This window comes from Nothobranchius furzeri, chromosome 19 (genome assembly GCF_043380555.1).
Source record: "Nothobranchius furzeri strain GRZ-AD chromosome 19, NfurGRZ-RIMD1, whole genome shotgun sequence".
NCBI lineage: Eukaryota > Metazoa > Chordata > Actinopteri > Cyprinodontiformes > Nothobranchiidae > Nothobranchius > Nothobranchius furzeri.
Genome location: NC_091759.1, coordinates 20612675 through 20899144, shown reverse-complemented (window position 1 = coordinate 20899144; position 286470 = coordinate 20612675). Strand labels below are relative to the sequence as shown.

Sequence of the window (286470 nt, the reverse complement as noted above, 5' to 3'; positions counted from 1 at the left end):
CTAAAACTCCAGCAGCTCTTTGGTGGGGTAACTTAAGCCGCGTACCTGCACTTGTCCCAGCAGCTCCTCCTGCCTGTGGAGGCTGGCCTGCACCTTTTGGTTGTAGCTGCCGTACAGCTGGTCGAGCTGCGACACGGACAGCTGCTCCTCGTTGATGGCGCCGTCTTGGGCCAGCGCCTTCAGGAAGGCGGTGGACATGTCGAACGTCACGGCCTTGATCTCTCCCTCCAGGACCTCCCTCTCCCTCTTCATCTCATCCAGCTGGGCGAGCAGCGAGCGCAGCACGTTCACCACCTGGAGGAAGAAACGCATCATCATCATCATCTGCAGCCCCACCCCCCCTCTTCCTGCTCTTTCCTCATTCTGCTTGCTTAGTCGTTTATGTTCCCCAGCGACGCTCGGTGCAAAGTCAGCAAACAATATGAAAAATGGGGCTCCTCTTAGGGAGGAGGCGCCATAAAGCACAACGTCCTCTGGGTCTCTGCTTGGCACACAAAACAAACCAGAACAATAAAAACCCAAAGCGGCGCGGAGCCGTCAGACAAACCTCGCTGCCCTGTAGTGTCTTGGTCGGGTTGGCGGAGGGGATGGCGGCGGTGAGCTCGTTCTCGGGTTTACACAGCAGGGCGATCATGTCGCATTGTGTGTTGTAGCGGTCCCTCACCACCTGGTCGGCCTGCACCGCCTTGTCCAGGATGTTACGGAAGTTGGAGCCCTCTGAGAGGAAGAAGAGAGTGAACACATTTCTGTAAACGTGGGGGGAAAGGCGATGACCTCGAGACGCACCGGCACGAAGGGGCTTGTAGAGATCTCCAGATGGGGTTCTGTTCCAGCGCTGGCTGAACTTGGTTCTCAGCTCGTTGTCTGTTGTTTCCTCATCATCCAGCATCTTCAGAGACTGATGGACCAAAATGAACAAAGTCAAAGGCCTTTTGTACCCGAGTGGCCCGATTTGAGTCATTTTGAATCAAATCCTGAAGCTAAGGAACAATTTCACTCAGCTTAGCTAACGTTTTCTGTCAGGTATCGCTCAGCACTGTTGTAGCAGCCATCTTGAGTCGGATCGACTCCAGAGGTTAATCAGTGACACGTGTAAGGGTTCCCTACACTGGCTACCTGTTAAATTCAGAATAGATTTTAAGATCCTTCTTCTCACATATAAAGCTCTTAATAATCAAGCTCCATCATACATCAGTGATCTGATTGTTCCATACGTTCCTAACCGAGCACTTCGCTCTCAGACTGCAGGTTTACTGGTGGTTCCCAGAATATCTAAAATTAGGATGGGAGGCAGATCTTTTAGTTATCAGGCTCCTCTCCTGTGGAACCAGCTCCCAGCTTTAGTCCGTGAGGCAGACACTTTGTCTACTTTTAAGACGAGGCTTAAAACATTTTTATTTGATAGGGCCTATGGTTAAAACCTGATGTTAGCCTAAATCTGGACAAGTGGGGGAGTACAGGGAGGTGGAGTGTACAGTCGGTAAAGACGGCTCGCCCTTGCCCTGCCTCCAACATGCCTCCATCTAAATAGGATAGATTACCCAGAGTTATCTCTGTAGTTATGCTGCTATAGGCTTAGACTGCTGGAGGACACACCGACCACTTTTCACACTCGACTACTTTCTTCTACAATCTGCTCTTTAACTGTATTATTTTCTGCTATTTCAGCTGTTAACTTTATTTTCTCTCTAAGTGTTTTTCTCCCCAGAAGAAGCTACAACGATGTTCTGCTGAGCTGTGGTGGCCTCATGGAGGGGGCCATCGACTAGCACACTGCTGCTAACCACTAAAACATTCTCCCTCTCCTGATAATAACTTTTTGCTTTCCTTGACGTTGGATGTGCTACTACTAGTTTACCCGCTTAATTATAGATTCACTAGGATAAATACAATAAAGTTTATCTCTCGCCAAATAGAATATTTACTAAGAAATCACAGTGTAACCATAGACACGTTACTTGGTGTGCGTGTGTGTGTGTGTGTGCGTGTGTACATCCCCAGTGAGTCGTGGAGGATGGCTGCTTATACGGAGCCAGGATCCTCTGGAGGTTTCTTCCTGTTAAAAGGGAGTTTTCCTCTCCACTGTCGCTAAATGCTTGCTTAGTATGAGGATCGCTGTAAAGATGCAATTTGCTGGGTTCCTTATATAGGAAACATTTTTTCTGATTGGCTTAATGAACTGACCTGGATTGGAATGTTTATTATGTGAAGTGCCTTGAGACGACTCTTGTCGTGATTTGGCGCTATATAAATAAAATTGAATTATCACAAAGCATCAATAAGATCCATTCAGAAGTTGAAGAAAAACACAAAAACATCCTAAAACGACCTCATTTCTCGATGTTAAAGGGTTGTGGTAAAAATGAAAAGCTAACAACTTTCTGTTTCTGGCCTCTAAAACCACTTTTTACTTTTACATTTGGCTCGCTGTGCAAAATTACTTTTTATTGGGGGGTTTGAATGTTTTCAACCGATTAGTTTTTTTAACTCGAGAAAAACTTGGAGACAAACGATGATTTTTGCTTCATGTTTTTCCTTCCGTCTGTTTCATTGTTTGTCAGCAAGCTGTTTTAAAGACGCGGGCCGGCTGGAGACGGTGAACCGGCAGTTCTTGGCCCGTGGATCAGTGGATTCGATTTCCGAGATGATCCTGGTCTGGGATTTACGCCATTAGTGAAGATTTGGAGTTTTTAGGCATTAATGCGCTCCTCTAGTCGCCTTGGCAGGAAAACGCCAGTCAGCCACTAAACATTACTCCCACGTGCTGCTCTGCAGAGGAACGAAGCAGCCATATGGCGGCCGTCCTGCCTCTTGTTCTTTACTTTTCCCGACTTCCACCACTCACCTCGTCCAGGATCTCTCTGTTACGAGTTAAAAGCTCAGGAAGGTCTTTGATCAACTTCTCGATGCTCTGCAGACCTCCCTGTCCCACGATCGATTTGGACTTCTCAGCGATGGATTGTGGGATGCTGTCTCCTGACAGGTCCTCCAAAGCAGCAGGAAGGTTGAGAGACGCCAGCACCCTAACAAGGTTAGATTTGAGTTCGGCAGGTCAGTTTTATCTGATAAATCTTTGATGTGATCACTGATGGCGCTGAGGAGGAGCTGGTACGGATCAACACACCCGTTGCAGAGATTGGTGGCCTCCCTCATGGCTCCCACTAGTCTGTTCACCGTCTCTGCTTTCCTCTGGCTGTAGATGCTCATGGACTGCTGCACGGCCATGGGAACCATCTTCTCAAACAAATCTATAGAAACAGATGAAAAACGACTATTTAGACAGAATATTTATTAAGCGTCCGATCGACCGTTCGGCAAAGCCTTTTCAGCCTCTAAATCTAAATTAAACGTTCAGTGAAAAACTGAAAAAATCTAAAACTAAAACAAATTCAATATGAGGATGTTAATGTCTACAAATGTATTAATATACTTCATTTGATATTATTTATAATTCTTTGTAGCCTTTTTTTTTTTTACCTTAAACTATAAGCTGCAGATTAAATATTTCCAAGTGTGTTACCTGGAGCCAGACCCTAAAGAAATCAGCTGGTGTGTTTAGGTTTCCGTGCTTCAGGAGAGCCGTGTCCCACTCCCTACAGGAAGCTGACCCACCTCTTGCAGGGAAGTCTTTGTGGAAATGGCTAAACGTACGGTTGTTCTGCTAAGAACATTAACTGGTTAAGGAAAAAAAAAATTCATTTTATTTTTCTAATTAATTAGATCTAGTTTAAATTTTTATTTTGAAAAATTCTAATTTTATGCATTTAATTGATTTTTATAAAAACATACTTATTTTTTTAAAAATCAAAATTTTTTTTATAAAAAATTTCTTTAATTTTTTTTATATATTTAATTTTCATTAAAACTGACAAAAACCCTTAATTATTGAATATATACATATTAATTGTAAACATTTCTCATTTGATTTTTTAAAAATTACTTAAAAATATTTTTTTATTTATAAAATTTGCGTATTTTACTAAGTTCTCATTTTATTAATTTAAATTAGTTTTAAAAAAAATCTTAATTTTACATTTAATTTTTATGCCGCCTTTTTGATGAGGTGGTTTATTTTTCTTCTCTTAAATCCTCGGGACTTCATGTGGAGTGGTGCGATCCCGAGAGCTCTAGCAGGGGATCAGCCTACCTGTGAACTTCTGGCTGAGTGGAGGTGTGATGGCGGTAGCCTTCACCAGTGCCGCCTTGCCGATCTGCTCCAGGTCTTTGACCTCGGGGACTCGGTCGTGGTAGATAAAGTCGTTGTCCTTCTTGGCTGCGTTGAGAGCTCGGTTAATCTTCTCAGCCAGGTCCTTCACGCTCACATACTCGTCGTAACGAGACCTAACGGTCTTCAGCAGATCTGCTGCGTGCTGCAGAGTTCAACGTCGGAGTTTAAGAGTCACACGAGGAAAAGTGTGATTTCTCACTAATAAAAACACAACCTGCAGACGAGCGATCTCCTCTCCAAAATGCTTCTTCTGTTTGGCGAGGATGCTCTGGTGCAGCTCGGCGCTGGCTTGCATGATGCCTTGTTTAGCCGCCAGCACCGGCAGCACTTCCTGAAAATAAAAATACTGACCAGGGAGAGGCAAACGACAGGAAAAAAAACCACACAGGCATGCAAACACGCATACACAACAACAACAACAACACACGTGTGACGACCAGGTGACAAACCAAATGCACACCAGCAAAAGCCAACCACAAACGGGCACGAGCAGCGAGGAGCGTGCAAACACAACACAAGCGCAAACGCACAGACGAGCAGCGCCGCCGCCACGAGGGATACAGGAAGTGGAGAAGACGACAACGGGAGAGAAAAAGAGAAGAAGCCATGAGTGTTTAACCTTACAGCAAAAGCTGCTACACCTCAGAGAAGCACCCCACATCTGTGTTCAGTGTGTGTGTGTGTTTGTGTGTGTGTGTATTAGAAATGACAGAAGCTGCTGAACATCCCCACATTCTAAATCTGCCAGAATGAATATAAACAACAAAAACTCATTCTTAAGGGTTGGTGTTTAGGTGAGCAGGGTCAAACATAAGGAGCTAATCTGTTCATGTGTAACAGAATTCATCACATCACCAGTTAGAAGGTCAGAGGACTATTTTATCATCATGAAGTGGTGAAGATAGGACACGCAACACCGTTTGCACGTCAGTCAAACACAGTCTTAATTTCATTTGTTGCATTTATTTATCTTAATGTTTTAATTTATGTCGGATCATCTCAAATCAGATGCAACGAAGGTCCGGTTCGCACGGCGGCTTTTTTTTTTTTTTTAAATTGTCAGACGATTTTCCAAACAGGAGACCACACACACACTCGTAGGAATAAAACATCTCGGGTATGCCCGTTTAGTCCTGAAGTGTGTGTGTGTGTCTGGCCACATGGCCAAAGCAACACACAAACCCATTTCCCACATGAACATTCCCGGTAAGACGGGAAATATCTCGAGAACGTGAGTTTGGAGTAAACAAACATGGCGGAGGAGGAGCATGCTCTGTTTACTCGTTTTCTGACACGTCACATTCGACAGGCAGAACGCTGGTTTGTTTTCAGAATCGGAGGCCCTGTCCACACGTAGCCGGGGATCTGCCAAAACGTAGATATTTTTCTACGTTTTGGCCTGTCATCCACACGAAAACGGATCTTTTTAAAAACTCCGGCCAAAGTGAAGATCTGCGTTTTCTCCGTTTTGGGTGTCTGCGTGTGGACGGACAAAACCGGAGTTTTAAGGTCCGCAACGTCCCTTTCCGCGACAAAAAAATGCTGACATCACGCGTGCGACCTGTGTTTACACTAGCCGACAGCATGGATGCCCTCAGAGCTGCGCTCGCTTTATCAATTGTCCAAGCACTTTTTGCTTGTTTGTTTTTGCAAGCGGAATTACTGCTCCTTGCGGAAGACCACAGACGAAGGACGAGGTTCAGAACGGGGGAAGTACTGCCGCCTACAGGTCTGGCATGTCCTTAACAACGTATTTATCCGGGTACGTGTGGACAGAGTTTTTTTTTTAAACGAGGTGGTGTGGATGCAAGTTTTTGGAGGGGCGGATATTCGTTTTTTAAAAAACCCGGCTACGTGTGGACTAGGCTGGAGAAAGATGATGTTAAACATTCCAAAGGATTAAAATGAAGGCAACTACACTTCTTTAGTTTGTTGAAGACATTCTGCTTCTCGTCCAATGAGACCTCAGTGGGTCCTTGATGCAGTTAGATCCTATTGAGTTACAATGGTTAAGATACAGGAGGGTGTGACCTAGACTGAAACGGTTCTGGAGTGATGTCCCACCCTCCTGCATCTAATCCAAGCAACCATTCTAACACAACAGAACCCAACAACATCAACGACTCCTCGGGGGGTAGGGAGGAGGGGTATTCATAAGTAGTTTCAGCTAATTTGTCAACAGACAGACAACTACAGTTGATAAGCTCGACACTATTGACAAAGCGAAACGTCCACAAGAAACCAAAGAAGTCCAGCTGCCTTCATTTGAATGCTTTGGATTACGAGAACCGTCACCAGCATGTGTTGAATAACCCCGATTTATGATCAGAGCCGTCCCGAACTCCTTTCGGACACACCAGTGCGCTCATTTCACACAACAGATGGCAAGATTATCTGATGACATCATCTTTAGAGCCATAACGGTAATCAGTGGCGTCTTTACGACATTCGGAAGAGGAGGATCGGATCGGCTTGATTATTTTTCCACGTGAACCGGGCCTTAGTTTCAGAGGAAGTAGTCTCACGCTTGTTGCATTTTCCGAGACCTTAAGCCTCGCCACGTCTCTCCGACCCAAAACGTGCAAGGAATTCCTGAAAATTCTCTCCCTGAAGACAGTCGCAGCTCAGAGAGAGGTGCTGGTTTTAAAAATCGCAATTCCCAGTTTTAAAGTCCAGAGCTGCCCGATGTTGGACGGAGAGAAATCAGGAAGAGAACCAGCTCAGCCGGGGTTTAGTTCCAACCAATCAGAGCGAAGACAGGATGGAGAAAAGACCAGTGAGGACAGAGAGGTTGCGAGTCCCACACCCTGTCTCTCAGGCTGGGTGGGTGCGGTTCGCTTACTTTAGGAAGCGTGTCTTTGTACTGGCACTGCTTGAAGGCTTCGCCGTAGAAATCTGCCGCCTGATTGGCCAGTTTTGCAATCACGGCGTCTTTCATCTTATCTGTAGAGAGAACAAAGACGCTTTTAAAGACAAGAAAAACTCTGGAGATGAGCTGCGATCTCTAAAAGCGACGGGCGACAAACTGATGAGCAGTTTTCTGACGATCTGCTGAGAATCTGTTAATAACCGTGACTCCTCGCTCGTGTTTTAACACCACGGTGTGAAGACGTTGGCCTCACATCCTGCAGTGTGTGAAAACTCATTTACAGCAAAAACTTTACTCAGCAGATTAAAAAAAGGACGTTTTTATGATGTAATGTACTAAACTGCTTTATGTTACAGGAAACTTTGTGCAGACAGATCTGGGACAGGGGCTGCTGCTCGGATCTCGACGGCTCGTCGAGGACGGAGATTAATCTTAAAAATACTTGAAAAAAGAAAAGCGTGTCAAATGTAGGAGACTAAAATGTCTGGAGTTCTGGGCCTTCAGTACCTGATGTGGCTTTGAGGAAGAAGACCTCCTGAGCCTGAGCCAGCATGATGCTGCTCAGGGTGCTGACGGTCTCGGGGCAGATGTCCATGGTGGGCTCTCTGTTCAGGGCCGACAGGACCGTGTCCTTAATGTGACTGAAGGCGCTGCTGGCCAACTGGAAGAGGAGAAACAGGGATGAGACGTGAGATTCTGGAAGTATTTGTGGTTTAAACCTTCCATTCACTCGGTTTTTCCATTAATCTGCTTTGGTCTCTAGTATAAATGAATGAATGAATGAATGAATTCATGTCTTGAGTTTTCTGCGGGGAAAAAGCTCTGGTGCTCCCGTTTCAGGAAATCGGAGTCAGTCAGAAAAGTTGGACAGCGACAGGATCACGAGTCTTACTCATTAATATTCATGATGTGCAAACGTCTAACCTGTGATTGGCTAACAGCAATGCTACTCTTCTGCTGCCTTCGTTAACTTTTATTTCTAAAAAAAAAAAAAAAAAAAGAACACAACGTTGATGTTTTATTCTCCAACGACAGCAAGCCCAAACCAGTTTCGCCATGATGTAGAGTGGCTAATGCTAATGGCTAGCTTCAACTAGCCTTTCACCGTCACAAGCCAAAGCGGGCGGGGCTGAATGTTTATTTTTCCTCTGCAGCTAATCTAGGCAATGGGCGTGGTCTAAGCAGGCTTCAGGAAGCCAAATTTAAACATTTTAAGACCTTTATTAAGGTCACTTTATGAGATCTATAATTTTAAACCTTTATTGGAAATGAAAGCACCCAAAATAACACAAATAAGAAGATGATTGCCCCGGAGAAGACACAAATGCAAGTATTTTCCCCAAACACAAACAACGCAGTACCTTTAAACATGCACACCCCCATGGCTAATTCATCCTCTAGCTAAAGCAGCTAATGTGCATAGCTGAAAATAGACCCCACCCCCACACCCACACCTGAATGAATGAACGAATGTTGGTTGGTTGCGCTTATATGTCTCAAGCACAAAATTGCAGAAACACCAAATAAAGATTCCTGAAATTCTTTAGAGACTTCCTAACATCAGTCTTGATGATTGGGCCTGTGACATTTTTAGGACCGTTGGACTTTGGATTTAAGGATTATTTGAAATTTTTAAATGATTTTTAAGGCCATAATTATAGAAAATATGTTTGAGCCCCAGAGATCCAGGAGCTGCCCCAGAGCGCAGGGACCCCAGGGAGACTGTAACCAGAAAAGCCCCAGCCCCCTCTCGAGAGGCGCAGAGGATTGCCCCCCTGAAGGGGGGGGGGGGCGCACAACCAGCAGCCAGCAGAGTCTCGGGAGATATCAGCGGCAAGCCCACAGGCCCGCCTGCAGCCTCCCACCCCCCAATCCGGCCGAGCCCGGAACCCAACGACCCGGGACCCAGGGGCGACCACCCCGCCGGTAACCCAGCAGAGCCCAGGGACCCAGACCCCACCAGACGCCAAAAATCTTAAACCCCCTGACCTGGGAGCCGGGAACACTCAGGCAGACCAAGGCAGCGCACTCCACACCAGATGTGGAAGAGGGGGGAGGCGAAGACGTGTAGCAGCACAAGAAGTCCCAGGAGAGGGGAAGAGTCCAAGACCTCACCTGACATATACAGTCATACACAGACACAGTCACACACTCCCTCCCTCATGCTCACACATGCACAACCTGAGACTTACAAAAATGGACGCTAGACACTCACTGACGCTCCCCATACACACCCTATGCACTCTGGTCCCGGTACTGCTGCACAGAGGGTACAACCATCCCCGGTTCCCAGAGTTCGACCCTTCCTGCTGGGGTGCTGATGAGCAGGCTCCCCCACCCAACGCCGAGCAAAGCAACCCCAGACTGAAGGTTTTAAGGAGCCGCAGACACTCGGAGACCAGACTTGTATCTTTTTCATGGTTCCTCTGTGAACGAGACACTTACATGTAAACAAATATGGTGCAAAACTGTTGCTCTTTGTAAGGTTATGTTAAAAAGCTGCGCAAATCTTCCTAAATATGTAAAACACTAGGGCTACTCGATTATGGCAAAAATAATAATCACGATTATTGTGACTGAAATTGAGATCTCGACTATTTGCAGGTCCATCAGTTAATGTAATAATTGTCCCAACCACAGCTGCACCCCCACCCTAACCCGGCCTCACAGCAATCGGGGCAAGCTGCACGTGTGTTTAGCGTGCCACACGCGCACATTTAGCCGTTTTTAGTAGCTCAGGAGCCCGCAGGTACGGTGTGTGTCACTCACTCTGGTTACTCCAACAAGGAGCCGGCTCTGAGAGCAGTTTTTTAGCAACCAACACATCACTACATCATTCCCATTCCTGATGTCCTGAAGAACGGTCCAGAGCGCAGGCGGAGGGTTTAGCTAACCTGAAGGGAAATGTCGACGACAGTTATCCAGAAAGTAGCTAAGGGTTACCAGAGATGTTTCTCAGGTGTTCGCTAGGTACTTTTAAGTCAAAAAGTCAAGAAGGGGGTCTGAAAAGCTGCTAGAAATAGCGTCAAAGTCGCCAAGTTGGCAATACTGTGGGAGGAGCGCTTCATTTGCAACTCAGGGCAGCACAAGTGGGAGGAGCAAATAATCGGCTTGTTTTGTTTTTATAATCGTTCAAAACTCAGATCGTAATCGGGATGAAAATTCGATTAACTGAGCGGCCCTAAACTTTGATGCACGTTAAAGCTCTGTAAAATAATGCTTTTAGCACATGCATAAATAATGATGGTTTCTCGTCCCTAATCCAGAACTTTCTCTTCTAAAGGACCATTTAGTGGACTTAATAACTTCAGCACAGGCCGCAAACTCATCAAAATTACTCCATTAGGTACAAATCTTGAGAAGATGAAAATAGTTATTTTTCTGCGTGGAGATGACGATTTTTTTAAAAGGGAAAGCCTAAATAAACACAAATATGTGTGTAGCTGTCAGTTGTTTGTTTATTTCAAACACTTTGAAGAATTTCCAGCCGGGGGCACTGTTGTCTGATCAGTAGCTGACTGACCCTGTGTGAAACCAGAAGTTGCTCAGTAGTCCATATGAAACACAGCTGTGTTGGCAAAGAAAACTTTCTGCAAGGAAACACGCCCTGGCTGAGCTAGGAGATGGAAGTTTGCCTCAAACGAACCATCAGAATGGAGGTACATGTTTAAGAAATGTTTGGACATTAATATTGAGTTTATTTTGACCGTGCACTGATGTGTGATGGTTGGTTATGAGCCCAATCCGGAGATTCTGTATTGTGTCACACAGCATTCCAATAGGATCTGATATACCGTATGCAGCCCCTGGGAAAGCGGAGCAAGGTACATGATTTACTGCTCCTGTGTTTAAAGGGACTTTACGGAGTTTTGGATTTTCCTGCTCGCGATTGCCCCCCTCAGGCCAAAAGCGTAACGGCAGCTACAATAGTAGGCTCGTGCACGAGGCGCATGCTGTACGTGCACACTCCTTAACGAAAATAACAGCTGAGACGTGTGTGTGTGTGTGTGTGTGCGTGCGTGCGTGTGTGTGTGTGGCCCGGAGGACAGAGGACAGGAGAACACACAGCTAATTAATTAAATAATTTGGTTCTGTACCTTTCTCTTCAGCACAGCCGACAAAGGTTTATGATGGGTCAGTCCTCCTGCACGCTCAGATCATTCCCTTCCCTTGCTTGAAAAATTGTTCCAAAATGAAAGTTGAACCCACATCTTTTTTATCTGTGAATTCAATGCCGTTCGGCGAGTCTCAAATAAAAATTTGGGCATCTTACTGTAAAAAATGTACCATTAATGTAAAAAAGAAACTCTAAATAAACTAAGTTCACATCCAGAATCAAACCCAGGTCTTCTGCATGGGAGTCAGACATCTTACAAGGTGAGCTACACTCTAGTAACATTCACAGTGTCTGTAACATTTATATCCTTGATGACAGCTGAAACAACGTCAAACCAAAGAACGGTTCGGAGTGAAAATGGCTATTTTGTTGCGAATTTGCAGGAAATATCTAGAAGAAAGTTCTACAGAAAGTAGCTAAGGGTCCTCAGAAATGTAGCTAGCTTTGTCACTAGGCGTTAGGAACAGCGACAAAGTGGCACTACCTCTCTCTCTGCTGCTAAAGCTACGGATAGCAAATGCTACGGGCGATGCCTGAGCGTGAACGCGCATGAAGCAGCCTGCTCGACCCGAGCATCTCTCTTTTTCTGTGATTTTACAGAAAAACAGGCAATCACAGTAAAAATGCCAGGGCTCATTCTACAGGACCAGGGCATTGCAGGAGAACGTATGAAGAAGATATTTATTATTTCTATACATGTTTTGGCTGTCAAACTTCCTTACAGTCCCTTTAAGATGTGTGTTTTTTTTTTTGTTTTGTTTTTGGGTTGCTGTAACCCTTGCTCATTTAACCATTTGCACAGTTTTCACGGTCTGATGGTTGACCTCATCAACAGAAGTAATTTCAGATGAACAGAAATAAAATCTCTGCACCAGTCGAGGCTTTCTCATCGCTTTTCCCTTCCTTCAATCCTGGGACTGCTACAATGCGTCTTACGGCACACACCTGATAGAATCTAGCAGCAGCCTTGAGACACTCGTCGTTGTCCACGTTCTGTTCGGCAGCGATCTGACTGGCCAGGGCGGCGCAGTTAAACAACACGCACGTCTTCTCGTAGCCCAAACTGGCCAAAGCTGGAAGTGGAAAAACCCACAAAAACAGACAGTCTGTCAAACGCCAACTACAAAAACTGATTAGTGCGAGCACTTCAGTGTTACGTCTAATTTTAAGTCCAGTTCACAACCATTTAAGTCCAACTTGTTGGAAGCAAAGATAAATAAATTAAACTTTTGCACAGTTCTGTCTGGACTTACAGAGCTTGACGGAGCCTCCAAACAGAGAGCCTTTATCAAAAGCATCCTTCCATGTGAAAGTCAAGCAGAGCTGCAGGAAACAGAAACAAGCTTTGTGTTCACAGCTCTTCTCTAATCAAAAGTTAAATCCAGTCACAAGCGGCGGATCGAATCCGTTACCTGGTTTTCTGAGAAGGGAAACTTCGGCTCGATTGCACACAGCTGATCGTAGTATCTGTGGACAAAAGGACGAGGAACAAAGGATGAACTCTGGATCATGTTTGGTTGCCAAGTAAGTAAAGTCAGCTATGCGCTGATGGATGAGAACTGGGTTTATCGAAGACCTACAGGTATCTGACAACGAGTCAACAAAAAAATAAATAAACTAAGGAGGGAAGGTTCGCTGCAGCACTCACACAAACGCTGAGTCAGCGGCTGCTCATCAGTCACAAGCCTGTGATGTGATGTCAGTCTATTTTTAGACGTGAACCGGGAAAAACATAACAGGGACTCCCCTGTTTGCTGATCCATCTTAAAGAGTTGAAAAGTAAACAATAACAATCCTACATAACAACATGAAGTATGTGCTTCCATTAAACACACAAGGACACAAGCGCACGTTGACGGAGGAAAGCTGAGCCGAGGCGTGTCTCCAGGTCCAACTAAAGGGAGAGGAATGAAATACCCATCCCATGTAAACAGTGGTAACCATGGCGACACACAAGAAGCAACTGAAGAGCTCGTTGCTCTTGACTACACGGCACGGGGTGAGGAGATAACAGAGAGATGATGATTAGTCCATCACAAGCATGTTGACCTCAAAACTCAGGTCAGCTCAGGATCCACTGCAGAGTTAAAATTATTATAAAGTGACCTTGTTAGAAAGTTCGGCTCATTCTTCTCGAAAAAGGACGCAACTGAACCTAAATATGATCACTAGCTTCACTCTCACGTGTTAAATATTTACTTCCTGCACCAGGACTAAGAGGCGTGTTTAAAACCCCCAGTGGTTAGACAGATACACTGAAACTTAAGGGAAAAAAATCAAAACAAAGGGGAAAAAATGGATGAGCAGCTCAGTGAAACATGAATACTTTATTTGTCAAAAACTTCCTTTATGCAAAGCGGTGCGGTGATGTTCATAACATCGACTGACAGGAACACTGCCGGAAAGATCTTCGGTGCGCCTGACTAAAACCTTTGCAGAGGACAGAAATACAAATCAATACAGCAGTCTCTTTTAATTCTTAATGCTAAAATGTTGTATTAATGATCACCTCTGTGATGACACGGCTGTGTTTGCTGTAAATGTCTGCTCACTGCTAGAGACCAAAGAGTTTAACCTGCTTAGATGCGGGCATGTAATATACAGAAACCAAGCACTGTCTCACTGCTTTCAAAGCATTTAGACTAACATGAGTCAGCTCTAATTCAAAATCTAAACTGCTTACACTAGTTAAATCTAAAGTGGACAGTCTTGAAGTAAATACAAATTATTTAAAACACAATTTAAGGCATGTGAAACCCTTTTTCTACATTTGTGAACGTTTTAAAAATGCCTTTTTTACTGCATTTTGGGTGGACTGATGGACGAGTGGAGCTGCTCGAATATTTTCAGACTAAAATATATATAAAACGTTTGGAAATGGTCAATATTAGTGCTACTTGTGATGGGCCGACAGAAAAGATCCAGTTTATTTATAAAAGCAGACAACAGATGACTAACAAGTCGAATTTAACCTGCTAACATGGTTCATTTAACTGGATGAGTTAGTCAGCGAACGTCCATTAATGAAGCATTTTAGCGTTAGCTTCCATGCTAGCAGCTAAGCTAACCTTCTCAGGGTGCGGCGACTTACTAAGCTAGCTCACTTACACCGATAACAAAGTTTCACGAGCTCTTTAAAATGTGTTTTCTCGGGTTCGTGTCCTCCAAAAGATGAGTTTTTACCGCAGTAGGATCTCCAGGGAGCTTTCGTGTTTGTCCAACGGCCTTCCCAGCGCGTTCTTGCGGAGCTTGTTCAACTCCTCCACAGCACGGAGATACTCCGCCTGCTCCTCGCCCGATGGGTACGAGGCTGTGACAAACTTCGACAGAGGCTTCACCAGATCTACTTCGGAGGACTTTTTCAACGGGACTGAAATAAACGACGCCATTTCGGCCCGTCGAGTGACTCTGAATGGGAGGAAAGAAAAAAAAAAAAACAGCACAAAAATCGACGAACACAAACAGCGACCGACCCACTTCCTGGATTCTGACAGGCAACGTCGATGACGTCATGGATAACGGAGGAACGAGCTGCGCAGAATCAGTAAAACTCCTCAAATGAATTTTAATATAACTTATTATTCAGATGTATTTAATATTTGAAAATTAAGACAAATTTTAATCATGAATTCCAGTTTTTTCTCTGAACCAAAAATAAAGGAGGCAACAGATAACAGAATTTCTCAATCAATACGCATTTTTAAACAATTGTATGCTGTTTGCGAATATTACTGGTCTAAAATCAATCAGGACATAACAAAAACCCTTTTTGAGGCACACAAATTTGGAAAGAAAGTAAATATAAGAGACAAATTTTAAAGCTACTGGAAGTTTTATTAGTGAATACACAATCCTCTAAATTAAAACTAAATGCTAGTTCTTTTCAATCTCTAATCTCCACCATAAAAAGATTTTTAAAGTGTGACCAATGTATTTATCAGTTTCTGATTCAGTGTTTAATATTTTATTTTTTAGCCTTGTGCATAATTAATGATACTTGTGTTTCAACAATTTCAATAAAATAATCATTGACTGCAGTCATACAAGTAAGGAAACTAACTTTTGCAAAGAAGCAGCTGCCGGAAAACTACAAAACTAAAAAGCCTTTGCAACAACAAAGAGCCAGAACACAAGAGGAAGTTCTGAAATCATTTATTCCCAGCACGTGGTCGTGAACATCTCCAGCATATGATACTGTGCACACGAGAAGCATCTTTAACTGCGGTCACCTCTCCGGCTCGCGCTCACAGACTGGACTCGACCTGCTCCGCTAATCGTAAGCGTTGAGGAACGGTTTTTACTGTAAACACGTCACACAGCTACAGTCCTGGCTCTGGTGCGCGGTGAGACAGAAACAGCTGCTTTATTGTCGTTTTTGTTTGTCATCAGATCGGATATGAAGGATGGGGCTGTAGGAGCTACGGACTACACATCAAGCTAGGAATTTGTGAATTCCTTCCAGTGCAGGCTTGGTCTTCATTGTATGAAGGGGAGGAGGAAGGTAGAAGGGGAATACACTCACTTACAAATTTATATCTCCCAGATTTCCACATGCTCTTCACTAAACAGCAAGCTAAACACAACTTTTTCCATACTAACTAAAAAATAAAAGGTCAGTGTGATGAGAGTGGTGCACACGTTCTAAACCCGCTCCTTTAGCGCTGCTGGGCTGCTGCTACGGCCCGTCGGTAACCAGTTTGGTCCGCTTTATAGTACGTTTGCTGATCAGCGTGGTAATAAAGAGATTATTTATCATCTCATTCAACACGTATGGCCAAAAATCCCCAAAAGCATAGGTTTATACTGGTGTTTTGCAGATGAGGCAAAAAGGAAAAGGATGAAATGCTCTAAATGTCAGCAAATAAGCCAGTATGGCACCAGAACAGTAAACACACAGAGAGCAACAAAAACAGCGTTTAAGAAATAAAAACAGCTGAGCTGAGAGACATCATGTTCACCGAGATATGGCTACGTCACATAGAGCGTGTTTCTATGGGACACGAGTTCATAAAATCACAAATGGTGCCAAAATCCACAAAACGAGGGCATTTTTCGCTCTTTTACCCCGGATAATTTACCAAGCTCAGCTGACCGGTTAATTAAGACGTCCTCGTCTAGAAGTAAGCAGAGTGAGAAGGGTTTCTCTGTTCTAGGAGTTAAAAAAAAAAACGTTGAAGATGTTTCAGCTCTCATCTAAAAGGCTCCTTGAGTTCTGATCCTAGGTTGGGAATTCTGGACTTAAGACGCCTTAGACAGGGGAGGAATGTTTAATATAAATAACAAAAAAGTTAAATCATGAAATCTTTAAAAAAAACTTCAAATCTGCCTCGATTCTTCTCCCCAGCTGAGTTCAAACTCCACCATCAGAAATGGGAAGCCTGTTGGGATGAGCGGTGAAACGTCTTCCGGCCGTGTCCTGGATGAGTAAGAGTCGACGCCGGCGTGTTTCTCTGCTGCCATTCGGCACTCGCTTTAATCAAATACTGGCCAAGTGCTGGTTGAGTGCGTCGTGTACGGAGGGGGAACGAGCAACGAGGAAACTCTTCTTTCCTTTAGTCTCTAGTGGAATAGAGCGCCCTCCATCCCTCCGCCTCGGAGCCTCCGCCCTCCCGTCTCCACACAGAAACCACATAAAAAAAATCGAAGTGAAACAGCTACTCCCCGATCCCGTATCCTCCCAAATCTCTTCTCTCAACTAATCTCCTTCTTCAATAATGTTTTCAATATGAAACAGTGGAAGCCCCCATGTCAGATTCTAACATTTACATGGCTTTAACGCAGCTTTCCATCAAGCTATCATCATCATTATTATCATTATAATTACTAATAGCAGGGATCGGGAGGATACGGAGCTACAGAGTAGAGGCAGGCGGAGCTTCTGCTCCAGAACAGAGGGGCGGAGCATCAGCGATGCCGTCGGTCCTCCGCGCTACTTCAAGATCAGATGAAGTCCTTCACCCAACTCATCTGGAGGGACAGCAGAAAAGAGCGTTAGATCCTCGTCAAACAGAAACAAGATGGCTCTTAGGGAAGGATGTGGCCGACCTTTGACGGTGCTGATCAAAAAACAGCTCTCGTCGGACAAGTTGTAAACCATCTGGAGGAGAAAAATACAGAACTTCAAACTTCAGAGCAGCTTTATAATCTCAACTTTCTGGTTGTTCGGAAGCAATGAGATGGCAGGAGTTGTGTTTGTGAGCGAGCGAGACTTTGAATAACATGCAAATAAAAGAGAGAGAGAGAGCAGAGCTATTCGGCAGAGGCCTGAAAACAAAACACCGACTCCGAGGCTGGCTCTTCAATTGAAATCCACTCAAAAATAAATATTTTATTCAGGGATTTTTTTCGTCCTAAGAATTAGGATAAATTCTAACATTTGCATCCCGTCGCTCTGAACACACTTGAGATTTTCTGTCTAAACATTTTATTTTATTCACATCTTTGAATAATATTTGATGAACACATTACTTTTTATTTTGTTTATTTTAATTTTTTAGGGCAGATTCACATTTTAGAAATGAAAATAAAGTAATGTCATCGTTTTAAACACAAAAATATAATAATTTTTTAGAACACACACACACACACACACACACACACAGGAAGCTTCAGTGGCGTGGATGTTGCTGCTACAAACAGAATCCATTCCAGTCTGTGGGGGTGATCCAAACCGGCCGTGGGAATTTTCAGACGCGTCCCAGAAGCGGCACGTGCCGAAGACTGAATCAGGTTCTACTTTTGCTGCAAGCCGCTTCTGGGACATGTCAATTTCCAACAGTTAACATTGAAAATGGAGGAAAGGCGATGTCGCCTCCCGTGTGTCGAGCGCCTAATTATTACGGAAAATTGCGTTTACAGCTGCAGCAAAAGGTCTGAGCCATGTGTCTGTGTCCTACACGCGTTTTTAAATAACACAGGTCTGATCTAAAATACTAACCTACATCTATAAATCCATCTGGAACCGCACCGCGACTTCTGGACTCCGAGTCCTGTTAGCATGACTGCAGCAACACTGCTAACCGTGTTAGCGCCGATAAGGAAAAAACAAGTTATTTGGGAAAGCTACGACACACACACAGATATAATCTAAAAGACGATCCCCATATCAACAGATCCTCCATGGACCGGTAGAACCTCCGTGCCATCCTGGATTAGAGCAAACGAGACAAACTAAGGAGTTACTCCAGCATCAGGAAGATTTATTCTGGTGAGCTATTAGTTATATATTCTCCGGAGGTATATCAATAAATTCATGGATCGGTAGAACTGGCAGCACACATTTCTGTAGATTACTGATCTATATTGGGACACATGATGGAGTTAAGACCAGCTGAGAACTCGTCAGCTTAGAGCTCCCGGTGGAGCACAGAAATGAAATATTTAACAAAAGTAAACAAACTGTACCGATTTTGGTTCTGAAGATGAACAGAATCCACCTCGATGTTAAAATAGGGTCGCAGTTCTTCGGAGTCAAACGGTCTAAAACATGTCTGCACCTCCAATTCTGATATCCAGTTGCAGGGCACGGAGTTCGGCTGAACGTCTCCGGTAATCCAACATCCGTTCTTGTCGCCGTATCCCAGAGTAAGACCTAATCTGACCGACTAGCAGAGGCTTCAGAAGCTACATCGGACTGATGACAGGTTGTTCTCTGCTATAACGCCAACGCAGAAACACCGGAGACAGGCATTGTTTACTATTGCGGTTTCAGCAGAGCGTCTTGTGAAACGTCACCAGCTGCCCAGGGCTTTCCGTTTTTCCCGCGCCGGCCAAAAACATCAGATTTTCTTTAAATTCCAGCCGTAAAAATCCCAAAACCTTTATCATCTGAGGTTTTAATACTCCGTTACACGTGCCGTTCAAAGGCCTCTGGCTGATATCTTTAAGTTTAAGCACATTGAATTCGAGTACGACATGCGCTCTACAAACAAAGCTGCCTTGACTCACTGAAAAACAAAACTAATTGCTGCTAAATCGGCTCTGTAAAAAATGCCAATTTTAAAAACGGACATTTTCATACAAATTTCAGAACTATCAAGGATAAAGGTGCCTCTAATATGAGCTAAAACATGGGGAGTTATTCTCCAATTACTGTTTTTTACTATAACCCTCCCACTGTCCTCAAGGGCGACGCCGCCAGGAAAACTGACCACTGAGCAGGGTTGATGGTTTATCCCTTGAGGTCCACGTGGCAGGGGTGAGGTGTGGGAGGGTTAAAAATGTGCGTGTGTGTGTGTGCGTGTGGACACCTGGTCACTCAGCAGGATGTGTATGCCTGTAGGACCCTGTCTGTACACCTGGTTGATCGTTCCCAGAGGAATCCCACACACTGACGCCATCTTGCGGATGAGTTCTGCAGCTGTGAGCTCCTCTAAGTAAAGAGCGTGGTACACTGAAAATAAACAGGGGGGGGGGGTGGGAATCAAATTGAAGCAGATTATAATTAAAGGATGTCAGCAGCAGCAGCAACAACATCCAGGACCTCACCGTGTAAACTAGCGGAGCTCCTGTGTTCTCCGTTTTCAATAGTGCAGTGTCTCTCCAGCAGGGGGCTCTCCTGAGGAGACTCCTGACAGACGTACACGGTCAACCTGGGACACGCAGACCTGCACGCGCGCACACACACACACACGTTGTGTTTTAGTTCACACACAGAAAGATGAGAGATGATTACAAACAGCTGCTTCGCGGATGGAGATGATTTAATAGAAGGCATCTCTCACCTGGATTTGAGTGCATTGAAAAGTCTGATCCCGTCTGCTGGCCCACAGATCTGGACCAGGTCGTCTCGTGTCAACTTTAACAAATCAGAACCTACAAACAAGCAGTTGGATGTAAATAAACAAGCTGCACAAGAACACCTGAGCAGAATCGGGGGCAGACGTGAAGCTAACAGGTGAGCAGCGTGCACCTGAGAAATGAGAGAAGAGTCGAGCGTAGGAGCTGAAGCGATTTTTCTGCAGCCACTTCTGCGTTTCCTGTATGGAGGCGGTGGGGCTCAGCTGCTGCAGAGAAACACAAAGATGTCAAGACGTCTTTCTCAAATCGTCATCTTGAACGAGATCTTCAAAATTATATAAATGCATTTTTGGCGCGAGACACGAAGAAGAAAAGTTTTTCTAGGTCTGTCTCCCTTCAACCGACAGGTTTCATTTTAGCGCCTACGTTTTACTGAAACGTGCACCTGACCCAACTAAAAGTAAAACTACTAAAGCAAAAAAATACGGGGATCGTAGCATTAATGCCATTTTATTTTCCTGCATCACACAACTATAAAATCCATTAAAACTATTTCAAACAGTGATTGCAGCTCAAAGCGCTCTACGGGATTAAAAGTGACACCATGTGAGTTTTGGGATAATTTTCTTCCTCCTAAACCAGGGGTGCCCAATGCTGGTCCTGGAGAGCCGGTGTCGGTGAAAGATTGGCCCGGGGTCCTTCGACTGCTGATGACGTCTAAGTAGTTGATTGGCTGAACATGAACCTTACGGAAATTACATAATGACGTTACGTTGGTCCAGGCAAATTTTTCTGTTGGAAATTTTCTTTGAAAATACACTTTTAGCATAGAGCTGCATGTATATTAGGGCTGAACGATTAACTGCATGTGCAATTAAATTGCGATGTGACAAAAGGAGATTTTCCAATCGCAAAGGCTGCAATTTGGCAGCGAGTGGTTAGCGCAATGCTAACATACATGGAAAAACCCATAGGAATGCTAATGCTAATATCACCGATTACATTCTTACAAATTATGAATTAGAAACGTGCCAAATGATTACATTTGGAGTCTAATACAAAGTAAAACTACCATCAATCAAATAAGTACAGACAGGTATTTTAGTAAAGCCAGAAAACTTTTAACTCCAGAGTTTTGGCTAGCAGCTATGAGCGTAACTGAACTACGCATGGACAAGACGTCAAAAACTCTAAACACAAAATACTTCAATAAACGGGACACACTTCTTTCCTGCAAATACAATTTCACAGGTGTTGCTAGTACCTATGATCCTTCAAGGGATGTGCTCAAAGAGGAGTTCAACATTATGAATACAATGTAGTGTTTTATTTTACAAATACCATTATAAACACAAACTTACGTCGTAAGAAACATTATTTTAATGTAAGAAACATTATTTTAATAACGAAGCTGCTAAATTCTTTCCAACAGTATAAAGATATGTAGTGTATTTTGTCCGAGTGGGCTTGCCGTACTTAGACGTCATCGGCAGTCGAAAGACCCCGAGCCGATCTTGCACCCGAGCAGATCCTGTACCGACACCGGTATCCTACAGGTTTCAGTTTTAACCCTGCATCAACACACCTGACTTTAATCAGCAGGTGATTAACAGGTTTCTGCAGAGCCTGATGATCTGCTGCACATGCTGATCCAGCCACCGAATCAAGTGTGTTGGAGCAGAGAAACCACAACACCTGCTGGATACCGGCCCTCCAGGACAAGGACTGGGCACCCCTGTCCTACACACAGAAAAACTACAAATGCCCTAAAAACCCTGAATAACTCATTAAATCTTGAACCAGCAAGCAAAATTCAGCCTGATGATTAAAATCTAAATAAACGGTTCTTTTGACAATAAGTGCGTCGTACTAACCTCTGGGTTGCCATGGCCACCAGGATCCGTCTGGTGATTGGGAGAGGAGTCGTCACTGGAAAAACAAACAATTAAAAGTTGAGAAATATATAAAATATTCTCCAATGTAAGCTAAAGGGAGTACCTGTCCAGTATGGAGGAGGTTGTGTAGGTGGACAGCGGGGTGGAGGCAAAGGAAAGGGTAGCTGCCTGGTTGCTGCTGGTGTAGGCGGCGTCTGGCCACGGCGAGCACTGAGGTAAAAACATACAAATATTTATAAATACTCTAATTAGAACCACAAAAATGACTCCAACTACTAACAAACGAGTTAATAGCGTCTCCACCGCCACTAATGACAGAAATTCACAACCGAAGGGGGCTAACAAAGATGGCTGTTTAGGGAAGAGGAGGATGCTTACACTGCCTCGCTTGGCCAAGGAGTCGCCACAGTCGGCGGGAAGAGTCCGCTTGCTGGACTTTTTCAGCTCATGGTCGCCCGAATCCTCTATGATGGGTTCAAGCCTCGTCTGCGTACAGACAAAGCAGGGGTTAGCATAGCCACAGCTAGCACACCAAACCAGGTGTGGTTACCAGCAGAGGGCGCTAGACAGCTCCACTCATCCTAGCTTCCACTTTCGTCTACTGGTGGTTTTAAAACGTTAACCTCAAACAAACAAACGAGAGAGCTTTGCATCAGCGACCACATTTTTTAATTATTTCATGTTCCTGAAGGATTTTAGTTATTTCCTGCTCCACCGCACCAGATTCAATGATTAAATCACCTGTTCAGGAGGGCTCCTGTTAATCACCTGTTGATTAAACTCAGGTGTTAGAGACACAAACGCATACTCACACTAAAGGCTCATTTACGAGCTCAATTCAACCAAGCATGTATGTTTGGGTCCAGATGCGGTTGAACAGGTGTGTTAAAGCAGAGAAATTACTCAACTCTGCCTCAACACACCTGGTTTTACTCATATGCACAAAGAGGACAGCATAATATATAATTATACTCAATAATAGTGACACCAGGAGTAACCTCAGCTGCAGCAAGTCCAGATTAAAATATGCTAAAGCATAAATCCAATTAGAACTCCATTTTAAAAGATTAAACCCCACATCTATTAGTAGTTGAGCCACTAAAAAGAAGACTGGAATCTGTTCCCTTAGAGCTCTGCGGATAATCCGCGCTCCCTCATCGACCAGATCCTCAATGAACGGGAATGCCATGGTTATTCTGGAAGGAGCCTTCGATTGTCTTCTTGTTATTTTAAACTTCAGAGCAACAGGAAATCAGCTGCATGTGAGCTGTAATAATCACACGTCAGAGTGTGAGCTTAGCTCGCTTCGTGCAACAGCCCTCAGGGGAACACACCCTTACAGGGAAAGGAAAATACACCAATAAACGCATTCAACTAATTTCAAATGTAAACTAACCGTAATTTACCAACAGCATTAATACGGCTGCCACACAAGCTGAAGTAAAGATGAACAGGACAATAACCAAATTCTCTCTCTCTCTCTCTCTCTCTCTCTCTCTCTCTCTCTCTCTCTCTCTCTCTCTCTCTCTCTCTCTCTCTCTCTCTCTCTCTCTCTCTCTCTCTCTCTCTCTCTCTCTCTCTCTCTCTCTCTCTCTCTCTCTCTCTCTCTCTCTCTCTCTCTCTCTCTCTCTCTCTCTCTCTCTCTCTCTCTCTCTCTCTCTCTCTCTCTCTCTCTCTCTCTCTCTCTCTCTCTCTCTCTCTCTCTCTCTCTCTCTCTCTCTCTCTCTCTCTCTCTCTCTCTCTCTCTCTCTCTCTCTCTCTCTCTCTCTCTCTCTCTCTCTCTCTCTCTCTCTCTCTCTCTCTCTCTCTCTCTCTCATCCCAAGGTAGTCACACCCACTGCTACCTGCACCGTGCTGCCCCCTAGTGTGCAAAACTAACAACAAAATAAAGCACGCAATAATCTCTGAGGAACTTCTGACGCACGTAGACGTCTATGGAAGAAACCCAAGAGATGCTAAAGATGTCCTGATCAAACGCATCGTTAATTTAGAGTCTAGACCGCTTTTCCTCCTAAAAATGGATCCATGCGACCATCAGGATCTCTGGAAGCTCTGACCAAAAATAATATAAATTTGCTTCTGAAATATTCTGTCATAAACGTGGTGCCATTGAGATTGAAAACGTGTCGTCATTTCTGGCTTCAAACCGCAAAGGATTGTAGGTATGAGGGACAAGCCCCCCCCCCCAAAAAAAACCACTCTGAGCGCGCTCATTCCATTCTATTTGTTTTCCGGACAGTTGTCCCCAAACATGCTCAGAGCTTGTTGTGTTGTTGATTGCCATACGAGGTCGCATGACCACCAGGGAAGGCTAATAGCCAAAGGTGCACATTTTTTTCGGATTCCTGCGTGGAAGAGAGGTTGTTCCAGCGGTGTCTGAAGCTACAAAGAGGAAACGGATGGCGTGGATTGCTGCCATCAGAAGACCTAACTTAACATTGGAGGACACCCCAGGTCACATGTTACATTAGCTTTGCGGGCTGCTATTTGTGTCGTATGCAGGCAAACCGGCCTACAGCATGCTGGAACGCGATCCGGACTGGGCTCCGTCCCTCCACATGGGTCATACCGAGGTGAAAGCGACGACCACCGCCAGATTTGACCGGTTTAGACGGAGAGCCAGATCAAAACAACAGCCTGTTGTTCCACGTCCGTCGGAGCCAGTGATGGATGATCCATCGTACCTTTCTCTAGATTACGCGTCGAGCCTGTCTTTGTACGGACCGGGAGCAGTCTCCTTCGTTTCATACATCCTTGTGAATTAAGAGAGGTTAAATTCCTTTGCTAGCTTACACGTCAGAAGGACTGTTTAGAGATGTAAACACCGAGCCGAACAGAGAAAAACTGTCTTCTGGGTTTTTAAATCTCCCTCCGTCCTCAAATCCAACAATGCACCGCGCGTAAGTCACGTGGTCTGTCAATCTCAGTTTGATCAGAAATCCTAAAGAAAGTCCTTTTCAGAAATTAATTTGTATTTTACAAACAACCAAATCTCAAAATTAACTTCTTTTGATGCAGATGTTGCACACATGTATAATAAACGTTTACTGATGCGATCTGAAAGCAATTCCAGGATTTCATGGGGTTTTTTTCCTGTGCCAACATTCCCTTTGTTGTTTAGATTATTAATCTGGGCCAGCTCACCTGACCGAACGAGAAAAACTTAACTTATAAAACAAATGAAGCTTTGAGGAACTAAATTACATCAGCAGCAACGCCTATTCTGGCATCTTTGTAAGGCAACTTCTACAGATAGATAAATAAATAAATAAACTGATTTTGGATGATAAAATATTCAGAAATAAACCTTTAATATTCTACAGCTACAAACAAATGGTTGCCCAGGTGATTTGTGAATTTTAGCCAAAACAAGGGAGGTCCTGGTGTTTAAATCTGCTTAAAAAAGGACTTCTGTTGGTTTAATAGATTTTTGACCTTTTTTGGGTTTTGAAACATTTTATTAGTAATTAAAACATCACAGAAGGAAGGTTTAGTTTAGCCTGTGGAGAAAACAGAGCGTCTCTAGACCACATCAAAAGCGCTTGTCAAACATGAAGGAAGCAAATTAAAGGGTCATGTGACGACGTGGCTTCGTGGAAGGTGTGTACGTCTAAAAGGTGATGTGATTTTCAGCGCTCACACCGGAGCATCTCAGCTTCCTGCTCTGACATGTAACTTCGATGGACGTTTCTGTAAAAGCTGAACTCAGACCCTGCTGTGATATTTTTACCCAGAATGCACGTCTGCACCAGGACAGGCCTGAGCAAACACATACTGACCTCTGAGAGGATAGTGGTATCATAAGAAGGCTGGTACTTTTCCTTCTCTTGAGGGGTGCGCTTCTCCATCTTTTCCCTGTCTGTTTTCTGTTTACGGTCCGCCCCCTTTGGCTAAACAGGAAGTAAACAAGTATAAACCACAAACCGAGACATGGGTGTAGTCATGGCGGATCAGCAAGTCAATCATTCTCTCTGTGAGGGCGTGAGTGTGTACTTTGAAGACTTTGATTTGGCAGGAGGCAGAGTGGAGGTGTTCCGTGTAGTCCCCGCCGTCCCCCAGGGCAAACGTGTCGATCTGGATCCTGAAGGGGACGCCCTTCTCCCCTCCGTGCTTCCTGGGAGTGAATTCTGTGCTGATGCAGTGCACCTGAGACGAGAGAACAAGTCGTCAAAGCGGGTTTGGTGTGGGGAGAAAAAAAGCAGCAATCACGGCAGGCTGGCGCGTTTATACCTGCACAAAAACAGAAGTTCTTTTGTTCATGTCCCACAGAAACTCTGCAGCGTTGAGCTGGGAGGGGTGAGTCTTCGGCTCCACGATGCCCACCGACATCGGGATATCTGTAGTAGACACGCATTGGTGTCAGGCTGCAGGACGTGCACGAGCAAGCACGCACACACACACACAGCACAGCAGAGGCAAACATTTCTTACCAATGTCAAGGAGACGGTCGCCAGGACGATTCCACTTCCAGCCCTCTAGCTGCTGGTGTTCTGTGTACTGCAGCCGACGGTCGTGAAAAACTACACGCACCGTGCTCTAAGGACACACACACACACACACACACACACACACACACACACACACACACACACACACACACACACACACACACACACACACACACACACACACACACACACACACACACACACACACACACACACACACGTCAGATCATTAAAGTCAATGGCAACAGATTTCTAGTTTTAAAGGTCCTATATCTTGCAAAATCCACTTTTTGGAGCTTTTGACCAAATTATATTGTTATTTCCTCATGACCCCCCTCCCCCCACCCAGCTGCAAGTTGTGTGCTGTCTGTCAAGCACCTGCACAAGCCTGGGGTCTGGGCTACTTCACAAAAGCCTACCCCTCCCCTGGACAGTAAACACTAATGCATCGTCTCTCAGAGAAGCTAGCAGGGAGTTCACTCTGCACTTTAAACCTAAAGATGGATTTCTGTCTGACGGAAGAACACGATCCCTGTCCAGTCTCCCTGAAACGGGCAGAAATGGTTGGATTTATTCTTTCGGAGTTCTCAAAAACCGAGCCAGAACGTGATTGTGACTTCACAGGCTGCTTGTTAAACCACCAACAGTACCGAAGTGGGTTTTCAGACAAATTACCTCTTCAAACTGACACCATTCCAAAGTCAGAACCACCAAATAGACCAGGGCAGTGCGTTCAACAATGCTAACCGTTAGCTCAGTGGTTATAATGTTTGGTGGGTGAGCGTCAGGCATGGACCGAGACATTAACTGAGGAATCTGCTACTATCACAGCCACCTTTTCTAAGTTTGAGTGGTGTGTGCGTGCGTGCGTGCTAGCGGCTCGACCCACTGATTGAGATTTCTCGGGGGAGGATCTGCAGTCTCTGGGTCTGCAGCTGTGTACTATTATGGACAATCATTCAGTGTATCTTGGCTTGGACAGTCCTCTACCGTGCACCATCTTGCCACAGGAGTCCCCCAGGGCTCTGTACTAGGACCTCTTCTCTTTGTCATATACACCACGTCACTGGGTGAGATCATTCAATCACATGGCTTCTCCTACCACTGCTATGCAGACGACACCCAGCTCTATATGTCATTTCCACCGGACGACCACATTGTCTCTGCACGAATATCAAACTGTCTCTCTGACATGTCAAAATGGATGAAATCCCACCATCTCCAACTCAGGCTCTCTAAAACTGAACTACTTGTCATCCCAGCAAAACCATCCATACAGCACAATACAGTGGGGCAAAAAAGTATTTAGTCAGCCACCGATTGTGCAAGTTCTTCCACTTAAAATGATGACAGAGGTCAGTCATTTTCATCATAGGTACACTTCAACTGTGAGAGACAGAATGTGAAAAAAATCCATGAATTCACAATTCACATGGCAGCATTTTTAAAGAATTTATTTGTAAATCAGGGTGGAAAATAAGTATTTGGTCAATAACAAAAATTCAACTCAGTACGTTGTAACATAACCTTTGTTGGCAATAACAGAGGTCAAACGATTACTATAGGTCTTTACCAGGTTTACACACACAGTAGCTGGTATTTTGGCCCATTCCTCCATGCAGATCTTCTCGAGAGCAGTGGTGTTTTGGGGCTGTCGCCGAGCAACACGGACTTTCAACTCCCTCCACAGATTTTCTATGGGGTTGAGGTCTGGAGACTGGCTAGGCCACTCCAGGACTTTCAAATGCTTCATACGGAGCCACTCCTTTGTTGCCCGGGTGGTGTGTTTGGGAATCATTGTCATGTTGGAAGACCCATCCACGTTTCATCTTCAAACCTTTCACTGATGGAAGGAGGTTTTGGCTCAGAATCTCACGATACATGGCCCCATTCATTCTGTCCTTAACACGGATCAGTCGTCCTTTCCCCTTAGCAGAAAAACAGCCCCAAAGCATGATGTTCCCACCCCCATGCTTCACAGTAGGTATGGTGTTCTCGGGATGCAACTCAGTATTCTTCTTCCTCCAAACACGACGAGTTGAGTTTATACCAAAAAGTTCTACTTTGGTTCCATCTGACCACATGACATTCTCCCAATCCTCTGCTGAATCATCCATGTGCTCTCTGGCAAACTTCAGACGGGCCTGGACATGCACTGGCTTCAGCAGCGGAACACGTCTAGCACTGCAGGATTTGATTCCCTGCCGTTGTAGTGTGTTACTGATGGTGACCTTTGTTACTGTGGTCCCAGCTCTCCGCAGGTCATTCACCAGGTCCCCCCCATGTGGTTCTGGGATTCTTGCTCACCGTTCTCATGATCATTTTGACCCCACGGGATGAGATCTTGCGTGGAGCCCCAGATCGAGGGAGAGTATCAGTGGTCTTGTATGTCTTCCATTTTCTGATAATTGCTCCCACAGTTGATTTTTTCACACCAAGCTGCTTGCCTATTGTAGATTCACTCTTCCCAGTCTGGTGCAGGTCTACAATTCTTTTCCTGGTGTCCTTCGAAAGCTCTTTGGTCTTGGCCATAGTGGAGTTTGGAGTCTGGCTGTTTGAGGCTGTGGACAGGTGTCTTTTATACAGATAATGAGTTCAAACAGGTGCCATTAATACAGGTAACGAGTGGAGGACAGAAAAGCTTCTTAAAGAAGACGTTACAGGTCTGTGAGAGCCAGAGATTTTCCTTGTTTGAAGTGACCAAATACTTATTTTCCACCCTGATTTACAAATAAACTCTTTAAAAATCCTGCCATGTGAATTCATGGATTTTTTTTTCACATTCTGTCTCTCACAGTTGAAGTGTACCTATGATGTAAATTACTGACCTCTGTCATCATTTTAAGTGGGAGAACTTGCACAATCGGTGGCTGACTAAATACTTTTTTGCTCCACCGTATCTCAATCCAAAATGACTTCCTATCTCTGGCTCCTTCAAAGGCAGTTCGAAATCTGGGTGTTGCGATTGATGAACACCTGACCTTTAAAGATCATGTTGCCTCTGTTGCTCGTTCATGCCGCTATGCGCTGTATAACATACAAAAGTTCAGACCGTACCTAACACAACATGCCACCCAGCTCCTGGTGCAATCTACTGTCATCTCCCACCTCGATTACTGCAATGCCCTTCTAACTGGTCTTCCAGCCTGTACTGTGAGACCTCTTCAAATGGTCCAGAACGCAGCGGCGCGTCTGGTCTTCAATCAGCCAAAAAGAGCACACGTCACCCCTCTGTTCATTGAGCTCCACTGGCTACCGCTAGCAGCACGCATCAAATTCAAATTGCTAACACTAGCATACAAAGTCCGAGATGGTACGGCTCCCATCTACCTGAATCCTCTTGCAAAGGCTTACGTCTCGGCCCGGCCGCTCCGGTCATCACAGGATCGTCGGCTAGCAGTGCCTACACCACGCTCAGGACAATCCAAACTCTTCTCATGCATCGTTCCACAAATGTGGAATGACCTACCAAGCACTACCAGAACAGGGGCTGCATTTTCGATTTTCAAGAAACTCCTGAAGACCCTGCTCTTCAGAGAGCATCTTCTAAACAAGCACCCTCCCTGCACCCGTCCCCCCCTCAACCATCCACTCCTTGTTCCGTCCTCTCCATGATTGATGTCAAGTTGCTGTTGTTATTGTTGTTGTTAGCCTCAAGGGCAACATGCCGATTATCACTTGTAAGTCGCTTTGGACAAAAGCGTCTGCTAAATACATAAACATTATGGAATTCATACGTAGGAGGCGGGGTTTTATCAAATCCAACGCTTCATTTCCAGGTTGAAGGAATGGCTCAAGAAAACAAAATATACTAAATAAAAATACGTCTCAATAGTGTTTCATCATATAGTAGTGTGCCCACTGTTGCACTGGAAGGTGTAAAACATCGTAATACAGGACCTTTAAGGATTCGCTCACCTTCACCATCTTGTTCGTCAGCTCTGGTAACTCCCCTGATTTTCTGTTGTCCAACATTCGGATCTCATAAGACTGGCCTGAACGAGACAGAGGGGAGACGGAAAGAGGGATGAGGAACAGACGTGTGACGGACTCGGTGGTGTTGTTATAGAAACATTTTATGTAATCGTCAGATGTTCCCTTGAGCCACCAGAAGACAGACAGAAAATGGCTGTTTTTGTTGAAAACAACAGACTCTAATCCTGGTCGTCTCCCCCACCTATCCTGCATGTCTTCGCTGTTTATCTGCTCCAAAACACCTGATTCAGAGGTTGAATTGCCTGTTAAGCCGGGCGTACACTGTGCGACTTTTTCACTTCTTTGAGCCGATTTTCCACTCGTGCGAGAATCCACGACATCGGGGCGAGTTTTGCGCCGAGCGGTCGTGTAGTGTACAGGGGGTTACGAGAGGCGATTAACACCACGTGACCAGCTACCGATCAGCAGTCGTGAGCTCGCACGGACTTCTGGCATGTTTAATATTTTGCTCGTCCCTCGTGAGGGTATCGCACTGTTGAAGCGGCGCTGCGAGCAGCTGAGACCCAAAAAGCATCAGAACCGCTCACGGCGCATGTGCAATCCTGCATCAACACCGCTCGCCCGCTATTCCCCTAATAACACACGCTGTTCGTTTTAATTTCTACACGTTTTTTTACTCACAATGACAAAGATTGTCAAGAAAGCGTGTTTGTCGTGTTCATGTCAAATTAAACTGATCACTAAACACAGATTTACTTTCTTTATTTCGTTTTCCTCATCCAACCCCCATAAATCCCTGTGTGTCCTCCTGCAGCACTCCCGAAGGACAACAGGCAAAACGAGACAAAAAAGTCTGACGTGTAAAAACTGCTATTTTTAGCATATTTTTAGGGCCGACGTGTTGCTACCAGACGTACAGTGTGAGCACACGACTCGTGAGATCTGCCCTGCGAGGAAGTCGTACAGTTTGAGCTGAAGCTGAACGCTGCGAGTGAAAAAGTTGCACAGTGTATACTTTAGGTGGGTCATGAGGCTGTTAATCGCCTGCTGATTAGAATATGGTGAACTGGAGCAGAGAAACATCTAAAATACGCAGGGCGGTGGAGCTCAAGGACTAGGGTTGCACACTGTTTACAACAGAGGGCCGACATATTTTTGTGAATTTTGTCGCTTAATCTTCTACATTTTCAGTCTCGGGAACCCGCGCGGCGTTTGCCTACCTTGGTTTAGGTATGTGAGCGTCTCGTCATGCAGCTTGACAGCTGGTGAAGTGGCGGCGCAGAGAACATACTGGAATGGGGGGTTTTTGGTCTTGGTTTCAGGGGGAAGGCTGGAGTCCTCCTGCTTAAAGATGGGTAGAGCCAGCACATCGCTGCAACACAGAGAGGACGGAGGTACAAACAGTCAGCGGGATCTAGAGATGAGCATCAACATTTCAATCTTTTCATTGATGAAGCCGTTTTACGTTTATGCCGAGCCGTTGACAAGTACGCTCACGGCTAATGCTGCAGGTGTGTCATGGAAGCAAAAGTCAAGTGGAGAGAGTACCCAACTCCAAGTGCATTTGGGGATGAGTGAGTAAAGAGGAATAAATGACACAAATGCAGACCGGAGCACCTCACTGTCTAAAGTTTTCTCAGCAACTAATCTTTTCCTGATTCGACAGACCTTTATTGTGGCCCTGCAGTACCATCCCCAACCCTGTCTCGGCATCCAGAAATCTGAGGAGTACATTTCACTGAACGGCATCAAGACATTTTGTCCCGAACAGCTGCTGAGTTCTAACCCTCCCTCAACCTTACCCCAGGCCTCACAGACAGCCAGCCCCGCTCTCTGTGTCACTGATTCACTCACATGCATGCCGTGAATTCAGCACCGGCGAACTTGCTTGAACCCACAACGTGCCTATGTCACGCTCAGATAAACACACACTTAGGGGTTGCTGATAACACACACGGTTGTCCCTCCTCCTCGGAATATCATTACCTCCAACCGACTTATTTATTACAGCGCACACCTTTTAAATGAACAGGTGCATTGCAACAGACAGGAAGTGTTCATGCATCCTCCACAGACGGATCAAAAAGTGCTGAATATGCATGAGAAGCTACATCTCAGGATCTTGCTCTTTTGATGGACTTTGTGCATTTCTCACACGAAGATATTTCAGCAGTTACAACTGGCAATACAAAAGCTCGTGTTGTCATCACCATGGAGCAAGAAAAAGTTATTTCCTGTAGATCTCTGCACGTGTTTGTGCCGAAGTGGGTAAAACAAAAAGACTCCAGAAATTGTCTTTACACCTGCAGCCTGATCTACGAGCTGAAAAAAGATTTTTCTTTGGGTCCATGAATGCATCATAGGAACAATAAAAATATATATTTTCTGCATGGAAATTTTAGTTTCTCCTAAGTCGAAGTCAAGATAATTTTAGCTGTGCAAGAACTGGTGCATCACTAGTTAGATATACCACCAGCAGGTCAACAGTAAATAATCACATCAAAGAACCAATTATTAGCTTTAGTGGTATGAATATGTTCAAATATTAGGTCTGTTGTGTCTTCTTTACTGATTTGGATTCAAGTGAGCTGAAAACTGAAAATTTCTCAAATGTATAAAACTTGATAAATCAGAACTAAAAGAACCACTCTACACGACACTTGAGCTCGTACTTTTTAGACACTTCCTTGTTGAAACTACGATTATAAATGCACTCATACTGCCACCATTATAATCTGATTTTTAACAAGGTTTGTCCTCAAAGTCCAAATGTTTTAGTCCCAGATTGTGACACCTTGCAGCGGCTGCCCCTTAACACACAAATAAGCAATTAGGAGCAAAAAAAGCAATATAATAAAGTTAGGGAGGTATTCAACAGCTTGATTCTGTATTTATTTGTTTGTTTTTTCCCTAATTGACCCAATCCTGAGCCATGATGCTGCAGCGGTTGACTCTAACCTCATGCTGTAAGCTCCAGCACCGAGCTCCTGTCCGATACCGGACAGGCTCGCATCGAAGTCGTGCACCAGCCCCGACTCGATGGCGGCATCGTCCATCTTCAGGACCCAGGCCATCGGCCCCAGGTCCTTGTCCTCGGCTTCTACCCTGAGGGCCGCCAGCTTGCTTCAGGTACGAGGAAGAAGGGCTCTGCAGCTTCTCCGCAACACTGCAGCAGGGGGAAAGTTAGGCTCCGAACAGGCTGCTTCCCCCGGAGACTGAATTCACCACCATGTTTCTACATAAAAGCCTTTCCCCTCCACTCTAGCGGCCAACTGTCCGAGAGAAACAATAAGTTAGGGCTGCCTCAGCTAGCGAACAGTCGATGCGGGCTGGTTGTCAGCATGCTAACGCTTGCTAGCAGCTAGCTTTGCGAGGGTGTTTTATATAAAGCTAACGCTAATTTGGCGGTCCCGTTGTTATCTTCGGGCAGGGTCGCCCAAACAGTCTGGTTAGCCGTTCGTTTGGTCAAACGCAACAAGCTAAGAAAAGATGCGAGGAGTTTAAAAATCGCATCCCACGCAGTGTCCGCACAGCTAACTAGCATCAACTTCAGTTGCTTTGAATCAGCTGCCCGGTGACCTAACTCTCCTCCGGCGCTCCCTGTGCCGTTCCAGTCCGGTCCTTTCCAATCATCGCGGTTCTTCAATCACCGCTGAGGCTTCCCGTCTTTTGTTCGGAGTCCATTAAACATCCAGAATGTAACGTTTGACAAAAAAACAGGCATCAACATGGCTTCCTTTACATACAGTCCGTGTAGCTTCGCTGGGTCACTACCACCACTGCCAGCCTCAGAAATGATGCCAGCCTAAAATGAGCCAATCAGAAGCCGCTATTTGTGCCCGTGCAGACGGGCTAGCCAATGAGAAGCTGCAGATCTTCCGTCATTGTGCCCAACTGTAGCTGCGCTCTGCCGCCCAGAAACTATTTATTTACTACGTAATTACTGTCAACAAACAGCCTCTAAACGTCACATGCAAACATGTTAAACACCAGAAAGGATCTCGAGTCAAAGTAAATCCACGAGCCAATATGTCGGGTGAAAGTTTATTGGTATTTTCCAACCATAAAGTTAGAGTGTCCTACCGAGTCAAGCTGCTGTCTCCGTGTCTCTGCTCGGGGACTCGGAAGTTCTCGGTGTAGGACTGCCAGAACAGCATTGGCGTGTCCGAACAGCGGTCAGCCTCTGTTGGAGACGACAACGACTCACTCCGAGGTCCAAACGGGACCGAAAACCTTTGATTCATGACATTGTTGAGCCGAAGGGGGAAATCCTTGCACCGACCTGCCGTGTTTACCTCCCCTCTGGTAAATAATTACCCCCTAGTCCAGGGATGTGGCGCAAGTCTGGGGGTGGCTTTCGAGCTGGATTACAGGGGCTATTTTAACCCGGGGGGTTGGTGGGGGTGTGGGGACCCGAGACAGTGACAGAATTAGACGGACTTCTTATGAAATCAGACATCAATGCAAGACAAATACATAAAAACGGACCACTTACACCTAAAAATCCCATCCAAGTATGTTTTTATTCACACTACGTGATTAATTTTTAACCAAACTCACAGAACTGCATTTGTAATAAGATTGTTTACATGTGCGCATTTTTTAAAAAAGTCAGAAATTGACGTTTCACACAAAAATTCTCCAATTATTATATATAATCTTAACCTGAATCATCCAGCAGATGATTAATAGTCACAAGATTCAAACCCAACCCTATAATTGCTTTTTGGAGGACATTTAAAGAGCAAGTCACCCCAAATCAACTTTTTTTTCTGATAAACTATAAATGCATCATGCTGCAGACACATGTAGTCAATAGTTTTGCAATTTAGTGCATTTTAGTTAAAATTTTAGTTTTGCCTAAAACTCAGTGTTGTGCCGTTGTCAAGTAAAAACTCTGCACTGCAGTTGAATTTAAATCTGCCATCGCTATTGGCTAAGAGGTACCCTAGAACGTTAGCTGTTGCCTCGCCTCTGTCAGTGCACCCCAGGGCAGCTGTGGCTACATCGTAGCTCATCACCATCAGTGTGTGAATGGATGAATGTTACACTGTAGTGTAAAGCGCTTTGGAGTCCTTACTCTGAGAGACGCTATACAAGTGTGGGTCATTCATTACCATATGATGTCACAATGTCGTTGTGAGCCTGTGTGTGTGTGTATGTTAGCGGCTCCGCCCTCTCGGTCTGCTAGGCAACAGCATTTGTTGCATTTTTCAAACAGGAAGTGGGAGTGGAGTAAAGCCTGGTTTATGCTTCTCCGTCAGCTCTGCAAGGGACAGACACGCACGGATTGTCGTCGTCGACGTCGTCTTCCTCCGCTTATCCGGGTCGCGGGGGCAGCATCCCAACTAGAGAGCTCCAGGCCGTCCTCTCCCCGGCCATGTCCACCAGCTCCTCCGGCAGGACCCCAAGGCGTTCCCGGACCAGATTGGAGATGTAACCTCTCCAACGTGTCCTGGGTCGACCTGGGGGCCTCCTGCCGGCAGGACATGCCCGAAAAACCTCCCCGGGGAGGCGTCCAGGAGGCATCCTGACCAGATGCCCAAACCACCTCAACTGGCTCCTTTCGATCCGGAGGAGCAGCGGTTCTACTCCGAGTCCCTCCCGAATGTCCGAGCTCCTCACCCTATCTCTAAGGCTGCGCCCGGCCACCCTACGGAGGAAACTCATTTCGGCCGCTTGTATCCACGATCTCGTTCTTTCGGTCATTACTCAAAGCTCATGACCATAGGTGAGGATTGGGACGTAGATCGACCGGTAAATCGAGAGCCTGGCTTTCTGGCTCAGCTCCCTCTTCCCCACGACAGATCGGCTCAGAGTCCGCATCACTGCAGACGCCGAACCAATCCGCCTGTCGATCTCCCGATCCCTCCTACCCTCACTCGTGAACAAGACCCCGAGATACTTAAACTCCTCCACTTGAGGTAGGACCTCTCCCCCGACCCGGAGGTGGCAAGCCACCCTTTTCCGGTCGAGAACCATGGTCTCAGATTTGGAGGTGCTGATCCTCATCCCAGCCGCTTCGCATTCGGCCGCGAACCTACCCAGCAAGAGCTGAAGGTCAGAGCTGGATGAAGCTAGGAGGACCACATCATCCGCAAAAAGCAGAGACGAGATTCTCCTGCCACCAAACTCGACACACTCCACACCACGGCTGCATCTAGAAATTCTGTCCATAAAGGTAATGAACAGAACCGGTGACAAAGGGCAGCCCTGGCGGAGTCCAACCCTCACTGGGAACAGGTCCGACTTACTACCGGCTATGCGGACAAAACTCACGCTCCTCTGGTAAAGGGACTGAATGGCCCTTAACAGAAAGCCACCCACCCCATACTCCTGGAGCGTCCCCCACAGGGTGCCCCTGGGGACACGGTCATAAGCCTTCTCCAAATCCACAAAGCACATGTGGATTGGTTGGGCAAACTCCCATGCCCCCTCCATCACCCTTGCAAGGGTATAGAGCTGGTCCACGCACGGATTGACGGAAGCGTTTTGCTCTTTTACTTCTCCGTCTCTTGGAGAGCGTTGCAAAGCAATTCCCCGACAGGACAACAGAGGGCGTAGCGCTGTTCTGTGGTATCCTGTCGTGTATCGGTCCAAGATCGTGTGTGTATATTGTGTTTTTTGTGTATATAAGAGACTTTTAACATGGACATATTTGTCTCTCATTCTCCCACCACTTCATGCGCTTCCCACCTCTAAACCCACGTTTCCTGTCATTTCCGTCCACAAATAAAACGCTTGCTGCGCATTTTTTCACTCCTCCAGCCACGGGAGGATGAAACGTTCATATTTTTAGAGTTTTTTCGTGAGGCATTCTTCAAGCTTCTCCGTGTCTGTCGCTAGTTATCCTCGGCTCTTTGCAATGGCGGCGCTGTAAACAACAGCGGCGTCCTGACCAATCACAAGCTTGCGTAATCCGTCTCGTTCGACGGACGTTTAAAAAAGTGGGCTCGACTCCGTACGTACTTGCGTGCCTGCCGGAGCCCTACGCAAGGACGGATAATGGCGTTGCGTGTGCTCCGCACTGACGCAGACGGAGAAGCATAAATCAGGCTTAAGAATCTGGTAGGGGGTGACTTGCTCTTTTGGGCCATTCCCATCTGTACCGGGTCGGCCCGGGCCGGGTAGCGTAGGTTGTTTACTGGGTGGCCTGGTATTTTTCCGGGCCAACCAAGGCTCATTCTCAGCCCTCTTCTCGAGGGGGTCTGCTTCAGGCCGACCAGGGCCAACACACCCACTGCTGACAGCAAATTCACACCTTCCATTAGAGCAAGCCTCCTATTGGTGGGTAGAATCAGCCCACATGGGCTTAAGACAAGGATGTGTGGAATCAACCGGGCCAGGCTGGGGCCGACTGGGGTTACCCGGCCCGGGCCGACCCGGTACAGATGGGAACGGCCCATTTGACGACTTTAGTCGTCAATGGCAGTGAATGAGTTAAAGAGCAAGTCACCCCCTACCAGATTCTTAATCCACTCCCACGTCCTGTTTGAAAAAATGCTACAAATGCTGTTGCCTAGCAGACCGAGAAGGCGGAGCCGCTAACTAACACACACACACAGGCTCACAATGACATTGTGACATCATAATGTACCAGCTAATTTCATAGTGTACCTCTTGGCCAATAGGGGTGGCAGATTTAGATTCAAATGCAGTGCAGAGTTTTTACCTGACAACGGCACAACAATGACAGTTTTAGGCAGAATATTTAAATTTTAACTAAAAAGCACTGAAGTGCCAAATTATTGACGACACATGTCTGCAGCACTCATTCATATAGTTAATCAGCAAAAAGTTGATTTGGGGTGACTTGCTCTTTAACTGATTTTGCAGTTTGGAGAGGCTGCCTGGGATCTGGTCTCCATTTCAGCTGCTCCTAAATGCATAAATGAAAGTCAGCACAAGCATCTCAGACAGCTATATTACATAATGTATGTTCTCTTTTACAATATAGGTTCCTCAAATGCACACTGTCTACATTTTTCCTTCTGCTACTGCTGTTATTTTGCAGGAACACTAAGTTTAAGAGAAAAAAAACTGAATCAGGACTTTGCAGACTTTTGTCAGCTTGGTGCTGCAAATCTTAACCGATTCCTAATATTTTAGAAAAAGAGAATTTTTGAATATCAGTTCTGTCATCTTTGAATCAAAAAGAAAATTATTTAAAAGTCCAGGTTTTCAGGCAACAGATGCATAGACTAATCATCTTTAACCAGATATGATCAATTTTCTTAAATGATAGTTCTGTGGTTGATAAACATGTTTATGTAGTTCTTTGCTCTAAATCCCTCTCACATGAAGCAATTTCAACAGTTTTATTCTCGACAGTTTCAGTACCTTCCAGTATGAGCCGTTTTAGGGCTCTGTCTCTTTAACTCATTCACTGCCAGCCGTTTCCTGATCACTAACGGCCTTTGCTGCCAGCATTTCTCACCGTTTTTACGGTTTTTTAAGAGTCACATAACGTTGCGCGCTAGCATGATGTCGATGCCAAAACAACCTAAACAAAGAGGAGACTCACCTCTTACATCAGGAAGAAGCCGCGTGTTTCGAGCGTTATCCGTACTTTCATAATCCGTTGTCGAATTGTGATCGGCAGACGCTTTTCCGGTTCGCGCCTCACTTTTTTTACAGGAACGGCCCAAAACGATCTCCAAACACATGGATGTGTTGCTTCCTGATCATGTGATCTGTGACGTATGCGGATGAAGATCGGCTTCAGAGCTGAGATGTTTGTTCTCTCAGCGCGGGGGCTCGTTCCGATGCTCAAACAGTAAAAAAATGCAAATGACGACTTTAGTCGTCAATGGCAGTGAATAAGTTAAGAAAACAAGCTGCTTCTAGCCACGCCCACCTGTCCCTTGATTGGCTGCTATAAGCTAAAACGCTCCAATATCTGGAAGGAGCTCCAGCACCGGCTCTCTTGCACATAGAATATAGTTCTCATCTGCTTTCCCCATCACAAATCAGGAGTTTTGATATGGATCATTTTAGGCACATAATTCCTAAAACCCAAAACCGACAGAAAATGGATGGACAGGTTTTTTCATGTTTGAACTGTTTATAGAGGCAGTAGAGATCCACAGGGCAGCAAAAAGGACGCAAAAGGTGAGTTTTTTCTTAATAGGTCCCTGTTTTAAAAAAAATATTCAGAAATCTCACCACATCTCATGATCTGTACAAGTTCTTTATTTCATTGTAAGCACAGCTTTATAAATGCACGGAGAAAACTAGAATGTTACAAGGAGGAGGGAAAAATAGACAATGAACCGGACGAGAGGAAAAGAGAGGACATGGCCTTTTGTTTTCCAGCGCTGTAAATAATACATTTCTGCAAACATCTCAGCAGAGGAAGCAAAGAAAAACGTGTGTGAGAGCGAGGGAGTAAGACTACGACAGGGAGAGAAAAAAAAAGAAGATGGGCAAAGGTGCGCCCCCCCCGGGACACTCCTAAAGGACACTGTTACGGGATGCTTCCATTTTAATATCATATATAGGTACAAATCCACTGTGTGATCATCAGCCATGTTCTGTTTTACTTCATGTAGTAAAGCAGCACACGCCCATCGCGCCGCAGGAGGCTGATGGAACATGAGCGTAGAGAAATGGTGGATTTAACTGAAAGGGGTGGACGTAGTTCACATTAATTTAAAACCCCAGCCACACTAGTTTAACTCTCAACAGGACCCTAAATAAAACATTTTTTCACATGTTGTCTCATGCATAGCCAAGCACAAACGCCAGATTTTGTTTGTATCGTTGCGACCCGCGTCCGCGCTGTGCAGAATCGGTTGGTCGTACCTTTTAGGCTCGTCAGCACCTTCCTGAAAACCAGAATGCGTCTTGATGCGTGAGCGGACGAGAGAGGGAGCTCGTAGCGACTCCGGTAAAACCTCGCTGCACAAAAATAAACCCAAACTGTGACACGACGTAAACTTACATTCTTGTCCACCTGGCCCTGTTCAGGAGGGGAAACGGGAAGCGGCACAGTTCGTTGGTTGCAATGTTTGATGGATTCCGAACCTTGGAAAACTGAGAACCATGCAAAAGCATCGATGCTCTTAGACGGGACGGACATGTCTTCAACTTCAACCCTGGAGGGATCGATGACAAATCCAGGTGGAACATAAAAGTGGATGTTTGCAGCTGTTTTGTTTAATTAATCCAGGTTAAGTTCAGTCTGAGACTACGGAGTGGATGCTCCATGATGTTGGAGAGAACTACAACGTTCCTCTCCTCTGCACCAGAACTCCCATCTTGCAGCGAAGCGGGAAACACGAGCAGTGTGTGCGTACGCACCGTGTCTGTTGCGGATGTAAGCGGTTTTCTCCCGTAAGTCTGGATCTACGTTTCGGGTGTGGTCTCGTGAGCCGATGTTTTTGCATTCGCCGGGCACAGTTGCGGTTCTGTGGTGGTTCTGTTGGGGCGTGCGTGACCTCTAAAGACCCTCCGACGAGGGCTCGCCACCGCTGGAGCCCGACTGGGCGCGCTTGATGTACAGGTTCAACAGCTTCAGCTGCAAACGGAAAAGAAAAGCATCAGATAGTTTCCAGTTACTGCATTTCACTTAAGCGGACGTGCATCAAGGCGCTTTAGGGGCAGAGCTGAAGCACAGCAGAGGGGGACAGGATGAAAAAAGCAACATGAGTAACAGGAAAGTGGAACACACCGTTCCGCTGAAGCCAAAATAAAACTCATCAGAACCAGTGGCCATCTCCTGATTCAAATCTGGACCCAACCACAGCAGATACACCGACATTTTCATCGTTACAACCTCACGTCTCTGAAATCTCTTCAGACAGCGACTTCACCGTCTCACATTTATACAAATACATTAAAATATGAGTTTTCTAAAATCTCCGCTTTGCAAAACAGCAAAAAAATAAATAAATCTTAAATGAAGAACGAAACATTCGTTTAGCTGAAGACCGGTGATGCACAAGGTCTAAAACCCGCGTTAGGGGCTCGACACACGGGAGGCGACAAACGACCGCGATCAGCGAAATTTGTCGCTGTCGCTTTTACAGGGTATATACAGCAATCCTTAAGTAAAATTTACTACTTTTTAATACTTTTTTTTACTACCTTCAGAATTTTTTTAAAACCATCACAACACTAAATTGCAAGTGTTAATCAGCGACCTATTTACACGTATTTTAACATATATAACATACAAAAAGAATAGACTTAGAGACTCACTGATGTTGACAACATATTGCACATATTTATTTTACTTAGAAGATAAGCCAGGCACTTCTGTTCTGCGGTTCAGACAGTTGACCACGGGGCCTGAAATGATGCAGAACGACCGCTGAATATGACGTCATCATTATGTGACCGGATATGCTAAAGTAGGGCTGCTCAATTATGGCAAAAACAATAATCACGATTATTGTGACTGAAATTGAGATCTCGATTATTTAAGACGATTTTTCAATGTATGTAGATTTTTTTATTTATTTTTATTCAGTCATAAAACTGCTCAGGGCACAATCAGGGCAAAAATAAACAAGAAACAAGATGATCACTAAAAGAACTCCTGATTCCCAGTATAAAAAGACCAATATACTTACAGCTCATAGTCTATGACCCAAGGCCTATAGACCTTGGTTTAACTCATTTAAGTCTAACCAGTACAGACCCAAATACCAATATCTTGCAAATACTGACAGCAAGAATTATACAGTGGCATTTATAACAAATAAATGCAAATAAATTAATGTTCACTAAATGTTGCATAGCATTTATTTAGTCATGTCAAGGTGCTGTAGGAGAGTGCACTAGCACCGTGTCCTCAGAGAGATTAGTTATTATTTATCAGCGTGAGGAACTTATTTCTACCTTATTTATAAACTATTTATTTACAGGTCCATCAGTTAATGTAATAATTGTCCCAACCCGGTCTCACAGCAATCGGGGCAAGCTGTATGTGTGTTTAGCATGCCGCACGCGCACATTTAGCCATTTTTAGCGGCCCAGGAGCCCGCAGGTGCAGTGTGTGTCACTCACTCTGGTTACTCCATCAGGGAGCCGACTCTGAGAGCTGTTTCTTTAGCGACTGACACATCACTACATCATTCCCTTTCCTAATGTCCTGAAGAACGGTCCGGAACGCAGGCGGAGTGTTTAGCTAACCTGCAGCAGGAAATGTCGACGACAGTTATCCAGAAAGTAGCTAAGGGTTACCAGAGATGTTTCTGAGGTGTTCGCTAGGTACTTTTAAGATTTAAAAAGTCAAGAAGGGGGTCTGAAAAGCTGCTAGACATAGCATCAAAGTCGCTAAGTTGGCAACGGAGCGCTTCATTTGTAACTCAGGGCAGCTCAAGTGGGAGGAGCAAATAATCGGCTTGTTTTATTTTTATAATCGTTCAAAACATTTCATTCAGAATATATTTCTATGTCGATGTTCAGAATATGACACCTGATAGTCTGAAAAAAATAATACCTAACTTGGAAAAAATAATACCTCTGAGACCAAATTTAACACTTTTAATGGCCTTAAATTTGACTATTTTTATTTATCACTTTTTAATACTTTTTAAAACCCCGCGGACACCCTGTTTTATGACCTGACACACGGGAGGCGATCTGCGGCAAAACCGTCTACGCGTTCTGTTCCATGGCGAAATCGAATCTTCCGTTGTTTTGATTGGCTGTGTCAGGTTGGAGGGAATTAAGGTTATTTAAGCGGTTCAGAGTTAATAAAGCGGTAGATATGATGTTTCACAAGGTGCTGCTAGAGTTATGTGAAATCTTACTTCTGATTTTACTATAAAACATAATAATAAACTTCTCCTCCATGTTTGCTCGGAGGTGTGCGGAGCATCCTGTCCGCTCATTGGTCAGTGAATGAAACCTCCGGTGATTGATCCTCGCCCGAGCGACAGCGATGAAAAGTTGAAAATGTTTCAACTTTCTGGGATTGCGTCGCTGTGTCGCCTGTGCACGACACGTGCACGAGTGCAAACTTTCACACGCACGTTTTTCGCGTTTCGCTTGGTAGGAGAGAGACCCGCGATTATCGCTTTGTCGCGCATGTCTCATTGAAAATGAATGGAGGAGAGGCGATGTCGCCTCCCGTGTGTCGAGCCCATTAAGATGTAAACCTCCTGCGTTTACAGACAGATCTCAGATCAGCTCACCTTGCTACTGGAGAGTTGGCTGAGGTGCGGTTTGAGGTCCTCTCCTATCACGGCGTAGAGCGCCACCAGGCAGAACACGCAGGCTTTCCTCACGCTGCTCTCCGAGTTATCGTAACCCTGCGGAACCACAAACACACCATCACCACAGAGGCCTTCAGCTGGTCGAGCAGATGTTTGTAGATCTGTTGTTTTTAGGAGGCTGTATTTGGAGCGGGCACGCGGTCCGTGTCACCTGAATGAGTCCCGGTACGATTTCAGGCAGCATGCTGATCAGACCCTCGCGGGGAATCCTCTCCACCACCTTCGTCTGCATCTTGATAGCAGCCAAGTTGATTGGGTAATCAGCTGACTGAATAATGGGACACAACACTTTGATACACTGCTCTGGACTGATGGACAACGCCAGCATGGCCGCCGTCTCCTCCGCTGCACGTACCACCTTCAGACACACACGCACACACAGTGAAAATTAAGCTCGCCTCTTCCGTGCGAGTCTGGGGTGAAGCTCCTTCATGTGTTGGTGGAGTTACCTCTTTGTGAGGATCTTTGTGAGCCTCCAGGGCCTTCATGATGGTGAGCTCTGCATAGTTCTTGAACCTCCAAGGCTGCTTACCAAGAATCTCCCTCAGCACCCGCAGAGCCAGTGTTCGGATCACATGCTGCGAGAGCGAAAAGGATTAGGCACCAAAGGATTTTAGCGCCGAAAAATCAGCTGATACCACCTCACGGCGAGCATGTGTACCTCTCTGTCGCCCATGGTCTCCAGCAGAAGCAGCAGGATGGTCTTGAAGTGTTCGTCCCACACCTGCAGGGTGTTTTCACGGATCAGCTTCAGCAGCTCGTACAACGCCGCCTTCCTTTCCTCCACGCGCTCGTTGTGGTTGGACAACTCTTTGAGCAGCTCGGCCACCAGCTCCGACTGGTCCAGGCCGCTGTCGTCGGCGAGCAGCTCGGAGTCGTCCAGGCTGGCGTCTTTGCGGCCGTGTTTGAAGGGGGAGTCGGAGAAGTGCTCGCGGGCTAACCGGGGGCTGGAGGAGAGCAGGGGGGTGTTGAGGAGGGAGGTCTTGTTGTCTAGAGCCATGCGGCCACCGTCCATCACATCTCTCTCTGTCCCGCTGCCACCCTGAGAAAACAAGTCTTTGCTTAAAAACACTCAGATGCTTCATAGACGCTCCTGATGCGTTGACTCCAAAAGGCTCTTTACAAGTGCGGGTCATTTATCATATAACACAAGAACTAGATCATGCAATATCACATTTTTGGAGCTTTTGACCTTGTAATATTGTTATTTCTTCATAAAAACACCCCAAAAGTGTTTGTTGGCTTCACTTTTGAACCCTGCTAACCCCGGGTTTCCACGGGAGCCGTCAGCAGCACGTCTTGCTCGCGTAAGCTGCTGCTTGGCCCTTCCCACGAGACGCGAAGCAGCAGGGGAGCAGCTGTCACCGACCGAGCACGAAGTCACACGAGTGACTTCGTCAGTAAACACAACAACAAGCAGGAGAAAACTACAACATGGTTTGTGTTTTATGTTCTGTCCATTTTATAATCGCCAATACGGACCTGAAAAACAAACGAGACCGCTAGCTAGGTGATAACTTCTCATGGGGCCGCACAGTTAGTAACCTTTTTTAAAAGTAAAGCAACCAGAAGGCAGTACGTTCTTTATTCTGGAACTCTCGGGAGCTTCTCTCCATTTCCGCGTCCGATTTCCTGTCTTTCCTTCCCCAAAAATGTCGAACTTGACCCGTTTCAGAGGCGTCGCGCGTAGGAAATAGAACCGGCGCGTAAAGGCCGCGACATGCTGCTCCTGAGACGCGGCCGACTCGCGCTGCTGACGGCTCCCGTGGAAAGCAGGGGTCACTCAGCTGTTGATTCAACCAGCTACTGCAAACAGCTGGGCGGGTCATGTTTGTGTCATCCTGTCCTGCTCCTCCCCATCCAGGAAGTGCCTAACCTGCATGCTCCTCCTCTGGACTGTAAACATTAACGTCCACTCTTTCCAAGTAGCGAGCAGGGAATTTACTCTTCCTTGTGGTGAGGAAATAATTCTTTATTATCTGCCTGAACATTTGACAATGCCTAGAACCCAAAAATGGATTTTTGTCTGCGAGAGGGACAGGATTCATGTTCAGCTTTTCCTAAAGAAGGGTTTAAATCACCAGAAATGGTTAGATTTCATCTCTGGAGGCTATCAAAGACCAACCAGAATGTGGCTGAGATTTCACAGACTGCTTGTACAGAGTGGGTTTTTAGATAAATTGCTTCGTCAAATCGGCGCCATTACAACATCTGGTGAAGAGGCCAGAATGGCGAGTAAAACCAAAAATGCTAACCGCTAGCTGGATGGTGACTGCTGCTTCCCTCTTCGTGGTCAATTGACGGTTTGATGGAGATCTAGGGTTATACGTCATAAATTGGGTGGAATTCACACGCGTGGAGGGGGGTGATGGGAGCCGCGGTCAGGTGAGGCAAGTTTGTTCCATTTAACCATTTTCTTTGACCAAGGAAGGACAGTGTCCTCATAGCTAGGCGCTTTTACATAGAGAAACACCCCACGTCTCTCGGCTGGCCAGGGAACACCTTGGGATTCCCCCGGAGGAGCTGGCCCAAGTAGCTAGGGAGAGGGAAGTCTGGGCCTCTCTGCTCGGGCTGCTGCCCCACGACCCGACCCCGGATGAGCTGAGGAAAACAGATGGATGGAGGCGGGATTTCATGGAATCCAAACGTCTTTTTTCCAGTTGAAAAACGTGCCAACGGTGATATTTTAATCATTAATTCTAGTGGTGTGAATCTTCACTTGTCTCCCGATTCGATTACGATTATTGGGTCAACGATTCAATTCGATTCGACATCCCGATGCATCACGATTATTTCATATTGATTTGTTTTCATCGATAAATAGAAGATGTCAGATAATTGCTTTTTATTTTTTTTTAATCAAAAATGTAATTGACACAACCTGCCAGCCCTCAAAAGCCCTCCATCCACAACAGGTTAGGACAAAACATTTTTAACATTTAAGAAGATTTAACAAAGTAAAACATCTGTTTCCTCGTTCAACACCACGCCTCAGGCTGAGAAAAACACGCTTTGCAAAAACTCACAAAATCTAAAAAAATACTGAAAACCTACAGGACACATAATGTAATAATAAAATCCATAATGGGTGTTTAATGTCTCTGAGCAGCTCTAGAGTCAGATATTTATGCCACAGTTGAAGGGTGTCAGAAATAACACCAAATGAAATGTTTGACTTAGTTTATTTTATTTGAACCCAGTGGTTCATTTCTGAAATGTTGGAGAATGAATCAAGTTCTGTTTGATGCAGAAAACAATAAAACATAAAACAAATTCTACACTTCCAATAATATTTAAGATGTGTGTTTTATTCTTCCTGATAATAACACCAGCAGAAGGCTGTGGGCTGGATTAGGATTAAATTACCCAGCTGATGGATCTCCTTCACTAACCAGCTAACTACAAACCTTTCCACTAACCTGTCCCGTGGGACCCTCACCATGTGACCCTCATGTCCATGCTGTCTCTGGAGGAGCAGATAGGACACAAGACCTCCTGTAACCTAAAATGAACCAAAGCTTCCTCCCAGTTTCTCTTTAAGATGAATTTAACATCAGTTCATCATCATGAAACAAAAGAATAAAGTGGAACAAGAACTTCTATCTTCTATTTCTCTCTCCTTTTAACTTCTCCGTGTCCCTAAATAAAAGAGACAGACGATCACGCTGCAGCCGCCGTCATTGACCCCGCCCCCTCCCCAAGACCGGACCTCCCTACATTACAACAAGCAGTCTGACTGAGCGCTTCCAGGAGGAACAATAATGAACTGATGAAAATGATAACGCGTGTTTGGAGGAGCGTCCACCGATCCTCTCTCTTGTGTGAGCAGACAGTTTCTCTCTCTCTCAGTCGCTGATCGAGCGAGGGGTAGCGCGCCGCACGACAACCCGCTCAGTTTACATAATTCACGGCCCAAATCCAAAAGAACTGGTCGGGCTGATTTGGTTCCGGTTTGGTCTCAGGTTATAACTCAAGCGCTCAGCCCTGCAGTACCACATTAAGGCGGAACCACTTGGTAAATGTGGGAGGACGCTCACTCTGACAGATTTGGATGGTGCGCTGGTGCCGCCGTTAAAAAAACAAAACTACATCCCACTATAATCGATTATGGCGTACTCTTCTACGATGCAGATCGTTTATGTCCGCATCCCGATGCATCGATTATTATTTTCCTCAGCTCTAATTTATTCCTACTCTGAAAGGAGCAAAAAAAAAAGCCTGATACAGATCCTTTAAACTGCATCTTCACCACCACATCATCTTCAAACCGAAGCTCGAGCTAGAAACCACTTCTGGTCATCTCGGTCCATGTATGATACAGAGGTCCATTTGAGCCTCAAGTTCAGAACTTTGAGCAATTAAGCCAATAAAAAAAAAAAAAACAGGAGGAGGACTAAGAGGAACCGGACCCTAGTTTCCTTTTTCAGTCCCACCGGCACATTTAGGATGGAGTTACTTTTGTCAACAACATGTTCTCTAGATGTGCTAAAAACAACCCGGTGACTTAGTGAAGGTCGACACACGACCCCTCCCACTCCTTCTCTTGGATGATGAGCGAAACGAGGTGACTGAGTGTAAGGTGGCTCGGTGAGACTGTGCGTTTACACTCCAAGCGCTAAAAGCTACTATCTGTGAGCCGTTTGACGAGTCAGGGGTGCTGATGACACGTGGGCTGGTTGGATTTCAGCTGCAGCTCATGGGGGAAATGTCAGGAGGTCACAACTCAGTCCTAGAGAACACCATGGCCTTAGGGGGGGGTGCAATAAGACCAGGCGTCACGTCTGGAGTCATAAATTTACATGGAGCGAGCACTCAAACCAGACAAGCTTTCTACTCAACATGATAAATATGGCTTTAAAGGCGTCTCAGTTCTCACGATGAAAGTGGAGCGGCGGGGGCGATCGCGTCAGAGTCGTACAGTATCAGTGTGTGTGTCATCTGGGAAAACACAGTAATCCATGTGTGTTGCACAACAAACCCCTGCCTCCAGGGTGGGAAAAGAACAGAAATAGCCTTCCATGACTGCCTTTAGGTCTGTTTATGACCTAAAGTGCCAGATTTCCGCACAACACTGGAGTTGACGCTTTTATCGGCACGTTGCAATAGAAAAGAAGCAAACGCCCCAAACCGTGTTGCAGCTGCTAAAATGTGCAGCCTGTAAACACCACTCTTCTCACCTCCTCTCCTTCTCGCCGCTGAACCGGTTCATTCATGTCCTCTTGGCTGCGGACGCTGAAGTTCTGGATGGCCTCTGTGACACCTTTCAGAGAGCTGTAGATGTCCTCCGAGTTCATGTTTTCTGTGTCATAGTCAAATGCACTAAAGAGACAGGGAAGAAGAGTTTTCACGCAATTTAAGCAAATAATCGTATTTATCTCACAGGTTTTATCACCAGGGGGACATGAGGTGTTTATTACCTTGGTGAAGGAGTGTTCTGGGAAGTGTTCGTAGGCGAGGTGACTGGACTGGACCAGCTGGCTGGAGATCGAGGGGTGTGGCGCGTCAGCGGGCTGCCCATTTGAGCCTAAAGAGGAGATTAAAATAACGGAGTCTTTAATGCTGACACAGATCCACGCATCTGAAGCTTAGCGTCCAGGTGTGTGTTCACCTGTGCAGCATTTCCGGTGTTCTTCAGGTGATTCTGAAGCAACTTGGTGGCTCCGTCCTGGAAGGTTTTGGGGAGCGCTGCCAGCAGCATGGTGAACTCGGGAGTGTTGAGCTGGAACAAGGAGATCAGCACCGACTGGGCCGCCTGTTGGCCCCAAAATGCAAACAAACCCTCCTTTAGAGGCGGACGTGATGATGAAGCGGGAAATGGCAAGCATGAAAAGTGAAACCGTCACAATGAGACTAAAGGGGCGGGACCTTTCTGACATCGGAGCTCTTGGGTTCAGTTGTCCAGGTGATGATGCGGGAGACGGCTAGTCGGGTTTCACTGGAGTTCACAAAGTCCGGCGCTTCCATCTGTAGTGTCAACGTCTCAATGTACCTTAGGATAGCCACTTTCACCTGCACCGCACGCACACACACACACACACGTGCACACACACACACGTTATTAAGCAACTGTGTTCATAACTCATCCGAAAAAATACACAAAGGTTTAATCCCGCGTTAAAATGGCCACCACTGTTCACAGAGAGCACCTCCTGCAGATCTGAAAGTGAACAAATCGGATGAATCGGCGAGAGGAGTGAGCGTTTATGTTCATGCTTTTGCAAAAGTAAGAAGTGATGAAAAATGACAAAAGCAAAGAAAGAAATGTCGACGCAGGCTCCAAAATGTCCTGACTGATCCCCCCCCTCTACCTCCGCGCCTCTACACCTGCACCTCAAGGGCCAGAACCTCCTCCAAATCACTCAGCAGCACAGTGCGCGCCATTAGAATTGCTCCCCGCCGGAGCACACTGACCTGGGAGGACTGGCTCCAGGCTGCGGCCTGCTCGTCTAGAGAGCAGGCGTGGCGCCGCGCTCTGGGGCGGAACAATTTTACCCCGGACCCTCCCCTGCCTCGCCCTCGAACGCAACACGAGCTCCGCACAGGCTTCAGAGAGAGAGAGGAGAAGCACCGCGTCAATCAACAGAGAGACAGAAGGAAGAGGGCAGGGTGGATGGAGGGTGGAGGGGAGGCATGAGAGGAGCAGGAGGAAGGGAGGTGCGGAGAAGGCTTCAGGCCACCATTTTTATTTGTACAGCTGCTTTAGTGGTAAAGTTTGCAGCAGATGGGTAATCGGCTCAAGTTGTTCTGTTGACCTTTAGGCAAAGAGGAAGATCTGTTATTAAAGGTGTGATTTACTCGTTTATCCAGTACGTTTGCAGTGTTCTAGTGTACATCAGTGCCTTATGAGTCATTAAAAACAGCTACGATGCTGCTGTTCTGAGGTGAAGAGGTAAGCTGGTGCAACTGCAGGATTACCCATTATTATTAATGATGCACACACACCTCACTTCTGATTGGCTAACAGAACCTGTTCAGCCATGTTGCAAAGTCACCATCACCAACACACTCTCCGCTCTCTCTCCTCGCTGCCTGTGGGCAGGCGTGAGCAAAGACGGGCGAGGCCATGAATGCAAACTCAGTGTGACATCACAATGTGAGGATCTTCTGATCCTAGCATTTCACCTTCCATTTTCTATCAGAGGCTAACGCAGGTAATAGATGTAGGAGACTGTTCATGTCTCAGAGTGACTCATTAGAATCAGAAATAATCATAAAAATGGGGTTTCGGCGTCCTGCACCGTGACAATAATGGATTAGTAAGAGGGAGTGAAAAAAATGGTTAAATATTACTTAAGGGGAGCTGCAGGGTGATAGAAGGATGGAAGAATGCAGCAGAAGAAGAACGCCAGTGAAGGAGAAACAACGAATCCCGATCAGTTTGGTGTCCAATCACAGCCCAGGATTCAGGGTTTTGGGGCACACAGCCAGGTGGGCTGGGCGAGTCCACGCAGTAACCATGGATACGGCAGCCTTGATCTACAGCTTCATGTGCATGCTTGGACTCAAACGGACTTCCTACTGACCTTGAGGTTGGGCGTCTGTGTCTGGTCCACCGTGAACCTCATGAGAATAGTGAACTGGAGGTCGTTTGGAAACGATTCTCTGCAAGTAACAAAAACAAGAGTCAATTATACATTAATAATAAACTGGACCAGCATGGCTAATTTACACATATATAACCCGCTGGAAGCTTCCTTAGACTTTCCTTTAGCTGCTAGTCTCCATCTACATGTGAGCTGAGCCCCACCTTGTGACATCCAGAGCTCTCTGAACTTTGGCCTGCACCGAGCCCAGCAGGTCAGCTCCCATCTTCTTCAGCAGCTGCGTGAGCAGGACAAACAACCAGTCCTGCAGGTCCTCCTTATGGACCACGATGAAGTCCACCAGAGTCTCCAAGAACATGCTGAACACCTAAATACACAAACACACAGATTTAGTTAAGGTCACACACAGCAACCCAGCCATCCAAACACAAAACACTTCATGCACACACACACACACACACACACACAACAAATGCATGCATGCGGGTACTTCTGCTGCATGTTAGGGTGGATACAGATGCTGCGTTGGGATTAGAGCTGCACGATATCAGAAAAAAATTCACTTTGCAATTTTTTTCTAATCAGACTGATGTTTTGCCAACATCTGGCGAAACTATAAATACATCACAATACATACGGTACGATGTGCAAGACACATCAGGTGTTAAACGAGAATCAATGCTGCCATCTAGCTGTCAGAGTATGAATTGCGCCACAAACAAGAAATAGTGTAAATGCATGTTGTCAATAAAAATTGATTCACTGCTTTTAAATATCGGTTCAGTTTCTCAACAATAATTATCACAATATTTCAGTGTGTCGATAATTTCGTAAATCCCAGCGTGCATCTTCAAAAATGACAAGAATTTTAATACAAGACTTGAAAATCTAATTGATCTGGTTGAAAACGCACCCGTTTACCGTTTTACATCCCGCAGACTGGGGCTGGGCGACATGGCCTCAAATCTATATTGCGATATAATCTGAAGCATGTGCGATTACAATATATACCGCGATATATTTTTTCCTTTGTTTATATATGTCAAAATGACATGCTTTAAAAAAATCCTCATATGGAAAATACATTGCAGCAGAATAAAGACGTCCAAAAAGTGTAGAATGCTCCGCCTCCTCCCGCTACGTGCTTGCAGTCACTGCCATTCTGTTGTTCCAACGTCGGCGCGGGTGCACATCCTAGTGCAGGGGTGTCCAATCCTGGTCCTGGAGGGCCGGTATCCTGCATGTTTTAGTTTGAACTCTGTTTCAACACACCTGATTTCAATCAGCAGCTAATTAACAGGCTTCTGCAGAGCCTGATGAGCTGCTGCACAGGTGTTTCAACCACTGAATCAAGCCTGTTGGAGCAGAAAAACCACAAAACCTGCTGGATACCGGCCCTCCAGGACCAGGATTGGACACCCCAGTCCTAGTGACGTGTGTTATCGCGGTAGAGCCAAAAACTTACCATTGGCCAATTTTATATCGTTTCTACCTTATATCGTTTCTATTGCCCACCCCTACTGCAGACGGCCAATTATGATTTTCTGGGTCAAATCTGTGTTTTCTGCAGTATGGTATGATCATAACTATAGACATGCTAAACACTTTTGTCAAACCACTCAGGAATGCTAATGTCCAACCTCATTGATAGCTTTGGTTGAGATGGTTCTGTTCTGACTTTTTACATCCGCAAGTGTCCATTAATGTCCTTCACTGAAATAGTCCACAAACACAATTCACTGCTGGAAAAATTCTAAATGTCCTCCTCTTTTTTTTTTTTTACAAAGTCTTCATCATAACCTCTGTTAGCGTCCTTATATTAACTTCAACATCTTCCCTGACCCAGCAGATGAAGGGTAACCCCGCTTTTTGGCCCAAGCCTTAAATATTGGCCAATAGGCCAAAAAGGTTTGATTGACAGGTCAAATGAACGAGATTTGCAAAATGACCTAATTTCACTTGAGGGGAGTGGGTTTTATGATGAACCCTACCCCCCCCCCCCTCGGAGACTGCTTCTGCATATTTCCAAAAGAACTATTGTGGTAGGTGGATTGCTGCGCGCCGGGTACCCTTAATGCACGCAGACGTATGTTGCGGTGTCGTAACATCGTTGTGGAGGTTCCTCCAGCCATTTCTCAGTGTTAGTATTATTTAAATATTTTTTCCCACACGCTGGTTTATTTCATTTTGTTGTAATATTGTAAGATGTTTACTAATGGGTGCACACATTTAGTAATTTATCTTATACACAGTTTATGTGATCATTAACTATTTTCATTTGTATTCTGAGATCGGATGAACTGGCGGAGAGAGGGGACACGCCCAGTTTAACTCCAGGCAGGAAGTGGAACATCCCATCTGGCTCCTGGAAGCAGGGGACTTGATAATGAAGAAACCAGAAACCAGACGTTCTGAAGCTCTAATTGAGTTTACCAGATTTTGTTAGGATGTATTAGTTAAACTTTTTGTGGTAGTTATACTTTGTTGACTTAGTTCCTAGGTTTATTTACTGTTTGTCTTCGTGTTTCCCCGGTCTCTCCCCTCCTCGTTGTCTGTAGGCTAGCCTGTGTGTATAAATTCCCCTGTGTGTCTCAGTTTTGGTGAGTCTTGCTTGTTACTTTTAGTTAAGGTTATTTTTGTGGCCATTTTTTCCTTTGGGCCCGCTTTTGTTTTGATTTTGGTTAATTATTTATGAAATATATGGAGAAGATATTCTTTTTATACCATTGTCCTGGAGTTTTACTGCTCGGTCCCTGACAATCGTGCAGCTCTAATAGGAGATGTCAGAACAGCATTAGTCCCCTTTGTGAGGTTAGTGGTAATCATCTTCAGTCCCAAACACCATTTCCACTTAAAACACCCAAAATTACACCAAACATGTCAAAATTAGAACGAGGCGTTTAACTCGATGAGCATTAGGACCCAGAGGTAAACATCTCTATGTGCCAGCAGCTGATTGGAGCAGAGCAGTGAGGCACTGTTTACATGAGACAGGTTAGTGGGGGGATTATGCAGTTGCCTTGGTAACTGATTCCCAATCAGATTAATGAAGCAGATTTTCATCCAAAAACAAACACAAGAGGATTGGCTAAACTTACTCTCTACAGAGAGTCCCACAGTAGGGTGGCGTGGGGGCGGGGGAGGAGAGAAACACATCCGTTAGCATCCTAACAGAGTCAGAGTAAACCCATCTGGACTTCCACAACAGGTGCATCACATCACAAACATCTGACAGGTTGTTTTGTGTACATTAGCAACAAATAAGTGAAATCAATGACATGGAAAATAAAAGAGGAGGTAGGAGCAGAGGGGTGAGGTCAGGGGACAGATCCATGGTGAGATGCGGTACCTTGAAGGAGGCTGAGCTTATACCGGATTCTGCGGTGCCGTACACCCTGCCGGAGTCTCGCTGAAATTCATCAAACCGTCAAACATCAAACGAATGGAAAAGAGGAAAATCCACACACTGTACGCCACGTGTGAGGCTACGGGGCACTCGTGGTGCCAGTGGAAGTGTTAGAAAAGGGCGAGCCACAGCTGGTTAGTGAGAGAAAAGAGCTGGCAGCCCAGTTACGTGTAAGTGTGTGTGTGTGTGTTTCAGAGCATCTGAGTGTGTGTGGGGTGAGTGTCGTTGGGAGGGAAAGAGAGGGAAGTGGATGCAGAGAGCTGAACGGTGACAGAGCAATCCCACAGGGCGGCGGAGAACGTGAGATCTCACGCAAACTCAGGCGTGGCATGCTGTTAGACAGCCGGGGCTTTACACACTCAGCATGCCGTGTTTCTGTAAACGTGTGTAAATCCACATGTGTCAACATATTCTGGCCAGTTTATCCCCCATTTTACTCTGACGTCGTTAATTATTGTGCTTAACGAGGTTGTGTGTGTGTGTGTGTGTGTGTGTGTGTGTGTGTGTGTGTGTGTAAGATAAAAGGTCGTACACATCTGTGTTTTTGCAGAATCCGGTACAGTGAAGGATGATGGGATAAACAAAGTTAAAATAAAGAAAATAAGAAGTAGGGGAATGATGAATTTGGTGTTATGGTATTGTGTGTGTGAGTGTGTGTGTGGTGTGTGAATATTGGGCTACATGCATTCATACCTTACTGTGAGGGTCTGCAAACATCCTGGTGAAGATCTCACACAGCCTCTTTAACTCTACTCGACTGACAGGAAGAAGAACAAAGGGATATTTTAGGTTTAAGAATCTGCTGTGCGTTCTCTCTAGAAAACACACGTGTGTGTTCTGACCTGAGTGTGCGCTGGCTCTTCAGCAGAGCTTGTAGGCCTAATAAACCCTCCTTCCTCTCTGACCAGTTGGCACTGGCGCAGCGGTTGAGCACCTTAAAACCACCATAAACACAAGAAAACTCAACAGGCATAAAGACTTCTAAGGTACAGGAGTTTAAAAGGTGCATGAGGTAATAATGACACCCTGTGGTCCAATGTTGGTACCAGTTACGGATCAGTGCCAGAAGCAATCCAAGATGAGTCACACATGGTAAGATGCTCAGTAGACAAAATACATTGTCATATCTGGTGTTAGCATTTTGGGCTGTTTTTCGGTAGGGAGCACTTACTACCCTTATTACGGTAATATTCCTCTGACATTAGGGGAAGTGTGGTTGTTTGCCGGTGTCGGTACAAGATCTGCTCGGATGCAAGATCGGCTCGGGGTCCTTCGACTGCCGATGACGTCAAAGTAGTTGATAGGCTGAACATGAACCTTACGGAATTACGTACTCACGTTACGTTGTTATCACGTTACGTTGGTCCAGGCAAATCTTTCTGTTGGAAAGATGGACAACTTTTACAAAGAAACCCATCATTACCTCTTTGAAAATACACTTTTAGCATAGAGCTGCATGTATATTAGGGCTGAACGATTAACTGCATGTGCAATTAAATTGCGATGTGACAAAAGGAGATTTTCTAATCGCAAAGGCTGCAATTTGGCAGCGAGTGGTTAGCGCAATGCTAATATACATAGAAAAACCCATAGGAATGCTAATGCTAATATCACAGATTACATTCTTACAAATTATGAATTAGAAACGTGCCAAATGATTACATTTGGAGTCTAATAGAAAGTAAAAATACCATCAATCAAATAAGTACAGACATGTATTTTAGTAAAGCCAGAAAACTTTTAACTCCAGAGTTTTGGCTAGCAGCTATGAGCGTAACTGAACTACGCATGGACAAGACGTCAAAAACTCTAAACACAAAATACTTCAATAAACGGGACACACTTCTTTCCTGCAAATACAATTTCACAGGTGTTGCTAGTACCTATGATCCTTCAAGGGATGTGCTCAAAGAGGAGTTCAACATTATGTACACAATATAGTGTTTTATTTTACAAATACCATTATAAACACAAACTTACGTCTTAAGAAACATTATTTTAATAACAAAACTGCTAAATTCTTTCCAACAGTATAAAGATGTGTAGTGTATTTTGTCCGAGTGGGCTTGCCGTACTTTGACGTCATCGGCAGTCGAAGGACCCAGAGCCGATCTTGCACTCGAGCAGATCCTGTACCGACACCGTCTTGCTGTTATAGTCCTTAAAGACTCATTAATGGAAGTAAAACGCCATGATTGGCTCATCATTCACTTGTTGGTAATAAAAAAAATAGGCTTGAGATTTTTAATAGCCAACCATTTGCTTCTAATTTACTGTTAGCATTGTTAGCTCAACATTAGCCTCTAGCCTTCTTTACCCAATACGAGAGTAAAACAAAAATAGTTTCATTTTGAGCCTGTGGGATCTTCTACTACGGTTTGCCAGCCGGTGACAAATTACAAATGCTAGCACAGTGTTTGTGTTGCGGGCTCACATATGATTGGCTCTCAAACCAGGAAGTATGGAGGCGGGACAGACCGTAAACGGTAACGACATCCCTCTTTGGCCTTTTTAAAAGGAGAAAAACTGACACCCCATTGGCTGAGAATGAAAACTGCTTCAGTATGGCCGTCCTTCCAACATGAATGAGACATTAAAGGTTTTGGTGATTATTTCGCTGTACTTATTGCACCTTTAAACTTAGTTATTTGCATTATGATAACACTCCCGCAGAAACGCCACTAATTTCCCCTTCGATGGATCATTTTTCATTTCACTCCAACACCTTTAGCATATTTAGGCTTTTCTGCTGCTTCACATGGAGACTCGTCTCCTGTTGCCAACCTCGGCCACGTCCTCCGTCTGCCTCATGTAGGTGGGGATGGCTCCTCCGTTCCTGGAGCTGTAGGACCTCTCTGAACAGGCGCTGGACGCATCGCTGTTAGCATCGTCGTCTGAATACATGCTGTAGTTCTCATACCGCCGCCGCGCTGGCTTCTTCTGTGGTTCAGAAAGGGAACGTGGTAAAAGGCACAGGCAACACCCAAATACAGATCCCCGCTAGGCACCAAAACCCACACACGGGTGAGAGCCAGGAGAAGAAGCTGACCTTAGATCTCATGTCTCCCAACAGCTGATAGCATTAAACAAGAGGTAGAACCAGGGGTTAGTTTTCATGCAGACCTAAACTAAGACTGTGTACGATTACTGGAAATGTGTTGAGTTTCTAACTGTTGGGGTGTTTTCTGTTTGTGTGAAAGCTCAGTTTTCCATACCAGAGCGTCTGCCAGAGCTTCTTCTACGTCTGAGCCGGTGTTGAGGACCCTCATGGCGCTGACCGAAGAGGAGAGACGACTGGACTGACTGATGCCGAAGCCTGACCCTGGAGACGGAGGGAAACATGGCAAAAAAAAGTCAAAACCGGAAAACTCAACATTACCACATTTCCCCAGGAAGCAATCCTGTAAGTTAATATGATGACTTGTTAGGTGACAATATGGTCGCCACTGGGGGGGGAGGAGACGGGATGACATAAGAAAAAACAAAAACACCAGACGACGTTCCAGCTAAATGAAGGATGAACAGATCAAACTGGAAGAAGTTATTAACTGGCAACAAAAACAGGCGGAAGCATGCAATTCCCCTGGAGGGTTCGACATCCTGGAGCACAAAAAAAAAAAGAAAAGAGCATAAACTGAGGCTGATGGACGAGAAAACAAGCTGGTAATAGAAAGAGGGTGACTGGCACTGAAAAGAACAAAATGAGCCAAAGAAAAACCAATCGGTCCGAGGAGGTGGGTGAGGTATGAAGAGGTAGGTGTACTCAGCCTTCACCTGCAGCACCAAATGCATCAGGTGTGTGGAGAGCTCCAGTGGAGCGGGAGTAGCTCCGTGTCGCTGTAATCAAGATTAAAACACACACACACACGCAGAGTTTAACACACACTCACACGACAACACAGGAACTTCAGGTGAAAATGGAGAGAAAAGCAGGAAAACACTTCCAAACAGGTGAGCTGCTAAGTTTTCCTGTGATTAAACTGAATCTAAAGCATTTTTGTCCGACTCTGCTGGCGGGAATCTGCCCACTGGAGCTACTCACCCAGAGGTGTGAAGGAGCGAACGGGGCTGGTGTCCCGGCTGCTCTCCCGGCTGGCCTCCCTGCTGCAGCCCTGACTCATACTGGGCCGAGGGATACGGCTGCCTCGAGCTAACGCCACCCGGCCGTACGCGGCAATCGCAGGTGGTGGGGGCGGGAAAGGAGAACAGGGAAAAGAAGACAAGTTGCAGAAAAGAAAGGAATTGAGAGGATTTACGGAACAGAGACGGAGGAGTGAAGACAAGTTGACAAACTGAGTCTCCTGGTCGTGAAGGAGCATCTCAACATAAACGGGGAGAGTTGCCCTGAAAGCTTACATCCTGGTATTTTACTCTCCGTTTTAGATGAGATGCGCCTTTACCGAGCCGAAAATCAGCTGGACAAAACAACTAAAGACGTTTTTATCCTCACCCACACACACACAGACACACACACAGACAGACAGAGTTGATTCATCAGAGATGATGGCGGGTGAGGGGAGTGTGGGGGCAGGGATGCAATCATCTTTATGCTTCATTGCTTAGTTCAGCCGCAGCCATCCAGAGTGGCGACGTGTTCGCCGATCCTGTGAGAAGGCTCGTTTCTCGGCCGCTAACGACAGGTTAGTACGCTCAGAGGCTGCGTGTGTCCACAAAGCGTGGAGGAAGAAAAAAAAAATCAGCTGATCTCGGGCACCCGTCACCATAACAACACGGCCATGAAATCAGGCGATTCAGAAAGATGAGGGACCTACGAAGCCGAGGCAGCAGGCATGGCGGAGGGGATGGGATTTCTGGTTTTGTATTGATGGATAGAAAAGGAGGAGGGAAGACGGATGGAGGTGGTTCGATCTGTGTAGGACCCTTACCTCCTCTGCTTGCGCCATTGTAGTTGGAACTAAGGCTAGAAGGAGCTAGAGGAAGCACCAGAATAAGGAGAGGGAGATCAACAATCTGAGCCCGGTTTATCCCAGCTGAATCACCGGACGGGTCAGGAACGACCTCCGTTTGGAGACGCCAAAACGCAACAAAACTCTGGAGGAGAACGCTTTAGAAACCCACCGACAGACAGGCGAGTGGGCGAGGAGTCTCTGGAGCAGCCCTGGCTGCGGGGAATGCGGCTGCGTCTGCGTCCGTCCCCGGCGGTCCCACCCAGAACCCTGTGGGTCCCGGAGCTCATGGTGCTCAGCGCCGTCGTCGTCAGCACTCGTCCCGGAGAGCCGCTCCGACTGCCGGCTTCAGAGAGGAGAAAACAAAGAAGACGGGAGTCAGAACCGGGAAAGCTGTAGAACCGGACCCACCTCTTTACTTTAACCCCCCCCCCCCCCCCAACACTCAGGGTTATTCTGGTTTTCTGACTGGTAACAAACACGAATGTGTGCTGATTGGCCAATTTTCTTGTTTTTTCAGTGCTAAATCTTCCTAAATTCACTTTTTAAACAAATTCTAACAAAACGAAAACAACCCAAAACCCCGTCGGCTCTAGTTTATCTAGTGACGTACGTTTCTACAACTCCAGACACAAACGGACGACACGTACTAGATCTACAGAGCTAGACGAGACATGTGAGAATAGATGAAATGAGCTCTGGTGCTCAATCAAAACGGGTCTTATCGGGACGGACGACGTGCACACGGACGAGTCTCGTTCTCTCACAGCGACTCACAAACACTCACCTGAACCCACACAAACACACAACACAGGTGACTCGTCTAAGTGCTAGCGCTACGAGTCTTCAGTCGAAGGTAGATCCTAAAGACGGGACCATCTGCACAGTGTGTGGCCTGTAGATGTCTTCATTTATAACCCATCTGATGTAAGAACTTTCAAGGTGCAAAAATGAATTTTATTCAAAAAAAAAAATAATTAAACAACTTTCTGATTCTCGAGGCTTATTTTGTATTTAGCATCCTTCACAAAGTTAAACAAACCCAGGCACACAACATGCGTGCAGAATTAAGTAAAAAGCTTCTAACTACATATCCCAGCATGCCTTTGCCACACTGAGAGCTTTAAGGGTGTTTCTATGTGCACGCAAAAAGAAAAGAAAAGCTGGGAAATAAATAAATAAATAAAAGGCGTCATGTTAAGAGCTGAGATCTACAAAAGATCATGATTTAATGTTGACTTCTATTACATTATTATGTTTGTTTTATCTCTGTATGTATATCTTTATCTTCGCATGTTTATATTGTAAATACTTATGGGTTATCTTCTGTTAACTAATGTCACGCGGTTTAATTCAACCAATGAGGTCGCTGTCAGCGACGCATAAAAGATGACGTGACAGAATAAGCCGCGTGTTCCCTGATTGAGAAGCTACGCGGTGATGTGGCTGTATCATTTCCTCCGCCAGCACGACTGATGACTCTGCTAACACGTCACGACTATGAAGTGAAGGAACATGCAGCGCTGTGATCTTACCACCAACAGTGTTAGCAGACTGAGATCCTGAGGCATTAAGCCCGTTGGTGGAGAGGAGGGTGGGGAAGCAGAAGTAATGGGGAAGGAACAGCAGATTAAACCAGATGCATTGTGGGTAAACGCAAAAGGCATCATGGGAATTGGAGGACAGCATTTGATGGGGGTGCACCCTGGCGTAGCTAAAACACGCGTGAATAGATTTACTGGTGAAAGAGACAAATAAGCTGGGGGGAAGCGGTGCATGTTGGGTACGGCAAACCTGTTCACAATGAGGAAAATAATGTGTTTAAAGGAAAACGGTGAAAAACTGTCCCCACACACACACACACGCACACACACACTCGGACCCACACACACACACACACTCGGATCCACACACACACACACACACACACACACACACACACGCACACACACACTCGGACCCACACACACACACATACACACACTCGACCCACACACACACACATACACACACTCGACCCACACACACACACACACTCGGATCCACACACACACACACACACACACACACACACACACACACACACACACATACACACACAGACACACACTCAGATCCACACACACACACATACACACACTCAGATCCACACACACACACATACACACACTCAGATACACACACACACACACACACTTGGATACACACACACACTCGGATCCACACACACACACATACACACACTCGGATACACACACACACACACACTCGGATACACACACACACACACACACACTCGGATACACACACACACACACACACACACACTCGGACCCACACACACACACACACAGACACACACACACACTAGGACCCCCCCCCCCCCCCCACACACACACACACACTAGGACCCACACACACACACACACACATATCATCTTCTGGGTTTCCTGAACTTCTGATCAAAGAGCTTGTGTGTGTGTTTGTTTATGTGTGTATAAGTGTTTAAAGATGTGTTGGTGTGTGAATGTGTGTGTGTGTATGTGTACCTGTAGGTGTGTGTGTGTATTTTGAGATGTGTGTATGTGCACATTGATGTGCGTTTATGTGAAGGTTTGTGTATCTGTGTGGGCGTGCGAGCACATGCGTGCGTGCGTGCGTGCATGTGTGTGTGTGTGTGTGTGTGTGTGTGTGATTTGCTTTAGGTTTGTTGTTTTGTAAAATCAGCCAGAGCCAAGCTGGAGCAGAAGAAATTACATGGTCACTGCACCACCCTCAGTGATGAAACACAGCATGCAAACACACACACACACACACACACACACACACACACACACACACACACACACACACACACACACACACACACACACACACACACACACACACACACACACACACACACACACACACACACACACCACCTTGACCAAAATGAAAGCAGCATGTGGGCCACCCATCCCACTGTGGTACACAGGATGACAAACAGACAGAATACCTGGTGTGCAATCGGATTCGTCGGAACCTGAAGGCACAAAAACATCCACACGGAGCGTATCGTTACCACGGCGGCAACAAGGTGAGAGACTCCAGAGAAACCCCTCACACACACACACACACACACACACACCACTTCAGCTGGAATAGGCAGAACGTCTCCCCTCTCAGAGTTTTTATACTTACGTTGAGACTGGGACACCATCTTGGTGCGGCTGCGTCCTCGTGAGTCCACCTGGCTGGAGATGCTGCTGGCTGTCGTCAAAGGCTGCTTGGCGCGAACGCGGCCTGCACGTGGGCGAAAGGATGCCGTAAGAACGCAAACAAGGAATTTAACTTCCTGTTGTGGTGCATCGAATCACAAACGTCCTGCAACTCAAACCAAAAAGCACTACAGGAGCTTCTACAGCTGAATATTCACACTCAGCCAGGTGCAAACACATCATTACAGCAGGGATGTTACAGTTAGTCAACAAAAACCACTAAATTTTAAAATGCCACCTGCTGCGTCAAAGAATCTGACTTATTTTGATTATTTGACGTTTCCTTTCCCACCTCGACAGCATTAGACTCAACTTAAGATGCAACCTGCCTCGTAAAACGTGATTTTAAATCTTCAGGTGGTGTTTTTCCAACTAGAACATCCCTAAAACAGATGAAACAACAAGCACCTGACAACAACCTTACCGTTGTCTGACCTGGATCCTACAGACAGATAAAGAAGGAGCGGGCTGTAAACGTGATGCTTCAGGTACAACACAGCAGTTTAACACAACACCACCCGGAGGTAAAGGGTTAAAGCTGGTAGTAATGGATGGCAACTGCAGGGGGCGCTGTGACCACACACCGTCACAATGAGCGAGTTTAGTTCACAAGTGAGGATGGGGAGAGGAAACAGGAAGCGGAGTGAGATGGTCTTACCATCCGTTTTATCAGAGGCATCATCTTAAGTAGCAGAGAGAGAACAAAACGGAGGAAACAACAGATTCAAAGTAGAAAAAAGAAAAAAGGAAAATAAAAGAGGATGGGTTGTAAACAAAAAGGGGAGGAGTGCGAGAAAAAAGCAGAAAGAGAAACAAGAGAAGAAAGGAGCACAAAGTGCATTAGTCACATACCGACTGTTTAAGAGAGAAACATGCAGATGAAGAGAGACAGGGCGGTAAAAACAGGCATGAGCAGGCAGCAGGAGGGGAAGAGGGAGGAGAGGTCATCTTCGACGCCGTCAGAGATCTGGGAAGACTTTCTGCTTTGTCTGATAAAAGGGCCTTGGGGGAGGGGGGCTTACCCAGAGAGGAGTAGGAGCCGGGGGGCAGACGGCCCGCTCCCCCAGCCTGTCCGACGTGCCGGCGTTTAGCTAGGGCCGCTGCGTTTACGTCTACGTCGCTGCGGGAACGCTGCAGGGAGACTGGCGTCATCCCAGCCTTTGAACCGGCAGTGACTGATGGGAGGAGGAGGAGGAGGAGCGTGTTGGGAGAAGGATGGGAGGTGATGGGATACATATAAAATAAATCACAAACACGTGCAGGTAACAAACTACAACACCCACATCGAACCAGACGTGTGCGCAGTAACACGTAAAACACAAGATGTCAATGAGAATGCTGGGTAATGACTTCATAGATGATGACATTTCTCAGTGTGTGTGTGTGTGTGTAAGACTCACCTCGCCCTGGATTTGCTGACCATTTGGAAGACAGAGGACGGCTGATAAAAGAGAAAACTGGGGTCAGTACATGTAAACAATCAAATGCGCCATCTCTAAACTGGCGTTGTCATGGAAACAACCCTGAAACTCCACCAAGTAACTTAAAGTTTATGCCAGAGAACCCTTACAAAAGAGGGAGATGCAAAAACAATGTCTCATCTCAAGGTTTCCATCTGAAACTGCTTTAGCCTGAAGACTGACGAGTTCTGGTGAGTTAGGAAGTTTAAACAAAGTCATGAAGCAGAAGTGTGGAGCGTTCGTTACTTCAGGCTCTCCTGAGACGAAGATGAGGAGCGATCGCTCTGGGGAAGAGAGGCCACGCTCCCGGAGCTCTTCAGGCAGGACTGCAGCGTCCGCTGGTAGGACGACTCCAAGGAGTTGTAAAGAGCGTCGGCGTCTGCTGGGAAGTGGTTCCTCAGACCCCAGTAGGCTCTTAGAGAGTGAGAAAATAACAAATATTCACATTTTCAGAAAAGTGTGTGTGTGTGTGTGTGGTGTGTGTGTGTGTCGTACTTGCGGGCCTCCACTCTAGCCTCTGAGTCAGCATCTCTGATTCCCTTTTTAATACTTTCAACCAAAACTGCCGTGTGCCTGAAACAGATGGAGTTAAAACACATTGTTTAACGTGTGTGGTGCGTGTGTGTGTGTGTGTGTGTGTGTGTGTGTGTATTAACCTTTAAAAGACTCCACACTAAAGAGCTTCTACTGATAATATAGATGATCCTGACTGGAAACCATTTATCATTAGAAGTTTAGCATCTGATTAACTGGGTTTTGGTCATGTATGACACAGGTGTTAAGCAACAAAATGTTTGTGATCAATCTACTGATCTTTTCCATATTCGTCTCCAACAAAATCTCCCAAAATGGTTCCGATTTGTTGTGTTTATGAGATTCATGTTAATATGTCCTCACCTTTCTAACGAGTGGGTTTGCCATTCTTGTAGCAGGAGGTCCAAGAAATCATAACAGCGTCTGGAAATCACAGCGATCTTATAATTCAGTCATTCTTGATCCATTAATGACCTGTTCATATACACGCAAAGCTATTTTCATGGCAGTACCATTGGTTTTACTCACCTTCTTACTGCTACAGACTTGGATGTGCAATTACTGGTGATGAGGGGAATCAGTCTGGGGACGTGGGTGTGCTGCAGAGGGACAGGTAGCAGTGACTTTATGTGAATATGGAAATTTAAAGGGGTCCTAGAACAACTTTTGTTGGATTACATTTGGAAAGTGGTCTGATGTTTTTATATGGAACGTATGAAACTTTGTTGGCCCAGGAGCCCTGATCAGTCACCAAACACAACACCATAATATAGACCTACATTTAAAAGACAATTCAACTCCGCCCACTCAGCCAGGACATGAATATCGAATGAGTTGCTTGCTGATTGGCTGGCTTATTCCTCTAACTATGATGCTCCATGACGCGTTAAACTTGGTGTACAGATGTGTGAGTATCCAGATAACTCAGTAGGAAAGCTTTGGATAGATCTATCTATCTATCTATCTATCTATCTATCTATCTATCTATCTATCTATCTATCTATCTATCTATTCAAAATATGGATATTCCTAGAACATCCGTGAGCACTACCCGAGCACTGTAACATTCTCCTTTGTTGTTTTCCTTTTTCTAACAAGGACATTAGCAGCAGCACGGGCTAGCAGTAACTCAGGCTAGCACTAGCAGTATGTCAGGCTAGTATTAGCAGTAGCTTGAGCTAGCATTAGCAGTAGCTTGGGCTTGGGTTAACAGTAGCTTGGGCTAGCATTTGCAGTAGCTCAGGCTAACATTGTGCTGCAGTTAGCATCACTGCCACCAACGTTTACACGTTGCCAACTTTAAAGTGGGTTAGAACATGCTATTTTAGGCCCTGTCCACACGTAGCCGGGGATCTGCCAAAACGTAGATATTTTTCTACGTTTTGGCCTGTCATCCACACGAAAACGGAGTTTTTTCCACACGAAAACGGATCTTTTTAAAAACTCCGGCCAAAGTGAAGATCTGCCTTTTCTCCGTTTTGGGTGTCTGCGTGTGGACAGACAAAACCGGAGTTTTAAGGTCCGCAACGTCACTTTCCGCGACAAAAAAATGCTGACATCACGCGTGCGACCTGTGTTTACACTAGCCGACATCATGGATGCCCTCAGAGCTGCGCTCGCTTTATCAATTGTCCAAGCGCTTTTTGCTTGTTTGTTTTTGCAAGCGGAATTACTGCTCCTTTGCGGAAGACCACAGACGAAGGACGAGGTTAAGAACGGGGGAAGTACTGCCGCCTACAGGTCTGGCATGTCCTTAACAACGTATTTATCCGGGTACGTGTGGACAGAGTTGTTTTTTTAAATTGAGGTGGTGCGGATGCAAGTTTTTGGAGGGGCGGATATTCGTTTTTAAAAAAAAAAAACTTGGCTACATGTGGACTAGGCCTTAATGTGGTATGTATCATCTCACGACATGCAAACTCTGCTATTCTCAGAAAAAAACCGTTTCTCCGAGGCCTTTACAAAATTATATGATTAGTGAGGCCCAAAGAAAATTTGGATCATTATTGGGTCATTTGTATGACTTTCACACCAAATGCTAGCTTTTACCATTCACTTACAATGTTTATGCTAAGCTAAAGCTAACGAACCGCTGCCACCGCAGGACAGTGTTTAAGCTGGTTATAAAATGCTTTTTCTCACTTATCTAACTCTGGGGAATACGGCAGCGTACTAAAACTCACTTAGGGGTGGAATAACCCTTTACGTTTCACGATGGACTCACTCGTATAATAATGCGGATAGCTGAGACACCAGAGGTCGCCATAACTTTGGCACAGTTTGGGATGAGGTTGAACAGAACAGGCACAATTGCTTCTGCTCCGTGGTCAAATTTATTTGCCAGAACCGACGAGAGGTGGCTGAGAGACAGAAAACAGGTGTCAAAAGGCACAAAAACAGAAACTATAAGTCGATTTAATCCAAGTATCTGTGATCAGACCACTCACGCCACAGTGATGCAGGCTTCTCGGACCACTTGTGAGCGCAGGTCCTTAGCAGACAGTTTAAAAGCTCCGTCAAGAAGCCGTAGATGCTGGTAAAAACAGTCGTAGCCGGCTGCGCCCGCCACCAGCAGGGAGCGGATTTTCTTCAGCTGTAGAAACAAAAACACAAAAAGCATTCCTAAAGGGAACTGCAGTGGGAAGGCAACTGAAGCAGAAACAAAAGAGAATCCACGGACAGCGTTGCATCTCTGGTCCCAGTCGTGTTTGTCGTCAGAGCAAATCTCACGAATCTTATTAAGGTTGTCTTCAAGGTCTCGTGTTGAGTAAATCTGCAAAAGCCAGAAAACAGGAGAGATGAGAGGGAGCAGTGTCACCAACGGGGGACGAGCTTAGAAAGGTGCTGCACCTGCACAGTAGGGACATCCGTAAAAGCTTTAATAAAGTCCTCCTCGTCCACAGCTCCAGCACTTTCCTTGGAAACTAAAAAGAAAAGAGTCCATTAATCCATCAACTCTCTCAGCCAACTTTAATCCATCAGGACTTCATAGCAGAGATTAGGGTTGTCACGGTAACCAGTGTAGCGGTAATAATGTTGACAATAATAATAACGTCTTGTTTTTAGAAAATTATCTCGGTGGATTACCGTGGCTGCGGTGTAGGCGCGGTGACCCTTACCAGCCACCGTATCATCTGCTGAAGTTGCCGGCGGCACATGCGCACTTTGTTGTTTACAACAAAACTTTATTGAGGCTAAAGCTGAAATAATGGCCAAAGGAGGAGACGGCAGCGCTCAGGACATTTATTATCCCTCAAAGAAGACAAAGTGGGAAGTACGGGCATGTTTTGGATATTTGGAGAATGCCGAGGGACAGTTGATAGAAGACGGCTATCCTGTTTGCAGCACGTGCAGAAAAAGTGTCTGTGAAAGGCAGCAACGCTTCAAATCTCATGACACATCTGCGTGACCATCACCCACAACTCTACAGTCAACGCAAAGCAAGCTAACGTTAGCGTTTTAGCTAAAATGCGTGATCAGAGGATTTGGGTTGAGGGAGAACGCAACGAGTCGCTATATAAAGCAGCCGCAGCGCCGCTACCTGCATATAAACCGTGTCGCGGACACCCCCATGTTGAAATGACGCTATGCATTACGGGGCTCCCAGGGGCAGATAAGAGTTGGTCTCTCTCCGAGAATAATTATGAATTTAACAACGATTACTGCCTGATGACATTTTCCCACATCTGCAAAGCTCACTGGAAGGACACAAACCGAGGACAATATTTTCCTGATATAGGGATTATTACTCAAGTAAGGGTACAAAAGTATCTGATTAGAAGGCTACTTGAGTACTGAGTATCATCTGATCTAATATTTTTAAAATGATGACATCAAACAGACATAAAATAAGAAGTTATGGGCAAATATTGTATTTTAAAGACTAAAGGGGAAAAATGTAAACAAATAAACAACATAATTACAAAATAACACATGTTAGGCTAAATTTAGACACAAACCGAAGACAATATTTTCCTGATATACAGGGTTTATGTAGTTGTCTGAAAATGTAACACTTTTTAAAAAATACCGCAATAATACCGAAAACCGTGATAATTTTGGTCACAATAACCGTGAGGTTACATTTTCACACCGTGACAACCCTAGCTGAGATATCAAAACAAATAGAACTTAAAAAAGGCTGACATGAAAAAAAAATATTTAAATAAAGGCAAAGAACATCTAAACTGAATTTTAAAGCTTGCTTAGAAACACCAAGTCATAGGTGGCGGATAACGTTGCTAGTGGGGTTTCTGATGAGCGTCAGTCACATGTCTCTGGGTCTGGTGGGTCACACTTTCTACTACTCCTCACTCAGGAAGCAGAGGTGAGAGCGATCGAAGAGGAAGAGAATAATAAAATCATGAAAGCATCTGCACACGTGAGGAGAGGAGGCTGGGATAAAAGGAGATTGAGGCTTTCTCACAGTTCTTCTGATCTGTGTGAGAGCTGCGCGTGTGTGTGGGGGTGTGTGCTGTCATTTAAATGCAGACAATAGAACAATCATGGATGCATGTTTTATAAAAGCACAAGAAAATCAACCCACAAATGGAAAAAACCAACAAGATTGAGTTGATCAAAACGAAAAGCTTTCCTGTTTGAAATGCTTTCGTCAGGTCCTTCCAAAAGAACGACCAAATCTTCAGCATCGACACTTCCTGTTTCTGTAACCAGAGCTGCTGATGCTCTGCTACATCTCTGACTCAGCGTTTGAACCCTGCCAATAAAAATCCGTGGCAAAGTCCAGACGAGTCGTTTTCTTTGACATCTGGATGAAGATACCACAGTGGGTTAAGAGCCAGACTTGGGCCTTGTCCACACGTAGCTGGTTTTTTTTTTTAAAAACAAATATCCGCCCCTCCAAAAACTTGCATCCACACCACCTCGTTTAAAAAAAAAACTCTGTCCACACGTACCCGGATAAATACGTTGTTAAGGACATGCCAGACCTGTAGGTGGCAGTACTTCCCCCGTTCTTAACCTCGTCCTTCCTCTGTGGTCTTCCGCAAGGAGCAGTAAAAAGATCACCTGCAGACCAACCCACATCCACACAGGTGTTTGCGAGGCGAGGCGTCCTTCCAGTACTATGGACCTCGCCTCTGGAACGAGCTGCCAGGGGACCTCAGGGCCGCAGAGAACGTTCATGTTTTTAGAAACAGGCTCAAGACCCATCTTTTTAGCTTAGCTTTTAACTGATTACCATCACTTTTTAAAGAAATAAGTTAGGTTATTTATTTATTTTATGTATTCTTTTTTAAAACAGTTTTTATGTATATATATATATAGATTTATTGATTTTATACATTTTTTTAAACCATAGATTTATGATCAACATTATTTTAATATCTATATAACTTTTTATATTACAATTCTCATTTTAGCTCTCATCATTTCATATTTTAACCTTAATTTAACCTTTTTCCAGTGTTTCCTCTGTGGGAGCCCTCTGCCCCGGGGGCGGTGGTCGGCTGTGGCGGCCTGGGTGCTTTCCAGGTGTGCCTGGGTGGAGGTGGGGGTCTCTGCCCTCCCTGCCCTGGGCGCCCTGTGTCGGTGCCTCGGCCGCTGCTGTGGATCTGCTGCTGTCGGGGCGGATGGCTCCCCTGATGGCGTTTCCTTATCTTAGCTGGTCTGGCTCATCTGAACTCATTCGTCTATTGTGTTTTTTTCCATTGGGGGGTGGGGTGGGGTGCGTGTGTGCGCGCCGGAGGGTGAGTGTTGTGAAAGGGTTTTTATTCTCGGACTGTTTTAAAATTCTGGGAATGGGAGGGAATGTGGGTACGCAGGGCCTTTTTAATTTGTTAAGCACCTTGAGTTACATGCATTGTAGGATTAAGTGCTGTATAAATAAAGTTTGACTTGATTTGTTTGCCTTTATTCCGACACTGCTGTCAGAGATCCTTTAGCAGGAATCTCCAAACTAAATCCGAAGCTACAAGTTATGTAAACCAACTTCTGCACAACCAAAATGGAAAACACCACTTTGGAGCTTTTTAAAACCATAAGACCCAAACTGAATCTGGGTGTTAGGTGTGAGTAAAGATGAATGAGATACCTAGCTTGCTGCCGGTGGCGCTGGGCCGGCGTGCGGCAGACGTCTCTGCAGGCTTCTTGGGAACTTTGGGAACCTTGAACCCCGAGGAGGAGCGTCCGTCCACGCTGTCGTTGTCTTCAAAACTACGATCTGAGGAGTCGGGACAGGAGACAGCATCACCATCTGCACAGGAGTAGCTTTGATCTTTATGTTTAATCAGTTTAAAATGTAATAATTAAAGAGTTAAACATGTGTTTTTGAGGTTGTAGAGTAAAAGAACTAACACTCTAAAGCCTGCTCAGTATGTCCAACCACGCAACTGGTGACAGCCAGAACCCTCTGGAGCTAAATTCTTTTAGTGCACGTTAGCAGAAAAGGTTCCGGGCTGAAAAGCTGAAACTCGAGACGCTTTCGGAACAACGATGGTGCACAAGAGGCGAGGACACACACAAAGACGACTAGAGATCAAACTGTTGGCAGGCATGGGAATGCACCTGCGCTCTGATCGCTCCAACAACCAGCCATGGAGAAATGCGCTAAAGCCACCTCCCTGCACACTGACACATACATCAGCTCAGCTCACACACACACGCACACACACACACACACACGCACACACACACCAAAAACTCAGATACATGTGTGAGCGCAAGCATACGCCAGATTATCTAGTCCTTTGGGAGGCTCTACTGTGTCTTGGTGAGTAAATGTTAAGGTAAACACAGAAGATCTACTAGGAAATTAAACACACACACACACACACACACACACACACCTGCACTCACAGTCACAGATCCGCTGGCAGATAAGTCGCCTCATGCTTCTGGAAGGGCGTGGTATTTAGGGTCCCCACTCTTCTCCAATCCGCACCCCGAAACAGATCCACACATCTCATACACACTTCATAGTGCAGCCAGGGCCGTGGACACAATTCACACGCACGTCACCATCGAAAAGAGAACCCCCCCTCCACCCATATTGGTGCCGGCATTTTCCTTTCTCTCCTCTGACTTCTATCCCTCCCTCTTCCACTTCCCAGCCTCTCTCCTCCTCCTCTCAGCAGCCTTGCGGCCAATCAGAGGGGAGGTGACATCATGGTGTTGCAGCCAGTGCGGAGGCAGGCCTTTCACAGCGTGATGGTTGAGAATGAACACACACACACACACAAGGAATATTAAAAGAGCTTCTCTGTCACCACCAGACCAAGCTAACGTGCACTCATTATCGCTGACATCACCCCCCCCCCCCTTCCACCTTGTAGCCATCCTACCTAATTTTTATATCAATTTCATCTGTTTACATAAACAAATATATGCCTGAAGTTTCCTTGAGTAAACAAAAGGAACAAAAGGTGAAGAAGCAGTAAATGAGGTGGGATGACTTTGGGAGTCCGGCCACGCCCCGCTGAGGCTTTGACCCTCCTTTGTTTTGTCTCAGCTGGGATTCGATTCATCGTTTTGTTGCTGAAATTCACCATTTTATATTGGTGGCTTAAATCCTCTAGTAGGAGGATTCAAATGTGAAGATTTTTGGCCTAAAACTTTATCTGTTATCACATATTTACCTGCTTTTAGCCTTTTTAAAAAGGTTTCATTAAATCAGTGGTTCTCAATTATTTTCTAAAGCAAAATTAGACCAAAAAAACAACAACAACCTTAAATCAATCCTAGAATTATAATTCAGCACACTGCAAGCCCCATGGGTCCATTATCGATACTCCATTACCATGTACCGATTAGCATCCCAGCTAACGTGATTAGCACCTCTAGCTTGAGTCTAGTCAGATCTCATGGGAGGACGCGTCTGGGTGAGGGGCAGAGCAACAGCAGCAGGGAGGGAGGAAGAGAGAGAATCCCTCGTAGGGAAGTTAGCATGCATGCTGTTGCCATGGTGACGTGTGGAGGCAAGCATCTAAGAAACAAGTGGCAGAAAAATGAGTGGAGGTGTTTAGTAAACCAAGTGGCATTAGCTAGCATCTTTAAGCTAGTTTACCTATTAAACCCGTTTGTGTTTTTGTTTACCAACATGGTCGGGTCTTACATCAGTAGGAAAACAAACATCAAGTAGGTCCGAACGAACATGCACACACACACACACACACACACACCAGCTCCACAGAGTACCAGGCGGCGTTGCCATGGAAACTCCAAGGCAAGATTCTCTCATCTCTCCACTTCAGGAGGACAGCAAATGAAACATTTTGATCTGATGTTTCAAAAACGTTTAAATCAGACGTCTGCCGAATCCCCGTTACTCCAGATTAAGTGAGAATCTGAAGGAAGTGGAGAAAACTTCATATTCTGACCACGATGCAGACAAACGGACATGAAGGTGGAGATTAATCACCATCGACACAAATTTCCTCTGGTTTTGACACGATGGCAGCACCGAGTCACCGCTCACATTTTTATAAGTTTAAACTTGACGTCTTTCTTACTTCGTGTTTCTGTGCGATGCTTTGCAGAACTCCCATTGCTTTCATGTTCACCAAGAATCTGTTCATGTTAGTTTGCAAACATAATTACGTGTAATCGCCGTTTTCTGCTGCAGAACACCAGCACGTGCACAACAAAGCGCCTTCCGGGGAATTAAACTCACAACGCGGACAGCTCACGTTTCTGCAGGGTCACAAAATCCAGCCCGACACCATGTGACACTGTGCAGACTCCCGAGCAAAAGATGACACAGAAAACGGTCTGACTACTCAGTGATCATGTGACAAGGACAACCAGACGAGGGGGGAAGAACATGATGAGTAACTCTGCAGAGGCTGGGATTAAAACTTGAATTGAACCAAAACCAAAAGGTTAACGATGTAGTTTTTAAAAATGTTTGTAATCTTGTAAAATAAAATCCACTTTTATTAAGTGATTTCTCCAAATTAAAGCATCTTTTCCACTTAGAAAAAAAAACATCCTAGAGGAGACAAATCGTTTAATGATGTCTGATTGGAATGTTTACTTTGTGAAATGACTTGAGACGATTGTTGTCGCCATATAAATTAACCGAACTGAATTGACGATTCTGGAAAGACAACACCGGACAAACTACTCCATCTCCAGCCGATCTTATGAATAAGAAAAGTTCTGGTTCTGGTCGTGGAGGAGGAGGGATGCTCCACAACATTTAAAGAGGAAAGCTTTCCTACAGCGACAGGTCTAGCCTGGAAACAGGGTCATGGCCTCCTTTGCAGAGCAGACTGTGCGCTGAAGCTGAATGAGCATGTCAACGAGACCGTGTCTTATTCTGTAACACACAACTCTAACGGTGTGTGTGTGTGTGTGTGTGTGTGTGTGTGTGTGTGTGTGTGTGTGTGTGTGTGTGTGTGTGTGTGTGTGTGTGTGAGCGTGCATGATAACAAGCCCTTATTCACCTGAGCTGAACTCAACATTTCTCACATTTACACGAGTTTCTTACCGTTGAAGTAAAAAGACATTCTTTAATCCAGATCCCAGCTAGCAGCATCGGGGTGAGAGTACATGGAAGTTTAATCTGATTTCAGTCTAAAACCGCAGACTGACGAGCTTTAGTCTGGTGCCAACATCCTCAGATTAAACAGACTTACCATTCCCAACTTCCATAGTCAAGCGTAATGAGTGAAAGCTCCAAGTTTGCTTCGGTCCTTCTGGCCACTAACTTCCATTTGTTTTCCCCTCCACCTCCTCCTCTCTTGTTTATTCAGTCTCTCCGTTTCTGTCGTGGTGAATCGGGGGGAGGCGGTGATAGGCACAGCGCTCTGACTCTACTCCTGTCAGTTTCCTCTCTCCTCCTTCCCTTCCCTTCCCTTCACTAAGCGAGGAGGAGTTGGCCTAAAACGCTCGTGTGTGTTTTGGCATACGGAGAGAGTTTGAGTCCAGAACTCAAGAGGTTAGCGAGAGTTAGGTACGCCGCGTTCTCACGCTTTAAATAATCAGTTGTTTTGGTGAGTTTTTACACTCAAAAACACAGATCATCTTTATCGTGTCACCCCATCTGCATCAAGTAGATTCAACTCAATTCAAGTTTATTTATAAAGCGCCAAATCACGACAAGAGTCGTCTCGAGGAACTTCACATAATAAACATTCCAATGCAGGTCAGTTCATTAAGCCAATCAGAAAAACGTTTCCTATATAAGGAACCCAGCAGGTGGCATCGAGTCACTGACTAGTGTCAGAGTCTTTACAGCAACCCTTATTGACCCTTTGCACGTGACGTCGCGCCACTCATGTGACCGCCCCCTTCGCCATGATGGACGGCAAAAAGACCGTTTACACCCGTTGAAACTCCAGTGAAGCTAGTGAAAACAAGCCAGTTTGTAGCCTTTTAAGGCTTTTATTTAGCTGATTTGACAGTAAAACGGGTTTTAGCTTGCTGCGTGGTCGGCTGCACTAACAGACGAGGACGTAAACTCAACTCGTTTTGTTGTTTTAATAACTTTGACGGAGACTGAGGACGGAAATGAACTGCAGCGATCAATCAAGCGGACTAGCAGGCCTCGGATTAGCAGCGAACGTGTTTTTACCGGGTAAGATTAACGTTCATTTATTTCACGAGGAAGACGGGGACAGGGATAAATGTGATGCGTTTACACTAGTCATTGATAATCCTGATGGACGGGTATTTCACCACGGAGGCTGCGCTCCGTCCCTCTGTAGAGCAAAGCGAGACAATTATCAACAATATTAAAGCTCCGATGTGTAATTACGCGTGTTAAAATTACGTTATTTATTTATACGAGCGTCTGCGTTCACAGATCTCATTCCGGTGTGAGAGCAGCAGCTGAACCCGGTACCACCACCAGCAACAGAAGCTGGTAGGGATCTGGACTTTTTAAAAATCAGCTTTGGTGTGAAGTGAAACGCTGTTTATAACAATGTTATAAATCCAGCGGGGTGAATTTAGGCAAAGTCAGCAACATGTTTACATCGGTGAACAGCTGCAGAGAGAACGTAAGCTAACGTTGGTAAGCTAGTTAACATAACGCTAGCTGCGCTACTTCTTCTGATAACTGAACTGGGCATGAACTAGTGGAAGGAACGCTGGAGGAGTTTCGTTTTTGTTTTGATCGCAAAAACAATTTCAGGCTCTACTTTTCCCTTTGTTTACTACTCATGCCGCTCACTGTTTACATGCTTTTGCCGTCCACCATGGTGGACCCACGTGATTAGGTGACGTCGGTGCAAAGGGTCGATACTAAGCAAGCATTTAGCAACAGTGGAGAGGAAAACTCCCTTTTAACAGGAAGAAACCTCCAGAGGATCCTGGCTCAGTATAAGCAGCCATCCTCCACGACTCACTGGGGATCCAGAAGACAGAGCAGGGATCGAGAACGGGTATCGTTGCATCCCTAGTTGTCGCTGTATCCAATCAGAGCTGAGAAGTCCAAAAATCAGGAAGTAAGACTGCAAATCCTGCCGTCATCAGCTCCCCTCAACTCTGGCTAACTTCTACTTCCTGAAGCAGGAGCACCAGAGCTTTTTTACCCTCAGAGATCGACTCACAAGGCAATTATTTATGCTACACACAACAGCACATGTTGGAGGAATTAGTGAACTTAGTCTTTAATGCATTCTACGTATCAGGTCCCCCCAAATCACAGGAGAACTGGAAGATCACACGTGATTTTGTCAATTTACAAAACAACAAGCACGGAGGAAGAAAGACCCATTAATACAAAGGGTCTGATTTATTTTCTGGTTTCTTTCTTTACCTCCATTTTAAACATTCTGGAAGCAAAGCGTGTAAAAAAATAAATAAAAAAAATAAATAAAAGAGGCCGAAGCTTAAATTTAGCAAAGTGACACAATGCTACACCACGCCTGAGACGCTCTGCAACGCTGCGACCGGAAACAAACCCATCGACTAGAACGGAAAATATCTGCTGCGTATCGTGCTTCACAAAAGTCTCACTCCTGATGGAAAACCGGAGTTAGGCTCGACTGGAAGCTTTAAACATTCATCCAATGGGAAATGCAGGTGATTCGGGAATAATGTTACTACAAAATAAACTCCCAGGCCTTTTAACCTGACTGCAACAACCATTCTACGATCAAGCGTAACAAACAACTACAAGGGCATATTAACAGGAAGTCTTTTGGCGCAGAAAGTTTCTCTCGAGTGTTTTCCTTAAATTGTCCTGATAAGTTTGAAATGTCCCGAAACCAAAAGCCCATCTAACGTTTGTCTTTTAAACGAGTGTCTCGCTTTAGCCGCATTCATGTTTCCACATTAGCTTAGCTTCGGGTCAGTGTGTGTTCTACAGTTTTATGTCATTTATAAACAAACACCAAAGCTCTCCCAGTATGGGGAAAAAATCTGTTTCCAATAAGTGTGGAAATATACTTCCATTAGGGGTAGACCGATATATCGGGTCGATATTTAAAATCGGCATCAGCCGATATTTGGCCTTGGTAAAGTCGAATTAGAGTCAGGCACATTCTCGGGCAGCTCGGTGCTGCTGCAGAATTTAATTTAAAGAGCAAGTCACCCTCAAATCAACTTCGTTTGTTGATAAACTATATAAATGAGTGTCTAATTGCTCTGTAGACACGTTCAGTCAATAATTTGGCACTTTAGTTAATCTTAGTTAAAGTTTAAATAATCTGCCTAAAACTGTCAGCAATGCACCGTCGTCAGGCAAAAGCTCAGCACTGCATTTGAATTTAAATCTGCCATCGCTATTGGCTAAGAGGTACATTATGATGTTAGATGGCACATTATGATGTCACAATGTCTTGAGTGTGTGTATTTGTTAGTGGCTCCGCCCTCTCAGTCTGCTAGGCAACAGCATTTGTTGCATTTTTCAAACAGGAAGTGGAAGTTGAGTAAGAATATGGCAGGGGGTGACTTGCTCTTTAAATGTATTTTATGTTCACTAGTTACATCTGCATAATAAATTATCTAAATTTACTTTATTTAACTGTCTGATTTTAATACTGAGCAGTGCACACAGCTAAGATTTAACATTTAGTTAATTTCAGAGTTCAAAAACTGATTCAGCTTCAGAGATTTTGAGCATCAACTGATGTTATTAGAGACATTTTAGTAGAAAATAAGGTGGAAAACGTCTAGAAATTGGCCAAAAAAGTCAGCCCAGAAAAATCGGCAGCACATATTGGCTTCGGTATCCAATATCGGTTGATCTCTAATCTACTTCCTCTACTTCCGATGTATTTTTAAGGAATTAAATCTTAAATACAAATAGAATACAGCAAAAACTCAAAGGAATTAAGCAAAAAAAGGCAATTAGAGCAGAAGTTTACAAAGATAAACATAAATGTAAAGGTCAGAAGATTCTGCAATCTTAGTATGAGCAGCTCTGAGCTCAGGATCTGTCAGAAATCGCGCACGCGCGCACACACACACACACACACACACACACACACACACACACACACACACACACCATTAATCCTGTTAGCTCCTCTCACGAGAGGTCGTAGCAACAGACACAACCACCAGAGCATATGTTCATTTAGATACACAGAAGACTCCCTCCACCCATCTCACACACACACACACACACACACACACACACACACACACACACACACACACACACACACACACACACACACACACACACACACACACACACACACACACACACAACGCGGTGGCACTGACCGTGACTCGGGCTGAGAGCCATGTTGCCTGAGTTCAAGGCTTCATCAAAGCGAGCGAATATCGTCTGTAACCTGTGGGTTAGAGAAAATCAAAGATGCGTTGATGAAACAGAAAATCAGGAATCATCAAAACAAGACTGAAATAAAGAGTCACACGGTGAGCTTTGTTACAGATAAACATAAAGCTGCTGTGAATCCCGGGTGAGAACGTCATCAGCGGCAGCATGTGGACCGCCGGGCTCTCGGGGGTGGGTGTGTCTATTATGACAGTCACACTTTAGGAGGAGAAAACGAGAGCCCTTCAAACGTCAGACGGAGACACGATCGCAGGCTAGATCTGGTACAAACATCCACACATCCATCTAAACCCCGTGGAGGCGAGGACGCGTGTCCAGGAACATCCGCTGATGTGTCCTCTCCTCTCCACAAGGTTAGCCATGAATGTGAGCAGACCCCAAACAGCACCCAGCCCTCTACCTGTCCTCCTTTCTGCCTTCCAGGATCCAAAAGCACCACACCGCTCCCGATGAGCGACGATTAGCGTTGTGACTGGCTCCTCAGCTGCGCGTTTAAGTTCCTTTCATCCACATTTTGGTTTTCTGCTTGGTAAAGCTTGCATTTAGTCCTCAGCTCTGCACGTCCCGGAGGGCTGATTAATAGGTTGCTGCGCAGCATTGCATTAACCCCCCATGCTAGTGACACACACTGGTCCTCAGCTCTTTGTATCCAACATGGTGCAGCGCCTTAGAGGGAGAGGGGAGGGAGGAAGGGAGGGAGGGAAGTAGAGAGGGAGCCAAACGCCAAGAGACCTAAGCATGACCACAGACATGCGCTGAGGCACTGCCTACTGTCAGGTTCATACTGGAAGCGTGGAAATGTATTACAAAACCCAGAGATGGATCCCAGCCAGGGTCTTTGTGTGACAACTGATGTAAAAGGTGGAGAAGAGACTCCGTTACCCTTTACATAACCTCCTCTTCAGAGCCAGACACACAAACATGTCTAACAGAGGGGGGAGGGGCCGTGCAGCCAGCAGCAGCCAGAAGAAGCAGCTCCTCCCCCCTCTACACCTTCCCCTCTCACCCCACTTATAAACTCCTCCTCCGTATTCCCTCGCTAAAGGACCTTATTCTGGGACATTGGATGGGAAAAGGGTGATCTGCATCAGAGACGACGAAACCACGATTCGAGTTCAGTGACTCTAAAAATCCCGGTCAAGTCAAACACTGGGTTAGGTCTGACCTGGAGCAGGTCGAAGGCACGACCGCTCTGGTTTTGGCGCCACCGATGAAGCCGAGACAGCAGCTTAAGCGATCCCAAGCAAAGCGTGTAAAAGTCACTTTAAACACCGACTCTGGCATGCCGGGGGTGCCGTTTAAAAACACAAACAAGTGGCACGGGGCCAATTCTGCATTTAGTCTCTGCACATCAACAAAAGTTAAGCACGGGCCCAAATTCCTTTGTCACAATCCTCAAACTTCCACCTTTAACCCCAAGCCTCTCAGCCAACATTCCCGTATTATTAAACCATCGTTTTGTTCCATAATCTGAACAGAAATGATGTGTGATCTGGTTAGTAAGAGTCTGGCAGCAATCCTGAAACTTTACACCAACATAAATATTCAGACTTAAAGAATGAGAGGAGAGTTATGTTTGGCTGCAACTTCCTCTAAAAAAATCCAAAGGGAGCTGCGATTGCAGACCTGGATCTGTGTGGTTTCTTTATTTATCCAGAGTCAAACATGCCAGCGTGCATGAATCCCACAAACGCAGACAGAGCATTCACAACGGAGACAGACAGGCTTAATATGCTGAACACATGACACATGGACACAGCCAGCATTCACAGACGCACAACTCATGCTGAGCAGTCAGCACACAACGCTGACTGCAGCTCGGTGCCCTGCATGGGAGGAAGAGGGCAGAAAGGAAGAAACTGCTCTCTGAGCCACGATCTACCTTATGAAACTTTGTTGGGGCTTAAAATGGCCCGGGAGCCCTGATAAAGGGCCAAACGCAAGCCCATAATAAAGCCCTACATTAGAAAGACTGGTTAGCCCCGCCCACTCGAGTAAGACATGAATATTAAACAAACTGTGGGCTAACTGGTTTACCCCGAGAGCTCGATGACTGTGGTTGAAGCTAGTAACTCAGTAAGTGTGCCTCGACATTCGTCTTTGTTGTTCACTTCTCATTTGACAAGGACATTAGCAGCAGCTCAATCTAGCGTTGGCAGTAGCTAGAGCCAGCGTTAGCATTAGCTCAGGCTAGCCTCAGCAGTAGCTTGCGCTAACATTAACAGTAACTTGGGCTAGAATCAGCAGTCGAGTAAGCGTTAGAAGTAGCTTGGGCTAGTGTAAGAAGTAGCCTAGACTAGCATCTTTTCACCTGCACCTAGGGATGGGTACCTTTGACATCTGAATCGATCCGGTACTAATCCCGGTACCTACGAATCGATACCGGTACTTAACTGTACTAATTTTCGATTATTTTGAGTGTTTAATATTTTTAATTCTCTTTTATAATTAAGTATATTTTTTTCTCAATATATAACCATATTTGATAAATTTCACGATAAATAACATTCAACTGTTTGTATTTTAACATCGTCCTTGTAGTTTTATGAGCTGATAATTAAACTGAAGCAAACATCTTTACTGTGAACAAAATTTACTGTGTGTCTTCATTCCTTTTGCCGTCCTTTTTCAATTGATTTTTCCTACTGGGAAGTTAGAATTTCCGAGGAGAAAGCGAACGCACCATTAGCTGATAACAACGGTAGCAATGGAAGCTAACATATCAAGCTAACGTTATCTTAAACAGTTTATTTAACTGCTGGAGCAGATTAAAACGATGATGCCTCACACTTAAATCGTCGTCACTGGTTTCATCTTCACCCAATCACCCGTCACATTTAGTAAAGTGAAGCCAAACTTTAGAGCGCGTTCATGTTCTTCTAGTCGGAATTTCGGAGTTCCGAGGAGAAAGCGAACGCACCATTAGTGAAACGGAAGCTAACAAATCAAGCTAACGTTATCTTAAACATTTTATTTACCTACCGGAGCTGCTCTGTTTACTACTCGCTCACAGCGACCGACGACATAACGCTCTTGCGCATGCGCAGCTGTCTAGGCAAGTTCTCGTTGTGAAGGACGGGTACCGAAACGAGGCACCGTTTCAAATGAAGTGAATCGGTGCTCGGTCGGTACTGTGGAATTCGGTCGGTAAGTACCGAATTCGGTACCCATCCCTAACTGCATTATTAAATACTTAGCCCAGACTAGCATTAGCAGTAGCCCAGAGTAGCATTAGCAGTAGCTCAGACTAGCATTTTTCTGCAGTTAGCAATGCAGTGACCAACATTTATATATTGCCAACGTAGAAGTGGGTCGGGACATGCTAATTCAAACTGGCGTGTTTAAGCTAGTGACCTGTCAAACCAGCTCTTCTCAGAACAAACCGCTTCTCCACAATCATTACAACATAATTCATTCATGCAGGAAAGCAGGTCGGAGGCTCAGACTTTTTGGTACTTTTGACACGCCGAGCTGCCTTTACTCAACACCAACAGGGTAGATGTGGTCTTAAACTCTGGGACACTTTGAAACAACTTTGTTAAAGGAAGCCCCCCCCCCCCCCCCCCCCCCCCCCAAAAAAGGACAAATCCTCTCTGAACACAGATATTTTCTCTTTTCATCCTTGCCTTTGTACCCGCGCCGCCCCCTCCCACCCTCTTCTCTCAACCGAACAGCATTGTGCTCCGACTGAAAGTGTTTCTGTGTTTGTGAGGAGCAGAGCGGTGCATGGTGTGGCCTGGGACAGAATGAGTGCCAAGGCCACACGACACACAACTGAAAACACACACAACTTGCACACACAACTACACAAAGTGCATAACTCTACCGTGCAGCTGGAAGTCCTCTTTTTCCCAGGTCTGCTCGGACTCGCTCCCCAACGTGACGATAAACATCCACCAGCGCTGTGATGGAGGCCTCGCGTACCTACAGCCAGCAGACACGGACCGGTTTAATAACCCAGCACCGTCACACTCACACCACGTAAACACGACAGGATCTTTTAGTCAGTGAACAGATTTGTAAACATCAACAATCATTATTATTTAATAATGCCGTGCAGATTCAGACTCTCCCCTGATTGGCTAGCTGAATGCTGCAACAGGATTCTCGGTAACTGAAGAAGCCGAGCTTGCCGATTGGTCCGGACGGTATTTGAGGAGCGAAGGATTGGGTAGAAGACGGAAGCAGAACTCTGCCTTTTGGTGCAACCAGCCTCTCTAGTTCACACTTTCAGAGCTGCTGTGTGGGTTAATGCCCGTGTGGGTGCTCATCGGCAATGAAGCACAGTAGGGGGGGGGGGGGGGGGGGGCTAATAACAGTAATAACAGCAGAGCTAACAGGAGATGACTGCTAACACTCTGGTTGCTGAGAGCACAGGCTCAGTTAGAAAAAAATACAACAAAATAAATCAAACTTTAGGAGAATTTGGCAGGAATGTTATAATAAATCTGAACAGACGATGTGTGTCCTACCTGTGGATTCTGGTCTTCAGTCAGAGTGCAAAGATGTGGAACTAATTTACTGAGACTGAGAGGCTGAGATCCATACCTGAGATAAAGACAAGAAGAGCAAAGGTGAAGATTACGAGTAGAAACACTGGACTTGGGTTCCATGACATTTATATTTGGAGCTATAACTCCTCCTCCTCAGATCTAATAAAAACAGTCAGTATCTCGCTGGGCTAGCGACAAAACGCCAACGGCATTCGTGACAATTAGAGTGACCTGAGAGGCTTCTACATGCATCCCTGCAAACTCGCAGGGTGACAACTACAGGGTATCTGCAGGTTTAAGGGAGCCAAATTTAAGACTTTAATACATTTTTAAAGACCACTTTGTCCAAATTTAAACTATTTTTGAAATTAAATTCAAGCAATAATTTCCAGCTATTGCCTGGAACCGGTGCCCACCACGTCGTGAACGTGGGATTCACCACCCAGTTACCATTAAACTTGCACTTCCCCACGGTGCAAGCTCCCACTAGCTTAACCAGCTAATGCAGCTAATGTGCTCATCTAAAAATAGCCCCCTCTCACAACCAGCTGAACGTGTACGGTTCTGCTTATGCCGACAGCTTACGTAAAAAAACAGTGTTGCCAACTGTTTTTGACTGAAAGTAGCTGAAGTTCCCCCCAAAAGTCGCTAGATGTCTCCAGATGACGTCACATGCTAATTTGCATATGACGTCATCTGGTTTGCGTCATGACGTCACCGGTCTTGTAGAGTAAATCAAATAAAACCCGCGTGATTTTATTTTAAAAAAAAATTTAATTTATTTTTAATATGTTATTAAAATTAAAAAAAACATAGAATACAAAACAGCAGCCTTTAAAACAGATGGCACAAAAAAATTGAAGGAATATTTCTGTTTTGTCTGAAGAGAATGGAACTCGTAAAAACAAAAATATTAAACTGATAGGAATGTATGTATGATTGAATTAAAATGAATTTTCTCTTGTAGTTTTCAAGTGCCTTCTTCTGTTGTGATTCAGTGCTATATATTGACCTAACAGATAATATATATACATTTTGTTTTTGTTTGTTTTTGTTGTTTTTAGTACGTTTGTGTAAAAAGAAGCAGGCTGTATTTAGCATTCAGAAACGTTACATGCAAACTGCCAATGACCTGAGGTGTTTGGCTTACAGTATTATTCTTTTTTTTATAAAAGTTTTAAATGTGCTACATTATTGAACTCATCATAGAGTTCCAATGTTCCTTGAATGCACCACAAGTGGTGCGAGAAGCCATGCGCGAGTGCGACGCTGCCTGCCAGTGCCAGTCGAGCTCAGCTGCCGAAATGCGGCAGGATGGCGGAAGGAGCGGTCGCCCTTCATGTAGCTCTGGTGGCTATCTCAAATAATGGACTTGTGAAAGAAAACCCACCAAAGGTTTGATTGGTCAATGGGGGTAGTGTGATCATGCTGCACACACATGCGCAGATCATTTTCTTTCTGATCCTCTGGAAGGAAGGACGGTCCTGTCGCTTCAGATGCATCGCTAATCTGCAGGTAAAGTCTTCTACAAAGTTGTTGTCAAAGTAGCTGAGGGGGGTCAGAAATGTCACCAGATTTGTCGCTAGGCGCTTTAAAAAAAAAAAAGTTGTTAAGGGGTTCTGAAATGTCGTTAGAAATGGTGACAAAGTCGCTAAGTTGGCAACACTGGTAAAAAAAAATGCTGAACACCAACTAGAAATTCATGAAATTTTTATTGAAAAAGATTTTTGTTTATTGGGTCTTTGGTAATTTAAGACCTTTGGAAACTGTATTTCAGGATTATTTGTCATTTTTAAGGACTTTTAAGGCCTTAAATTTGGAAAAGCAAATTTAAGACTTGAAGACTTTTTAAGGACCCGCGGATACCCTGAACTACAACGCACTCACTCACTGCGAGTGCCGCTCTGCCTCATCGTCTGCAGCGTGCTGTCTCTGACTGTGATTGGTCAAACGATGACACGTGACCAACACACTGGAACAAAGATGGTTTGTGAACAAGAGGAGTCCCTTCTCCTTACTCTGACTGATTTCCATGTTTCATGAGTGACTGAAACCCCTCGCTGAAACCTGACAGAAGTACGTGTATGTGACGATGTATTTTTTTTACCCAAGAAAGAAGAGTGAATGATGGCAGTGGGCAGCGGTAGAGTCATATTACCGTTAGCCAATCAGAGGCGAGATGTTCGCAGATCATGATTAAAAGCCCACTTGGCGGTTTTGCTTGTTTCATGTTTGTCCACTTTAAGCATGCAAAGTTAAAACCCTTAGCATTAGTAACAGGTGACAGCTTAAGACATTACCACTAGCAAACCCATGCTAAAACCAGGAAAAGCAATCAATGTAAGCACTCAAGATTCCGTGTGTCACCTTCAAGTAGAAAATACGAGCTACGACAAACAAGCATTTGAGTATTTTGACTTATAAACCTACCAAAATGCCACTTCCTCAGATTTACTAGAAGATCTGAGGGCTAAAACAAACATTTCTGTATGAATGGATCCGTTTCCTTGTGCTACTTCCTTAGTGTCACACAAACAGTTAAGAGGATTATTCCTGGAGACAGAGACCACGCATGTTTCTTCTCCAAAGTAGGTCGAGAAAGGTTGTAGAAACTTGCCACAACATCGAGTACATCCATTTTTAATCCACTCATCTGGATGCGACCCATAGTTTAGGGAAGAGGAATAACTCACGTGGCGAGCGTGGCGCTGAGACACAGGCAGATTCCTTCTCGAGAGCGGAAGTTTTTGTGTTTGAACCCGGGAAGCAGCCTTTCCCAAACGTACTGGAGGAGAAGAAACGATGAGACGACAGTGAGGAAAGCCGTCGAGCCGAACATCCACTCAGCAGCAGCTGAGCAGCTTACAAAACACAGGAAGGCTAAAACGTATCTGTAGTGTCAACACAGAACAGACCCTGCAGTTCCTTTACCTTCCAGATGAGGGAGCCAAAACAAGCAGGTTGCAAAGAGCTATAACCAATCTGAGCTGTTGTTTATTCTTTAGTTCATCACGCCATATGAGGGCGATGCACTTATGCAACATGGTGAATTATCTGGCCATAAGGTTTGCGTGTGTGTGTCTCACCATGGGGGACGTGGTCTGGTCCATGCAGCGGAGGATGAGCGCTTGGCTGTTCTCCCTGACCTGATCCTTAGCATCGCCCAGCCTGTCCACCAGAGCTGGCAACACTACAGACACACAAAAAAAACGAGAGAGGATGTAGATGAGTCACACTCTGATCAGAAACACTACAATTAGGCCACAGCTGATAGTGAATTTCCACAGGATTTCACCGTGAAAGACAACCAAGACCGCCCCCAAGTGGATTCCTTTTAAAAGACAACACATGAGCAGTTAGTGGAGACCAGACACAGAAAGTTAATAAATAATAACAGCTGTAGTAAGCTAGCATTAGCATACAGGAGGAGGAGGAAAGTCTGAGACGCAGCAGTAAAAGTACTCTGGAAGTACCAAAATACTCTCATCTCTGAGGATTTCATTTGTAAATATTGTTTGAAAAGCTGTAATAAAAATGAACTTGTCATCTGTTGTATAATTGCTTTATACAAGTTATTGATCACTACTGTTTGTCAATCACACTTATCATGAGGATGTAATCAAGGAGAGCCGAACATAATGTGATCATGAGGATGTAATCAAGGTAATCCTGGTGGAGGTGTGCAGCTTTGCACGCACATCAGGGAATGTATAAGGAGCAGAGCAGAGCTCAGAGCTGTTAGAGCTGTTTGAAGGATTCTATTTGACGAGGTTCATGGATTACGTTTTCTAACTGGGGTGTTCAGCTCTCCACCCATAAGCAACGGTAAGAGAAATGTTTCGTTCATGATTGATAACTTGTATGAATGCTGGTTGAATAAAGCCTTGTTGTTCCTCTAATATTCAAGTTGTGTTTCATTGTTTCTGGCGTCGACTTGACAAACGATCCTGATTAAATAAATATAAAGTGTAAAAAGAGACTTTGAGTCTTTTAAGGTAATTAAAATAAAATAAAACATTTTATTTTAGAACAAAAGCTTTCAATTTAAACCCCGAGTTCAAATTATTTCGGTCTGACTCAGAAATTCTCTGACTCTCTCTCTCTCTCTCAACACCCCCCCCACCCCCCCACCCCCAGTAGGGAGCAACAGTGATGTAAGCTGCCCTTTAACTGAGTGCATGGATGTTTTGCAACCATAACAGCTGGTCTCCTTGGCAACAAGGACAATAGCCTCAAAGTTACAGCATGACAGAGGGGCATTGTTGCACACGTCATCTGCTGTAGTAAAAATGAACACAAACACTCAAAGAGCAGATTTGCGCACTTTGAATTTCATTCGGTCATCCTGTATGAATGAATGTTTCATCCACAGTGAAGCATCTGTAAGTTTCACCTCTGGTTCAACTTAACACACACACACACACACACACACCATTAGCAGCCCTGTGCAATATGTCAGAGCTGTAGATCAATACTCAATGATGTCATGGTCCTCCCCCGTGAGGGTGGAGCAGCGAGCTGAAAACAGAACCAAGCCACAGAGAGATGGACGTCGGGGTATTCCATGGTGGGCGGTGGCTCAGACAGGAAAAAGATTTTACCATCGATCCGAAGCATGAAGACAGTTTCATAACACACAGCTCCGTCCTCGACAGTGAGGGGATAAAAAGCGTATTGTTGGAAACGGGCAGCGTGGAGAGCTCAGTAATCCCTGCAGGGTTCAGCGTGTTTGCTGGTGACAAGATTCAGTCTGACTTACAAAGACAGCTGGTGACACCTAAAGCAGGCCCACACACACACACACACACACTTGAGTTTTGTGCTCTGATGCACAGTTTAGGTGTACATATGTGTACATTGTATATTGTATAAATGCTTTTATTTATAAGGAGAACAGGACAGGAAATGATGTGTGTTGATGTAACAACCAAATGATACTCTCTGTACTGAACTTTGACCTTTGGGGTTATCCAATAAAAGGGGAGGCAAGTGTAAAGCCGGGCGGACACTGTGCGACTTTTTCACTTTTTTGAGCCGATTTTCCAGTCGTGCGAGAAGCCACGACGTCGGGGCGAGTTTTGCGCCGAGCGTCGTGTAGCGTACACGGGGGTTACGAGAGGCGATTAACACCCCGTGACCAGCCGCCGATCAGCAGTCGTGAGGTCGCACGGACTTCTGGAGTGTTTAATATTTCGCTCGTCCCTCGTGAGGGTATCGCACTGTTGAAGCGGCGCTGCGAGCAGCTGCGACCCAAAAAGTATCAGAACCGCTCACGGCGCATGCGCAACCCTGCATCAACGCCGGCCGCTCGCTCGCTATTTCCCTAATAACACACGCTGTTCGTTTTTGTTTCTACACGTTTTTTTTACTCACAAAGATTGTCAAGAAGGCGTGTTTGTCGTGTTCGTGTCAAATTAAACTGATCACAAAACACAGATTCACTTTCTTTATTTCGTTTTCATCATCCAACCCCCATAAATCCCTGTGTGTCCTCCTGCAGCACTCCCGAAGGACAACAGGCAAAACAAGATAAAAAAGTCTGACGTGTTGAGTAAAAACTGCTATTTTTAGCATAATTTTAGGGCCGACGTGTTGCTACCAGACGTACAGTGTGAGCACACGACTCGTGAGATCTGCCCTGCGAGGAAGTCGTACAGTTTGAGCTGAAGCTGAACGCTGCGAGTGAAAAAGTCGCACAGTGTCCGCCCGGCTTAATACACAACACAGACGAGCCAACAACCAGTCGCTGTGTGACAGGTCTCTTTACTCGCATCAGAAAAACGGAATACGTGATTGCTTTTTAGATCATTATCCATGGATCTACCTACTCAGCTCAACACACACACACACACACACACACACACACACACACAGAGCATGTAATCTGATACAGCACTCACTCTCTAAGGTCATTACACAAGCCGTGGTTGTGGGGTGTAATCGGGCCTGGGTACAGAGAAGTTAAAAGGATGAAGGAGAAAGGGAGGCGGCGCTGAGGCGGCGCAGCAGAACCGGTGGCTCGACTCGGAGGAAACACAAAGTGGAAGTGAGAGACGAAACGTTGAGACGTGCACGTGAAGCATAAAGTCGTGTTTATGATGCGGTTGAGTTTACACATGCTTTAGTCTGGAAACAGCTCCATGAGCGTGTGTGCACGTGAAAACTGCAGCACATGATGGGAATGGCGGGGGGTCACCTGTGCCAAGGTATCCTTTGAAGCGCTCTCCCATCCGATCCACGAACGCACCACAGATGTCCATCCCCAACAACGCCACCTGCAGAGTGAAAGAACCACATAAGGTCAGAGGTCATCCAGATTGCGGGAAGTTCGACTCCAATGAAACCTGCTGATAATTCTGCTTCAACTGTGCCCACGAGACACGTTCCCAAAAGCTGTGAATCAACAATGGAGTGAAGAACATTGATAAAAAGAAAAGATACGACAAACGGCAAACCGAACACTGGGTAGGCAGATTTGCGTCTGCAAATCAACTTTTTCCACCGCGGCTCTGATTCGGATCACATTCCCACACCGAGCTGTGCAGAGCTCCTGGAATGCTTTTGTTGGCAAGAACGGTCCAAAAGTAAATCCGTGTTAAGATTATTTCACCAGACGCCGTCCTGCGGGGAGGCGGACAACGGTTTTTCCCTATTTTAGTCAAAAAGGAAGAGCAACACCAGGTGACTCCAGATTGGGGGGGGGGGGGTGGAACCAACTGGAGGAGAGGCAGAAAAAAATTGACTTTCTGGCATTAACTACATTTACGAGGAAAAGGACGAAAAAACTGATGGAAAAATCCTGCAGATAAAATGTAGAAAATTCTTCCACTTTCTTCAGTAAATATCCTGAATATAGCTGTGGGGACTGTAAGGAGGAGTGTCCGACTCACGAAACAATATTTTTTAATCATTTAATTCTCGACTGGAAGCTTTTAAATCTTCAGTGCAGCTGAGAAATGTCGACTTCATATGAGTGGTTCTTTGTGAGATCCCGGGTCGGTGCGTGTGCTAGCATTAGCAGCTAATTCACATACCATGTGAAGGGTTTACTCCGAGTTCCCGGAGAAGCTGGACTCAAACTGCCTCAAAAGAAATGTCCCTAAAACTTCTACAACCCCGTTGAAAACGGTACGGAATAATCCAAGATGGATCCCTCATCAAATCACAACAACGACCCAAAAATATGAAGTATGGTGGCGTCTAATTTAAAGTTTCTGTTGTTTAATAAAGCAAATCCACAGGAAATGCATTTGTTGCAACTTCCTGTCACACTGACTCCAGTTAAAGGTATACTGTGTAATGTTTTCATCATTTTAAATAGTTTTCAGCCAGTATGGCTAAAATGACCCTGTACAGGGTTGATGAAACGTCACTCAGACACCCATCACCCCCTGCGGCCTGAATACCGCACTTGCAGCTTCAGAGTGCCGGTCCTTTCTGCTGGACATGAACAAAGCTAATTTGTTTAATTCAGTGATGAATCGCTCCTGTAGACACTAAGGAAGGCTGGGAGACATTTCAGCCGTTAGATTAAGGTGTTAAAAAGACGAACGCACAGCAAGGAGATACGTTTTGGTTCTACTAAACAGAAACTAGGGGCAAAACTGCCAAGTGCGTCTTTAAATTACAATAAGATTCACTTCATTTCACCTAGCAGCTATGCGGGGGGGGGTGGGGGGGGGGTGATTTTGTTGTTTTTATGCTCAACGATGTTGGCCCAAACTCATAAAGAACACGCAGTTCTGCAGTAATCCCTCGCTACTTCGCGGTTCGTTCATCGCTGCTTCGCGGATTTTTTCTTTGGAGCATTTTTCAGGGGGAATTTGCAGATTCGCTGTATTTTTCGCTGATTCGCGGTATTTTTCTATGCGAAATATCAAGAAATTCTTGTTTTTTTCATCAATTTCATCATAAAATGCACTTTTTGTAATAAAACTAAAAAAAAACAAGTAAAAAATTTTTTCTTGAGTTTTACCCACAAAAAGAGAATGTGATCATACGATAATTCAATATAGTACTGTATGTCAGACAGGGCGGCTGGATTCGGGAGTTGAGCTTGTAGGGAGAGTGGTTTCACAAACGCGGAAGTGAGAGCGTCGGTGAAACGCCGGCTGATCTAGGAAACCCCCCGAGCGTTCGAGCGTCAACGAAGTGACACGGAAATGCCGGGCTTTCCAGAAGTAAGTAAGATAACTTGCTATGAGCTGATAGTTCGTTGGATTGATCGGTAGGTTGGAAACTCTTATCATGAATCTGAAGAAACGATGATTGAGTGGTGAGCTGGAAAGGCGACTTCCGTTTATAGCCGCGGTTTGTGACGTAGGTGCGACGTGAAGGGAATCCCCGCGAGGGGCATGCTGGGAGTCCCTACTTCGCGGATTTTCACCTATCGCGGCCAGGTCTGGAACGCATCTACCGCGATAAACGAGGGATTACTGTACTCCTATTCGCTAATCCACGGATGATGAACTAACAAAAATGCCCAAAAGGAGACTGGGATTATTGTCTGAGCAGACTACCTGGAAACCAGACTGGCATACAACTCTTGCAGCTGCTTCCCACAAAGCTCCAGCAGGAAAAGACACACGACTAATATCAAAATATAGTCATTGTTCCAAAAGGAAGTATGGACCAACTGTAATTATACTTACAATAATAGCCGTGTGTGGACTGTTTACTAATATTTCATTTCTAATTTTAAAACTTGCCTGCACACTCTAGAGAGGATTTTCTTATTTAAATCAAGTAAAGTTTATTGAGTGATTGCTATTTTTATTTTAATAAAACTGCCTAAAATATGCATCCTCCAAGCATAGTAATGCCCCACATTTTAGATGCAAGGGAAGAACCGCATGGTATCAGAATCAACCTCTAGATCAGTGAAGGAAGTGTGCAGCCATCTCCTCAACTCGCTGTCCATATATGCAGCGTGCATTATTATGACCTGTGTTTGCACATTTCATAGAGGCCTGACGAGCCGCTGGAACATGCACAAGCACATTGAAAGGGTCGGTACAAATTAAAGCCCTGTTACATTAAGACATATTAATGCACCCCTCTCCCACTTCCTGTCAACTCATCGCACCCTATTCCAGCCTCACCTGGGCAACTCCTCTTGCGTTTTTTTTTTTTTTTTTTTTTGACAAGGGATCAACCAGCAGCAAAGATCTGAGCATTTGTGTTACTGAATGGAAAATGCACAGAACCATTCAGATTTTAATAAAAGTAAATAATGGGTAATCGAAACACGGGATGGAGCTGATGCAGACAAGTCACGCTATGCTTCAGTGTATAATCTTGTAGTTAGAATATGTTATTTTGAATGTTAGATATACATTTGATGTGTGATTGGGTGTGTTTAATGACTGCAACCTTTAATACGCATTAATTAATGTAGGAGGCCTTTATTGTGTGAAATTCCCATTGAATCAACAGTAAAAGTCTACAAAATCTACGTTAAGAGTTATGAAACACTCTGGCTGAGTAAAATACTACGTCATGTTATAGATTCTAGACAGAAGAAAGAAAAGAAAAACATTAACAGAAACTGTTGGAAAAGAGGAAGTGATGGAGAAAATCAGGGATCACAACAATGACTCTCCTAGCCCCTCCCCCTCTAGTCATTGCTGCCGACTCCTTCACACAGACACCATCAGTCTGGGTTAAACTGAAATAAAAACAGCAAAACCCCACAGGAATGCCCAGATAAAGTACCCAGTCACATGGAAGATGTTTAAAAATGTCTCCCTCTCTTAAAGCTCAGGATTAGACTGCTGGGCTGTGTGCCAACACAGATTTCTGCTCCTTCCCTGCTGTCTGGAAGGAAATGAGATGGTTTAAATCACCTCATCCAGAACCAAGATGATAGGAGCTGTGTTTTAACTTATATTCTCGTGTTAGGCTCAGCAGTTCAGCTGTCATTCATAAAGAGATCGTCGTTACTGGCCAATATGTCTCACCTTGAAGTTGCTCGAGTTCACCCATCCCGTTACTTCGTCTATGGTTTTGTCCAGCCGAGGCTTGTCCTGCTCAACGTCCGGGGAGCGATGCGGGTCGTTCAGGTAATCTATCAGGTCCTGTCCGACCTGCAGTCTACGTGTAACGTCTTTCTGCAGTACCTGCTGGTAAAAATAGTCCATGTTGTCATACTCCTCCATTGGGCACTCGGTGCCGTGGGGCCAGCCACTAAAGCCGACCAAAGGCTAGAGACAACGGTCGGCAGGACGGTGTGTGCACGGATGTTAAGTGTAGCCCGGTTAAAAAGCAGAAATAGAGTTTTCCTTGGTCTGGTTTTAACTGGCGTTTGATCATCAAGATTAGGTCTCGCTAGAAATATACAGACCACTTTTCCCCAATCCAAACCAAGGGCTCGACTTTGAACGTTGCGACAAAAGTCGTAGCGCGCTGCTTTTGCTAGTCAAGTTTGGCGCAAATTATAATCAAAACTCGATAAAACTTCTAAAAATGTTATATAACCGAACCCGACAGGTTTTGTCATTATATTCACATCTACACAGGCTAAAAGTCCCAAGTTACTGTCTGTTATGCTAACCAAATAGCATCAGGCTAGTTAGCACAGTGACCCATACAAATAGCTTCACATCGGCTAACATCACCAGCTAACACTGATGATCCGCAGGCCTTTCAGTCGCCTAGCTCCGTAACTCCTCTACTTCATGATTACGCGCTTCGGTTTACGGGAAATTTGTGCCGAATCCCCGCAAGACTGCCGCTCCAGTTCGCCGGTAACGTGTTTCTTAAAATCCAGGAATAATCACTGCTCCAACTAGAACCGCTGAAAGCGGCTGAGAGCGAGCCTGCGCGGCGCCGAACGGGTGTTGTGCCGAAAAAGTGCCTTCCCGTTAAGGGGTGCCCAACGCCTGTGCAGCAGCTCAACGGGCTCTGCAGAAGTCGCTGATTGAAATCAGGTGTGTTGAAACAGGAGTTCAAACTAAAACATGCAGGATACCGTCCCTCCAGGACCAGGATTGGGCACCCCTTAAAAGCACCCGTCGTGGAAAGCGAAAACGAAGTATAAAAAACGTAAAAAACTGCTTGTGAAGTCAGATAATTATCCGATTATAAACTTATAAATACACTTTAATGGGCTAGACAGAGAAGCCTTAACCAGTCATGTGTTGTGACTTCATACTTTACCATTAATACACTATATATCGTATAGGAATATCGTAAACCAGGGATTTTACGTAATATTTTTTATGTGTACTAGAAAGTACTTTTGTCACTTTTGACTTAGTGGTCTCGGAACTGCGCTTCTGTGGTAGCCTTTCACGGCAGGGGTACTTTTGTCGGCACAACATCTTTAACTGTAGTTTATTTACCGGGGTGCACCGCACAGCTAGCCAAAGCGATGCCTGATGAAAAATAAAGTTGCACCAATTGTACTGGGATCCACGAAAAACTATATTTAACAGAAAATGAAAGAGACGTTAAATATACCGTATTATTAATTATTAATAGGTAACCCATTTTTTGTTTTGACAGAAAAAAGAAATGTTGATGTGGACATGCCGGCTAGGAACACGGCGCTCTAGTGACATCTAGATGGTGATCTGCCGCATTTTGCTATGAAATATTGACAAAAACACATTTACTATTAGTAATCTTTATTTATTCATTTATTTTCACGTATTTCTTTATTTTCTTAGACATAAAACTGTTCAATAGCTGTCAAACTGAGGGCATTAGTATCACAACCAGTCTTGTCAACCAAGTATACTTGTCTTCTGAATCTTCCCTGATCTTCTGTTCTCACTCTATTTTATCCATTGTCCTCCTGTTCTCCTAAGTCTTAAAGCACTTGGCACCGCATATTTCCAATTCTCGCGTTTGTGATAATAATCTAGGTTGCTTTCTTTTCGATAACTAGGAGAACGTCTTAAAGTGTCATCTAGGTGAGATAAATATAAAGACTTTATTGATCTCAAAGAGTATTTGGCAAATTAATCTGTTGATTCCATGGCTCTCGAGTGACTATGGATCGCCTTTCTGTTCTGAACTGACAACAGAAAAATTGTTGGAATGAATTAGAATGATATGACTTGTCAGATTTCCTCAGGTGTGTAACATTCTATTCATAAATATTTAATCTGGTGCTAGAATAGGGAAAAATAGGCCAATTCATAATCTCTTACAGCATATTTAAATGGACAATTACACAAATCTATACTAAATAAACTTTCAAATACACAAAATCACGTGATTGTCAAATACTTGAGGTGCCTTTACTCACAATCTCACGCCCAATTCGATAAATTCATTTTCACTTTTGATGCTTTTTCACCATCTATAGCTTTGATTGATTTCCTGATACACACGGCAATGGATCCCGACAACGGACTTCACAGTCCACCTTCCTATGGCTATGCCCCAGTTATATCAGTGTATTAAACTATCCAGACTAACTCTGAATAGTGAGTGGGACCGGAAACCTGCCGATGTAAACAGGTTAGTCTGTGGTGCTAACCTAATCTGAAATGTAAACAAAGGCTAAGTGGTCAAGTAGGAGACAGTTCACAGGGCTACTGATGAGACCGGATCAGGGCCTAGAAGTCAACATAACCACACAGTTCACAGGAGACCACCCGTCCCCAAAGCATCTAGTGCCAAAAGACTGCTTTTTGACCCTCAGGGTCTGAATCGTAGGTCCTTGTTTTGTGAAACAGCAACGGTTTTTCTTTTACATACAAAAAAAAAAAAAAAAAAAAAGACGAGCCTTTTTCTGAATAAACAGGCATGGACGATTACAAGAAGCACTGAAAAAAAAAAGGAAAAATAATGTTTTTGTTGGCCCTTCTTACATTTCTGAAGAAGTTGCTGTAGGTGTTTACATCTTTGTTGTTGCAAAACATTCTCTGTACAAACAGAACCAAAATATCAACAGAAATGTTGTTTTGTGGGGTTTTTTTTCCTCCAGATGAACAAATATGTTACAAGTCCTGTTTGTCTGCAGAGCAGAGCTGGCGTTGCCAAAGCGCCACGGCCCTGTTTTATCTTTCTCCGAGCTCGGAGTCTATTGGTCAAAGCAGAATGAGTCACAGAATGGTCACACAGCGGTGTCGCGTGATTGGCCGAGATGAAACTCCACGGAGCTGTCGTCCATCATGATGCTATCATCTTTTTTTTTGTTTTAAAACAGTTCATACTAGTTCAGCTGTTCGGTTTTAGTCTTTTACACCCAAAGGTGGGTCATCAGAGGCATGTGGGGGGGCAGCTATGGAGCGGACAATCTGTTTTGTTTTGAGAGGAAGAAAGAAAGAACAAGACGGAAAGATAAAAAGAAATAAAGTCCATCCATTTGTGTCTCTTTCCTCAAACCTCCCTGCAGCTCAAACCCGATCTGCTGCAGCAAGAAGAGGGAGAGAGGGTCGGTTTGAACTGATCAAGAATCAGTGATCAGGAGCAGTGAGCGGGTCCAGCCCATCCTCTCTCCTACACACACCCCCCCCCCCCCCCCCCGGATCAGATCAGAGCAGCAGGACCTGTAAACAGAGGTGCCCCCCCCTGGCCCTCCACTGTCAGAGGATGATGCAGCAGCGGCACAAACGCTGGCCACCTCCATGTACAGAGGGAGGGGGTGTTACCGGCGCAAAGTATGCATGCACCTTGATCTCTGGCAGCTGTGCCTGTGGAGGACAAAAGAAATTACAGAAATGATAAAAGCTCATTTTGAATTTCTCTGCAGATTTCTCATATTCACCTTTGATCACTGGAGAATCAAACAACTGGGTCTTTTTTTTCCACTCCGCCCACTTACCCTGATGCGTTTGATGCCGGCCCTGGTGACCTGCTGACAGTCGTAGAGCTCGATGCGCTCCAGGCGGTGGCAGTTCTTCAGGTGCTCCAGGGTAACGTCGGTGATCAGGGGGCAGTTGTCCAGCTCCACCACAGTGAGGCGCTCCTGCCCGCAGGTGCTGCTGCTCAGAGCTCTGATGCCATCATCAGTGATCAGCTCGCAGTGAGACAGGGACTGACCAGAAAGACAGGTTTAGGACAGACAAGCGTGCAGCACAAACACAGACCCTGCAGGCGTAAATGTTTACCAGCGCTTGCAGCCGAGGGCAGTGGATCGACAGCTGAACCAAGGTGTTGTCTGTCACCTGCGGAGAGCACAAGCTCAATAAGTAAACTGTTCTCACAAGTCTGGGGAGAGACGTCTCTGTGAGGAGTTACGTGTTGCTAATAAATGCCGTCACAGACTCTCATAAAAGGCAGAGCTACAAGCTAGCTTACCAATATACATTCTTCTAAGTCCATTTTTTCAAGCTCGTGACAGTTCTGTGAAGACAAACAGTCGGTGTTTGTAGAAAAGAAATAATTGAATTTCAGGTGAAAGCGTTTTTGGGCTGGAAAACAGAATGAGGCTTACTCTGGCGAGAACCGTGAACCCGGCGTCTGTAACATGGGAGCATCGCGCAGCTTCAAGGATCCTAAGAGCACAGGCAAGAGAACCATGGAGAAAATGTCATCAGCTCCAGGATGGATGCAAAAACCGAAAGCTGTGTTCCCTATCAGGGCTTCTTTTGTTTGTGTGTGTGTGTGTGTGTGTGTGTGTGTGTGTGTGTGTGTGTGTGTGTGTGCGTGTGTGCGTGTGTGCGTGTGTGCGTGTGTGTGAGTGCATGTATGAGAGTACCGTAAATCCTCTAATACAGGCCTGGGTCTGTATTTGACTCAAGCTCATCAAGTTCCAGGCCTTTATTGGAAGGAGGACCAGTATTAGAGGCAGGCCTCAATTTCTATTTAAGCAAAATGAACTAATGGTTCGCTGGAGTTTTTGACGATTAAAATTGCGCCCACATTTTCAAAGTTAAACACATTACTTTTAATAACGGTAGTTTCTGCTTCAGTCCTCTCCCCCCTCCCCCTGCGCAGCGGCCGCAAACTCACTGATGCGCCTGCAGCCTCTCAGAGTTCCTGCTGCTCTAAACATTAAAATAATTATTTCATTTTCTGTTCCTCACTTCTGATTACCTTCAGTGGTGTCTGTTTGTTGCAACCACCAGGTACAAAAACTAACTTGTTTTTATTTGACTATTTTTCTGTCCTGCCTGTTTATTATCTTCCTGCATCTCCTCTCAATCCTAAAGAAAAACTGCTACCTGGGTTCATATATATTCACCTTATGAGTTACCTTTGAACTGCAGTTCTAAAAGATCTACCGACCGCAAAAACAGCAGAGTGCCGCTGCTCGCCGGCCACATCAGTTAGGTGCGTCACCGGAGGACAAAACAGGTGATACGCCCCGCTCCACAGCAGCGAAACGCATCAGGCACAAATAAAAGAATAAAAGACAGAAAACATAAAAGGAAATGAGCCGACATGAACGATCGCGTGTTAAATTAGTTTTTGAGGTGGCGACACCTGATTTGATGTTACTGTGGCCGTGCTCAGGATGCAGATGTCTGGAGCGCGTCAACAATCAGAGCTTTGCATTTGCAAGCTGGTTAAGGTTAGGATGGGGTGAGGGGAAGGTTAAATTGCAAGAGGGTAAACGTCACAGTTTGGTTAAATGTCCGTTTTACGGCAGGTGTCAGTACCGACGCTCTGGCACGGTTAGTTACCCTCGTGGTCTATCACTGGCAAATCAAAAGTGAGATGGATGACACAACCGCCCCCCATACTTGCTTGTTACCACATTCCACCCAGCCACAATAAAAAAACGGCTATTATTCACCTCCGCCGACTCCGACACCGGCCAAAATATGATACCCGGCAGTTAATTAAATACAGGCTAATATTAGAGGATTTACGATATATATATATATATTTGTGCATGCGGTTTTGTGCATGTGTGTGCGCATGAATGTGTGCGTGTATGTGTGCCTGTGCCTATGTGTGTGTGTGTGTGTGTGTGTGCGTGTGTGCGCGCATGTATGTGTGAGCATGTGCGTGTGAGTGCATGTATGTATATGCGTGTGGTTGCATGCATGTGTGTGTGCGCATGCATATGTGTGCATTAATGTGAGTGTGTGTTTATGCACGCGTGCGTATATGTGTGTGCATGTGTGTGAGTGTGTGTGTGCACACATAAGTGTTTATGCATGTGTGACTGTGTCTATGTGTGTGTGTCTGCGCGCGCATATGTGTGCATATGCGAGTGTGTATTTAAGCACGTGTGTGCATGTGTGCATGCATGTGTGAGTGTGTCTTTGTGTGCACGCATATGTGTGCATGTGTGTGTGTTTATGCATGTGTGACTGTGCCTATGTGTGCACGTGTGTGCATGTGTGTGTGCGTGTGTGTGTGTGTGTGTGTGTCTTACTTGAGTAAAGGGCAGTTAAGTCCCAGTGCAGTGAGAGAGGCATCAGTGATGTTGCTGCAGCCGGACACGCAGATGATCTGCAGCTTGTGGCATCCCCGACACAAACTGACCAGACCATCATCAGTTATTTGCTGGTTGCAAAAAAATATAAAATGAAAACACACAAAAATACAACTCCCTCTCCCTCTCCTGAAATTCCACAATCAAATGTGTGTCTTACTGTGCAAGACTGGATGTTGATGGTGGTGAGTTCAGGGCAGTGCTTCTGTAGGTGCTTCAGGGCTCCATCATCTAGCTGGGGGGGGGGGGGGGGGGTGAAAGATTTTTATTGACTAAGATATGATTTTTAAATGAAATTAAAGAGTAAAACAGTCAAATAAAGTCTAAATTATTCTCCTACAACTCTGAGAAATCTGGATTAAACAGTAAATCAGCACAAGATAAGTGGAAATGTACATTTCCCTTCAGTTTGACTTCAGGATACTTGTGTTTGTTTATGTTTATGTTTATTCATTTATCAGACGCTTTTATCCAAAGCGACTTACAATTTATAACCTATACGGCATGTTGTGATCAATGTTTGTATACAATGGAATGATAAAACATCCTGTTCTTAATGACTGGATCCTGACCCATCCATCAAACTGCTCCTCTGACTGTCCCTGCCCCCGCGCACGTACCTCTCTATGTGCATAGATCACGTGTTCCATTCTATTTTATTTATAAAGCACATTTCTACACGGCCGAGGCCAACCAAAGAGCTGTACGGTAAAAGAGCATAAAATCAACACACGGGAAGAAGTAATAAAAAGTAGTACCGTAACTATTATAAAAACAAAAAACAAAACAAAAAACATCGTAAAATGCCAGCTAGGCTGAAGTAAAAGCCAAGGAATAAAAATGAGCCTTCAGGCTTGATTTAAAATTTGAGAGAGAGAGAGGGGGCCATTCTCACTATTAGGGGGAGTTGGTTCCAGAGACGAGGCGCACAGATTGAGAAAGCTTGTTCTCCTCGAGTCCTCACCCGAACACTTGGGACCTGTAACAGGCGGTGGTCTGCTGATCGAAGAATTCGACCAGGTACATAAGGCTGAACCAGCTGAGTCAAGTAGAGAGGCGCATAAAGATAGAGCGACTTAAAAACAAGAAGTAAAATTTTATACTGGATGCGGTAGCGCACCGGGAGCCAGTGCAGCTGGGTCAGAACAGGAGTAATGTGCTCCCTCCTTCTGGTGTACGTCAAAAGGCGGGCCACCACATTCTGCACCAGCTGTAGGCGCGCAACTGAGGAAGATGTGGATCCATAAAAAAGGGAATTTGCATAATCCAAGCGAGAGAGAGATCACAAATGCATGGATCACTGTGTGCAGGTCACATCTAGTCAGGATGGACTTCATCTTTGATAGCCGGTGAAGCTGGAAAAAGCAGCATCTAACCACCTGGCTAATGTGGGAGTCCATCCGCAGCTCTGGGTCTAAAACCACCCCCAGGTTAGTGCTGGTTGGGTTCACTAAGCTGGTCAGGAAAGGACTGGCAGTAAATGAGTTAAGGCATAAAATCTAGGCAAGAATCTCAACGAGTAAAATTAAACCAGAATTTCTAGAAGATCAACATTTTACTGAGTCTCTTTCTTCTCATATGAAGCAGGAAATAATCAAATTAGAGAATTGTAGGGATTAAAGCTTAATTCAACAAAACAGGAAGCTTTTTAGGTCCTGAAGCTTAAAGTAGTGTACTAACTGAACATTTTGTAAGGAAAGTCTCCAAAACGTTATCTTTACCAGTAGTGTGTAAATGTGGCCCTCAAGGGCCACCATCCTGCTTCAACACACCTGATTTTAATCAGTAGGTGATTAACAGGCTTCTGTGGAACTTGATGACATCCTGAACGGGTAATTCAGCTAGTGAATCAGGTGTGCTGGAGCAGGGAAGCAACCAAAACATCAAGCCAGACTTCCTAGAGCGTTTACCTGCGTGCAGCCTCGGAGGAACAGCGCTCGTAAACCGGTGCAGCCTCTGGCTAAGGCCTCGATGCCGTCACGCGTGATCTGATCACACCAAGACAGGTTCAACATCTCCAGCATCCTGCAGCCGTCGCTGAACATTGTAGGAGACAACGCGGAGTTAGGTGTGTAGGGACTAGGGTCGTCACGGTGTGAAAATGTAACCTCACGGTTATTGTGACCAAAATTATTACGGTTTTCGGTATTATCGCGGTATTTTTTTAAACGCGTTACATTTTCAGACAACTACATAAACCCTGTATATCAGGAAAATATTGTCCTCAGTTTGTGTCTAAATTTTGCCTAAAATGTGTTATTTTGTAATTATGTTGTTTATTTGTTTACATTTTTCCCCTTTAGTCTTTAAAATACAATATTTGCCCATAACTTCTTATTTTTGTCTGTTTGATGTCATCATTTTAATAATATTAGATCAGATGATAGTACTCAAGTAGCCTTCTAATCAGATACTTTTTTACTCTTACTTGAGTAATAAACCCTATATCAGGAAAGTATTGTCCTCGGTTTGTGTCCTTCCAGTGAGCTTTGCAGATGTGGGAAAGTGTCATCAGGCAGTAATCGTTGTTAAATTCATAATTATTCTCGGAGAGAGACCAACTCTGATCTGCCCCTGGGAGCCCCGTAATGCATAGCGTCATTTCAACATGGCGGTATCCGCGACACGGTTTATATGCAGGTAGCGGCGCTGCGGCTGCTTTATATAGCGACTCGTTGCATTCTCCCTCAACCCAAATCCTCGGATCACGCATTTTAGCTAAAACGCTAACGTTAGCTTGCCTTGCGTTGACTGTAGAGTTGTGGGTGATGGTCACGCAGATGTGTCATGAGATTTGAAGCGTTGCTGCCTTTCACAGACACTTTTTCTGCACGTGCTGCAAACAGGATAGCCGTCTTCTATCAGCTGTCCCTCGGCATTCTCCAAATATCCAAAACATGCCCGTACTTCCCACTTTGTCTTCTTTGAGGGATAATAAATGTCCTGAGTGCTGCCGTCTCCTCCTTTGGCCATTATTTCAGCTTTACCTTCAGTAAAGTGTTGGCTGTAAACAACAAAGCGCGCATGTGCCGCCGGCAACTTCAGCAGATGATACGGTGGCTGGTAAGGGTCACCGCGCCTACACCGCAGCCACGGTAATCCACCGAGATAATATAGTTTTAAAAAACACGACGGTTATTATTATCGTCAACTTTTTTACCGGGGTTTACCGCTACACCGGTTACCGTGACAACCCGAGTAGCGACTTAACGAAGAAGGGAACTGTGTTTCGTAGCTGTACCTGAGGGCCTTGAGGGAGTGATTGCTGATGGACACACAGGAAGTGAGATCCAACTGTTTGAGCTTGGAGCAGAACTTGCTGAGGCTGAGGCAGGTGCTGTCTGTGATCTTTGTGCAGCCGTTCAGGTTCAAGACCTCAATGTTCCTGCAGTTCTGAGCAAAGGTCCTGGGAAACAGACACAAGAGTCGCTTCACTGAATGTTTTATGTTTTAAAGTTATATTCACGTCTGTTAGGAACCTTCTTCTACATGTTCGACCAACGCTTCCACTCTCTCCTGTACTTCTTTAGGATTAACATACATCTTCTAGTCCTTTTAAGGAGGTACAAAGCATGGATGTAATTTTCAGTTTAAAAGTGGGGGGGACACGGGGGGGGGGGGTATCTTTACAGTATGTTCTAATGGGAAACAGGCTTCAACACAAACGGTTGATTTCTGCTTGGTCCTAGAGCTCAACCAGTGTCAATTTAAATAGCGTAATATTGTTTTTGGATGGTAAAAAGTGCAGGGGTCAAACCTTGACTTTGGAAAATGTGGGGGGGGACATGTCCCCCCTGTCCCCCCCAAAAAAATTACGTCCATGGTACAAAGTAAACTGTGTTTAAAAGAGAGTTCCACTGAGAATAAAGAAGCAGAAGCTGCTTAAAACTTCAAACATAATCACCCAGAGACAAAAACAATGAGTAAACCAACAGGATGAGTTCTGGTCACCAAATCATCAAATGTCAGAGAATCTCACTTCATAGAGGCATCTCCAACGCTCAGGCAGCCCCTGAGGCTGAGCTGCCTCAGGAAGCCTCCACAACGCTTCGAAATGTTCTCCACCACCCGCCCCTGAAAGAGAGAGAGAGAGAGAGAGAGAGAGAGAGAGAGAGAGAGAGAGAGAGAGAGAGAGAGAGAGAGAGAGAGAGAGAGAGAGAGAGAGAGAGAGAGATGACTTGGCCGGAGGATCAGCTGAGACGTCACAGCTGACACCAAAGCCTAGTGACCCAGCGCTAAGCCCCGGGCAGGGTAATGCTACTCAACAAGCTCCAGCAGCGATATGCTGCAAACACACCGCTCACCTCGATGTCTGTCTGGAAGTTAAAAAGGTCGATCTTCTGCCAGTTGCTGCCATCTAGAGCCAGGACGTTCCACGCCTGGGAAAAGGAAGTTTGGAGAAACAGGAGCGGGGTCAGAGAGACGTGGGAGAGTTAGCGGGCTGACCGCTGCTTACGAAGGGAAATCAATGCCCTTAAAATGGGTCTCTTCCTCCCCGGTGTGCCTATTTGGTATTTTAGCAAAAAGGGAATTAGGGAATTTCCTAATTCAGGGTCTAAAATGCTTAAAGGTGGAGAAAATCCTGACAATCGTGAATCAGCCCCAGTACCAATAATCCAAAATCTCATTTAGATAAAGAAGAACGTTTCTGGTTATAAATACTACTGCATGACGGGATTTTCAAGATGCTGTCATCTCAAGAATGTCGTCAAGCATGATTACAGTAAAGCATTCTTAGCCTGGTCAAATAAACAAACACCAATGACCAAAAAATCTCCTTAAAGCAGGACAGACTGCATGAAGCCAGCAGAGGGCACTTAATTACAAAAAAATCTAAATAATGTTTATTTACTCACAGGAATTATGACCATTTTGATACTAAATTCTATTAAAGCTGCATGAATTATGATTCATTTAAAGGGAGGAGCTTACCTTGGACACCTGTGCACACCTGCAGAGTGTAACCACATCTAGGTAGGAGAATATTCTAGAAAAAGACAAGAAAGAATGGGTGTGTTTAAATAAACATGGTTTAAATTTATTTCTTCAGTGTTGTTGGCAGTGACGGCTAGTCCAAAGAGGGCACTGCCTTCCCTGGTTGCTAGGGAGAACTGGAGGATATTTTAGCCAATCAGAATCACTGAATTTGTCATCTCAGGGGCCCTGGCCTTTAGCTCGCTAACATGCATGCTAGAAGTTTGTGGATCTCATTTCCTCTCTTGCTCTCTCATTCACTGTTAATTTAGATAAAGCTGAAATCATACCTGCTGCCATTTCAGTAAAATGTGTTTATGTACAATTTTTATGATCATTCTTCGTGTTTTAAGGTGCAGGAGCGGCTCACATGAGCGCTGGCTGAGCCACAAAGGGCCACGCGCCGACCGCTACTGGGTCAGCTCAATCCATTAATCTGACAATGAGGAATCTCTGGCACTCACAGCCCAGGCCACGGAAACCACACACACACACACACACACACACACCCTAAAACAATAGACTTCTATATGAAGAATGTGAAGAATCTATAAATCACGTTTCTTTTAGAATGCCCATTAAGCTGAATTCTAGAGCGATGCTGGAATCTGAATGTCCCTGGTTATTGTCTCCTTTACATTATAAAAAACAGTGTGTGTGCGTGTGCGTGTGTGTGTGTGTGTGTGTGTGTGTGTGTGTTAGACGTGGGCATGTTGGGACATGCCCGTGTTATAGCCAGTGTACAAACCCTGGATGTAACACTTTAATTTAATGTTTGGTTGCTCAACCTTTTGATTCCTGAAACTCTCAATGAGACATTCCACACCTGTCCACAGGTATGTTCCAGCTGTCTCAGGTCTGAAGAATTTCTTCTCCAGGTGTTTCCGATCCATCGACAGATGTTCTAAAGGATCTGGATCAGAGCTCGTAGTTCAGAAGTGTTTGGTTCTGATCCGTTATCCTGCTGGAGGACCCATACAACCCATACAACGTTTTTGCTACTGATGGTCCGATATTTTTTTGGACCAGATAAAAGACACTCTGGACCAGATGCAGCAGAGCAGCCCAATCGCTGATGCAACTGGGCACCAACCTGCAGCTTTGTCTCACCTGTCCAAAGGACGTTCTCCCAGAACTTTGCAGCTCATCAACAAGCATTTGGATAAAACCCAGTCTCTCTTTATGTGATTCGCTTCCAGCAGCGATTTCCTCCTTGGTCGTCTTCTTTTATGTCCACTTTGGCTCAAACAGCTATGGAGGACGCAATCTGACACTGATGCAGCTTGACCTTGGAGTTGACCTCTACTGTACTTGGAAGTTTTTCTTGTCTAATATTATAATTAATGTAATCAATTTTCTGCCACGTTTCCTCTTGCAGCCATGTCCAGGTAGGTCTTCTACAGCCCTTAGACCATAAGATGCTGTTGTAAGAGGAACATCAAGAGGGTTGGAGATAATCCTCTAGGCCTCGGCTGCTTGGAGATGGTCCTCTAGGCTTCGGCTGCTTGGAGATGGTCCTCTGGGCCTCGGCTGCTTGGAGATGGTCCTCTAGGCTTCGGCTGCTTGGAGATGGTCCTCTAGGCTTCGGCTGCTTGGAGATGGTTCTCTAGGCTTCGGCTGCTTGGAGATGGTTCTCTAGGCTTCGGCTGCTTGGAGATGGTTCTCTAGGTTTCGGCTGCTTGGAGAATGTCCTCTAGGCTTCGGCTGCTTGGAGATGGTCCTCTAGGCTTCGGCTGCTTGGAGATGGTCCTCTAGGCTTCGGCTGCTCGGAGAATGTCCTCTAGGCTTCGGCTGCTTGGAGATGGTCCTCTAGGCTTCGGCTGCTTGGAGATGGTTCTCTAGGTTTCGGCTGCTTGGAGATGGTTCTCTAGGCTTCGGCTGCTTGGAGAATGTCCTCTAGGCTTCGGCTGCTTGGAGATGGTCCTCTAGGCTTCGGCTGCTTGGAGATGGTCCTCTAGGCTTCGGCTGCTTGGAGAATGTCCTCTAGGCTTCGGCTGCTTGGAGATGGTCCTCTAGGCTTCGGCTGCTTGGAGATGGTCCTCTAGGCCTCGGCTGCTTGGAGATGGTCCTCTAGGCTTCGGTTGCTTGGAGATGGTCCTCCAGGCTTCGGCTGCTTGGAGATGGTCCTCTAGGCTTCGGCTGCTTGGAGATGGTTCTCTAGGTTTCGGCTGCTTGGAGATGGTTCTCTAGGCTTCGGCTGCTTGGAGAATGTCCTCTAGGCCTCGGCTGCTTGGAGATGGTCCTCTAAGCTTCGGCTGCTTGGAGAATATCCTCTAGGCCTCGGCTGCTTGGAGATGGTCCTCTAGGCTTCGGTTGCTTGGAGATGGTCCTCTAGGCTTCGGCTGCTTGGAGATGGTCCTCTAGGCTTCGGCTGCTTGGAGATGGTCCTCTAGGCTTCGGCTGCTTGGAGATGGTCCTCTAGGCCTCGGCTGCTTGGAGATGGTCCTCTAGGCTTCGGCTGCTTGGAGATGGTCCTCTGGGCCTCGGCTGCTTGGAGATGGTCCTCTAGGCTTCGGCTGCTTGGAGATGGTCCTCTAGGCTTCGGCTGCTTGGAGATGGTCCTCTAGGCTTCGGCTGCTTGGAGATGGTCCTCTAGGCTTCGGCTGCTTGGAGATGGTTCTCTAGGCTTCGGCTGCTTGGAGATGGTTCTCTAGGCTTCGGCTGCTTGGAGATGGTTCTCTAGGTTTCGGCTGCTTGGAGAATGTCCTCTAGGCTTCGGCTGCTTGGAGATGGTCCTCTAGGCTTCGGCTGCTTGGAGATGGTCCTCTAGGCTTCGGCTGCTTGGAGAATGTCCTCTAGGCTTCGGCTGCTTGGAGATGGTCCTCTAGGCTTCGGCTGCTTGGAGATGGTTCTCTAGGTTTCGGCTGCTTGGAGATGGTTCTCTAGGCTTCGGCTGCTTGGAGAATGTCCTCTAGGCTTCGGCTGCTTGGAGATGGTCCTCTAGGCTTCGGCTGCTTGGAGATGGTCCTCTAGGCTTCGGCTGCTTGGAGAATGTCCTCTAGGCTTCGGCTGCTTGGAGATGGTCCTCTAGGCTTCGGCTGCTTGGAGATGGTCCTCTAGGCCTCGGCTGCTTGGAGATGGTCCTCTAGGCTTCGGCTGCTTGGAGATGGTCCTCCAGGCTTCGGCTGCTTGGAGATGGTCCTCTAGGCTTCGGCTGCTTGGAGATGGTTCTCTAGGTTTCGGCTGCTTGGAGATGGTTCTCTAGGCTTCGGCTGCTTGGAGAATGTCCTCTAGGCCTCGGCTGCTTGGAGATGGTCCTCTAAGCTTCGGCTGCTTGGAGAATATCCTCTAGGCCTCGGCTGCTTGGAGATGGTCCTCTAGGCTTCGGTTGCTTGGAGATGGTCCTCTAGGCTTCGGCTGCTTGGAGATGGTCCTCTAGGCTTCGGCTGCTTGGAGATGGTCCTCTAGGCTTCGGCTGCTTGGAGATGGTCCTCTAGGCTTCGGCTGCTTGGAGATGGTCCTCTAGGCTTCGGCTGCTTGGAGATGGTCCTCTAGGCTTCGGCTGCTTGGAGATGGTCCTCTCGGCTTCGGCTGCTTGGAGATGGTCCTCTCAGCTTCGGCTGCTTGGAGATGGTCCCCTTAGGCTTCGGCTGCTTGGAGATGGTCCTCTAGGCCTCGGCTGCTTGGAGATGGTCCTCTAGGCTTCGGCTGCTTGGAGATGGTCCTCTAGGCTTCGGCTGCTTGGAGATGGTCCTCTAGGCTTCGGCTGCTTGGAGATGGTCCTCTAGGCCTCGGCTGCTTGGAGATGGTCCTCTAGGCTTCGGCTGCTTGGAGATGGTCCTCTAGGCTTCGGCTGCTTGGAGATGGTCCTCTAGGCTTCGGCTGCTTGGAGATGGTCCTCTAGGCTTCGGCTGCTTGGAGATGGTCCTCTAGGCTTCAGCGCCCCGGAAATGGCCTTCTAGCTTTCAGCTAGCTGGGGACGGTCCTCTAGCCTTAGCTGCGTCGAGAGGGTCATGGGTTTTGTTTAATCTCCTGAGACAACTTTGTCAGTAGCTTCCTGTGGTCGGTGTTCAGTGGGTTACACACCCTGATACTAAACAGCCCATGTGACTACCTTTCAGCCTTTAACCAGGCTGGAGACACCTGGATGCTGACTACAGAACACCCTGGCATTTCTTCACATCTTTTCCAGGGACACTGTGAGTTTTTTTCATTTTGACTTTTGTCAGTTTTTGGTTATTTCAGTGACCATTTTGGGTTTTTCTCTCTTCAACAGAACATTATCAACAGTTTAATCAACATCTGATTACTAAAACAATGTTAGAGCAGCAGATTCACACCGTCAGGCCGAGCAGCTGAACAATCCTTCCCATCGATCTCTCTTCTAATAACTGGTTAATGGCGACAGCGCCCATCATCGACCCAGCGTCTGCTTTAACCAAAAGCAACTCGACTTTCCATTAACCGAGCTTTTACAGCCTCTGGTTTTGGTTACTCACACTCACAGGAAAGCAATCCTTCAGTCTGACTGAACGTTTCTGACGTTCAGAACTACAGACAAGGACGCAACAATCGAACGAAGCAAAGGAAAGCCCTAACAGAGGTGCGGCTTTATCTAGCCATTTAATTTTGTTGCATCGTTACACACAAGACGGCGTAAACTCAGAGGGGCACGATGGAAGAAAAGCCAGCTGATTGTTCAGTGAAATTCTGCCTGGTTTCCAGTTTTTTCCCCCTTTTTTTAGACAGGATTTTTAAGCCTGTCCTGCTTAATGACAAAATGTACACCGAGCCCCTCAAGCGTGGCCAGATAAGAGCGAGTCGACTCTCACCACGCTGTCTGAGACCGGTTGCCATGGCAACACCTCAGACATAAATTTGGGTGTTGTCGGTCAGAGAGAGCGCTGAGTCAGCACTTCTGCACAGCATGGCGGAGGAGGAGAAAGGCGGGGGGCGTCGAACCACTCCGAACTCCCTTGCCACCACGGCGCCGTCAGATGAGCTTCTCCTGTTTTTCACAGTTTATGCCCGCCGTGGCTCTGGCCCAGATAGCAGCTGTTTGTGATGCACCAGCTGACAAGCAGAGGGGCACAAGAACCCTAGCAGGCTCACTCACACTGGTAGATGATGCATAAGCACTGATGCCGATGCGAACATGAATGAATTAACAAATTAAATGGGAAATATTCGTGGGGGCCGCGCCGTTTCCAAAATATTGCGTGTGAACGATACATTCCAGTGATTAAAAACATGAATAACTCAGTGGCGTCCCTCAGCTTTAAGCAGCTAAAACTCCGACTCTCCTCTAATCATCTTCAGTTTGGAAAGTTGCAGTTGCTTATTTGTTAAATGACTGAGCTCCTCTGATCATCAGGTAATTATTTAGGTTCATTTTACCAGAATAATGGTACCCAGCGTCTTTGCTTTTCTTATCTCAGCTATGAAAAAAGTCAAACTTTCTAACTAAATTAGGTTTGATTTTTCCTTCCCTCTTTATCTAGATGTCACAACAACGCAAAATGATTCTGCTACCCCCCAAAGGAGATCAGAACAAGATAATAAAACTCTTAAAGACGGTAAACACGTTTGATTAGATCGGTGGCATTAGCTCAGAGGTTAGTAAGACGACAGCAACAAGTTACACCATCATCACTCTGTGGTATTTAACCAAATCTAATCTCCTCTTTTATACACTCAACAAAAATATAAACGCAACACCTTTGTTTCTGCTCCGATTTCCATGAGATGGACTTAAAGATCTAAAATTCATTCCAGATACACAATATCACCATTTCTCTCAAACATTGTTCACAAATCAGTCTAAATGTGTGATAGTGCTGAGATAATCCATCCCACCTCATAGGTGTGCCACATCAAGATGCTGATCTGACATCATGATTAGTGCACAGGTGTACCTTATACTGCCCACAATAAAAGGCCCCCCCGCCCCCGCCTGGTCTGGATTTTAACCATCACTACCACTGATTGCTAATTCCTGAAAACATTTCTCATGCTCTGCGGGATTCTGTCAATATACACATTTATATGTTTTTATCTTAAAAACCAGCCAAAATTGAAAGTGTTTTAGGTTCTGGTTAGGGTTTGAAGCAAGGGTCTGGGAAGTGGTGGGGGAGAGGGAGTGCAACTGGCAGCAAACTTATTTGGTGAGTAAGGACGTAGCGGTGTCCTGATACATAATGAGACGGGGGTTTCCCCATGTTTGCTGCTTTCCAGATAGATATGGATCCACATCCTGAATTATTTTAGAGTTTAATGCAAGAAAAGCAGCCATACCAGTAGAAATTACACAAAAGCATCAATAAAGCATTTTTAATACTTTAAGCTATTGCTTTAAAACTGGTTTCAGAGATTCTTGCGGTACAAATTTAACCAACTTTACGTGAGAAAGCACTCTGCTGACCAGAAACCCCCACTTAAAGTAACAACAGATAGTTATTTTACTTTAAGCTAGAGCTTTAACATTGACCTTGGTGATTGTTGAGTTAGAAACTTGACCAGTTTCATATTTGACACCACGCTGCTGGCCTCTGCTAACCAAAAACCACACGGGACAGTTTTGTAGAGTGGTTAGGTGTCCTAGGGTGCAGCCTTTACATGCTTTACGGCTGTTAGCTGTAATGCTAGCGGTTAGTATTTTAGTATTTTTCATCTGTCTAGTCCGTTTAGGTACACAAAAATGACATTATTTATAAATCACTATATTTTATTTTGAAAAATGTCTTTATTTTGTTAAATTTACCAGCCTGCATCTTCTGTTTTGGTTTGACTTCCTGCCAGAATTGACGCGACCTACGCTAGCTTGAGGGAGCTAATGGAGGCTACAAAATCACGGACTGAAGGTGACCTGGCTTTGTTGCTACAGGACTTGTAAGTAGTGTTTTTGTCCAAGAGTGCGGATCTATTTACTTTATAGTTTATTTTAGTATTAGTTGGCTCGTGTTGGCATTAGCTTTTTGTTAGCTCTAGCAACAGCAGGCTGCTACAGGGTTGTTTACGACAGTTGTAATTCAGCTTTCAACCAGTAGGAGGGAAAAACGGGGAAACTTATTTAGGGTTGCTTTAAAAGAAGTCATGTTTCATCTGCTGGCCTCCTAATAAATGTAACTGCTGTTGCTGTTTATTTCTTCATTTATTTATTTTCCCATTTGTAAGACACTGGGTTGGTTGTGTTTCCTGTAATTTTATTTTGAAAAGCTACATGAGCTGCTCTGCCAGCCACACTCTTAATTTGATGATACAAGCCAGGTGTGAGGAACACACAGCCTGGATGAAGTGCTGGCAAGCAGACAGCTAATGGACTGAAAACATTTAATCCTTTGCTAAAGAACTAACTAGTAAAAGGACTTAAAGAAGGACAGATGGATTCCCTTTGTGTTTTAAGCAAAACAGCCAACGAGGTATTTATTTGTCTTTATTTTGTTGCACATTATTGTACATGTTTTAATTGTACTATCCTGTATTTAGTTTCACGGTCTAAGAAAGGAGGACAGAAGAGGTCCACAATAAAAGGACGTCCAATAAACCCGTAAAAGAAATCACTTGCGTCTGTGTTGCTTGGAGGGAATCACAATAAATATTTGTTTTACTAAATAGCATTTATTTATAATCTGACTCCAATTGTAATGGATCACAATAAAATTTGAATCTGGATCCGTTGTTGGACTGAACTGACCGCACGTAATTTGATTTAAAGCTTGATCTGCATGCTTTCTGTGACCTAAGATGGCTTCTGATGAGAATCAAAACAATACAAAATTTAAATCTTCATTACTTTTACAACTAACTCCATATTGTTGAGAGTAAACCAGCTGATCAGAGTTATGGGACTTTAGTACACTTCAAGCAAAATTCCTTGTAGTTTCCAAACTTTTTCTACTCAAGATTTCACAAAACAAACAGATCTAGAGACGAGTATTTTAAGCCAACGTGGCCAGTTTGGGGTTGTTTAGCGCTTTTGGAACGATTCATAGTCATTTTAATACAAACTTTAGTGGACCACATGAATGAGATGATGTCTCCCACTATTAAACAAAAACAAGTCCCAGCTAACCCAGAATCCAGGGTTAATAAACAAGATTAAAATCCGTCACAGCGAGCCTTCCTCGCAGCTGATGTTGTGTAACTATCTCACGATGACGCATGAGACAGTAGGTCATGTGTCGCAGGTCCACCAGCACAAGTGCAGTGGTGGTAATGGGTGGACTGGTGGACTCTCTGGAGTACAGATGGAGCAAGAGTGGAGCGCAGCACTGCAGAATTCCCTACCAGCTACGGGAAACTATTTATAGCGTACACACACACACACACACACACACACACACACACACACACACACACACACAAACTAGCATCATTCAAACAGAAACACAGTCAGGAACCTGCAGGTGGGTCACTGTCCCACATGCACACACTTGGAAACATGCGCAAAATATCAGATTTATAGACCGTGTGCAGCTGCTGTGTTCTAAAATATTGGTCTGTAGGTCACACACCTGACCAAAAAAGACGACGACAGTGTGTGTGGTATCAGCCCTACCTGAGGAGAAGCTCTTTGGGGAGCTTTTTGTTTATGGGAGCTTCGTCGCTGTTTGAAAATACCTGCAGACACACAAAAAAAAAAAAAAAGAAGGGGGAAACGATTAGGTTTTTGGGTGAGCTGAAGTGAAATAAAAAGAGAAATCAAAACATTATCGACCGATGGGGGTTGTTTTAGTTCAGTTTTGGCTCAAGCTTGACCCACGTTTTCCATTAAAACCTGAGCTGTCACACCTGTAAGCCAATAAACACACCAAAGCTGCAACTGGCGTCTCGTATCGCCTCCATACCAGCTCAGAAATCGGTTTGCCTGGTCAGCTTGTTGGCATGCTTATCTCAATTAGCCTAGTCTCTGGACGTCTGGCCATCTGCTAAGAGTGACACACACACACACACACACGCGTGCTCTTAGGTGATTCAAGTCAGACCTCTCTGAGTGAAGATCAGAGGCAGAACATTCTCGATCAGGCGGGCTGCATTCAGCCATGAATTTAGATCACAGCAAAACACCTACCACCTCTGTGCTGCTCTGACAAGCGACACACTCGCTTCCTAAAAGAGTCAGCACGCATTTCCAACGAGAGGACACCCCGATGTGTCTCATGCAAGCAGAAAACGCAAGGATACAAAAGGACCAGGATGAGCACAGGTTGATTCTGAAAGAGATGCAACCTCCTTAAAATAGAAGGAGATGGAAGGCAGGATCAAAACGACAGCAGGAGGCAAACAAGAAACGGCACTACAGAGGGTGGGAAATGAGTCTTGATTATTAAAGCAATTAATAAAGTGAAAAAAAAAGAGGCAGGTTGCAGGAGAAAGACTGTATAAATGCAGTCAAAAACACAAGGAGGAATTCTCCTAATGAGACTAAAATCACCACACCAAACCCTTTAAATGCTTAAACACTGGACTGGCGGTCCCCCTATTTAAAAAGAGGGACTGCAGGGCGATCATACACCTGATTCCAAAGGAAGAGGTGGCCCAAGTGGCTGGGGAGGGGCTGCTGCCCCCGCGACCCGACTCCGGATAAGCGGAAGAAAATGGATAGATGGATGTTCAAACACCAGCTAATGAGATAATAACATTTGTGTAGAAGCACAGTCTGAAAATGTATTTCAAAATAAAAGCCGAGGCTGTGAGATTCAGGAAGTCATCGGTTGACAGGAGAGAAAAGATCTAGGAAAACTACAATGAGATTTCTGAATGAGGTGAAAAAACAAAAGAAATGAAAAAAGAAAAAGGTTGTAGGACTTCCTAGAGGAAGTCTGAACACGTATGAAACGTCCAAAAGGACAGGAAAGTCTTCTAAAAGCTTCAGAGATCCCAAAGTTACTCACTTTGGATAAAAAAAGGAAATAATAGAAATGTTTTTTTCTTTGTGTAAGCATCAACATGTCAGGCAAAAGTGAAGCTACAACCTGGTAAAAGGTTTATTTCAACCAGCTGAGGCAACCTGCTGTTATTAAAAACTAAAATGGATTCCCCAGGTGCGTAAGAAACTAGCATCCGCCCTACGGTCAAACACGGCGACAGCAGTATCATGATGTGGGAACAGAGCAGCAGGAACTGCAAGACCAGAAAGAATAAAAACAACATTTCCGAGGGTTTGAGATCTCAGATTCTGCTAAATGTTTTTCCTTCAACAACACAAACCGCCAACAAAACAGAGAAGTGGTTTTAGGAAAGCTCAGTGAAAAGTCCTCAATGGTTTTATAATGAAGGAAAACTAAAATAAAAGTCCAGACTGGCGTTGGAGCTATTTTAAAAGGAAGTTTCGTAATATTTACAGCATTTAAATAAAAAACTCAAAGAAAACAGACAGTCCAAAACCAATGGATGGAAAAACTTCAACCAGACTGAAACACTGAATAAAGAGAAGTGGAGCTGTTAATGGATAACACATTCGCTAATATGTTTCTAAAACCTGAAGTAGTTTACCTGACTCTTAACCCATTTGTCACTCATAAGATTCTCATCAAAATGAGAAAAAGGAACTTGACCTTTTTTTTTTCTTTGTTTAGACAAGAAAATGACTTTACAGTGTGCAGTGCCTTCTAGTTTGGTTTCAGATCATGACTAAGGGAAAATGCAAACTTTTAAATGTTTTTTAAACGTTTCTTCAGACTAACTTGGGTGCACATTCTGCAAAATGGCAGAAGAGCAGGATTCCCCAAACAGGAAGTTACACCCTGCAGTAATATTCCTGTTCCGAGAGGGTGGGGGGTGGATTGGTGCATTAACTTCCTACCATCTGGGTTTTTTTAAACAAAAGAAATAATCAACTACAAAGAAACTAAAGCCCGTTTGGAGCTAAGAACACCCCCCAGAAGTCTCACTCCTAGTTCCACCACAGATTTATCTTCCATCCTTTGGCGATTTGTATGCAAAAAGCCGAGTGGAGAAACACACGAAACACCTTCTGTTCTGATTCACTCACACCAGGCCTGTGAGCACCCGGCTGGGAAAGTCAAGTACCATCAAGTCAAACTATAAAGAATCTCAGCAATGTGTGAATAACATGTCAGGTGAACAGCACATTTGGATGGGGCGATATAAGGCTGGAGCACAATTATAGAAGGAAATGTTGACGGAAAGCACGTTTATTAAACTGCAGGTGTTAAACGGACGGCTTAGTGGTGGAGGGAATGCACACAGATAGTTTGTTTCTTCATGGTTGTGTTTTCTGAGCTGATGCAGCACTCAGATGTAAGATGTAAAAGGGTCATCACTTCAGTTTCCAGAGTTGGACAACGTTGGGCATCATAGCTGCTCATCCAGCAGAGCGTGCTGAGAATATGTAAATACGACTCCGCTCACCCTTAGCCAAGATCAATACTAATCAATCTAGTCTTTCATTAAAAGTGATTGGGATCTATAGCAGAATTTAATGGTATTGTCCATCCCGATGTTCCATTTCTTCATTAACTTCCATGAAATTCTGCTCTGCCAGTTGGGAGTAATTTAAAAGGTCACCTCAAGCATCTTTTTTACGAATTACAAAGTCTGACGAGGGAGGAAAAAAGGTTTTAGGACATAAAAGCGGATGGAAAATGTGCTAACTCTAATAAAATGCTTAAAGCTGATATTATCAGGAGACAGATCTGTTTAGCTGCACTATTTACACAACAGCTGTGGTCACAGTTGACCAGTATCCCTAGAAAAGTAGATTAAATATAAAAATATTCAACCGTAGTTGAAAACAGGGGTGGATGATGTCACGATACTAGATCACGAAAGATTGGAAAGTGGTCCGATCAGCTAAACTAGAAATATCGTAGGATCGTCCTCAACGCAGAACCTTCAGGTTCAACACACCTGCTTTAAATTACAAAATTTCCCCCAACAGGATGTCAACAAGTCAGGCAAAGGCCTGTTTCGTTTTTCTTTTGTATAAAAATAAAAAAACATAGCAAAGGGTTAGCGGTTGTTGAGCTAATGTGAATGTAGCATTCTTTTTTAGGGGGCTAAAACTAATACTTTTGTTAACATTTACTAATAAAATTACTTAATAGTGCATTTAGGATGAGTAATAAATACATTTGGTGAACATAAAACAAAATAAATGTATTACCCTAGACTAATTCAGCGTTTACATTAATGATTGTGGTGCTAAAGTTTAATATCGCGAGATTTGGGGGAAAACTGCTATTTCTTCTTCTATGGTTAAAAAAAGAGGAGGTTTCACCAATCTGTGCGGCACCTGCGCACCCAGGCGGGCGGGTTACTGCGTTATCTGCCCAGAAGAGCTGATTTCCTACTGAATGCTGACAACGTGGAGCCCCCAGACCCCCACCTGAAAGCCTGGAAACTCGGGCGACAGTGGCAGCCTGAAGCCATCCTCGCCCCTGAGATATTGACACCCCCCGCCCCGGCCGCAGCCCTCTCTGTCCCGCAGTCCCCAGCTCCATGTTGTCGTTCTGTTGCAGCAGCAGGACAACAACAGGATTTCGGATTACCCTTGACCAACAAAACACACACTCACACTTATACAAGACTCCCCAGTAGAGACAAACAGTGGAACCGTTGGTGGTCCACTCCCTGCGTGTCATTACCTCGAACCGGCTCTTGGTGATACCGTTCATGTCTGCGGCGGCACGGTTCTGCTAAGCGGAGCCGAACGCCGTTATTGCTTTTGTCGCCGTTTTATTTTTGGAGTGCAGGAGCCGAGCTGAGTGAAGCTGGGTCTTCACACCCTCCTCCTTCCCCTCACCCAGCCGCCAGCGAGGCTCCCGTCTCCGGGGTCAGTCAACGAGGACTGGAGGAGGCGGCGGCGGTGAGGGTGGCGTCGGTTCGGTCCGGAGTGGCCTGCGGTAGCACCGTGAACGCTCGCTGTCTCGGAGAGCAGCGACTCCCCAGCCCGTCTCATCCCAGGGCTAACCAAAATAACAATAATAACATGGACGGTCTATCAAGTGACTTCACTTCCGCCTCTCCCTTAAATCGCTCCAGTGCGACTCAGACGGACCGATAAATCTCCCGAACCGGTCCCAAAACACGAGAAAAACGTCTGTTAAATGCCTCGCTTCATATTTCCAGCTTTGAGCGCTGTTACGTCGGCTGACATGACAGCTTTCTCCTGTTTTGTTTACTTGCTGGGGGAGGGCCTACGTGACGTCATTGCTGCGGGAAAAGCACGCGTGGTCGATTTGTTTTGATTGTGAAGTCTTCAGGAGATTTGGGGGAAACGCGCAAAAACAGCGGGATTGAGCGCAGCCACGGGGGCTAACACGGTCAGAGAACAGCACCGAGACGGAACCGGACACGAACTCGTGTTGGGTTCAGGTTTAAAGCAAGGGAACAGTCGGGTCTGTGGAAAATATGGCAAGCCGTTGTAGCATTTAAGCAAACCGCACCTCTTCAGTTGCTTTGAATAGTAATTATACCGTTCCTTCTAGTAAAAAAAAATGTTATAGCTTTAATAATTACTCAACTTATTAAATTTACTTAAACATTTTCACTTATTTTCTTCCTCTTATGTCACCACAGTGACCTCAACTTCCTTGTAGAATAAATAATAATTACAGTGGATCTTCCTATTGAAAAAAAATAATAAAAATATTAATAAACTAAATCAAATACATTTATAACCCTAAACATAATATATCCGACAGTTGATTGAGCTCCAGGTTTCATAGGTGCATACTTCCAAACCAAGATGAAGATTGTGAATGTCTAAACAGATTTCATTTGCACCATTTTATAAATAAAGCTTGTTGTCATCGTTTTCTACGGGAAACTCACTTTTAACTTACCCACAGTCCCATTGTTACTGGCCTGAATTCGCATTAAAATGCCATCCAGTCAGGTCCATTTTGGCATACCACATTGTTATTTAAAGACCAATTTAACTGAGAAACTGTTATTTTATCCTTGTTAGTTTTGAAATATGGTCAGTCCCTCTGAGTTTACCGTGCAGGCAGAACGGGAAAATAGTCTTCTAACCGATTTCCTGCGTCAGCCACCAATAGAAAATATACTGGATAATGCTCAGGTCAGGAAAAGCCATAAAGATCTCTGTCACACTGAAAATTAGCATTCGTGGACTCGCCCATCTTGGCCCCTGACCAGGAAGGCTTTTGATAATTTAGCATCCAGGAGAGAGCAGAGCATGTCTGGGCAAGTGAAAGCTAACCGTTAGCATTATTAACTCCACCACACAGCAGAACTCCTTCATGCTTGTTTTATTTGTGGAGATAAAGCATCAATGCTGCAGAGCAAACAGAGTGAGTGGTAGAGTTGCATTGCTGGTAGCCAATCAGATGCAAGATGTCCAAATATCAGGAAATAAGACTCCAAATCCTGCCAACTTCTGCTAACCCCCTCCTCTGGCTGTCTTCTTGTTGCTGAAAAAGGAGCGCCAGAGCTTGTTTTCCCACAGAGAATGACTCACATTCCTTTATACGAAAGACCACTAGCCTAGCAAGCTAAATGTGAGTACATAGTCTGGCCACAACTCACTGATGGCTCTCAGTCATGGGGCGGCACCTACGGTTGCCTTTCAAACTGTCTCTGCATGCTAGTGGACAACAACCAACATGGCGTACTCACTGCAATGCATGTCAGTTGATGGGGCGGTCCACCATACTCCACTGAAGAGGACGCAAATACATTTTTTTCTAAATAAACGTAAGTAGCTCCATTTGCTCTTTACTCAAAGAAAAGTCCAAGTCGAAACATTCCAAAGTTGCCATTTCAAACGAGCCATCCCCATCTTGGTTTTGCTCAGTCGCAATAACACCCCGCCCACTAAACAGATAGAGCTCTGTGATTGGCCCACCAAACAGATAGCGCTGTGATTGGCCCACCAAACAGATGGACCGGCACCAGACTGTCCAGGGCTGCGGAGGCTCCAATGGAGCGTGGCTAGGTCAACATGCAGAGCAGACTCATTGGCTTTAGCAACCGACAGTCTAGATTCTAGGCTAATAGATTGCTGCAAATGTGTTGAAAAAAGGAGGAAACTTGGTCTTTAAATTACTTTAAATGTAAAAATGTCCCATAATTTGTCCCATCAAAAAGACATTTAGGATATTTAACATTGTTATAATAACTAAGACAAAATTCTGAAAATGTGAAACAGATTTGACTCTCATTTTTAACAATGGGGTGCCTCAGGGAGGGCTACTGTCACCCGCTCTGTTCAACCTCTACATGGATGATTTGTCACATCAACTCAAGAAATGTAATACTGGATGTATGATTGGTAACAATCTGATTAATCATCTCATGTATGCTGATGACTTGGCCATCATTTCGCCCAGCAGTGCTGGTTTTCAGCAGCTGCTAAACACATGCTCTGAATATGGGCTGAAGTACGATGTGCAGTTTAATGCAAAAAAGAGTGTTGTGCTTATTTATCGAACCAAAGGGGATAAGAATCTTTGTTTCCCAGACTTCTACTTGGTTGACAAGAAGATAAGTGTCAGTGACAAAGCAAAATATTTGGGTCACATCATCACAAATCAGCTCTGTGACGATGACATTTACCGGCAATGTCGCGCTTTGTATGCCCAAGCCAATATTTTGGTCAGGAAATTCCACACGTGTTCTGATTAGATAAAAATCCACCTTTTTAGAACCTACTGCACACCATACTGCACCTTTGTGGTGTAAGTATAGGAAAGCCAGCTTGCATGAGTCAAAGGGGCATTATGGAAGTTTGACAGCCAAAACATGTATAGAAATAATAAATGTCTTCTTCATACATTCTCCTGCAATGCCCTGGTCCTGTAGAATGAGCCCTGGCATTTTTACTGTGATTGCCTGTTTTTCTGTAAAATCACAGAAAAAGAGAGATGCTCGGGTCGAGCAGGCTGCTTCATGCGCGTTCACGCTCAGGCATCGCCCGTAGCATTTGCTATCCGTAGCTTTAGCAGCAGAAAGAGAGGAAGTGCCACTTTGTCGCTGTTCCTAACGCCTAGTGACAAAGCTAGCTACATTTCTGAGGACCCTTAGCTACTTTCTGTAGAACTTTCTTCTAGATATTTCCTGCAAATTAGCAACAAAATAGCCATTTTCACTTCGAACCGTTCTTTGGTTTGACGTTGTTTCAGCTGTCATCAAGGATATAAATGTTACAGACACTGTGAATGTTACTAGAGTGTAGCTCACATTGTAAGATGTCTGACTCCCATGCAGAAGACCCGGGTTTGATTCTGGATGTGAACTTAGTTTATTTAGAGTTTCTTTTTAAATTAATGGTATATTTTTTTACAGTAAGATGCCCAAATTTTTATTTGAGACTCGCCGAACGGCATTGAATTCACAGATAAAAAAGATGTGGGTTCAACTTTCATTTTGGAACAATTTTTCAAGCAAGGGAAGGGAATGATCTGAGCGTGCAGGAGGACTGACCCATCATAAACCTTTGTCGGCTGTGCTGAAGAGAAAGGTACAGAACCTAATTATTTAATTAATTAGCTGCGTGTTCTCCTGTCCTCTGTCCTCCGGGCCACACGCACACACGGCACTGTCTCAGCTGTTATTTTCGTTAAGGAGTGTGCACGTACAGCATGCACGCCTCGTGCACAAGCCTACTATTGAAGCTGCCGTTACGCTTTTGGCCTGAGGGGGGCAATCACGAGCATAAAAATTCAAAAGTCCGTAAAGTCCCTTTAAAGCAGCCTACAACGATGCATTTAGGACTCTGCTAGGGAAACCTCGGTCCTGTAGTGCAAGTCTTTTATTTTGTAATGCTCATGTCAGGACCTTCCAAGCCATAATGAGGAATTTGATGTACAGGTTTATCTTGTGATTGAAGAACTCCAAGAACAGACTTGTGCAGATGCTGGTTGATCCCCATTTGATTGAAGTGCGTTACCAGTCATCCATGTGGAGACACTGGTATGCATGTCTTTTATAATCTTTTGTATCGTTTTTATGTCTCTTTTTTTAATGTGGACCTTGAGTTTGATAATAAAGTTGAATTGAATTGAATTTTACACTTTATTTGAAGAGCCTGCCTAACTATTAAATGGTAAATCAGCTGATCTAGGAGAATTCCCTAAGCAGATCCACTTCTTTCTGCATGCTTGAGTTGCACACCCCAGACCACTGGATTGGCTTCCATGCCTCTGTGTTATGTAAACTGGTTAAACATCCACATTGCAAAACAAACCCTTATTGATGTGAAAATACCAGCTACAAGCTACAAGACTTACCTCATCTATTAGAGAGAAAACAGACATGATTCAGTTAGTTAATGAAGTGGAAAATACGAACAGAGAAGGTGTAGTTGGTGTGTTTCCCCCTCTTGTAAAATCCTACTAACTTAACTCAACAAAACATGTGAAATTACATCAGATATAATTTTTCCCCTGAACTTTAGTAACATTTGAATGCATTAGATTCACGCACTTACAGATGATTTGACATGTTTTTTCTCTGTGACAGTTACCCCTCAGAAAAGGCCTCTAACGAGGTTTTTGAGACCAGCTGGTTCAGACTGCTGTGAACGACGGAGCTGTGTTCTTCACCACCGCCGCTAGAGGGCGCCACCCACACAGCCTGCTCACGTTTGTGCCGTTTCAGTTGAAATGTGTCGAAATCAGGACATACAAGTTTGTGGGAAATGGGAAGGAGACGAGGAAAGGTCACACCTATTTCTTCACCTTTTGCGTTTCTTTGGCTGTAGGTGTTTTAGCTCATACGGTTTCATCATAACTGTTCATTAGAACACCGCCAAGGGCACGCAGTGGCAAATGCATGAGACATCAACGTAAACTGAACTCAAAAACTAAAACTAAAAAGTGTAACTTCCAAGATTTTTTGCCAAAAAGTATATTTATGAAACACAGCTTAGCTTTTAGCTTCAGTCTAAACAGTATAAACATGTGACTGGGCTAACTGGGGAACCGCTTCATGTCCCCAGAGTTGCAGAACATCTGCTGGTTTCCTGGTATCAGTTCTGGGCTTCTTATTTTAATTCATTCCCCTGACTAATGATTATTCAGCACTGGAGCTATTTTTAGAGGTTAATGTCAAGCAGTATTTTTGGTAATTCATCTTAAAGCAGTCTTGTCTTCATCTTGTATTTTATTTGACTCCAGCAGATGCTCTGCTCTATCTATAGACTCTATATCTGTATTTAAAAAAAAAATCACATGATAGTTATTATCCATCCTTTTTCCTCCGCTTACCCAGAGTCGGGTCACGGGGGCAGCTGCCTAAGCAGAGAAGCCAGACTTTCCTCTCCCCAGCCACTTGGACCAGCTCCTCTGTGGGAATACCAAGGCGTTCCCTGGCCAGCCGAGAGACATAGTCCCCCCCAGCGTGTCTTGAGTCTCCTTTTAGGTCTCCTCCTGGTTGGATGTGCCATGAAAACCTCAGCAGGGAGGCATCCATGGAGGCATCTAAACTAGATGCCCGAGCCACCTCAACTGCATCCTCTCGATGCAGAGGAGCAGGGAGGATTGGGACGTAGATCGACCGGTAAATCTTCCGTCCGATTCAGCTCTCTCTTCACCACGACAGATCGGCACATCACTGCCGACGTAGCACTAACCCGCCTGTTGATCTCTTCCTTCCCTCGCTCATGAACAAGACCCAGAGATGCTTAAACTCCTCCACTTGTGGCAGAACCTCATCCCTGACCTGGAGAAGGCCTTCCACTCTTTTCCGACTCCAATAATTATAATAAAAACAATTAAACTAGTCAAACAATTTCATTTAAATATATGTGAACAGATGATTAGACATAGGCCGTTGAACTTCTGATTTTATTGCAAAATGCCTTTTTTTTTCTGTTAGCACACTTGAATCTTTATTCCATGAGTGGCTGCTCCAACACACCTGATTCAAAGGTTGAATCACCTGTTCAGCAGAACATCAAGGGCTCAATCCCAATTCTTGATCTGCGCCCTGCGGTCTTTAGCAAAGTGCACGTGGAGAAAGTGCTCTGTAAGGCTTCGAATGCGTGGTACACAAGAGTGCAAATAATTGCCAAATTGAAACAGGGAGTATTGCGTCATCGACCACAACGCGTGCCGGGATGCTGGTCGCTGTGACACTTTTTTCAAAAACCTTTATTAACAACTTTCAAACAGACAACCATTTAATTTAAAGAGCAAGTCACCCCCTACCAGATTCTTACTCAACTCCCACTTCCTGTTTGAAAAATGCAACAAATGCTGTTGCCTAGGAGACCGAGAGGGCGGAGCCGCTAACAAACACACACACACACACACACACACACACACACACACACACACACACACACACACACACACACACACACACACACAGGATCACAACGACATTGTGACATCATATGGTACCAGCTAACGTTCTAGGGTACCTCTTAGCCAATAGCGATGGCAGATTTAAATTCAAATGCAGTGCAGAGATTTTACCTGACAACGGCACAACACTGACAGTTTTAGGCAGAAAACTTAAATTTTAACTAAAGAAAGTGCTAAACTATTGACTACACGTGTCTGCAGCACGATTAGATACGCATTTATATAGTTTATCAGAAAAAAAAGTTGATTTGGGGGTGACTTGCTCTTTAAATTCATTTAAATTCATTGCTGCTTTGTCTAAAACATTCAGAGCATCAACTAATCATCCTAAAAGGAACTAATTTTATTAGAAAATACATATTTTCAGAAAATGAACCTTAGCTTGTTCTCCCGCAGCAATGGATTGTGGGTAATGCCCTTCACCCAAGTTCGCATCGATGCAGACTTGGGTGAAGCGCGGATCAAGGGTGCAAAAGAGGCGTGATCAACTTCCGCACCCTACACACTCGCACCGCTGGTCGGGATCGCACAGTTGAAGGGAGCAAGGGTGGAAGTGTGAGTATTGGGATTGGGCCAAGCTCTGCAGAAGCCTGTCTGTCACTTCCAGGCAGTGTTGAGGAGTAACTGAATACAAGTATTTAGAATACAGTGTTTCAAAAAATAAAGATGAGTAACTGTATTCAGTTACAGTTACTATTTTTAAACACGGAACTTAGAATACAGTTACTTTCGTAATACCACTGGAATACTTGTGTGTTTTCCACTTTTCACTCGAAAGATGAATTAATTTCGGGCAACACACGTCTCTGTGTTATGTAAGCTATCTATCCCATAATGCCCCTAAACAATGTACCTCTGTAACCATAGTAACACTGTGGCTGAAAACCACGAGAAGGCTACAGCCCCGAGTAGTAACGTGGAGGTGGAGTGGGTGGAGCCACAACCGCAGCCACATCCACCTACTAGCGGTGAAAGAAAAAATGCATTCACTTCCTGGAAATTCAAGCATTTTTTTCACTGTAAAAAAGCAGCGAGGTGCCTGAAATCTGATGGTGCAGTGCAATCTTTGTCTCCCAGCTAACAACCAACTAGCTGAGTCCAAAGACTCCACATCTAATCTGAAGAGTTGTTTTACTTCCCCAGTCAGTTCATATTGTTTAGCATAAACATGTCCTCTGTTTTCCTGAGGGAGTAGCTACCAACGCACATTGTGATATTTAATCGACTTAAATGCTGATTTTAAGGGGAAGTATTCCAAGTATTTAGATCACAGTACCAGGATTAAGCAAAGTAACGGAATACGTTACAAAATACATTTTAAAGCAGGTATTCAGTGTTCTGTAACTAAATACATTTAAAAAGTGTTCTCCCCAACACTGCTTCTAGGTAATTAAAATTTAGAGCTTGATCACCTGCTGAACAGGTGATTCAATTATTGAGTCAGGTGTGTTGGATGGGGATGTGGAAAAAAACTAAAACTGAGGCCTAGTCCACACATAGCCGGGTTTTTTTAAAAAACGAATAACCGCCCCTCCAAAAACTTGCATCCACACCACCTCGTTTAAAAAAACAACTCTGTCCACACGTACCCGGATAAATACGTTGTTAAGGACATGCCAGACCTGTAGGCGGCAGTACTTCCCCCGTTCTTAACCTCATCCTTCGTCTGTGATCTTCCGCAAGGAGCAGTAATTCCGCTTGCAAAAACAAACAAGCAAAAAGCGCTTGGACAATTGATAAATTGAGCGCAGCTCTGAGGGCATCCATGCTGTCGGCTAGTGTAAACACAGGTCGCACACGTGATGTCAGCATTTTTTTTGTCGCGGAAAGTGACGTTGCGGACCTTAACACTCCGGTTTTGTCTGTCCACACGCAGACACCCAAAACGGAGAAAACGCAGATCTTCACTTTGGCCAGAGTTTTTAAAAAGATCCGTTTTCGTGTGAAAAAACTCTGTTTTCGTGTGGATGACAGGCCAAAATGTAGAAAAATATCTACGTTTTGGCAGATCCCCAGCTACGTGTGGACAGGGCCTAAAACCCAGCCTTAAAACTTCCAAAATATGATCGAATATCTCAAAACAACCTCAGCTGATGCAACATGTTAAGATTTACAGTCAGAAACACACATAAACAATAGATCGGTCAGTTTGGGGTAAAATAGCAATTTCCCTCCTCCTACTGCCACACCTCTGTGATCCTCCTGGTTCGTCGCTTTCCTGTAATCAACAAGTACTTATTAATGAATGAGCTCAGCAGTTAGAGAAGCTCCAACCACGGGTCACGGTGACTCAGCTCAGGGTGGCGGCTCCGTGTCGAATGTGTCCTGATGTTCGCCGCACATCCAACAAAATGCAGATGCAGCGTGTTTCCGAAACTCGTACCAAATCGGAATGTACTAAAATCTTAAATGACACTAAAGTAGTTTGGATTGTAAAAATATGTGAATTTCCTGTGTACTACCTCTCATTTTAAGGTTAAAGTTTTATCGGATATTTCTATGACAGTGTGTTCCATTAAATAATTTTACTGTTCAATTTCGGCAATTTCAGCTGCCAATGTTTTTTCTGGAATTTTTTTTAACAGTGTCAACCGTGAAAAAGAAAATTTATTACCCATGATTTTATGATTGAATTTAGGTGACCTTGGATTCCGATGTTTTACCGTAATTTTTTTTAATAATTGTATACCGTGAAAAAGAAAATACATTACCCGTAATTTTACGATTACATTTCAGCAACTTTATCTGTTTGCGTTTTATTGTAAAATTTTTACTTTAAAAGAAGAAAATGTGTTGCCCATGATTTTACAGTGGGATTTTAGGAAGAAGAAGTGGTTTATTGTGAACATTTTTAACAGTGCACACCTTGAACTAAGAAAATGCTTTATCTGTAATTCTGCTGTTGAATTTTAGCAACTTCAGTTGATGGACTTTTACTGGGATTTTTTTGAACAGTTCACACCATGACTGCATTTTTGGTTCAATTTCTGCGACCTCTGCCAACGTTAAGCTTGGTTTATGCTTGACGCATTCACTTTCCGCGCGGTGATGCGGCTCGCGGATGGAACGCGCTTCACAACTCGCAGCGTTTATGCTTCGTGCGGCTCGTCTCTGCGGTGAGCCAACATTCTCCCAAACTGTAGGGGGCAGCATGGAGCTCTACGGCATGCACCCAACACTACACCATAGTAGATGTAGAAATTACTGTTTACAACATGGCATTTCAGCATTTTTAACAGTGTTCTCGTCTTTTCCGACAGTGCGAGCTATTTCTCTCCAAGAATTATTTACAACATGTTGATCACGGTGATCTCTGAGAGCTGAATCATACAAATGTCTGTATTTACGAACCTCTGCCATACTAGTTCTTGCCGGTCCGCCATGTTTTTCCGCGTCTGTCCGTCCGCGTGGTTAGAAATTTTCCGAGGTGCGCGTTGCGGAAATTCTGGGCCGTGCGGAGGCGCGGTGGAGGGGCGTGGTTGTTAAAATAACGCAAAATGACGCAACTTTTCCGCGCGGAGCCGTGCGGACCTCGCGGACTCGTCAAGCATAAACCAACCTTTATAACTGAATTATTTTTTACAGTGCATTCCTTGAAAGTAGAAAATAGAACAGAATAGAATAGACTTTACTGATACCACTGTGGGGACACTCACAGCAGCACCGACACTTAAGAGAATAATTTAAAGAAAAATAATAACAAGGTACATGTATATACACATAGGCAGTAAGCTATTATTGTGACCTTCAACCACTAAAGATAACGTGTTACCTGGAATTTTTACTGTGAAATCTTCTCTTATAGAAGGAGATGGATTAGCCTAGAATATAGAACATCATTTCTCAAAGCAATTCAGATATCAAAAATAAATACGATGGCGATACTTTTACGGGACTTAAATGTACGTGTTTTTATTTAATTTCTCCTTGACCGTTGCTTCGTTTATCTCCTGTGAATCGGTTTTCTGTTTCCTTAAGAGCAGACATAATCCCCATGTAGGTTTTTTGAGGTAAACAACTCCTTACTTTACTTAAAACAGAGATCATGGCTTCATGTGAGAACCCATCGCTCACATCCGACAGTTCAGCTGTACGTTTCTGTTTGTCCGGAACTGTTTCTTTTGTTATTTTGGGAGGCGGTTGCCATGGAGACAACACCATGTCTCTTTGTGACCTCCAGCATCACAACCGATGATTTCCTCTGAGTCAGTCGTACACCGCGTCCTCAGCAGGACGTGTCTCACACAGGAAGTCGTATGTAATGACTAGTAGCACTTGAGTGTACGTGTTCACCATGCAGGACTGCTAAAAAGCGTCTTCTGGAACTCCTGTGAGATTATGACACACCCGTGTGATGTCTGAATGTGTGTTTGTCTCCTGACAGATTCCCCACCACCAACGACCTTCCTTGGACACCTGCAGCAAGCATCATTTTCACCATCTTCTCTGAGGGAGATCAGGTGTGAATTGCTGTCTCTCTCCTTTTCGCCGCTGCTTTCCAGCTCCCACTTTTCCAAAAATAACCCCCAGGCAGCCTGAGTCAGGATCCCGGCCCACCTGATTGCCTCATCCAAACCGGTGAAGTGGACTTCCATGAAAGCACGAGTTGGTGTCAGGGTGGTTGGCGAGAGAAAATTTACGGAGAAGGAAACAGAAACATGGAAAACGATGAGAATGGAAAAGACGAGATGTGAAACGGAAGGAAACAACAACGTGTGAATTTAAAGAATGAGTGATAATCCTAAAGAAAAAACCTAAATCATCTCTCTTCTCTGATATGAGCAGGAAATGATTAAATCAGTCTCAGTGATGAAAGCTGTTCATGTTTTTATGCACAATTTGACCTAAAACTGTCTTTAATTTAAAAAAATTGTTTATTTAAACAAATATTTTTAATCCTGTACAATTATCTGAAAACCTATGAAACTCTTTCACTTCATATTAAATGAGTCAGTCAGTCATGCACTGAAAAAATATTCAAGAACTTTTTATTTTTTTTATTTATAAGCAATAAAAAAGCACACATGTATTTATGAGGACATGTACATAGACACCACTTAGCTAAATAGCAGCCAGCTTCCAAATCCGTTAAAGGATTATGTATACAACTACAATTTAATAATAATAATAACAATAATTATAATTCAGATAGCAGGACATTTGTTAAAAACATTTTTAATTTTTATTAATTTAGTTATTTAATTTTATTTTTTCATACATAAAAAATAATATATTGTATACTTCATGTACAAATAAAGATGGAGCTGCATGGTGGTGCATTTGGTAGCACTGTTGCGTCACAGTGAGGAAGTCAAAGGTTCAAATCAGTTGCACTGAGTGGAGTTAGGATGTTCTCCCCGTGCGTGTCCGGGTTTTCTACAATAATCCGGGTTCCTCCGGAGCAAAAACATGCACATCAGAGGTGAGTGTGAATGGTTGTACAACTTTGTGTGTCCCTGTGATGGACTGGAGATCTGTCCAGGATGTCTCATGCCTCCCCCCGATGAATGATGGAGGTAGGCACCAGCTCTTCACGACTCTCAAAACGGGTCCAGATAAGCGACAAATAGAGGAAAACATATTGACTGTCTGAAAAAATGCAAGCAATGAAAGTCTTGTAAGATTTTTTTTAAAAGGGACACATAATGCTAAACTCATGCTTTTACACTGCCATGTGGGCCTCTACTGCTTCCATAAACATTCCAAACGTGAAAAAACCCATATATTTGTTTTCTGTCAGCGTACAGTTTCAGGAATTATGAGCCTTAAACAGTCTGTTTCCAAGAGTCCCTGTTTGTGATGTCACAAACGGGGAAATTTCCATCAAACCACCTCTCATCTGGAGAAGAGCCTCTGCTGCTGGAGGAGCTTTCAGCTTATGGCAGCCAGTCAAGGAATAGGTGGGCGTGGCCAGCTCCAGCTTGTTTTCTTAAAGTGACAGAGCCTTGAAATGACTCATTCTGGAAGGTACCAAAACTGTCAAGATTAAAACAGCCAAAACTCACTTCATGTTAGAGGGATTTAGTGCAAAGACCTTCATGAACATGTTTGCTATTGACTATTAGAATTTACTAAAAACAAGTATTATTTCTCTCCTTTAACAGAAAATTAAAACATTATAAAACATGTATAACAATGAAAACATTTTTCAAAATGAAACATTTATTATCCTTTATATTTATTCATTTATTTTTAATCATTAGAACCAATTAGCACAGATTAAATATTCTCATTCAACCTGAGCGCTTCAGCTCTTTCCCTCTGCTTCACATTTTGTTTAGAACTGTTGTCTAAAAGTAGTTAATTTGGTTCTTTAAAATTTTTAGGTGCATTAAATATTTTTTTTACTGCAAACAAAAAGAGTTTTTAAGGTTGCACAAATATGGAAGTGACCTCCTCCACCTCCTCCTACTCCTCCACTTCTTCTGGAGGTCATCTCACCTTCTCGCTCCAGCCGACACCTTCTACCCACTCTGAAGATTTTGCCCCGTGACGTATTTACTCACGGGAACATGCGAGTTTTCACACAAGTGCATCATCTGCTTGTCATTGCGCCTATTTGGGGAAGAGAAGCTGCGCCTCCTTGCTCCGTTTTCCTTTCTATTCTTTTTTATTTCTCCTACAGCATCCTCCTCAGATTGCCTCCGTGACAGAGGCACAGAGAGAACAAGCAGCAGAGACTTGTAGGACATTTGGAAGTTTTTTAATTTGAAAACAAAAACAATAGAAGACGGGACAAAGATGCATAATTATTGGAAAGAAACTGTCCAATCTTTGCTTTTTGCAATCCTGGCGTGTCTCCTTGTGACCCCAGCGGTGAGTGCAGATGGTGAGTAAACACTTTGAAGTTGTTAGTAAAAAAACATCTGAAAAAGCGCTACTCTGGGACTTATTTATGACTTTTATCTGATTTTGATACACTGAAAAAACTGGAAGAGCTCAGTTTGTTCAAGTTACTTAGTCCTTTTATGGAGTTTCTACATGTAGAAACTCCATAAAAGGACTTCTTCACGTAGAAACTACGTAAAAGGACTTCTACACGTAGAAACTACGTAAAATGACTTATACATGTAGAAAGTACGTGAAAGGACTTCTCCTTGTTGAAACTACGTAAATGGACTTCAACATGTAGAAACTACGTAAAATGACTTCTACATGTAGAAACTACGTAAAATGACCTCTACATGTAGAAACTATGTAAAAGGACTTCTGCATGTAGAAACTACATAAAATGACTTCTACATGTAGAAATTACGTAAAAGGACCTCTACATGTAGAAACTACATAAAATGACTTCTACATGTAGAAACGATGTAAAATGACTTCTACATGTAGAAACTATGTAAAATGACTTCTACATGTAGAAACTATGTAAAAGGACTTCTGCATGTAGAAACTACATAAAATGACTTCTACATGTAGAAACTGCGTAAAAGGACCTCGACACGTTGAAACTACGTGGAAGGACTTCTACATATAGAAATTACGTAAAAGGACCTCTACATGTAGAAACTACGTAAAATGACTTCTACATGTAGAAACTACGTAAAATGACTTCTACATGTAGAAACTATGTAAAAGGACTTCTGCATGTAGAAACTACATAAAATGACTTCTACATGTAGAAATTACGTAAAAGGACCTCTACATGTAGAAACTACATAAAATGACTTCTACATGTAGAAACGATGTAAAATGACTTCTACATGTAGAAACTACGTAAAATGACCTCTACATGTAGAAACTATGTAAAAGGACTTCTGCATGTAGAAACTACATAAAATGACTTCTACATGTAGAAACTGCGTAAAAGGACCTCGACACGTTGAAACTACGTGGAAGGACTTCTACATATAGAAACTACGTAAAAGCACTTCTACATATAGAAATTACGTAAAAGGACCTCTACATGTAGAAACTACATAAAATGACTTCTACATGTTGAAACTACGTAAAATGACTTCTGCATGTAGAAACTACGTAAAATGGCTTCTACTTGTAGAAACTACGTAAAAGGACCTCTACATGTAGAAACTACGTAAAATGACTTCTACATGTAGAAACTATGTAAAATGACTTCTACATGTTGAAACTACGTAAAAGGACTTCTACATGTAGAAACTACATTAAACGACTTCTACATGTAGAAACTACGTAAAAGATCTTCTACATGTGAAAACTACGTAAAAGGACTTCTGCATGTAGAAACTACGTAAAATGACTTCTACATGTAGAAACTGCGTAAAGGGACTTCTACATGTAGAAACTACATAAAATGACTTCTACATGTAGAAACTGCGTAAAAGCACTTCTACATATAGAAATTACGTAAAAGGACCTCTACATGTAGAAACTACGTAAAATGACTTCTGCATGTAGAAACTACGTAAAATGGCTTCTACTTGTAGAAACTACGTAAAAGGACCTCTACATGTAGAAACTACATAAAATGACTTCTACATGTTGAAACTACGTAAAATGACTTCTGCATGTAGAAACTACGTAAAATGGCTTCTACTTGTAGAAACTACGTAAAAGGACCTCTACATGTAGAAACTACATAAAATGACTTCTACATGTTGAAACTACGTAAAATGACTTCTGCATGTAGAAACTACGTAAAATGGCTTCTACTTGTAGAAACTACGTAAAAGGACCTCTACATGTAGAAACTATGTAAAATGACTTCTACATGTTGAAACTACGTAAAAGGACTTCTACATGTAGAAACTACATTAAACGACTTCTACATGTAGAAACTACGTAAAAGATCTTCTACATGTGAAAACTACGTAAAAGGACTTCTGCATGTAGAAACTACGTAAAATGACTTCTACATGTAGAAACTGCGTAAAGGGACTTCTACATGTAGAAACTACATAAAATGACTTCTACATGTAGAAACTGCGTAAAGGGACTTCTACATGTAGAAACTACGTAAAAGGACCTCGACACGTTGAAACTACGTGGAAGGACTTCTACATATAGAAACTACGTAAAAGCACTTCTACATGTAGAAATTACGTAAAAGGACCTCTACATGTAGAAACTACATAAAATAACTTCTACATGTAGAAACAATGTAAAATGACTTCTACATGTTGAAACTATGTAAAATGACTTCTACATGTAGAAACTACGTAAAATGGCTTCTACTTGTAGAAACTACGTAAAAGGACCTCTACATGTAGAAACTACGTAAAATGACTTCTACATGTAGAAACTATGTAAAATGACTTCTACATGTTGAAACTATGTAAAATGACTTCTACATGTTGAAACTACGTAAAAGGACTTCTACGTGTAGAAACTACATTAAACGACTTCTACATGTAGAAACTACATTAAATGACTTCTACATGTAGAAACTACATTAAATGACCTCTACATGTAGAAACTACATAAAAGGACTTGAACAAACAGAGCGCTTCCATTTTTTCAGTGTGTGCGCAAACCGTCTGATATCGCACCTGCGGAGGTGCGCAAAACAATTTGGCACCTGGTGCGTTTTATGGTCCTTTTCCCACTAATTTCTGGGGTTTTATTCTGGGAAAAAATAGTCTTGCTTATTAGATAAATACAGGAACACACTTAATAAAAAAAATAAAAACTTCAAAAATTTCAAAAATTCTCAGGTTTTATTGAATAAATGACTCGTTTGAGCCTGAGCTTTGTCTCCACAAACTTTTGAAAATATTTTATGTGTGTAATAATTCCTTAAACGTTTGACCCCAGGTCAGACACTTAATCATTTTAGTTTCTTTAAATGAATCCTGAACTGATTTTGCCTGGACAAAAAAAATCTACTACACTACAAATAATTATAAAAATGTAAAGAAAAGTTAAAATACAAAATTAAACATTATTACTTGTCATTATTATTATTGAATATATATAATTTACACTATTGATATCATATCGTTTTTATTGTAAAAAAAATAAGCCTAAAATAATATATTTTTTAATGTAATAAAAATTTGTCAGAAATATAATATTTTTTTATTTTAAACATTTTTCAAGCAGCTACAATAAAAAGTATTGCTGAATAATTTGCTCCAATTCTTAATGAAAGTAGCCTTTTCTGATATAGTAGTCTTTAAATATTACTTAAATATACTTGTTTTTATTTCTCCTTTGCCATCAAAATTTTTATTCTCTGAAAATGTCCTTCATGAACAAAATTCTTAACATACATTTTTCTCACTTCTGACAAATAACGCTTGAGAAGTGATGTTTACAGCCAAGAAAGGTCATTTTTTTTCTCTGCTCTCTGTGCAGGTCGAGTGTTTGTGTTGGACCAGAGGAATTTGTCTGGACTTCAGGGCTTCAGAGATGCTCAGCAAGCGTGTTCCTCCCAACACGCCCGCCTGGCAGCAGTGGAGGAGCTCCATCACGCCGTGGCCGAGTGCTTCTTCTCCGAGTGCACCCGTGGGTGGCTCCATGGAGGCGCAGTGGGGTGAGAAAAGGAATATTTGTTTTTAAATAATGAGCAGAGGGTCTTGAGATTTCTGGAGATGCCACGTTGTGTGCATGCTCTGATGGAGCTTCTGAGAATGGATGAAAGGAAGTGGCGGCAAGTTTTAACAAGTGCGGTACGGATACAAAGCTGACACACTTGATGAGGGTTTGGGGAGGAAGAGACAGTGAAAGACTCTTCTGTATTCTCTTGGAGGATGAGGGAATTCAGAGCTGGGGTGTTATTTACGCGCCTCATCTCCACGGCGATGTGACACACTGCTTTCATCAACCACAGAGACAGGGACACATTTGATTTAGCTGTGGAGGAAGTCAGGTAGATAATTAACTATTTTACTGGTCATTAAAGAAGGATCTTCAGTTAGTTTGGTCTAGCATCTAAATTTTGATCCAGTTCCAGCCAAGATGATGACTTTTCAGCAGTGGCGGATTTAGCAATTTGGGAGCCGAAGGCAAACACAGATATGGGCCCCCTTACACTAAATTTTCGACAGTCTTATCTTTAATTGGATTTGCAAAACTCCACCCTCTTCTGACACGAGTTATTTTCACTTTTTATTAGCCCTCCTCTTTTTTCCTGTCTTTCTCTCCCGTTGAGTGTTTTCAATATTTGCTCTGCTTTCTTCTTCCTGTCAGTGCTCCTGTGCTTTTGCCTTTCTTTTGTTTTCTTCCATTTTCTATTTTGGTCTGTTTTTCTCACTTGAAACCTTTTCCATTGTCTTTCTTTTTCTGCTTCCTTTTGATGTTTACATAGAAAAATGACGTCACTTTCGGAAGTGAAGATGAAAGCTTTTTTAAGCATGCAGTTTCTTTCTCTTATTGGAGCCACTAGGATAACTCCATTTCATGCTTCATTTTTCACTACCGCTTCGAGTTTGTTACGAACGCTCCCGCCTCTCTTCTTCTTTTTCTGCTTTCTCTTCTTCTTCTTATTTGTGGTCTTGTGGCATTTGGTAAACAACAATTTGGTGCATTACTGCCACCAACTGGATTGGAGTGGAATGACTACCAATCACTTCCTGTTCGTGCATCGGACTTCTCAAAGGAATAGTCAATTGTGGCATTAACAGAGGGGTGCCAACAGTCAGGGCTAGGGGGCCCCCAACATAAGGGGGCCCCAGGCGGCCGCCGACCTGTGCCTGATGGTAAAACCGCCACTGATTTTCAACTGGAACAGGGATTTGTGTAAAGCCTTTGCTTTCTGTCCTCTGGGATTGATAAGCTAATAGCTAGCACTGTCATGACTGGAGTGGTTTTATAAACGTAGAAACAGCTGGAGTCAAAACAAGGAATAAAACTTTCAACAAAATGATCAAAAGAATGAGACAATGACAGAAAGTGCATCTTCGGGGACTCGATATTCCAGGAACCACTAAGTCTTTGAGAGAAATGCAGGAATTACACTGCAAAAACTGATTTCTAAGAAGTAAAATAGTCTAATTTTTAGGCATTTATCTTCGAGAGAATTATTGTTTTTTTTAGTATCAAAAATAAGAAAATGTCTAAAAATTTGACTTTTTTTACTCTTTCAGAAATCAGTTTTTGCAGTGTAATTTCAGATATTATTGGGTCCCAATATTTTAGCATTCAGCTCCAAGAGTAACAGCAAAGGATCTGTGTTAACATGACGCAGGTTCTTGGGGTGTCTCGTAAAACAAGCACCTCTCAGGTTGCCCCTCCCACCGTAGTGTCTCCCCCGTCACGCTTTCGCAAGTCATGCAGAAACTAATAAATCTGAGAGAAGGCTCCTCACCCGGACAAATCTTTCGCCGTTACAAACTGAAACAGATCCAGAGTCACTGATTACATCCAGATTTACCTTCTTCAAGTGATCCTTCTCAGAAATATAGCTTAAATGCATCAAGTGGTTTCTATGGGAACAGGATGTCACATGGAAAGTTTGACTTGGTTTTTGGATGACAAACGATTGAACGCTGCACGGCTAAAAAACAAAGTCCTGTTTCCTTCGAGCTAACATCCCTCGTTTCCTGTTCCAGGTGTTACTGAGGAATGTCTGAGCTGTGATCGGACCACATAATCATGTTCGAACAGCGTTTGAATGAGCAGACAGTGAGAACAGAGCGCTCTGTAGCGTCTGTGTCCTGTTCCATGCATGAATCTATGTGATATTCTGTCCGTTTAGGACCACGGTGTGTAATGCTGAAGGCAGCTCACTGAAAACGGTGAAGGTGAGGGTAGAAAACGCTACAGAAGATGCTGCACACCTGAGAGCCTTCTGCATCAAAGACAAAGGTCAGTAAAGTCGCCAAGACCAAGACGAAGAACAATGAAACTGTATTAATATTATTGTTATAAATTATAGGTGAAGTGGGTTTTATTGTTTTTGTTTTACAGTTTTTTTTATTGCTAAAACCAAAAAGCAAAAATGAGGCACAGTTTTCACAACCTCTACTTCTGTTCCCAGTCGCTTGACTCAGTTTATCACTACTTAAGATTTCCTTATATTAGAACTCTGATTTTCCTCCTTTACACTCTGATGTCAATTTCACGTTACCTTGCTGTCAAAACGCAGCACACAATTTTCAGGTTTACACACACTTCTCACATCAATTCTCAAAGCTTCTATCAACAACACACAAATATTCAAATCTCTAAACTTTTGCGTCTGGTGAGCAATTTGCAGTCAGGGACTGCGGCATAAAAGGAGGCTTGACGCTCGGTTCTGTTTGATGAGCAATGGAGAACAGAGACAATAGAGCGGGAGAGGGGTACGTATGGGAGGAGGAGGATGGAGAAGAGGAGGAGGAGGAGAAAGAGGAGGATGGGGAAGAGGAGGAGGAGAAAGAGGAGGACATCGCCTGTGATGTTGACGAGGCCCTCTGGCCAGACAGAGACCGGAGGCATGATGCCCCATGATGATGCTTGAATGGGAGAGGGGTGGTGGTGGTGGGAGGTTTAAAAACAAAATGTTTTGTTTCAAAGTGTGTGTGATGTCTAATGTTTGTCTGTGAGAGAAGTGGGCATTGTAATAGATTCAGTGTGTTCCATTTCTCTAATTGTGTTTTTAGTTTTGCTCTTCAGTGTTCTTTCCATGCTTGGTAGTGTTCAGCCAAAAGCTGCTTGTATTTATTCAGTGTGTGTGTGTGTGTGTGATGTGAAAGTGTGGCTGTGTGTACCAAATGAAAACACGCGTTTCATTTTGTGAACATGTTACGAGATCTGATGGCAGAGTTGTTTTGCAAAGGGATGCCAGGGTTTAGTCATTTGTGTGTGACGATGATGATGATGATGGTAAATGATGGTTATGATGATGATGACAGTTTTTCTCAATTGTTTACACACATTTTCTGAAAGCATGCCTCATATTCTCAGAAGTCTACACACAAATCCAAAAAAAACACACACAATGGGCAAAACCCCTCAATTAACCTGCAAAATGAAACTTCACATTCAAAACAATGTTTTCTCTCCTCACAACGTTTTCAAATGACACACAATCATATGAATAGACATTTATAAGATCCAGCGAACACTTATGTTCTCAATGTAAAACACTACGATGAATGAAAAACACGTCTTCTCCATTCACCATAATGACTTAAGCCTTTTATGTTTCAGTGTTACACTTACTACAGAAGTATAGACATACGTGTTGTGAAATATTTCAGAATATTGTTTTTACACTCTGAACACACAAATACATGGAGTGGTCACTAATGTGAAGCACAATGATTACAATATTAAAATATGTATAATTTACTGTACACAGTGTTGAGTGTGTGCATCAGTTGCGGGACTCACTTGCACATAGATATGTCGCAATTCTTTGCCTCTTTCTGAGTTTCGTTCTAATGGCGCCCTGTAGACCTGCTTCATCCTGAGATGATCTCTGCGCAAGACACGGTCCAGTGTTGATAGGCTGACCCTATCAATATTTAGAAACATGTTGTTTTCTATTATTTTTCTTTGTATTTGCCGTTATGCCATGGCATTGTTTTCTAGGACCATGTTCATGATTTCAGTTTCCTGTTCAGGAGACAGAAGACGTTCCCGACCTCCTCGTGTTGGTAATCTTTCAGTCCTGCCAAACAAATAGTAAAATAATGTGAATACAAAGTAGGTATACATTTCCTAAATACTGGAAACATACTTTACAGTATTTTTACTGTCCAACAAAACCATCCACAGGCAATACTACTACTGTACTCATTGAATACTGATTGTATTGATATGCAGTACTGCCATTTTCTAGTGAGAGAAGATTTCTTACCTATTCTCATTTCGGATGGTCCGGATGACGGATGCAACAGTGTACCTGCTCAAATTTGGCTGTACTCTTTGCCCAGTCTCCCTCATTGTAAGACCATGGTTGACCACATGATCAACCAAAGTGGCTCGGATCTCATCAGAGATTACGGTCCTTGGTCTTCCTCGTCCTCCTCCTCCTCTTACTCTCACTCCTCTGGTTATGCCTCTGTTTCCAATGTTGGCATCCATTGCTCCAACACAGAAGAGCTCACCTGTTGCCCTTTTATGCTAAAGCTCTGATTGCTGATTGGAAAACTGTGTGACGGGTGTTTGCCCTTGTCAGTGTGCATGTTTGAATAGCAGTGTGCTCCTTGTGAAAACAAGATATTTTCTGCATGACAATTGTGCCAACAGCAGATAATTGTGTGCAGTGTTTTGAGAAAAGTGTGCTTTAGATTTGCAATTTGAGTGCAAAGCAGGAATTGTGCTTGTAGTTTATCAGAACTGGTTAAGGGGGTTGGTGAATTGGTTACATGCTGTGGTCATTTTGTCTCAAGTACCAGAAAATGTGTGTAAACAATTGAGAAAAACTTAGGCCTAGTCCACACGTAGCCGGGGTTTTTTGAAAACGAATATCCGCCCCTCCAAAAACTTGCATCCACACCACCGCGTTTAAAAACAAACTCTGTCCACACGTACCCGGATAAATACGTTGTTAAGGACATGCCAGACCTGTAGGCGGCAGTACTTCCCCCGTTCTTAACCTCATCCTTCGTCTGTGGTCTTCTGCAAGGAGCAGTAATTCCGCTTGCAAAAACAAACGAGCAGAAAGCGCTTGGACAATTGATGGATCGGGTAGTGACAGAGTGCAGGTCTGAAGGCTTCCATGATGCCGGCTAGTGTAAACACAGGTCGCACACGTGATGTCAGCATTTTTTTGTCGCGGAAAGTGATGTTGCGGACCTTAAAACTCCGGTTTTGTCCGTCCACACGCAGACACCCAAAACGGAGAAAACGCAGATCTTCACTTTGGCCGGAGTTTTTAAAAAGATCCGTTTTCGTGTGAAAAAACTCCGTTTTCGTGTGGATGACAGGCCAAAACGTAGAAAAATATCTACGCTTTGGCAGATCCCCGGCTACATGTGGACAGGGCCTTTTTTGTCACGTTCCGCGACAAAAAATGCTGACATCACGTGTGCGACCTGTGTTTACACTAGCCGACAGCATGGATGCCCTCAGAGCTGCGCACGCTTTATCAAGTGTCCAAGCGCTTTTTGCTCGTTTGTTTTTGCAAGCGGAATTACTGCTGCTTGCGGAAGACCACAGACGAAGGACGAGGTTAAGAACGGGGGAAGTACTGCCGCCTACAGGTCTGGCATGTCCTTAACAACGTATTTATCCGGGTACGTGCGGACAGAGTTGTTTTTTTAAACGAGGTGGTGTGGATGCAAGTTTTTGGAGGGGCGGATATTCGTTTTTAAAAAAAACCAGCTACGTGTGGACTAGGCCTAAGATTGTGGTGATACTTTTTGTTTAAACATCTGTATAATTTGAACCTTTTTAAATGTACTCAGTTCTTCGGGTGGATTTCATGCAACACATCTTATTATATCTTCTTTGTAAGTTATTTAGGACAAATGATAATTTCTCATTTACTTTTTTAATGGGTGTAGATGGGAGCTGTGAAGTTAAACGTGATGCACCAGAACCCCTTCGATCACAGTCTAGCTATCATATTTGAACAAATAAACATGCATAAGATCTGTTTCTGTCTCTGGGTCACTGAAAAAGCAAACAAGATCAAATCTAACTTTTAATCCTGTTAAATGCGTTTTCTTTTTGTCAGCGGAGGCATGTGGAGACCCTCCATCCTTTCCCAACGCTCATCTACAGGAGCAGTCTGGCTCTGAGATGGGAGACGAGCTGCTGTACAAGTGCGTGCCCGGTTATGTGATGCCAACTGGACACGCTGCCTTCAGCCTGCTGTGTGACAGCTGTGGGGAGTGGTACGGAGCGGTGCAGATCTGCATCAAAGGTGAAAAGCACGAGAAGCTTGAAGAGCACAGACTTACACTTGTGAGTTCAGATGAAGCTGACACCTCAGTGAGACATGCCATAAGGCGGCCATGTTGACTGAGGCAGAAGACCAGGCCTGTGCGGTCAGGCTCATAGTGTGTCTATTCTGAAGTCGTGGTTTCTTAACTGTCTCAGGATAAATATGCGGGCTTATGAAATGATTTAGGTCCGATAAAGGAAACAATAAATATTTGTTGAATGATAATTTATGACATGAATTTTGATTTTAATATATTTAAAAATCTGTAAACTGATAAAAATGTATAAACATACCAGAGAAGACTCAAAAATCTCAAAGCAACACACCATGCCATGTTCTTAAGGGATTCAAGAACCCAGAACATCTAAAGCCCTGGAGGCCTCACTTGGTTAAGGTTAAGGACCTCTTTTTGATATTTTGGTGTGACATTGCTATTTATTTGCTGATCCGAGACATTTAAGTGACAATAAAAGCAAAAACAAGAAATTTGTGGGGGTGTAAAATACTTCACCTCTAAATTTGAAGGTTCACAAGATTTAAAGATGATTTCTTTTCTATATCTTCAGATGATACTGTTAGCCAAGTAGACTACGAGGACAAATTTGAAGATTCCTACGAACATACGGATCGTAGCCATGAAAGCTCAGAGAAGGATCATGATGAGTTGTACGAGGAGGTGTTCGGAGGTGCGCCACAAGACGGAAAGAGCAGCCTGAAGGAGCAAGAGACAAGATTCAGGTTCAGCGTGGAGGAGAATCAAGACCTGCAGAAGGAACATGAAATGGGAGGAATGGTGATCGATAACAAAAGACTGTTTCAAGGAGGTGCTGACCAAGTTAATAACGAGGAGAAGGGGAGGAGCAAGGTGGTTGGGACTGATGCAGCCGCAACTACAGAGGAGCCTGTCTCACTTCTCTCCCAAAAACATCTTTTCTGGTTCCCCTCTGAAGCCTTCCAGGAGAAGGGACTTTCCTTCTCCACAGACTCTGTTACACAAACAACACAAAGAGTCTCTGGCTCCCAATCCCAGGAGAGCAAAGAAAACGAGAGCCTGGAAAGGCACCGCCTCTCACCCCAACTTGATGTTGATGATCGTGATGATGGGCAAGACAGATTTGAGGATCATGACGACAGTCGCCATGATGAGGACCAGGACGACCCTGATGACCACAACGACCGGGATGATCCTGAAGACCAGCATGACCACGACGACCATGATGACCACGACGACCAAGATGATCTCGATGACCACGACGACCAAGATGATCTCGACGACCATGATGACCATCATACTGATGATCCAGGTGATGTTGATAGTCGCCAAGAAGACGATGACCTTTTGAAGCACAAAGGTCAGCCTCATGATTTCGATAGACGGGATCGTCACAAAGATCGTGATGATCACGATGACCATCATGACATGGGCGAGCATGAAGAAGACAAAGATCGTGTTCACTATGGCACACGGGAGTATGACGATCAAGACAATGCACACGATGAACACCACAGTCACGAAGATCGTGATGATGAAACAGAGGATCAAAGGAACAAAAATGGAGAAGATGTCGATGTATCTGAGGAACATCCAGAAGATGACGACCACGATGATGATGACCATCGTGATACCCACGATGATCTGAAAGACAAATACGATGACAGCTATGATGACTTTGATAGTCACGAAGACGATGATGGTCCCATGCATGCAATCTTTTCTATAGCCAAGGAGGGGTGGCCAAACATCACCCAGAGGGGGACAGGAGGTAAGACCACCAAAGGTCAGACATGGCTGGATGGGTACCCTGTTCAAGATGCGGAAATTAGTGATTCAACAAAAAAGCCTCCAAGATCAGAGGATGGTAAGACAACAGAAAAACCCAACGAGGTGGAAGTCCGAAGACAAGTTCCTCACACCAGCTCATCAGACAAGGTTTATTCTCCCACTATGGCACCTGACCAAGAGGTGGTGAAGAAGGTGAGACCAGGGATCAGGACCCCAGGCACCTCTCACGACCAGTTAGAGCATTCAGACTCTCCCTCATACTCAGACACCTTGGACTACGACACCCAACAGGTAGCCCCCACCCACTCCTGGCTGGACGAACTCACCGAGCACCCGTTCCTCGATCACGGCCCGGCTCCTCCAGCGCACAACAGCGACATCTTCACCGGCGCGATGGGGGAACACGCTGTGCATAACCTGCCCGGTGAGATGGGCGAGGTGGAAGGAGAGATGGGGGAGGCCATGTGCGTGGGAGAACACTGTCCCCCCCACCCGCCGAAATCAGCCAGTCGAGGTCCCACTGTGGCGGCCATAATCGTGGTGATGTGTGCCGTTGCCATGGCAGTCATCTTCGGGGTGTGGTGTTACCGGCGGCAACAGCAGAAGAGTTCGATATATGAGATGAACGAGAAGGGCCCAGCTCAAACTAGACCAGGACAGCAGATAGAGATGCAGCAGAAGGTGTGATGAGGTCAGCGATGAAGGACAGAGACAGTCAGATGAAGATGTGAGGGATGTCACGTCGTCACATCTTGTTGGACACTTCCACATGGAGGGAGGATTACGGATGAATATGGACTTGTTACAGCTCCACGTGGTAGAGTCCACAAAAATACTGTGACACACGAAGACTTGTTACTGAAAATCACGTGAAACCAGAGGACAACAAATCCCTAAACCTGCTGTCCCTCTCTTGTCCCTGACCTTCGGTTTAAACTGTCTCCACATTTAGCTGGACACACCAATGAGCTTTAGTCCCAGAAACTGGAAACAAATCCCAGCAACACAAGACCTACTTTGAAAAGAGACTGAAACTCTGAAGGGTCTTGGACATCTTGGTTTCTGTGTTGCCTTAACTAGATGAGACTAATAATGTTTAACAGACTCCTGGTTAGACAGAAGTGAGCCCAACAAGTCAAGAATACGTTAGACATAGTGTTGCCATGGTACCAGAGAAATAACAAGCTTATAGTTTTTTCTAGATTTGTGACATTCGTGCCTGACAATTTCAGTGAGATTTACTTTTTTTAGAGGGCAAACAGAACTCTGGTGTCATAAATATACGTAATAAAGAGATTTTACATGCAAATACTAATAGGTGTGGTGCTTAGGGTTCTATAATCGAGTTTTCAACCAGCAATTAAAAGGTGACTAAATGCCAGATAAGCATTTAAATACCAAATGTTACATTTTGCACCTGAATGTAAGTTTTTATTGGCTTTGGTGACACATATGCAAGCAAAAATTCCTAATATGGTCATATTTTGTTTTTACCCAACTATAATCCCGTGTCTGTGGGATCATACATTACTCGTTTTTATGCTGATGATCCTTTTTTGTGTTTGGAGCAGAACCAGTTTGAAAAGTCCACTAAGGTTTGTTCATGTTGGCCTAAAGCCTTGAAATTAGATTGAGAAAAAGGGTTTTCAGGGTTCATACAATGGTGAAAAAAGGGAGGTTTTATTTTTAATAATCATTTAAGAAAATTTTATTACTTGCGGAAGAAAAAAGCCCAAAAATTGATGCTTTGCTTTAAATCACAAAAAAAAATGTTATCTCATATTTCTTTGGTCATTAACATAAAACAATTTGATTTTCTCCTAAAACCTTTAATAAATATTAGTGATTGTGTGATATTTTACCTAGAATTAAAAGTCACTTAAATGCTCTACTTAAATCTGATTTTCTTCTTTGTTCTAGTTTGATTCTGTGGTATTTGTCTTTTATTTTTCTATTCTTACATTTTGAACTCTGTAATAAATGTAAATAAACCCAAATGCCTAGAAGAGTTCCAATCCTACTATCAGAGCCTATTATTATAGTTATTAGAGAAATAACTACTTATTACTAATCACTGTTAATAGCCATTTTTAGAACAAACACTTTAGAAAAGTCACTGTTGTTTCCATTGTTAGCTCTTGCTTTTACACACGTAAATATATGCTACATATTACTGTTATTTCAAGTTTAAATCAGAAAACTATAAATATTTTATCAATTTCCAGGCAATTTCCAGACAGACATCAAATGTGCTCAAGTTTGTTTTAATCTGACACTGATAAATTCCATTTTTCTCCTGGTCAGTGAAAGCACCACAGCTGAATTTCCTTTCATATGATTCACTTTAATGTTTTGAGGTATACCACAAAATTATGAATACATTTTTAATTATTGTGTTTTTATGTAAGAAATAATTCCAGCGACACAGAAATATTTATTAACAACATACAGTCAACTTTTTACATACTGTATCTGTGTGTCATTAAAGAGCAAGTCACCCCCTACCAGTCTAACTCCACTCCCACTTCATGTTTGAAAAACGCAACACATTCTGTTGCCTGGCAGACCGAGAGGGCGGAGCTGCTAAGAAATACACACACACAGGCTCACGACAGCATTGTGACATCATAATGTACCAGTTTACATCATAGCATACCTCTTAGCCAATAGCGGTGGCAGATTTAAATTAAAATACAGTGCAGTTTTTACCTGACAACGGCACAACACTGCCAGTTTTAGGCAGAATATGTAAATTTTAACTAAGATGCACTGAAGTGCCAAATTATTGACGACACGAGTCTGCAGCACGATTAGACACTCGTTTATTTAGTTTATCAGCAAAAATAAAAGTTTATTTGGGGGTGACTTGCTCTTTAATCATCTTAAAAAGGCAACAGGTCTTTTTTTATTATTAATTGGTCCATTTTCAGCTAAAATACCAGGGGCCTCATTTATCAAGCTTGCTTACGCACAAAACAGGTTCAGAAAACTGCATAATCAATTTCCCTCTGGGATTACTAAAGTATTTTTGTAAGCAACTTTCCACGCAAACTTTGGGATTTATGAAAGAAAACTTAGCGGAAAAATGTTCGCAACTTTAAGTTGACTAAGGACCTGGATAACGCACATGTTGGACATGGAGAGCACCTGCAGTGCTGCTGCTGAGAAGATAAAATTATGAAATCCTGCAGCATTATCACTTGTACTGCTTCGTTTTCACACAGAGCAAGACCCCCCACACACACGCACATGCAAACACACACACATGTGCGCACACTCACACACATGTGCGCACACAACGCCTGAAGCGTAGAGTATGGAATGCAGAATATCAGCAGGGTGACAGACTGAGACAGAATCTCAAGCGTCTGTGACAGTGGTCACTGTGACCCGATTGATCATCCGCCCTGGTTACTTGGACAGTGGAGATCTCTTGTTTGGCTGACCAGTTAGCGCACGTGGTTTTCACCTGGGAGTCTGGGGATCAAATCCTGATTGGACCATTCTTTTTTATCCGCCACAGATCTCTCAGAAGAACTCACAGCATTGACGGCTTCAGCAACGCTGTGCCACTCCGTGGATTTTCTCTTGTTTTGCAAAAGCACTTCCTTTCATTTCTCCACCTCACCCACAGGTACCTCAATTTCTGCTTCTGTGAAATTGATCTTCCTTGATCTACCTTGATCTACGGTCGCCATGTCATTGGTGGAGCGCTGCAACATCCGGCTTATGTATATGCATGAGATCCACAAGGCACTTTGCATTGGCTATTTATGGCAGTAAGTGGGCGTGGTGAGGGCGGGATGTGACTAAAATGCAGCTGAGAACCTTTCTAGATAGTCTCCGATTTATGAAGCGGAGATTGCGTGCAGCTGTGCGTACTCCATGTTTGATAGATCACAAAACTACTTGGCGTAAGTACATTTTTTTGCTGAGCTTAAGTACGGTTTTAGTAAGGATTCTACGCAATGTTTGATAAATGAGACCCCAGTTTTGTTTTATTTATGCCGACCAGCGATGTGCTGAAATAAAGAAATAAAAACTAATAAATGTGTTTTCTAAGATTCAATAAACGTTTAAAAGCTGCTTTTTGCCTTTTTCTTGAGATTTTTTACTGTTTAACTCGTCTTTTCATTTTTAAAACATTGATGAAGACATGAAGTCAGCAACGAGGAGAGGAGAAATGCTGAGGGGGACAATCTTCTCCAGTGAGGTTTTTTTTAACACCATCATGTGACAAACTGCACAGAGACTCAATGTTCAAACATTTTTCTATCCGAATTCTTTCACTCACATTCTCCTATCGTCTTTCACTCAGTTTTTTGTCTTTGTGTAGAAAACAAAAATTTTCTCATAAAATAATGTTTGTGATTTTTCCTCAATAAAAGCAAAATTATTGAAGTTTGGGAAAAAAATAATCCATCGCATTCAGTGTTTCCTAACTTTTATTGGATGATGCCATTAAAATTTGTGGGGGAAAAAATCCCAATTGTTTTGCATAAAAAAGTTTTTTTCTCAATCTCTTTTATTGCAAATATTTCATAAACGACATGATTCACAGTAGAAAAAATGAGTTCATTAAAACTTTGAGCTGTTCAGATAAACAAAAACTGCAAGAATCAAAATAAAGAGCCTCATTAAAAAAAGCTGCAGGTGAAGAAGCCAAACTCTGAGATCCAAAGATCGTTGAAATCCTAATAAATACAAATGGTTGGATAGTTTAGTCATTTTCAGTGTTTTCCTATTCATCCTCATCCAGGAACTCGTCTATAAACTCCACCACGTCCCCCTGTGAAGATAAAAAGTCCAAAAGGTCTGTTTTTGTTTGAATCAGAAATCCCCCTCTGACACAGTTATCAGTGATTTCCTCATATCCAGCATTATTAACGAGATTAAAGCCTGGAGCAGAGATCCATTTAGCATATACAACACGTAATCCTGGCTTACGCAGCTTTGGCCTGATGAAGCCGACTATCGTGCAGTAAACGCTGACTCCTGCTGCCCTCGCATGTCTGCTGGTGATACAGCAGCCTGATGTGCACAGAGCATGCTGTGCTGCGGAGTGTGTGTCGTGATCAGACTGACTAATCCCAAGATTTTCCCACAGGTTTTGCACAAATTGACCTTCTAGATGCAAACTGTAAGCAGCTTTCATGAGAAGTGAACACATTTATGGTGATAAGTGACGTACTTGTTTTACTTATCTCTATTTTTAAATGCAGAATAACGCAGCACTCACAAACCTCATCATCGCTCGCCAGGCGCTGCTTGGAGAACTCAAACATCTGTAGCTGCATGGTGGTCTGATTGTAGTACCGCACTGCCTCCTGGAGTGTGCGCGCACACACACACACACACACACACACACACACACACACACACACACACACACACACACACACACACACACACACACACACACACAACTTCTTGAGAATATATTTAGATTTTAAAAGCCACAGTGGTTAAACATGGCTGAAAATACTAATATATCCAGATTTTGCCCTGAAACTCAAACAAAAACACATTAATAGACTCAAATGAGAGCAAAACAACTAAATAACAATAAATTTACTGTCATGGTCTGTGTCGGGGTCTCATCTCATGTGTCTCCTTTTGTCCTCCATTTGTTCTCTAGGTGCTCCTTTTGTTGTCCTCTAGCGCCCTCATGTGTCATGTCTGCATCTCTATATGGTGTCTTCTGTTTGTAGACCTTTTTATCATCCCCTCAGGTCCAGTGTTCATTTAGTTATCCTCTGTGCCCCAAGTTGCAGCTCCAGCCTCTTTGTCCCCAGCTGTGTGTGGGTGTGTGTCCATCACCCAGTTCATTTAGTGTGTGTGTGTGTGTGTGTGTGTGTGTGTGTGTGTGTGTGTGTGTGTGTGTGTGTGTGTGTGTGTGTGTGTGTGTGTGTGTGTGTGTGTGTGTGTGTGTCCATTCCCCATTCCTGGTTATATTAGTGCATTTGTGTGTGTGATGGTGTGTGTGTGTGTTAATCCTTACCGCAGCCTTTAGGTTCAGTTTTGTGTTTTAGAGTTTTTTAGGTTTATTTGGCCCTCCACTGTTTCTGTTTGCCCATTTTGACTATTAGGTTCACCTGTCTTCCCTACAGCTCTCACTCCACACACCTGCCGCCATTTTCCCTAATCACTTCTCCCTGTGTATATAAGCTCTGTCTTGTCTGTGTCTGGTGTCGGTTCATTGTTGCATGTTGTCAGCATTGCTCACGCTCTGTATGAACTTTTGTCTCCAGGTTTTTTTTGTGCTCTAAGAAGAGCTTTGGGTGTTCCTGTTCCCCAGGACTTTTTGGACTTTGGCTCGCTGCCTCGGATTACTTTTTGCTCTTTATCCTAAAATAAAATGATTTTTTACTTTGAACCTCCTTCTGCCTCTTGTCACCTGGGTATCTGCATATTTGGGTCCTAACATTCTCACAACCCTGACATTTACACCCGATTTACTATAAGATATTCATTTCTGAATGATATTTACAATTTAAAAGTCAACATTACTCACATTTTAATACATTTGCAGTGGTCTCTAGTAGGAATTAATGCCTTGTAAGTTGTTCTCTGGTGAGAAAGAGCTCTGCTGCGCCAGTTTGAGACGTAGCTTCAGACGGCAGGATTTTGAGTGTTATTTCCTGATATTTGGACATCTCACCTCTGACTGGCTAACAACAACGCAACTCTACCACTGACTCGGTTTGCTCTGGAACGTTGATGTTTTATCTCCACAAATAACAAGTCTGAAAGAGTTCTGCCTTGTTTTGGGGTTGCTAATGCTAATAGTTAGCTTCTGCTAGCTGAGACTTTCTCTGCTGTTTCCTGGACGTTAAACCAACAACAGCCTCCCCCGTCGGGAATCAACAAGGGTGAGTCCATGAATGTTAAGTGACAGGGTGACGTAGATCTGTCAGGATTTTCTAATCCTAGAGTTTCACCGTCTGTTTTCTATCAAAAGCTAATGCAGGACATAGGGGTAGAAGACTGTTTTTGAGCTGACTATTTGCTTCTAATTCATCATTAGCATCGTTAGCTCAACATTAGCCTCTAGCCTTCTTTACGTGATATCAGAGTAAAACAAAAATATGTCGTGGCTCATTCGGGGTACAAGAAATAACTTCTGGGTCACTCCTGTTTACTGTCTTCAGTTTTTAAAACAACTCTGGAGCTTTTTGCCTGCCGGTGTTGATCTACAAATGCTGAATCTCCAGCGTTAGCTCAACGCAGACGGGGCCAACTCACCGAATGTAAACGGTGGCTACGTCCCTCTTTCATTTTTCTTTTTTGGAAGGAGAAAACCTGACAACCCTCCAGCCGGCTGAGAAGGAAATTTTGTTTCAGCATAATCTTTTTTCTAACATGATTGAGACAGACTGTTTTGAGATTATTGCACTGTAGAGCTCTTACTTATTGCACCTTTAAATTAAGATGGGACGCGGTGCTACTTACTGATCTTGGGAGGAAGTCCTCCTCTGTCAGCCCCCACTGCTTCATGTGATACTTGTAATAGGCAACGTTGTTCTTCATGACCTCGTCTTTGGGATCAAACAGCATGTAGCTGGCAGCACACGGCACTGCATTCTTCAGGTCGTTCACTGGAAAGAAGAACAGCTAAATTCAGAGATGTTCACTCCAAATAAGGAAACGCCGATAAAACTGGATGTTACTCACATTTATAATAAGCAAACTGTAGGTAGTGGTACATGGTAGCCACGAACTTCTCAACCACAAAACCCCCGACAACAGGTGTGAGGTCAGTTTCACACCCCACCTTCCTCTCAAGGACCTGAATGTAGTGGTCTAAATAAAACGCAAGACACAACATAAAAACAACATTTAAGGAATTAGCACATTTGTTTCCAGTTAGAACTGACCAGCTATCGAGGGGTAGAAGTCTTTAAAGTCGTTGACGTTCCTCGGGCCTTCAGACGCGGCCAGACACTCATCATAGATCTTGAAGTAGTCCCTCAGAGCCAGTTCCATGTCTGACACCGAGGTACGGAAGTTCTCGCCGTTGTACGCCCTCACTGCACGCACAAACAAGGTCTGCAAATGAAAAACAATTTTAACGGGTGAAGGAGGCTTCAGGAAGCACAGGGTCAACAGCAAGCCCATGAACATCTGAGAAGAAGACGTTTGAAAATGGCCTTGTGCCAAGAAGGGCAGCAAAGAAGCTACGTTTATCCATGAAAAACCATTAGGAGTTTTGAAATGTTAATTTTAAAGAAGCGTGAACGCAGTTTATTTTATTTTCCTTCCGTTCTTCTTCACCAGCAACTTTTCCAATTTTACAAATCCTGCTTGTTTGGCGATGTCGTCAGATTTAATTTGCCACTGTAACAACCAATTAGCATGAGTTGATCACAAGTTCTACCCAGCAACTATCGGGCATATTACCACTATATACTCTTTCGGCCTGGAGAAACGGAGACATGTGCATGCTGAAAAGGTGCGGTAAAGTTCTGATGGTGAAAATTGGCCCAAAGATGCTGCGTGGGATTGTGATGGTGTTTAGCAGAGAAGCAACGTAGATGTTTTGGTTGCTTTGACACGGAGTAGAAAGTGTAGAAAAATATTTATATTGAATGGAATATCAGTAAATATCAGTTATCGGGGAATAACAGCAGTATTAATATCGGATATTGAGATTGGTTTGAATTTTCCCATCGGTACATCCCTATCCTGGATCATTTATGCTGAGGGGTTGCTTCTGAGCTAAAAGAGTGGAAAAAGGGTTACTAAACTATGTGGCTGACTGAAGAAGCTGAGGTGAAATCCTCAATATATCATGATGTTGATTTGAGGCCATGTCGCCCAGCCCTATGATATATTGAGGATTTCACCTCATTAACGATAAATGGACGATAACTACGGGTATGCACAGAAACAAAAGTTGTCCACTAGGTGGGGCTGTCACGTATTACGTAGAGTCACATTTCTACGTGACTCAAGGGGTGTTTCTCAATGCCAAGGAACCTCGCCTTGATGTCTTGGCCCCGCCCCGGTTGCCTAGGATATACGTCATCGGGAGCCGCCAAGACGTGTTCCAATGTTCATGTTCTACCGAGGCGTGTGTTCTCCGTTTGTTAGCCGTTTAGCTAGCTGAGCGAGGATAAATGGAAGGTGTCTTGTAGCCTAGCCTTGGTCAAAAATTACCCACAATACACTGCGGTATTATCAAAAGGACGGCGGATCAGAAGCTGGCAGCTACTTCAGGGACAATTTTCAAGTTTAAAGGTAAGTCAACTAATTTAAAATGTTTTTTTTAGATCCAAAGAAGTTATCTATGGTTGGTTAGTTGCTTAGTATTTGCAGCTTCGGTGGCTAGCGGGTGGTAACTCACTTATATTTTTAATTTAATTAACATATACACAATTTAAAAAGTAAAAGTCTCATCATATATTTATATTGAAACTAATACAGCCGTGGAGGCCGCGGTCACGTGATACAAGTCTGTTCCATTTAACAGTTTTCTTTGACCAAGGAAGGACAGTGTCCCCTCGTAAGCGAGGCGCCTGACCTCGCAAGACATCGCCTCACAAGGCCAGGCGCCTTGACACTGAGAAACACCCAAGGTGGTACAGCCTCTTAAAGGGACACGAACGCTGCCCACCTACACACATCTTTTCTTTCTTTGTTTATCATCAAATTTATTGACACGAGAAAAATTGTCTCGATAAGAGTCAGAAATTTCGATAACGATAAATTTTCGATTTATTGCCCAGCCCTAATAGAAACATCCCCAAGAAAAAGGTCAGAAAACTCTGGTCTTGGTATTTGCTCATGCTGTGATAGAATTGATTTAAACCTCAATTTCAGATTATTATTTTATTTCTTTGGGTTTTATCTTTAAAATTTATCTTAGCACCAAATCCTGGAAATAACTTAATAGTTTACAAAATCTAACTAATGAATAAAAGCTGGGATTTAAGAGGATGTATGTTATTGTAATTGGACAGAAGCACACAGTGAAAAGGATGTTTTAATCACTTTAAAATATATAAAAAATAAGTCTCTCTATGCTAAATGCACAAATTGAGAAGTCACTGTGCCTTTGTCCATGTGTGTTTGTGTACCTCATAGGATTTAGTCTCCAGGTCTTTGAGGTGATCTTCTGCTCCAGGTAGACTCTTGTAATAGGCCATATTCCTCTGCATCATGTCATCATCTGGATGTTTGAGCAGGAAGGTGTGTGCAGCGGACACTGCCTTCGCCAAGTTGTTAGACTGAGACACAACAAAAACAGCACATCGTTTTTACACGCAGTGATGTCAGAATAAAAGCATGATCTCAGTGAAATTAACAAAACTATATCCTTACATGAATATTCCAATCGATAATATTTTGACAAGGCTCAATAAAATTACACACTCTGATAAAACCTGCCTCTTTCGTGGTGATAAGACAACTAATTGATTTTTCTTTAAAACTATTATTTAATTGTTTCATATATATTTTACTCTATAAACATCTTTATTTAGGTTCATTCCATTTCTAGTACTTCTTAATGCTTACGTAAGTTTTGACGACGCGTTTCACAAGCTCAGCAGCGCATCCCTTCCCACCAGGAGTGTTTCGGATACGAAAGCGTTACAGTGATCCCTCGCTACTTCGCGGTTCGTTTATCGCAGATTCACGACTTCGCGGATTTTTTCTTTGGAGCCTTATTCAAGGGAAATTCGCCGATTCGTGGTATTTTTCTATGCGAAATATCAAGAAATTCCTGTTTTTTTCATCAATTTCATCATAAAATGCACTTTTTGTAATAAAACTATGAAAAAAAACAAGTAAAAAATTTTAACTTCTTTCATGGTGAGTACAGTAACAATCTTTATCTTTTTATATACTTTAATATTCTAACATTTTAATATTAGTGCCTGTTTTAGATAAAGTGTTCTGTACATTAAAGGGTGGTTTGTTAACAGTACTATGTAAAGGGAGGGTTTTAAAAGTCTGAATACTGAATACGTACCTGTTAAATAAATACTGTAAATATGGTGTCCCTACTTCGCGGATTTTCATCTATCGCGAACAAGTCTGGAACGCATCTACCGCGATAAACGAGGCATCACTGTACATGCAGCTGGTCTGAGCTTTCTACCAGGGTAGCACTGGCCCACCCTGGACCCTCCCCTAGGACTGCCCCTGACTTTTTGATAATTTAATAAAAAATCTTCTTAAAATGTTTGTTTGCAAACCAACTTTTGAATTAGTTAATCCATTTTGTAAATAAATCATTAAAAACCCGTTTGCTTTGACTTTGGGTGACTCATGAACATATTTGACTTCTTACTTTGAAGTATGCATACTGGAGGTATCTGTAGGGCTCCCTCCTCTCAAACTCGTCTAAGGTGTCCCTGCTGGGCATGGTCTGTCTGAAAGCGGGCAGCCCCTGCTTGCAGCGTTTCAGGCACTGCGCCCTCTTAATCACGTTCCCAAACGCCCGCAACTCCGGAAACTCCGCAAACTTCTCCTCATCGTCCAGCCGCACGGAGCTGCAGTTCAGGTTGCAGAAGGCCTCGCTGTCCCGCAGCAGCCGGTAGAGGCGCAGAGACACCTCCATGTACTCCACCGTCTCCGGCCACTTCTCTCCGGTGTACTGGTCCAGCGCGTACTTGTAGGCGGACTCCAGAGGCATCAGCTCGTGTCTGGGGAAACTCCTGAAGCTGTACTTCTCATACTGCGAGTTCACCGCCGAGAGGAGAAAAAACACGATCAAACATAAAGAGACGACGTGAGAAGAATAAGTGGAGGGTGCCATTTTTAAAAGAAAAAAAGTGATGGAGGCAGAGAATGATGCCAAGTTCCACCACGTATCCGGGTAGAGGCCGATCCCTCCTCGGGCGCAGCGTCGCAGTGGAAAAGGGGGCTGCTGGAGCTCCTCCCTCTGAATCAACATACTTCTTCTCTGAAAAATCCTCAAAACAACTCTTAATACTAAAATGACTCATTTTAATCTTTAGCACGATGCTGCAGCGTGGCAATATCTATTGCATGTACTACATATGCATAAACCCAAACACATTGTTTCTTGAATCCAGCTGTTTTCTGCACTTTGAACTGGGCTTAACCTGTTAATTAAACCCCTGGTGAGACTGTCCCTCCCACTCCCACTGCCACGTAGGAACATTCCTGCACAGTTTGCCCTCTAAAGGCGCGAGTTTCACCCAAAACACAACATTTATGACTAAATCCCAAATGAATCCAAATTTATTGCATACATCTCACGGAGCTACGTGGTGTGGTGAGATAGATTATGTATCTATTCATGTGGCTACAGGTTACAGGGTGTGTTTGTGCAAAGACCCCACGTTACCACCACGTTGACGTGTCTTGGGAAGCTGCACTGCGCAAGCGCAATACGTGGTTCCAAAACTAGCCCATTCAATCGCACGCGCATCAAGTTAGCATAAACAGACTAGCAAAACACAGGAAGTTTTTGTTACGTTTTAAAAATAAAAGCGCCGTTTTGCAAGAAAAACGAAATATCGTTAGAGTTTTTAACAGTTCACATGTAAAATAATAGGTTTTATCTTAACACATTTAAATGTATTATTTAAAAAGTGGATTTTAAAGTAATTTTACGGCGTAAACGTAGGCGGATGTGCTTTGTTTTATGCTAGCTTGACTAATACGTCATCGGGATGAGGGGCAGGACCCTTTTTTTCTTTCCCAAAGTTGGATTAGAGGAAACAAGTCACCAGGGGAGTAGGTAGTAACAGTCCTTTACCATCGCTACTTATTTATCGCTCTGGGACTTCATTAAACGGTAAAATGTTCAAGTGCGTGCCGGAGATGTTGACTTTGTCGCTCCTGGTGACGTTCGCCGCCTGCAACGCTCCTCCGGTACCGTTAGACGACATCATCATTGAAAAGACTTTCGTGCCGGAGCAGTGCGTGCGCCCAGTCAAAGTCGGGGACTTCGTCAGGTATCACTACATTGGCATGTTTCCGGACGGCAAAACGTTTGATTCGAGGTAAGACACTCACTAGTAGTGCATATGTGCAAATGCGCACAAATCTGTGCAGCTTCGCGAGAATCCGCGTGCGTGATGCGTAAAAGTGCGCGTCTTGGTTCGTCCTCTTAGGAGCCACGCAGGCAGAGTGAGCTAGTGCTGGTTAATCCAAAAACTTCAAAACGTTTCATTAAAACAATCTTTTAAGAGATTTCCGAGAGATCCTCACATAAAAACACCACATTATCAACATTTAGAGATTATTTTTAATTGTGAGCTTTCTGGACGACATGTTCGACTGGTCAACGCCAGGAAAGTAAACCAGATCTTCAAGACTCAAATCAAATGGCTTTTCTTTTTTTGGTAATTCAAATAACATGCAAATTAGAAACAGACTCAATTGAGCTATGAGCTCATTTGACCTCTGATCGTTTTTTTTAAAGTAATGTTACTCAAAATTATAAATAAAAATGTCTTTAGGAACATGAAACAATCCTAAATCATTAAAGAAAATAATATTTGCTTCACACTAGTTTGATCTGATTAGAAATGAAGAAAGTGAACACTTTCCACTTTTGCGTGAAAGTTTTGAACATTCATTCCTGTCATAACTAATTATAACGTTCTTGTGTCAGCTATGATCGAGGGAGCACCTACAATGTGTTTGTCGGCAAGAAGCAGCTGATCGAAGGGATGGACAAGGCTCTGGTGGGAATGTGTGTCAACCAGAGAAGCCTGGTCAAGATCCCTCCTCAACTTGCCTATGGGAAACGAGGATATGGTACGTGTTATCGGATGTGCTTTAACCTCATATGTGTCCTCTGATTGAGAGCCCAGGATGAGAATCTGCCATTCTTTAAAGAAATTGTGTTGAAGTAAAGAGGAAGTGGGCTGCTCCCAAATCCCAACACAGGATGATGTCAGAGAGGCTTCCCAGACCAGTGTGTCGGATGTAGATCAGCCCTGTGTATGTTTATAAACACATCAGGAACACAGTTCAGAATCCAGTGTTTCCATGCAGTTTCTCTTCTGTTTACACGTAAGGACGGCTGTTTGTTTGCGCATGAACCACTTTGATAACTCAGGGGTAAAAGGGGGGCATGTTTGGGCACGTAAAACCCGAGACGGTGCCTCCCCCCAGTTGTCTTCACTTATAGGATCGCAGGAGATAAAAGAGGACAGGAAAGAGATGAAAAGCTGCTAACTCACCAGTAGTAGAACATTTAATGGCCTCTACCAGAATCTAGAGCCTCCTCCTTATAACATGTTTTTACACAGTTTATAGAAATTCAGACAAATCTAACTAAAAGTTTTTAACAAAACTGTTCAGAAGTTATTCTGCTTCCTGTGACAACAACCATTATCCTCTAACCAGAACTCCTATTAAAGGGACAGTGTGTATTTTTCCTGGCGATAGGGGGCAGTAGAAACCTAAATCGTCGCAAGCAAGCAGTATTTTTGTGTTGGAGTAAGACCTTACCAACGGATGCCCATTAGGGTCAAAAAGTCCTGGGAAGTGTAAACTTTAGCAAAAAACACAAGCACATCAGACTCCCTTTCATCACTGACAACAAGTGAAGAGGTAAATGTGTAAAACAACATTTAAGAATGAGGAAAGTTTTGTAGCCATTTGTTACAAATCAACAAATGCATTTTGTCCTCATGGGCTCCCGTAGAAGGAAACATGGCATCTAATATGGTGTCGCCCAGAGACTTAAACCATGTATTTTAGACCTGATTTTTTACGTTTGTATGTTACAAAGCCGCCAATATTTTTCAAGAACTGGGAATCATTTAATTCATTTTCAGCAACATTTTGATGGATATTTCCAGAAGTTAATGATAAAAACTACACGTTGTCTGTTTAAATTTTAAATTTGAGCCCAAACACCGACAGCGGTGACAGAGGAGTTAAGGCAAGGCAGCTTTATTCGTATAGCACATTCATACATAGAGGCAATTTAAAGTGCTTTTCTTTCTTGTTTTACTTTTAATTTTTGAATTACCACATTTACATGGAGATACATTTGATTTTCTTCTTCCACTTCACCAGAGCAGCGAATCCCTGAACAAACACCTTATTTCCATATATCCACATGAGAAAGACCTTGTATTTACACTCATATATCCAACTTAAAGAGCAAGTCACCCCAAAATCAACTTTTTTTCTGATAAAATATATAAATGCATGTCTAATCGTGCTGCAGACACGTGTAGTCAATAGTTTTGCACTTTAGTGCATTTTAGTTAAAATTTAAATTTTCTGCCTAAAACTGTCAGTGTTGCGCCGTCGTCAGGTAAAAACTCTGCACTGCATTTGAATTTGAATCTGCCATCCCTATTGGCTAAGAGGTACCCTAGAACGTTAGCTGGTACCATATGATGTCACAATGTCATTGTGAGCCTGTGTGTGTGTTTGTTAGCATCTCCGTCCTCCCAGTCTGTTATGCAACAACATTTGTTGCATTTTTCAAACAGGAAGTGGGAGTGGAGTAATACTCTGGTAGGGGGTGACTTGCTCTTTAAATAAACCCCCAATCCAGTACGTACATAATTCTCACAAGCTTTCTCTGGATTCTTCCTATCTGCTCTCTACTGCTTTCTACTTTGGTTAAAAAAAATGTAATTAAAACAATTTATTTTTTACATGAGAGTACTTTCTAATATTTGTTTTATTGGTTCCCAAAGTTTTGCACATTTCCCTAGTCTCAGTCGTAGTCTTGAAGAAGAAGAAGAAAATATCATTTCTATAGGACCTCTCAAAATAAAAATCACGAGGCACTTCACAAAAACAAAAAATGTAAAAATATAAAAAAGAATTTAGAAAATGTTTAAAAATATATTGAAAATGAGCAAAAAAATAGGCAATTGTGATTAAAAAATATAAAGAAAGAGATTGAATAGGAAAGAGGGAAATCAGTGTATGCTGAGGAAGGTGGAATAGGTGGGGAGAGCAGAATAAAGAGAGAGTGGTGAAGAAGGTCATACAAAAGCCAGCTTGAACAGGTGAGTCTTCAGCTGCTTTTTAAAGGAGACCACTGAGTCCACTGATCTCAGGCTCAGGGGGAGAGAGTTCCAGAGTCTGGGGGCCACAGCAGCAGATGATCTGTCACCTTTGGTCTTTAGCCTGGTGCTGCACAACCAGTAGGCTTTGATCACTGGACCTCAGGGACCTGCTGGGGGTGTAGGGACTAAGAAGATCACCAATGTAAGATGGTGCTTGTCCATGTAAGACCCTATAGACCAGAACCAGGATCTTGAAATGAACCCTGAAGTTGACTGGCAGCCAGTGAAGCTGGAGGAGAAGCGGGGTGATGTGGGTGTGTTTGGAGGACTTGGTCAGAAGCCGAGCACAGGCGTTCTGAACCACCTGTAGACGGTTCAGGGAGGTTCTGCTCAGACACGTGAAAAGAGAGTTACAGTAGTCTAAGCGTGAGGAGATGAAGGTGTGGAGAACTGTCTCAAGTTCAGAGCGGGACAGAATGGGACTCAGCTTAGCAATGTTCCTGAGATGGAAGAAGGAAGAGCGAACAAGAGAACTGACATGAGAATCCAGAGTGAGAGCTGGGTCAAAGGTCACGCCAAGATTCCTGACAGAAGGTTTGGTGTGAGAAGCAAGCTGACCAAGAGAGTCTCTGACTTTGGGAACCAGCTTGTCTGGGGCACAGATGAGGATCTCAGTCTTATCTTCATTCAGCTGAAGAAAGCTCCCACCATCCAGGTTTTGATAGAGTCTAAGCAGGTGTGTAACAGCTGCAGCTTAGACATCTCATGGGGCTTAAAGGAGATGTACAGTTGGATGTCATCTGCATAAAGATGGTAGGAGATTCCTTTGAAGGAGCTCAGGATGTGCTGAAGAGGAAGCAGATAGGAAGAGCAGAGGCCCCAGCACAGAACCTTGTGGGACACCATGGGTAAGAGAGGTGGTGGAGGACCTAAACTTGGAGACGGCCACAGAAAAGGAACGCTCAGAGAGATAAGGAGAACCACTCCAGAGCAGATCCTGATAGGCCTACCCAGTCTCTGAGCCTCTCCAGTAGCAGGTGATGGTCAACAGTGTCAAAGGCTGCAGTCAGGTCCAGCAGGACCAGAAAAAAACAGTCCCCTGCATCACTGTGAGTCAGAAGGTCATTAGAGACCCCAAGAAGAGCTGTTTCAGTAGAATGAGCTCTACGAAAATCTGACTGGTAGCTTTCATGTTATGTTGTATATGTATATTCATGTCTTGTAATGTATAGATGTCTTGCAGTAATTTGTTCCATTTTGTAGACCTACCACTGTGCCACCCTTGGGGGTTCTTTGTCCAGCCATAAAACTGTAATGTACTTAGCAGTCATGAGCTGAATTCCTATTAAAGAGCAAGTCACTCCCTACAAGAAACTCATTCCCAGTTCATTTTTGAACAATGCATCAAATACTGTGGCCTGGCCACTGGAGCCACTAAAATACTCACAGGTTAACAGCATTGTGACATCATAATGTACCAGCTAATGCCAGTGTACCTCTTAAGCAATAGCGACAGTAAATTTAAATCATATGTAGAGCAGAGTTTTTACCTGACAGTTTTAGGCAGAATATTAAAATTTTAAGATGCATTAAAGTGCCAAACTATTACATGTTATTGCTACATATTACTACATTAGACACTCATTTAGTTTATCAGAAAAAAAAAGTTCATTTGGGGGTGACTTGCGCTTTAAGTATGTGACAGTTCTGTGTGCAAGGTTTTTGACCAGCATTCCCAGTACAAACCATTTGTCATTTTGTGGTGTAAATATCCAACCCACAACACACAGAATCAACATGGAGACTTGGGCAAAAGGTTTAAATAATTTATTAAAAGGGAAACCAAGGGAGCAGCACAATCATAGCTGAGATCTTCAAAGAGGAATCCGGTGCGGGATCTGCAGACAGATAGGAGTTAGGTCCAACTCGAGGGTGGGAACAAGGAATCAGAATTATGTAGAGGACTTACAGTCTGGAGAGAGGGAATCGCTCGAAGGGGGAGTGGTCCGGTCTGGGTTGAAGGGGTTACCCTGAGGCTGAGATCCAGAGAGCGAGACGTGGAGGGAGCTGACTTGTAATTCCAGGAGGGCATAGGTGAGCTACCGGAGGTGGTTCTGGCCAGGGAGAGACTAAGGGATGAGCAGGGCTGGAGTTCCAGAATGCTGCCAGTCTGAGATGAGGGTGTAGGTTTGTCTGGGAACAAGAGCAGGAAGGTAAAAAAAGCTAAAATCCAATATTCAAAAAAACACATCAGAATCTCTAAAGGTCTAAGAGCTCGAATCTAAAACGTGAAATGGCTGTTAGAAGGTACCCAGGTAGAGTAATCATCCAGCAAAGTGAGGGTGTCTCTCAGCTGCTTAAATACTCCCTGGCCGGCTGATGAGCAGATAGTCTGCAGCTTGGCCTCCTCCGGACACGCCCACCTGCAGAAGGAAACTCAAAACCAAAGAGTGATGGCAGAAACAACCCAGACCTTGACAATTTTAACTTAAACTGTAATTCCACCTGTAAGGTTCTTTTAATTTCTCTTTGGACACCTTCCCAGAACGGTATGATCTTTGGGCAGTCCCAAAATATATGTGAGAAGTCTCCCACTAACCCGCATTTCCTCCAGCATAGTTAGAAACGTGACTATATTTAGACACGATAAGTGGAGTTTTAACGTAGCACATCTTCACCTTCCATTCAAATTCCCTCCAAGACGGACTACTAGTTAGTTTATGTCTTAAAGCGCTTTTCGTTTGTGAGAGTAGCACAAACATTAAGATAACGTGACAGCACAGTTAAAATACACACATCTATTTCAGATTTTTAAGAGTCAGAAACAAGTTAAAGGGTGAGCAGTTACAGTGCAGAAGGTGCGGCATAAGAAACACTCATTCAAAGAACTGATTGATTCAAAAGTTACTAGAGCACACGCCTCATAACTGGGAGGTTGTGAGATCGAGTCCTGCTCGGTGTGTGACTGCCCTCGTGTCCTTGGGCAAGACGCTTAAACCCACCTTGCCTGCTGGTAGTTGGAGAAGAGACCAGTGGCACCAGAGGCCTCGCCTCTGTCAGTGCGCTCCAGGCCAGCTGTGGCTACCTTGTGTCTCATCATCACCAGCGTGTGAATGTCTGATGTGTTGTGAAGCGCCTTGGGGGGTTACAGAACCCTAAAAGGTGCTATATAAACACAGGCCATGTACCATTTGTGGGTGTGCCTGACTTTAGATTAATTAGATGTATTTCTGGATTTATGAGAGCCAAACAGGCCAAAACCACGACATCATTGTGTTTCACCGGTTTGATTTTGTTTATATGCTGGGATGTTGTGAAAACACAACGCTCCAAATCTAAACTAATAACTTCTGTTTAGTTTATTTCATCTGCTAAATCCTTTTTCCATCAACATTCGGGATTTTCTGCAGGATCTAGTCTGTCTGCAACAGATTGTTTTTGGAAATCAGACTTTTTGCAGTGATTTTCTACACTGCAATTTTGTTTACCTTTCCCTTGTTCATACATGCATAAACAATGTCTTTGTAAACGTAAGAGATCATTAAAATGTGTCCTAATAACGGGTTTTGATCTAGTAGACTAAAGTGATTTTCTCATGGAGTGATTATCTTTTCTAGGGAAAGTTTTTTAAAATTATTTCTAGATCAGTCAATCAACTTTATTTATAAGCACTTAATCCTACAATGCATGCAACTCAAAGTGCTTAACAAATTTAAAAGGCCCCGCTTACCCACATTCCCTCCCATCCCCAGAATTTTAAAAAGAGTCTGACAATAAAAAACCTCTTCAGTACACTCATCCTCCGGCACACACGCACACACGATGGACTGAGATCAGATGATCCAGACCTGCTAAGATAAGGAAACGCCATCAGGGGAGCCATCCGACCCGACAGCAGCAGATCCACAGCAGCAGCCGAGGCACCGACACAGGGCGCCCAGGGCGGGGAGGGCAGAGACCCCCACCTCCACCCAGGCACACCTGGAAAGCACCCAGGCCGCCACAGCCGACCACCGCCCCCGGGGCAGAGGGCTCCCACAGAGGAAACACTGGAAAAAGGTTAAATTAAGGTTAAAATATAAAATGATGAAAGCTAAAATGAGAATTGTAATATAAAAAGTTATATAGATATTAAAATAATGTTGATCATAAATCTATGGTAAAATACTCTGTTCAAAAATAGCACGTATAAAGAAAGCATACATAAAATAAATAAATAAATGAATAGATAAATTACCTAATTAATTAATTTATTTAAAAAGTGATGGTAATCAGTTAAAAGCTAAGCTAAAAAGATGGGTCTTGAGCCTGTTTCTAAAAACACGAACGTTCTCTGCGGCCCTGAGGTCCCCTGGCGGCTCGTTCCAGAGGCGAGGGCCGTAGTACTGGAAGGACGCCTCGCCGTGAACATGTGTCCTCACTTTAGCGATGACCAGGAGACGGCTGCCAGAGGAGCGCAGAGACCGCGTGGGTTCACACGGTAAAAGCAGTTCTGAAAGATGAGAAGGCCCAAGACCGTTAAGACACTTAAAAACCGTCAAAAGTATTTTCAAATCGATCCTGAAACATACGGGATAGAAAGGGATTGACCACATTAGAGTCCAGAGTTACTAAAGAATCATTCTGAAATTGTTTGTTTTGCATTTCTAAGCATTAAAAACTTCCTCACTGAAGTGTTTTAGAAATATCTGTTTATGTTTTTATGTTTACCGTCTGCTGGACTGCTCTTATTTATGTACATAACGTACATTTGTTTTACGTTGATAATTTACCCGGAAGGCATGCAGAGGTTCCTTCAGATCCAAACTGAGACGAGTCAGATCAAAGATACTAAGTGATTTTTGTTTTCATCTCCTCTGCAGGTGACATCATCCCTCCTGACTCCATCCTCCACTTTGATGTCCTGCTGCTGGATGTGTGGAACCCAGAGGATGGCGTCCAAATCAACTCCTACCACAAGCCTTCCACCTGCTCCAGAAAGGTGGAGGTCTCGGACTTTGTCCGCTATCACTATAACGGCACCCTGCTGGACGGGACGCTCTTTGATTCCAGGTTTGGCTCAAACGTAAACTGGTTTACGCTGGATAGAATCGCTCAAACTCACCTGTAACGTTTTATTCTTCACCTGTTGTAGCCACACCCGCATGAGGACCTACGACACTTACGTTGGGATCGGCTGGCTGATCGCTGGCATGGATCAGGGGCTTCTGGGAATGTGCGTCGGAGAGAGACGCATCATCACGATGCCGCCATCGCTTGGCTACGGAGAGAACGGAGATGGTGAGTGTTGCGTCTTTCAGGAGAACGCTTCCCTGAGTTTCTCCACACGTTTGTGATTGACTGAAGATTTCAAGCATTTGTTCATTTGAGAGGATTTAATTATTGCATCAGAAAGTCAACAAAGCGGATGTTTTCCACATCTGCCTTCCCGTCTCAGGCAGTGACATCCCAGGACAGGCGTCCCTGGTGTTTGACGTTGTGCTCTTGGACCTTCACAACCCAAGAGACGGAATCGCCGTGACGAATCAAGTCGTGCCCGAGTCTTGCACGAGGAAAACGGTTGCGGGAGACTTTGTGCGTTATCACTACAACGGGAGCCTCCTGGATGGCACGTTTTTTGATTCCAGGTGTGTATTTATCCAAATATTACCACGCAGTATTTACTGTTTACTGCAACGTGTGGCTCTGGAGCCACTCGTGGCTCTTCAACACCTCTGAAATGGCTCCTTTTCTTTTTGACAGACAACAGGAAAGTATTTTGCAATTTTCCCATCCATCCAAATATTTTCTTTTAATACAAGTGGAAGGTAGTCTGTGCGAGGTCATATTTTTACCTAAATTTAAAGACAAGTTTCTTTCGTGTTATAGCAGAAGCACCTAAAGCAGCGGCATCCAAAGTTTTAATAACAAGGGCTAAAATTGACCCGTTTAAATGTGCATGAAGTAAGAAGGACATCCTGTGGTCACATTTGAAGAAGAAGAAAGAAGAAGAAAGTATCATTTCTATAGCGTCTCTCAAGATAAAAATCACGAGGCGCTTCACAAAAAAATATATAAAAATTGTAAAAATAGAAAAAAAGCATTTTGAAAATGTTTAAAAATATATTTAAAATGAGCAAGAATAAGCAATTGTGTTTTAAAAGAAAAAATGTTAAGAAAGAGAGAGAGTGAACAGGAAAGAGGGAAATCAGTGGATCCTGAGGAAGGTGGAATAGGTGGGAGAGCAGAATAAAGAGAGAGTGGTGAAGAAGGTCATACAAAAGCCAGCTTGAACAAGTGAGTCTTCAGCTGCTTTTTAAAGGAGACCACTGAGTCCACTGATCTCAGGCTCAGGGGGAGAGGGGTCCAGAGTCTGGGGGCCACAGCAGCAAATGATCTGTCACCTTTGACCTTTAGCCTGGTGCTGCACAACCAGTAGGCTTTGATCACTGGACCTCAGGGACCTGCTGGGGGTGTAGGGACTAAGAAGATCACCAATGTAAGATGGTGCTTGTCCATGTAAGGCCCTATAGACCAGAACCAGGATCTTGAAATGAACCCTGAAGTTGACTGGCAGCCAGTGAAGCTGGAGGAGAAGCGGGGTGATGTGGGTGTGTTTGGAGGACTTGGTCAGAAGCCGAGCACAGGCATTCTGAACCACCTGTAGACGGTTCAGGGAGGTTCTGCTCAGACACGTGAAAAGAGAGTTACAGTAGTCTAAGCGTGAGGAGATGAAGGTGTGGAGAACTGTCTCAAGTTCAGAGTGGGACAGAATGGGACTCAGCAATGTTCTTGAGATGGAAGAAGGAAGAGCGAACAAGAGAACTGACATGAGAATCCAGGGTGAGAGCTGGGTCAAAGGTCACGCCAAGATTCCTGACAGAAGGTTTGGTGTGAGAAGCAAGCTGACCAAGAGAGTCTCTGACTTTGGGAACCAGCTTGTCTGGGGCACAGATGAGGATCTCAGTCTTATCTTCATTCAGCTGAAGAAAGCTCCCACCATCCAGGTTTTGATAGAGTCTAAGCAGGGTACTGCAGCCCATTTTCAAAACCAAAATTCTCACCCTCGTTCCGTGAGTTATCGTGGCCGTTTCCAGTTTTGGGTCAGCACCAGAGGATTCTAGGTGACAAGCCATTCGCTTTAAGTTGATAAGTAGATGAATACATGGTCCTAGCGCTCTTGGGTGTTTTACGGTAGGGAGATGTTACTACACTTGTTACATTACTATGCCTCCAGCATTAGATGAGTTTGGCGTCTTGCTGCTATAGTTATGAACGACTCATTAAAGGAAGTAAAACGCCACAATTGACTCATCGTTCACTTAACACACACATATGTGATAAATGACCCGCACTTGTATTGCACCTTTTTTGAGTCAGAGGACTCCAAAGTGCTTTACACAACAGTGTACCATTCATTCATTCACACACACATTCACACACTGGTGGTGATGAGCTACAATGTAGCTACAGCTGCCCTGAGGCGCACTGACAGAGGCGAGTCTTTCCAAGCACAGGCGCCACCGGTCCCTCTGACCCCCTGCAGGCAAGGTGTGTTAAGTGTCTTGCCCAAGGACACAACAGCAGCATTCTCTGGCAGAGCCGGGATCAAACCTGGAACCTTCCAATTACTGAACAACCCACTCTACCTCCTGAGCTACTGGCGGACTGTTTGCTTCTAATTGACCGTTAGCTTTGTTAGGTCAATGTTAGCTTCTAATCTGTTTCACCCAATATTAGAATAAAACACAAAGATGCCGTGGCTTCTTAGAGATCAAAGAAATAACTTCTAGGTCGCTCCTGTTACTGGCTTAGGACCGCTGGCTGGTGTCGGAATACTAATGCTGGCACTGACTCAGCATCCTCACGGGCTCACAGATGGTAAACGGTAACTACATCCCGCTTTAGCCATTAATATTCAGAAAAATGTATCCCCCCCCCCCCCCCCCCCCCACATGCGGCTGAGAAGGAAATGAGTTTCAATGTAAACTTCCTTCCAACATGATAGAGGCATTAGACTGTTTTGTGATTGTTTCACTGTAGAAACATTACATATTGCCTCTTTGCAGGCCAGAAAAAATGCTAACATTATTTTATGTTTTTTATTCTTAGTTCTCAAAATAGGAAAAAAATAGGCATTTAATAAAAAAAATCTCCACATAAAAGTCAGAAAGTACCACTCTAGATGTAGAGTCTACATCAGCCACCAAATTTATAAATGCACTTGGGGCTGCACAGATCTACCCTCAGGGTCTAAAATATCTAAAATGTATTAAGTTTAATCGTAGAACTTCTGCAAGGTTCTAATGGGTGCCTAAAATTCCTGAAAATGCTTGAATTTAAGTAAAAACTTCTAATAATTAAAGTACTTAAAACTGTAGCTGCAGTGGCATGGTAACATTAACTTTTATGAGACACGATCAAGTGTGTGCAATTCATTAACAAAGAGTTCGGTGCTGGAAAGTCTTGAAAACTTACCTTGAACGTGCTTGAATCTGGTTTCAGCCAAGGTGCAAGAACCCTGCTCTACCTCTGCACGCTTTTCTAACACAGATGTGTCGCCTTCTTGTTTAGAACGTAATAGTTTGGTATTTTCTTTTTGTCTCACATTTAAAACATAAAAATAAAAGAAAATGTCACTGCTACATAAAACGTGTATTTCCGGTGAAAACAAAACCTTTTTCAGGATCTAATAGATTTTGTGGCACCTTCAAATGATTTTTAGTAGAAGTTTAACTCCTGATGTACCTCAAGTGGCCTCATGGTGGCAGCATATTCCTGCTTATAGGAAACATCAAGCGAGAATGTGTGATCTTTTATCAGTTTGACTTCAGTCTTTTCTGCACACATGTTCTTGTTTTCATTCTTCTTTTTTCATTTAGCCTCCTTGTGCAGCAGAGATTAAATCTAAGCAGTAAATTCATCAAACAACACAATTTTTCCATGTTTTTCAGACATTTCCTCTAGGCAGGAGTCTGAATTTGCATGCCGCATGAACCTGTTAGGGTAGAATTCTTCCAACCTGCTCCTTTCTTAGACTGATTGTTTCTTGATTGACAGCTATTCTCGTAATCGTACGTACGACACATATGTGGGTCAGGGATACGTGATCCCCGGCATGGACGAGGGTCTGATCGGAGTGTGTGTGGGAGAGAGACGCACCATCACCATCCCACCACATCTCGCTTATGGCGAGGAGGGCACAGGTGTGTGTGAGGTTTGATACGTGCTTAAAGTTGCCAAGTTTTCCAGTGTAAAACATAAAAGTTGTCTTCTTTTGGTCTGTTGGTTCCTCTCTCAGGCTCTAAGATTCCCGGATCAGCTGTCCTCGTATTTGACATCCACATCGTCGACTTCCACAACCCGTCGGACCGCACAGAGGTCACTATCACGCTAAAGCCGGACGAGTGTGAAAAGCAAAGCAAGAAGGGCGACTTCGTCAAATACCACTACAACGCCTCGCTGATGGATGGGTCTCCTGTTGACTCCACGTCAGTACAAGCCTCTCTCTCTCTCTCTCTCTCTCTCTCTCTCTCTCTCTCTCTCTCTCTCTCTCTCTCACGCACGCGCACACACACACACACGCGTGCGCGCGCACACACGCGCGCACACATGCACACCTGCACACATATGCACACGCGCATGTGCACACACACCTACACACATGCGCGCAAACACAAACATACACACACGCACGCACACATGCACACACACACGCGCGCACACACACACGTGCACGCACACATACACACACGCGTGCGTGCGCACACACACATACACACACATGCGCACACACACATGCACACACACACATACACACACGCGCGCGCGTGTGCGCACACACACACACATATATACATGCACACACACACACACGCATACATGCACACACACACACACGCACACGCACACACTCACACATGCATACATGCACACACACACACACACACACACGCATACATGCACACACACACACACACACACTGCATCAAACCAGCACCTTTGAATGACATCACCATGAAACAGGAATCTTCCTGGCTCTGACTCACAAAGCAGTACAAGTAAAATAATAATTCACAAACAAGGAGATGGAGGGTACACAAGAGGGTCACAGGAAGGAGGGAGGGGCTCCAGAAGGAAGTATCAAATGACACTCGCTCAACTGGTTAAAACACCAGGTGTTTAAAAAGAAAATGGCTCACAATGCACAGATTTTATAGTAAGTGAAGTTTATTTATACAGCACTTATCACACAAAGAAAAATCACAAAGACCAGCAAAACAAACAGTGGACTCATAAAATCATCCTAAACAACAAAAGATCATAAAACAAATTAAAGATAATTTAAATCATAAAGGGCCATAATATAGGTGAAGAAAACACAGAAGATTTAAGTAAAAGCAGTTTTAAATATCAGGACATTCAGCTGCTGGTGTCCAGGCTGAGCGTACAGCGTCAAAATGAAGGCGAATCATTCCAAAGTCGAGTTGCATTAGCTCGGGGAGAGCAATCATCTCAACTTTCCCATCTGGTCTTTGGCACATCTAGAAGACTTTGGTTTGTGAACCTGAGGGCTCGGGTTGGAGCCTAACAGTTTAACAGTTCAGTCATGTAGGGATGGGCCTGACCAGTTATAGTCAGCATCCTAAAGTCAGTGGTAACCAGTGCAGATGCATTAAAATAGGAGTGATGTGAGCTCTTCTGTTTGCTCCTGTCATGACTCGAGGTAAGTGTCTAACCCAAGACAAGCAGAATCAACTCGACAAGCTGGATGAGTTAAAGAAAAGTACATTATTTGGAAAACGGGAACAGAAGTAGCACTGGGAAGTCCAGTGGGGAGTGAGCTGTACAGCTCTTGTCCATGTAGTGTTCGTGGTGAACGAGGGAGGCGGGGAAGCCGAGGTGAGCGCTGGGCAGAGGATGAGCACTCCGGGATAGGTGAGGTAGCAGAGAGGGTCCAGACAGGAACAACAGAGGAGGATGGGACGTGGTGCAGGTAATCTGGAGTTCAAACGGTGAGGGTGAGGCAGGGTGTGTGGAGATCCTGAGATAAGACAAACAAACACCAGACATGAAGGCAATCCAAAAGCGTAATCCAAAATCAGTCCAAGTTCAAAATCCAAATATTCCAAAGTGAACAAACAAGAAACTAGTACGAGTGGCTGGGGCTACCACAACTGGAGCAATCATCTGGCGTAGTGAGGTGTCTCCATCCTCCTTTTATACCCGAGTTCCTGATTGGAATCTTGTGCAGCTGCAGCCCCCTCCGCTCCTCACCTGTGGGTAATCAGCTCAGAGACGGTTGGATTGGAAGAGGATCACTCACCTCGGCTCGGGAACATGACAGCTCCAGTTAACCCTCCCACTGTCTTTATGGGTGTGACCCCGCGAGGAAAGCTGACCATTGGGCAGGATTGATGGTTTATCCCTTGAGGTCCACGTGGCAGGGGTGAGGTGGTGGTCACTGCCACGTGGACCTCAAGGGATAAACCATCAATCCTGCCCAATGGTCAGCTTTCCTCGCGGGGTCACACCCATTAGGACGGTGGGAAGGTTAAGAGCCTCGCTGCAGAGTTCTGGACCAACTGAAGGCGGTCAAGGGCTTTTTTTGTTAAAACATGTGAAAAGTGTGTTACAGTAATCTAGACGGGAGGAGATAAAGGCATGGAGAACCATTTCAAGTTTGCGTTTTGACACCACCCTTCGTAGTTTGGAGATATTTCTTAAGTGATAAAAACTGTTTCGGAGTGGCCTTCAAGAGACATTGATTGGTCATAAACAACACCCACATTCCTCAATTTTGTCTTGACAGCAGAAGATAAATCACCAAGTTTTAGCCTAATCAGGGAACCATGCTCACAGGGGCAATGATCAGACATTCAGTCTTTTCAGAGTTTAACTGAAGGAAATGATCTTCTAGCCAGCTGCTGATAGCTGATAGACACTCTGTTAGTTCAGACAGTTTATAGACCTCAGAATCCTTAAAGGAGCAGTACAGCTGAATGTCATCTGCATATAGGTCGTAAAATTATGAAAATAATCAATTATCTGTCCAGTAGGGTGTGTGTATAGCTAGGGATGGGTACCTTTGACATTTGAATCGATCCGGTACTAATTCCCGGTACCTAGGAATCGATACCGGTACTTAACGGTACCAATTTTCGATACTTTTGAGTGTTTATTATTTTAATTCTCTTTTATAATTAAATATATATTTTTCTCAATATATAACAATATTTGAAAAATATCACGATAAATAACATTCAGCTGTTTGTATTTTAACATCGTCCTTGTAGTTTTATAAGCTGATAATGAAACTGAAGCAAACATCTTTACTGTGTATCTTCATTCCTTTTGCCGTCCTTTTTCATTTGATTTTTCCTACTGGGAAGTTAGAATTTCCGAGGTGTATAGGAAAAGCAGGAGTGGTGCCAGAACAGAGCCTTGGGGTACCCCACAGAACAGATCGGTGGAATTCTAAATAATTCTGTTGGTTTCAACCTTCAAATCATTTTGGAGTCTGGATTCATTTTTTATCAGTTGGTAAAATAAAGTTCAAAATCTTTTATATATTTATTTTTTTAGACACAATTATGGAAAGACATATAACATCGTCCTGGGAGCCAACCAGGTCGTCCCGGGGATGGAGGACGGGCTGATGGACATGTGTGTGGGAGAAAAACGACACCTGGTTATTCCCCCTCACCTGGCCTACGGGGAGAGGGGAGTCCGTAAGTCAAGTTTTTAACGTTTTACAGATGATTTATTAGAATTTGGTTCAAAAACGATATTCTTGGCCTCTGGTTAAACCTTTGATCCAGTTTTTGTGCATAAATCAGACAGCAATGATCAGTATTTCTGTACATTAGTCGGCGGGGCTTTAGTGGACCTTTTGCTGATGATGTGTGTCTGTGTGTGCAGTCGATGAAGTTCCAGGAAGTGCTGTGATGGTGTTTGACATTGAGTTGGTTGATATGGAAGAAGGACTTCCTGAGGGATACATGTTCATCTGGAAGGATGAGGTAACACCAGATCTCTTCTCAGAGATGGACAAAGATAAAAACGAGCAGGTGGAGCCTTCTGAGGTACGTGTTCACTTCAAGCACTTCCTCTTTCTGCAACCCCTCTGTCTGTGTGCCCCAAATTCACCCCGTTTTTCTCTTTTGTCACGCCGCCGCAGTTTACCGACTACATCATGCAGCAGGTGAACGACGAGAAGGGCCGCCTGGCTCCCGGCTTCGATCCCTACCGCATCATCGACAACATGTTCTCCAACCAGGACCGCAATGGAGACGGAAAGATCACAGAGGCGGAGTTCAAGCTGAAAGCAGACGAGTCTGTGTCCCACGACGAGCTATGACGGGACTGAGCGGAGGACAGATTATGGTGAAGGGTGAAGGGTCTGACGGTGGAGAACATAAATATGTGGGTGGTAGAGTAGCAGGTGGGACGACGTGTGTGGGATAAAGATTTAGTTTTTTTTTCATTTTGAGGACTGATGTGATAAGCATGTCCGAACAAACAAAAGAGCAGGATTTTGGAGAGAATAGAAGCTTATATTAAAAACAAACTTCTAATTTGAGGACTGTAATGACAGCGAATGATGCTTTTTTTTTACCTCCTTGTCATCAGGTTCTTGTTTTATGTGACGTGTATTTTATTTTGAAGGGTAATAAAAGCACTCCTGTGTGAGAGAACAAGCAAACACCTGTATCCTCTCTCACACATTCGACTTTGTACACGTTAAATGTGGTCATCTTGAGTTAAATGTTATATCTGCTGATGATTTCAAGGATTAATGAGTTGACTCGCTCCTGATATGCTATTTTAGGTTGTTTACAAAACAAAACAAGTTGTTTGCCTCGGCTCACGGTACAAAATGGCGGGCTTGACCCCTGGCTCCTCCTGACGGACACCCTTACTCTGTGGGGAGACAACCTGTCGACCTAGGTCCCCATCACTGGTTAAACTGTTATTGCTGTAGGAAGACTCGTGCTGCAAACCATACGGACTCGTCAGTTATACCCTTCGCCTCACGGCGGAGGTGAATCGGCAAGCGCCGTCAGAGATTGGTGCTCGGCCACCGGCTCTCTCGGGACTCACTCGTCAGGTTTCTTTAGTACAGGCGATGTGCTCTGAAGGAGATCTCTCCAGGAACTCTCTTCTCTAACAATTCATTTTCTATTTATAGTTAGCCTCTCCCCAGGGGGAGTTTTTCAGAGTCAGTTTTGGGCCTCATGTCATGAGTTAGAGGCAGCTTCTTGATCAGTTTCCTGTGTCGGCAGCGCCCCTCGCCTCTGCGAGCTGACTGCTCAGAATATCATCTTATTTTTCCTTTAAACATGAGGGCGGTTCAGCCGCTGAGCTTGTGGCTGGAACTTTGACACCTTGGTGCTGGTTCGGTGGTTTGTCCATTAATGTCTTCACACCTCTGCTCACGTCTGTTGGTTTTTCATTTTATAATTCACAGAAGCCAAGTCTGGTAATGTTTCACCTCTGATTGTAGAAACCCAGTCAGCGGTTTCCCCAAAGAGAGAGACACAGGTCAGCCCCGGGTTTCATCGTAATCTCAACACACAGGACACTGGATGGTCTGATGTCCTTTAAAATCCTTCTGTTGCTCGTTTTTGTCACCAAATCTCAGACAGAGGACCACATTTTGTATATGTTTGTGTATTCTGTTGTGTGTGTTTTTGTAAATGAGACATGTATGTATGTGGATGTTTTGTTCATGCAAAAAAGGCCGATTCTTGTTGGTGACTACGTCAGCTCACAAAATCTCCAATTAAATGACCTGACCTAAACAGCTCCAACCTCTGATTGTGTCTCATTTTATCCTGAATATAAGGACCTGTCTCTGCTTAGGATGTGTTGACCGGTTCTGGGGTCATCAAAATGAAAGACAGGACCACAAACTTTCTACAAATGTTGAGTTGTTTTTATTGATTTTTTGTGTTACCGACACACGTAGCCTTATCTGCCAAACTTATAAATGTATATTAATGGATGGTTTTACATCATATTTATACAAGTGTTAATATTTTGGTTAGGTTTTGTTTCAGTTGATCTGTGACATCATCTTTAAATTTTTTAAAATTAACTCTCCTGTTGTCAGGAATATTATACTTTTTATTTTACAATTGTTATTACTAGCCCACCTGATATTTTTGTCAGTTTATGGTTGTAAAATTGCCCCAAAATTGCAAAGTGTGCGTCTGTTTCTGCTCCTTTTTTCTAGAGCAACTTCAGCTTCTAGTATGTAGCTGGTATTTAACATTTATGTATATGAAAAACTAAAATAACAGTTTAAAAGTTTGAGTTAAGGAGAAAAATAAATCCCTTCACCCACATCATTCTGCGCATGCGCACATTGTAGCCTTTCGGTGCCATAGCAACCAGTGCAACCGACCTCTCGTCAACATAGTGAGTAATGTTTCTGTACATTTCCTTTGTTATTTGTGTGGTTTTTTTTAAATAATAAATGTTACGGCGTAAGAAAAAATAAATATTTAACTTTTGTGTAATCATAAATTACGTCACACGAATCACCGGTGTTGCTGTTATCCAATTTTGTCAGCAAATTAGCTAAAATCAAGCTCATTTCAGAATATGTAGCACAGGGAATGTTTAGTTTTCCCAAACGACGTCACATCTGAATAGTGAAGCATAATCCAGGGAAACTAAAGAGATAAGTTGAATGTAGTTTCAGTAAAGAAAAGCTGCGTGTTTACATTGTGCTGTTGCTAGCTTGGCAGCTGAACTGCTATTGTTTGTTGTTCATCTTTAACTGAATTTCCCGTGATGTTCTGAGATCCGAGCAATGGCTTTGAAAGAAGCGTTGAGCAGATGGGTGAGTAGTCAACAACACCGACTGTAATATTCATATGTTTGTGTTATAAATTATTTTAAATGAGTGTTTTCGTGTGTTTATAGGAAAAAAAGACAGGAGAGAAAGCCAGTGAAGCTAAAGAGATTAAACTCTACGGTCAGATTCCTCCCATTGAGAAGCTGGATCCGTCTCTTTCCACACTCACTAACTGCGAGTAGGTTCTTGTCATGATGCTGCAGCTCACTGATGTTATTATGTTCTCATATTTAAAGATATTTGTTGTTTTACTTGTTAAAACTTGTATTTTGTCATCTTTAGGAAACTGTCTCTGTCTACAAACTGCATTGAGAAAATGACAAATTTCAATGGTCTCAGTGAGTATTTGACTGAATTGGTACCATTTGTGCAAAATCACACACAAGCCTATTATTTATATGCAAATCTGTATGTTTACTGGGGTTTAATTTTATTTCCTTTCAGAGAACTTGAAGATATTATCCTTAGGCAGGAATAATATAAAGTCATTTTCTGGCCTGGTGAGTTAATTCAATTCAATTCAAAGATACTTTATTAATCCCAGAGGGAAATTAGAGTTTCAGTACACACAGTTCTGAGATCAGACACACAAACATAAATGACCCGCACTTGTATAGCGCTTCTCAGAGTAAGGACTCCAAAGTGCTTTACACTACAGTGTGTCATTCATCCATTCACACACACATTCACACACTGATGGTGATGAGCTACGATGTAGCCACAGCTGCCCTGGGGCGCACTGACAGAGGCGAGGCTGCCGAGCACAGGCGCCACCGGTCCCTCCGACCACCACCAGCAGGCAAGGTGGGTTAAGTGTCTTGCCCAAGGACACAGCAGCAGAATTGTCTGTCCGGAGTAGGGATCGAACCTGCAACCTTCCGATTACTGGACAACCCGCTCAACCTGTTGTGTGTTTATAGGAAAAAAAGACAGGAGAGAAAGCCAGTGAAGCTAAAGAGATTAAACTCTACGGTCAGATTCCTCCCATTGAGAAGCTGGATCCGTCTCTTTCCACACTCACTAACTGCGAGTAGGTTCTTGTCATGATGCTGCAGCTCACTGATGTTATTATGTTCTCATATTTAAAGATATTTGTTGTTTTACTTGTTAAAACTTGTATTTTGTCATCTTTAGGAAACTGTCTCTGTCTACAAACTGCATTGAGAAAATGACAAATTTCAATGGTCTCAGTGAGTATTTGACTGAATTGGTACCATTTGTGCAAAATCACACACAAGCCTATTATTTATATGCAAATCTGTATGTTTACTGGGGTTTAATTTTATTTCCTTTCAGAGAACTTGAAGATATTATCCTTAGGCAGGAATAATATAAAGTCATTTTCTGGCTGTAATATAAAGTCATTTTCTGGCCTGGTGAGTTAATTCAATTCAATTCAAAGATACTTTATTAATCCCAGAGGGAAATTAGAGTTTCAGTACACACAGTTCTGAGATCAGACACACAAACATAAATGACCCGCACTTGTATAGCGCTTCTCAGAGTAAGGACTCCAAAGTGCTTTACACTACAGTGTGTCATTCATCCATTCACACACACATTCACACACTGATGGTGATGAGCTACGATGTAGCCACAGCTGCCCTGGGGCGCACTGACAGAGGCGAGGCTGCCGAGCACAGGCGCCACCGGTCCCTCCGACCACCACCAGCAGGCAAGGTGGGTTAAGTGTCTTGCCCAAGGACACAGCAGCAGAATTGTCTGTCCGGAGTAGGGATCGAACCTGCAACCTTCCGATTACTGGACAACCCGCTCAACCTGTTGAGCTACTGCTGCCCAGATAGGCATAGACACTGACAAGAATTGGTGACTGTGGTCATTCACAACCTGAGTCGTGCTATCTTAATAGTGATCAGAGGGTTTATATGAGAAATGGTTCAGGTGGAGGAAAAAAAGGCACTTCAGAGTTACCCTCCACAGAGAGGGCAGCTTTGCTATGCAAAAGACACCTCAGACAGAAATGCACACAGACTTCAGACATTACACAACATAAGTGTCCACTAGGTGGGGTGGTAGGGTTTGGGGCTCTCCACACGTCAGTGCATGCAGCCGCGATAAGCAGCGCTCGCCACCTCCGTCTGGACAGGGGGAGGAGGTCGTTGGGTTTTAGAGAGCACAGTGACTCCTGGAACGATTCAGCGGCCTTCACAGCTCAGAGTTGCCATGGCGACGGCAGCATTCCACATTTCCTCTGAGGGAGTGTTCGTTTCAGCCTCACAGGCTCAAGGGCACCAGATTCAGATAAGAAATTGTTTTGGGGCCAGACAAAGATAATTTCCTCTCTGTCTTAAAGTTCCGTTGGTCCTCAATATATAATTATATATTATAAACAACATCAACTTTTAGTTTCCTAAGGTTTTAGTTATTGCCCTCTTCATTTGGGTCAGGTGGTTTATTGATTCTTTTAAAGTGAATTCCTTGCTTGATTTTTTAATGTGTGTGTACTTGTAGGAACCAATCGGAGACACGCTAGTGGAGTTGTGGGTTTCTTATAATTTGATAGAGAAACTTTCAGGAGTTCACTACCTGAGGAACCTAAAGGTTCTCTACATGTCTAATAATCTGGTCAAAGATTGGGGTATGCAACTTTAATGAACTCAAATAAATCTGAAACAGATTATTTTAATTTTACCAAATACTAATGTCTTTAATTCTGTAGGTAAATATTGAATTATGCCATAATGTGTCGGTTAGGTTCAGATTGTGGCAATCTGTGTGAAAGATGTTGTCTTTTCTATGTTACGTAGCAGAGTTTACGAAGCTAGCTATGCTGCCGCAGCTGGTGGACCTGGTTTTTGTTGGAAATCCTCTGCAGGAAAAGAATGCTTCAGCTGGCGGTTGGATGGAGAAAGCCTGTAAAAAACTTCCAAATCTGAAGAAACTAGATGGTGAGAATGCTGACCCGCGTGTAAAGCATGTACAGGGTTAGTGGAGAAGCAAATAGATGTTCTCTGTAAATGTCCTCAAATGTTATTGACGTGCTTTTTGACAGCTCACACAATTTTTAAACTGGAGGCCAAGAAGAAAATAACACCTTTAAATGTTGGAAAAACGACTTGGAGATTGTTGGTCTTTATTCTAGACCAGACAGGTTCGGAGCAGATGGAGAGAGAAATCTATCATTGGTAGAGAGTGGAGTCAATAATCAGAAGATCAATCACTTTTCGCCGCTGCAGAGGGAGAAACACACAGCCTTCAGCTTGGACCCGCGCCCAGCTCTTCACTGCTGCACCAAGTGTTTCTGGAGCTCTCTCTGATCATGCAGCTATATTTATTCAAAAATAATGAAATGTAACATACGCAGTTTGCCATTTACACACGTCATTGGTCATGACAGGTAAAAACTAATTGCCTTGTTAGTGGAGAGCTAATACATCACAAGAACATGTATCCTTGAGATAAGCAGGAACATCCGTGATAATAAAGACACACACTGGTACGAGAGCAGCTGGGATGTTTCACTCCTTTTTTGGTGCAGGAGAAAATATGCAGCTATCCATCTTTGTGCAGAGAAACACTGAGAGGCACTTAATATCAGAGCAGGATTCTTCCATAGCATATGATAATATAAAATAGCATAGAATAATATATAAAAGAGCTTATACGGTAGATACATATATTTTCAAGATTTAAGAAATTAGAAAAAAAAAGCTTTTAATAATGTCAGGTATAGTTGCATCTTGAACACTTTTTAATGATCTTTTTTTATTTTAGGGAATCTAGTCATCAAGCAGGAAGAAGAGGAAGGAGAAGCAGATGGATAAACCTGAGACGTCTGTCTAAAAATTCTCTTTTTAGTTTATTTTTTGTATGTAATTTCCATGGTGCTCACATTGGTATGGAAAAAAAAGAGCATGTTAAAGGCGTGACTGTTGCAGATCAACAAGCACACATTTTATTGAAGTTATTGATTTTGCATCAGATCCGATTTAAACAATGTCTTTTAGGTGTAAACACATGGAAAGTCTTTCCAGAAGTTTTCTACAAGAGCAAGCACCTTTTATACACCGGCACTTTAGTTTTCTGTCACCCTGTAAAGAACGAAAAGCCGATGAATACGAGGATGCTCTAAAAAATGAATCCTAAATTACAGATTACCTTTGAAAACAAGTTACAGTCGTTGTTTTTTCTATCTCATGAGCCAAAAAGACCATTTTGAGGTCAATGTTGACAATGGGACCAAAGTCCACATATCTGTAGTTCTGTCAGAGATATTTATGGATAGGAATGTTTTTTGATGATTTTTAGATAAACCGCTGATAAATGTTGAATCTTCTTTTCTTTTCGGTGATCCACAGTGATCACACATTATTTAATGAAACAAGAAGAATGAGTTTATTGCACGTTTCACCAGTAATGTGCTTTTGTTTTTGGTCACTCTTCATTGTTTGCAATAAATAAAATCTAATAGTTTTCTGAAAGGCGAGCTCTTTCTCATTCCATCAGTCCCACAGGAGAAAAAGTCCACCCGCTTTTGTAACAAAGTATAAAGGTACGTGTCACAGCTGGAGGTCAGGGATGCTCAGTTACGTCATCGTTAGCACAAACATTTCTTTCACCGATAAAGGCATTAGTCTGTTATAAAACATTCTTCATGAATGTCTTGCCCCTTGCAAGCTTTTAAAACAACTTATTGCTCCTTTTAGGATCAGTAGTCTGCTGTTTCATTGGGATGTGCAGATTTTCAGTGTTTTGGGTGAAATTTTAGCGTTACAGTATTTAGATATACAAGCAGACTGAATAACTAGGAGCAGTGACTTGTTTTTGACAAAAAGCTAACACACGTCCCAACAGGCGTGCAGTGTTTTAAAGTGTTACAATGTCAAACTAAAGCAGGACTCGTGTGAAGGATGTTGGGAAGCAGGAATGTAATCAGAGTGGAGAATGTGCAGATATAAGCAGTGCGTTGTTAGCATGGAGATGTCCAGATGCAGAGTGTGTATTTGCATTATTACTTATACAAATCCTGAGAGCTGTGTTTAAGCCGTGCAGAACTACCTACAAAATTATGTATATTAATGACATTGGACAAAATGTGTTGAATGCTAATTTGCACTTTTACACTGTTGACACGATCATGTACGGTTTTGGAGCATCCCCCACTAAAGCTGTTGAATTCTTACAGAAAGCTTTTAATGAGGTCCATCAAACACTTCTGCAGTTAGAATTGGTTCTCAGTGCAGACAAGACTAAGCTAATGTTGTTTTCAAAATCTAAAAATAGACCTCTAAGTATGCCCTGCTGAGGGAAACATTCAATTCAATTCAAGTTTATTTATATAGCGCCAAATCACGACAAGAGTCCTCTCAAGGCGCTTCACATAATAAACATTCCAATTCAGGTCAGTTCATTAAGCCAATCAGAAAAGGTTTCCTATATAAGGAACCCAGCAAATTGCATCGAGCAATCCTCATACTAAGCAAGCATATAGCGACAGTGGAGAGGAAAACTCCCTTTCAACATGAAGAAACCTCCAGAGGATCCTGGCTCAGTATAAGCAGCCATCCTCCACGACTCACTGGGGATCGAGAAGACAGAGCAGGACACACACACAAACACACACACACATGCACACACACATGGCATCAAGAAGCATCTTCTGAGTTCAAACACAGGGATGGAGCACAATGTTTACACCTGAACAATATCAGGATGTTTTAACTCACAGAGGCCTGCAGGTCTTCTGTTTTATGAGCAAAGCGCTGAGAATCCGCTTGTTGTGAGCGCTAAACGTTACTTTGCTGCTTCCATGCGGAGCGGTAGAGAAACACATTTCAAACACGGAACCGAGTCCGGCTACCGAACCGAGCAGATTTCTGATGACGTCACACCGGTGCGCGAAGGTGCGGGATCCAACCCACAGGAGAGGAGGGAGAGAGGAGGTAAACAGCCAGTTGAGGAACTGAACCGATGTCTTTGAGCAAAAGTGTACACCCCCACACCCCCCCCCACGGTTTAGACGCGGCGCTCATGCAGGTGTCTCTTTCCGTTCCAACGCTGCTACACGTAATATTTTTAATTTATTAAGCCTATAATTTATTTTTACTCAGTAACGGATATGATTTAAAATGTAGCGAATTACAATTCTTTTTTAAAAACTTACTCAAGTAAAAGTAAAAGTACAGCTTTTAAAAACGACTTAAAAAGTATAAATTTACAAAAAAAGCTACTCAATTACAGTAATGTGAGTAAATGTAATTTGTTACTTTCCACCTCTGACTGGAAGTAACATAAGCTGGACTGATAAACAGGATGTTAAACCTCACGTACTCACAGAACACTATTTTTGGCTCCTCTTAATAAAGCGTGCGTTTGTGTGAGCCCTATACCCATCCTGATTTATTAGTCTAATAGCCCTTTTCTGCATTATGATTATAGTCTGAATATTACTTTTATATGTGTTTCCCCAAACCTCTGCACAATAACTCGTGTATGGTAATAGTAAAGCACAATATAACATATATAATGTTTTCCTATCCAGAAAATGTTTTACTTTCCCCAAGACAGCAATCCACTATCCAACCTACTCATTTTGATTCTCCTAACTGCTCTTTATATATCCTTCTGAAAACTGCACAGTCAAGCATTTTCCATTGTATAGCATTTTCATGTTACAAGCACTTTTTCAGAGTGACGCAATTTGCATTACATAAATCAGGCATTCGCAAGACAGCAAAACAATGAACAAAGACTTTCACGTCCTGTGATGCCTCCTCCAGTTGGTCCCCTTCTGTCCCTCGTCCTGTGGTACTTCCTTTCAGTTGGTCCACTTCTCTTTTCTTCACCTGCCTGATGCCACTCGCATCAGCAGGCTCCCGCTTATCTCTGCTTTCCTTGTGACTTCTCCCATTGTGTCCTCTTCCTTCGTTATCTTCTGTGGTTCTGGCACGCGGGAGCTTGCAACCAGGTTTGCTCGCACCGAACTTGGAAAAGGAGCTTTTGTTCTCTCTGGTCCGTCTGCATGGAGCAGGCTGCAGGAAAACTGGAAATTAACCCAGTTTATCTACTTTAATACACGTAAAACCAGACTATGAACCCTTGAGACGGATTCCCCGTGTTGTAACTGCCTTCTGTAATGTTGAACATAACACGTCTGTGTAACTGAAAAACTCCCTTGAAAATGAGGTTTTTACCTTCCTGGTTAAATAAAGAATAAATAATGTAACGTCACAAAATGGCCTGATTTTGAGATTAGGTCATCTAACCCTGGCTATGTCACGTTATACTGTATTTTCCCTTGACAGGAGCCTGGAGTCCGCACACAGTGTCTTTAATCACAGCCTTCATCAGATAATAAAGATGAACAGAAGCATTCCTTTCCCCAAGGTTCCTCACAAGGTTCCTCTTTAGATAAACTTTTTATTCTCCAAAAGAAAAGAAGATCTTATAATTCAAAACAGTCGTTATGAACTTTTGTTATTAAGCAATGAAATGTCATGAATCTGTGTTCAAGGTTTCGTAGTGTTTACTCGGTGAGGTCATCACCATTTGCTCACACACCAGACAAGAGAATGGTTAAGATTAAGAATGCATGACACAGATTTTGTAATTCTGATTAAAACAGAATTAATGCACGGACACTATTTTTCATTACAATAATAAAAATGAAAAAATTCTTAAAAAGCATCAGAATTATTATTATTATCTTCCTGTGGTCTAATTTCTTCTCCCTTGAATGTAGTTTACTGGTTCCCAGTAAACAGCCGTGCACACTTCAGTGATAAAATTCACCAGGACTGCTCCTTTGAACTCGGGACAACTTGTAATGCTGCAGACTTTTCACAGTTTTACAAACAATGCACCGAACAAGACGCTTCCAGCTCTGCTGATGCATGCGAGGACGGCAGGAAATGCCGCCCTCCACCTTCCCTCTCATCTGCTGCCCCCTTCTGCACCCTGGCCAATGGCCCTTGAGTTGCTGTTAACACAGCACCTACTCTGGAGTGGTGGAAAGCTCAACCCCCCTTAAACACCTCCTAGCCCTGCTGGGGGGATGCCACACCAAGCCAGCTGCAATATACTTTAATATGTATTTCTCCACTCACAATTCCTTATTTCATATACGTTTATCCTGCTACCATAACCAACCTAGCTTACTCTGAACTGTGCCAGTACTATCTTTAATTTACAATTTTCTATTATTACTATTGTTTTTATCACTTTTTATTATATTTTATATTTAGTTTTTATTCTGGTTTTGATCTTATTATTGTATTATTCTACTTTTCATTGCTTTTATTCTATTGTATTTGAGTCTTGCAGTTTGAGAGCTGCTAAAAAATGTCATTGTGTGCACGCATAATGACAATCATGAATTCTTAGTAGTAGTATTCTTAAGAGTATGGCGCAATTCCAACGCTGACTGCTAGCCTAAACTGCCATGAAAATTTTGTAAAAGTTAACGAAATTTCCATAAAAAATCTGTTATGGTCAAAGCCAGTTTAGTTTTTGATCCCCTTTTAAAATGAAAAAAACAACTTAGTTCTTGATGTTGTTTTTTATTTATTAATTTGTTAACTTTTTACTTTTATCCTCAACATTTGTATTTCAATTTATACCTCGTGAATTAAAAAAAGAACAGTTGTTTCAAGGGGCTCTGATTCTCTGATGAGAAAGGGACCTGTAAGTCACGTGACAGCGAGGCGGAGCCAAGACGAGGAGATAAAATCCCCCCAGCGCGCGCAAAAGTTGAAACGCAGATGGAGAGAAGATCTGATGAGGCTGGGACGTCCAGCTGCGATCAATGAGCCCATGTGAACTTTTTTCTGTCAAAGATATTATGTCCGTTTATCGCCCCAAGCGTGAGAAGTCATCGACCATGGAACACGTCAGCTTAAAATGCCAGGTGGGTGGCTTTTTTATTTGCCTTTTATTGGCGCGTGAGCGTGGCTTGTTTATCATTTTTGGTCATCTGGCCACGTTTCGCTAAAGTGACAAACTTCAGTCGTACATGACGAGCACTTTTTGTGTGCACTTGAGTGTCTGATGCCGCAACAAGTGCAGCGACTCGACCGTTTTTCAGCGTGGATCGTACGGTTTATCACAATTTGTGGATGTTGGACTGTTTACGGAGGGCACGTTGCTCTCGGAGACCGTACTGCGTCATGGGACCCTTCCTCAGGCAGCCCACTGTCTTAGAGCACTACTTTATGAGAGAGAGACAAAGACAGAGAGAGAGAGAGACAGACAGACAGAGAAATACAAAGTAGTGCTGGGAATTCCCAGAACACCTGAGAGCCGGTGTCGGTGCTGGATCGGCTCGGGGTCCTTCGACTGTCGATGACGTCACATTACTGCAAACCTACTCTGCTTTCACACATACTATTTGGAAAGATATCAGCAGTTTTGTTAATAAATTCTTGTTTGTTATCACCTAAATGTTTTCTTTATGATGTAATTAATAAAACACCAAATTATTTTTGTTTTGTAATGAATGTGAAACTGCATTAAACCAACATCGGACTGACAAAAAAGACAACAGTTCATATATGTGAAGCCATATCTGTGTGTATTAAATTGGAGTTCTTCTGTATTTCCTTAGTTGTCATCTAAATACATTCTTTGACTCAATATTGCTTGGTGTCTTTCATTAAAGTTCTTATATTTTATTTTGCCCCATTTCATCAACATCAAGAGCTTTTGAGGATCACCGTTTATCATTTGCTTATATTTTACATTTCCTTTAGAAATGCAAACATATTTTCTCAAAGTATTGATTTTTGGACTACAACCGCAAATTTTTTCTGACCAATCAAAATCATAACCTGATAACGTCACTTCCATAAGCTTCATTTTCAGTGAGCTTCATGTTCAGCCAATCAGCTACTTTGACGTCATCGGCAGTCAAAGGACCCCGAGACGATCCTGCACCCGAGCAGATCCTGTACCGACACCGGTTCTTTTGGCTCAACTCACCAAAAAGAGCCGGCTCTTTCGGCTCCCAAGTGGCTCCTTAGATTTTCTGTTATGTAGAGTTCATTTATAACCAAAATAATGCAAAACTATATGTAAAATGATATTGCATTTTTTTACATTAGTAAATCAAGTATTTATCATTTCTTTGGATTTAATAACTGAACACTTTCAGAAATCTCCACTTTCCGACTGCGGGTGCTCATTTTCTCACCGTCTTCGTCGCGCTCTCCTCCCTCTCGCTCGCATTTTTCCTCCTCATTCTTGTCTCCCTCCACCCGCATGTGCTCTGCTGTGTGTCTGATCCTCCCTCTTCCCCGCCCCTACTGCTGTGTGTGGACAGTCTGGACAGCAGTTACTCATGTTGACCAATCGAGAGCAAGAGGGGAGGGGAGGGGATGGTTCCCAATGACGAGCCAGCTCCCATCGTTCACTTCAAAGAGCTGGCTCTCAGAGCTGGTTCGTTCGCGACCGACACATCTCTAGGAGTTTTTTAAATTAAATTTTTTTTTTTTATGATTCAACAATCAGCGTTAATGACTGAAACTTGTTTTCTATTAATAAAACCAGGAAAACTGATAAACCCACAGTTTAAAAATTGATCTTTAGGGAGCCCTGTCCGTCCAGCAGACCGAGCACCTGCCCGATCCCCCACACCGCTCTAAAAAAGTCCATTAAGTTCAAAAAGTGTGTTCGATCTTTAAGCAAGCTTCCACCAGGCCCTTCAGGCTCCGCTCAGCATCAGTCCAGCTCTGTCCCAGCATCTGGTTTTTCCTGGTTTTCCAGATGGCCAGTTTTGCACATGCAAATAGAAAGTTAATTAACAATATTGTCCGTTTTTTTCTGACGGTGTACTTGGGCCCAAATAAAATAAGGGTAGGGTAAAAGCCTCCCCTAGTGCACTAACCCACCGTTCTAAAACCTTAAACATCCCTGATAACCTAGAACATGCTACCTCTAGATCAGGGGTGTCAAATATGCGGCCCGCGGGCCGGATCCGGCCCGCAAGCGGGTTAAAGCCGGCCCGCGAGATGGTTGTGTAAACTTTATTTTCATACTTTACAATGTAGAGTGAAAATAAACATATCTTTGTGAGCAAGTTTTCTCTGTAATGAGTATAAATAAAACAAAGCTGCGCTCAAGGCTCACACGTGAACTTGAATCACGTCCTGAAGATGGCCGCCACTCAGGATGTGACTTCTGATGTTGATGTGCCGGTGAAAGCTAAAAGATGTAAAGTAAAATGAGTCAAATATACTTTAAGTGCTGCATGAAACTGATCTAGCCATGTGATCTGTGAGCTCTTTGAATCACTAAGGAATGTTTTTTTAATTTATTGATTTTTTTTATTTTTTTCAAATTTTCAAGTACACTTCAGGTGTTGTACTTGTACTATTTTGGATACACTGTCCTCAGGCTCCAGCCTTGTTTTATATTGATTGTATTAAAACAAAGAAAACAATCTGAAGTTGTTTTTAATTTACCGGTCCGGCCCACTTGGGACTAGATTTCCCTCAATGTGGCCCCTGAGCTAAAATGAGTTCGACACCCCTGCTCTAGATGCTCTAGGGTAGAGCGCTGCACGCCACGGGCCTAAAATCTGAGCCTGTGTCCGGCCCGAGGGGGTGGAGCCCCAGCCCGACCCGGTCCGAGAAGGTTTTCAGGATTCTCTGGCCCGACCCGAGCTTGACTTTTTTTAATCTTTCATTTTTTAGTGTGATAAAATGCTCAGCATTCTAATTATCTGTGAGAAGCTTACGCAGTAAAAAATAATAATAAAATAAGAAAAAGAAAAGAGAAAATGGCATCAATGCAGCTTTTTTTCTAACAGAGCGTATATTTTGAGCGGCAGATGAAATTTACGAACACTATATTAATTGGATGCGTGTGTAAATTTAATTTGCTCTGAAAATGCGCTCTTGTGCAATTAGAATGCTGCTTTTTTTTCAACTGCAGAGCGCAGTTTCAGAGCGGCAGATTAAATAAACGCCCCCTAATTAATATAGCGTTTGTAAATTTAATCTGTTGCCCTGAAAATGCGCTCTGCAGTTGAAAAAAAAAAACAACAACCCAGCAATGAATGCTGTATTTTTAACTGCAGAGCGAATTTATTCACAGAAAAATAGAATGCTGCCGTTTTCATGAGAATAAATGAATGGTTTCTGAAATCAAAGTGGACATAAAACGGCGTATTAGAATAGGCGCACGTGTTTCAATCAGCAGTTTGAGAATTTGTTTATATAGGCGCATTTATAAACCACACAGCCCTTAATTGAGCTAACGGGTGCCGGTGCGTGAGAAGCAGGCAGGTGCTGCTGCGTTCAAGCGTTTCAGTATTTTTTAATGAATACGATTAAGAATAAAGGCGCCCGTGTCCGAGGGAATTAGTCGTTGGCCTGGGCCAACCCGAGGCCCTAGGGCTTCAGTGCAGGGCTCTACTCTAGGGTCTCTGTTTGGTTACAAAAACGACATCCCTCCCCGGTGCTTGGATCAAAGTTAGATCAGTCTCTGGCTCTTCTTTATCCATTTTATGTAGCAGATCTGTGGTCGTAAGCCTCAGAAGGCACACCGTCTATAAATGTCGTGGGTTGGTGGTCCCGATACTTTATACATGTGTACATAGTTTTTTACTACGTAGCCTGAAGTCAAGTCAAGTTGCTAACCTGGTAGCGCTTGAATAACTTGTCCAAGGCACATGTCATTCCATCATTTACCAGTAGGGTTGTCACGATACTAAAATTTCAAACTCGATTCGATACTTGAAAAAAATACTCTACTCGATTTCAATACTATTTAAAAACACCAATTTATTGAACAAGTTTATTCAAAAAATAACATTCCTCAATTTATATTGCAAAAATTAAATGTTAAGAATTAAGTGTATAAAGTGCTTAAACCTTTCAAGTATCAGTATTTTTTAAAATGTGCATACAAAAACTGGTGAAAGTTAACACTTTAAATCATGAATTGTCTCACTATATATACACTATTTGCAGAGTGATGTTTTGCTGCTTAAACTCTGTTTAAGGTGCATTTTTGTCATAAGCTGTAATGCCATATGTTTTGTTCTGTACTTTTGAACAACTCTGTTGGTCAATAAAGGGAGAAAACGAATTTCTCCACAGTAGGACAAAGGTACATCTACCGGTAGTTTAATAAAAACAGATTGGCGCACGGCAGTGACGTCATTAAAAGCGCCGGTTAGATTAGCCGCAGCTAGTCCGTTCACGCCTAGAAATCCCAGACTCGCTCCAAACGAACAGGGGAATCACGTTAATGATTCCTAACAAAACCTTTCGACATGAAGATGTTTTGGTGCAGATAATGTCTTATTTCGAGGCTGCACCATGGGTGCCCGTCCACACCCGTTATATGGATATACACTGATGGCGATTCGCCGATGGATCTAAATATCCCGGGGAATCCAAGTAGCACCAAAGTTGTCAGCGTGAGTAAACAAACGTACTGTATGCTAGAAATGAAGTCCGGGTTGCAATAAATGGGAGTTTCTTTTAAGCACATAAGCGTGAATATACAACTACATGTCGGACTAATTAAGATGGGCTGTGAAGCGCCTCCCAAATTCGCTGTTTATGTTTTTGTTTATTTATTTGGCAGACATAACTTGGATCGGAGACAACTCGCGTGGGAAATTGCAATGTAGCCATGCGGCGTCTTCTTCTTCTGTTTGTCTGGGAGGCGGAGGCTGCTTTACGGCATCTGGCTGTCGTGCGTGTCGGTGTACTTGAAGAAGGCTGTGTATAATACTCCATAATATTGATACCACAGGGATGGAATATCTAATTTAGATACCACTTTTAGCATCGATTTATATCTAGGTATCAATTTTTTTGACAACACTATTTACCAGAAGGGTCACAAGGTCATTCCTTGCGATGATGATATACTGATGAGTTGAGCTCTTCAAATCGTTGATAATGGACCTAATCACTGATGATTAGGTCCATTATGTCTCCTCGGTTTATGCAGAGGGATGCAATGGTGGTTCCTGCCTGCAAGACGAGGCAAAATATGTGAATTTTAAGAGATCAAAAGCAACATAAAAAGTAACTTGTAATGTTACACTACTAGTCTTGGGCGGTATTACCGTGTACAGCCAGTATATAAAAAAAAACGATGTCAGTTTCAATACGGTCATGATAAAAAAAAAACAATACAGTGCATGTTGGAGAGGATTCAAAAATGTAAAAGCCAAACTAAATAAAAGTAATGTAAAAACAGAAGTGTGGTTGAATTTTCAGTTTTAATTAAATGGTTAAAATGTTTTGCCCAACTTTTGGAGACTTTCCATAAAGTTTATGAATGTAATGTCACCATGTGACAGCACAGAGAACATCGAGCTGAGAGGAAAATGGCAGCTTGCGCATCAGCTGACTGGTGTCTAGAAACAACACAACTTCTGCAGTTTAAGAGTGTCCTGCAGGTAAACACCGATTTAGGTAATTTGTGCAAACAAAAGATGACTGTTGGGGAATAATTGGAATGCATCTTTTACATTTATGCTTTTACATTTATAACTATATTGCAGCTGTCATATAGCTACACATTTTTATACTCTGCTGTAGGGCTGGGCGATATGGCAAAAATAGAATATCACGATTTTTCCAATATTTTATCACGATTTCGATTTTATCACGATTTTTTTATCCATAAATAATATAACTTCAATTGCGTATTAAAGAAGAGAAACATTGAATAAACAAACATTTATTCATATTAGGGACAATCAACACAGTGCTAACAAACTTATATTTTAAACTCACACCAGAGATGATAAAAGCCCTGAGAGAAACAATTCCAAAAAATAAGTTTTTCTCGTTTGTATTGTTTGGGATGCCTTCTTTTCAAGTGATTAAACAAGTTTGTGGTGTTGCCATCACTTGCCTCGACGCTCTGCTTGAAAACTTTGCAAATGACGTTTCGCTGCTCGTTGTCATCTGGTGAAAAACCAAACCAGTTCCATATAATGGATAGGGATGGGTACCTTTGACGTTTGAATCGATCCGGTACTAATTCCCGGTACCTACGAATCGATACCGGTACTTAACGGTACCAATTTGATACTTTTGAGTGTTTCATATTTTAATTCTCTTTTATAATTAAATATATATTTTTCTCAATATATAACAATATTTGATAAATATCACGATAAATAACATTCAACTGTTTGTATTTTAACATTGTCCTTGTAGTTTTATAACCTGATCATTCAACTGAAGCAAACATCTTTACTGTGAACTAAATTTACTGTGTATCTTAATTCCTTTGGCCGTCTTTGTTCATTAGATTTTTCCTACTGGGAAGTTAGAATTTCCGAGGAGAAAGTGAACGCACCACTAGCTGATAACAACGGTGGCAATGGAAGCTAATTTATCAAGCTAACGTTATCTTAAACAGTTTATTTAACTGCTGGAGCAGATTAAAACGATGATGCCTCACACTTAGATCGTTGTTGCTGGTTTCATCTTCACTCAATCACCTGTCGCATTTAGTAAAGTGAAGCCAAACTTTAGAGCGTGTTCATGTTCATCTAGTCGGAAAATCGGAGTTCTGAGGAGAAAGCGAACGCACCATTAGCGGAACGAAGCTAACATATCAAGGTAACGTTATCTTAAACATTTTATTTACCTACCAGAGCAGATTAAGATGAGGATGTCTCACTTAGATCGTTGCCTATCGCTGGTTTCATCACCCAGTTACTCATCACATTTAGTGAAGTGGACCCAAGCGTTAGCGTGCGTTCTTTCTACCGTGCTGCTCTGTTTACAACTCGCTCGCAGGGACCGACAACATAACGCTCTTGCTATGCGCAGCTTTCTTGGCAAGTTCTCGTTATGAAGGACTGGTACCGAAACGAGGAACCGTTTGAAATGACGTGAATGGGTGCTCGGTCGGTACTATAAAAAAGGCGTTCCTCTTCGGAACGAAAACCTCCTTTCAGCCGCGGCCGAAGCCATGTTTGTTCACACACAGGTGAAAACAAGCGGGGCACTAATATACTACTATGACTCACTCTGATTGGTTAAGGGTCAAACAAAGGCGTGTCATTCGCCTGGGGTAAGTTCCCTTTTCATTCAGAGGCAGAATTTCAACAGCAGAGCTGTGAATCGTGATAAAAAGGTCTCTCAAAAATGACAGACCGTCAGATGTGTAGATCGTAAAACGGTCTAAAATCGTCATATCGCCCAGCCCTACTCTGCTGTGTGTGTGTAACTCAGCCGGAGGTCAGGATGTCCTCCTGGGGGTAGTTTTAGTTTTGTTGGTCAGCTCCTTTTCCTGTGGACGGCTGGACGCACATGGATGGAAGTGAAACTGTCGCGAGCGTATCCTTTTTATTGGTTCCTTTAGAACCTTAGAATATGCGGCTTTCTCAGGGAAGTTGGGGTCCCAGTAGGGATGCACCGATGGATCAGCATTTGATCGTAATCGGCCGATAGTGTCCCTATCGGTTTTGATCGGAATTTTCAAAATGGATCAAAGCAGTTCGATCAGGTAGGGTTGTCACGGTAACCAGTGTAGCGGTAAACCCTGGTAAAAAAAAAAGTTGACAATAATAATAACCGTATTGTTTTTAAAAAAAACTATTATCTTGGTGGGTTTACCGTGGCTGCGGTGTAGGCGCGGTGGCCTTTACCAGCCACCGTATCATCGGCTGAAGTTGCTGGCGGCACATGCACACTTTGTTGTTTACGACCAAAACTTTCTTGAAGCTAAAGCTGAAATAATGGTCAGAGGAGGAGACGGCAGCGCTCAGGACATTTATTATCCCTCAAAGAAGACAAAGTGGGAAGTACGGGCATCTTTTGGATATCTTAAGAATGCCGAGGGACAGTTTATAGAAGACGGCTATCCTGTTTGCAGCACGTGCAGAAAAAGTGTCTGTGAAAGGCAGCAACGCTTCAAATCTCATGACCTATCTGCGTGACCATCACCCACAACTCTACAGTCAACGCAAGGCAAGCTAACGTTAGCGTTTTAGCTAAAATGCGTGATCCGAGGATTTGGGTTGAGGGAGAATGCAACGAGTCGCTACATAAAGCAGCCGCAGCGCTGCTACCTGCATATAAACCGTGTCGCGGACACCCCCATGTTGAAATGACGCTATGCATTACGGGGCTCCCAGGGGCAGATAAGAGTTGGTCTCTCTCCGAGAATAATTATGAATTTAACAACGATTACTGCCTGATGACATTTTCCCACATCTGCAAAGCTCACTGGAAGGACACAACCCGAGGACAATATTTTCCTGATATAGGGATTATTACTCAAGTAAGGGTACAAAAGTATCTGATTAGAAGGCTACTTGAGTACTGAGTATCATCTGGTCTAATATTTTTAAAATGATGACATCAAACAGACATAAAATAAGAAGTTATGGGCAAATATTGGTATTTTAAAGACTAAAGGGAAAAAATGTAAACAAGTAAACAACATAATTACAAAATTACACATTTTAGGCAAAATTTAGACACAAACTGAGGATAATATTTCCTGACATACAGGGTTTATTTAATTGTGTGAAAATGTAGCACGTTTAAAAAAAATACCGCGATAATACCGAAAACCGTGGTAATTTTGGTCACAATAACCGTGAAGTTAAATTTTCACACCGTGGCAACCCTAATACAGACCATTTTAGATTAGGGTACATTTCCTTTATTCCCAGATTATGTAGTTTGTACCACTCATTATAATGTTGGCCAATTTCTGGCCAATCCACATTCTAGTAAATGGTAAATGGCCTGTATTTGATATAGCGCCTTCTAGAGTCCTGGAACCCCCAAGGCGCTTTACAACACAATCAGTCATTCACCCATTCACACACACATTCACACACTGGTGGGGATGAGCTACAATGTAGCCACAGCTGCCCTGGGGCGCACTGACAGAGGCGAGGCTGCCGAGCACTGGCGCCACCGGTCCCTCCGACCACCGCCAGCAGGCAACGTGGGTGAAGTGTCTTGCCCAAGGACACAACGACAGCGACAGACTGAGCGGGTCTCGAACCTGCGACCTTCCGATTGCAAGGTGAGCACTTAACTCCTGTGCCACCGTCGCCCCAGGACAGATGGGTAAAACAAGGGATAGAGTGAACCAGTGAAAACTGTGAAAGCAATTCAACGTAAAAGAGGGCTGAATCAAACATGTTCAGGAAACGCCAAGCGGAGAAGGTGTGTTTTTAAGTGACTCTTAAAGACCGGCAGAGATGGGGCCAGCCTAACTGAGTGTGGCAACTGGTTCCAGAGAGACGGTGCTAGGACTGAGAAAGCCTGGTCCCTGCAAGTATGACACCTAGAACGAGGGACAGCGAGCAGGCCTTGTTCAGAGGAGCGCAGAGCGTGTGATGGGGAATGTTTGTTCAGGAGTGTGGCTAGATAGGGGGCAGCACCACCCTGGAAGAAATTGTAAACAAAGACGAGGATTTTAAATTGTGCACGATAGCAAACCGGAAGCCAGTGCAGGGAGGTCAGAACCGGACTGATGTGGTCCCGTTTCCTGGTCCTAGTCAGGAACTTTGCTGCGCTTTTCTGCACAACCTGTAGGCGACGCAGTGATGATTGACACAACCCTGAATAAAGAGATTTGCAGTAATTAAGCCTATAAATAAGAAAGGCATGCAGTACCCGCTCCAGGTGGGCTCTTGACAGCATAGGCTTGATATTTGCAAGGCGTCTCAGGTGAAAGAAACTGGACCGGATCACTGAGTTGATGTGAGCATCAAATTTAAGTCCAGCATCAATTTTCACCCCCAAACTGGTAACAACTGGTTTGGAGTAGGGAGAAAGAGGGCCAAGATCAACATAACGACCCACATTCCTGCTGTTGGGAAGAAAAACAATGAGCTCTGTCTTTCCCTCATTCAGATGCAGAACGTTGGCCATTAGCCAAGACTTCACCTCGTTAATACAGGACACAAAGGACTGGATAGAGTGACCTTTCTCCTGACACAATGGAGAGTAAATCTGGCAATCGTTAGCATAGAGATGGAATGATAGGCCATGTTTACGAAAGATTAACCCCAGAGGAAGCAGATAAATGGCAAACAAAAGAGGACCAAGGATCGATCCCTGCGGGACCCCCCAGCGGAGCCCCTCCCAAGAAGAAAAAACATCACCCAGTTTAACGTAGAATGTCCTGTTATGGAGATATGATCTAAACCAATCCAGAGCAGACCCTTTGATCCCAACCCATCGTTCCATGCGATCAAGTAGAATTGCGTGGTTGACTGTGTCAAATTCTGCCGTCAGATCTAACAACAGAAGCACCACAGATGTACCCTGATCTAGTGAAAGATAGATGCCATTTAAGACCCTCAGTAGAGCTGACTGTGCTATGGCCAGACCTGAACCCTGATTGGAAAACCTCAAACAGATCAGAGTCAGCTAAATGTGAGACCAGCTGCTGATAAACAACTTTATCAAGCAGTTTTGATGTAAAAGGCAGGGTAGAGATAGGCCTGTAATTTGCGATCACAGAGACATCAGCACCAGGTTTCTTCAGGGTCGGCCGAACAACTGCTGCTTTCAAAGCAGCTGGGACCACACCTGTGCTGAGGCTCCCATTGATAATCTGACCAAGTGATGGGCCAAGGCATGGAAAGGCAGCCTTCCAGAGGCGAGGCAGCAGAACATCAAGTGGAGAGCCAGATGGCTTCTGCCTCACAACAAGCTTACTCAGCTCAGAATATGAAACCGTATTGAGGGAGCTCAGGGTGGGTGGTGATGGAGGAAGTGGAACAGTGTCAATAAAGTTAGCGGAAATAGCTGTTCGAATGCCAGATACTTTGTCAACAAAGAATCTGTGAAAAGCTTCAGAATTTCCAGCAGCTGTAGGAGACATGAAGCTAGGCTCCTGATACACCGGAACAGAGTTTAGTGTTTTGTAGAGAATCCTGGGATTCTTGGAGTTTGTTTCGATGATGTCTGCAAAATAGGCCGTTCTGGCAGCCCTCACTTCATCCTGATAAGCAACCAGAGATGCTCTGAACATCTCACGCGAGACCTGTAGGCCATCCTTTTTCCACTTTCTCTCAGAGGATCTACACGCCCGCCTACAAGCCTGTGTGACATCAGAGAGCCAAGGCTTGCAAAGTTTGAGAGGGGCAACCACGTCCAGGACCTGATTACAAAGTAAATCAAAGTGTTGTGAATAGTGTTCAGTGTTAGATGGATCAAGGTTAAAGGTCTCTAACCTTACAGACACACAGTCCACAAACTTTGAAATATTTTCTGCATCCAGGGCTCTGAACCTAGTAGCGGGAGCTTCACACACAGGTACAGGACACGGCAACGTAACATCAGAGTATTGGAGAGTGGTCAGAGAACACAGGAGGCAAAGTTACAAGGTTCATGACAGGGAGACCAAAAGAGAGAACCAGGTCCAGGGTGTGACCCCTGGCATGAGTTGGGGGTGATACCCATTGAGTCAAATTGAATGAATCTAGCAAATTCAAAAAACCTTTAGCAAGCACATTGACAGTGTGAGCAGTCAGGTCGCATGCGAGAACTGGGTCGTACAGTGTGAGCACATGACTCGTGAGATCTGCTCTGCGAGGAAGTCGTACAGTTTGAGCTGAAGCTGAACGCTGCGAGTGAAAAAGTCGCACAGTGTACGCCCGGCTTTAGAGATAAGGTGAGGAGCTCAGACATCCGGGAGGGACTCGGAGTAGAACCGCTGCTCCTCCGGATCGAGAGGAGTCAGTTGAGGTGGTTTGGGCATCTGGTCAGGATGCCTCCTGGACGCCTCCCTGGGGAGGTGTTTCGGGCATGTCCTGATGGCAGGAGGTCCCCGGGTGGACCCAGGACACGTTGGAGAGGTTACATCTCCAATTTGGTCCGGGAACGCATTGGGGTCCTGCTGGAGGAGCTGGTGGAGGTGGTCAGGGAGAGGACTGTCTGGAGCTCCCTAGTTGGGATGCTGCCCCCACGACCCGGACCTGGTTAAGCGGAGGAAGACTACGACGTCTAATAGAGGTGTGACTCGAAACGGCTTTTCTTTCGCTGACCTCTTTAGTTGTTTCTAATCCGTCGATCGCTAGCATAATTAGCAATACATCCGGTTAGCTAAAGCATTGTCTTTCAAAATAAAAGCACCATTAGCCCCGTTTTGATTACGTTACAACAATAAACATTTATATTTAGAAATACTTTGTCCCTTTACATTGAATTATATAAATATATGCTTCACACGATTTTTCTTTTCCAATCATGGTCTGTAAGGAATTAAAGGTCGAATTTATTTAATGGTTTCCTCCTCTTATTTGACCACTTTTTCACCATGAAGATAGTATTAACGTTTGCCAACATTTGTCTGACAGCGAACATTGTCCAGCTCGTCAAACGTTAGGACCACTGCCGCTAGCAACAAATGTGCATATATTCTAAAAATGTTTCACCATCTAATCTAGCTAGCAAAGCTAGAGTATGTTAAACTGGCTAAAGCTAGTTAGCTACTATGCTAAGTGCCACCAAGTGCAGTCTAACCACATAAGTCAATAAAAAGGTTGCGTATCTACTTAAAATATGTTTTAAAATGTATTAAGCAACATAAAGATACTTACAGGCGGATAAGTAGCCTTCATTGTGATCCCATTCCAGAGTCGAGTGAAATGAGTGGGCGGATGTAACAGACCAACTAAAAATGAGCGGACGGAAGTAATAGTTTTTAAAAATGAGCTTTATGATTGGACGAGACAATCCCCAAAGGATAACACATGTGCTGTGTCGGTGAATGGATAGGATTACACATTGTGTGCCAAAATCTACACAACATGTGTTAAAATGCTGTTAACACATCCACATGTGTTGTTTTTTGACACATCTCTTCTTGGAGTGCAGGTTCCTGAGCAGAGGCAGGTGGAACCAGAGAGCGAAGCAGAGGGGGCGGGGCTGCCTGCTGCTGGTTGCCATGGCGATTCTGTAAATGATGTGGTTAATAAGTGTGATTCGGACTCAGACAACGTTTCGGTAGCAGATAGTGAGTTGCTGCAGGAGAGCTTGTACTCTCTGGAGGAGATTAATGAGTTTCTGGATGAAACGTATGGAAAATCGGTTGACTTACAGCAATATTTTCCTGATGCTGTAAAGTTTATCAGGTCGGCCACCACACTGCAGAAAGAGGTGGGCCTTGATCATTTAGATGAAAAGAAATGTTACCGTTTAAAGAAACATGTTTTGAGCTTAAAATAAGTTTAGGGTGGACTAAAGTGGGGAAGAAAGGGAAGACTATAAAATAGGACTCTTATGAATAGGAATCACTGGGTGCTTCTTCTGCTGGTGGTCTGGGCTATTCTCTCATCTTCCTCGTGTATGATATGCATGAGAGTTGCATCCTTGAACATAAATGGGGGAGGGATTAGGGCTGGGCGATATGGCAAAAATAGAATATCATGATTTTTCCAATATTTTATCACAATTTCGATTTTATCACGATTTTTTATCCATGAATAGCATAACTTCAATTGCATATTAAAGAAGAGAAACATTGAATAAATAAACATTTATTCATATTAGGGATAATCAACACAGTGCTAACACACTTATATTTTAAACTCACACCAGAGATGATTAAAGCCCTGAGAGAAACAATTACAAAAATCAGTTTTTCTCGTTTTTCAAGTAACTTAACATAAATTAAAATCGTAAACATATTTAAAGTGCAGACATGTCAATTGCAAACGTATTGTGCAAACATTAACTTGTTCAAAATACTATGTTGTTCCCAGTTGCTCATGTAGTGGATAGTTAAGCTCATACCATGCCACCTTTATTTATATAGCACTTTAAAAACACAGCCATACGGCCGACCAAAGTGCTGAACAGTCGCACAAATAACAGAGATAAAAACATAAAACAGAGCAATAAAATACAGTCAACAAATAAGAAACAAGCCAATAAAAAAGTACCGATAAAAACCTTACAAAAATAGGAGTGGTAAAGACCAAAATAAAAACTGTTAAAAGCAAGTGTAAAATAGCGTGTCTTCAGTCTAGACTTAAAAACTGCCCAGGAGGATGCCAATCGAACTGCGACTGGAAGTTCGTTCCACATTTTAGGACCGGCAACAGAGAAAGCTCTTTGTCCGCATGATTTATCACACGCTTTTGGTACCTCGAGGAGCAACAGGCTGGAGGACCTGAGTGTGCGACCGGGAGTATAAATCGCAAGATCAGAGTCGCATACCTGGAAAAGGTTGCTTTGTGTTGATGTGCAGGGGGAAGGCAGCATCAGTGCTTCAGTCCTGGTTCCAGGGAGAAACGCAGGTGGTGGCAGGTTCAACTTGTTGTTCAGCAGTGTGGAACCAAAGACACTTTCTTTAAACACACCACCATCCCTTTCCCGTCCATACCCACTGATGTCCACCATTGTAAATTTATGTTGGGCATCCCATGTTGCCATCAGCACAATGCAGCCTTTTCCAGGTATGCGACTAGACATATGTTTCACATTTAAAATGACAAGTGTGTCATGTCAAGAGTGCCCTTGTAGTTGAAGGAGTCACTCCCAACATTTGGTGGTGCTTTGATGGTCACATTTTGACATCCAGGCTCCCCACACAGTTTGGGAAGTTCCAAAGATGCCAAAAATCTGCTTCGATGGCTGCCCACTGGTTACTAGAAGGACATGGCAGGTAATCTGGTTGCAGTGCTTCCCACAACGCGCTGCAGACCTCTGAAACAATCATCAACACTGTTGGATGCACTGGTTGTGCAGCGCACCAGGCTAAAGACCAAAGGTGACAGATCATCTGCTGCTGTGGCCCCCAGACTCTGGACCTCTCTCCCCCTGAGCCTGAGATCAGTGGACTCAGTGGTCTCCTTTAAAAAGCAGCTGAAAACTCACCTGTTCAAGCGGGCTTTTGTATGTCCTTCACCACTCCCCACCTTTTCCACCTTCCTCAGGATCCACGATTTCCCTCTTTCCTATTCACTCTCTTCTTAACATTTTTTAATAACAATTGTCTATTTTTTGCTCATATGAAATATATTTTTAACCATTTTCTAAATTCTTTTTTTATATTTTTACATTTTTTGTTTTTATGAAGCGCCTTGTGATTTTTATCTTGAGAGGCGCTATAGAAATGGTCTTTTCTTCTTTCTTTCTTCTTCTTTTTGTAGCTGGAAGCTACAGCCTGTTGACTTCTACCAGAAGCCAAAAGACGCAGAGTCACGGACAGTATGCTGTGTGTCCCCTGGTGATGTGTATCAGTGGTTCCAATCACCGAACCAGCTCACCCTATCTGTCAACCGACATGCGAAAATACCAGAAATGCATTTCTGCGTCCATATCCCTCGAAGGTTGAACAAGTCCTGAAAATTCACCTGTTGTCTGCCTAGACCTGTTTAGCGGACGGACATCCCACCGACACCGCTGTCTCCTTTTATGCTCTCGCTGGTATTTCAGCAGGATAAGCATTTCTTTGTCTAGATCACACAGTTCCAACTCGATCAAACTTCTCTGTCTCTTGTTGCTTGCCATTTTTCAGACCGCTGAAGCGATTTCCAAGGAAATAGTACGTCACTGTACTGCTACCTACGCTACGCCCTCTGTTGTCCTGGCAGAGAATTGCTTTGCAACACCCCTTCAGCAAACGGGAAGTATGAGAGCAAAACGCTTCAGTCAGTCCTTGCGTGTCTGTCTCTTGCGGAGAAGACGGAGAAGCATGAATCAGGCTTTACCCACAAATGCCGCAAGATTCACGCAACGCCATGCCGCGTTTATAAAACACACTGTTGCGGTAATATCACGCTGATTTGCTGGCACAGTATGTCTTGTAAAAAGGGCTAAAAGGCAAACAAAATGAGGTCAACAGAAGTGACTGAGAACATTCCTCCACATTCCAGTGGACCATTGTCTGTGCTCTGCATAGATAATGGCTACATTTACAAATGAAAGGCAGCTAATTGTCTGAGATTTTCTTGTGCTTTTCAAACCAAGGAGCCCTCTGGTAGAAAAAGAATAGAATATTTAAGAAATCACAGTGTAACCATAGAAACACTACTTGGTGTGGGTGTGTATGTGGGTTGATTGGTGTGGGTGGCTGGGTTTCTTGTTAAAAGGGATTTTTCCTCTCCACGCTAAATGCGTGCTTAGTATGAGGATTGCTGTAAAGCCACTGGTTTGATGCAACCTGCTGGGTTCCTTATAGGGCTGAAACGATTCCTCGAGTACCTCGAATAATTCGAGTACAATAAATCCTCGAGTCAAATTCTCTGCCTCGAAGCTTTGTTTAATTCATGTTTAATTAATTCATGGCTCTGCAATCGCTCGTGGTCATGTTTCACCCGGACCGAAATAAGTGACGCACATACACACTGCACTGAATGCACACGCGAGTAGCGAACGCAACTTAACTTTCTTTTAAGTCATGGCGGACAGCTCACACCGTACGTCTGGTAGCAACACGTCGGACTTAAAATGTGCTAGCAGTTTTTACAACACGTCGGACTTTTTACTGTGTTATTGATGTCTGTTGTCCCTCAGGATTGCTGCAGGAGGACACAGGTATTTATGAGCGGCGGAGGAAAACGAAAGAAAGTAAATGTTTTGTGATCAGTATAATTTGACATAACCACGGCAAACATGCTTTCGACAATCCTTGTTAGTGTGAGACAAAAAAAGTGTAGAAATTAAAACGAACGTGTGTTAATAGGGAAACAGCTGGCGAGCCATGTTTGCGCATGCGCCGTGAGCGGTTCTGGTGCTGTTTGGGCCGCAGCCGCTCGCATTTGTTTTACTGTGAAGTAAAGTTGAAGTGCTGAAGTTTTGAAAACTAATTTTGAATAAAACTTGAAGAATAACTGGCAATTGCTTTGTCATTTCAAGAGGTCTTTCATATTTTATAACATGCTATTTGATATAACGGTTTACCAACGCAGAAGAGTAATTTATTAGAGTACTCGATTAATCGATAAAAGATTCGATAGAGTACTCGATTACAAAAATATTCGATAGCTGCAGCCCTAGTTCCTTATATAGGAAACTTTTTTCTGATTGGCTTAATTCCATTCCATTGGAATGTTTACTTTGTGAAGGGCCTTGAGACGACTCTTGTCATGATTTGGCGCTTTATAAATAAACTTCAATTGAACTGTCTTAATTCAGTCACAATGTTGAGCTGATTCAAGTAGTCCAAGGGTCCGTGTGAGTCACGGAAGAGGGAGGTGCAGAGCATTTGTCTGCATAAACCAGGAGATCTGGGGCAGTTTCAGATGATTGGCCTTCCAATGCCAACATGGGCGAGCCAGATACAGATCAGCTGTAGGCTCAGAAAATCGAGGCTTTTTGGAAAATACTTCGCTTGACGAAGCAAGAATTATTAATACCTACAAGGACTTCAAAGAGATCAAAATTAAAATGGTGACCACAAGCTGCTTGATTAAAGCCATGTAACAGGCACCATTGAGTTAGAATGGAGAGTGTGTACATGTTTCCAATGGGTGGGATATACCAATTTGGTGAAACATTGAGATTTCAACTCAAAAAGTACCAATATGCCCTTTCCCCATATCGTTTTATTTTTTAAATACTACAGCAGAAGTCCATTAGGGGGCATCCTCATGACAATGAGCTAAAAACGCCAGGCGAGGAAAAAGAACACAAGGAACAACAAGACGGAGTTCTTCAGAAAGGAGAAATTAAAAGATGCACTGGCAAGTTTCAAGTCTAAACTTTGGATCAGTAGTGTGGACGGAACAACGTTGGACGAAGACTGCAGCATGCAAGAACTGACCCACAGTTACTCTTCAAACATTCACAACCAGAACATGCACAGAAAAGGCTGTGGCTGCTAGCTCACCTGCACAACCCGGTCTTGCTATGGCAGTAATGTGATATCGTATCGTGAGACATGTACTGCGTATTATGATGTACCCTTGGGTTACCAGCCCTAGTTTCTATGGCGACAGTGGAAGTCCGCATCAGCTCTTTTACTCCACATTTTTTTACTTGGTTTTTCACCTGTTATGTGTTGTTTATCATGTTCGGTTCTAGAGTCTGGATGTTTACAGACTCGAGGACTTTGTTTACGCTGAGCAGCTGTGAGTTTTAAGAAGATACGTTTGTGGCGGTCGTATGACCCTACGGTTAATGCTGTAACCATGTGGCACAAATTCACAATTGGCACTTGTAGGAAAAATCACTAATGTCATAAAACCAATATTACAGTTTAACATTTTCTGTTTTAATATTGTCTTTTGTCCATTCTTCTTATGTGATATAAGTGAAAGCCACATTTTTATTTTCAGTTTTCACTTTTCTGTGATGCAAGGAATTAAAAAAAAACCCTAAGCGTGCAAGCTGTTAAAATGTAGTCATAGTATTTCCTTTTACATATATGTTCCCAGTTCTATAGTACTTTGTGGTGATTTTCACATGATCATAAAAGACAGCATGTTGATTATGTGGTTCCATCCCAAACAGAAGCTGATATATAAATATTCTTACTGCTGTCATCAGGAACAACATAAGTGGAATAAAATGGTCCGGGCAGTAATTGGAGATCAAATACAAAAATATTCCTCAAAATGATTAGATGTAAATCCAACTAGAACTTAATTTAAAAGATTAAACCTACATTTAATAATAATTTAGCCACCAAAAATAAAGCTGAAGCTCTTCGACCGCTGTGGACCAGATTTGACTGTTGGGGCTTTAAATATCCCCGCGACCTCAGATCGAACCATCAAGACAGCTAGAGCCAAAGTTAGTTTTACTTTGCAGAGGAGTGCACTCACTCAAATCTCACTTCCTCGTGCAGTACTTTTTATTAACAGAGAGGTTCTTTTGCATAAGCAGTTGTCAGGGCATTGGCTGCACTCAAACAGAAAACCACCTCCACATGACATGATGGAGAAAACCAACCATTCTACATGAAGTAAACAGAATACCATGTGTGGTGTGTAACTGTGATGATATCTGTTAAAACAGGAAAGTCTTGTTTCCTGTTTACTTGTTCCAGTGTTGGGCAAGTTACTTCAAAACTGTATTGCAGTATTTATTACTTTCTATCCTCATTTTAAAGAAATAATTACATTACTAGATTACTGATTTTAAAATGTAAGGCATTACACTACTTTTGCATTACTCTAAGTCACTTTTAACAAAACAACTTCAGTATAAATTTGGTAATCTGATGCCCAGTGAACTCATGACACATCGGGTGGAAGGTGATGTGGTGTCTGAGCTAGTGTTTTTTAGAATGATTGTTTATTAAATAAAAGAAACAAAAAACTGTACTCTCAGCACGCTGTCATCTTATATTAACCGAGCAGGGAGTGAGGTGGTGGGGGCTCCAAGCCAATTTAGCCTTGGTCCCCAAATGCCTTGATACGGCCCTGGATGTGGGACTGACTTTTGAGGGTGATCTGATTCTATCACATGTATAAATATTAAATGCTTGTATATTATTGCTTTTCACCGGTAAAAATTTGTATTGGGGATAAATGTACCTATTTTTTTTCTTTTCAAGTACTTTTCTTGTGTTTTCTTGATTTCATTTGAATCATTTCCTGCCCTTTCTCTCTCTCACCTTCCTGCATGCTGCATCTTTTCTCAGTCTTCCAGAAAAACAGTTTCCTAGACTTTCTACTTTCTAACTAATCAGCCAAAGGGATTTTAACATGCGCTGCGCTCCAGCAGCAATGAGTTGAAATCACCGTGGTACAGATTATGAACTCAGCTGACGCAAAGCACGTCAGAAAAGTACAGAAAGTACCAGAGAATATGAGCCGATATGAACGATAGCAAGTGAATTATTTTGTTTTGGTGGAGCGATTTTGTGAATGTTACAGCGGCCGCGTGCAGGGCGCAGCTGGAGTATGTGGGCCGTTACCACTGCGTCCTCTCTGCCCGCAAAGCTGAGTCCATAAATGACGTAATATATGCAGATACTGGATCTATTTTTGGGCTTCCCGCAATTTGAATTTTTAAGACGCATCTTGATTCTGGGTTTAAAAATGCATTGTAATTACCGCATTACTGACAATTGTACCGAGTAAATATTACCATTTTGTTTCCCTGTAATGCCCTACATTACCACATTACAGCAAAAAGCAATGCACTAAAGTAATTAATTACTTTTTTACCACGTTACTCCCAACACTGCCTGTTACTAAGAAATATGAGTTAACTTGCAGTCTGGAAGTTTCCATTTGAGACTTAGAGAAAATAAAGGTTATTATGCTATTTAACAGTGATGGTAATGCAAAAGGGGACGTGACCTTACATTCCTTGTCCAAACCTATTCAACAAGCGTCGCTGCTAGCCTGCCTCAGAGCAGGTTTGTCCTCAAGCATGTGTTACCATAGCTTATGAGAGGGGATTCGGGTTAACCTCGTTCATAGAACTGATATGGGGAAAATTAAGCTGTGATTTTCAAAGTGAGCCTGGCTTTTGGGATTAGCTTTCTTGATGGAACAACTCGTTTGATCTGCAGGGTGACTTCATACAGCCGAAACGGGGTATGTTCCACAAAGCCGAGATGAGAACTTCTCCAAGTTTCGATCCATACTGCGGACACCGCCATTTTGCTGGTCCGCATCCAGTTTACAATTTTGCTCGAGCAATGCATGTTTGAGTGTTGACAGCACAACACATTCCTTCATAGAGGTCAAGCAGCTTGCCCAGCTCATCTGACAGCTTCTGAATTTGGTAGGTGCTTTTATAAGACATACCATGCTGGCAAATCAGCGTAATATTACCGCAATGGTATTTCTATAAACGCGCCCTGCCGGCATGGCGTTGCGCGAATTTTGCGGCATTCGTTCCGCCTCGCTTGGCAGTTATATTTGGGTAATGGTCTGTCGTATGCTCCCTGGCGCAACAGAGGCATATATCATGATGACGTGGGAGTTATTGCTGAGCTCCGGCTGGCAAATTTATTGAAAATAAAAGTAAACACCGGCAATAAGGTTTGCTTTTTGAACAAAAGTAGCTGAGATGGCAAACTGGAGCGCCGCAGCGCTCCATGAGCCTCTGTAAGAGCTGAAGCTCAGATCACCAGAGACTGCACAGGGACTGATGGGGCAGACCCCTTTAGGAGCTGCTTGTTAACAAAACAAAACTTAATGTTCACGGCTTCAATCGCAATAAAAAGCAAGTTATGTCCAAGATAAACGGAAGTCTGCGGCAGCGCAGAGACCGCCCCCATACCCCCTTCATGCCGCCATCACCTAATCTTTTATAAAATTGCCACTATTGCACCACATTACCGCCACAGTCTGATCTTATAAACCACCTTTATCCTCCCCAGGGCGCCACGGCAAATCCCGTTTTGCAAACACTATGGTCCTGTAAAAACAGCTTATTGGTGATACACCAGAGATCATCCCGCTCCAAACAACAGAAACCCGATTATCCTGAATCCAATTGTATACATATTCTCTACGCCCTCCACAGACAGCAGCAACAGTTGCATGTTCTTCCACTTGCCCCAGGAATCGGGCACATAGCCAGCCAAGTCCGTTTTGTCAGGATAGGTAATTGAACCTTTCACCATTCTTTGCGAGAATTTTTGATCAATTGCATTCGGAGACCAGCTGAAAAGATCCATGGTCAAAAAAACAAGAAAAAATAAATCCAGTAGAAAATGCAGAGGTGCTCCAGATAGTCGGACGCATGAAAGAGCAGGCAAGACGGTGTTGGGAAGAGGGGAAGAAAACTGAACTGAATCAACTGTAGGGAGCCTCATCTCAAGGCGTCAGGCCAGGACCTTCTCGAGAAGTTTAACAAGTGACACCGGTCTTCAGGAGTGAGACATATGATCTATCGTAAGTGTATTAGGAAACATATATGTACAAATTATAATGAATGATCACTCGGGGAGGTCAACGTCGAACATTTTAGACCTCAACAGGAGCCACAGCTTAAGGTTGTCTTTTTAAAAAAATTTTTTATCAAAAAATAGAGAAATAACAGTTAGATGCAAAGTTGGTGGAAGCAACCAGACAGTAGAAGACTCATTAAAGACCAACAACAACAATGGGGATAGTAGTCCAGAAAAATTCTTCAAGAACTCTGCCGGAAAGCCGTCCAGTCCTAGCCTGGCAAGCAAGACTAAATAATATATTATTTATTTAGCCCGACAACACTCCATTGATGGTTCTCGGCCGTGGGGCGGGTTCTACCATTGTCTTGCGAACGATTTCCGCATGCTACTGGTCAATGAACAGTGTCACGTACTCAATGCAACGGATGTCTGTAAACAAGGCAGTCTGCTGTTGAAGGTGAAAATGCATCCTTTTTCTAAATATTGCTACTTTGCATACTGCTGATCGCAAAAGCAATCTCAGTCGCCAAAATATCCTTTTCTACATCCTCAGCCAGATCTGCATTCACAGAGGGGACAGCTATGCGGTCAGTCTAAAAGCCTTCAAATTGTCCCTTGTGTAGAGTCGGATAAATACAGCAACCGGAATGGTCTGAAAGGCCCATTCTTGATGCAGCTTACGTGAGAGCAAATGTCTCACTCTCACCATGTTCATAATGTTCACAACGTGATTTAGAAATTGCACATTTGGCCTATCAAGCAAATCAAGGCCTCTCCAGCGTGCAGTTATCCCTATTTCTTGTACACTTTTTCTACCACATCTTTTCCTTCCCCTTCACTTCTCTACTAATGTGCATGGACACAGCTCTGTGAACAGCCAGCCTCTTTAGTAATGACCTGTTGTGTCTTGCCCTCCTTGTGCAAGGTGTCAATGGCCGTCTTCCCAAGAACTCATAAGATCAATGGCTGCCACAAGCCGTTATCAAACAAGGGGTCCTATGTTGAAGAATACTTTTTCCAGAGTGTAGGTTAAACGGTGCCTACCCTGCCTGCTTGTCACTGCGGTGTGGTGACTCTTAGTCATCTTTCAAAGTGTCACTGATATGTATTTTCTGTATTTAATGTGCCTTTTTAAGGCCTAAAGAACATTGCAGGACATGATAAGTATTTGTTTAAATGAAAGGTCATCAATCTTTGATCACATTTTAGAGTGGTGAAGAATGGCCTCTGTGATCACCCAACTTCCTGAGACAAGATGAAGGTCCAACAATATGTGTTGATTAAGTTACCCCGGTCAGCTGATTCTGAAGAATGTTGATTAAGCTACCGGTCAGCTGAAGAAATTTTGTAAACTTCTGGGTGTGTCTTCCTAAATAAAAGGAGCTCTAAGGCTTTGCCTGGTGTGTGAGCAAACTGCCGTTGTGTCTGGTGTGTTTGATTCTCTCATCCTCTGCAAAGTATTTTCACTTTGCAGAGTATTTCGATGTTGTATGTTTAAGGGTTGTTTACAATTTACCAAATTATGAATCTGATCCCTCTGTGTGTGCTCTGACTTTCTTTGAGGTAATATAGGAGCAATATTAAATTACCCAACAGTCACCCGCAATGATTTCAAACTGGATGCTGCAGCACAGTGGATGTTGTTATGCAATGCAGTAGCTGTTGGTGATGTCTTTGCGGTTCTTGGCAAAAAGTGCTTGCAGCAGGCAGATGTAGGTGAAGTGAATTTCCTGTGTGGTTAAGTTGCTGTGAGGTTCAAATAGAACTTAGATGAGATAGATTAGCATGCCATCAAGACTTTGTCTTCATATTGGGTTGAAGCTCAAGGTGCTTTTAAAACCAGCAAAGTGTGGTTGATGACGAGACTTTTATTGCACTTAAATAAAGTCAACAAATGTCTCATTCCCAAGGAGAGAAGTGTTATGAGGCAATTAGATCCACATTATGCACTATTAATGGCAAGTTTAATATCTCCATCTCCAATGGATTGATGTTATATTTTCTTGTTTCAGGTTTGCTGCTCTATGTTTAGCGTGATGTTTTCATTTAAAAAACACATGAGTTCTCCAGGACATCTACAGGTGAGCATCAGAGTTTAAACTTTCTTGAAATGATTATCAACTCTAATAAGAGTTGACCTATGATGCCATTTCTTTGAGATAGTTGACTTCATAATAAAACATATATCAGTCAATTCAGCATAGTTAACAATGTGGTCTTTAGTTTTGTAAAACCAGCACCAAATTATGTAAAAGAGGCCACAACAAGATAAATGTACCTTTGATTTGACAAAACCGTGCAGTTACTGCAGCCTGAATTTTTTAAGTCACATAACTCATGCTTTGTAGGGTTATAGGAAACAAAAATCAAATATTTTAAAGGTGCTGTGTTGAACTGATGATTCACTGGAAAAGTACTTGTGTTAAACCTCTATTGGTGTGATGCTGTTAATGAGACCCATGAGCCTTAGTGCCCCGATAGCGGGTAAGTGCGTAAGCAATGGTCATCCACAAGAAGGCAGAAGTAGAAACTCTTAAAGAATGCTGTGAGGCCCCCGTCCATGCAGGGATGGGTGTAGATATTATGCTGGGGTGGGGCTGGGTTGGTGCCCTCGGACTCCGTGAAGCTCTGTGATGCTGCTGCTTTGGGCCCTGGCAGGATGGGCTGGGGTCTCCATGCTCTGGGTGGCATTTTGACAACAGAGGTGCCTATTGGGGCCAGTGGGTGTTGGCTCCCTGGAGGGCTAAGCCCAACCAGCCATTCCTCCCGATCCCCAATCAATCAATCAATCAATCAATCAAAGCTTTATTTATAAAGCGCCTTCTGCAACCCTGCCAGGAAGCCCAAGGCGCTGAACATGGTACAGTAGAAGTACAAATATAGTGAATAAATCAAAAATAAAAGCATTTCAAAAATAAAAGCAGTTCAAATTACAGAATACAAATTACAAAAAAAGGTGAAACATTCTACTACAGGACAGGTGGGTAAAACAAGGGATAGAGTGAACCAATGAAAACTGTGAAATAAATTCAACGTAAAAGAGGGCCGAATCAAACATGTTCAGGAAATGCCAAGCGGAGGAGGTGGGTTTTTATGCGACTCTGAAAGACTGGCAGAGATGGGGACAGCCTAACTGAGGGTAGCAACTGGTTCCAGAGTGACGGTGCTAGGACTGAGAAAGCCCGGTCTCCGCTAGTACAACACCTAGAACAAGGCACAGCGAGCAGGCAGAGGAGCGCAGAGCGCGTGATGGGGAATGTTTGTTCAGGAGTGTGGCTAGATAGGGAGGACCACCACCATGGAAGAAATTGTAAACAAAGATGAGGATTTTGAATTGTGCACGATAGCAAACCGGAAGCCAGTGCAGGGAGGTCAGAACCGGACTGATGTGGTCCCGTTTCCTGGTCCCAGTCAGGAACCTGGCTGCACTGTTCTGCACAACCTGTAGGCGACACAGTGATGACTGACACAACCCTGAATAAAGAGAGTTGCAGTAATCAAGCCTAGAAATTACAAATGCATGCAGTACCCGCTCCAGGTGGGCTGTCGACAGCATAGGCTTGATTTTTGCAAGGCGTCTCAGGTGAAAGAAACTGGACCGGATCACTGAGTTGATGTGAGCATCAAATTTAAGTCCAGCATCAATTTTTACCCCCAAACTGGTAACAACTGGTTTTGAGTAGGGAGAAAGAGGGCCAAGATCAACATAACGACCCACATTCCTGCTGTTGGGAAGAAAAACAATGAGCTCTGTCTTTCCCTCATTCAGATGCAGAACGTTGGCCATTAGCCAAGACTTCACCTCGTTAATACAGGACACAAAGGACTGGATAGAGTGACCTTTCTCCTGACACAATGGAGAGTAAATCTGGCAATCGTCAGCATAGAGATGGAATGATAGGCCATGTTTACGAAAGATTGACCCCAGAGGAAGCAGATAAATGGCAAACAAAAGAGGACCAACGATCGATCCCTGCGGGACCCCCCAGCGGTGCCCCTCCCAAGATGAAAAAACATCACCCAGTTTAACGCAGAATGTCCTGTTGTGGAGATACGATCTAAACCAATCGAGAGCAGACCCTTTGATCCCAACCCATCGTTCCAAGCGATCAAGTAGAATTGCGTGGTTGACTGTGTCAAAGGCTGCCATCAGATCTAACAACAGAAGCACCACAGATGTACCCTGATCTAGTGATAGATAGATGTCATTTAGGACCCTCAGTAGAGCTGACTCCGTGCTATGGCCAGACCTGAACCCTGATTGGAAAACCTCAAACAGATCAGAGTCAGCTAAATGTGAGACCAGCTGCTGATAAACGACTTTCTCAAGCAGTTTTGATGTAAATGGCAGGGTAGAGATAGGCCTGTAATTTGCGATCACAGATACATCAGCACTAGGTTTCTTCAGGGTCGGCCGAACAACTGCTGCTTTCAAAGCAGCTGGGACCACACTTGTGCTGAGGCTCCCATTGATAATTTGACCAAGTGATGGGCCAAGACACGGAAAGGCAGCCTTCCAGAGACAAGGCGGCAGAACTTCAAGTGGAGAGCCAGATGGCTTCTGCCTCGCAACAAGCTTACTCAGCTCAGAGTATGAAATAGTATTGAGGGAGCTCAGGGTGGGTGGTGATGGAGGAACTGGAACAGTGTCAATAAAGTTACCGGAAATAGCTGCTCTAATGCCTTATACTTTATGAACAAAGAATCTGTGAAAATCTTCAGAGTTTCCAGCAGCTGTAGGAGACATGGAGCTAGGCTCCTGATACACCAGAACAGAGTTTAGTGTTTTGTAGAGAATCTTGATATTCTTGGTTTGTTTCGATGATTTCTGCAAAATAGGCCGTTCTGGCAGCCCTCACAGCATCCTGATAAGCACCCAGAGATGCTCTGAACAACTCACGCGAGACCTGTAGGCCATCCTTTTTCCACTTTCTTTCATAGGATCTACACGCCCGCCTACAAGCCCGTGTGACATCAGAGAGCCAAGGCTCCCTCCTAGGCCTAGACTTGCAAAGTTTGAGAGGGGCAACCACGTCCAGGACCTGATTACAAAGTAAATCAAAGTGTTGTGAATAGTGTTCAGTGTTAGATGGATCAGGGTTAAAGGTCTCTGTTACAAGCCATCTACCCAAACTAGCTGACTCTTTAATAAACACTATGTCTCAGGGTTGACTTTTACTTCTATTTATGCGGGGGCGTGATTATCCAGTTGACCTGCACACTAATATGAGCTGATCAGCGATCACCATTAACCTAGGTTTAGATTCTGGCACACACACTACTAGCAGCTCAAAGGAAGAGTCTGTTCAAACCCAAACACACCTTAGTCACCTGCAGTTTATGTAGTGCTCAGGTTAATGACTCTAAACTAAGTGTTATGAACCTCTTGGAGTGGGATTAAAGTAACCAGCACTCACCTTTCTGCGCTTACGCGACACCAAGGAGACCCCAGGCAGGAGATCCGTTTTAAAGCTCCTTATAAGAAGGAACAAAAGTTTTTATTTTATATGATGAAGTAAAAAATTATTCCAAATTCCCGACGCAGCGGGTCAAAAACACCGAACTCGTACAGACTCCGAACAACAACCACAACTCCCCAAGAACCACCCTAACCAACTGGGCCCCCCTCTTTTATTGCTTCACAACAACTCCCCTTCTGGCCCATCTTCGTCTCCATGACAACTCCCGCCTTGGAAGCATTCTCCGGCCTTGAGACTCCTCCCAGCGTCTCTTGCTTGGTGTCCTTTCTTCTGGTTATCAGTATACAGGGGGAGGTTTCTTCCCCCCTCCTTCCTCTTCTCCAACTCAGAGATCTGCTCAAGTCAACCATAAACAATTTCCTGACATGGGTGTCCCTGAAACTCTTATCACATCCTGGACTACTCCCATAGAGATCAGTAAAAGGCTAAAACTACAACATATATTTGCCAAGAATAGCAGATTAGTGAAACACACTCATTATTTACGACATCAGGAGATCAGGAGTCAAGTCATGCACACACATTTTACACACAGACCTTTTTCTGAACCCTGCAGCCTGGTTTCATTAACACACAGATTGAGATGTAATTCAGAACTGCTTTTATATGATAAAACAGGTCTGGAGAAATCGAAAATCTTTGTTCAACAGTCTCTAACCTTACAGACATACAGTCCACAAACTTTGAAATAGGTTCTGCATCCAGGGCTCTGAACCTAGTAGCGGGAGCTTCACACACAGGGACAGGACCTGGCAACGTAACATCACAGAGTATAGGAGAGTGGTCAGAGAACACAGGAGGCAAAGTCACAAGGTTCATGACAGGGAGACCAAAAGAGAGAACCAGATCTAGGGTGTGAACCCTGGCATGAGTTGGGGATGATACCCATTGAGTTAGATTGAATGAATCTAGCAAATTCAAAAAACCTTTAGCAAGCACATTGTCAGGACAGCAGATATGGATGTTAAAATCACCAAAAAATAGGACATTCAATTCAATTCAATTAAAAAATACTTTATTAATCCCAGAGGGAAATTGATTATAGTCAATTGTCACTTCCCATCCCCACACATTTCTCTCCTCCTGCTCCCTCACATCATCACACAAACATGCACATAGGACCTTGGGGGGTGGACAAATCAGGGAGTGCGGGTATGGACCCCATTTCCGCATTCCTGTGGCAACCTGCCCCCCAATTTTATTTGCACCTTAAACACTTCCATTCAAAATAACGACATTCCACACCTTTACACACTTAGGGCCTTGGGAGTGAGCACATTCAGTGGCACTTGGCAGGGGGATTTCTCAGCCTCATCCTAAGTGCCAGTGCCCACTTCCAATTTTACACTGCACTTAGACACTGAGGGCTGTGGGTGCAAGTGGGGTGGTGTGGTGGCATCAGCTGGCATAGGCCAGACGATGCCCGCACTGCCCGCTCACCACAGTCATGGAATACACCTCATCAACACTCACTAACACCATATTGGAGAAGGCAGAGGGAGACTATGGGTCTTAGCACACCTCTGTTGTCGCTTGGCTTCCTGGGGCTGGAGGCTAGGAGGGAGATCTGGCCATCTGGTTGGGGTCTAGGGTGGTGGGTTGCTGTGCTCAGCGTTGGGCGGGGGAGCCTGCTCATCAGCACCCCAGCAGAAAGGTTTGAACTCTGGGAACCGGTAATGGTTGTACCCCATGTGCAGCAGTACCGGGACCAGAGTGAATAGGGTGTGTATGGGGAGCACGAGTGGGTGTCCGGCGTGCATTTTTGTAAGTCTTGGGTTATATGTGCATGAGGGAGTGAGTGTGTGACTGTGTTTGTGTATGACTGTATATGTCAGCTGGGGCCTTTGACTCCTCTCTTCTCCTGGGACTTATTTTGATGATATAGATCTTCGTCTCCCCTCTCCCTGCCACACCTGGTGTGGAGTGCGTTGCCTTGGTCTGCCTGGGTCATGGCTCCCAGGTCAGGGAGTTTAATATTTTTGGCATCTGCCTGACCAATCCCGGTGGCTGCCTGGTGGGGTCTGGGTCCCTGGGCTCTGCTGGGTCCCCGGCGGGGGTGGATGCCCCTAGGTCCCGGGTCGCTGGGTCCCGGGCTTGGCCGGCTAGGGGGTGGGAGGCTGCGGGCGGGCCTGTGGGCTTGCCGCCGATATCTCCCGGGACTCTGCCGACTGCTGGTTGTGGCCCTCCGGGGCGACCCTCTGCGCCTCTCGAGGGGAACGGGGGCTTTTCTGGTCGCATTCTCCCTGGAGTTCCTGTGCTCTGGGGCAGCTCCTGGTTCTCTGGGACTTGGAGCTCCCTCCGTCTCCTACGCATCTTTAGGGGGCAGATTTGTGGCCCCTCACACTCTCTTTTGGACGCTCCTAGAGAGAAACCTTGCACAAACAGTTTGTGTACACACACAGGTGCTCACATGGTGCTCTCATAAGTATGGACTTGGGCAAGTTCAACACATGTCTTAAGGCTATGGTGGGCACTTAATGCACTGTGATTTATTATCGTGTGATTGTTCAGTTAAACAATGTTGATTTATATATTTCTTCATCAAGTTGACGCAGTGATAGCTTGATCTTGTTGTATAGTTGTTGTGTCCCTTTTTTTTTCTTCTTCTCTCTTTCTGCAGGTCTAGAAGCAGACTCTTGTTCATTATTGTTTATTTTTGTGGACCCTCCTCACCCCACCTTTTGTTTCTTCCTTTCTCTTTCACCTCTGTCTCCGTGTCTGGTCAGAATTAAAAAGCATTCAAAAACAATAACAAAGTTTTAAGTATCAGGCGTGACATTAAAAGACACTTTGATGCTCCACCTGAGTGTTAGTCTGTAAGGCTTGTCACCAGCATTCAGGCATCAATGCTGTGAGGATTAGAAGTCAGAAATTAGAACGAGGACTGGAGCCAGTTGATGTGGTTCGGCATCTAGTTAGGATGTCTCCTGAATGCCTCCCTGGTCCTAAAGGAAGACCTAGGACACGCTGGCGTTTCTCGGCTGGCCAGAAAACGCCTTGGAATTGTCCCAGAGGAGCTGGTCCAAGTGGCTGGGGAGAGGGAAGTCCGGGCCTCTGCTTAGGCTACTGCCACTATAGCTGAGGAAAATAATCGATGCATCGGGATGCGGACATGAACGATTCTGCATCGTAGAAGAGTACGCCATAATCGATTATAGTGGAATGTAGTTTTGTTTAACGGCGGCACCAGCACAGCATCCAAATCTGTCAAGAGTGAGTGTCCTCCAAATTTATTAAGTGGTTCCGCCTTAATGTGGTACCGCAGGGCTGAGCGCTACAGTTGTAACCTGAGTCTGAACCGGAACCGGATCAGCCTGACTGGTTCTGTTGGATTTGGGCCGTAAATTATGTTAATTGAGCGGGTTGTCCGCGGTGCGCTCCGCTCGCTCGCACAGCAGCTGAGAGACGAGGAGAGAGAGAGACACTGTCTGCTCACACAAGAGAGAGTATCGGAGGATGCTCCTCCAAACACGCATTATTATTTTCATAATTTAATTATTGTTTCTCCTGGAAGCGCTCAGTCCGACCAAGTGCTGTGATGTCGGGAGGTCCGGTCTTGGGGGAGGGGGCGGGGTCAGTGACGGCGGCTGCAGCGTGATCGTCTGTCTATTTTATTTAGGGACACGGAGAAGTTAAAAGGAGAGAGAAATAGAAGATAGAAGTTCTTGTTCCACTTTATTCTTTTGTTTCATGATGATGAACTGATGTTAAATTCAGTTTAAAGAGAAACTGGGAGGAAGCTTTGGTTCATTTTAGGTTACAGGAGATCTTGTGTCCTATCTACTCCTCCAGAGACAGCATGGACATGAGGGTTACATGGTGAGGGTCCCACAGGACAGGTTAGTGGAAAGGTTTGTAGTTAGCTGGTTAGTGAAGGAGATCCATCAGCTGGGTAATTTAATCCTAATCCAGCCCACAGCCTTCTGCTGGTGTTATTATCAGAAAGAATAAAACACACATCTTAAATAGTATTGGAAGTGTAGAATTTGCTTTGTTTTATTATTTTCTGCATCAAACAGAACTTGATTCATTCTCCAACATTTCAGAAATGAACCACTGGGTTAAAATAAAATTACAAACGAAGTCAAACCTTTCATTTGGTGTTATTTCTGACACCCTTCAACTGTGGCATAAATATCTGACTCTAGAGCTGCTCAGAGACATTAAACACTCATTTATGAACCCATTATGTATTTTATTATTACATTATGTGTCCTGTAGGTTTTCAGTACTTTTTTAGATTTTGTGAGTTTTTGCAAAGCGTGTTTTTCTCAGCCTGAGGCGTGGTGTTGAACGAGGAAACAGATGTTTTACTTTGTTAAATCTTCTTAAATGTTTAAAATGTTTTGTCCTAACCTGTTGTGAATGGAGAGATTTTGAGGGATGGCAGGTTGTGTCACTTACATTTTTGATAAAAAAAAAATAAATAAATAAAAAGCAATTATCTGACATCTTCTATTTATCGATGAAAACAAATCAATATAAAATAATCGTGATGCATCGGGATATCGAATCGAATTGAATCGTTGACCCAATAATCGTAATCGAATCGAATCAGGAGACAAGTGAAGATTCACACTTCTAACTGCCACTGCGACCTGTTCCCGGATACATGGAGGAAAATGGATAGATGAATTTTAGGTTTTCGTAGGCGGGTGTCCTGTGCCCCATATTTGAACTGAGATGAAAAGTGAAAATACAAAAAACAAGACCTTCAAAAACAAAATCCAGTTCAATTCAATTCAAAAATACTTTATTAATCCCAGAGGGAAATTGATTGCTGTAGTAGCTCAGAATAATAATAATCAAGTCATCAAAGAGTTGTTGTATATTACAATGGCTGTTGGCAGGAAGGATCTCCAGTAGCGGTCAGTGTTGCAGTCAAACTGAAGGAGCCTCTGACTGAAGACACTCTTCCGTTGTCGGACAGTCTTGTGAAGAGAATGCTCAGGGTTGTCCATCACTTTCTTGATTCTCTGGAGAATCCTTCTTTGCATTATCTCCTCCAGCAGTTCCGAAACTGCCGATACTCTGGCTGAGTCCTTGAAAGGGCTTGGAGTTCCTCCATCTTGTTGGCTAGTGATCTCACATTGCCCATTATGATCAATGGAAGAGATGGTTTGAATTTCCTCTTTCTCTGTCTCCGTTTTGCTCCCGCTCTGCATCCACGCTTCTTGCGTTTTAGCTCATTTGGGATTTGTTGCTTCAGTTGAGGTATTATTTCAGCCTTTCCAATGTTAATCAGCTGCTACCGATTGTAAACCATTTGTTTCCGTGGTTATGCACCATAACAAATGCTCAAAAAGTGAAAAAAGCTAAAAAATAGCAGTAAAAATGCTCCAAGCTTCACAGCACCAGAAACAGAAAAGTAAAGTGTCCAAAAAAATACAGTTTTTCTTGAGAAACTAGAAAAGCATCACTTTTTCATTTGTTGATTATTTCCTTTTTTCAATTGAAACCAATTAAATAATGATATTGAAGCTGAATGGGTAGTGCAGACATTTAGGCATGGCTCACATGGGCTGAATAAGTCTGATGGAGAGAGTCTTGGCTTGAAAACTAATTATTACAGGGTCCTTGAAAAAGCTGTACCCTCATAAGTGGTCTACTCTGATCTAAATGATGTAAACCACATATTTTTACCTCAGTATGACCAGTAAGTCCATCGCTAATTCCAACTAAGGATTAGCCTAAGTGCATAATAAAAATCTATGTATACATTTATTTTCAGTAGTGTAATAACGTTTATTGGTACTTGGGATTGGCAAGACTGAAAAATCTTATTTGTGTATCCATATCTAAAAATAAAAAACAATAGATGTAAGTGTAGTCTAAATTATGCAAACGTAATAGTTTTTAACCAAATGCATTTTTCTAACCAGTAACATACATTTTTAGCTATTATCTTGGTTAGACTCAAAACCATGCATGTGGTGATTCTTGTGAAATAACCACATCTGTGAAAACATTCCAGTGTACAAAAATGTTCCGTTATCTTGAAGGAGAGATGTTTCATTTCAGTATTCAGGTGAAAAATACAGGTCACACTGACCAAGAACAAACTGTACAAATAACAATGTCCCTGCCAACAATTTCCACTAAGTGTCTATGTGCAAGGCCACAGTCTGGTTATGCAAGGCAGATGCAATCTATTTAATAATGTGCACTGATTCTCCACACTTATTTATATTTTGCAAGTGATGACCCATGTGTATTTTCTGTATTCATTGAACTTTTTTTGATCTCCACTCATCGTTTCCATCATTATGAATTGAACATTTGCACATTTATTTCCACAGAAAATGAAAACCGTTTTTCCAGAAGGTATGTTTCAGTTTCTTTGCTCATACTTATGTCGATATTTAACTGATGATACTTGAACTATTATAATATGCTTTTTTTTTTTTCAGAAAAGATAGACATCATTGGTAAGCTCATCGTCTTTTGTAGAGTTACAGAAGTCAGTTTAAAATACTAAATCTGCTTAAACTTAGTGATCTTCTTACCGTATGTGTCGCACAGGTTATCTGAATTAATATTGTGCTTTTACACCGATGTATAATAATGTTTCTTTTATGTTCTGTTCCCTTAAGAATATTTACCTCACATTGTTTTTGTTCCAAGAAAGAAACATGAACACAAGCCTTTTGTGGGTAAGTTTTTATTTTGCGTTTTTGACAAATCTACAAAAAGAATAAAAACTAACTTCAGACACATCTTCATTTCTTAATATGTGGAATTGTGTGTTGATCAGCAGTTATCTTGGCTCCATTTCCTTTACTTTAACTTTAAGTCTTTTACGTTCAGTCTGCTTCACATATGGTGTATATTTAGGGAAATAATGTGCAGTAACATAAAAGGGAAAAAAGTTATATTACAGTTGGAAAGACGATTCAATTGAGGTTATTTGAAAGGTGCCAATTCTCAACAAGAGCCATCTCAAGGTATTTCACAAAGTACATTCTAATTGCGTTCAGTTCACTATGCCAGGATGAAAACCACATTCCTCCTCTTGAATCTGAGGTTCAACAATCCGCCGGACCCTCCTCTCTATAAACCCTGAACAGAACTAGGTAGGCTCAGGAGTGTGATTTTTCTGTAGTTGGAACACATCCTGCGATCCCCCTTTTTAAATGGGGGGACCGCCACCCCAGTCTTCCAATCCAGTGGAACTGCTACCAATGTCCACGCGATATTGCAGAGCCATTAGCCAACACAACCCTACAATATCCAGAGCCTTAGGAACTCTGGACGGATTATATTTTCCCCTGGAGCCTTGCCACTGAGCAGCTTTTTTACCACCTCAGTGTTCTCCGCACCAGAGATTGCAGAGCCCAACCCAGCCCAAGTCCCCAGACTCTGCTTCCTCACTGGAAGACGTTCTGGTGGGATTGAGGATGTCTTCCACCCACCAATCCACAACGTCCTGAGTAGAGGATAGCAACTCACCATCTCCAATATGAACAGTATTGGTAGCGCACTGCTTTCCCAACCTGAGGCTCCATATGGTGGAGCAGAATCTCCTCAAAGCTGTATGGAAGTCTTGCTCCATGATCTAACCAAATTCCTCCCACGCTCAGATTTTTGCCTCTGTGACCACCGGGACTGCATTCTGCTTGACCTGCCGGTACCCTTCAGCGGCCTCTGGAGTCCCACTGGCCATAAAGACCCCACATGACTCTTTCTTCAGCTTGACATTATCCCCAACCGTCGGTGTCAAAGTCCACAAGCGGATTTGGGGATGTCCATCACGACAGGCATCGACGACCCTGCGACCGCAACTCTGGTCGACAGTGGAGTGGAAGCACGGAACATGGCTCGCTCTGAAGTTTTGTCGGAGGAGGGAATTGAAACTTTTTCTGAAAGGAGACTCAGCCAGATGTTCCCAGCAGACCCTCACAATACTTTTGGGCCTGCAGGGTCTTACCGCAATCCTCCCCTGCCATCAAAGCTAGTGGTCAGTTGACAGCTCTGCCCCTCTCTTCACCTGAGTGTCAAAGACATGCGGCCGTAGATCAGATAAGACGACAGAAAAGTCTATCATCGAGCTGCGGCCTTAGGCCTATGAGCACATATGGGCACTTTTATGTCTGAACATGGAGTTCATTATGGACAATCCATGACAAGCACAGAAGTCCAATAACAAAACATTGCACAAATTCAGATAGGGGTTGTTCATCCACACCACACCTCTCCAAGTCTCACTGTCGTCGCCCACATATGAGCGTTAAATTCCTCCAGTAGAATGAGGGAGTCACTAGATGGAGCACCTCCTCCAAGGACTCCAAAATGGGTAGGTAGTCTAAAATGTTGTTTGGTGCAAAAGCATAGACAAGTCAGGGCCCGTCCCCTCACATGTAGGTGGAGACAGGCTACCCTCTCGTTCAGCAGGGTAAATTCCGACAAACAGACACCAAGATGGCGGAGCAACTAGAATGCTCACCTCTGCTTGGCGCCTCTCGATGGGGGCATCTCTAGAGTGGTAGAGTGTCCAGCTCCTCTCAAGGAAACTGGTTCCACAACCAGAGCCATGCGTTGAGGTGAGTCTGACTGTATCTAGTCTGAACCTCACACACCAACTCGGGCTTCTTCCCCACCAGAGAGGTGACATTCCACGTACTGAGAGCCCGCTTCTGTAGACAGTGATCAGACTGCCAAAGTCCCCACTTTCGGCTACCACCCATCACACATTGCAGTCGACCCCTTTGGCCCCTCCCACTAGTGGTGAGCCCATAAGAGGGACCCATGTTTTCTCTTTGGGCTGTGCCCAGCCAGGCTCAGTGGGTGAAAGCCCGGCCACCAGGAGCCTGCCAACGTGCTCCACCTCCAGGCCTTGTTCCAGGGGGTGGCCCCAGTGACCCGCATCTGGGCGAGGGAACACTGTTTCCATTTGAGGGCTGAACTTTATCGGATTCCTCTCCTAGGATCTGTTTGCCATGAGTGACCCTAACAGACGCATGAAGCCTCAGACAACTTAGCTCCTAAGATCATTGGGACACAAACCCCTCCACCACAGAAAGGTGGCAGCCCAGGGAGGGGCATATTTAAATATCTTTTCTCAATTGTACACCAACACACCACAGAAGGGACACTACTTACTTTGCTCAGTACCTTGTGTAATGGGCTAAATGATCAAAAATTAAGTTTATGGCTATACAATTAATGTGTGGAATGGTGTGTATATAATACAAGTTTATTTTTATGTAAAGCAATTTTGGGACAGCCGTATCTCAGGAGGTAGAGCGGGTTGTCTAGTAATCAGAAGGCTGCAGGTTTGATCTCGGCTCTTACCAGAGAATGCTGCTGTTGTGTCCTTGGGCAAGACACTTAACCCGCCTTGCTTGCTGGAAGGGGTCGGAGGGACTGGTGGCGTTAGTGTTCGGCAGGCCTCGCCTCCGTCAGAGCGCCCCAGGGCAGCTGTGGCTACATTGTAGCTCATGAATAATTTTCAATGTTTCAAATTCAATATTTTGTCCTTTTAATACCGTGTTCTCAAAGCTCTGTTACTTTGGTTAGACTCGATGCTGTTTAGTCAAAGTCCGGTGCAAGCTGTGTGGTTTAGCACAACCTGGTAGAAATATTCTCTGATGGGACACACATCGTCTAAAATGGTTCTAGGATGTCCAGAAATGAGTTGTTTTTAAGCCAGCAGTTTTCCTTTTGGGGTTTCTTATCTAATTATTAACCCTAGAACACAAGTCTTTTTTTTATTTTTTTGTCTAAAGAAACCCAACACATGCAAATGGACAAGGTCTCTGCAGTATTGCGCAAGACAAGACTAAGTACTTATGTTTGCACACAAGTTTTTGGACAAATTTATGTTTATAGCTTAGCTAGTCTGAAGTCGTCTTTTGAGAAAAGTTGTTTTTAAACATTTTAAAACCTGTTCATGAAACAGTTTTCATTTTCCCTGCTCAAATGTTCACAAATTAAGGTTTTGTGAAGTGTGCATAATAATCCAACCCATGTATATTTTCCTGTTTAACCATGTAGTATTATTCCCTGAAATAAAACCAGCCTTGTGTTGCTTCCTTCCAGGTCTGTCTCTGCTCACACTGTGTCTTGGCAAGTTGCACACAGCGTTTTACCTTTGCCACGCCTGTGAGGAATACTGCGCACTTAATCAAATAATGAGCCACGTCTATTCCCAAGAGCATTATGTCAACTACTTTGTAAGTGATGAGCGTAATTGGAAAAACAAAGATTAAAAGGAAAGATATGTGTTAAAAAAGTTAAAAGATTTTTTGTTTTTCCTCAGAATTACACAAACCCAGATGAACTTTGTTTCTCCTGGGTCCCCGGGACGAACATGAAAAAGATCCTGGCGTTAAAGTTTGAGCAGGAAGTGCATAAAAAGGGACTTCAGTACCTGCAGGTTAGTAAACAGAAGGTGTCTGTAATCCAGCAATGACTCCATAGACCATCATGTTGGGTTTTTCACGCAAGTTTTATAGCAGACTATATTGTGACTGAGGAATTTTATTATGTACCGCTCTCTGAGCCTAGAAATCTAGACCCGTCAGTTGCCAATGCAAAATGATTTTGTTCTGCATGTTTGTCTAGCCACGCTCCATTGGAATCTCTACAGTCCTGGTTACTCTGGGGACTGGCCAATCATAGTTTTGTGGGTGGGATTTTACTGTGACTCACCAAAAATGAGAAGGTAGCGGCTTTGGCATCAACTTTGGACAATTTAGATTTGGTCTTTTCTTTTGAGTCGAGAACAGACAGTTACTTTTCTTTATTTAGAAAAACGGTGTGTTTTGTCGTCTAACACAATGTATGGCAGACTGCCCCGTTAACTCGCATCCGTAGTGGTGAGGACGTAGAGTTGTTTGTTGACCAATAGCGTGTGGCGGCAGTTTGAAAGACAACTGTTGGTCTCGCCTCACAACTGAGAGCCGTCAGTGGGTCGCGGCCAGACTATATATTTAGAGAAATAGGATGGCTTGTCAGGCTACTTTGACCATTTTTTCAGTGCTCTTGGGCTATTTTGAGCCCCAACAAATTTTCATGATATAGAGGCTCAGACACAATCCCATAATGAAGCCTTCAATGGAAAGAACGGTTTGCCCTGCCCAGTAGGCCAGGATGCGACTATTAAAGGAGCTGCATGCAGACTGGCCTTTTTTCCCCGATTCTACCCCCCCCCCCCCCAAAAAAGCGCTTCACAACACAGTCAGTCAACCACCTAGACTGGCAAGCCAGACCAAATAAATGTATTATTTAGTCTGGCCACGCTCCATTGACGGCTCTCGGTTGTGGGGCGGGTTCTACCGTTGTCTTTCAAATGATCTCCGCATTCCACTGGACAATGAATGTGACATACTCTTGTTTCCCTCTGTTGCATCATCCCACCCACCAGGCATATAGAGTGCCCTGATTGGCCCACAAAGCGGATAAAGCTCTGTGATTTGTTCACTAAGCAGATAGAGCACTATGATTGGCCCACCATTATGGACCAATCACAGCTCTTTATGTGTTTGAAACCCCTCTAGAGAGCTGTGATTGGCTAGCCAGAGTCCTGGTAGGAGCTGTGGAGGTTCCAATGGAGCGTGCCTAGACCAAACTTTGCAAAGCAAGAATTTGGTCTAGTTCACTAGGCTATCAACCACCTATTCACATGCTGATGAGTTACATTGAAGCAACAGCTGCCCTGGGGCGCATGGGCAGAGATAAGGTCTGCCATACACCAGTGCCACCAGTCACTCCAACCACCAGCAGGAAAGGTGGGTTATGCGTCTTGCCCAAGGACACAACAGCAGCATTCTCTACTGGGAGCTGGGATTGAACCTGCAACCTTCCCATTACTGGACAACCAGCTAGAAACTGAAACTTTTTTAGCTTTGTACAGGATCCAGGTAACTCAATAGGCAAGCTTTGGGTCTATCTAGCACTCAAAGTCTGGATATTCCCAGAACGTCTTGGAACGTTACTTACAAGCTCCTGAATTCTTCTATGTTTCTTAATGACCAAACTCCCTTTCCTGGGTGAATGCCCGGACACCCAAGGATGGGAGAAGAACTAACTGAATAAACAGTCATTCATCACTTATCAAGGAATGTGCTGATGTACGAGCTCTGTAGTGAATAAAAGGCGCTCGCAGGGAGCCTGCTCTCTGAGATTTGCCGAACTCCACACTGGGTTGGTTTGTTCTTGGTCTTCGCATTTCTCCCTCTGCAGAGACAAATGAAAGTTTCATCTTTCACCTGTGCTTGTGATTCACTCTAGAGCCCTTTTCAGATAGACATTCTGGAACATTTGCGGACAATTCAATCCGGTTTTTAACCGGAACTGTGTTTTCAGACACACCACTTTTGTACCGGAACTTGTCCTTTCGGCTGCCTTTACACAGCAGGGAAAAGTTCCAGATGTCTGACGGCGGCGGGGGGAGGGGTGGGGGGTAGAATCGGACTTATGTTAAGAAGAAGAAGAAGAAAAAAATATCATTTCTATAGCGCCTCTCAAGATAAAAATCACGAGGCGCTTAAGCATAATTCTGCGCACACGAAGATGCATAAGAGACCTGGATGATGAAGCTCAATGGTTAAAGGAATCACTGAAGCGGTGTGAAGCGCTCCTTCGCGCGTCTAGGCGGTAGCGTAGGAGGCGAGCTGCCGTGGTTCGCCGCATGCTACAGGAGCGGGCTATCTAGGTGCGCACAGCGTCCCCCGGTCCCCTCCTCCTCCCCCTCCCTCTTGTCCGGAACTTTACCTCACCAGTCTGAAGCAGCCACCCTGTCCGTAACAAGTCCGGACCTGTTACTAGGGGCTTTGTCCGGATAAATTCCGGAACACGTTATCCGGATGTTTGTATTCAGACAGAAAGGTCTTACGGACAGAGTCCGGAACATTTCCGTTTTTCATGGCCAGTCTGAAGGGGGCTTAGGGAACCTGTGCTGCTAAAATAACCCAACAACCTTCACTGATCACATCAACACTTTCCAAACCCACCCTAACACCTACTTCTAAGTTGTAGTCTTTTCTAGGGAGTTTTTATTCATTTTTGCTGTCATTTGTCGTTCTGGTAGCATTTTATTATGTCTGAGGCTGAGCTTTGTAGAAACCCTAAACAAAGAGAGTTTAGGGACCCGTTGTGGCCTGACGATGAGCGTACCTTATCAAAATTCAGATTTAGTGTTCTTAAGTTTAGTCTCACTTGACAGATGACGGGATTCCAGGAGCTTGGCTGGCTCCAAGGTTATGCCTGTGTCAGAGTGAATGGTAGAAAGGTCAAGTATCTGGGCACTGTTGTATAAAATTTCCCTTTTGCATGTGAGAAATGTTTTTTAGTGGGACCTGGTTTATAAACCCGTTCTGGTTTGAGCACCACTTTAGATTTTTGGTTGAGAAATTTTGTGTGAATCTGAGTAAAATCTTGAACTTGCAGTGTTCTGATTATTTTGATTTTTCTACAGTTGCATCAGTTCTTTGCTGTAATAACCGTAAAAACATAATAAACACATTTCTGTTTTTTTCCTATCTTTGCAGGTTTTGCATTTACCCAACGAATTAATCAATAAGTGCTTTTCAAAAACCTACATGGAAGGTAAAATCTTATCAGTTTGAGCTACATTCTATTTTCTATATATATATATTCTGCATTATTGTGGCTTATCTGGTTTTTCTGTGCAGTGATGCAAACCCTATGTGAAAACGCGGAGCTCGTTTTGCTGTTCAGTGGTAAGTGCACAGTTTTCCTAATGACTGTTGAGGGGAAAAGCCATGGTTTTATCAGTTGCATCTTTGTCATAATCTCCACTGTGCATGAGTAAAAGGGGCATTATGGAGGTTTGACAGCCAAAACATGTATAGAAATAATAAATTTCTTCTTCATACGTTCTCCTGCAATGCCCTGGTCCTGTAGAATGAGCCCTGGCATTTTTACTGTGATTGCCTGTTTTTCTGTAAAATCACAGAAAAAGAGAGATGCTCGGGTCGAGCAGGCTGCTTCATGCGCGTTCACGCTCAGGCATCGCCCGTAGCATTTGCTATCCGTAGCTTTAGCAGCAGAGAGAGAGGTAGTGCCACTTTGTCGCTGTTCCTAACGCCTAGTGACCAAGCTAGCTACATTTCTGAGGACTCTTAGCTACTTTCTTCTAGATATTTCCTGCAATTTAGCAACAAAATAGCCATTTTCGGTCCGAACCGTTCTTTGAACGTTGTTTCAGCTGTCATCAAGGATATAACAGTTACAGATACAAAAGATGTCACTGAGGCTTTAGCTCACCTAGTAAGACGTCGGACTCTCGTGCAGAAGACCTGGGTTCGATTCTGGATGTGAACAGTTTATTTAGAGTTTATTTTTTACGTTAATGATACACTTTTTTACAGTAAGATGCTCAAATTTTTATTTGTGACTTGCCGAACGGCATTGAATTCACAGATAAAAAAGATGTGGGTTCAACTTTCATTTTGGAATAATTTTTCAAGCAAGGGAAGGGAATGATCTGAGCATGCAGGAGGACTGACCCATCATAAACCTTTGTCGGCTGTGCTGAAGAGAAAGGTACAGAACCTAATTATTTAATTATTAGCTGCGCGTTCTCCTGTCCTCTGTCCTCCGGGCCCCACACACACACACACACAAGGGACTGTCTCAGCTGTTCTTTTCGTTAAGGAGTGTGCACGTACAGCATGCACACCTCGTGCACGAGCCTACTATTGAAGCTGCCATTATGCTTTTGGCCTGAGGGGGCAATCGTGAGCATAAAAATTCAAAACTCCGTAAAGTCCCTTTAAGGATGCAGAGCGTCTGCTCGGAGTTGTTCACTGACTACCTGCGAAGGTGAGCACATCATTACTGAGCGATGGTGGAGTTCACGGAACAAAAGCTACTAGATCTTCTGCTGTAGATAGGATTTGTTTAGTGAGCCGTGAATCAACTGTCCGACTGTTTTGTAGGTGCGCTGTAAGCTAGGCTGGGGGCCAAACAATGTGCCTGTCTGGAACAATAAAATAAATCTTGTTAAGGGAAGTGTTGCTTATTAAGTGTCATTCAGTGGGTTACTCAAGAATGTGCTGCATATAGAGGTATAATTTACCACACTGCTCCAGTTTATTTTAGATTATATTATTATATATTATATTATATAATTATATATATTATATATATAATTATTATATATAATTATATATCTATTATATTATTATATTTAGATCGTATCTCCACAACAGGACTGTGGAGTCCTGCGTTTAACTGTGTTAAACTAGGTGATGTTTTTCTTCTTGGGAGGGGCTCCACTGGGGGGTCCCGCAGGGATCGCTCCTTGGTCCTCTTTTGTTTGCCATGTATTTGCTTCCTCTGGGGGTCAATCTTTCGTAAACATGGCCTATCGTTCCATCTCTATGCCAGATTGCCAGATTTATTCTCCATTGTGTCAGGAGAAAGGTCTCTATCCAGTCCTTTGTGCCGTGTCTTAACGAGCTGAAGTCTTGGCTAATGGCCAACTTTTTGCATCTGAATGAGCGAAAGACCGAGCTCATTTTTTTTCACCCCAACAGCAGGGCTGTGGGTCGTTATGTTGATCTTGGCCCTCTTTCTCCATACTCAAAACCAGTGGTCACCAGTCTGGGGGTGAAAATTGATGCTGGACTTAAATTTGATGCTCACATTAACTCTGTGATCCGGTCCAGTTTCTTCTATCTTGCAAAAATCAAGCCTATGCTGTCGACAGCCCACCTGGAGTGGGTACTCCATGCTTTTGTAATTTCTAGGCTTGATTACTGCAACTCTCTAAATGCAGGACTGGGTCAATCATCAATGCGTCGCCTACAGGTTGTGCAGAACAGCGCAGCCAGGTTCCTGACTGGGACCAGGAAACGGGACCACATCAGTCCGGTTCTGGCCTCCCTGCACTGGCTTCCGGTCTGTTATCGTTCACACTTTAAACGCCTCGTCTTTGTTTACAATTTCTTCCAGGGTGGTGCTCCCCCCATCTAGCCATGCTCCTGAACAGACATTCCCCATCACGCGCTCTGTGCTCCTCTGAACAAGGCCTGCTCGCTGTCCCTCGTTCTAGGTGTCGTACTCGTGGGGACCGGGCTTCCTCAGTTCTATTCCTGTCACTCTGGAACCAGTTGCCACCCTCAATCAGGCTATCCCCATCTCTGCCAGCCTTTAAGAGTCGCCTAAAAACCCACCTCCTCCGCTTGGCGTTCCCTGAATGTGTTTGAGTTTAGCCTTCATTTACGTTGATTTTAATTCCCTGCTTTCATTGGTCTCTTTATCTCTTGTTTTACCCATTTGCTTTCTACTTTAATGTTTTTACCTGTTTCTCTCATGTACCGTGTTCAGCGCCTTGGGCTTCGCTTTGATTTATTCCGGTTTTTAAATCTTTTCTAGCTTCTAAGCCTAAGCGGGTGACGGTCCGAGATTATCTAAACAACAGCAGCAGGAAGCATCCACTCATTGGTCAGTAAACGTAAAGAAATATTACAGCAAGTGAGAAAAATTACTTTTTATAATAAATGGACATTTTCCGTTGGTTGGCGTTTTGCAGGAATGCAACACGTTATCGAGTGCGTCTGTGTCGGTGCGGGTGAGATGAGGCACTACCTCTGCACGCTCTGCTGCCTCACCATAGCCAACCGTATGATCATCAATCACATCCTGAGCTTTGATCACATTCACTGCTACTTCGTAAGTAGACTCCACGCTGCCGGGATCCACACGAGTGGAAAAAGTTAACAGCTCTACTGATTCGTCGATCATCTCCATGCAGAAAGCATGGCATCCCTCTACGCTGATGTCCAAAGAGTCCTACAGCCAGTACAGATCCGTTGCTCCCTTGATGCTTAACTTTATAGAGCAGATAAAGGAAATGAATGGGACTGAAAGTGCTTCCATGAAGGTGGGTGAAGTTTTAAAAAGCTGTTATGTATTTAATAATACTGGTGATGATAATGCTGTTTGAATGTCTTCATCACAGGAAGTGAGCCTGCAGCCTGATGAGTACAAAACCATGAACTTCACCTGTTACAACGAAGGTTCGACTTTGAGTTTGTTTTCATTCGTTTAGATTGAAAATATGGATTTTACTAAACTTGTTTTTTGTCTTTTAGCTTTGAAAAAACTAGAAACCATCACAAAGAGCAGCTTGACAACGAGCATTACGCCGGGAAAGAAGTTAGGTGAGTGTCGCTGATCTTTGTCAAGCCACCGAAAGCAAAATAATCTGCTAATAATCGATTGTTTTTGCTCCAATTTAGAATATCACGATTGGGCCTCACAGCTTCAGGCGTTCTCTAAAGTCCTCAAAGTCAAACTACGCTGCCAGGTGATGAGTTACCATCATTAATCTAATAACTTGCATCAGCTAACAATAAAAATCCAAACATGGTATTAAAAAGACAATTTTTTTTGTTTCTTTAATAAAAGAACTGCAGCATGGTCTTTGAAACCATAGGTGTTTATATGAAGCATTTCTCACAGCTGCAACACCCGAAGGTAAAATAATATTTCCTCTAGAAGCTTTTATGTTGGCGGATGAATCTGACCGCTTTAATGTTTCTTCTCAGATGCTGGCGAAATATTTTCATCAGGGTAATTTTAACTTTTCTATTCTCAAATTTCAAATCTAATAACAACTTTGTTCATGTAAACACGCTTTCTTTCCTCTACAGCTGAGAGACAGGAATGTGCGGACCAAATCGGTATGATTCTGCTTTATGATGACAAATTGGACATTTTTAATGGGTTTTGTTTTAGTTTCTTCACATCGGTCATTTAGAATAAGTAATTTTATGTTTTCTAATCACAATAAGATGTAATTTTTTATTTTCTGTATTATTTATTTGGTTAAAATTCCCCAAAAATGCTATTTTTGAACATATTTGATCTCTTCTGCGTTGTTTTAGGGAAATTCAATCTTTACATGTTCACGTACGTCTACAACACTTTGAGGAAGCAACAGCTGCCTCACGGTACACTCTCGTGTTCTCAAACCCTTTTTGTTTGATTGCTCAATTTTCACGTTTGATTTTTGTTCTGTTTTAGGAACCGACCTGGTTATTGCATGCGTCTCTTCTCACGTGAACGCTGAGCCCTTTTACGTGTGTTTTGCGTGTCAGGAGTCTTTTCCTCAGCCTTTCATGAAGATGCACTTCGAGTCTCGAAAACATCTCATAAACACTCTGGTGAGATTTTTTTAAAATAAAAGGCTTTTTCCAGCCAAACTATTCGTGTGATGGCAAAACTTGCCTTGAGTAACGCAGCAGCTGAGACATTTCTTCTGGTCTCAGATGTACCAGAACCCGTGGCGGCTGCCTTTCGGCTGGAAGGACAACGAACTGGACGACGATGAGCTGAGGTTGTTGGCGTGGAAGGAGGAGGAGGAAATGGGACGGGATCAGATCATTCTCAAGGTAAAAATGCAAAGAAGCTAGTTTTTGAGTGTACACAAGCTAATGGTCCAACCTCCTTTCATCGTCCGCCTCCTCAACTCAACTTTATTTGTAAATCGCGCCTTACAGGCAAAAAGATGCCACCAAGGCGCTACACTGATCAAGTAAAAAACATAAAACATTAAGTCCAGAAAATGAAAACATTGTATCACAAGATACAGATAAAAAATACAGTGAGTACACAGATTGCGGTTTTCGTCTTTTCCGTGGAACACTGGACCAGCTCTATACCGTTAGGGGGATTCTGGAGGGTGCGTGGGAATTTGCCCAACCAGTCTACATGTGTTTTGTGGATTTTGAGAAGGCGTTTGACTGTGTCCCTTGGGGGGCCCTGTGGGGGGTACTCCGGGAGTATGAGGTACCAGGCCCTCTGATACGGGCTGTAAGGTCCCTGTATGGCCGGTGTCAGAGCTTGGTCCGCATTGCCGGCAGTAAGTCGGGCTCATTCCCAGTGAGAGTTGGACTCCGCCAAGGCTGCCCTTTGTCACCGATTCTGTTCATTACCTTTATGGACAGGATTTCTAGGCACAGCCAAGGTGTGGAGAGCATGCGTTTTGGTGGCCTGAGGATCAGGGGTCTCATTTATCAAACATTGCGTAGAATCCTTACTAAAACCGTACTTAAGCTCATCAAAAATTTTTTTTACTTATGCCAAGTTGGTTTGTGATCTATCAAACATGGAGTACGCAAAGCTGCACGCAATCTCCGCTTCATAAATCGGAAACTATCTACAAATGTTCTCAGCTGCTTTTTAATCACATCCCGCCCTCACCACGCCCACTTACTGCCATAAATAGTTAATGCAAAGTGCCTTTTGGATCTCATGCATATTATACATAAGCCGGCCTGTTGCAGCGCTCCGCCAATGACAATGGCGACCGTAGATCAAGGCAGTTCAAGGAAGCGCTATTTCACAAGCAGAAGTTGAGGTGGAGAAATGAAAGGACGTGCTTTTGCTAAACAAATAAGAGAAAATCCACGGAGTGGCAAAGCGTTGCTGAAGCTGTCAAGAAGAAGAAGAAAATATCATTTCTATAGCGTCTCTCAAGATAAAAATCACGAGGCACTTAATGCAGAGTTCTGTGGTGGATATAAAAAAAAAAGATCCAAACAGGAGTCGATCTCCAGACTCCTGGGTGAAAGTCACGCACGCTAACCAGTCAGCCAAACAGACATCTCCCTTGTTCAAGTAGCCAGGGCGCATGATCAATCTTGTCACAGTGACAGGACACGCACTGTCACAGATGCATGACATTCTATCTCAGTCTGTCCCTCTGCTGATATTCTGCATTCTGTATTCTGCGCTTCAGGCTGTGTGTGTGCGCGCACGTGTGTGTGTGGCGGTCTTGTTCTGTGTGAAAACGAAGCAGTGCAAGTGATAACGCTGTAGGATTTCATAATTTTATCCTTCTCAGCAGCAGCACTGCAGGTGCTCTCCATGTCCAAAATGTGCGTAAGCAAGGTCCTTAGTCAACTTAAAGTTGCGCACATTTTTCCGCTAAGTTTTCTTTCATAAATCCCATGTAGGTCAATCTGTAGATGAAAATAGACCATTTCTGGACATTACAGCACCTAGCCTGGCCTGCCAGACTCGTCCTCTTTTTAATTCTGCACAGAGATAGTCTGGTAACTCAGGCAGAGAGTGTGGTTCTTTTTCTTTATCAAAAACAAGAGAGAGACAGTTTATCCAATCTCAGCGTGGGGCTTTATTTGTACAATTCAGCAATACATCACCAACACTTCATGGGGACAGCCTTCAGCCTCGAACTAAATGCCTCGGCTGGAAACCTGCTGCAAAAGCCCTTTCTCCTACACCACGCAGCATCGGTTATACTCTTCTGGCCCCCACCCTCATGATTTCGGGAAATGATGGGATGGCTGTTTTATTACCCAATATGGTCAAAGTAAGCCAATACTTACTGGAAGTTACATAAGCTGGACTGAACAACATGTTGTTGAGCACGTACGCAGCAGCTGGACAATCAAGATGTTAAAAGTGCACGTACACAGGATGCTGGGCTGATCAACATCTTGTCAAAATGCACGTACACAGAACACTGCTTTTTGGCTCCTACAAGAGGCACTTTAGGGGCGGGACTAGGCAGCTCAAAAATAACCAATCAGAAAAAAGATGGAAATACCAACTGTATCGTGTGACGCTGTAGTTTTTTAGCTGTAGTCAAAAAAAAGCGTCTGGCAACGGCGCGAACATCTTTTTCTTTAGAAGAAAGGCCTTTAGTGCTTCTACTTGTGGTTTTAAAGACATTCAAGTCATTTAGAACAGAGGAAAGAGCCGCAGCGAACTCCACTTCAGTCGCCATGTTTATGACAAACTCGGCGTTGTGGTGTGTGACGTACGCTGCTCAGCACTGATTGGCTCGGTTAGGCCTGGTTTATGCTTCTCCATCAGCTCCGCGAGGGACAGACACGCACGGATTGACGGAAACGTTTTTCTCTTTCACTTCTCCGTCTCCTGGAGAGCGTTGCAAAGCAATTGCCCGGCAGGACCACAGAGGGCGTAGCGCTGTTCTGTGGTATCCTGTCATGTATCGGTCTAAGATCGTGTGTTTATATTGTTTTTTGTGTATATAAGAGACTTTTAACACGGACATATTTGTCTCTCATTCTCCCACCTCTTCATGCGCTCCCCACCTCTAAACCCACGTTTCCTGTCATTTCTGTCCACAATACAATGCTTGCTGCGCGTCTTTTCACTCCTCCAGTCACGGGAGAATTAAACGTTCATATTTTTAGAGTTTTTTTGCGAGATATTCTTCAAGCTTCTCCGTGTCTGCCGCTAGTTATCCTCGGCTCTCTTTGCAATGGCGGCGCTGTAAACAACAGCGGTGTCCTGACCAATCACAAGTTTGCGTAATCCGTTTCATTCGACGGATGTTTAAAAAAGTGGACTCGACTCCGTACGTACTTGCGTGCCCTACGCAAGGACAGATAATGGCGTTGCGTGTCTCCGCACTGACGCAGACGGAGAAGCATAAATCAGATGTTAGAATTGTGGGGTGGGGTTATTTGAATAGGAGAGTTCCCAGACTCTTTCTCTGTGCAGAATTGAACAGAGCAGACTAGTTTGCACCAGGGATGTTAAGGAAACGCCATTTAAATTCTGTGAATGCCTTTTTTAAATGGCAATTTTTACAATAATGTGGATCTGAACTCTTGACTAAAATGTTCTCGAAGTTGTTTTCTACAGTGATTGCTGCTGTTTGACTCGTTCTGTTGTTTGGTTTGCAGGTTCTTGATATTCCCTACGCTTTATTCTGGACTCTGGATTGTTGTGATTACAAACAAGGTTTGAATTTATTTTTATTTTAGTTAAAAAAATTGCAAAAACTCACAATTTCATAACTTAAATCTCAGTTTTAAACATTTTCTAATAACATTTTCTCGTTCATGTTTGGACTAGTGATGCATAAACTCCAGCTGTACCACACACTGTTGAGACGTGAAGGTCTGTAAAATAAGTCATTAGAATTAATATTATTCTTAATACTAGTAGTATTTTATGTATGTTCTTGTTGTTTATGCCTTTTTCAGTTCCACCGTGCAGAACCTTCAGTAAACTTCAGGGAAATGAGAAGTTTCCTCTGCTTGGTGAGTCCTGCAGGAAGTTTAAAAGCAACTTTTATTATTAAGTATTTCTGTTTGAATATTGCATTATCAATGAGTCAACCCACTGACGACAAATCTTCAATTGTTTTCCAATTTGAGTTCAGCTCCATATTTATTGCTTTTATTCTTCATTAGATTAATAGTCTCCCAACAGAAGTGCAGTGTGACTTAAATTTTACTAGAGATGTGTGTTGGTGAAAGTCTGGTGAGATGATACGTATCACGATACAGGGGAGACGATACGATATATCGCGATACATTCAGCCAGACGATATTAATGATTTTTAAACTGAATTTATTGTAAGAAAATTCAATCAACAGTCCAAACTGATACGTATCGTTTAACATGAGGTATCTGAACCATAATAGAGGGATTTATGTTGGTAAAAACAAAACCCGTTGCACACTGCTGCCAACTAGCGGTCGGTGTTTGAAATGCACAAAAAGATAAGAAAATACACAAATGTTCGCATGTAAATTCTTCCAAAAATTCAATACATGGCTTTCGAATAATATCGTGGGAAAAAATATCGCGATATATTACAATCTTGATATTTTCTCACATCTCTAAATGTTACTGTCCTTGCTTCATTCAGGCAAACCCTTCATGGTGGCTCATGCTCTGAAAATCAAGGGGAACGAACCCAAGGTTGGAGTTCTGTGTTTGCTCTGTGAACGGAGGCTTTCCAGCGACGAAATCCAAGCTCATGTGTTCAGTCGGGAACACGTCACAAGATTCCTGGTCAGCTTTTATAATTTTTTCCCACACCGTAATCATTTACCCCAACAATGATGATGGTAGTAGTAGTAATGCTAATGGTCTTAGTACAGCCAAGGTGGTGCATGTGTGTCTCTAATGCTGGCGTGTAAATATGCTGTCCGATGGAGGATTTGGTTAGAAGTTTTTTGCTGCCAAAGGTTGAAAGACACCTTCGATAGATGAGTTGCTTGCTTTAGTTTAAATTGATCTGTGTCGTCAACGGTTTAGATATAATTTAAAGGTGTGGAACACTGAAAAATTATTTTTACATTATTATTTCTGATTCTAATGGGTCACGCAGAGTGTTTCATGCAGGCTGAACATGAAAACAGTCTCCTACACCTATCTCCTTGTCAGGTTTAAACACCTAAGACACCATATAACAAACACAAGGAAAGAGAGACAAAGTCAGAGTTCTGTTTGAAGCTCGAGGAGAATGGAATAAGGTCCGACCAGCTCAGTCTCCACTGCGCCAGCAGATCCTCCAAAACCATTCTGCCTTCTGATGCGAGCATTCTCTATTTATTAAAAGCTGGGCGTTCCCTAGTTACATGCCTGAGAGCTGAGCTGAAGGATGGGAGGAAAACACAGCTCTCAGTTTCTCAGCAATTGTTGAAACATTTTCATACAAGTTTCTAATCACACAAAGAGCATTCAGTTCTCTAATCATGCAAAGAGCAACAGGCAGTTGCACGAGTCAGCAGACGTGTCCTTGGGTCACGTTCTGTTCAACAAAGCACAACGCGTTTTAGTCTTCTCATGAGACTTTAAACAAAACGGTAACTGTCAACATAAATAATAAAATCTTTAACCATGATAAAAGCATAAAGCATGATAAAAGAAAACACTCATTATTATTTTAACACTCCTGCATTAGCTTCTGATAGAAAACAGACGGTGAAACTCTAGGATTAGAAAATCCTGACAGATCCACATCACACTGTCACTTAATATTCGTGGACTCACCCATCTTGATTTGCAACGGGGAAAGCTGTTGTTGGTCCAGGAAACAGCAGAGAACCTCTCTGCTAGTAGAAGCTAGCGTCTCCAGCACATGGCAGAACTCCTCCAGGCTTGTGTTGTTTGTGGAGATAAAACATCAACGTCGCAGAGAAATCTGAGTCAGTGGTAGCGTCGCGTTGGTGGTGAGCTCGTTTTCCCCAGAGTATGACTGACATTCATTTCTAGAGGCCACTGCAAATTAGGCATGTGTACTGGTGAAATTCTGGCGATACGATACGTATCGCGATACAGGGGAGACGATACAATATATCACGTTATCTTGCGATACATTCTGCCCGACGATATTGGTGATTTTTTTTTTGACTGAAATTATTTTAGGAAAATTGAATTAACAGTCCAAACTGATAAGTTTACTAAACCCTAACCCTGACCCTAATCTCAAACTCCCAATAGCAAAATGCTATTATAGGAGAATGGAGTCTCTACAGAGTCGTCTTGTAATTCCCAGCTGTCTCTGCACAGCCTCTAAAGGTTGGTTTATGCTTGACGCGTCTGCGAGGTCCGCACGGCTCCGCGCGGAAAAGTTGCGTCATTTTGCATCATTTTAACAACCACGCCCCTCCTCCGCGTCTCCGCACGGCACAAAATTTCCGCAACGCGCACCTCGGAAAATTTCTAACCACGCGGACGGACGGACGGACGCGGAAAAACATGGCGGACCGGCAAGAACTAGTACGGCAGAGGTTTGTAAATACAGACATTTGTGTGATTCAGCTCTCAGAGATCACCGTGATCAACATGTTGTTAATAATTCTTGGAGAGAAATAGCTCGCACTGTCGGAAAAGACGAGAACGCTGTTAAAAATGCTGGAATGCCGTGTTGTAAACAGTAATTTCTACTTCTACTATGGTGTAGTGTTGGATGCATGCCGTAGAGCTCCATGCTGCCCCCTACAGTTTGGGAGAATATTGGCTCACCGCAGAGACAAGCCGCACGAACCATAAACACTGCGAGTTGTGAAGCGCGTTCCATCCGCGAGCCGCATCGCCGCGCGGAAAGTGAACGCGTCAAGCATAAACCAAGCTTCAGGTGGAATTTCTTCTTGGGGGCTCCAAATGAATAAGGATGACACATTCTTTTTAAACTGCAGTTATTACAACATTGTATGATGTTGTATGATATTCTTTTGTATACAGATAAATTGTTTAAAGCAGACACTACACACGCTGTTGGAGATAAATCTAAGAATAGCCCCTGTTTACGTTCTTTACCAATGAACCACCTCAGTTCTGTGAAAGAAGGATTCAGACCCTGTTTTGCAAATACAGGGTAGCCAACTCAGACCTCGTCTGCAGCAGAACTACAAAGAGGCTGAGCGAGTCACCGTTTATTCATAAAAGAAAGAAGAACAAATAAAAGGGATGGTTTGACAAGTTACAGCTTGACCTGAAGGGCATTCGTGTGGGGTGATTGAACGGAGGTGTTTGTGTGTGTGTGTGTGTGTGTGTGTGTGTGTGTGTGTGTGTGTGTGTGTGTGTGTGTGTGTGTGTGTGTGTGTGTGTGTGTACATGTGATAAGCTTGTGTGCTCTAACAAGCAGGAGGTCCTCCAGTTTCAGAGAAGGACGTTGGGATTGGTTCCTGTTGGTTGCGAATGACCACAGTCACCAATTCTTGTCATGTGTCTTGCCCATGTATGTCTGATCTCTGAATTGTGTGTACTGAAACTCTAATTTCCCTCTGGGATTAATAAAGCATCTTTGATTTGATCAGATGAAAGTCAGTGTGTACATTGCATGCAACAGATAAAGTTTACTGACAGCTAAGTTCCTTCAGCACAAACTTTAGAGGCTTGCATGACTATGCCGAGAAATCTAAGAGCAGAATAGATTTATATCCAACACACGCCCCTCTACTTCTGGACCACGGGTCCTCGAAAGAATGAAAAAATGAATGCAAGTCAACGAGGCTAAACGCTATTTTATAATTCCGCTTGTTATGTGCCATGGAGTTCACAAATGATGTCCATGATTTTTAAGCATTTTGATACCAAGTACGCGCTTATTTTTGCACGGGGGGACCGTTGACGTCATCGAGGCTTCGCAACAGCCCTACCCCCCTACCCCCCCACCACCTTTTGTCTCTTCCTTTCTCTTTCACCTGTCTCCGTGTCTGGTCGGAATTAAAAAGCATTCAAGAACAATAACAATAAAGTTTTAAGTATCAGGCAGACGCTTTGAAGCTCCACCTGAGAGTAAATCTGTAAGGCTTGTTACCAGCATCAGGCATCAATTCTGTTTGCTTCACAGCCAGACAGGACATACAAAAAAAAGGACTTTTATTATATATTTGCTTCGTTGTGAAAGTAGTAGTCGAAAATTTCCTGCTCTTAACTCATTCACTGCCAGCGTTCCTCACTGTTTTTTTTTTAAGAGTCCTAGAACGTTGCGCGCTAGGATGATGTTGACGCCAAAACAACCAAAACAAAGCGGAGACTCACCTCTTACATCAGGAAGAATCCGCGTGTTTCGAGCGTTATCCGTTCTTTCATAATCCGTTGTTGAATTGTGATCGGCAGAAGCTTTTCCGGTTCGTGCCTCACTTTTTTTACAGCAGAGGCCCAAACTGATCTCCTAATGCATGGATTCCCTAAGTGTGGTGTGCGCTCCCCCAGTGGGCGTGAGCTGCCGCTAGGGGGTGCGCGAGGTGAAAAGTGTAATGGCTGCGGAGCTCAGAGAAGTCTGTCATATGTCACCATTAGCGTAGCCAGAAACTCATTTGTGGGTGGGCTTAAGAAAAAGTAAGTGGGCCCAATAAATGTAATTGAAAACAAGTATATTTTGCGCGTGTGTGTGTGTGTGTCCTCCACATGTGCCCTAGCGTCATTATAACAATGCGCCGTGCTTCAGCGCTCTGGCCTGAGCATGCCGATATGTTCCGTATTTAATCATTTTTAACGACGTTGGAGAAATCTGAAGGTGGCGAGTCATTCTGGCAGATTGTAATTAACACCTGTCTCATGCAGGTGTTCTGACATTGTAAACCTCACACACAGAACATTGTGGATGTAACAAAATAAATCAGGAAATGATTCCCATCTGAGCATGTTAGCCTTATTATATTATTATATTAGCACACTGACTGTGGGACAGCATTCTAAACGTGTCAGGCTGTTAACAGCGCGCTGAAGATCTGAAGTTCAGAGTGCGTCTGTCAGAGGTCAGACGCGTTCCAGCGGAACCACGGCTCACGGGTGCACATGTGAGCATATCTGGGCTGGGCAGAAGTAATTTTACAACATTGGTTTAAATAGCGCCAATAACGAGACGCGGTGACTGGAGCGGCTCATGGAGCTGTGCCGCACACACACACATACTGATTCAACAAGCGCACGCTGCGCAAACTCCAGGGCGCCGTCAGGCTGAAGGCACAAATGAGCGCTGCCTCCTCCGTGATAAAAAAATCTTTTAAGAGGTTTTATCACAACATTTTTCATTCAAGGTCAAGTTAAGATATTAGCTTCTATTTTGGGATGACGTATTAAAGTCGAGTCCGCTCCAGCCAGTGTTTCCTCATGAACCTGACTACAACTCATGTTACTGCAGCATTTGTTATTCCAGTCCGCGTGGCAGCGGATCGCAGATTCAGCCACACCATAAAACAGCAATAAGTCGGTCTGAGGCCAAAGTGAACCTCATGGCTATAGCTTTTCCTTCTTTTCCCCCTATAGACATTTGATTACGCACAAGTAGGTGATCGGTTCAGGTTTACGCAGAGCAGAAGGAAGGAGAGAGCTCTGGTTAAACATTCCTGCTTTAAGAAAACCGTTAAATTGCATTGTTTTTGTACTACCTGGGCACTCTGAATATTTATTTAAAATTAAATCAAAGGTAATTGTAATGGTATCGAATGCTTTTAATTACTATTTAAAAAATGAAAGTGATGGGGAAAATGGTCGATCATATTTTTTTAACCCTGTCTGTCGAGTGACTGTTTAGCCATGCCCAGATGTGGGGGCTGGGGGATGCGTGGCTAAATAAGTTTGGGAACCGCTGTCCTAACACATGGATGTTCTGCTTCCTGATCATGTGACGTGTGACATACGCGGATGAAGATCAGCTTCAGAGCTGAGATGTTTGTTCTCACGGTGCGGGGGCTCGTCCGACGCCCACACAGTAACAACATGCAAATGCCGACTTTATTCGTCAATGGCAGTGAATGAGTTAATATTAATAATGGTGCAATTGTTGTTTGTAGGTGTTATTTATTTTGACAATTTATTTTCTTGGTGCAGAACAGTGTTCACCCGGGCTCACTGAACCCCAGCATCGACAGTGAAGAGGCCTTTCTGGATCTGGCTAAACAGGCTGCGTGTATTCACCCTGTGTCAAACATGCAGGTATTCTACACACTTCCTCATCCAGCTTTACTCCTCGTCACACACAGGCTTTTATAATCATGTTTTCTGTCCCAATAAGTACGTACAACTGGAAACTCCCATACTGGAGCCATGCAGCTACAGGGGAGGTGAGCCTGCAGATTGCAACAAAATAATCCTCCTGGATGTCGGTGACTGGAATAGTTTTTTTGTGCTGTTTCATTTCAGCAAAACTCTTATTGCGGACTATAAAAATGAAAGAAGGTGCCAGAAGTCTCGAGCCACAGATTAGGCCTATGATGAAGCTGGGTAAGCAGTCTAACAAGCTACTTTAAGAATTATTCAAAGGTTTGTTTGTTTGTTTGTTTATGCTGCCATGAAATGTGCAGCCATGTAGGATTAAACGCGTCTTTAAACACATCTATATCAGTTCCCAGGGTAGCTCAAAGAGAAGTGGAACAGAGCCGTGAGGAAGAGGGTCAAACAAACAGCGTAGACACTGACGAGCTAGAAACTATGCTGCCAAAAACAGTGAAGATTGAAGTAAAAGTCGAGGAGGCTTCAGAAAGCTGCAACAACACAGAGGAGCGCCCAAATACGGAACACAAAACGACGTTGCAGCATTGTATTCAGCAGAAAAATGAGAGAAAACGACCAAACGCCACGCCTGAAAAATGTCCAAATGAGCATCTGGGACCAGAAAAGACCCCTAAAAGACCTCGACTCATCTCCAGTGATGACTCCACACCTAAAACACCCGCAGCGGTCCCAAAAAGTGCACCAAAGAAGGAAACCAGCAGGATTTCTACAACAATTATCAAGTTGTGCTGCGTTGAGCGGGATACAATTGTTTTCTGTGGGAGCTGCTCTCTGAAGGTGGAAGGCGTCGGCCATTTTACCGAGATCAAACACCCAAAGATGGATCCAGTGGTGAGTAAACGATAAAAGACAATGATCACTAGGTCAGTAGAACTACATCCCAACAGTCAGATCAACGATAACAGGAGGAAAGTCACACTGAAGCTCCTCAGAAGTAGCCTAGTGAACTAGACCAAATTCTTGCTTTGCAAAGTTTGGTCTAGGCACGCTCCATTGGAACCTCCGCAGCTCCTACCAGGACTCTGGCTGGCCAATCACAGCTCTCTAGAGGGGTTTCAAACACATAAAGAGCTGTGATTGGTCCATAATGGTGGGCCAGTCATATTGCTCTATCTGCTTAGTGAACAAATCACAGAGCTTTATCCGCTTTGTGGGCCAATCAGGGCACTCTATATGCCTGGTGGGTGGGATGATGCAACAGAGTGAAACAAGAGGATGTCACATTCTTTGTCCAGTGGAATGCGGAGATCATTTGAAAGACAACGGTAGAACCCGCCCCACAACCGAGAGCCGTCAATGGAGCGTTGCCAGACTAAATAATACATTTATTTAGTCTGGCTTGCCAGGCTACCTCAGAAGGCCATTTTGAAGTAGTACTATTTACTTTCTCGCTCACAGCAGACACCCTGGAGAAGAACCTCTGTTCACAGAAATGGCTTTTAGTCTGATTAGCTAACAGCTAGTCGGAGCACACAAACTACCTAAAAGAGCATTTTGTGTGAAATATCCATTAAAGATTTGCGTTGTATGTTACGGAAATATAATTGGATTTGTAGCTGCTTGTTTTGGGTTGATTTGTTTCACAATTTGTTGTTTTAATTTTCTTGACTCTAGGTCGTTAATCTCAAGGAAAACATGTACAATGACATTTCCAATCAAAGCTTTCAGTCAGGTAATTGTGCGAACTTTCTAAAGCAACATTATGCAGTCATAGTTGTGTGTGTGTGTGTGTGTGTGTGTGTTTGGGGGGGGTTAAAGTGACGTTTGTGAAATTCTCTCCATGCCTTCATCTCCAAAGTCATCCAAACGCTGCAGATTCAGATGTTACTGCCTTGGTCAGACGGCGGCTGTAGCCTTTGTTCTGCCTCACCTCCGTCTGCTGGTGGCGCCATTACCTCGACACGTCACTGTGAAGACGATAGGAAGGTCAGTCGATGTGTACAACTTGGTTGATTACAGGGAATCTTCTGCATATTTCTTTCTACTACCTGTACTTCCTGGTTTCAGCATAATTTCTGCAGCATGCAAGTTCAACTGTGTTCAGACGATCCAAAACAAAGTCGTTTATTTTTAAAAACTCATGTTTCCAGTGCGCAGCATTATCTCTTTAATTCAAATCCTCCCATTGTGCTTAAAGCTGCAGTAGGAGGTCATCCAAGCAAAGGATATCCATCCATCCATTGTCTTTAGGACAAGGCAGGTTCGCTCGCGGGGGCTGGTGCCTGCTGCTTGGGTTTCACTCACAGGACTCTGCAGTCGTGTGAAACTCAAACGGTGGACAGGAAGTGTTTAGCTCCACAGCAAAACACAGCGGGGCGATGGATGCAAGCGATTTTTACTAAGGCTCTACATGACCCGGCACAGATGTGATGTCATGAAACAGTACATCTTCCTTTAGGGTTTGACCCATATAGTTTTAAAAGTCAGACGTTTTATACACTTTAGATGATTCACCCAGCGCTGAAGCGATCGGCATAACAAGCTACGTTTTGCTGACTGAACATAATTTATACCGGTTACAGTGTAGCGTCCAGAAATGGTCAGTTTTTCATCTGTGAAAAAGCAAAGAATCCTAATTCTTCTGATTAAACATTCAAAGATCAACCAGGTTGATATTCTATATTTATATAGAATATCACATCTTATTGGTCATAAGTAAAGGTAGTATATTAAACTTAAAAGCAACATATTATCCCTCTATGACAGTAATGATGAGGGTGTTTGAGTTTGACTGGGCACTTGGTCTTATTTATTTATTTGTTATTGTTGTTTTTATTGTTGTTGTTGTTATTAATGCTATAATGCACGGTCACACATTGCTAGTAGGTTAGTTTTTTCAAAAACGTACTCAAGTAAATGTAGCGGAGTAAATATAACACGTTACTACCAACCTCTGGTTACCATATAACAATTTTAATAAGTAGGCGATTTAAAAATTGGCTTTTATTTATTTTTTTATTTCTTGATGAAAATTGAGGCCATTTTTATTTTAGGTTACACTAGCCAGCCGGGCTCTGGCTTTGCTTCCTGCTCAGCTGCTCCAAGTTGAGAAGCACGTTTCATTCACTTAGTGTTATGTGCCAACTCCGGGACGGGAGAGAGGTCCTACCTCAAGTGGAGGAGTTTAAGTATCTCGGGGTCTTGTTCATGAGTGAGGGTAGGAGGGATCGGGAGATCGACAGGCGGATTGGTTCGGCGTCTGCAGTGATGCGGACGCTGAGCCGATCTGTCGTGGTGAAGAGGGAGCTGAGCCAGAAAGCCAGGCTCTCGATTTACCGGTCGATCTACGTCCCAATCCTCACCTATGGTCATGAGCTTTGGGTAATGACCGAAAGAACGAGATCGCGGATACAAGCGGCCGAAATGAGTTTCCTCCGTAGGGTGGCCGGGCTCAGCCTTAGAGATAGGGTGAGGAGCTCGGACATTCGGGAGGGACTCGGAGTAGAACCGCTGCTCCTCCGGATCGAAAGGAGCCAGTTGAGGTGGTTTGGGCATCTGGTCAGGATGCCTCCTGGACGCCTCCCCGGGGAGGTGTTTCGGGCATGTCCTGCAGGCAGGAGGCCCCCGGGTCGACCCAGGACACGTTGGAGAGGTTACATCTCCAATCTGGTCCGGGAACGCCTTGGGGTCCTGCCGGAGGAGCTGGTGGAGGTGGCCGGGGAGAGGACGGCCTGGAACTCCCTAGTTGGGATGCTGCACCCGCGACCCGGACCCGGATAAGCAGAGGACAACGACATTATGTGTAGAGGGGGTTGGGACAGTCAGAGGGCTATTTGATGGATGAGTTATAATCCAGTCATTAAGAACAGGACGTTCATAGTGATTGGATGAGGCATTTCCAGGATTTTATGTTTCAGAGTTGATTAAAATAATTCATTCTGTTGTTGAAATATTTAACTCATTGGTTGCCATCGATATGTGAAGAGCATTTAAGGCAGTAAGGTTATAACTAATACTTGTAATGGAAACTGTGATGATGCTTGATGTTCTGTGTTGAACTCAAAATAAACCTTCTGTCACGTTGGCTGGTTTCAGTTCCCCTGAATGTTTCCTACAGCAGTAGTTCCCAAACTTTTACTTCTGGGCCAATCTCCTCAAATATTAGAACACTTAAACAAAAGTAAACAGATAGGTTACATTTATAAAAATCTACCACATCTTTTTGTTTAGTTTATTTCAATAGGGAGAGGTACAAGTACATAAAAAACAGTCAAACCGCAGCCCGCTTTTAGCTACAGCTAATTTCCACCTTTTGTCCCTAGACGGACTCGAAGAGGATTTAGAGTCAGTTTTCTTGCAATCAATGTTTAATTGATTTTTTTAAATATCAAAGCATCAAACCACATTTACGATGTAATAAAATTAGTTTTTTTAAAACTGTATAAATATATTCAACAAAACTATCAATACATTTTCCAAAAAATGCCTCTGTGTGGGCGAGGAACCAAGTTTTCCAGTAGTTTTTAGACTTATCTAAAATAAAAAATAACACCACATTCTACTTTATTTCAGTAAAAACAAATGGAAATCATGAAACTGCCTTATGAAAAAGTGGGAGGACATGTTCCCCCTTCCCCCCCCCAAAGATTACGTCTATGGCCATGGGTGGCACTGATGAGTCGAAGGCAAGACCGGATTCTGTGCCCATTCTAGATCTCGTGGCCGTGTTTTCTATCAAATGGGACATTACAGAAATAAATCCACGGACGTTGTCAGAAGTTTGCCGATACCCAGATCCCACGATGAACTTGTTTATGTGAGGATTTCCAGTTTTTCTTTAACTTTTTTTTTTTATCTCAAAGGTGGTGGATATGGAGCTGTGCAACGATTTAGAAGGTGATGCCACAATGCCAGACTCGTCTGCAAGGACTGAAACTTTGTGCAAAGCATCTCAAGACCAAGAGTTCAAGCACCACAACCCTCGGGCTGGTTTAGTGCAACCTCATCGGCACACTATCTCAACAACCACAACCAGTTTGCCTCCTAAAGGCTCTGAAATCGTTTCTCCAGACACGACCGTTGCGTCACTGAAATTTCCTAGAATAAAAGAAGAGGCACCCACTCCCTCTGTAGACGTGTGTAAATCTGCACCTAAAGCGCCTAAACCCTCCTCCACCTGTGCTGCTACCGTCTCGGATGCATCACCCCAGTCTGCCTCCATGACAAATAAAAGTGCATCCAAGGTGAAATCGGCCTCTGGCGCTGCTGCTGCAAATGTTGGCAGCAGAAATGGTCCCAGAAGTGCGGAAGCATCTAAAGGTTCAGCTGCAGCTTCCGTGCCTGCTGCTAACGTGGCTAAACCTGTTGATGACTACCCCTCTGCTAAGACTTCTCATGTGAACAAATCAGAGGGAGAACATGCAAATGCGTACAAGAGGAACTCGCCTACGGCTCTTAGCCCAAAGGCCACCTTGCTTTCCAGCTCGGAACACAAGAATCGACACAAAGACCCCCCACACGTGTCTGCAACCAGCAAGACACCAGCCGGAAACCTCGCTAAAGTTGGCACGTTCACTTTGATTTAGTTCCGAACTCATTTCTCACACCTGCGTAGCTTTGCGCTAATCTGATTTGTTCCTTTTGTTTTGTAGGGGTGGATGAGCTGATTGTTGTGACGTGCGAAGGAAAGCAGCAGGTCTACTGTCGGCTGTGTTCAGTGAAGTTAAACTCATCCAGTCAGTATCACCTGACCAGCATTAACCACCAGCTTAAATACGTGAAAACGAAGTTCCCCAAATGGGTCGCAAAGGAGTCTGAACTGGAGGAGAAACTAAGCCATACGGTGGCCCTGTTGGCCAAAATTGAGAAAGGCTTGCCACAAATTCCGAACCCTCAGGTGATGCAGAACACATCGTTATACTCTGCACCGTTAACCCTCTATCACGACGGTTCAGATCGCTGAAGTCTGCTTACGAAAAACCTCAGTTGGGAGAAACGGATTAGTTCTGATTGAGGAGCTGATTACAAACGGAGTCTCAAACATTTCACAGGACTTAATGCTGCCATAAATCTCAACATTATTGTAATTCCTGGATGAGATATTATGACGTTCCACTCTGAAGTGCCGAAGTAGCTAGTGCAGCAGCTACGGTGACACAGGAGTTAAGTGCTCGCCCTGTAATCGGAAGGTTGCAGGTTCGAGCCCTGCTCAGTCTCTCGCTGTCGTTGTTTCCTTGGGCAAGACACTTAACCCGCTTTGCCTGCTGGTGGTGGTCGGAGGGACCGGTGGCGCCAGTGCTCGGCAGCCTCGCCTCTGTCAGTGCGCCCCAGGACAGCTGTGGCTACATCGTAGCTCATCCCCACCAGTGTGTGAATGTGTGAATGACTGATTGTGTTGTAAAGCGCCTTGGGGGGGTTCCAGGACTCTAGAAGGCGCTATATCAATTACAGGCCATTTACCATTTTTCCATAAAACCATTGGTGTGAATTTAAAAATGATTTTATGACATTTTTTGAGATTATAGAAACCTTTTGTAAGCGGCCTTAACTGAAATCTTAGCTAATCTGTCCAAACTGAGGCTCATTAAATTCAAGTACAATGAATCTTTTTCCTAATATTTATTAGTAATTTACCTCTTATATTACCTTTAATTTTCTAACGTTTCTGGTGTTTGAGCACAAAAAAATGCACCTACAAAACTACCTATAGAAATACTACATAATATTTCATATGTCCAATTTTTTTTTACATGAAGTTCATCCTTGGCTTCAGCCTTAACAAAATATAATAAAAAATGTGTGCGTTTCTGAGATTTAACCCCTTTATTGCCAGGTTTATGATCAGTACCAGAATTGTGGGGAAAAAAGTACAAAAATTTATAAATCAATTAAAAAAAATTGTGTTTTATGTTCAAATGACTTTTTTTGGGGTTAAACTGTCCCAGCCTTTGAAATGTCACAAATAGGCATAAACCGTTTTTGCTCACTGTATAGTTTTTGTGTAATTTCATGTTTTCTTAAAAAAAAAGAAAACCACAAGTTTAACCTTAGTGCGCAAATAAATGTAGACACAATTCTTCCTCATATAATATTTAATAACTCAAATTTTTTTACATGAATTTTGTCTTTGGCTTCCATCCTCACAAAGTATGATAAAATATTTGTGCATTCCTGAGATTTAACCTTTTTATTTCCCCCTTTGTTGTCAGGTGCATCATCATAACCAGAAATGTAAACAAATGAAAAAATATAAACATTTTTTGTGTGTTCTGTCCAGATGATTTGTTTTATGGGCGAATTTTCAGCACATTGGATTGTCATAAATGGTCAGAAAAATATTTTAATTTAATGTTTATTTGAATGCAATGTTAGTTATTTCCCTGATATACATAGGCAAAACGTGCAATCTAGTAGAAAACATAAAAATATCAGTTGAGTCTGCAAATGCCCTGACCCAGACAGAATAAAAAATATATACGCTAATATTTAGGTTTAATAGAAAAAAAATATTTACATGAAAGTGCAGTAACGCTACAAAAGGGAATTTAAAAAAAATATTTTTAGTATTTCCCCCAAAATACACATTCTCCCAAAAAAAAAGATAAATTGTTGCAGCATAGCCAAAATAATTCACAAAAATACACCTGTCTGCGCAAAAAAATGCACTTAGGACATAAAAGGCCTAACCCTGTTAAAGAGGTAGAGATCTTAAAGCTGCCTTCTGGAGTTTTCCTCTTTCAGAAATTAGGTATGATTTGTCAGAAATCCGTAAAAGTGATTATCTTATGTACTGTGATATAATATAATCAATACGTCTTTTATTTCTTTTTTTGCTAAGCACGCCCCCTGCCCGGCAGAAGGAAACTGAGCACCGACCAGAACGCGTTAGACTGCCGCTTAGGCGCTTGAAATTTAAGGAAGTACCTCGGTTGATGCAGAGCCGATGAACTTTTCACGGACAAGAAAGTCTCTAAAATATAAATGTATGAAAACACAACACGACATGAGAATAATACTCGTAAAACATGTTTTAGCTGTTTGTCGGCTAAGACGCACGTTTATAAACAGAAACGTGAAGTCGCCATCTTAAAAAAGAACAGGAACAGCGTTTTTGTGTGATATGCTTGTCAGCCACTAGATGGTGCCATCGGATAAGAGAAATACTCCGGAAAGAAGCTTTAAGTGATCTCCTGTGTTTTGTAAAAAAGCAACATGGCTGCCTTTAGGTATTGTTCATTGTGTTGCTATTGTTTGTTTTCTAGAAATTGGAAGTCAGTAAACAAGAGTACTTAAACCTGGGACGTCTGTCAGACAAGAAAGGTAAAATCATCCCTAAAGACCAAGTTCACTGAGAAACCATTTATGGGTGGTACGCTTGAGTTTCACATGCAGGCTGAACGTGAAAATGGTCTTCTACCCCTATTTCCTGCATTAGATCAAGATAAAGAAAGCTTTACACTACAGTGCATCGGTTATCCATTCACACACACGCTGATGCTTTTAGTGTCAAGGAAAGAGCAGAGAACATCTCGGCTGGTAGAAGCTAACTGTTGGCATTAGCAACTCAACCCCACAGCAGAACTCCTCCAGGCTTGAGTTGTTTGTGGAGCTAAAACATCAACGTTGCAAAGCAAACACGTCAGTGGTAGAGTTGTGTTGCTGTTGGCCAATCAGAGGAGAGATATCCAAATATCAGGAAATCAAACTCCAAACCCTGTCGTCTCCTGTCTCTGTCTGCTCCAGTTAACTTCTGGTTCCTGAAACAGGAGCGCCAGAGCTTTCCCCCACAGAGATCGACTCACAAGGCACTCATTTACAGTAGAGACCGCAGCCGATGGGTTGAACTTGGTCTTTAAACTTTTCACAACAAAGTATTTCAGTCTGGAAAATCTCTTTTTATCTAAATATGATTTAGCTTTACGAATGCGATTACCACAATAAATCCTATTAAAGAAAATGGATCTATTTCTATTGTGATTTTTCCCTCTTTTATTCTCAGCTGTGGAGAAAGTGATGGAGATGGGCAAACTGAAGAAGTCGCATGACTCGTGTCCCACCGCTGATGCTTCAGGGCCTCTGAAGCCGGAAATCTGCAGCCCGTGTGAAGTTTCGAGCTCCGACGACGGTAAATTTAAAGGCTATTAATAATGATCTGGTTATCCTCCCTTTTGTGATGCTGCAAACCTGTTTCCGTTTGGTCTCAGGGATGCTTGTTTCTCGTGATGAGACGATGAGATGTGACCAGAAAAAGCAGGAGGATAAAAACCAGCACCAGACAGCGGTGGTCCAGTTGTCAGGTCAGAACTCAAACATGGCTCACTTTGTTTACAAAACCAGAAACTTTTGCAGATTTTAAGTGTTTACATTGGTCGGAAACAGAAATGGAGTCCGGCGAGCTTGAAGATCAAAATCTGGCTGCGGGTGATTCCGTCAGGGACCGGTTCTTAGATGATGATGATGATGTGATGGAGATGTGCGTCACAAAACCCATCTGTTCACCTGGCTTTCATTCTGAGGACGTGACAGGTATGATATCCTTCATTTAGTTGAAAAGGATCCCTACTAACATTAGTTCACACTACAGGAATCTAAAATGGATGGACAATTTTCAAACAGGACAGACCACACGTGTGGCAGTTTAAATAATCACGTGCTCTTGAGTGGACCACAGCGCTTTAACACACCACATATGACAGGATTATCTGATAAGATTATCTTTAGAGACCTTATATTAATCTGGCACGTTTAAGATTGTTGGAAGGGGTGGATCAGGTCATATATTGGCTGGATTAGCTGGGCCTTATGCCTGAGCTCTGCGTCAGTGCGGAGACACGCAACGCCCTTATCCGTCCTTGCGGGCCTGCTGGAGAGCCTCCGCAAGGACGGGCGGAGTCGAGCTCTTTTCTAAACATCCGTCCGTCGAGACGGAGAACGCAAGCTTGTGATTGGTCAGGGCGCCGCCATCGCGCCCTCAAAAACATAAAGAGAGCCAAGGATAACTAGCGGCAGACACTATCTTGGACCGGATGCATGACAGGATACCACAGAACAGTGCTGCGCCCTCTGCTGTCCTGGCGGGGAATTGCTTTGCAACACTCCCCAGGAGTATGAGGGTAAAATGTCTCCGTCCGTGCGTGTCTCTCCCTTTTGGAGCTGACGGAGAAGCATGACTCAGGCTTTAGACTCCTGATGGAGCGATCTGAGTCAGAAATGGGTTCGGCTTCATGTTGCCACACCTTCATTTGAGAGATCTGAGAAGCCTTTCCTGTTGGGGGGTGTGCAGACTGAGACAGCTCTCTTTGAAATGAGATTTCATGACAGAACTTAAGAAAAAGTTTAAAATTTGAGCCAAATTGGATATACTTTTGTTTCAGAAATGTGCCCGGAGACGATCGTACAGGAAAGTCCTGCAGAGGACCCGTTACTCAGACGCCACGTCGGTGAGGAGGCCTGGCGTCAGCAAAACCCCGTCCTGCATTCTCAGACTAACGCTTTAACGGGTTTGTTCTGAGGTTTGATGTTAATCTTTACTCGCAACCTCATCTGGACTGGATGTTTTCATCGCCTTTGTTCTAATTCCACAGAAGCCGAGGTGGTGAGCGATTCCCGCCGTTCGGAGCGTCGTTTTGCTCCTGAAAGACAACGAAGGAAGAGTGATTCCTGTGGGCAGCAGGACCAAAGTCCACAAAAACGTTCACCTGTTCAGCGCTGCCGCCTGCAGCTGCACACCGCCGCGTCAACATCAGAACAGCAGAACCCGTCGGGACCAATCCGTAAAGCAGAAGCTGGCGAGCAGAGGGTGTCCCAGGCACAGACCACAACATTAGTGGGTGAGTGTTCAGCCGTCGGGTTTGATTTCAGGTTGAGTAATGAGCTCATTTGCAATCTTCTGCTGTCTGCTACAGGAGGGAAAGCTCGAGGCTCCAGTTATTTGTCCCATTACCTAAAAGCCCTTAAGCTGGAAACCAAACACGTCATCGGTAGGTCTCCTTCACGGCTTCGCCTCCCCGCAGCTGGCTGTCACGTTGTGTAACGCGTCTGAGATAATGTGCTCACCAGGTATGGCCTCTGTGTGGGAGTGTCGAGGATTTGGAAATTTGAAAACCTTTTTTCTGTGTGAAAGCTGTGAGATGACGCTCTCTCGACAAGACATCTGCCAGCACATGGTCAGCCTCGACCACCAGCGGAAGTACCTGGTAGGTGTCGCAACCACGGACCCGATCGCCGTGGAGCTCGGAATGACGGGTTGGTGTGTTTTCCAGGGGAAGTACCACTCAGAGGTGATGTACTGGCAGGAGTTGGATGATCTCCCCCAAAAGTTACAAATGGACATATTTTTAAATGACATCATCCAGCCAATCGCAGAGCGGGAGTTAACTTTCAAGATGGACGCTCAGGTATGTCGCTAGACCCATAGATGACCACATCTCGTGTGATGAAGGAGGTGAATGTTTGTCTCTTCTCTCTCAAGTGTTTCGTGCTGAGTCCAGAGCTGCACAGACTTGTTTGGACTTCTCCGTTCGATAAAGGTGACGACGACCCTCTCCTGTTCACTGATATGGTCAAAATAAAAACACTTTGTAATTCTCTTTTGGTGTTTTTGTAGCTTTAAAGATGGTGAAAGACCTGAAAGGCGAAGAGAACCCAAGTGTGCTCAGTCTACTGGCCTGTGCCTCCCGGCAGAGTGAGTTCCACCTGATAACTCGTGTTTACAGCTGCACGTCTGCCTAAACGCAGCCTAGTCAACCAGACACATGCAAATGTTCACTCATGCACTTGTCTAAAAGGTTTGAGTTCAGACTCATTTCTTTAGATTATCCTATTTTGGCTTTCGATTCAGACTGAATCGAAAGCCAAATGTAAACGGAAGTCTGTGAACGACTGCAAGTCACCCCCAAATCAACTTTTTTTTCTAACATAAATGTGTGTCTAATCGTGCTGCAGACACGTGTAGTCAACAGTTTTGCACTTTAGTGCATTTTAGTTAAAATTTAAATTTTCTGCCTAAAACTGTCAGTGTTGTGCCGTTGTCAGGTAAAAACTCTGCACTGCATTTGAATTTAAATCTGCCATCCCTATTGGCTAAGAGGTACCCTAGAATGTTAGCTGGTACCATATGATGTCACAATGTCGTTGTGAGCCTGTGTGTGTGTGTATTTGTTAGCGGCTCCGCCCGCTCGGTCTGCTAGGCAACAGCATTTGTTGCATTTTTCAAATATGAAGTGGGAGTGGAGTAATACTCTGGTAGGGGGTGACTTGCTCTTTAAATCTTCAAAACTCGGATCCACAAAAACATAACATGAGAAATTTTCTGAACATCTAAAAGTCAGAAATTGTTAAAAGAAGGTAATTAAACCAGGGTAATGCCACTATTAAAGGAGCATTATGTAAGAATTCTACAGTGAAATAATCACAGAACAGTCTAATGTCTGTCGTGTTGGAAGGAAGGAAATACTGAAACACATTTTATTCTCTGGGGCGGGGGTGTTGTCAGTTTTTCTCCTTTCAAATAAAAAGAGGGACGTAGTTACCGTTTGCACTCAGTGAGCCCGTGAGGTTACAGAGTGTTCCAAGCTAACGCTGCCGCACCGGCATTTGTAAACCAGGGTAATGCCACTATTAAAGGAGCATTATGTAAGAATTCTACAGTGAAATAATCACAGAACAGTCTAATGTCTGTCGTGTTGGAAGGAAGGAAATACTGAAACACATTTTATTCTCTGGGGCGGGGGTGTTGTCAGTTTTTCTCCTTTCAAATAAAAAGAGGGACGTAGTTACCGTTTGCACTCAGTGAGCCCGTGAGGTTACAGAGTGTTCCAAGCTAACGCTGCCGCACCGGCATTTGTAATTCAACACCAGCAGGCAAAAAGCTCCAGAGTTGTTTAAAGAGCTGAAGCCAGTAAACAGGAGCGACCCAGAAGTTATTTCTTGAAGTCACGGCATCTTTTTATTTTACTTTAATATCAGGTGAAGCAGACCGGAGACTAACGTTGAGCTAACAATTAGGGCTGTCGCGGTTGAGGAATTCCTCCTGCGGTGATTCAGGGTGGCTTAATATTGCGGTGTGCGATATTATTGCAGCCCTTTTTTATTGCAGTACTATCTAAACATAATGTTTACACATTTAAAAAAGGTTAAAAATTGCTGTGCCTTCTTTAATAACACTTTACTGAATGCAGATCAAAGGGCAGTAACAACACAGATCGCAGTAACGTTTGTTTCTCCGACAGTCAGAGTCCGACTGAACTTAAAAACAACAAAATTCAGGAGAAGGTTAAACTTTTAAATGCAAATTTGGCTGCAGCATCTAACAAATAAGAAACAAGTCCCCATTTTGTTTAGTTGTTTAAAATCAAGCATAAAAAATTACATGTACCGGGCGCGCGCGCGCCAGGGGGCGGGCGCACTATCATTTCACTTTCACACACACGAATGACGGTGATTTATAGCTCGGTCACGTCCTTGTTACATACAAGGAAAACCAGCATGTTAACCATATACGGTTTGAGAGAGGATCTGAGAGGGGTGGCAACATTTCCAGCAACACTGAAAACCCTCTCGGATGGTGCGCTCGTTGTACTAACACACACACCTGCGTGCGACTCTGGCGAGCAAAGGGAATCTCTCCCGGTTGTTGCTCCACCGTGTCACGGGGGGTTTCTTTAGGGTGGATGCATTCCTCCTGCAGGTAGCGAGTGAGCTCCAGCTCGGCTCAAACTCTCTTCGGGACGGCTGCAGAAGCAGTGCTTGTCCGGGACTTCAGCAGGTCTCCGAGCGTTTATTATTATTTTTTGCCGCTGGTGGCAGCTCTGTCTCGGCCAAGGACTCTGGCTGCGCAGCAGCTGACGTACTGAAAACCAAAGTGCTCCCAAAGGAGCGAAGTAACGTTTCGTTTTGATACCAGTGCAGCCATCCTTCTCAACATGCATCATTGAGTTGAACCAAGTTCAGTAATCGCGGTGGCCCATGATGCAGCGCGGTGGGCTTCTTCATATTGCGATATTTCATTTTTGCGGTTACCGCGACAGCCCTACTAACAATGCTAACGGTGAATTGGAAACAACCACACTTCCTCTAATGGCTGAGAAAAACTACCGTAATAAGCGTAATAAGCTCTCCCTATTGTAAAACACCCAAGAGTGCTAACACCAGAGAAGACAATGTATTCATCTACTTATCAACTTAGTGTGTATGACTCGTCGTCGTTTGTCAGCTAGCATCTTCTGGTGCTGATCCATAACGAACATGAAACTCAGTGACAAAGTAGCTTCATTGCGTAGAAAACTGGCTGCAGTACCCATATTTGACCACAGGATGTCATTCATGCTTCATTCCTGCATAATGCACCTTTAAGTCGCCCTTAAGGGTTTATTTTCTGGGCCACATGTACGTTTTTAATCTACTTAATTTTAGTTAAAGAAACTCTAGGATACAAGAGAACGTTTATTTCAAAAATGTCAAGGCAAGGTGAATCCATCTACTCCTTCACCGGTTGTCCCTGCAACTCCTCGCCCACGCCTGCTCATTCATTTAACGAGCGGACGTGGGCAAGGACTCTGGGTTTTTATCTTATCTCCTGGACTCTCAGCCTCGTCCATTCCCACGGGATCAGACCTTCTTCCACACCTTTCATCTTCCTGTTGTTCCATCCGTGTCCTTGAATCCTGTAGCTCTGGGTGTTTTGTCTCTGGTCTACTTTACTACCTTTGTGTGTGAAAAGCTGAAGGCTTCAGTGTTAAATCTATTTTCTCCTCTTTTGTTTTGAGTCTCTGTAATTAACATGTTTCTACTTTTATCTGATCCTAATAGTTTATTCATGAATGCAGCTGTTAGAACAGCTAACAGTTAACCAAGGGGCTGTGTTTTGTATTTTAAATCCTGTGTTACTAGTATAAATATGCTGTTACACAACATTTTCTTCCTGTTGACAGACCGGCTGAGTGAGGACTCGCCGTCGGCTCAGACAGTTGAGAGGACCCAGTGGTGAGGATGAAGGCCGTTATTTATAATTATTATTTAATCTGTGATGTTTTTTTTGATTCTGTGAAAGAAAGAAAATATTCAGATGTGAACAAATATTTTACTTTAAAAACAAATTTTATGCAAATGTTCTTGTAGCAATACATATATATATATATATATATATATATATATATATATATATATATATATATATATATATATTTATTCTGACGATTATTTTATCGAATAGTCGACTATTCTAATGACTATTTAGATGATTAATCTAGGGATTATTTTTCTATTAATTAATTAATTAAGCAAAACCAGAAAATCTAAAATAAATTCCTCAAAAAAGTGATACATTGTTACTGTAAGAGAATAAACACTACAGGCCTTCCATTTTGTATAACACTGCTTTTATTGTGTTGCGGTTGGTTATGTTCTGGTGACGTGTACTTGGGAGTGCAGGCTGCTGCCTGAGAGGTGGTTGGAGACGGGGTGTCTCCATGCTGCTTTGTTTTGGTCACTTATGTGCGTGAGGCGAGTGGTGTTACGACCCTTCCTGGGGAGTTGGGCTCGTGTGCAAAAAGGAAGGGACAATAACGGGATTTAAAAGCTAAAATGATGATCAGGTTTATTTACAACTACAAAAAAACATAAATCTTTCCATCCACAGGTTGGGAATAATATAACTAATTCTGCCTGTGGGGAATTAAAACAAAAGTACTAATAAGTAGGGATGTCCCACTGGGCAAAGACTACTGGGTTCTGGACCAAAATAAGGATCTCCGAAGGTCCAAACTCTAAACTGGGTGGTTAAACCAAACTTAAGGTGATATTTTAAACTAAACCGAAAACCCACAACACTCTAAATGTAGTAAAAGGGAGATCTGCACCACAAAAAAGATGAACTCTAAACCAAAACGTAACAGCTTATCCAAACGCAAGAAGCTGTTAGCGAAGATGCTAACAGTAGCTTTACCAACGTTAAGTTCAAGTTACCAAGTTTAAATAAACCAAAAACACCCAGCAGCAAACAGACCAGCACGGAGGAGAGACTGCTACCACCAAAACAGCTCTCCTCGTGTCTGAAAGAAGCTCCTTAATGAAGGGAAAAACGCTCCCGGTGATTTTCTACATCTGCAGCGGAGACGGAGCAGCGCATCTGACCCCGGAAGTTGTTGTTCGTTGCCGGGAGACGAAGGCGGACAAAACACGAAAGGAATCTAGTAGCGGACGGACGTTGTTCAGGGTCTTCGGTATTTGGTGGAGATGTTAGTGAAGGCGGAGAAGATGGCGAACTGGAGGAAAAACAGACAGATTCCTCCTCTATTTACAAACTCCTGGGGATGCAACAAGTGGGCGTGGTGCGTCCACTACCAGATCTGACGTGGACGATTTTTTAAAATCGAGCCGTCGACGTCATCGATGCGTCGCTACAGCCCTATTAATCGGGGCACCACCCAGTTTTGTCTGTGTGAACTGGGACACTGGTTTTAATATTTATCTTCTTAATGTAATCAGTCTCAAAGTTGACCCCACATTTTTAATCTGAAAGCTGAATTCTTGTCAGAATGCGCCGGCTATTCTCGAGATGGCTTGGCCAATGATCGGGCACGATTTAAGTTTTGTGAATTTATTACAAACATCAGTTACAGAAAGAACCAAACACAGCTTATTGTTTCATGCATGAGGATACGTAAGTGAATAAACCAAAGCTTTATGACAGTGCTATGACATACCTAGTCTGTAATAAGGTGGAGATTTGGTGACACAGGGTTATAGTAAATATTAGGAATAACTTCTGTAAAGGGGAACAATTGAGCATGTGTGTGTGTTCCTATGGTATAGGAATACAGGAGTGTGTGTGTGTGTGTGTGTGTGTGTGTGTGTGTGTGTGTGTGTGTGTGTGTGTGTGTGTGTGTGTGTGTGTGTGTGTGAATAATGATTCATGAGCGGCAGAGAAAGAAAGTAAATCTTGAGAGATAAACTGGAATTGGGATCGGGAGTAACAAGCCATAAAGTTTAAGTCTGAATTCACTAATCGAGCTTATCAGGAAAAGTCAGCCAGATGAAAATGATTCACAGACCCAGGGATGACCAAACGTAGGCTGTGGTAAGCCTGAGGAGCCCCGGTGGTGCTTTCAGGGACTGTAGGAATTTTGGCCTCTGAGTTGGCCAACGGGCGTCTGTGGATTGGAGAATGATGCGTTCCCACATTGAGTGCGTTTACATGCAGCCAGTAACCCTTTTAAAACCCGAATATTCACAATAACCCGGTTCCGCAGGTCCATGTAAACACCGCCATAAACCCGGCTATGCTCATAACCGGTTACTACACCTGGGGTAACCCCTTTCTAACCCGAATGTTTGGTCGTGTAAACGCATACCGGGATATCCCCATCAAAGCGTGTGTTCTGCGCATGCTCTGTTCGCAAGGAATCTTGGTCTTTTGAGTAGCGAGACGTCTTGCATGCGCCAGAACACCGGAAGTAAACAACAAGTTGGGAGCAACATGGCGAGTCGCGGCACAGCACCACACTTTTGGAGTGACGAGGAAACTAAAGTGCAAACAAACGCTGTCGCTATCTCTTCCGAACTGGGAAACATGTTGTTGTTTTCACGGATACCAGAACAAGAAGAATCGGAAAGGAGGCATAGTGCGTCTGGACGTAGTCCATACGTCCTGACGCTACCCCCAACGTCCGCATTTAAATCGGGTTATGCAAGTTAGGGGTAACTCTTTCTATTTATGCTTGTAAACGGGTTATTCTGATCAACTCAGAAACCCGAATGCCAACCTTATCCCGATCATAACCCGGATATTGGCTGCATGTAAACGTAGTCATTGTGGCTTGACTTTAAGGTCCTCAACTCAGCTGCACCGAAACGTGGAATTCAGAGCGCGATTCCAGATTCACAAACGGTGCAGAATCAGAACTGTTCCAAATTGTTTTCAACTATTAATGCCTTGACGAACACGCAGACTTCCGGTTTCTCGTAGGAAATCAAACAAAACAATGGAAATTCATGTCTTAAACCAGACAATATCACTTTGGCATGATTTAGAACTGGTGAAACACAAACTGACAGAAGTTTAACATAAAAGAAAACAAAACAAACAGTTTAGGTCTGTGGCTGATAAGATTCCAATTTAGAGCACCTTGATTTCTATTTTAAGGGTTAACAACCTAAACACCTTCTTTGATTCTAGATAAACAGAAAAATACCAGGGTTCTGATGAAGGCTGAATCCTGGAATCTTCTAGCCTAGTGAACTAGACCAAATTCTTGCTTTGCAAAGTCTAGGCACACTCCATTGGAACCTCCGCAGCTCCTACCAGGACTCTGGCTAGCCAATCAAAGCTCTCTAGAGGGGTTTCAAACACATAAAGAGCTGTGATTGGTCCATAATGGTGGGCCAATCATAGTGCTCTATCTGCTTAGTGAACAAATCACAGAGCTTTATCCGCTTTGTGGGCCAATCAGGGCACTCTATATGCCTGGTGGGTGGGATGATGCAACAGAGTGAAACAAGATGTCACATTCATTGTCCAGTGGAATGCGGAGATCATTTGAAAGACAACGGTAGAACCCGCCCCACAACCGAGAGCCGTCAATGGAGCATGGCCAGATTAAATAATACATTTATTTAGTCTGGCTTGCCAGGCTAGGAATCTTCCAGAATAACCCTTGAAAAGGTTTTACGAGCATTCAAACAAAGGGGAGAGCCCGTCTTGGCAGGTTGAGCTAAGCCAGAACATGTCCTGATGAAGTCCAGCTTCTCAATTGCTTAAGGAGGGAGACAAACGAGTCACTTGGTAAAATTTACGTTCCTGGGAACAAAATGTAGAAGGTAGCCAGATGTTGAAGTTGTGGGCCAGTCTCAAATTTCCCTTTTTGTTTCCTTCTGCTAAATGTGAGAGGAAAAACTTTGTGTGGAAATGTTATTATCGTTCTGCTCCGCCTGGATCCCGATAAAGTTAACTGAGAATATAAAATGTGGATTTCCGCTACATTCTTTTAAAAATGACAGATGCTAGTTTTAAAAATCCTCTTTAACTCATTCGCTGCCGGCCGTTTCCTGATCGCTAACGGCCTTTGCTGCCAGCGATTCTCACCGTTTTTACTGTTTTTTTAAGTGACAGAACGTTGCGCGCTAGGATGATGTCGACACCAAAATAAAGCGGAGACTCACCTCTTACATCAGGAAGAATCCGCGTGTTTCGAGCGTTATCCGTTCTTTCATAATTCGTTGTTGAATTGTGATCGGCAGACGCTTTTCCGGTTCGCGCCTCACTTTTTTTTTACAGGAACGGCCCAAAACGATCTCCTAACACATGGATGTTCTGCTTCCTGATCACGCGACGTGTGTCGTACGCGGATGAAGTTCGGCTTCAGGGCTGAGATGTTTGTTCTCTCAGAGCGGGGGCTCGTTCCGATGCTCAAACAGTTAAAAAATGAGTTAAAGAGCAAGTCATCCCCTTCCAGAGTCTTACTCCACTTCCTGTTTGAAAAATGCAAAAAATGATGTTGCCTGGCAGACTGAAAGGGCAGAGATGCGAACAAATACACACACAGGAACACAACGACTTTTGTGACCTCATAATGTACCAGCTGACATCATAGTGTACTTCTTAGCCAATAGTGATGGCAGATTAAATTTAAATGCAGAGTTTTTACCTGACAACTGTGCAACACTGACTGTTTTAGGCAGAATATTTAAATTTTAACTAAGATGCACTAAAGTGCCAAATTAGTGACTGCATGTGTCTACAGTGATAGAGAATAATTGTAATGCAGCTTTTATGTGATTACACACTTTTATATTCTGCTGTGTGTGCGTGTGCGTGTGTGTGTGTGTGTGATCCAGCCGAAGGTCAGGATGTCCTCCTGGGGCTGGTTTTAGATTTGCTTGTCAGCTCCTTTTCCTGTAGACTGCCGGACACGCATGGATGGGAGTGAGACCAAATGTTGCTACAGATTAGAGTTGTTTCCCTTTTTATGGTAACTAAGGAATGTGCTGATGCGTGTGCTTTTTACTGAATAAAAGAGACTCCGAGAGGTTTTCTCTGAGATTTGATTAACTCCAAACTGGGCCAGTTCGTTCTTGAGCCCCCTTCAGACTGGCCATGAAAAACGGAAATGTTCCGGAGTCTGTCCGTAAGACCTTTGTGTCTGAATACAAACATCCGGATAACGTGTTCCGGAATTTAACCGGACGAAGCCCCTAGTAACAGGTCCGGACTTGTTACGGACAGGGTGGCTGCTTCAGACTGGTGAGGTAGAGTTCCGGACAAGGGGGAGGGGGAGGAGGAGGGGACCGGGGGACGCTGTGCGCACCTATATAGCCCGCTGCTGTAGCATGCGGCGAACCACGGCAGCTCTCCTCCTACGGTACCGCCTAGACGCGCGACGGAGCGCTTCACACCGCTTCAGTGATTCCTTTAACCATTGAGCTTCATCGTCCAGGTCTCTTATGCGTCTTCGTGCGCAGAATTATGCTTAAGCGCCTCGTGATTTTTATCTTGAGAGGCGCTATAGAAATGATATTTTCTTCTTAACATAAGTCCGATTCTACCCACCCCCCACCGCCGTCAGACATCTGGAACTTTTCCCTGCTGTGTGAACGCAGCCGAAAGGACAAGTTCTGGTACAAAAGTGGTGTGTCTGAAAACACAGCTCCGGTTAAAAACCGGATTGAATTGTCCGCAAATGTTCCAGAATGTCTATCTGAAAAGGGCTTTGGTTTTCACGTTTCTCCCTCTGCAAAGACAGAAACATTTCAGCTCTCACCTGTGTTTGTGATTCACTCTAGGTAACCTGTGCTGCTAAAATAACCCAACAAACAGCATGGCTAGACACTCCTTTATATATAGTTGATCAGCAAAAAAAGAAGTTGATTTAGGGGTGACTTGCTCTTTAATTTTGACAAAAATTCCACTTTTTTTTTCTGTGTCTGTCTAGTTTTGGGAGGAGGACCGGGCGTGGAGACAGAAGAGCCCAGAGTCTGGACGTGACCCCTTCCTGCTCTACAGTTGATCCTGCCAACTCTCCTGGTTCCTTTTAAACCAGGAAAGGACCAGCTGATGCGTCTCTTCTCAGATTTTGCACCGACAACCCACTGGAACAGCTTTCAGTTCCCCACACCTGACCCAATGAATGTTAACGCTGAATCTCTACCTCAGTTGCCCCTGCTGGGACTCACGATCCTCACCAGCTGTGGACAACAATGTTTGCAGGTCTCTATGATGAGACAAAGTCATTTTATGACGGCTTGCCTCTGAACGTTCTCAGAAGGAAAAGCAGGGTGTGAGATCTGTTTATGGAGGTTCTGGCTCTCCAGATTTTATTTTCCAGACTTGCAGCTTTATACCAAAACTCCATCTTCCCACCCAAGGTCTCTACTGGGGCATTATTTAGCAGCTCTAGTATTACTCAGTTTTCTGTCAAACGCATTAATCCTAAATATTGACCAGTTCTATAAACTTTATTTGTGTTTTTAAGGCACAAAACTGCATTCAGGTTAAAATTGTTCTGATTACACTTTGAGAAGATGGATGTTTTTATTTTCTTTAATCTGTTCTTGGCTGACGTGCAGCTAACTGGTTTCAGGTTTTGTAGCGTCTTTATCATTAAAAGCATTATGGTATTTGTATGCACAACATTTGTTGAATGTTAAATATATATGTATGTATATTTTTCTAACTATTAAAGTTTCAAAAATGTACTTGAGCCTATTTTTTTTAGAGCAGTGATTTGTGCAGATGTAGCGTAGACCAGGCCTGCTTCATCAGTGTGCCGCTCATGACCGGGGTAAACGAGAATGAAATATCTCCTGACTTATCGAGCCTAACAAGCCAAGGTCCTTTTACAGGAGACGAGACTTTTATCTCACTTAATAAATATATTTTTGTTTCATAAAATGTTTCCTAACTTTACAAATAATTTTCTGTTTATCTAAAGTGACTGCTTCACAGTAATGGATGAATCAACATAATTGTTTATTCTGGAAAGGATGTTTTATTAGATCTTAAATACACCAAATGAGTACTTGTTGAATTGTTTAATGATTTAATATCAGCATATTCACATATTTTATAATTAAAAGTGAGTTGGATAAAAGTATGTTATGTTAATGCAGTTTAATGAATCTTATTTACCAACATATCTTAATTGTGTACCCTAAAGCTTTACGTCTCCGTTGTGCCCTCCATTTTGAATGACGCACTGGCACGTAAATAATCCGTAAGCGCAAATAGCCGTTAATGAGCTGTAGTGAAAATAACGGTTTTACCGTTTTATTTATACGTCGGTGGGTTTTACGCACCTTTGGGACGACTACTCGGATTTAAAGAGGTAAGCACGTGGCCGCATATACCGAACTAAGTACACATAGGGAATAAATCTAAACCCCACCACCAAATCTGAAAGTAAAACTTATTTTACAGTTGGCTAACGGGCTAGCCGTGTCAGCAATGTTTGTGCTAACTTCTCGCTAATTTCTAACAGTTACGTGGAAAACCGCTTTTAATTTCGTCTGCGTTTCTAGCTAGTGAAACGTTAGCGCTAGCTTAGCAATCGCTAACTAAGAAATAGATGTTTACACCTTTATTACAACATTAAATGTGGTTCATTTTTGCAGCTTTAATAGAAACATGTTTAGGGCATTTTTATATATGTAAGGCTATCAAGTTATAGTGTGGAAACATAATTGTTTCATTTTATAGCATGAACGAATCAGTAATCTTTATTAAATTGTGTAAAATGGGACACTCAAGTCAGAGATCTTTAAAGAGCAAGTCACCCCAAACCAAGGTTTTTTTTTTGCTGATAAACTATATAAATGAGTGTCTAATCGTGCTGTAGACAAGCATACTCAAAAGTTTTGCACTTTAGTGCGTTTTAGTTAAAATGAAAAATTCTGCCTAAAACTGTCAGTGCTGTGCCGTCATCAGGTAAAAACCCTGCACTGCATTTGAATTTAAATCTGCCATCGCTACTGGCTAAAAAGTACACAATGACGTTAGATGGTGCATTATGATGTCACAATGGCCTTGTTCGAGTTGAGCCTGTAAAACAGATGAGAGCAGACGGACGCAGCAGGGGGAGTGGCTGAAAGCCGGCGTTTAAGTCGGACAGATTTCCCCACATGTAGATCGCAGGTGATGATGGATGAAGATAACGCGTTAGTGTTCATACTTGTTTAATGTTTTATTTTAATTCTGGTGCCTGTTAGCAACTGAAACACATCCTCACATGCTTGTGGATGTCATATAATGTATATGGAGACATGACTGTAATAATAATTAAAGGTTATCAGCTGTAGGTAGAGCCCTGCACGGGCCTAAAATCTGAGCCCGTGTCCGGCCCGGCCCGAGGGAGTGGAACCCCAGCCCGACCCGAGCCCGAGCCAGACTTTTTTTTTTAACCTTTCATAATGTGTTAGCGTGATAGAATGCTCCGCATTCTCATTATCTGTGTGAAGTGTTCTGCAGTAAAAAAAAAAAGAAAGAAAAACAGCATTCATGTAGCTTTTTTTTTCTAACAGAGTATTTTTCGAGCGGCAGATGAAATTTACGAACACCATATTAATTGGATGCGTTTGTAAATTTAATCTGCTCTGAAAAGGCGCTCTTGTGCAATTAGAAAACAAGCAGCATTCTAATTTTCTAACTGCAGAGCACATATTAAGAGCGGCAGATTAAATAAACGCCCCCAGTTAATAAAGCGTTTGTGAATTTAATCTGCCGCTCTGAAAATGCGCTCTCCAGTTAGAAAACAACCATCAATGAATGCTGTATTTTTTTAACTGCAGAGCGAATTTATTCACAGAAAAATAGAATGCTGCCGTTTTCATGAGAATAAACGAATGGTTTCTGACATCAAAGTGGACATAAAACGGCATATTAGAATAGGGGCACATGTTTCAATCAGCAGTTTGAGAATTTGTTTATATAGGCGCATTTATAAACCACACAGAGCTTAACTGAGCTAACGGGTGCCGGTGCGTGAGAAGCAGGCATGTGCTGCTGCGTTCAAGTGTTTCAGTTTTTTTTAATGAATTCGATTAAAAATAAAGGCGCCCGGCCCGTGTCCGAGGTAATTACACAGTCGTTGGCAAGAAGCCCGGCCTTCGGGCCGCCGGGCCGACCCGCGGGCCTAGGGCTTCAGTGCAGGGCTCTAGCTGTAGGTTTAGTGTGCCCATAGGAAACGTGACAAAAGAACTCAAAACACATTTCTCTTTATGGCCTATCTTGTTGTCATCATCAACGTAACATGATTTACAGAATACATGTGACCTACTAACATTTCTCATTCTACCACCGGATGTTTGGATCAAAATGTGAACCAATCAGATCTTAGATCAGGTGAGAGCCAGGCGTTTCCAGTCAACCCCTAGGTTTTGCAGCCGGTGGAGAGCAACTGCAGCGCCTTGATCCAAAATCTGCGGCCGCCTTGATCTCACGAGGTTATCGTTGCCTACGTATGCATGACGTCAGAGCAAGTCGGCGTCAAGTCGGACACAAATCCAACCGGCAAGCACTGCTCGCCGATCGCCACTGGTCTAATCTGCGCAGAACTGGCTCATCTCGAACACGGCCAATGTCGTTGTGAGCCTGTGTGTGTGTGTGTGTGTGTGTGTGTGTGTGTGTGTGTGTGTGTGTGTGTGTGTGTGTGTATTTGTTAGCGGGTCCTCTCGGTCTGCTAGGCAACAGCATTTGTTGCATTTTTCAAACAGGAAGTGGGAGTGGAGTAATACTCTGGTAGGGGTGACTTGCTCTTTAAGAATACAATTATAAAAGCTTTGAATAAATGGTTGAATCAGAGAATCTGTGATGTTTATTGCATCGTGTGATTAAAACATCATCAAAACTTATAGATTTAAGTTATTAAATGATATAAAATAAGTATTTAGTCTCCCTGTGTGATTACATAAGCATCAAGCTGATTATTAGTAAGAATATCTTCATGCAAAGTCACTTGTGGAATCAAATACATTAAAAATGTATAAACAAATATATTTCTGCTGTAAGCCTTAGTATGAAGGCAAGTTTTGTTCACAAATAAAAATAAAAGCAGAACCCTATTGAGACAAGGGAATGTCGTGTCCTACAAATGTCAACAGATTCCCTCAAAGATTCAGTTTCCCAAAATATCTTAAATTGTCCTGAAGCAAAAATGACCCTGCTAACAGTTTTAGGTAAGAAATCAAATAACAAGCAAATGTTTTAACTTCCTGTCTTTGGCACCGATTAAAGGAACAGTTACAGCATTAAATGAGTAATTTATTACACCGTGTTTTGGAAACTACATTTTATTCAATAAAAAAGTGAAACCTGGCTTTCTTTTTCATTTAAATGAGCATTTAAATACTAAATTTGACTAAAAGTCTAAACTCTTGATGGGACTTGAATAATGGTGGAAAAAAGGGTCAAATGTTTAAACGTGACCACAATTCATTTTATTTTACTAAATGTTTTGATGCGTTTGTTTTCCAGGTGAGTGAAATTGAAATAATTTCAAATGAGAACTTTCAGGCAGGTACGAGCCACCTTTTTGGAAATGTTGTCCTTCTAGAGATGTCAGACCGAGTTCAGAACGCCACCACCCGTGCTTCGCTCCGTAAACGCGTCACCTTTAATATGAACAGCAACAAGGTTAGATCATTTTTCTCTGATGTATTCAAGTACAGTGCTAAACAGTAAAGCTTGGTTTATGCTTGACGCATTCACTTTCCGCGCGGTGATGCGGCTCGCGGATGGAACGCGCTTCACAACTCGCAGCGTTTATGGTTCGTGCGGCTCGTCTCTGCGGTGAGCCAATATTCTCCCAAACTGTAGGGGGCAGCACGGAGCTCTACAGCATGCATCCAACACTACACCATAGTAGAAGTAGAAATGACTGTTTACAACATGGCATTCCAGCATTTTTAACAGCGTTCTCGTCTTTTCCGACAGTGCGAGCTATTTCTCTCCAAGAATTATTTACAACATGTTGATCACGGTGATCTTTGAGAGCTGAATCATACAAATGTCTGTATTTACGAACCTCTGCCACACTAGTTCTTGCCGGTCCGCCATGTTTTTCCGCGTCCGTCCCTCCGCGTGGTTAGAACATTTCCGAGGTGCGCGTTGCGGAAATCTTGGGCCGTGCGGAGGCGCGGTGGAGGGGCGTGGTTGTTAAAATGATGCAACTTTTCCGCGCGGAGCCGTGCGGACCTCGCGGACGCGTCAAGCATAAACCAACCTTTAGTCACCCCCAAATCAACTTTGTTTTTGCTGATAAACTAAATAAACGAGTGTCTAGTTGTGCTATAGACACATCAATAGTTTAGCACTTTAGTGCATTTTGGTTCAAATTTAAAGAGCAAGTCACCCCCTACCAGAGTATTACTCCACTCCCACTTCCTGTTTGAAAAATGTGACAAATGCTGTTGCCTAGCAGACCGAGAGGGCGGAGCCGCTAACACACTCACACACACACACACACACACACAACGACATGTGACATCATGGGTACCTCTTAGCCAATAGCGATGTAAGATTTAAATTCAAACGCAGTGCAGAGTTTTTACCTGACAACGGCACACCACTGACAGTTTTAGGCAGAAAATGTAAATTTTAACCAAAATGCACTAAAGTGCAAAATCTGTTGACTACACGTGTCTGCAGCACGATTAGACACGCATTTCTATAGTTTATCAAAAATAAAAGTCGATTTGGGGGTGACTTGCTCTTTAAATATTCTGCCTAAAACTATCAATGTTAAGAGGCTAAGAGGCATCCCATGACGTTAGCTGGTACATTATGATGTCACAATGTCATTGTGAGCCTGTGTGTGTTTTTGTTAGTGGCTCCGCCCTCTCGGTCTGCCAGGCAACAGCATTTGTTGCATTTTTCATACAAGAAGTGGCAGTGGCGTAAAACTCTGATAGGGGGTGACTTACTCTTTAAACAGCATCTAATGCTTCTTTTCTCTATTAAAGGTGTACATAGCAGGGAGCCATGTCCCCTCAACTCCAGAAACTTCTGCAGACGCTGAAGGGGTCATTAAAGTGACCGACGATCAGAGGAAGACCCACGTGGACGTGTCCGAACCAAACACAAGTTGTAAAAATGTCTCTTGTTCTGTTTTTAGAAATGTTTCCTTGTTTTGCACGCCCACATGTGCAACCTCCTCCTCGCCAACAAAGCACGTTTGCACTTCAGGTTCGGCCCTCTCAGCTCCAAAATCTGCACCAGTGCATCTGCAGAAAAGTGACGCTGCATCCAAAGAGTGGAAGAGCGCTGTGGGCTCTACAGCCGAGTCTGAAGTCTGTAACAAAACAGCACCTTGCTCCAAAATGGAGAAACTCCTAGATGTGAGACAGACGTCTGTAGCCAGCGCTAACACGGCTGAGCCGCCAGTTACACACCCACATCCTGGTGTGACAAGCTCACTTCCTGCTCCTTACCTGAACATCATACCTGTCGGCACCAAGGCGCCACAGAAAGGTCGTTGCTGCAAGCCTGCAGGTCAAACGGCACAGAGCGGTAATCTTCCTGCTATTGGAAAGTATTCAACCTGCATCAGAAATGTCCCTGTCCGTTTTTGTTTCTTTGGACTTTTAATCAAATCATTTGCATCTGTTACTTTGCAGGCTTAAGCCAGCTGGTCATAGTGCTGTGTGAGGAAAAGAGGCAGGTGTTTTGTCGGCTGTGTTCAGTCAAGCTGAGTAGCTCGAGTCACAGCAGAAGCTTCGACCACTGCTTTAACTACGTGGTATGTAGTCTCGCTCTACCTTTGTTGGCTCTAGCACCACAGCTGTGTTTAGATGGGCTGGACATCCAGACATAATGAATTGGACAGCTTTTAGTGATTTGAACTTTTTATGTGCATTTGTAGCAAAAACACTGTTCTCAGTGACCCTGTTTAGGCTTTAAAGCAGGGGTCCTCAATTAGAGCGGTCCGAGGGCCACACACAAAAAAGACCTAGAAGCAGAGGGGGTAATGCACATAACACAAAAGCTTGCAATATAAAGCAGGACAACACCTGTCCCCCTCCAGCTCGGCTGTGTGACTGCACTAACCTGTCCTGTGGGACCCTCACCATGTGACCCTCATGTCCATGCTGTCTCTGGAGGAGCAGACAGGAAACAAGATCTCCTGTAACTTAAAATGAACCAAAGCTTCCTCCCAGTTTCTCTTTAAGCTGAATTGAACATCAGTTCATCATCATGAAACAAAAGAATAAAGTGGAACAAGAACTTCTATCTTCTATTTCTCTCTCCTTTTAACTTCTCCGTGTCCCTAAATAAAAGAGACAGACGATCACTCTGCAGCCGCCGTCACTGACCCCGCCTCCTCCCCAAGACCGGACCTCCCGACATCACAGCACTCGGTCTGACTGAGCGCCTCCAGGAGGAACGATAATGAACTTATGAAAATAATAACGCGTGTTTGGAGGAGCGTCCTCCGATCCGCTTTCTTGTGTGAGCAGACAATCTCTCTCTCTCTCAGTCGCTGATCGAGCAAGTGAGCGGAGCGCGCCGCGCGACAACCCGCTCAGTTAACATAATATACGGCCCAAATCCAACAGAACCGGTCGGGCTGATCCAATTCGGGTTCGGTCTCAGGTTACAACTCCAGCGCTCAGCCCTTCAGCACCACATAAAGGCAGACCAAAGTTTCCTACCCGGTAAATGTGGAGAACACCGCTCTGACAGATGTGGATGCTGCGCTGGTGCCGCCGTTGAAATAACAAAACTACATTCCACTATAACTGATTATGGTCCTCTTCTATGATGCAGAATCGTTTATGCCCGCATCTCGATGCATTCATTATTTGATCATTTTTCTCAGCTCTGTCCTACCCCGGGTTTCCACGGGAGCCATCAGCAGCACGTTACTGCAGCAGCACGTCTTGCTCGCGTAAGCTGCTGCTTGGCCCTTCCCATGAGACGCGAAGCAGCAGGGGAGCAGCCGTCACCGACCGAGCACGAAGTCACACGAGTGACGTCGTCAGTAAACACAACAACAAGCAGGAGAAAATTACAACATGGTTTGTGTTTTATGTTCTGTCCATTTTATAATCGCCAATACGGACCTGAAAAACAAAGGAGACTGCTAGCTAGGTGATAACTTCTCACGAGGCCGCACAGTTAGTAACCTTTTTTAAAAGTAAAGCAACCGGAAGACAGTACGTTCTTTATTCTGAAAATCTCGGGAGCTTCTCTCCATTTCCGCGTCCGATTTCCTGTCCTTCCTTCCCCAAAAATGTCGAACTTGACCCGTTTCAGAGGCGTCGCGCGTAGAAAAGAGAACCGGCGCGTAAGGGCTGCGACATGCTGCTCCTGAGAAGCGGCCGACTCGCGCTGCTGACGGCTCCCGTGGAAAGCCAGGGCTAAACCTCCCGGTCGGTCATCGGGGTTGGGGGGTGCGCGCGGGGTTTAGGGGCCACAAAGAGAGGGCTCGCGGGCCGGATGTGGCCCGCGGGCCGCCATTTGCAGACCACTGCTTTAAAGTCAAGCAGCACAATAATAATAAACATGACGCACATCCACATCAGAACCCCAAAGAGCTGGGTCTTCTTGTCCACATTGATTTCCACTATTTTATTTTAGAAATTACCAAATATTTAGTCAAATATTCTGTCATTTAAGTCTTTCTACTCATTTAGGAACTTTTCTAAACAGTCGTGATTAAGTGAAGCACTGAGTATGTATTTCAGGGACTTTGAAAGACAGAAATAACAAAAAAAAACATGGTGCAAATACTTAAAACGTTAGGAAAACTGTCTTAAAAAGTTAGCTTAACGTTCCTCTTCTGCCTGTTCACCGCTCAGTTAAGGCAGTTTTCTGAATTCTTTCCTTGTTTGTTAGAAAATGAAGTATCCTGGATGGACGGCGTCGCAGGTGGAGAAGGAGCTGAGCAGCGTAGTGGCTCCTTTAGCTGAGCTCGAGAGACGTCTTAAATATCTGCACCCTCAGGTGAGAACGTCCCAAACTCCTGACGATTCCACGTCGTCTTCTAAAAGGACGTTGTTCTGTAAGAGTTTGGTCCTTTAGCGTCTCTGATTTCGGGATTTATTTTTTCTTTTTTGTCTAAATTAGAAAATAGAAGTAAACCGGGGCGTGTACTGGTTCCTGGCTTCTCTCCCAGAAGACAAAGGTACAGTTTTCCACCTCCGTCGGTTGGCAAAGATCAAACCATTTTTGTCACGGCATGATCTTGAGACGGTAGTCCGTGCTTTTGTTACGGTGCGACTGGACTACTGCAACTGTTTTAGTCGGTGTGAGCAAGGGCTTAGTAACCAGGATGCAAATGGTGCAGAATGCTGCTGCCAGATTTTTAGAGGGCAGGCACAAGTATGACCTCATTACTCCTGTCCTGGCTGCGCTTCATTGGCTGCCCGTTGATGTAGGGATTCGTTTTAAGATGCTTTTGGTGGTTTTTAAAACGTTAAATGGTTTGGCCCCTCCTTACTTGGTGTCACTGCTTCAACCGTACACCCCCGCACGGTCACTCCGCTCGGAGAACCTCATGCTCCTCTCGGTCCCAAGAACGCGCCTAAAGACGCGTGGTGATAGGGCCTTTGCTGTGGCAGGTCCTAAGCTTTGGAACGAGCTTCCTCTCAGCGTAAGGGCCTCCACCACTGTGGCGGTTTTTAAGGCAAGGCTAAAAACCTACTTTTATTATCTGTCTTTTAATCTTTCTAACTAGTTTTTATTGTTTTACTTAAAGTGATCCGTGCATTTGCTGTGTTTTTATCTGTATCTTGTGATCCAATGTTTTTATTTTCTGGACTTAAATGTTTTATGTTTTTACTTCAATCAATCAATCAAATTTATTTATAAAGTGCTTTTCAAACAGAGTGCTACTCAAAGTGCTTTACAAAACCCCAGATTCCCATAACAGGTTAAAAACATTAACAGACATATGCAAGCACACGCACACACACACACACACACACACACACACACAAGTAAAATTATATTTGGCTGAGTCCAGATGAGCCAAGTAAGGTAAGGCAAGGAAACGCCATCAGAGGAGCCGTCTGCCCGGCAGCATCAGGTCTTCCACACTAACTCAGGGCGCTCAGTGGAGGGGGAGCACAGACCCCCACCTATAGAGCGCCCAGGAAGCTGCAGTCGACCACCGCTCCCGGGGCAGAGGGCCCCTACAGAGGAAACACTGATTAAAATGAGTAAAAAATATAATAATTGAGCTAATATAAGGAACAAAATTTAGAAAATAAGTAATAAATAAAATCATAGACAGTAAAACAATTATATTAAATAATAAAACTGTGCTAAAATGTAATCATATAAAACATGCAAAGCAAGCAATAAAATATAATCATGTAAAACGAGAAATAAAACTAGTAAATATTTAGATAAAAGCTAACTAAAAAGATGGGTCTTGAGCCTGGACTTAAAAACATGAGCGTTCTCTGCGGCCCTGAGGTCCTCTGACAGCTCGTTCCAGAGGCGAGGGCCATAACACTGGAAGGACGCCTCGCCGTGAGTTTGTGTCCTGACTTTAGGGATGACCAGGAGACGCCTGCCGGAGGAGCGCAGAGGCCGCGAGGGTTCATATGGTAAAAGCAGTTCTGATAGATAAGAAGGCCCAAGACCATTAAGACACTTAAAAACCATTAGAAGAACCTTAAAATGGATCCTGAAACATACGGGGAGCCAATGCAATGATTCTAAAACCGGTGTCATGTGCTCCCGCCTCCTGGTCTTCATCAGGACACGTGCTGCCGAATTTTGTAGAATTTGTAAGCCTGAGATGCTCTTTTTGGGAAGACCAGAAAGCAGGGCATTGCAGTAGTCTATCCTACTGGTGATAAAAGCTTGCATGCATCAACGTCTCCGTATTGGCCCGAGAGAGAATGGGGCGGACTCTGGCGATGTTCTTTAGATGATAAAAACCTATTTTTGTGATATTTTTTGTGTGGGATAAAAGTCAGCTTGGTCTGTGTAGCGCCTTAGTGGCATGTTTTTGTCTGTAAGGCGCAATTTATAAATAAAGTTGAGTTAAACCAAACAAAGTTAGAAAGGAAAAGAAATTCTCACCTAGTTTTCTGTCCTGTGGCTCAGCTGTGGAGACGGTGAAAACGCTGCTGAGACAAACGCGTCCTCGTGTCTCGTCGTCCACGGGCGACACCGCTGAGACTTTGGGACTTGAAGTTTCAAGCTCAGACGACGGTAACGTCACATTTATGAGAATGAAAGCTCGTCTGTTCACACATTTGAATCCGTTTTTGCTCGTTTCTAAATCAGATCAGGTTTGAATCGTGCAAACTGGACCTGTTTTTCAGGCGTACGTGTGTTTGATCGTGAAGTCTCCGACGTTTGTGATAAGCAAATACAGACGGATCTGATCCAGATAACAGGTCAAAAATCTTGTCTGAATATTTATTATTAATATTATTATCTTCATTTTGCACTGAAAAGTTTTTTTTAACTCAGAAATGTTGAAGGAGGACGACCGTCCGGGGGATCTTCAGAGGTCAGATGATCCGATTCAGGAACCTCGCTCTTGTGTTAGCAGCGATCAAGTTAATCCAGATCCAGTTCCGGGTGTTCAAGATGAAGAAATGATAGGTACAATATTTAATGGATAAAAAACAAAACCTAAAATAACAAAGGTGACATTTTTGTGTTGTTTCAGAAACCGTCCAGCAGGATTCCTTTGATCCAGATGCAGAAGTTAAAGACGACGTCACCGACGTGTCTGGGACTCCCCGTAAGTCCCCGACTCCCTTCCACATCTCAGGTTTGTCCGTCATGGCAAATATTTTTGTGTATTTTTCATTTATTGCTTTAAATTGACTCTTTTTTTTTTTTTTTTTTATTTCCTCCTAATCAGAAGAAGCAGAAACCCTCGTCGGTCCGGGGCGATGGCGTCCACCTGCTGCTGAAACACAACAGTGGAAGAGAGATGTGCGCCAACTGGACGAAGAACTCCTCACAAGACCACAAAAGGTTCCACGTTTTCAAACCTGCGGCCTGCAGCCGCAAACTTGTGCTGAAGCAGGACAGCAGAGCCCGTCAGGACCGAGCTACAGAGCAGAAGTAGCTCCGGAACAAGGAGCAGAACCCCGAGGACAAAGAGCATCACAGGAAGGACCCAGAGCTTTATTAGGTGAGAGTCAGAGCTCAGCCGTAGCTTCAGTTTGTCATTAATCAGCTAATTAGACGTCTGTTCCAGGGGGAAAAGCTCCGAGCTGCAGCCATTTGTCTTTCTACCTAACAGCAGGCGGATGTGGCTCCAGACCCGTCGTCGGTGAGCGTTTATGTAAACACACCACCACCCGTTCCACGCAGGCACGTTTACACGGTGTGTGTTCATCAGGCATGGCCTCCGTGTGGGAGTGCCGGGGACTTTCTCAGGACACTTTCTTCCTGTGTGAAAGCTGTGAGGACATCCTGTCCCACAGAGACATCTGTCTGCATCTGGTCAGCCGGGATCACCAGCTCAACTACCTGGTGTGTTGACGATCCCCGCAGATTTGAGCAGGTGTGTGTACCCCCACCGTTTCCATCGGTAAACACAGCTGTAAACGTGTGTTTCAGTGGAGGGAACGTCCCGAGGTTCTGGAAACGTTCTGGCCGAGGGAGGATCTGCCGTCAGAGCTGAGAAAGGAAATTTTAAACCGCGTCGTTTGGGAATTTGCTGTGTGGGAGCGGGACAGGGTGGACACGCCGGTACCACCCAGATGCGTTAGTCTGTGCTGCACAAACTCTTCCTGTTTCACATTAATCTACAGGCTTGTTTGTATTTGTCCTAAAGTGTGTGCTGCTGGAACAGGAGCTCCATCAGTTCGTTAGGACAGCTCACTACATCGAAGGTACTGGCTTCTCGTTCAGAGTCTATGAGGGAAACGGACTAATTTGTGTTAAATGTGCCTTTTTAGCTCTTAATATTTTGAGATTCATCACAAATGAAGAGACAAGTGTCCGCCTGTCCAACAGAACCACACACCAGAAAAGTGAGTCTGCCCTCGTTTTCTCTAAAAGCTTTTATTTATGTTTTTTATTTATATTTTTCAGCAGACTGGAGCTCAGAGCTGCAGCCATGTTGTTGAAATCACATGGATGGGACACTAGAGTGTTTATCTAAGTGTGTTCTGCTCACACGTGTGTGTTCCTCATCAGGCACGGCCTCTGCGTGGGAGTGTCGAGGACTTTCTCAGGAGGACTCCAACCTTCAGTAACTTGGTTAAAATCGACTCGCTGCGAGATTCTGTTCGTTTGTTTGCATCTAAAGAAACAAGCAAGTTAAAAAATATTTTTGCACGTGGAAGCTTTTAATTTGAGGTCTCGTTATTTTGCAGTTTCGCACCTTGACCTCCAGTCAAGCGGTGGCATCCAGGAACCGTTCTCACGGTTGGTTTCCAGTTGTGCAAGTTAGGAATCTGCGACATGGATAAATGTTTTTGTCTGAACTCAACAGTTCTCAGGAAACACAAGTAACGCTGCAACAGAGCGACTGAGAGCTGCGTTCCACTACTATGTGGAACAGCATGCACCGCTGCAGGATTGGAATGCAGCCTTTGTTCAGAAACCACGTATGAAGTTATGTTCCTGTTTTTGTTCGTCGGAAGGATTTTTTTATTTGTACTAATAAATGAGAAGAGTTGTGCAGTCAGCTCAGATGGCTTTTCTCAACCTTCCACCCAGATTTAGTGTTTTTTGACCTAAAGATGGAGGGAGGATGACCTCCTAGAAAGGAAAGCAGATCACCCCACACACACACACACACACCCACACCCACACAGAGGTATTTCCTGGAGACTTGAAGTTTTCACTCCCAGATTCTTCCAGTACAGAAAAATATTCCAACTCACGGTTGTTCCGTCCTCTAAACCTGCAGGACGAAACTCCCACGGAAACGCGTTTGCACCCGTCTGATGCATCAGGCTGTGTGCACCTGTTGTGTTAAACCAAAATAAGCAAAAGCAAAACCTACATGAAGCAAAAGACCCGAAGGTCAGCTGCAGAAAGTGTCCTGTTCTGTGTCCCTTTGTTCCCCAGCCCCTCCAATTCCCACTCCAGGTTCTCCTTTTGTGTTTTCTAGCGCCCTCATGTGTTGTGTCTGCGTCTCCTCATGTGCCTCCTGGTGTTCCCCGTTTGCCCTCTAGGTTTCCCCCCTCAGACATTCCCCTCCCAGGTCCTGTGCTCTCTTGGCCCCCTCTTAGCCACGCCCCTGTAGTTTTCTTGCTGTAGTGTCTTCCTTTAGTGTCAGCTTCCCCTTAGTATTGTAGTTATGGTTCATGCCTTCTGGTCTTTTGTTTTTTCCCTTAGGTCGTTTGTCTTTGTTACAGCCTTTCAGTTTTTAGTGTGTTTTTCTCCCACCAGTGTTCTCTTCCTCTTCCCTTATTTGGTAATTGTAGTCACCTGGTCCCTCTCCCCGCGCACCTGCAATTCATCTTCCCAGTCTATATAAGCTTGGTCTTGTCTCTGTCTCGTGTCGGTCCATTGGTTGTTTGTTGTTCTTGTCAGTCTTGTTCCTGTTTCCTGGTATCTAGTGTTTCCAGTGTTTCCAGTGTCTCTAGTGTCTCTAGTCCTCCAGTGTTTTTTATGACTCAGTTTAGATTATTGAACTTTTTTGATTTTTGGTTTTTGGCTCCATGCCTTTTGATTACTCCTAAATAAAGGATTTATTTTCATCATCTACCTCCTGCCTGGTTCATCTGGTTCTTTGCATTTTGGGCCCTAAACCTCCTCCTACACCAACCCTTGACAGAAAGAGGGCCTTTATTGCAGATTTAATGGGCTTTCTGTCTGTGCAGCTGCTGAAACTTCAGAAAAGCTTCATTTCTGCAGATTCAGCACAGATGCAGACAATGCCCTAAATGGAGAGCTTCGTGCTGTCCTGGAGAGACTCATCCTCTCCTGGAAGGCCTAGTATTTTTATGTTTACACAAGCACACACACATTAGGGCTGCAACATCTCACACTCCCTGGTGTCCATCTTCACGTGGCCAGGGACTCCTCCTACATGAACCCGCCTGGTTCTCTGACAGATGTTTAAAATGAATCCCAAGGTGAGGGACGCTTCACCGTTTTCCTCCATCAGTTCGAGTGAGCTTAGGTCACGACTTGTGGTCTTATCTCTGTGAAAAGAACAGTTTGTTCACCAATTCTGTTCTAAGCAATCCCCAGATGGTAAAACCAGATTAAAACAACTTTTCTATGTCCTTGTGACGCTGTCAGAATCTGGGATGTTTCAGATAAACATGAGAACTTTTCAGCAGCGATGAGATGTTTTATTTAAAGAGCAAGTCACCCCTAAATCACTTTTTTTCTCTGATAAACTATATAAACGTGTGTCTAATCGTGCTGCAGACACGTGTAGTCAATAGTTTTGCACTTTATTGCATTTTTGTTCAATTTTAAATTTTCTGCCTATAACTATCAGTGTTGTGCCGTCGTCAGGTAAAAACTCTGCACTGCATTTGAATTTAAATCTGCCATTGCTATTGGCTAAGAGGTACCCTAGAATGTTAGCTGGTACCATATGATGTCACAATGTCGTTGTGAGCCTGTGTGTGTGTGTATTTGTTAGCGGCTCCGCCCTCTCGGTCTGCTAGGCAACAGCATTTGTTGCACTTTTCAAACAGGAAGTGGGAGTGGAGTAAGAATCTGGTAGGGGGTGACTTGCTCTTTAATGCCAATACAAGGTTTATAAACGGAAATGTAATCCATAAACCATTAAAATAAGACTCTTTAGTCTGCTGGTTCTGATCGAATATAAAAATTGATAGGGAGCATCTGGTAACGAAATTTCTGTTATCACACATAATAAATGATAAAGTCTTACGACGGTGGCACAGGAGTTAAGTGCTCGCCTCGCAATCAGAAGGTCGCAGGTTCGAGACCCGCTCAGTCTGTCGCTGTCGTTGTGTCCTTGGGCAAGACACTTAACCCACATTGTCTGCTGGTGGTGGTCGGAGGGACCGGTGGCGCCAGTGCTTGGCAGCCTCGCCTCTGTCAGTGCGCCCCAGGGCAGCTGTAGCTACACTGTAGCTCATCCCCACCAGTGTGTGAATGGGTGAATGACTGATTGTGCTGTAAAGCGCCTTGAGGGGTTCCAGGACTCTAGAAGGCGCTATATCAAATACAGGCCATTTACCCAACACGGTCACACTTAACATGCACAAATATTTGAACTAGGCTCACATGTCTTAGTGATTAACAGCCTTGGAAAGCACCTGTATTGTGTTAAGGATATCACGTCACAGCACCCCCGGTTCTGGGTAATAATGATTGCAGTGCACCCAAGGTCCATGTAGTCTTTACTGGGTCAGGTCGACCTTATTGAAGGATGCTACTCGATGGTCAGCCTCCCGTCTTGGTTGAATGTCCGGAACACCCAGAGATAGAAAAGGAACTTCCCGGATGAAGCTGCCATTTATCATTAGTAAAGGAATGTGTTTTCAAACTCTGTAACTGAATAAAAGGCGCACGGAGGGAGCAGGCTCTCTGAGATTTGCCGAACTCCACACTGGGTTGGTTCATTCTTGGTCTTCGCATTTCTTCTCTGCAGAGATAAAATAAAAGTTATATCTTTCACCTGTGCTTGTGATTCACTCTATGTAACCTCTGCTGCTAAAATAATCCAACAAAAATCATCCTATTTACTAAATTATAAACATTACATTTGAAAACCTGAATAAACTATTTTAGTAGTAAGGTTGAAGTTGGAGCAACATAAACAACACGTTTTAATGTACCGTACAGCCTAATTACACTCACAAAATAAAAATGATCTTTTGTTGTGAGCGTATGTTTTATGTTTTATTCTTTATGTGGAGTGCCATTTGTAAAGGCAGTCATCAGTCAACAGCAGTATTTTGGGTTATTTAGCCTTTCATAAGAGAAGAAAGGGTCATATTTCACCCTGTTACATATTTATAAATGTTAACGCTCCCAACTCAGTAGTGAGCACGCTAAATATTTATTTTATAAACTAAATACTTAGGTCAGACCTAAATGGCCTGTATTTGCGTAGCAGCTTCTTAGTGTTCTACAACCCCCCAAGGTGCTTTACAACACAATCAGTCATTCACCCACTCACGCTGGTGATGATGAGCTACGATGTAGCCACAGCTGCCTTGGGGTGCGAGCGAGGCTGCTGAACACTGGTGCCACCGGTCCCTCCGAACACCCACCAGCAGGCGTGGTGGGTTATGTGTCTTGCTCAAGGACACAAGAGCAGCGATCTCTGAGCTGGGATCGAACCTGCAACCTAACCCGCTCTGCCTCCTGAGCTACTGCTGTCCTACACATGGAGAGTAGAAGTATGTTGTTGGTGCTGACATGATTTGTTGTTGAAGTAACCTCTTGCCCTACGGAGAAGAAAGAGTCAACAGACCAATGAGAGAAGAGCACCTCATGCACATTTCCTTAGGGATTGTTTTCAAATAAAAATCCTGGGTCCAGTCAAACTCTGGAAGAGTCTTCTGAAGGCACTGTTGGTGGTTAGGGACTTGGAATGATTTTGAGCCAGGATCCTGTAAACTGTGATTGTTTCTGTGGCTTTGTCTTAATTGACTTATTAAAATTCACCCAGGAACACACTCAAAACAGGTTCTGTAAAGAGAGATTTTATGCCTTTTGCTGTTCAAATAAGAGCAAAACTAAAACATGGTCTTTATACTAGCTCAGTGGCCTAGAGGTAGTGTCCTCCCTGAGACTGGGAGATGGTGGGTTCAAATCCACAGGCGGGGTCATGACTTTAAAAATGGGACCCAATGCCTCCGCTTGACACTCGGCACAAAGAGCTTCGATTGGGGGGGTAAACCACCAAATAGTCTTCACTAATTTCTCTGACATGAAATGAAACAGCCTTCAAATTCTTTAATTAAACCAGATTTTATATATTTTATGTCGCTGTATATTTTTTTATTAATGCTGTAATTATATTTTTATTTTTGTTACAGTAGATGGAAAAGTATTTTTTGCTTTTATTTTGAAATATTATCCGAAATCGGTGGGTTACGCACAACGGATGTAAGTGCTGCTGACTTAACGTACTACGTAGACGCATGACGCACAAGCTCGAGGCGCAGCAGCAGAAGCACACTTGCTGGAGAAGGCACGCGGAAGAAACATCCTTCTGGCAAGTCTAGATAACGCTTTCAGAACAAATCTTCACGCAATTCTGGAATCTTCGACAGCGATTCGGTCTACAGGTGGAGGTAAGTAGCCGCTAGTTACGTTAGTTTTGTTAGCAACGTTTGTCGGTGGAGTTGTTGCGTGTTAGCTACGCCTTTAAAATGAGACGGTCCAGAGTTTGGATATTTTCAGAGTTTATGGACGAAAAGTAAAAATTAACGAGTTAATGAAAACGTCGTTTTTACGTTACTGTTTAATAATATGTGTGTTGAAAATGTGTGTGTCGTTTGAAAATACTGAACAGGAAAGACGTGACTTTTCTGTCATTAATATTAAACCTGTTTGTTCTAAATCAATAATAAGATAACAAGACGGTCATTTTTAATGTTTTGAGGCAGTAAAACTACTGAAAATCGTAATTTTGTTAGCAAGCGGGTCAGAAAACTGCATAATTTCTTTTCCTGTTTACTGTTTGTAGCTCTGTGCCACAGCGCCATCTGGCGTTTAAAACCATAATCACAAACAACTTTTTATCTGTTTGAGTAAGTACAGTAATGTGGATTTTTACATGTAAATATTTCATTGTTTGTGCTTGTAGGCACAACTACAACCGTTTTCTTAAAGAAATATATTTATTCCATGCCTGATTTCTGTGCACAGGTGTTTTTTGTTCTTCGGTGGCAGGATGCAGCCAGGTGAGACGATCATTGAAGCCATTTGCAAGCTCAACATTTCTACTAAATTCACTTTGATCCATTTTCTGTTTTCAGAGCCTTCAGACAAAAGCCAGTTGTTCAACTCTCTGAAGTCTTATCTCAACGACAAGACCAGAAGACAGCCCTACATTGGTTTGTAGCTGCAAATTTGTAGCCTTTGTAGCTCCATTGACGGGTCTCAGTTGTGGGGCGGGTTCTACCGTTGTCTTTCAAATGATCTCCGCATTCCACTGGACAATGAATGTGACATCCTCTTGTTTCACTCTGTTGCATCATCCCACCCACCAGGCATATAGAGTGCCCTGATTGGCCCACAAAGCGGATAAAGATCTGTGATTTGTTCACTAAGCAGATAGAGCACTATGATTGGCCCACCATTATGGACCAATCACAGCTCTTTATGTGTTTGAAACCCCTCTAGAGAGCTGTGATTGGCTAGCCAGAGTCCTGGTAGGAGCTGCGGAGGTTCCAATGGAGTATGCCTAGACCAAACTTTGCAACGCAAGAATTTGGTCTAGTTCACTAGGCTAGCAAATTTGTGCTATAAGTGCTTAATTTCTTATTCAGACATTTTTGTTGGATTTTGTGTGCGTGTGTGTGTGTGTATTCAGGCCTGCGCAGCATCTTCGAGTGTGTGAATGTGGGCTCGGACAACAGAGAAACCTTGTACTTGTGTGAGGTCTGCGTTCGCCGGGTCACCAAGGCCGATATCCGGAACCACATACAGGGAAGTCGCCACATCTTCAGCTACATCGTAAGCAGCATTAAAGAAAAGTCATGATTGTACTCGTATGTGCTGCTTTGGATACACTTTTAATAGACAACGCTCTTCCCATCAGAAAACCTGTCATCCCCATTTGGCGTATAAGTGGCAGAAGGACGCGGATCTTTCGATGCTGGCTAGGCCGCTGATAGAGTTGGCCACGGTTGTGGAGAGAAAAGAGGGAACCGGAGAAGTCCAGGTAACTTTTTTCGGTCCTTTTCGTTTGAACCAGAAAGCAGACGAGCGATTCACTGAATGTGCTTTTTTTTTTTTTTTCTTCCATTAAAGTTGTTTGAAGTTCCTGATGCTGTTTACCAGAAGATGGCTACAGAGAGTGAACATTACGGTTAGCGAACTTGTTTAGTCGAGCTTATTTTTGTCTGACATCCAAATGCTTTTGCTGATTTGAAACTTTTAGGTGACAAAAAAAAGCATAAATGAACAAAATCAGCAACATTTTATGTCTTCTCTCTTTAACGCCACAGCTGTAGCTCTGATAAACGTCTTACGAGACAGAGGGGCGAATCAGGGAGTCTTCTCAGAAATGCTCTCCTTACATTATCCCGTCGAGTCACAGAGGGTCGTTCTGCTGACACAAACCCAACCAGAAGACACGAAACCGCACAAGGTGTCGGCACAAAACGAAGGTCTACGACGTCCTCCAGCACCTCATACGAAGAACACTCAGACGTCATCCAAGAACAGCAGGAGCTCTGTGGAGGACTTCTCAGGGGGCACACCTCCGATTGGTGAGCTGAGAAAAAAGCTTTTGTTCCGCCTTCAGAGGAAGATCACGTCTCCCCAACAGGCCGAAGTCACGATAAGCTCATTTATTGGTTTCCAACAGGTCTTTCTCGTGTCGTTGGGTTTAAAAGTGAATGTGGGAGATTGCAGTGTTTCCTGTGTCACTGCTGCCGCGTCAGATCCAGCACGCGTGACATCACCGATCACCTGACCAGCTCCTCTCACCTGTTCAACTACCTGGTAGGTTTGTTCGCGGTTTAACGCACAGAGCCTCCGGAGCAGCTACTACAGCGCAGGTGTGACTTATAGATGGAAACGCACCCCAGCTTACTGGAGGGGATGAGTGAGAATTCTGAAGCCAACTTCCATCTTCTCCCATCTCTGGCTCACAAAGTGGAACAACTGGAGGGCGGAGGACAGATGGAGGTATCAGTTTTTCCCTTTAGCCGCTCTTAAAGGTTCGTCAGCTCTTAATCAACGAAGAGAAACTCAAAATCTCGTCTAGTTTAGTGAATAAATGCTCCAATAATGCATATCTGTAAGTGGCAAAAAGGTTAAACCTCTGAGGTTTAGTTGTGTTTAAGGAAGCACCTTCTGCTTAGTGCCTGATTTAGTGTAAAATAAAAACTACAGAAGACCCACGAAGGTGCTTGTCTGCTCATTCGGGTGTTGGAGGAAAGGGTTCTGCAGTCATTAAAGAGCAAGTCACCCCCATATCAACTTGTACTTCTGATAAACTATATAAATGTGTGTCTAATCGTGCTGCAGACACGTGTAGTCAGTAGTTTTGCACTTTAGTGCATTTTGGTTAAAATTTAAGTTTTCTGTCTAAAACTGTCAGTGTTGTGCCGTCGTCACATAAAAACTCTGCACTGCAGTTGAATTTAAATCTGCCACCGCTATTGGCTAAGAGGTACCCTAGAATGTTAGCTGGTACATTATGATGTCACAATGTCATTGTGATCCTGTGTGTGTGTGTATTTGTTAGCGGCTCCGCCCTCTCGGTCTGCTAGGCAACAGCATTTGTTGCATTTTTCAAACAGGAAGTGGGAGTGGAGTAATACTCTGGTAGGGGGTGACTTGCTCTTTAAAGAGCAAGTCACTTCAAATCAACATTTTTTTGCTGATGAACTATATAAATGTGTGTCTGATCATGCTGTAGACAAGTGTAGTCAATAATTCGGCATTTTAGTTCATCTTAGTTAAAATTTAAATATTCTGCCTAAAACTGCCAGCGATGCACCGTCGTCAGGTAAAAACTCAGCACTGCATTTGAATTTAAATCTGCCATCGCTATTGGCTAAGAGGTACACTATGATGTTAGATGGTACATTATGATGTCACAATGTCGTGAGTGTGTGTATTTGTTAGCGGCTCCACCCTTTCGGTCTGCTAGGCAACAGCATTTGTTGCATTTTTCAAACAGGAAGTGGGAGTGGAGTAATACTCTGGTAGGGGGTGACTTGCTCTTTAAGCACAGATTTAGGGACTGGATCATGGCAGGGTGTTCTCCACAACCCTAGAACCTTTTGGGTCAGCCGGAGGTTAAAGACGAGCTGCAGAATCCAACATGGCTGATCCTCGAGGACTCTTTAGTCTCTCCAGCTGCGCCTCTTACGGCTGACCCTTAACTATCAGGACAAACTTGAGAATAAGGGACATAAATTAAAATTAGATCATTTTTTTATGTAAAAAAAATTCTCATTTTTAAATTTTTAAAGACAGAATCTTGAAATAAATTTGAGACTAGAATTGTAATTGCTGAGCGGGACATGTCTCCGGGTCTGCAGCTGTGTACTATTGTAGGGATCACACAGGGGGAGAGCGGGTTTCATCGAATCTTTATTTCTGGGTTGAAGGATGGCTCAAGAAAATAACTTATATTTCATAAAAAATGACGCCTCATAGCGCCAACGCCAACTTTTGATCATATTTTGCGCCCATTGTTGCTCTGGAAGGTGTAAAATAGCACAATGGAGGTCTTCTAAAGATAAACAAATTCTCCACAGCCCTGGAAAATTTACCCAGATATCAAAGATTTGCACATTTTTGCCACTTGCAGATACATTGGATCATTTTCTACTAATAAATCACAAAGTAAAACATATTTCCCTCCATGTTTCATGTTACAGCTGTGCATGGTAGGAGTTATGTGAAAGTCTAATCGAATTAAAATGGCTTTATTTGTTTTGTGAAACGGTCGTGATTGCACTGGTCTCAAACATCTCATGTTCCCAGATAGTAAATGTCCCAGAATCCTTCTGTAAGCAACTCTCTGGCAAAAGTTACCACTGGTGTAAGTAGAGACGCTTTAAATCCTCCTCCCTTTAACCCTCCAACTCTTTTACTCCATCTCTGCTTCTCAGCTCTGACTTGTGAGTACAATTCATTCTACCTAAACTTGTTACTGAAATTCTCACCTCCGTTTTCTTAGAATAACACAACCTGGTCAGGGTTTCTGCTGCGTGTGTGTGCGTTTATGACATGTTTAGGTACCGATGATTTAACACGACTCAAAGTACTTTAGAGTGTCGTCGTTCTCTGTGGCCTTTTTTGTTTGTTTGTTTTTCGTTATTAAGGTTTGACGATGCAGTCGAGTGGGTGGGTTGACCTCAACGTCCCAGTCAAAAAAGAAGCTGTCAAAGGTGCGTTTTTCCAGCGTCTACATCCTGTTTTTGATCACCGTCACCTGCCTCTGGAACGCGAAAAGCAGGAGAAAAAGGTTTTTTTAAAGAGCAAGTCACCCCCAAATCAACTTTTTTTTCCTGATAAACTATATAAATGCATGTCTAATCATGCTGCAGACACGTGTAGTCAGTAGTTTAGCACTTTAGTGCATTTTAGTTAAAATTTAAATTTTCTGCCTACAACTGTCAATGTTGTGCCGTTGTCAGGTAAAAACTCTGCACTGCATTTGATTTTAAATCTGCCACCGCTATTGGCTAAGAGGTACCCTAGAACGTTAGCTGGTACCGTATGATGTCACAATGTCGTTGTGATCCTGTGTGTGTGTGTATTTGTTAGCGGCTCCGCCCTCTCGGTCTGCTAGGCAACAGCATTTGTTGCAATTTTCAAACGGGAAGTGGGAGTTGAGTAAGACTCTGGTAGAGGGTGACTTGCTCTTTAAAGGTGCAATTTGTAATTATTCTACAGTGAAATAATCACAAAACGGTCTAATGTGTCAAACATGTTGGAGGGAATGTCGGGACTGATCTGAGACACATTTTATTCTCAGCCAGCAGGGAGGTTGCTAGTTTTTCTACTTTAGAGAAAGGAAAAAAAAAACTAAAGAGGGACGAAGTTACTGTTTACACTCTTAAGTTTGAGGATGCTGAGTGTGCCGAGCTAACAAGCCCTGGCAAATCAGCATAACATTACTGCAACGGTGCACCTTATAAATGTGCCATGGCGGCATGGCGATGCATGAATTTTGAAACATTCCTTCCGCCTTGCTTGGTAGTAATATTGCGGTAATTGTCTGTCCTATAAACAGCGAATGCGTCTGGCCGTAAGAGAGGGCGGTGCCATGATCACTTAAGGAGTTACTGTTGAGCTCCGACCGGTAACTATATTGAAAATGAAAGTAACCACGGACAATAAATTTTACTTTTGTAAATGGAAGCAGATGAAATGATAAGCTGAAGCGATGCAGCGCTCCATGAGCTTCTCTCTGTTAGAGGCGGTGCTCAGATCACCAGAGACTGCACAGGGACTGTGGAGGGCAGACATCTTTAGGAGCGGCTTGTCAAAAAAACGTAACGCAAGTTACGGCCAAGATAATCGAGTGTGCACGGTGGTGCAGAGACTGCCCCCATGCCCCCTTTATACCGCCATCACGTAGTAAAAAGGACACAATTGCACCACGTTACCACCACAGTCTGACCATATATCGCTCCCTGATGCCGCCACGGCGTTGCAGCAAATTGACATTATTGCTTTGTAAATCGGCTATGGTGGTGCATGCATTTGTAATTGGACACCGACAGGCAAATGGCTCCAGAGTTGTTTAAAGCACCGAAGCCAGTAAACAGGAGTGACCCAGAAGTTATTTCTTGTACCCCTAAAAAGCCACAATATATTTTAGTTTTATCTAATATCGGGTAAAGAAGGCTAGAGGCTAATGTTGAGCTAACAATGCTAATGGTGATTTAAATACAACTAGTCTGCTTTAAAAATATCTCAAGCTACTTTTACAATTACCAACAACTCAATATTACAGTGAAATGTATGTGTGAAGTGAACAATGAGTCAATCGTGACGTTTTAGAGGAAGAAAGAAGAAAAGATCCTTTATATAGCGCTTCAGGATAAAAATGACATGGCGCTTTTACTTCCTTTAATGAGTCATTCAGAACATCAAGCTAACAGCTAGACGACGCAACACTTCCTTTAATGCCGGAGACAAATGACCGTAATACGTGTGGTAAGTGCTTCCTACCGCAAAACATCCAAGAGTGCTAACACCTGATGTACTCATCTACTTGTCATCTTACTGTGTGTGACTGGTCTGATTCATCTAGAGTCTTCTGGTGCTGATTCCTAACCGGCAGCATCCATGAAACTCAGAACGACAGCGAGAACGTCAGAATTTTGCTCAGAAATCAGCTGCAGTAACCAAATTTGACCACAGGGTGTCAGACTTGCAAATTGCACCTTTAAGTTTTAGCAAACTGAAACTCTGGTTGGATTTTAATGAACTTTAAGTCTGTAATTGCATTTATCTCCGCTTTCTTAACAGTGGTCTTAGTTTAAAAAGTATTCCTTTAAGCTTCATTTCATTTTTCAAGAATAAGTTTTGTTGAGATGCACAAAAAAAAAAAAACAGCCGTAAACAAAAATCTGAGTTTCCCTCGGTTGGTAAACCCACGCTCGTTACTTGCTAGCTTCTTTTTGAGAAACATCAATTTCAAATAAACCAGAACCGAAAGAAAACTCGTGTAAACATCGAGTTCTTCTAAACCAGAATCTGTGCGTCTCTAGTTTTTTGACTCGTTGTTCTATTTTAAAGGTGTGGCCAAGCCTGCAGAGTCGAGGATAAACACCATTGCCGTGGTGCGACGAGCAAAGAAGAAGAAGAGGAGGAGGAAGGGAGAGATTAATACAGTGTTCAGCATACGCATGCCTGTCCATAAAGGCGCCGTCTTGGTGGAGAGGACGTCTTTCAACCAGGGAGACCTCCATGGGCTGCCTGCTTCATCCTTATCTCACCCGGGTCCTGTTTCACGGGCCGACTGCGAGACTTTAGAGATCAACCAAGAGGAAATTCCTTCAGAGGTGGACGGTTCACCGTTGAAGCAGCAGGTAGAGGAGGATTATGGTGGATTTGCAGCAGAAGAACAAATCAAAGTCACCATTTCTCAAGATACAAGTGAAAACTTCCCCCCGTTTGTGGAGAGCGAGTATGATGGACGTGGTTCTGAGGAAAGATCCGGACATAACGGGTACGGAGACTGGATTAATGAAGGAGCTTGGAGCGAGAGACCGTTGCCTCCTGAGCACCACGGTAACGGCTGGTCTGACTCTCACTACGGACGGGAGTGGGGGGATCCTGGTCTGCAGTCCGGACTGAAACAACCGAGACACGAGGCGGGAAACGGGAACACACACTCCGGTTCATTTGAGCGTTACGGACGGCAGCAGCATCAGACGGCGTGGGCTGGCTGCGGGCCTCGTCCGGGCAGCCCGCGCAGGAATCCCGACTTGTCCGGTGAAGTAGAATCGTTTATAGAAACCGCTCGGACAAATGTGCAGACTTACTCGGGGGGTGCTCCGTCTCAGAGCGGCAGCATCTCCGAGCCCAGTTTCATCAGCTGGATCCCGTTAGATTACAGCCGGTACCAGACCGCTCCGCAGGACTACACCACTCCGTATGCAGACCATCACATCAGCCAGATAAACCAGGTGTGCACGTTTTACTGCAACCACCACCAGACTGGCTACGACACAACCTCCATCCACCACCCAGCTGGCCCGGTGAGCGGCAGCGGTTATGGAGAAGCCGCCGGCTGGAGTTCGATGCATCCGAATGCTTTCATTCAGCCCGGGGTTTACGGCCCCGGTTCCGATGTTTACTTCAGAGCTGGAATTCCCTACTGAATGGAAGCACTTCCTGAATCTCCCTGGGATCTGATCACATTTTGGCCTTCAGGGATGTTTAAAACAAGTTTACCTCATTTCTCTATTACGAATCTTCTACTGAAGGAAGTTTGACGTTATTATTTGACTAAACATATTTAGATTAAAATAGAGAAACTTGATTTGTGTTCATCTTGGATTAAAGTTTGAACAGTTAAACTGAAGGCCAGATTGTGAAAGATGCATTATGCCTTTTGCAGGTGGATGTTGCATTATTTTCTTTTAAAACTGACCGTCATTTAATAGAAACCCGAACAAAAGTCTTGTTTTGATCCTACCAGAGTTTAGGATGTTTGCTCAGAAAACATGTTTTATGTTTGAATGTTTCAGGTCGGAGTGTTCCAGTTGGAAAAAACAACAGCTGAATGTGTTCACGCTCACGTTTTACACGGATAATTGTGTTCGTGTTAACTTCAAAGAACAATTAGCTGTTCAGTTTATTCAATTCTGTTATGTTGCCACTATATGTGTTTATTTTAGTATTATCTATCAGCAGTGTTAACGTCAGTGTTGGGATGTTCGTGTGTTTAGAAGTTATTTGTTTTCTGTGCACCTTAATTTTTTCCTTATCTTTACAATCTGATCATTATTGCAGTGATTGTTTTTTTTTTGTATTGTGTAATGTTTTGGTTTAGTTGACCCGTTTTACTCCAAATGGAAGAAGAAAATCTTTTTTTGTGGCTGCTCCTGATAAAAGATTCAAAATGAGGCGATGCTGCATAACGGAATGTGACGATCAATAAAAATGCAAACATTTCCAAATCCTGCTTTATTTCTGTTTTGCATACGATTGCTGGTTTTTAGATGGTAAACAAATATATTGGGAAATGAATGTTGCCGTGGGAACAAAAAACAAAATAACACCAACAAAGTCATTATGTACAATTATATTGGAGATTAAATTATATATATATATATATATATATATATATATATATATATATATATATATATATATTACAGGGAGTGCAGAATTATTAGGCAAATGAGTATTTTGTCCACATCATCCT

General features: G+C 43.7%; 11 protein-coding genes across 78 annotated transcripts in view; 6 read left to right on the top strand and 5 right to left on the bottom strand.

Annotated features, from left to right (window-relative positions):
- The window catches only part of pdcd6ip (programmed cell death 6 interacting protein), a 16044-nt gene extending 1319 nt beyond the window's left edge, over positions 1-14725 (bottom strand). For 2 of the 4 annotated variants that reach the window (XM_015973893.3, XM_054745289.2), the window contains exons 1-13: positions 14398-14725; positions 12627-12681; positions 12468-12537; positions 12160-12287; positions 7605-7758; positions 7071-7171; positions 4443-4574; positions 4148-4370; positions 3125-3248; positions 2846-3023; positions 787-898; positions 548-717; positions 46-294 (exon numbers count right to left, since the gene is read on the bottom strand). In XM_015973893.3, the coding sequence (XP_015829379.3) occupies positions 46-294; positions 548-717; positions 787-898; positions 2846-3023; positions 3125-3248; positions 4148-4370; positions 4443-4574; positions 7071-7171; positions 7605-7758; positions 12160-12287; positions 12468-12537; positions 12627-12681; positions 14398-14603 (1902 nt within the window). In that variant the 5' untranslated portion in view covers positions 14604-14725. The remainder of the gene's footprint in view (positions 1-45; positions 295-547; positions 718-786; positions 899-2845; positions 3024-3124; positions 3249-4147; positions 4371-4442; positions 4575-7070; positions 7172-7604; positions 7759-12159; positions 12288-12467; positions 12538-12626; positions 12682-14397) is intronic. The other 2 variants (XM_015973894.3, XM_070547540.1) reach the window with 2 other exon arrangements.
- A 2187-nt stretch (positions 14726-16912) lies between these two features.
- ubp1 (upstream binding protein 1) lies at positions 16913-34563 on the bottom strand. 3 transcript variants are annotated; one of them, XM_054745290.2, is made up of 16 exons: positions 34316-34563; positions 31453-31604; positions 30215-30291; positions 26279-26384; positions 26079-26185; positions 25842-25994; positions 25628-25738; positions 22227-22334; positions 21952-22058; positions 21828-21882; positions 20126-20219; positions 19938-20028; positions 19702-19820; positions 19464-19606; positions 17260-17311; positions 16913-17181 (listed from the first exon to the last, which is right to left on the bottom strand). In XM_054745290.2, the coding sequence occupies exons 1-16, from the start codon at positions 34474-34476 to the stop codon at positions 17144-17146; spliced, it is 1674 nt and encodes a 557-aa protein (XP_054601265.1). In that variant the 5' UTR covers positions 34477-34563; the 3' UTR covers positions 16913-17143. The 3 variants fall into 3 exon arrangements, with proteins under 3 accessions (XP_054601265.1, XP_054601266.1, XP_054601267.1); XM_054745291.2 differs by having other exon boundaries at positions 20126-20216; XM_054745292.2 differs by lacking the exon at positions 34316-34563 and adding an exon at positions 33191-33528.
- Positions 34564-40481: 5918 nt separating this feature from the next.
- On the bottom strand, positions 40482-93544 carry clasp2 (cytoplasmic linker associated protein 2). Of its 50 annotated transcripts, XM_054745238.2 has the most exons (44): positions 92736-93544; positions 88973-89051; positions 85863-85966; positions 85470-85561; positions 82756-82831; positions 82110-82207; positions 78208-78278; positions 70622-70750; positions 67420-67493; positions 67250-67342; positions 67017-67162; positions 66794-66929; positions 65098-65168; positions 64933-64992; positions 64531-64608; positions 64282-64449; positions 63976-64016; positions 63598-63750; positions 63234-63257; positions 63000-63017; positions 62499-62600; positions 62314-62340; positions 60851-60877; positions 59488-59661; positions 59295-59339; positions 58451-58558; positions 58183-58245; positions 57624-57730; positions 57458-57481; positions 57193-57348; positions 55251-55342; positions 55102-55165; positions 54352-54411; positions 51206-51369; positions 50982-51060; positions 49324-49467; positions 49067-49210; positions 48876-48982; positions 48636-48777; positions 44120-44500; positions 43908-44036; positions 43610-43816; positions 43378-43494; positions 40482-40751 (listed from the first exon to the last, which is right to left on the bottom strand). In XM_054745238.2, exons 1-44 carry the CDS (start codon positions 92931-92933, stop codon positions 40674-40676), a joined length of 4650 nt encoding a protein of 1549 aa, XP_054601213.2. In that variant the 5' UTR covers positions 92934-93544; the 3' UTR covers positions 40482-40673. The 50 variants fall into 50 exon arrangements, with proteins under 50 accessions (XP_054601213.2, XP_015829390.3, XP_054601215.2 ...); XM_015973904.3 differs by lacking the exon at positions 54352-54411; XM_054745240.2 differs by lacking the exon at positions 57458-57481.
- Positions 93545-96243: 2699 nt separating this feature from the next.
- On the bottom strand, positions 96244-116889 carry fbxl2 (F-box and leucine-rich repeat protein 2). Its single transcript, XM_054745288.2, has 14 exons — positions 116641-116889; positions 112590-112651; positions 104051-104105; positions 103423-103497; positions 103098-103192; positions 102360-102524; positions 101029-101155; positions 99279-99353; positions 99059-99189; positions 97166-97226; positions 97030-97074; positions 96840-96896; positions 96554-96766; positions 96244-96422 (listed from the first exon to the last, which is right to left on the bottom strand). Exons 1-14 carry the CDS (start codon positions 116668-116670, stop codon positions 96315-96317), a joined length of 1299 nt encoding a protein of 432 aa, XP_054601263.1. The 5' UTR covers positions 116671-116889; the 3' UTR covers positions 96244-96314.
- A 13016-nt stretch (positions 116890-129905) lies between these two features.
- Positions 129906-143866, top strand: susd5 (sushi domain containing 5). Its single transcript, XM_015973925.3, has 5 exons — positions 129906-130156; positions 133606-133783; positions 135947-136056; positions 139859-140047; positions 140635-143866. Exons 1-5 carry the CDS (start codon positions 130069-130071, stop codon positions 142536-142538), a joined length of 2469 nt encoding a protein of 822 aa, XP_015829411.3. The 5' UTR covers positions 129906-130068; the 3' UTR covers positions 142539-143866.
- A 2412-nt stretch (positions 143867-146278) lies between these two features.
- On the bottom strand, positions 146279-153945 carry crtap (cartilage associated protein). The gene is made up of 7 exons (XM_015973926.3): positions 153148-153945; positions 151931-152080; positions 149729-149900; positions 149526-149654; positions 149304-149449; positions 147095-147178; positions 146279-146640 (listed from the first exon to the last, which is right to left on the bottom strand). Exons 1-7 carry the CDS (start codon positions 153751-153753, stop codon positions 146593-146595), a joined length of 1335 nt encoding a protein of 444 aa, XP_015829412.2. The 5' UTR covers positions 153754-153945; the 3' UTR covers positions 146279-146592.
- A 557-nt stretch (positions 153946-154502) lies between these two features.
- fkbp9 (FKBP prolyl isomerase 9) lies at positions 154503-171951 on the top strand. The gene is made up of 10 exons (XM_015973927.3): positions 154503-154831; positions 155446-155591; positions 162679-162868; positions 162951-163096; positions 163254-163443; positions 166856-167001; positions 167097-167286; positions 170381-170526; positions 170717-170880; positions 170976-171951. Exons 1-10 carry the CDS (start codon positions 154629-154631, stop codon positions 171153-171155), a joined length of 1701 nt encoding a protein of 566 aa, XP_015829413.3. The 5' UTR covers positions 154503-154628; the 3' UTR covers positions 171156-171951.
- A 1183-nt stretch (positions 171952-173134) lies between these two features.
- Positions 173135-178102, top strand: LOC107394806 (dynein axonemal light chain 1). Of its 2 annotated transcripts, XM_070547715.1 has the most exons (10): positions 173234-173645; positions 173729-173838; positions 173943-173998; positions 174105-174160; positions 174581-174690; positions 174795-174850; positions 174957-175036; positions 176133-176259; positions 176429-176569; positions 177396-178102. In XM_070547715.1, exons 1-10 carry the CDS (start codon positions 173616-173618, stop codon positions 177443-177445), a joined length of 816 nt encoding a protein of 271 aa, XP_070403816.1. In that variant the 5' UTR covers positions 173234-173615; the 3' UTR covers positions 177446-178102. The 2 variants fall into 2 exon arrangements, with proteins under 2 accessions (XP_015829414.2, XP_070403816.1); XM_015973928.3 differs by lacking the exons at positions 174581-174690; positions 174795-174850; positions 174957-175036 and adding an exon at positions 173135-173218 and having other exon boundaries at positions 173607-173645.
- Positions 178103-182377: 4275 nt separating this feature from the next.
- On the top strand, positions 182378-259403 carry LOC107394807 (uncharacterized). Its single transcript, XM_015973929.3, has 46 exons — positions 182378-182526; positions 206393-206461; positions 216160-216184; positions 216271-216288; positions 216454-216513; positions 219899-220032; positions 220119-220235; positions 223351-223408; positions 223495-223542; positions 226205-226273; positions 226362-226501; positions 226584-226712; positions 226791-226848; positions 226924-226992; positions 227071-227138; positions 227240-227308; positions 227380-227404; positions 227485-227514; positions 227719-227784; positions 227858-227997; positions 228103-228225; positions 231514-231571; positions 231686-231730; positions 231817-231873; positions 232488-232633; positions 237908-238012; positions 238092-238140; positions 238220-238300; positions 238422-238921; positions 239705-239762; positions 239889-240016; positions 242893-243595; positions 243682-243926; positions 246292-246349; positions 247029-247154; positions 247234-247326; positions 247409-247555; positions 248404-248529; positions 248614-248859; positions 248935-249009; positions 249089-249225; positions 249292-249426; positions 249501-249558; positions 249636-249713; positions 252961-253012; positions 258958-259403. The coding sequence occupies exons 1-46, from the start codon at positions 182425-182427 to the stop codon at positions 259058-259060; spliced, it is 5226 nt and encodes a 1741-aa protein (XP_015829415.3). The 5' UTR covers positions 182378-182424; the 3' UTR covers positions 259061-259403.
- An 813-nt stretch (positions 259404-260216) lies between these two features.
- Positions 260217-272522, top strand: LOC107394808 (uncharacterized). Of its 12 annotated transcripts, none has more exons than XM_070547355.1 (17): positions 260218-260349; positions 263572-263651; positions 264980-265100; positions 265203-265545; positions 265635-265755; positions 267855-267962; positions 268086-268143; positions 270078-270185; positions 270299-270373; positions 270450-270584; positions 270652-270756; positions 270850-271125; positions 271192-271469; positions 271557-271688; positions 271774-271972; positions 272139-272228; positions 272318-272522. In XM_070547355.1, exons 2-16 carry the CDS (start codon positions 263574-263576, stop codon positions 272195-272197), a joined length of 2196 nt encoding a protein of 731 aa, XP_070403456.1. In that variant the 5' UTR covers positions 260218-260349; positions 263572-263573; the 3' UTR covers positions 272198-272228; positions 272318-272522. The 12 variants fall into 12 exon arrangements, 11 of the variants coding, with proteins under 11 accessions (XP_054601195.2, XP_070403456.1, XP_070403455.1 ...); XM_070547354.1 differs by having other exon boundaries at positions 264980-265103; XM_070547356.1 differs by having other exon boundaries at positions 264980-265545; positions 271237-271266; positions 271336-271469.
- A 4525-nt stretch (positions 272523-277047) lies between these two features.
- On the top strand, positions 277048-286222 carry LOC107394810 (uncharacterized). 2 transcript variants are annotated; one of them, XM_015973944.3, is made up of 13 exons: positions 277048-277186; positions 277582-277645; positions 277764-277798; positions 277874-277951; positions 278431-278573; positions 278659-278781; positions 278871-278928; positions 279068-279331; positions 279430-279566; positions 279636-279752; positions 281565-281622; positions 281906-281971; positions 284334-286222. In XM_015973944.3, exons 3-13 carry the CDS (start codon positions 277789-277791, stop codon positions 285419-285421), a joined length of 2142 nt encoding a protein of 713 aa, XP_015829430.3. In that variant the 5' UTR covers positions 277048-277186; positions 277582-277645; positions 277764-277788; the 3' UTR covers positions 285422-286222. The 2 variants fall into 2 exon arrangements, with proteins under 2 accessions (XP_015829430.3, XP_070403458.1); XM_070547357.1 differs by lacking the exon at positions 277582-277645 and having other exon boundaries at positions 277051-277186.
- Positions 286223-286470: the final 248 nt, after the last annotated feature.

Coding starts and splice junctions, on each gene's coding strand:
- ubp1 (XM_054745290.2), bottom strand. CDS start 34,476: ATGAATCAAAGGTTTTCGGTCCCGTTTGGACCTCGGAGTGAGTCGTTG. Junction 22,059..22,226: donor CCTTGGCCAAGCGAGGCAGT/GTAAGCATCCTC, acceptor TTTTTACCTCAG/TGCTCGCCGTGGCCAGACGC. Junction 19,607..19,701: donor GAGCTCCGCTAGTTTACACG/GTGAGGTCCTGG, acceptor GTTTATTTTCAG/TGTACCACGCTCTTTACTTA.
- clasp2 (XM_054745238.2), bottom strand. CDS start 92,933: ATGGAGGAGTATGACAACATGGACTATTTTTACCAGCAGGTACTGCAG. Junction 60,878..62,313: donor CGAATCCGATTGCACACCAG/GTATTCTGTCTG, acceptor TTAATGCCTCAG/GATCTCAGTCTGCTAACACT. Junction 40,752..43,377: donor GCCAACTCTCCAGTAGCAAG/GTGAGCTGATCT, acceptor TTCCGTTTGCAG/CTGAAGCTGTTGAACCTGTA.
- fbxl2 (XM_054745288.2), bottom strand. CDS start 116,670: ATGAACGGTATCACCAAGAGCCGGTTCGAG. Junction 104,106..112,589: donor CCCAAAGAGCTTCTCCTCAG/GTAGGGCTGATA, acceptor GTCTTTTTCTAG/AATATTCTCCTACCTAGATG. Junction 96,897..97,029: donor ACTTAGAAGAATGTATATTG/GTAAGCTAGCTT, acceptor TGCTCTCCGCAG/GTGACAGACAACACCTTGGT.
- susd5 (XM_015973925.3), top strand. CDS start 130,069: ATGCATAATTATTGGAAAGAAACTGTCCAATCTTTGCTTTTTGCAATC. Junction 133,784..135,946: donor CTCCATGGAGGCGCAGTGGG/GTGAGAAAAGGA, acceptor CTGTCCGTTTAG/GACCACGGTGTGTAATGCTG. Junction 136,057..139,858: donor CTTCTGCATCAAAGACAAAG/GTCAGTAAAGTC, acceptor TCTTTTTGTCAG/CGGAGGCATGTGGAGACCCT.
- crtap (XM_015973926.3), bottom strand. CDS start 153,753: ATGTTGATTCAGAGGGAGGAGCTCCAGCAGCCCCCTTTTCCACTGCGA. Junction 152,081..153,147: donor TCCAGTATGCATACTTCAAA/GTAAGAAGTCAA, acceptor GTTGTGTCTCAG/TCTAACAACTTGGCGAAGGC. Junction 149,901..151,930: donor TGGAGACTAAATCCTATGAG/GTACACAAACAC, acceptor TTTCATTTGCAG/ACCTTGTTTGTGCGTGCAGT.
- fkbp9 (XM_015973927.3), top strand. CDS start 154,629: ATGTTCAAGTGCGTGCCGGAGATGTTGACTTTGTCGCTCCTGGTGACG. Junction 167,287..170,380: donor GGGTCTCCTGTTGACTCCAC/GTCAGTACAAGC, acceptor TTATTTTTTTAG/ACACAATTATGGAAAGACAT. Junction 170,527..170,716: donor CTACGGGGAGAGGGGAGTCC/GTAAGTCAAGTT, acceptor CTGTGTGTGCAG/TCGATGAAGTTCCAGGAAGT.
- LOC107394806 (XM_070547715.1), top strand. CDS start 173,616: ATGGCTTTGAAAGAAGCGTTGAGCAGATGG. Junction 173,999..174,104: donor GACAAATTTCAATGGTCTCA/GTGAGTATTTGA, acceptor ATTTCCTTTCAG/AGAACTTGAAGATATTATCC. Junction 175,037..176,132: donor TAAAGTCATTTTCTGGCCTG/GTGAGTTAATTC, acceptor GTGTACTTGTAG/GAACCAATCGGAGACACGCT.
- LOC107394807 (XM_015973929.3), top strand. CDS start 182,425: ATGAGCCCATGTGAACTTTTTTCTGTCAAAGATATTATGTCCGTTTAT. Junction 216,514..219,898: donor TGAACACAAGCCTTTTGTGG/GTAAGTTTTTAT, acceptor GCTTCCTTCCAG/GTCTGTCTCTGCTCACACTG. Junction 223,543..226,204: donor GCTCGTTTTGCTGTTCAGTG/GTAAGTGCACAG, acceptor AATCTTTTCTAG/CTTCTAAGCCTAAGCGGGTG.
- LOC107394808 (XM_054745220.2), top strand. CDS start 263,574: ATGTCAGACCGAGTTCAGAACGCCACCACCCGTGCTTCGCTCCGTAAA. Junction 267,963..268,085: donor TTAAATATCTGCACCCTCAG/GTGAGAACGTCC, acceptor TGTCTAAATTAG/AAAATAGAAGTAAACCGGGG. Junction 271,973..272,138: donor CAGAACCACACACCAGAAAA/GTGAGTCTGCCC, acceptor GTTCCTCATCAG/GCACGGCCTCTGCGTGGGAG.
- LOC107394810 (XM_015973944.3), top strand. Junction 278,574..278,658: donor GCCACATCTTCAGCTACATC/GTAAGCAGCATT, acceptor TCTTCCCATCAG/AAAACCTGTCATCCCCATTT. Junction 279,753..281,564: donor AGGGCGGAGGACAGATGGAG/GTATCAGTTTTT, acceptor TCATGTTCCCAG/ATAGTAAATGTCCCAGAATC.